The 288358-nt window shown below is 41.6% G+C and overlaps 6 protein-coding genes, 1 non-coding gene and 2 pseudogenes across 7 annotated transcripts; 4 read left to right on the top strand and 5 right to left on the bottom strand.

Annotated features, from left to right (window-relative positions):
* Window positions 1-10841: 10841 nt before the first annotated feature.
* Window positions 10842-11486, top strand: LOC118635466 (annotated as a pseudogene).
* A 35526-nt stretch (window positions 11487-47012) lies between these two features.
* ATP6AP2 (ATPase H+ transporting accessory protein 2) lies at window positions 47013-75343 on the top strand. The gene is made up of 9 exons (XM_036271376.1): window positions 47013-47145; window positions 54804-54934; window positions 56876-57007; window positions 64340-64435; window positions 64590-64727; window positions 66355-66408; window positions 67323-67472; window positions 68762-68881; window positions 74307-75343. Exons 1-9 carry the CDS (start codon window positions 47106-47108, stop codon window positions 74499-74501), a joined length of 1056 nt encoding a protein of 351 aa, XP_036127269.1. The 5' UTR covers window positions 47013-47105; the 3' UTR covers window positions 74502-75343.
* Window positions 75344-77709: 2366 nt separating this feature from the next.
* Window positions 77710-78369, bottom strand: LOC118636664 (DNA damage-inducible transcript 4 protein-like). Its single transcript, XM_036271789.1, has one exon. It carries the CDS (start codon window positions 78367-78369, stop codon window positions 77710-77712), a length of 660 nt encoding a protein of 219 aa, XP_036127682.1.
* A 14448-nt stretch (window positions 78370-92817) lies between these two features.
* Window positions 92818-93348, top strand: LOC118636691 (60S ribosomal protein L18a-like). The gene has a single exon (XM_036271818.1). It carries the CDS (start codon window positions 92818-92820, stop codon window positions 93346-93348), a length of 531 nt encoding a protein of 176 aa, XP_036127711.1.
* A 15564-nt stretch (window positions 93349-108912) lies between these two features.
* LOC118636844 lies at window positions 108913-109063 on the bottom strand (annotated as a pseudogene).
* Window positions 109064-110421: 1358 nt separating this feature from the next.
* Window positions 110422-110925, top strand: MPC1L (mitochondrial pyruvate carrier 1 like). The gene has a single exon (XM_036270136.1). The coding sequence runs from the start codon at window positions 110422-110424 to the stop codon at window positions 110923-110925; it is 504 nt and encodes a 167-aa protein (XP_036126029.1).
* Window positions 110926-114777: 3852 nt separating this feature from the next.
* CUNHXorf38 (chromosome unknown CXorf38 homolog) lies at window positions 114778-134592 on the bottom strand. The gene is made up of 7 exons (XM_036271439.1): window positions 134356-134592; window positions 134062-134196; window positions 126730-126849; window positions 125320-125469; window positions 124846-125025; window positions 117561-117723; window positions 114778-117125 (listed from the first exon to the last, which is right to left on the bottom strand). The coding sequence occupies exons 1-6, from the start codon at window positions 134569-134571 to the stop codon at window positions 117562-117564; spliced, it is 963 nt and encodes a 320-aa protein (XP_036127332.1). The 5' UTR covers window positions 134572-134592; the 3' UTR covers window positions 114778-117125; window position 117561.
* A 3977-nt stretch (window positions 134593-138569) lies between these two features.
* MED14 (mediator complex subunit 14) lies at window positions 138570-213415 on the bottom strand. The gene is made up of 31 exons (XM_036270456.1): window positions 212904-213415; window positions 207951-207977; window positions 205268-205373; window positions 197715-197888; window positions 196969-197098; window positions 196419-196547; window positions 195741-195848; window positions 195067-195199; window positions 193916-194066; window positions 193111-193222; window positions 186008-186133; window positions 182746-182824; window positions 177957-178116; window positions 174168-174362; window positions 173652-173786; window positions 170921-170997; window positions 162772-162932; window positions 162536-162682; window positions 161300-161391; window positions 160226-160378; window positions 159683-159952; window positions 153827-153967; window positions 152156-152267; window positions 149364-149495; window positions 147357-147539; window positions 146184-146419; window positions 144060-144239; window positions 143862-143969; window positions 142081-142206; window positions 141494-141686; window positions 138570-138934 (listed from the first exon to the last, which is right to left on the bottom strand). The coding sequence occupies exons 1-31, from the start codon at window positions 213116-213118 to the stop codon at window positions 138861-138863; spliced, it is 4365 nt and encodes a 1454-aa protein (XP_036126349.1). The 5' UTR covers window positions 213119-213415; the 3' UTR covers window positions 138570-138860.
* A 17618-nt stretch (window positions 213416-231033) lies between these two features.
* Window positions 231034-231140, bottom strand: LOC118636722. Its single transcript, XR_004960709.1, has one exon. It is a non-coding gene; the product is annotated as a U6 spliceosomal RNA (small nuclear RNA).
* Between the last annotated feature and the right edge of the window lie 57218 nt (window positions 231141-288358).

The following is a 288358-nucleotide window of genomic DNA, read 5'->3' as shown; positions in this document are numbered from 1 at the left end:
CCTCAACCCTGGTTGGTCGTGCGGGTGGTAACCACTCGATGTCTCCCTTTCACGTCGATGTTTCTCTCTCTCTTCCTGTCTCTCGCTCCCACTCTATCTGAACAAAGAATGGAAAAATGTTCTCGGGTGAGGATAAAAAAAAATAAATAAACAAAATAAAATGTGGAGTGATTATTTTAAAATAAATAAATAAATAAAAATTAAAATTAAAAAACTAGACAGCCCTGGACAGTGTTCCCAGTGGTTAGAGCATTGGCCCATGCACCAAGGGGTTGTGGGTTCAATTCCTGGTCAAGGGCACGTACCTGGGTTGCAGGTTCCATCCCTGCCCCCAGTCAGGGTGCGTGCAGGAGGCAACCAAATGATATGTCTCTCTCACATCAATGTTTCTCTCTCTCTGCTCCCTCCCTCCTTCCTTCCCTTTCCCTCGCTCTAAAAATCAATGGGAAAAAAAAATATCCTCGGGTGAGGATTACCACCCCCCCCCAAAAAAAGACACGTCATTATGAAATCCCCTTGTGCCAATGCCTTACAGCGAGGCTGTGGAGCTGGTGAATGTGTCTGCCTCAACTCATTACATCAGAGACTTCTAATATATTCTGGGGTCCTACCTGGTCGTTGTAAATTTTAGCCTGAGTTTTTTAAAACAATCCTTCACCAGAAATCAGCCTGTCACAGAAAGACAAATGCTGTATGATTCTACTGACGTGAGGTGCCTAGAGTAGTCAAATTCACAGAAACAGGAAGTAGAACGTCGGTTGCCAGGGGCTGGGAAGAGAGGAAATGGGTATGAAGTTTCAGTTTTGCAAGATGGAAATGTTCTGGAGAGCTGTTGCTTAGCAATGTCAATACACTTAACACTACAGAGCTGTACGCTTACTTATGGCTCAGACAGTAAACTTTATGTTATGTGGGGTTTTGTATCGCAGTTCAAACTAAAATGAAATTTAAAAAATGAAAAAGGGCCCTGGCAGGTTTGGCTCAGCGGTTGGAGCGTCGGCCTGCGGACCAGAGAGTCTCGGGTTCGGTTCCCGCTAGGGGCACGTACCAAAAAATAAAAATAAAAAAAGGAATCACTCACCAAAACTTTCTGTGAAGTGAAGTACGCAATAGCTCTTCAAGAAGCCTCAGGGGCAGAAAATTACTAGAAAGTCGTCTGGATGTGGAGGACTCGCTCTCCTGACATGTGTCCCACCCTCCTTCTCTGTGCCTTCCGGACTGCAGAGCCTGCAAAGCCAGGGTTCTGCGTGCTAATTGGATCCCACCAATCAGATGCTCTCATGGGCGATTCGGAGGGTGGGAGTGAGGCCAAGGCCACATCCCATTGACAACAGTGGTTTCTGCAGTAGTTTCCAGTGCCCAACACGAGCCTCATAGGTGTCAATTGGCAGTTGTGGCAACAGCATTAAGGGTCTTGCCCTGGCTGGTTTGGCTCAGCGGTTAGAGCGTCAGCCTGTGGTCCAGAGAGACCCGGGTTCGGTTCCCGCTAAGGGCACGTACCTCGGTTGCAGTTTGTCCCCGGCCCCGGTTGGGGTCATGTGGGTGGCAACCAGTTGATGTTTCTCTCTCTCTCTCTCTCTCTCTCTCTCTCTCTCTCTCTCTCTCTCCCTCCCTCCCTCCCTCCCTCTTACTCTATCTGAAGATAAATGCAGAAATATCCTCGGGTAAGGATTAAAAAAAAAAAAAAGAGTCTTCCTGACTGTCTGGCCAGTGTGGTTCAGTGGTTGAGCATCGACCCATGCACCAAGAGGTCGCCAGTTCGGTTCCCAATCAGGACACATGCCTGGGTTGTGGGCCCGATCCCCAGCGGGGAGCATGCAGGAGGCGGCCCATCGATGTTCTCTCTCATTAACGTTTCTCTCTCTCTCCTTCTCCCTTCCTCTCTAAAATCAATAAAGAAAAAAAATTATTGCCCTGGCCAGTTTGGCTCAGAGGTTAGAGCGTTGGCCTGCGGTCCCGAGAGACCTGGGTTCGGTTCCCGCTAAGGGCACGTACCTCGGTTGCAGTTTGTCCCCGGCCCTGGTTGGGTCGTGCGGGTGGCGACCACTCGATGTGTCCCTTTCACGTCGATGTTTCTCTCTCTCTCTCCCTCTCTCTCCTTCCCACTCTATCTGAACAAAAAAAATGAAAAAAAATGTCCTCCGGTGAGGATAAAAAAAGAAAAAAGAATAAGAAAAAAATTATTTTAAAAAAAATGAGTCTTCTGACCTCTGGATCACAGCTAAGGTGGCATGCTCTTGACACCCGCAGTCCCCATAGAGCCGTCTCGTCTCCTACCTTCCTGGTTAAGGTGGCGATAGGTAGCTGCCCTTGGCAGGCCAGTAGTTTCCTGCTGTCATTCCGAGAGTCATTCCTGCAGGGCCAACCAAAAGCCCGGTCCTCCCATCCTTAGAACAATTTTGCAAATACCCACTACATCGAGCTAAATCCCTTTCTGCTCAAAGCGGGTGGACTGATTTCTTTTTCCTACAACTGAACCCTCAGTGTTAGTCACACATGCCAGTCAGACCTGTCAATGCTTTGGCGTTTGATCATTATATCACGTGAGGTTTTGGTGGCACCTGACAGAGGCCAGCATCTCTGACTTTTTCCAGGGCTGTGCTGGGGGCCTTATACGTAAATGGAGGCTTTAGCAAGTATTCCCACCTGCACACTTTTACCCGGTCTCCGTACACTGGAATCCACACCCAGCTGGGCCCCACTGCCGTTGGATGGGGCTTTATTTCTCTCCTTTCCCTTTCACAGCTACTGGAGAACTTTTCCCCTCTACTCAAGCTCCAACCCTGATTGTAGCAGAGCCTAGGGCTGCCCACGCAAGGAATCCATCCTCCCCACCCATTTCCTTCTCACAGAACCCAACCTTGTTTGGATATTAATCAAATAGCTCTTCATTTGAGGTAGCATGTTCTATGATGGGTTTATGACCCAGTCCTGGCTAATAAGAGAGTCTTCTGGGAAGCTTCTAATAAGAATTTTTCTTCCTGATAAGAAGTGAGAGAGGCCCTGGCCGGTTTGGCTCAGCGGTGAGAGCGTCGGCCTGTGGACCAGAGAGACCCGGGTTCGGTTCCCGCTAAGGGCACGTACCTCGGTTGCGGTTTGTCCCCGGCCAAGGTTGGGGTCGTGTGGGTGGCAGCCGCTCGATGTGTCTCTCTCACGTCGATGTTTCTCTCTCTTCCTCCTTCCCTCCTTCCCGCTCTAACTGAAAATAAATGCAAAAATGTCCCCGGGTGAGGATAAAAAAAAAAGAAGTGAGAGTGGAGGGTTTTCTCATTGCCTCATTGCACATAAGTTCCTCTCCTAAAACAGGTACTTGATGCCAGGAACTACAGCAGTCATCTTGACACCATGAGGTGACCGGAATGGGAAGAAAGGGCCAATGGCTAAGGATGGCAGGACACAGTGGCTGACAGAACTGGGTCCTTCATGCAACTAATGAACCACGGGCAAACCCTGGAACTACCTACCTCCAGACTTCTTGTTAGCTAAGCAGTTAAGGCCCTTAAGATTTAAGCCACTGCCCTGGCCGGTTTGTTCAGTGGTTAGAGCATTGGCCCACAGACCAAAGAGTCACAGGTTTGATTCCAGTCAAGGGCATATAGTCAAGGGCATATACTTCAGTTGTGGTTCAGTCCCCGGCCCTGATCAGGGTCGTGTGGGAGGCAACCAATCAATGTGTCTCTCTCACATCAATGTTTCTCTCTGTCTCCCTCCCTCCCATTCTATCTAAAGGTAAATGGAAAAATATCCTCGAATGAAGATGTTTGAATGGAAAAAAATAGATTTAGGCCACTAATAGTTGGATTTTCGAGTACTTGAAGTCAAAAGCCTTTCTAGCCCTGGCCAGTTGAGCTCAGCGGTCAGAGCGTCGGCCCACGGACCAATGAGTTGCAGGTTCGATTCCAGTCAAGGGCACGTACCTCGGTTGTGATTCACCCCCAGCCCTGGTTGGGGTCGTGTGGGAGGCAGCCACTCAATGTGTCCCTTTCACATCGATATTTCTCTCACTCTCTCTCTCTGTTCCTCTCTCTCCTTCCCACTCTATCTGAACAAAGATGGAAAAATGTCCTCGGGGGAGGATTAAAAAAAAAAAAAGCCTTTCTAGCTGACACATCTAGCTCATTCCTGAGAACCCTGGCAGATGCCCTTGCCTTCAACTTTGCAGAGGAAATGGAGTCTTCTTCCTGCCCACCACCCACCTGACACACAAGCATTCTCCCTCCCCTCTGGTCTCATAGCCACGGGCCTCTTATCTGATCTGAGGCTAATCTCTCCCTTGTGCTCCTGACACCAGCCCTGCCCCTCTGCGGGGACCTCAGCTGTCACCTCCTTTCTCTCCTGCAGTCCCTTCCCAAGGGTGGTCTTGAGTTAGCACCCAGGGCTGTGTGTGCTGCACTGAGTGGACATGTCTCGCCCTGATCACCGAGTAGCTGCTTCTCAAGGGCCCCTTCCCTGTGCCCTGGGTGAGCCCCAGGAGGTAAAAGAAACATTAGAGGTTCAGAGCCTGGACCTGTTCCCTGACCCCGGAGTAAGCAGTTGCCCGGGACTGTGTGTATAGCGGGTACTCATGCCAACATCTGCTTCCCACTGCCAGGCTTATTTTCTTCTGCTTTTCCTCCTTATTTTTTTATTGAGGGCATATTTTCTTTATCTTTAAGGCTTTTATAGCTTTGTCTCTCAGCCTTGTTTTAGTATATTCTGTTGTTATGATTTATGTTGCTTTTACTGGCTCCTTACCCTAGCACATAAACATGTTTAAGTTTGCCACAGCTTAAAAAAATAAAATAAAACAAAAAAACCCTTCCTCGACCCCGGGTTGTTGCAGAGTTTCGGCATCCTCTCTGTCTCTCCCTTCGGAAGACATCCGCACTCACGGATTTCTTCACTTCCCACTCAATCCTGAACTTCCGTCTCCAAGACCAGCTGCTCAGCCTAACCTCGCCTAGCACGACGGGGTTTTGTTGGCAGGATGCTGGGAATTTCTCCCAGCTGTGGGAAGAAAAGAAAAAAGGGATGCGGCTGGGCCACCAGGACCTCTGGGACTTTTTTCTTGTGGCTCCCATTCCCTCTGGTCTCCCAGCTTCTCCCTGGAGAGATGCTCTTCCCTCCACGTGATTCCCAGCTGCTCCAGAGCCTTCTAGCCAATGTACCCTCTTGGCTCCAGTTTGAAAATCGCAGGGAAGGATTCTGATTGGTCCAACCTGGGTCAAGTATCTTGCCATGGATCAATCAGCCAGAGCCACAGGAGGCAAAGTCAGAGAGCAGAGACCAAGCCTCAAGGAGGGGAATCAAGAGCCAGCTTCTCAGCTGGCCTCTTCCTCGCCAACAGCAGCTGCTTGAACCTCTTCTCATTCAGGCGGGGGGCCCCACCTCTACATGGCGCAGGCCTGACCTCTTCCTGTGTGTTGGTTTCTTTCAAATGCCAACACCTGCCTGAAGCCATGGGGCTCTGCTCTGCTCATATATACGACAGGGCAGCAAAACTGAGAAATTACGTACCTCCGGTTGACTTTCAACCATGACTCCCAGGTGCATAGATGGCTTTGCTTCCTCAGCCCTCAAGGGGGCAAGTGTAGCCCGGCCGGTGGGGCTCAGTGGTTGAGCATCGACCCACGCACCAAGAAGCTGCCAGTTTGATTCAGGGTCAGGGCACATGCCTAGGTTGCGGGCCTGATCCCCAGTGGGGAGCATGCAGGAGGCGGCCAATCCATGTTCTCTCTCATCAGTGTTTCTCTCTCTCTCTCCCTCTCCCTTCCTTTCTCTCTAAAATCAATAAAGAAAAAAAAATTTTTTTTTTTAAAAAGAGGGCAAGTAGCCCTGGCCGGTTTGGCTCAGCAGTTGGAGCGTCGGCCTGCGGTACAGAGAGACCCGGGTTCGGTTCCCACTAAGGGCACGTGTCCCTGGCCCTGGTTGGTTGTGAGGGTGGCAGCCACTCGATGTGTCCCTTCACATCAATGTTTCTCTCTCTCTCTCTTCCTCTCTCTCCCTCCCGCTCTATCTGAACAAAAAGTGGAAAAATGTCCTCGGGTGAGGATAAAAAAAAATAATAATAAAATAAATAAAAAAAGAGGGCAAGTATAGTGGTCACAGAGATGTGCCCCCAGGTGCCCCTTCAAGGAAGGACTTGTCGCCCCAGGGTCAGCAGACAGTCTCCAAACACTAACAACCACTTCACCCTGCGGCACTTCCTTCCCAGAGGAGCCCACATCCAGTGACTGGCCATTTCACCCACCGTGGGACAACTCCGACGGGCCACGTAGGCTTCAGTGTTCTCCAGGGGATTGGTCCAGGCTTTGCCAGGTCAGCTTTGCAGTTCAAAACCTCCCTCCGCCCAACCCCACCTCCTCCCCCTCCATCCCCAAATGCAGTTCGTAAAAACAATCTCAGATGCCAAATGTCACTTTGGTTTCTGCATCCAGAGAACCTAAGCTGTGACAGGCACCCCTGAACTGTGTGTCCTACAAAGCCTCCCAGAGGCCCCTGTGGGGCTGAGCACCAGTTGCCCATAGTGGGAACCGGCTTGGTAATATTCTCTCTTCAGTAGCTGCTTCCCCCCCGTCTCACTTCCACACTCGCCTTATTCTCTAAATCTCCTAAAATCTACTTGCTCTAAAGTCCTTCTCTTGGGGACAACACAAACTCAGACACCAGGATTATTGTGTCGGAGAGGAGGAAACCTTCCTCTACTCCCAAGGTTCTTTTGGCTGGTCTAACAATTAAATCTACATGAGACAGATTAACAAGAGAAAAATAACCAGATTTTATTACATAAGTACGTACGGAAACCCCACATACTGAAGACAGCAATGGAAAATTAAGTATATGTGCCATTCTGAGCGAAGGATGAGATCAGGCCTCAGAGGGGAGGGAGGTCATTGACAGGACAACCGAAGAGCAGATGTTCAGTAATTAGATGTTTGCCCTGCCCTATAGGTAGGTCATAAAGTTTTTTCCAGTAATAACTCTTATGACAGGCAAGGCCCCCGATTTGAATTCTTTCAGAAAGAGGTAAAAGTTTCTCTTGAGCGTACACGGTCTGAATTGCCTTCGATTCAAAATAATTCACATGCCAAAGTGGCACGTCTTGGGGGAGGTCTGTTGTGAACACCTTCGATTGTGACTTTTTTGTTAAATGCAGAGTACCACCCTTCATCCGCAACGTGTACCAGTGTGACCATGAGCTCTTCCTGAGATGCTTTCCTCCCTCAACGAGCTGGGCTTCCTGCCCCTCTGCTGCCCACTGCTTTACCGGCCCCTCTTCCTCTCCAGGGAAGCTTCCTCTGACACCCAACACATTCAGTGGATCTCAGCACTGCCCTGGAGTCAGCCACCACTACACGGGATGGCCCGCGCTGCCTCCTGCCCAGCTCTCTCTCAAGCTCTGGACTCAGACATTCAACTGCCTTCTGGCCCTCTCTATGCGGATGCCCCACGGATGCGTCAAATCGACATGGCAGGACTGAACTAACTCATCACCTTTGGTTGTTGTTGTTAATCCTCACCCGAGGATATTTTTTTCCATTGATTTTTAGATAGAATGGAAGGGAGGGACGAGGGTGGAGGGACAGCGATGTGAGAGACACATTGATTGGTTGCCTCCTGCATGACCCCAACTGGGACCAGGGATCTAATGTGCCCTTGACCAGTAATTGAATCTGCAACCCTTTGGTCCGAGGGCCAACGCTCTAACTGCTGAACCAAACTGGCCAGGGTTCATCACCTTTTTCTTTTTCTTTTTTTATCCTCACCCGAGGACATTTTTTCATTTATTGTTCAGATAGAGTGGGAGGGAGAGAGAGAGAGAGAGAGAGAAGCATCGACATGAAAGGGACACATCGAGTGGCTGCCACCCACACAATCCAACCAGGGCCGGGGACAAACTGCAACCGAGGTACGTGCCCTTAGCGGGAACTGAACCCGGGTCTCTCTGGACCGCAGGCCGACGCTCTAACCACTGAGCCAAACCGGCCAGGGCTCATCACCTTTTTCTAAGCCAGCTTCCCCTCCTACATTCGCCTTGTCAGCAAATAGTATCACTGTTTGTTGTCCCCAAAACCAGCTCTCTGGAAGTCACCCATCTCCCCACTGCCTCATTAGCACTTTCTTGTCCTGGTGCAAACCCAATCCCCTGCCCCCAATCAGTCTCCCCATTTCCAGGCTTTACTAACCATGTGACCTTGAATAAGTCATCAAATCTCTCTTGGTGTCAGTTTCTACACCTAAAAATGGGCTTTTAATAAAATTACCTACTCTATAGATTTGCTGTGAGGTTTAAAAGACTTTGCACATGTAGCCCTGGCCGGTTTGGCTCAGCGGTTAGAACGTCGGCCCGCGGACCAGAGAGTCCCAGGTTCGGTTCCTGCTAAGGGCACGTACCTCGGTTGCGGTTCATCCCTGGCCCTGGTTGGGGTCATGTGGGTGGCAGCCAGTCGATGTGTCTCTCTCACATTGATGTTTCTCTCTCTCTCTCTTCCCCCCCATCTCCCTCCCACTCTATCTGAAGATAAATGCAAAAGAAAAAATGTCCTCAGATGAGGACAAATAAAAAAATAGATTAAAAAAAAAGACTTTGCACATGTAAAATTCTTACAAAAGTATATGGCACATACTAAGTACTCTATGATTGTTAGGTTTTTATCATTGTTTCTGTTGTTGTTTATTTTTATCCTTCTTTTTTTAAAACATGTTTTTATTGATTATTTAGAGAGAGGAAGGGAGACAGAGATAGAAACATTGATGAGAGAGAAACATTGATCGGTTACATCCTGCACGCCCCCCACTGGGGATCGAGCCTGCAACCTGGGCATGTGCCCTGACCGGGAATCGAACTGGGACCCCTCAGTCCACGGGACGGTGCTCCATCCACTGAGCCACACTGGCCGGGCAGTCTTTACCTTTCTTAAGGCCCTCATCAATTTCCGTCTTATCCTGTTCAGTTACTTAGACGCCGTCTTTAAATGCTCTGCTGGCCTCCAAGATTCTTGAGGGCAGGGTTGTATCTTATTCATCTATCTATCTATCTATCTATCTATCTATCTATGACCAATGTCCTTCCATACCTACTTCCTGTCAGCCACACTTCCACTCAGATGTAGCGCTGGAGTAGCTAGGGGAATATTTTCTTTTTTTTTTATCCTCACCTGAGGACATTTTTTCCATTTTTTGTTCAGACAGAGTGGGAGGGAGAGAAAGGAAGAGAGAGAGAGAGAAACATCGATGTGAAAGGGACACATCGAGTGGCTGCCACCCTCACAACCCAACCAGGGCCGGGGACAAACTGCAACCGAGGTACGCGCCCTTAGCGGGAACCGAACCCGGGTCTCTCAGGACCGCAGGCTGACGCTCTAACTGCTGAGCCAAACCGGCCAGGGCTAGGGGAGTATTTTCTATCCAGCTATGGGGAAGCTGAGTTAGGGGTATATTTAATTTGGGTTCGGTGGGTGTTTGTGCGTGTTTGTAAGATGCAGCTAGCAGCTATCCCAGTATAAGAACAGCTTCCAGAAACACTCCCCCCACCCACTGGGCTGACTCCCCAGGGGATGTAACATGAAGATTCAGACCCACTGGGCTGACTCCCCAGGGGATGTAACATGAGGTTATATCTCAATGCAAACATGTCCTATGGTACCCAGAACCAGAAGGGTAGTGGAGGAGAAACAAGGCTTGAAAAGTATGGAATCAGAAGCTACTCTGTGGAAAATTCTTCCAATCATCAGACATGAAACATTATAAGCGGGGGATTTAGTTCTTATTCATCCCCAAACGAAGGAAAGTCTGCTGTCGGGAATAGATTCAGCAATACAATGTATACGATCGTGAATGCACCACATATTTCTTTTTCCTTTTTCATGGAATGTGTGTGGAGTAGAATTTATCAGAATTTCTGGTTTGTAGGGCGCAAACCTCTAGCAGCAAAACAGTGAGTAGGTCTGTCTGTGAAGGTACGTGTTTCATCCACTTCAGTGAATTGGACCGGATCTTAGAAGACGTGATGCCTCTTGTTCTGATGAAGTCTGGCAGTTCCAGATGAAACAGCAGGTAAAATTGCCACTGACACAGCGAAATACCCTGAAGAAACATATTTATCAATGAATCCATTTTTATCCCGCAAGGGTAATTCGATTACATAATTATGTAGCCCCGTGCCATGTAGTGGCAATTTAAGAAGGCATTTGAATTGCTCTTGTATGCCCTAATTTCAAATTAACTTTATATAGAGAGAGAGACATATATATATATATTTTGAATTATTGATCAAACCAAAAACCCATCACTGAGTATGCAGCCAAAAGTTGTAAGAGAAAAAGTACTATAGAGACGTGTTAGACTATAGTATAGTACATACTATAAAATATAGTATGTTACCTTGTCTGGATTTCGTGAGGTTTGGGTATCTATCAACTCTTTAAAATTCAGGATTTCTCGTGATTTCTCATCAGGCCAAATTTTGCACCTGTAATCTTCCGTTCTTTTCCTTAAAGATGGACCTGAAAATTGTGTGAGTTGCAGGCCCTACAATGCCCGGACCGTCCTCTGTTTTCACCCCATGACCCGCACGTGCGCACTGTCATCACCGCCGTCCGTGCCCACCGCACTGCACCCACATTCCCTCGGCTGAGCATGCTCAGAGGTGTCTCTTGACAGAGGGAAGAAAGGGCCAAGTATAAAAGGCTGTAGTTCTATCATGTAATAGAGCTGGAATTTGGAAACCACAGAGGTGAGCCGGTGGGACAAATTCAGTCAGCTGACTCCCACTTTGGGGACTGAAGGACAGGGATGTTTGGCAAATAGAAAAAGAAAAAAGAAAAAAAGGAGGGATCTTCCTTTCTGACGGGCCAGGCCGAATGACTCCCACAAAGAAGGGTGGCAAGAAGGGCCATTCTGCCATCAAGGAATCAGTGACGAGAAAATACACCATCAATATTCACAAGCGCATCCAGGGAGTGGGTTTCAAGAAGCATGACCCCCAGCCACTCAGAGAGACCCAGAAATTTGCCATTAAAGAGATGGGAACTCCAGCCCTGGCCGGTTTGGCTCAGCGGTTAGAGCGTCGGCCTGCGGTCCGGAGAGACCCGGGTTCGGTTCCCGCTAAGGGCACGTACCTCGGTTGCAGTTTGTCCCCGGCCCTGGTTGGTCGTGCGGGTGGCAGCCACTCGATGTGTCCCTTTCACGTCGATGTTTCTCTCTCTCTGTTCCTCTCTCTCCCTCCCACTCTACCTGAACAAAAAATGGAAAAATGTCCTCGGGTGAGGATAAAAAAAAAAAAGAGATGGGAACTCCAGATGTACATATTGACACCAGGCTCGACAAAGCTGTCTGGGCCAAAGCAGTAAGGAGCGTTCGATGCCGTATCTGGGCAGAAAACGTAAAATGAGGATGAAGATTCCCCAAACAAGCTCTATACGATGGTTGCCCACATACCTGTCACCGCTTTCAAAAATCTACGAACAGTTAATGCGGATGAGAACTACCTGCTGATTGTTGGATAAAGCTATAAAACTGGGGAAAAAAAGAAAGAAAAGAAAAGAAAAAAGGGGGAAAGAAAAGACCCAGAGTGGGCTACAGTTCTGTGTTTGACCACAAGATGGAGGTAAAAGAGTAGTCTCTCCATTCAGTCAAAAACTCATTAAGAGCTAATCAAGGTAAAGTGGGTTTTTCCATGTTTCCCGCCGGGGCCGGCTCCCCTTTGCCAAGCCTCAGCGCACTTCCTATTGTTCCCTTCTTTTTGGTTCAAGTCGTCACAAATCTGCATTTTTGTTTGTTAACTCAGCTGTAGCCCGCAGTTTGTCTTCTAGACAACTTCTCTGCTTCTTATGGTTAAGGATTATGTTCTTATTAACTATTATTAGAAGAATTTTCTGACTCGGAAGTCTCAGGACTTAAAACTAAAGTCTTAGCTCAATAACTGCCTGATCGTGTGCCGCTGTGCTTGGAAGTTTCATTCCCCGGCTTCGAGCTCGTGTGCATGTCTCCTACCTCTCCCCAGGCGGGGCTCTGTTCAGAGTGCTATCTGAGACACCGGCCCCATTCCCGTCTGTCTGAGGGAGATATGGGTCCATCTAGTTTCACCGGGGCCCTGTGAAGAATTAATTACTCCTATATTAACCATAAGAAACAGGAGCGACTTGCCTAAGAAAGACAACGATCAAAATAGATAGAGTCAAGCTTCCTGAATCCAACCCTCCGTTTTCCGAGCTGACATTGGACACGATCACCCTCCTTCCCCCAGATTTTGGCAGGCCTTAGCCCCTTAGGCCAACACCATCGGCTCAGAACACTTCGCACAGAAAGCACAGCGCAGTGACTGACCACCTTCTTGACCTCTTCTGAGAGCTTGGCTGTCACTGAGGGCCCTTGACCTGGACACGTACTTGGTATATTGGTGGGGGCTCTTTTTTTTTTTATCCTTACCCGAGGATATTTTTCTATTTATCTTCAAGTAGAGAGATAGAGAGGGAAAGAAACATCGAAGTGAGAGGGACACATCAACTGGTCCCTCCCGCATGACCCCGACCAGGGCCGGGGACGAACCACAACCGAGGTACGTGCCTTGGCTGGAATTGAACCTGCGACTCATTGGGCCCCGGGCCGATGCTCTACCGCTGAGCCAAACTGGCCAGGGCTGGTGGAGAATCTTGCAGGAAACAATAAGAGGGCGAAGGACACAGTCCCAGAGCCACCAAGCTGCTGTCCTGCGTGCCCAGATGCATGAGCGCCTGCCTCTCCAGCAGTCACGGCTACAGTGTTTGCTTAGGGCGATGACGCTGCCGGCTGAGGTCGGAGATTACAGGGTGTGAGGACGTGGCAAAGCTGACTTCTCCACAGTCACAGCAGCTCTTGCCTGTACCTGTAGTAAATCTCCCTTATTCCTTGACATCTCTGGGATTGACATGCCCCATGGGACAAGAGCTGCTTTTTCAAAGTGGGTGACAGGGGCAGAATCAGAAACGTCATGGCCCGTTTTCCCTGCAAAACGCCTCTCCGGCTCCAGATCCTGTTTATTCTGTTTTGCTTTGTAGAATTTCCTCGCTCTGGACAGCAGCTTGGGTTCTCTGGTTGGGCACAACAGGACAACCAGTGCTGGACAAGGAGTGAGGGGACCTAGATGCAGATGGCGGCTGTGTGACTACTGCACCCCGCTTCTTCCCTCAGCTGTGGGGAGCGCCACCAGCAGACAACCCCCAGCTATCAGGCCCTCCAGCTAAGGCCACACCTTTTCCCAGGGTCGGCCACCTTCAGTCACATTGATAAGAGGATATTAAAACCCATGTTTCTCACCCCACCTTGAGACCACTCCAAGAGTCATTTTATCTTTCAAACTCCCAGAGTCCGTTAAGATGAAATAAGCCAGAGAAAGACAAGTTAAAAAAGACTTCCTGCCCTGGCCGGTTTGGCTCAGTGGTTAGAGCGTCGGCCTGCGGTCCAGAGAGACCCGGGTTCGGTTCCCGCTAAGGGCACATACCTCGGTTGCAGTTTGTCCCCGGCCCTGGTTGGGTCGTGCGGGTGGCAGCCACTCGATGTGTCCCTTTCACGTCGATGTTTCTCTCTCTCTCTCTCTCTCTCTCTCTCTCTCTCTCTCTCCCCGTCCCACTCTATATGAAATAAAAATGAAAAAAATGTCCTCGGGTGAGGATAAAAAAAAAGACTTCCCTGAAGATGGCATTGCAGCTCAACTCCTCCCCTTGCCCACTCCTGTGTTCTCTGCTCCGTTCTGGGGCGGATCCCAAGGACTCTCCCTATAAACCTCTGCACACTAAACTGCATCTCAGAGTCCTCATCCTCGGAAGCGCACATGAGACAGTGGCCTTGGAAAGGTCAATGCCCTTTCTGAACCCTGCCCAGAGGCTCTCCAAAGCTGTGCACCTTGCCACCCGCTGCTCCGTGTGTGCTCGTTTGCCACAGCTGCCGACTGCAGACCCCATCGGCTCTTGGCCACTAGACCCACCAAAGAACCCACAGCGTCAGCAGCCTGGGAAGCAGTCGCAGAGCTGTGCCCACGCACGGAAGTGGCTGCTCACGAAGGCAGGCTGGCGCGCAGTACTGGGATGCTGTACGCTGCTCTGTTTGGTCTTTGAGCCCATCCGCTGCTTAATTCTAAGGGATAATTTCTCCACTCGGTCCCTCCAACCTGAAGACGGGCCGGGGAGGTGGTCCACTCCCATTAGAGGTTGTCCAGTATTGACCTTTGCTATCTGTCCTCCTACACGGCAACACTGTCCAATGGAAACAAAAATCCAAGCCACAGAGGTCATCTTAAATTGTCTAATAGCCACACACAAAGGTAAAGGGAAACAGGTGAAATGGATTGCAGTGCTTTACTTAACCCAATATATCTAAAATATTATCATTTCATTTCAACATGCAATCAATACAAACGTTGAACTCTGGCCCTGACCGGTTTGGCTCAGCGGCTAGAGCATCGGCCCGCAGGCTAAAGAGTCGCAGGTTCAATGCAGGTCAAAGGCATGTCGTACCTCGGTTGCAGTTCAGTCCCCAGCCCTGGTCAGGGTCATGTGAGAGGCAACCAATCAATGTTTCTCTCTCTCTCTCTCCCCCTCCCTCCCTCCCTCCTTCCCTCCCTCCCACTCTATCTGAAGATAAGCGGAAAAAATATCCTCGGGTGAGGATTAAAAAAAAAGTTGAACTTTGGCGTGTATTTAACATAGCACCTGTCATGTTGGACTATTCACATTGCAAACACCCAGTAGCCGCTGTGGTAACCATACTGGACACCACAGGCAGAGATTCCAGGTGAAGCGAATTTAAGAAGATATATGAGAATCTGGGATTCTGAAGCTGAGCACTTTGGGCTTCTAGGGTTGATGAGTTTTAAGCCTGAACTCAAAGGTTCTTGATGGCCCTCACCTCTCATTTCCCCATAATGTAGGGGTAATGCGGAGCCTGCCTCGCAATGGCTTTCTTACCCCCGGCCCCGCCAACAGTGGGCAACATCAGCCAGATGTGAGGCTCATACTGTTTGAAAGCATCACCGAAGACATCTTTATTTCGAGTTGCATGTGTGCACCTCGCACAAAGTCCTGACCAATTTTCTAATCCCAGTCAGGAAAGGAAGCATTTGGAGAGAGGTATAATGCTACGTGTTCCTGCGGAATGTAAAACGTTTAATTAGATGCCAAGAATGGAAAATCTTGATTCAGAGCCCGAAATGGCTAATAAGGTTTTATTGTTGCTATTACTTAGAGTTTTTATAGAACTTTAGGCTGGCAGAGTGCTTTTCAATCACTTGCGAGAATCTAACTTTGTTAACAGCGAGATGAAAAAAATGTTCTTCTATTCATCAGGAGAGACAACATACATAATATTTTAAGTATTTAAGAATTACGACCCTGCTGTGAGAACTACTGAAATGACCTGCTACGTGGATGTAAGAGAGTCTCGTTACAGGCACAGGACATTAATGCAGACACCAATGTTATTACCCTGCTGAGTGTGCAGGGGTGAATTCTTGCAAGTCAGGAAATAGGAAGTTTCTAAAACAAACATTCGCCGGCTCTAGCTACACAGATGGAGCTTTTTGTCCACACGTGATTTTTGAACATTTTTCTAAAGGAACTCTTAAGCTTTTATGGGTGATCGTATTATAAAACCATACATGGTTCCAATACAGCTTAATTTATGACTGCTCTGGGTCACTGAAATCTCCCAGGATTCTGCTGTTGGGGCTGCTGCAACTGGAAACAAATTTGCACCAATTCTTCTATAAATATTATCAGTGGGCAGCACTGGCTGGAAAGCATGTGAAAAACAGATTTCCCTTCCCATATCCACTGAAGGCAAATTCAGGCCCTCTAGCCTTTTGGATATATCAGTTAGCTTCTGCTGCAACAATGCTGCCTAACAACCAAGTCAGAGCTGCGTGGCGTACAGCAATGAGTACTCACACATCCGAATGGTTGGCTAGGTTGTTGCAGGTCATGGCTGAATTCACTCATGGCCGGTTGGTTGTTGGCCTCGGCTCTTCTCCACACATCTCTCATGGTCCAGCAGGCTGGCCTGGCATATTATCGTAGAAACAGCAGATGCCCGAAAGAGGGCGAACACAGGACATTTCCAGCTTCCGTGTCATGCTTACTAGTAGCCCATTGGCCAAAGCAGGTCATGTGGCTGAGCCGGCATCTACAGCTGGGGTAGAGCAACCTACCCATTGTGGGAAGGCACTACTAAGTCACATGGCCAGGGGATGAAAGGAGGGGTGAGAATTGAGGCCATCTGTGTGAGCTACCACAGTGGAGACTGGGTAGAATCATTTTCTTAAAAAGGAAAGGCCAAAACAAGTAATGTCATCCAGCCCTGGCCGGTTTGGCTCAGCGGTTAGAGCGTCGGCCTGCGGTCCTGAGAGACCCGGGTTCGGTTCCCGCTAAGGGCATGTACCTCGGTTGCAGTTTGTCCCCAGCCCCGATTGGGGTTGTGTAGGTGGCAGCCACTCAATGTGTCTCTCTCATGTTGATGTTTCTCTCTCTCTCTCCCCCGCTCTATCTGAAGATAAATGCAAAAATGTCCTCGGGTGAGGATATAAAAAAAAAAAAAAAATGTCATCCATGTATGCATCCATTTGGACAGAGTGAAAAGGTTTTCAACTGGCAACACCAAGCTAACGTCAACCCACTTCTTATCCTCACCTCTTAGAGCAGTTCCTAGGCCAAAGGTCATGGGCAATTTTATTTATTTATGTTTCTCAATCCTCACCCAAGGATATTTTTCTATTTTTCTTCAGATAGAGTGGGAGGGAGAGAAAGGGAGAGAGAGAGAGAAACATCGATGTGAGAGAGACACATCGACTGGCTGCCTCCCACACGACCCCGACCAGGGCCGGGGATGAACCGCAACCGAGGTACATGCCCTTGGCTGGAACCGAACCTGCGACTCATTGGTCCACAAGCCGATGCTCTAACCGCTGAGCCAAACCAGCCAGGGCAAGTCATGGGCAATTTTTGACTAAGCACTAATGGGCAAACTTTGACAGCGTGAAGCAAAAATGCTTTTCAAGTGGACCGCTTTATGAACAACACGTGGGTGAGGAGCCCACAGCACCCTCCTGCCTGCCTCCTTATAATAACCTCCACTTACAGCCTGAAGCAGCGCGCACAGTTCCACCTCGGAAAGCAGAAAGTCCGGAGGTTCGGGCCCCTGTGGTTCCACCTGGACCAAGTTTGGGTGGTGGCCACACATGCTGAGGAGAGACTGTGCTCTCTGCCATTAGGCCGAGCATCAGCTGGCCCCACGCCAGGCTAGCATCCGCGCCCATCTGTCAGGGTGGCACCTGGCCCTCTTCTCGAAGCAGATGGTTTTCATTGATCTTTCTTTGCCAGTCTTTCCTGCGTTAACACTCCAAACCTGCCCGGCCTCATCCTGGAACCTAATGGAATCCTCACATGCTCCCGTTTCCTGTATCTTTTCCCTGGTAACCAAATTCTTTTTCTTTTTTCTTTCTTTCTTCCTTCCTTTTTTTTTTTGAAGTTTTTAGTTTACTGCAATAGTAAGATTAGAAGTGGATTTGTATATACAGAGGGGAAAATCAATAGCCTGTATTTTCTAGGACAAAATCTAACCTGACAATTACTGACAATTGTCAATTACAATTACAAAAAAAAAAAAATCATGTTTTCTCCATTTCGCTGATCTTGACATACAGCTCACCTCATATCCTAGACCAAACCGACTTTGGCCTTCCTGGATGTCGACTTGACCTAACAAAACCTCTCAAAGGGAGACAGAAAATATGAAGACCTGTACCCTCCGCACGCTGAGCCTCAGGCTGACAATTTAGTGGCCCAGAGGACAATATGGATTTAAAAGTTATTTTGTTTGTAAAGGTAAAGGCATGGGTTAGGGCAACTCAATGTTACACATATTCCAAAGGCAAGATTATACCTTGGCCCTGAGGCTCCAGCCAGGAAGGGGACAGGTGGCCCTGGTGACCTCTGGCCCAAGGACAGCAGGGCACCTCCCCCATCCCCCACGCCCATGCTCCGGCCTGCTGATCTCTGCCTGTGACCCAGCCCCTGGAGGCTTAGCTTTGGCCAGTGGGGCTACCCAGCAGCACTGAGCAATGTAAAAATCACAGCTTTCGTTGGGTGTTTCTCCTGGTATATGCCGGAGATGCCACCATTGGGGTAAATAAAAGGAGGAAGACCTGCCCTGGCCGGTTTGGCTCAGCGGTTAGAGCGTCGGCCTGCGGTCCAGAGAGACCCGGGTTCGGTTCCCGCTAAGGGCACGCACCTCGGTTGCAGTTTGTCCCCGGCCCTGGATGGGTCATGCGGGTGGCAGCCACTCCATGTGTCCCTTTCACATCAATGTTTCTCTCTCTTCCTCTCGCTCCCTCCCACTCTATCTGAACAAAAAATAAAAAAATGTCCTCGGGTGAGGATTAAAAAAAAAAAAAGGAGGAAGACCTACAAGCAAACACTTCAGTATGTACGGAATCGTTCTGGTCAACAGAAACATAGTGGGAGCTGCAGGTGTAATTCAAAATTTTCTACTAGCTGCAGTTAAAACGAAGAAGAAACAGGTGAAATTAATTTTAATAAGATAGTTTATCTAACCCAATATATCAAAATAGTAGCATTTCAACATATCCATCTGAACGGTGATTAACGAGATATTTTACATTCGGTTTTGTGTATTAAGTCTTGGAAACCCAGTGTGGATGTGATACAGCACGTCTCCATCGGGAAGAGCCACATTTCAAATGTTCAGTAACCACATGTCGCCAGGGGCCATGATATTGGACAGGGCAAGGCAAAGGTATTTCCAGAAGGGTTTCCCGAAACAGTTAACAGGGGTGCCTCTCAGAAAGAGGACGAAGGGACTAGGGGGATAAGGATGGCAACTTTGCTGTTAACCATAAACCCTTTTGTATTGCTTGAATTACATACCAAGTATATGGATTGCATATATTTTTTTAATATGTTTTTATTGCCCTGGCCAGTTTGGCTCAGCAGTTAGAACGTCGGCCTGCAGTCCAGAAAGACCCGGGTTCGGTTCCCATGAGGGCATGTACCTCGGTTGCAGTTTGTCCCCGGCCCTGGTTGGTCGTGTGGGTGCCAGCCACTCGATGTGTCCCTTTCACGTCGATGTTTCTCTCTCTCTCTCCCTCCCACTCTATTGGTACAACAAAATGGAAAAATGTCCTCAGGTGAAGATAAAAATAAATAAATAAATAAATAAATAAATAAAATTTTTATTGATTTTTAGAGAGAGAGGAAGGGAGAGAGAGAGAGAAACATCGATGTGAGAGAAACATTGATCAGCTGCCTCCTGCACGCCCCCCACTGGGGATCAAGCCCGAAACCCAGGCATGTGCCCTGACCGGGAATCGAACCGGGACCTCTCAGTCCAGGGGACAACACTCAATCCACTGAGTCACACAGGCCGGACATGGATTGCATATTTTCTTAAGAAAGAAAAGAAGGAAGACCATATACCCTGATGTTTTTTGAGTGGTAATTCTCAGTATTGGCAAGCAGAGGAAATGAGGCATACCCCACACTGTTGGTGGGAGTGGATGCCCACTGCACTGTTCTGGGGGGCACTACTCTATTGGACTAGTCAGACTTCTCCCAAGAAACAGAACCAATAGGAGAATATTCCTTCAAATTACATTTAAATGTGTTTTTACTATATCCGCACCAAGCGAATTGCTTCCAATCTTCACAAAAACCTCAAGGTGGAAAATGTTGTGGACTCCATTTTGCAACATGGGAACCACGACTCCGAGAAGTAACCAACTGGCCAGCTAGTCAGAGGTGGAACTTGAGTCTGAGCTGATTCTGCCTGACTTCAAAGCTAGCAGATAAAGATAAGGAGAATGAACACAGATGGTCCGATAAAAACTAAAGATTTATTATAGGGAATTGGCTCATGTGATTCTGGAGGCTAAGTCTCACGATCTGCTCTCTGCAAACTGGGGACTCCGGAGAGCTGATGGTGTGAGTCCCAAGCCAAGGGCAGAAAACGGTTGTTTCAATCCGACGAAAAAAATTCTTCTTTTCCCTGCCTTTGTTCTACTCGGGCCCTCAATGGATTGGACAAGGCTCACCCACACCACATGGGGAAAGGGGCAGTCTGCTTCATTCTGTCCTCAGATTTAAATGGTAATCTCATTTGGAAACACCCTCACAGACACAATCAGAAATCACGTTTAATCAAATATCTGGGCACCCGAGAGCCCAGTCAGGTTGACACATAAAATTCACCATCCCATCTATGTCTAGAAATCTACCCTAAAGAAGTGACTGGGCAAGAGGGCACTGTGCTTTGGACAAGAATGTTCATTTCAGCCCAGCCGGTGTGGCTCAGTGGTTGAGCATCGACCCATGCACCAAGAGGTCACCAGTTCAATTCCCAGTCAAGCACATGTCCAGGTTGTGGGCCGGATCCCAGTGGGGGGCATGTAGGAGGCGGCCAATCGACGTTCTCTCTCATCGATGTTTCTATCTCTCTCTCCCTCTCCCTTCCTCTCTCTCTAAAATCAATAAAGAAAAAATATTTAAAAGAATGTTTGTTTCAGTATCTTCATTCTTACGGAAAGTGGAAAACGTCCTAAATATTATAAACAGATGTGCAGTGAAATTGCACCCTCTGGAGGGGGTGGCTTCTAAAAACAAGCAATAAGAGGAAATCCCCAACAGTCAAATCGCCCTTGAAAATCACTTGGACAGTAACATATTGGAAGCTCAGCACTAAATCCTACCCAATGAGGTGACTGCTTCCCAGAGCGAGCCCCTGATGGAGTAGTTTACTTGCACATAGGGGGCACATTGTATGAAAAAATATGTGCCCTAGCCCTGGCCGGTTTGGCTCAGCGGTTGGAGCGTTGGCCTGCGGTCCTGAGAGACCCGGGTTCGGTTCCCGCTAAGGGCGCGTACCTCGGTTGCGGTTTGTCCCCGGCCCTGGTTGGCCATGCGGGTGGCAGCCACTCGATGTGTCCCTTTCACGTCGATGTTTCTCTCTCTCTCTCTGTTCCTCTCTCTCCCTCCCACTCTATCTGAACAAAAAATGGAAAAATGTCCTCGGGTGAGGATAAAAAAAAAAAACAACAACAAAAATATGTGCCCTAGACACTGGTATCACTTGGCAAGATGGGGAGACACATGTGAACTGGGAGCAACTGAGGAATAGATTTGTGGCTTCCATCTCATGCTCACTCTTTGAGTAAACTAGTGGACAGAATCACCTGGAATTTAAATTGTTTTCTTTTTCTAAATAATATATATATATTTCTTTACTGATTTCAGAAAGAGAGGAAGGGAGAAGGAGAGAGACAGAAACATCCATGAGAGAAAACATCGATTGGCCGCCTCCTGCATGCCCCCCACTGGGGATCGGGCCCACAACCTGGGCATGTGCCCTGACTGGGAATCGAACTGGCGACCTCTTGGTGCATGGGTCTTCGCTCTACCAGTGAGCCACACCAGCCAGGCTATAATATATTTTTATTGATTTCTTTAGAGACAAAGGAAGGGAGAGAGAGATAGAAACATCAATGTGAGAGAGACACAGCGGTTAGCCACCTCCTGCATGCCCCCCACTGGGGATCGAGCCCACGGCCTGGGCATGTGCCCTGGCCGGGAATTGAACCAGGACCTCAGTCCATGGGACGACGCTCAATCCCCTGAGCCACAATGGCCGGGCTAAATCGTTTTCTCTTGCTCTGTGAAGTGTATACGGTTCAACATACTTTAAAGGGGCTTATGGTGTGACTCTGCTGCATATTGACAAGTGCATATAAAGAATAAAGTATGGCCCGGCCAGTGTGGCTCAGTTGGTTGAGCATCGACCCATGCACCAAGAGATCACTGGTTCAATTCCAGTCGGGGCACACGCCGGGGTTACAGGCTCGATCCCCAGTAGGGAGCGTGCAGGAGGCAGCCGATCCATGTTTCTCTCTCATGGCTGTTTCTCTTCCTCTCCCTTTCTCTCTCTCTCTAAAATCAATGTTAAATATTCAAAATACTTTAAAAGAATAAAGTATATAAGGGTATACCCCAAAATATTGTTTTTATCTGTAGTCAGGATAACAGATTACTTTTTCTTTTGTCTTTTCTTGTGTTTGTGCGCGTGCATGAATGTTTATCTGTATTTTTACATTTTTATCCAATAGACAGCCTGAAGGTGGATTTTGCATTACTTCCGTCAGAGAAAAATAATAACTTTGTAAAGCCAGTGCCAGCCCTGTCCGGTTTGGCTCAGCGGTTGGAACATCGGCCTTCGGACCAGAGAGTCCCGGGTTCGGTTCCCGCTAGGGGCACGTACCAACAAAATAAATAAAGAAATAAAAGAAATAAAGCCAGTGCTAGCCCACCATGAGGAACTCACCCAAGTTAGAAGAGTTGCAGGTGCCTAAAAGGGGAAACAATGGGCCCTAGTTCAAGCACAGGTGCACGCTCTGGCCACACGCTCTGGCCACACGCTCTGGCCACACGCTCTGGCCGAAAGGAGTCAGGGAGGCATTAGAGATGGTGCTCGCGCTTACAGAAAGCCGGGGTCCTGCTGGGGCCCCCTGAGGACAGCAGCTCCTCCAGACGGCCCCCCTGCCCTAACTCCATGCCACTACCCCCTGGGGCTAAAAAAAATTAGAAATGTCTCCTGCAGGGATGGCTTCCCGCTGGAGAACCCAGCTTCCCCCCAACTTTCCTTTACGGCTGTGCTGTGGCCTCTGCGGCCACCCCGCAGATTGTCACGCCACACAGTGAGCTAGCACAGCCGAATTACCAGCCTCGGCACAGCAGGAGGGACTCCAGCAGACACAGGACACATCTCAGAGGGACGAGCGTGGCCTGGTCGCACTTAGTGAGGTGCGGGTTTCAGGCCAGAAATGATCCCTTGCAGCAACCTGCTGTCATTTCCAGTCAGCAAGCTGCAGCCTGTAAACACTCTGATGAGAGTCACTCCCGGCCCCGGAGGCTCACCCCAGACAGGACTGTCCGGACAGGTCTCATGTCATCACAAGCCTCCGGAGAGGTGTTGCCACAGCTACCGCGCAGATGAAGGGAGCCAGGCTCTGGGAGGCAAATTAACTCACGTAAGAGTCACGGGTTGGGTTCCTGGGACAACTCTGAGGCCGAGGTGAGCACACAGGATGTTTATTAAGTCCCCTCGGAAAGGAGGAGAAGGAAGCAGGGGAGGAAGGCGGAGGATAAAGTCAGCCAAGATGCAGACCCAGTGACAGCCTCAGTCACCCCCATGGGAAGCTCTGGAGCAAGAACTGCCTTTCAAAGTTGTCCTGAGTTGCACCTAGATGGCCAGATTTTCATACTCCAGCAGCCATGGGTCAATGGCAGACCCTGCAGGGGTCGAGAGCTGAGGACTGTCTTCCAATCGCGCTGCCGATCACGTGGCATTTTCCTGCATTTTGCGGTTAGGCAAGGCCATGTGATCAGTTCTGCCCACCGAGTTGTGAGCTGAAATGACAGGTGTCACTCCCCAGCCCAGAGTCAATGACAGAGGGACTACACAAGGGCATGAATACAGGAGGCAAGGTTCATCAGGCATCACCAAATAGCAGTCTACCACAATGGTCGATCATTCATTTATTCCATGGATTCATTCATTCATTCATCAAATCCTTTTGGAGCACCTTGCATAAGCCCAGCATTGTGCTAGGCTCTGGGATTAAAACATGAATAATCATCAGCCCTGGATGGTTTGGCTCAGCGGTTAGCGCGTCAGCCCGCGGACCAGAAAGACCAGGGTTTGATTCCCGCTAAGGGCACGTACCTTGGTTGCAGTTTGTCCCCGGCCCTGGTTGGGGTTGTGTGGGTGGCAACCAGTCACTGTGTCTCTCTCACATCGATGTTTCTCTCTCTTTCTCTCTCTCTCCCTCCTGCTGTATCTGAAGATAAATGCAAGAATGTCCTCGGGTGAGGATAAAAAAAAATAATAATAATAATGAGGGTCATTACCCTCAAGGTGCTCTACATGTGACAGGGGAGGTAGGTGCAAGCAAATAATTGCAATACACTGTGTTCATTCCTACAGGAGAGGGGAGCACTGTCTAGAGGAGTCCAGAGAGGCTTCCTGGAGGTGATGACATTGAGCTAGCTCTTAAAGGGCAAGTAATGCCCTGGCCGGTTTGGCTCAGCGGTTGGAGCATCGGCCTGTGGTCCAGAGAGACCGGGGTTCGGTTCCCGCTAAGGGCACATATCTCGGTTGCAGTTTGTCCCCTGCCCAGGTTGGGTCGTGCGGGTGGCAACCTCTCGATGTGTCCCTTTTACGTCAATGTTTTTCTCTCTCTCTCTCTCTCTCTCTCTCTCTCTCTCTTCCTCTCTCTCCCTCCCACTCTGTCTGAACAGAAAATGGAAATATGTCCTCAGGAGAGGATAAAAAATAAAGGGGGGGGGGGCAAGTAAGTGATTACCAAGCAGACAGGGCACAGAAGAGCTTTTCAGGCAGAGGAAGCCACACCTCCAAGGACACGAAATGTTGTAGTGGTTGCAGAGAGAGGTTCGGAGCGCCTGGAGCAGAGCACGCGCGGAGTGTGGATGCCAAGCTGAGGCATTTCGCTTTGAACACCAGAGGAGGTTTTCCAGCAGGGAGGTAGTGTGAGACAGTCTTTCCAGGAGAATAACTCCGGAGGGAGGGTGGAAGATGAAGCAGCAGGGGCAAGATTGGAGGTAGACCAGATGGAGGGCCACTGCATGAGTCCCGAAAAGGGACAATGAGGCTCAAACCAGGGCCCAGGGGTGAGGATGGAGGCAAGAGACCAGATTCCAGCAGAATTTCTGGGGTGGGATGGCTAGTTCTGGATGATTGGCCTGAGTTCTTTAGACAGAGGCCTGGAGTAAAGAACACTGGTGTATTCTAGTGGCTTGATGGAAATTCGTTTATTCGAATTCTCTGCTTAATAAACAGTTTTCTGGTCTATAGTTTGGCCTATGAAGGGTGGTCCTGGAAGAATCTCCTGTGCAGATCAAAGGCTGTGTTTAGGACCCAGAGAGAAAGAGCTAGTGAAAAACACAGGCTGTTTTTATATCTTACTCTGTTGCTAAGGAATTAGGTCTCAATTTCACGTTTTGGCTGATGTTCTTCCTTCTGGAACAGATGGGTACATTTTCTCTTCTACCTACAAGATATAAGGGTAGAGCTTACATAATCTGCTGACAGACTGCATGTAGCGTATGAGGGAAAGGGCAAAAGTGAAGATAACACCAGGCTTTGGGTCTGAGCAACTAGAAAAATGGAGTTAGTCCTGGCTAGTTTGGCTCAGCAGTTAAGAGCGTCGGTCTGCAGACCAATGATTCGTGGGTTCGATTCCAGTCAAGGGCACGTACCTCGGTTGTGGTTTGTCCCCAGCCCTGGTCCGGTCGTGCAGGAGGCAGCCAGTCAATGTGGCTCTATCGCATCGATGTTTCTCTCTGTCTCTGTCTCTCTCTCTCTCGGTCTCTCTCTCTGTCTCTCTCTCTGTCCCTCCCGCTCTATCTGATGATAAATAGGAAAAAGAAAATAAGAAAAATGAAGTTATCACTTACTGAGATGGGGAAAGCTGGGGAGGAGCAGGTTGGGGGAGGCAGGAGTTTAGTTTTGGACTTGCTGTAGGTGATGACCTATTAGGCATGCAGATGAAAAAGTGGAGAAACTGGTTGAATATATTAATATAAAGTTCCAAGACATTACCCAGAATGCAGCAAAGAGAGAGAGATGAAAAATATAAAAGAAGGGCCCTGGCCAGTGTGGCTCAGTTGATTGGGCATCATCCCAGGCACCAAAAAGTTGCCAGTTCGATTCCCGGTCAGAGCACATGCCCAGGTTGTGAGTTCAACACCTGGTAGGAGGTGTGCAGGAGGCAGTAGATTTATGTTTTGTTCTCACATCGATGTTTCTCTCTCTCTCCCGCTCCCTTCCTGTCTCTCTAAAATCAATTAAAAAATCTTTTAAAAATAAAAATAAAAACATTAAAAAGGGGGTTTAGCCCTGGCCGGTTTGGCTCAATGGTTGGAGCGTCGGCCTGTGGTCCGGAGAGACCCGGGTTTGGTTCCCGCTAAGGGCACGTACCTCAGTTGCAGTTTGTCCCCGGCCCTGGTTGGAGTCGTGTGGGTGGCAGCCACTCGATGTGTCCCTTTCACGTCGATGTTTCTCTCTCTCTCTTCCTCCCACTCAATCTGAACAAAAAGTGGAAAAATGTCCTCGGGTGAGGATTTAAAAAAACGGGGGGGATTTATAGATATGGAGGATAGAATGAGATAGTCTAATAAATGTTTGATTAGCATCTGAGAAGGAAAAAAAATAGAAGGCAATATATAAGGAGATAATGGTTGACAATTTTCCAAAATGCATGAAATACATGAATCTTAGATCAGAGCCCAACAAATTCAAATAGGACAAAAAGAAATTCACACTGAGACATATCACAATGAAACTGTAGATGCCAAACTAAAAAAAAAGATTCTGAAGTAGCCTGGGGGAAGGGGAGGGCACTTACCTATAAAAGAGTGACAATAAGAATGTCAACATAGTTTCCAGCAGCAATAGTAGAAACCAGAAGACAGCCAAATACTCTTTTTTAAAAAATAATAATTCACATACCATGCAATTCATTCTTTTAAAGTGTGCAATTAAATGGTTTGTTTGTGGGTTTTTTTTTCATCCTCACCCGAGGACATTTTTTCGTTTTTTGTTCAGATAGAGTGGGAGGGAGAGAGAGGAAGAGAGAGAGAAAGAAACATCGACGTGAAAGGGACACATTGGCCCTGGCCAGTTTGGCTCAGCGGTTAGAGCGTTGGCCTGCGGTCCGGAGAGACCCGGGTTCGGTTCCCGCTAAGGGTACGTACTTCGGTTGCAGTTTGTCCCTGGCCCTGGTTGGTCGTGCGGGTGGCAGCCACTCGATGTGTCCCTTCACGTCGATGTTTCTCACTCTCTCTCCCTTCCTCTCTCTCCCTCCCACTCTATCTGTACAAAAAATGGAAAAATATCCTCGGTGAGGATAAAAAAAAAAAAAAAAGGGACACATTGACTGGTTGCCTCCCACACGACCCTGACCATGGCCAGGGACCGAACCGCAACTGAGGTACATGCCCTTGACCTGAACCAAACCCAAGACTCATTGGTCCTCTGACCAAGGTTCTAACCACTGAGGCGGCCAGGAGTAGCTCAACACTTTTTTTTTGGTTCTTACTGCATACTACAAAACTTGAGAACACACTTCTGTCTGGAGGTTTTAAAGTTGACTCTTTTTTAAAGAAAATTGTGATAAGAACACTTAACATGAGATATACCCTCTTAACAATTTGTTCAGTGCACAATCAGTATTGTTATTTATAGGCACAATGTTGTACAGCAGAGCAGAATGCCTTTATCTTACATGACTGCAACTTTATACCCATTGATGGGCAACTCCCCATTTACCCTCCCGGCAAGGCTGAGTCTTAATTAATTTTTTAAATTAACAAAACATGGGAGAAAAATATACCCCGACTTTATACTTAAGGAGTATCTACTGTAATCGTCTCATAAATGAATTAGCCAAAAGTATAAACTTTACATTTCACACTAAGAAATCCTTGAAGTTTGAGACTATAGAATACCAAAAAATATGTGCTAGATAACAAATTTCCAGAATGAATTCTTCTGGATGCCCACTGTTATTGCAAAGGAGATCCCAAATTAAATATAAGTTAAATCACAAAAAAGGTGGCAAATTTGCCCTGGCTGGCTTGGCTCAGCTGTTAGCGAGTCGGCCCGTGGACCTAAGGGTCGCAGGTTCGATTCCAGGTCAAGGGCACGTACCTAGGTTGCAAATTCAATCCCTGGCCCCGATTAGGGTCATGGGTGAGGCAACCAATCAATGTCTGTCTCTCTCACATCTCTCTCTCTCTCTCTCTCTCTCTCTCCCTCTCTCTCCCTCCCTCCCTTCCACTCTATCTAAAATCAATGGAGAAAAATATCCTCAGGTGAGGATTAACAACAACCAAAAAAAAAAAAAACAGTGACAAATTTTAACTAATTTCAAAGTTTCTTAGAAAACTAAGAACCTTGGAAAATATTGAATACATTTTTAAAATAAGACAAATCACAAAATTAGAGAGTTTGTAATAATACGGTCTCACACACCTTTACTCAACCGGGCATTCATCTTCAATAACTACTCTTTGAATGTCTAATATTAATAAGCATTTTTGTGTCTTTTATATGTCAGGTACTATAGTACATCATCCTGTTGAATCCTTTTAAGAGTACTTAGGGTATATTATTTTCCTGTTGCACAGACGAGCAAACGGAGGCAGAGAGAAGTTGAGTAACTCGCCCCGGTTACTGAGTGGCCGTGCCCGGATGTGAACTCCAGGCACCGTGCCCAGTACTCTTCCTTCTAACCACTGTCCTCTGCTGCCTCCGTGTGCCCAGCAAGAAACCCAGGCGCTGAGATGCGATGTTGAAGACAAACTCTTCCCTTTAGGGAGTTGATTCCACAGTTGAGATCCAAGGAGCCCCGGAACGAATAGTATATACAAGGCGGGGCAAAAGGAGGTTTACAGTTGTAAGTATGCAAAACACGCTTGATTCTTATATTATTTATTAAATTGTTGTCTTATTTTTCATACGAACAACTGTAAACCTACTTTTGCCCCACCCTATACATCTGAGTAGGACAAACTTGACCAGTTTGGACTTAAATAAGGTCACCTGGCTTGTTTGGGTTTTATTAACATTTTTTTAAAAACGTTGAACCTTGCCCTGGCCGGTTTGGCTCAGCGGTTAGAGCGTCGGCCTGCGGTCCGGAGAGACCCGGGTTCGGTTCCCGCTAAGGGCACGTACCTCGGTTGCAGTTTGTCCCCGGCCCTGGTTGGGGTCGTGCGGGTGGCAGCCACTCGATGTGTCCCTTTCACGTCGATATTTCTCTCTCTCTCTCTTCCTCTCTCTCCCTCCCACTCTGTCTGAATAAAAAATGGAAAAATGTCCTCGGGTAAGAATAAATAAATAAATAAATATATATATTTTTAATCTAAATAAATAAAACATTGGACCTTTTCAAACTTACACAAAAGGAGAGTGCTATAATGAGCCCGCGTGTACCCATCACCCAGTGTAACCAGTGTGAATTTACGGCCCATCTCAGTTTATCTGTATCCTGCCCACTTTTCCTTCTCCCACCTCCTCTCTATTGATTTTTTAAAACAAATACCAGCCATCATATTCTTTTGCCTGCAAATACTTCAGTATGTATCTTTTAAAGAGAAGGAACCCTTGTAAACATAACCACCATAATTAACAATGATACCTTCATATCACTTGGCCTGCAGGGAAGGAAAAAGAATTTTCCCTCTGCCCTTTTAAGTTCTTGGCGGAGACACACAACCCCCACCCCCACCTTGTAATAAAAATGTTAAAAAAGAAGTTTAATAACATGTATACTTCCTGTATACGACCCAGGAAAACTGAGTAACTTCCTGAAATGGCTGAAACCACCACCTTAAATATCATCTGCAGCTGCCCTGGCAGGTTTGGCTCAGCGGTTAGAGCGTTGGCCTGTGGTCCGGAGAGACCCGGGTTCGGTTCCCGCTAAGGGCATGTACCTCGGTTGCAGTTTGTCCCCGGCCCTGGTTGGTCGTGCGGGTGGCAGCCACTCGATGTGTCCCTTTCACATCGATGTTTCCCTCTCTCTCTCTTCCTCCCACTCTATCTGTACAAAAAATGGAAAAATGTCCTCGGGTGAGGATAAAAAATATATATATATATATATCATCTGCAGCTGAAAACAAAAGAAGATGCTGAGGCCCTGGCTGGTTTGGTTCAGCAGTTAGAGCATCAACCTGCAGACTAAAGAGTTACGGGTTCGATTCCAGGCCAGGGCATGTCTGTCGGTTGCGGTTTGATCCCCAACCCTGGTCGGGAAGTGCAGGCAACCAATCAATGTTTCTCTGTCTCTGTCTCTGTCTCTCTCTCTCTATCTCCCGCTCTCCCACTCTATCTGAAAATCAATGGTAAAACATCCTCAGGTGAGGATTAAAAAAGGGGGGTGGGGAGGCAGTTATGGGAGGTTATCAGGCAAAATACAGTAAACAAGGGTCTTAGCCTTCTCCACGGGAAGAGTTTCTAGAGATTTGGAGTCATCCTTCTCCTCCAGGTACAGAGAGGGAGACGTCCTTACAGGTGGAGATTTCTCTTATACATGCAAATGTCTCTTACAAAAGGATAACTTCTGCCCAGCTGGCCTGGCTCAGTGATTGAGCATCAACCCATGCACCAAGAAGTTGCTGGTTCAATTCCCGGTCAGGGCACATGCCCAGGTTGTTGGCCCGATCCCCGGGGGGGGCATGCAGGAGGCGGCCGGAGGCAGCCAATCGATGTTTCTATCTCTTTTTCCCTCTCCCTGTCTTTCTCTCTAAAATCAATAAAGGGAAAAAAAATTTAATAAAAAGAATAACTTCTCAGTTTTCAGAGCTTTTCTTGTCTGCTGTTTCTTAAAAATAACCAGCCTGCAATAATCCTTATGCCAAAGAGACATATTTTGGGGTGGTAAATTCTGCTCCCCTTCAAGTCTCTTACATTCAAATTAACTGCTTGAGGGTCCACATGCCCAGATTAATAAAAAGCCCAGTTTCTCTCTTGGGGCCCCTCTCCAGGTGAATTATCCAGGACAGCCCAGCCGGTGTGGCTCAGTGGACTGGGAGGTCCCAGTTCGATCCCCGGGCAGGGCACACGCCCAGATTGTGGGCTCGATCCCTGGTAAGGGGTGTGCAGGAGGCGGCCGATCGATGTTTCTCTCTCACATCAATGTTTCTATCTCTCTCTCCCTTTCTCTCTAAAAAAATAAGTAAAAATAAAAGAAAATTACCCAGGACACCAGTCCAATTCCATCCCAAATACCTGTAAAAGAAAGAACTAATGAATCTGAGCTGTCCCCCAACAGGCACCCTCTTTTTTTGCTGCCTTGACTGCCTGCAAGTTTTTTGTTTGTTTGTTTGTTTGTTTGTTTGTTTTATCCTCACCCGAGGACATTTTTCCATTTTTTGTTCAGATAGAGTGGGAGGGAAAGAGAGAGAGAGAAACATCGACGTGAAAGGGACACATCGAGTGGTACGTGCCCTTAGCGGGAACCGAACCCGGGTCTCTCTGGACCGCAAGCCGACGCTCTAACCGCTGAGCCAAACCGGCCAGGGCTGCCTGCAAGTTTTGCTAATGAATACCAGTGGTTGCTCAGTCCGACAGCCCTAACTCACCCTTAATCCAGCTCCTGTCCAGGCCCCAGTGGCTCTCCGAGAAAGGCTGACCCCCTTCCTCTGGGGAGCCCTGGGATAAGGTGCCAAGAGCTGGATCCCAAGTATATGTTTCTACTTTGCCTAGAAACAGCCCTTGTTTCCACAACACACCTGGGGGGTTGCAGGCCCAGCCCCACCTTGGCCAGAGTCCATATTTCTTAACAGTCAACACTAAGGTGTTGAGCCAAGCTTCTTCCTTCTTGGTCCATTTACCCAAGGGCTCCCATGTCCCCTCTCTGGCCAGCAGACACCCACCAGGACCCTCTCAACGCATCAAAGAAGAGAGATGCCTTGAAAGTAAAGGACTCGGGCTCAGTTCCCTATCATCTCAGGAATCTCTTGAGCCCCACACAAATTTGTCTTGAGACAGTCACACATACCAAGGCCCACAGGGGGAGGCAGGCCACATCCAGCCACAAAAGAAGGTCATGTTCTACCCCTCCCCTGGGCTATCTGTCATCATGTATTTACATAGCTAAGAGAGGTGGCCCAAGGACCTCTTAGAACCAAGGTCAACTCCTAGGTAACCTGCAGTCTCCTCCCAGACAGCCTGTGTTATGGGTTTGCCTTTTGTTTGTTGTTGTAATTTTCACTTTGTTCATTTATTTTGTTAAACATAATATATTTGCATGGTTCAAAATTCAAAACATACCACAGGAGATATATATATATATATATATATATATATATATATATATATATTCTCCTTCCACCCAGATTCTCTCTCCAAAACCAACCAATTTAATCAGTTTCTTGTGTTTCCTTCAGGAACATTGTCTACACACGCCAATGCACCTATTTCTACATATAGTCCTCTCCTTTTTACATAGATGGTAGCATATAAAACACAATGTTCTACTCCTTGATTTGTTTTTTCACTTAACAGTTTATAAACATAGGACTTTCTGTTCTTGTTCTTTTCTTAAATATGTTTTTATTGATTTCAGAGAGAGGAAGGGAGAGATAGAAAAATAGATGAGAGCAAAACATCAGTGGGCCGCCTCCTGCACACCCCCCACTGGGGATTCAGCCTGCAACCTCGGCATGTGCTCTGACCGGGCATCGAACCAGGGACCTCCTGGTGCATGGCATGACGCTCAACCACTGAGCCACACCGGCCGGGTAGGACTTTCTGTTCTTATTATAGCTGCAGGGCACTCCAAACTGAATGGACTGTAAGTTATTGAACGGAAAGTCTTCTTTTGGTGGACTTTCAGGCTGTGAGGCAGGCTAGTAAGAAGCTAGGAAGATTCCTTGGCAAATGGAACGGGAAACTGAGACAGATAGCTGAATAAACTGGCCAAGCAATTTACAGCCATGTACAGGTCTCCAGGGTGGAAAACCCAGGGTGACTAGAAAGTAGAAACGAGCAAAACTGGTGCCAATCCTTGCCCCCAGGGTGGCCTGTCCTCCCCTGGCACATCGCTGGCGTGCGGCTTAGAACGCCCTGGCCTTTCATATTGCTGGTCATAGGTTTAGACCCCCTGACCTTCCCCCCCGGAGATAACATCTAGGCCTCAGTTGTATTTCAGCTCCAGGCCCAGAAAAGCAACCAAATCAGGCGCACGACGTCAGGACCAGCTTCCATGACTAATGACGCCCCTGCCCTGGTGCAGACCAATCAGTAGAGACCACGACCCTGAAAGGATACATCTAGAAAAACTGACGAATATTCTATTGAGATCCTTCCCTAAGACCTCCCCTAAACTCCCAGCGTTTAAAACCCTCAAGTCAAGCCCTGCCAGTGTGGCTCACTGGTTGAGCATCATCCCATGCACCAAGAGGTCATCAGTTCGATTCCCGGTGTGGGCACATGCCCAGGTTACGGGCCCGAGTGTGCGGGAAGAGGCCAATCAATGTTCTCTCTCATCAATGGTTCTATCTCTCTCCTTCTCTCTAAAATCAATAAAGAAAAACAATTTTTTTTTTTTTCATTTTTTGTACAGATAGAGTGGGAGGGAGAGAGAGTGAGAAACATCGACGTGAAAGGGACACATCGAGTGGCTGCCACCCGCACGACCAACCAGGGCCGGGGACAAACTGCAACCAAAGTACGTGCCCTTAGCGGGAACCGAACCTGGGTCTCTCCGGACCGCAGGTCGACACTCTAACCGCTGAGCCAAACCAACCAGGGAGAGAAAAACAAATTTTTTTAATAAATAAATAAAACCGTCAAGTCAAGGCCCCAGGGTGCACTCTCACACCTGTGCCTTCCCCTTCCCCTCTCCTTCCCGCGCAGGCGCACCTCCTAAATCTAAGGGACTCCACGAGAGACTAGCAACCAGGGAGCAATGGGCAGCGGCAGCTCATCCTGGGCCAACGCCCTGAACCTGACCCCAAGGCTCCTTTTCTCTGACTCTCCAGGGAGCTGACAGCAGCCCGCCTCGGCCCACTTCTTTCCCATAGCGTTTCTAGAGTCCAAACAGCCCCGCCTAGTCTCCTGTGGCTTCTTCTATCCTAGGCCCTGCCGCACTGCACTGTCTCCAGCTGTAATAAACGACCTCTCAAAGTCACCTGGCCTCGCCCTGGCCGGTTTTGCTCAGCAGTTAGATCGTCAGGCCTGCGGTCCAGAGAGACCCGGGTTCGGTTCCCGCTGGGGACACGTACCGCGGTTGCAGTTTGTCCCCAGCCCTGTTTGGTCGTGCGGGTGGAGTTTGTCCCTGGCCCAGGTTGGGTCGTGCGGGTGGCAGCCACTGATGTGTCCCTTTCACGTCGATGTTTCTCTCTCTCTCTCTTCCTCTCTCTCCCTCCCACTCTATCTGAACAAAATATGTAAAAATGTCCTCGGGTGAGGATAAAAAAAAAAAAAGCAAGCCCTGGCCAGTTTGGCTCAGCAGTTGAGCCTCGGCCTGAGGGCCAGAGAGGCCCGGGTTCAGTTCCTGCTAGGGGCACGTACCACAAAAAAAAAAAAAAAAAAGAAGGAAAAAAAAAAAAATCACCTGCACTCATGGGCAATCTTTCCCGCACAAAGTCAAGAACCCACACACAATAGCGGCTGGCCGGAGGCAGACCTGCTCTGGGTCCGGTCCTGTCTGGTGCCCGTTGTTTGCATTCCTTTCCAATTACAAACAGCACTTACAAATAGCACTGCACTGGAGAAACTTATAAACAGACAGCTTTTCACGAGCAACTTCTCTTGCCTAGAAACAAATTAAAATCCCAATTTAGGAGGCACCCTGCTGTATAAGATAAAGAGTGATAAAGTACTTTGGAGGATCCGAAAAGATAGCACTTACTTTTGGCTGGCTGGGGGCTGGTGAGCAGAGCCCTGTGGAGTGGGAGAGACAGTCTGCAGGAGGGGAAAACGCAGATGAATTCATTTAGAAAAAAATTAAGTTACATTGAACTATATAGAGAATGTTCTGTAGGGAGGGGGTGAGTTGTTATTTCAATTAAAAAAAAACAAAACTCCTCTAACTTAAAGCTCAGTATTAAAATGGCATCGTATATACTGCTTGCCTAGGAATGTGAATATCGGGCGCTCCAAAATAAATTACAGACAGAATGCAAAATCTGACCCAGTTCTTAGCAACAGAGACTATAAAACACTGTAATGAAGGCAAAAATCCACTTCAAAATCTCCATTGTCTCAGAAGATGGAATTTAAAGAACTTTATTCAGTGGCATTATCACTGGTAAATGAGAATAATACTCTTCCTGCCCTTGGTTGTTAATATATGCTTGCCCCTTCTCGGCAAACGTCTCCGCTTTGCTTTTTGGTCGGTGGGTGAAAGGTGAGTAGCGTGCAGTTAAGGCGGCAAATTTTCCTACAAACAGGCAGCGCAGACATAATATCTTTCCACATCGCTCTCGATGCTCTGCATTATTAATTAGGATGTTAAATATACTGCTTGGTGCATGAGGTTATATTTAACTTCATATACTGACAATCTGATCTTGGCACCTTCCTAGGTTGGAAAATTAGATTGTAGCCGCAGCATTTCTTATGTTTGTTCAGAAAACCATACCTGAAACAGGGTGGGGAATCCTTTTCAGCTGACCCAGAGAGGTGAAAAGTCAGCTGAGGTCTGGTATGGCGTCCCCCACCAAATAAAACTGGGAAAAGAGCAACATCCACGATTAGCTCCTGGCGCTTTGACTCCCAGGCTCAGTCTTGCTGAAAATTCTGTCTAGACGTATTGGGAAAGACTTGGGCTTTGGCCTTAACCAGACCTGGGTTCAGAGCTAGATTCCGCCAAAACCTAAAATACAAAAATAGGGGATCAGATGAATAAATTGGGGTGCATCCACACAATGACGTATTATGCAATTATTAAAAACATATATGCAAACATTCTGTGAAATGGATGGTACGGCAGCGTTTCATGTAAAGGCAGAACATTAGAAGCATTTTCAATGTCTGTTGAAACAGGTTTAGAAAATTAAAATTTGATAATGCGATGAACTGACCAAGGCCAGTTGATTTGATCAGACTCTCTTATAAGGCTCTCTGGCAGCCACCATTGGTCCCTGGTAGGCGGGGCCTATTTATTCCCCACCTTGCCACCAAGGTATAATGAAAGCAGGTCCCAGGTCCAAGTCAGCCAGGTATATATTAACAAGCAGGCCTAGCAACAGTGGTACAACCTCTTCTGTGCAGTCAGAGTCTGAACTCGATCCTTGCATGCAAGTTTCATTTGGGATGAAGGCTACAATATTCTAGATGCAGGATCCCATTAACCTTGTAGGAGTCATCAGGTAGGCGGTATCAGACAACCAGAATGTCCAAATTTATGACTGGACAAAGGTCCCACTAGAGATCTAGCCGCAGGTGTCACTGAGTGCAGGTTACCTGTCTGTCTAGATTCAACATCCTGCTTGTACAAGTGTGTGGGATATCTCTAAAATAGTTCAGCCAGCCCTGGCCGGTTGCTCGGTGGTTAGAGCATCGGCCTGCGGTCCAGAGAGACCCGGGTTCGGTTCCCGCTAAGGGCACGTACCTCGGTTGCAGTTTGTCCCCGGCCCTGGTTGGGTCGTGTGGGTGGCAGCCACTCGATGTATCCCTTTCACGTCGATGTTTCTTTCTCTCTCTCTCTCTTTCTCTCTCTCTCTCTCTCCCCCTCCCTCCCACTCTATCTGAACAAAAAAAAAAAAAAAAAAAAGGAAAAATGTCCTTGGGTGAGGGGAAAAAAAAAAAAAATAGTTCAGCCAATCCATATACTTTGAATACTTCTCATTTCAACAATAGGAGCCCATTTCGAATATCACTGTGCAGATTCACTTGAATAATCATTATGCTAATTAGCAAAACGTCTGATGTTGATTGAAGATAAAAGTAGATAAAGCATTTGGAGAAGCTGACAGCCCCTGGAGTGTGAATTCCTATAAAGGGCACCTGGACCGGACGTGTAGCTTAAACCAAATAACATTCACGTTTCTAACACACTGCCCACCTTTAATTGCAGACGGAGTAAGACAGACAACAGAATACTCAACCACCTGCCGAGGCAAGATAGTTGAGCCATTTTAAAGTAAAATGAGCAAGAGTATATAACATATATATATAAAATAAAATCATGTATATGATTGAATAGATACACCTAGAGGAAAGTCTAAGACAGGAATAGAACTTACTGTGACCCCTGGAGAATCTGATTAGAGGAAAGAAAAGGGAGAATCTTCTACTTTTTACTTTATGCATTTCTGTAGTTTGAATTTCTTACCAATGAGTATGCATTACTTTGATGACAAAACTTCAAAAATTGACACTTTTTACAGAAGGATGTTGCAGAAGAATAATTATGTCAAGAAATGTTTACAATATATTCTTGGGTAAAAATGTATTCTTGGGTAAAATGTACTAGATGGTGTTACAGTAGACATGATAATTGTTGTCTCCTCATCTACGGCAAAATGTGTTTTCCAAAGACGGCCATTCCAGTAAATAACCCAACTCAAGGCTCTTCTTCCGATGTGATTTTGACAGGCCTCCATTGACAGGTTGGGGGGGGGGGGCTATGTTCCCTCCCCTTGAACCTGGGCAGAATTTCTATCTGCCTTGATCGAGCAAGTGATGCGACGAGAAAGTGAACAAGGAAGGGATGCCCAGTGGTCCCCTAAGGCTAGGTCTTCTGGGGCTTTCTGACACTCGTAGGACACACACTGGAGCCTTTGGAGTCCTGAGCCACCATGTAAGATATCTGATGACCCTACATCCGCCACGCTGGGATGTACATGTGGAGAGACCGTGTAGAAATATACACATGAGAAAGACAGCCCAGGCCGCTTGGGCTCAGCAGTTAGAGCATCGGCCCGCGGACCAGAGTCCCAGGTTCGGTTCCCGCTAAGGGCACGTACCTCAGTTGCGGTTTGTCCCCGGCCCTGGCTGGGGTTGTGCGGGTGGCAACCAGTCGATGTGTCTCTCTCACGTCGTTGTTTCTCTCTCTCTCTCTCTCTCTCTCTCTCACTTGGGTGAGGATAAAGAAAAGAGAGAGAGAGAAAGACACCCGATATGTCCCAGCTGTTTGAATCTTCCCAATCCAGGTGCAGGAGCCTTTGAGATGACGCCCCCTCCAGCCACCATGTGACAGCAAAGGCATGAGCGACCTTAAGCCAGGACCACCAGGTGAGCTGCTCCCAAATTCCTGACACAGAGAAACCTTGAGAGATAATACATGATTATTGTTGTTTGAAGCCACTAAATCTTGGGGTGATGTGTGGTGCCACAATAGATAACTACCACATTCCCTGAAGAACTTGCTGCTTCTTCAGCCTGGGAGGGGAGCGCTACGGATTGAATCACTGGCCCCAACAAGAGCACCCACCACCCACACACACCAACAGGGATGGGACCTCTGGAGAATGCCTGGCTCGGGGGAGCTTCTGCGTTTCTCTCTTCCCGAAATTTGGAATGTGAACACCAACACTGAGCTCCCTAGCTTGGAGGCACTGACACTTCCGCTTCGCCTTCTACCCTGTGTCCCAGAAAACAGAAGGAATCAAACTCATGAGAAAAGCAGGAAAGAGAGACCCAGTAACTTTAAAAGAGGATGAGAGGAAATGAATTTATTTTTCTGTCCTGTTCCTGATAGTCCTCCTACCCCTTGGTTATTCCTTGAGATACCCGTCTCACCACCACCACCACCACCACCATCATCATCATAGCTAAGAATAACTGAGCGCTCACTATGCCAAGCACTGTTCTAACTGCTCTACGGGCACTAACTTTTTTTTATTTTTTATTTTTTTACCATTTTAACTCATCTTTATTGTTGAATGTATTACAGATGTCCCCCCCTTTTTGTCCCCCCTGACCCCCTCCTCCCCAGTCCCACCCCCCTCCTGCCTTCCCCACACTATTGTCTGTGTCCATTGGTTATGCATATATGCATAGTTCTTTATTTCACCCGCCCTCCCTTCCTCCTTCCCTTTGAGGTTCATCAGTCTAACAACCAATTTGTTCTTCTTAATTCCTTCATCTTTTTCACCCATCTCCCCATCCCCCACCCATCTGATAAGCAACAAAAAGTTCTCTGTATCTATGAGTCTGTTTCTGTTCTGCTTGCTCATTTTGTTTATAGATTCAATTGTTGATAGATATGTATTAATTATCATTTTATTGTTCATAGTTTTGTTCTTCTCCTTCAAGAAGACCCTTCAACATTTCATATAATACTGGTTTGGTGGTGATGAACTCCTTTAGCTTTTTCTTGTCTGGGAAACTCTTGATATGTCCATCGATTATCAATGACAGCTGTGCAGGATGGAGTAAACTTGGTTGTAGGTATGGGCACTAACTTTAATCCTCACATGATCTATGTGGCTGACACCTCTACTATTATTGTCCTTATTTCACCGATGAAGAAACTGAGCCCTAAAAGGTAAAGTAACTTTTCTGAGGTCACACAGGTAGTTGAATCACCAAGTCAGTGCTCTTATGAACTCTTTTGCCAAAACTTTTGTTACATACCCTTAGATCCTGCCAATAAAGGACCTCTGTTTTGTTAAGGTCTTAAGGTGAGCAAATGAGTCACTTGCAACCAAATTATTTCTGATTAAGCCAAGTATGTACAGAACTATTCCAGTTTGGTAGAAATTGATACAAATAAACTTAACATGAGTACGAGAGGGCAGAAGGCGATGGTTGCAGGAAACACTGTGATAGCTCCAGGTGGAAGCGTCGAGTCAGAGCTGCAGGTCACTGCGACTTCCAGGGTTGAGACGCTCACCTATTGGTGCTGCCACTGCAGGTGCAGGGCTGAAGTGGAGAGAACTGGGCACAGGAGTGGAGGACGGGAGGGGCTCTGTCTTGAAAACAGTTGTGGCCAAGGAGGCATGGGTTTGCCCTGTTCTTGCCTTTGTAATCATCTGGAAACTGAAATTACTGTGATCACTTCACTAGCAGATTCCTTCCATTTCATTCTTCATGTATAAATAGAAGCCATCATTTGTTAACTTGTTTCCATTCATTCATTCATTCATTCATTCATTCACTGATGTAACCAATGATGTGTGTTTACAATGTTCTCTGTGATCAGGGTCCCTGCTAACTTGGAGGTGAACCATATAAAAAGAAGCTTTCGCCCTGGCCGGTTTGGCTCAGCGGTTAGAGCGTTGGCCTGTGGTCCGGAGAGACCTGGGTTCGGTTCCCGCTAAGGGCACGTACCTCGGTTGCAGTTTGTCCCCGGCCCTGGTTGGGTCGTGCGGGTGGCAACCACTCGATGTGTCCCTTTCATGTCGATGTTTCTCTCTCTTTCTCCCTCCCCACTCTAGCTGAACAAAAAAAAAAAAAAGGAAAAAAAATATCCTCGGGTGAGGATAAAAAAAATTAATTAATTAATTAAATAAATAAAAAGAAGCCCTCCCCCCCTTTCTCCCTTCAAATGGGACATCAATTCTCAGCAACTTCAAAGTTCAGCTCCAAGTTAGCAGGACTCAGAGTTCACAGAGCACACTGCAAACACACAACACTGGATACATGAATGAGTCAGTGAGTGAACACACTGAACACATAATGGCTTCCATTCATATTAATTTAAATATGCTCATCCACTAGGAGAAAACAGAATACTCAACTTTTAAAACTTTTTAAAAATATGTTTTTAATGACTTTTATTTTATTTTATTTTTTTAGAGCGAGAGGAAGGGAGAGGGAGAGAAAGACACATAGATTTGAGAGAGAAACACCCATCAGCTGCCCCCTGCATGCCCCCTACTGGGGATCGAGCCCACAACCCGGGCATGTGCCCTGAACAGGAATCTAATGGAGACCTCTCAGTCCATGGAATGATGTTCGATCCACTGAGCCACACCCACCAACCTCAAGTTTTAAAACTTTTTAGGTGTAGCCCTGGCTGGTTTTGTTCAATGGTTAGAGCATCGGCCTGTGGACCAATGAGTCACAGGTTCGATTCTGGTCAAGGGCACGTACCTCAGTTGTGGCTTGTCCCTGGCCCTGGTCAGGTTGTGTAGGAGGCAACCAGTTGATGTGTCCCTCTCACATCGATGTATCTCTCTCCCTTACTCTCTCTCTCTTCCTCTCTCTCCTCCTCTCTCTCTCTCCCTCCCACTCTATCTGATGATAAATAGAAAAAAAAAATCCTTGGGTAAGGATTTTTTAAAAAAATCTTTTTCGGTGTAATTTGCATACAGTAAAATGCACAAATCTTAAGTGAATAACCTGTTGTATTCTCATCTATGTATATCCCCCATACAACCACCATCCAGATCAAGACACAGAATATTTCCATCACCTCAGAAAGTTCCTTGTGACCCTTCTCAGTTTACGTCCTTCACCCTCGGAGATAATGACTATTTGGACTTCTATTATCATAGATTCAGAGGGTATCATGCTTGTAACTAGGTTTTTCACGGCTGTTGGAGAGAACTCTCCCAAAGTCACAGAAGTCAGTATCCAGTGGCTCAATGAGACGAAGTACCCACTAAAACTTGGAAATAAGATTGCCCTCTGTCTCACTCAGTGTTTAATCAAGAAAACAAACTTGAGAGGGACCATGGAAGTGGGTGGGAAGCTCTCATGAATGGAGAGGTATAGTCTATGCAGTCACCCCAAAAAGGTGGCTTATTACAGTGACATAAATATCCAACCTGCCTGGGGGTGAGGGTGGGTAGTTGCAGCTGTGGAGATGGGTACAACAGAGCCTCATCAAGTTGATTTTGAATAAGTAGGATTCCTGAGTTACATGCTAATATATTAGGAGAGACTGGCACATACTTACATAGCTCATCGTAAATTAACAAAATGCTCTTTGCAACATTAAGATCTTACAAGTTTATTGTTTTGGGTCAATGTCACAGTCAGAGTCACTCTGGGACACTGATGGACCTGGGGCTCTCGGGCTAGAAGGCTGAGGCCTAGATTGTGCCCCGTGGTGAATTCCCACGGTAAATACCATCTCTAAGATCTCTTGGTAGACAGCTGCTAACGTGCCAACCACAACACTGGTCTTTCTTTGGAAATTTCCACACTCACTGAAAACATGTTTGTAAATGTAAGATTCTCCAAATGGAAATGGAAATCACATACAAATAATTCCTACCAAGTCAAAGGGGAATACACCTTTTCAAAATTCAAACTAGATTTTTAAAAACCTTTTTATTGTCAAATACAACACACATCTAACATCAATGTTCAGAATATGGGTAATTAAGAAACGACCATCCTCAAATCTTTCTGTTTCCCTCTCAGACACATCCTCCTCTCCACCACCCCGGAGGGAACCACTCTCCAGACTTTGATGGTAATAATTTCCCTGCCTTTCTTTAGACTTTGACCATCTATGCCATAACCCTAAGCAATATAGTTTCTTTTTGCCTGTTTTTTTTAACATTATATAAATGGAATTATACTGTTCATTTCTTATACTTGTATATAACATATATGTCATATATAACATATATGATATAATATAAAACAATATGTCATGTAAAACATATGTGATATATATTATTTATATTTATTCCTTTTGTGTAATAGTATCCCATTGTATAAAATATACCATATTTTATTATCCATTCTGTTGTTAATGGACTTAAATTGCTTCCATTTTGGGGCTATTATGAACAGCACTATTATGTACATTTTTGTACATGCATTCTAGTACAGGTAAGTATATATTCCTGTAGTATTTATTCCAAAAAATGGAATTACTGGGCTATAGGGTATGTATATGTTAATTCTTAAGAGATAAAGCAATGTTTTCAGAAATCACTGCACCAATTTATATTCCTACAAGCATGTTATGAGTTTCAGCTGATTCACGTCCTTACCTACACTTGGCATGGTCAGACTTATTAATTTTGCCAATCTAGTGGTGTGTGTGGTATCTCATGGTTTCAAATTTGCATTCTCCTAACTACTAATGAAGTTAAGCATCTTTTCATGTATTTGCTGGCTTTTTGGATTTCCTCTTCTGTAAAGTATCTGTTCAAGTCTGCCACTCATTTTTCTATCAGGTTGATTTTCTCTTTTTTAAATTATTTTTTATTTATTGATTTGAGAGAGAGAGAGAGAGATGGAAACATCGATGAGAGAGAACATCGATTAGCTGCCTCCTGCATGCCCCGCACTGGGGATCAGGCCCACAACCTGGGCATGTGCCCTGACCAGGAATCAAACTGGCGACCTCTTGGTACATGGGTTGATGCTCAACCACTGAGCCATACTGGCCAGGTTCAGGTTGTTTTTTTCTTATTGATTTGTAGGAGTTATTTATATATTCTGGATACAACTTATCTCTTCTTTTTCCATTTTGTGGCTTGTAATTTTCACTTTATGGTATATTTTTAATTGACTATTTTTTTAGAATAGTTTTAGATTTACAGGAAAATTGAGAAGATAATACAGAGAGTTCCTATATACCTCACACCCAGTTTTCCCTATTATTAACATCTTACATTAGTGTGGTACATTTGTCACCATTAATGAAACCCTCCCCTTCACTTTTCCATTCTGTATATGGTATCTTTTGAAAAGAAATTCTTAATTTAATTGAATGACACCCTGGCCGGTTTGGCTCAGCCATTAGAGCGTCGGCCCGCGGACCAATGAGTCTTGGTTTCAATTCCGGTCAAGGGCACATACCTCAGTTGCGGTTTGTCCCCCGCTCTGGTTGGGGTCGTGAGGGAGGCAGCCACTTGATGTGTCCCTTTCACATCGATGTTTCTCTCTTTCTCTCTGTTCCTCTCTCTCCCTCCCACTCAATCCAAACAAAAATGGAAAAATGTCCTTGGTTGAGGATATAAAAAATAAAAAAGAATAATTAAGTGAGGGCTGCATGGTCTTGGGGCATGACATGATCTTGGTCTCCACAGGGCCCCCTGATGGCTGATTTGCAGGGACCGGGGCCACCTTACCATGCTCTATCTGGGATCGCTCAGAATTTACTGCTGGAATTAATGGGGTGTGGGGTGGGGTGGGGGGAAGACTTAGGAAATCAAACTGCAGTATGTATATATTCTTTCAAATCTTTTGAAACTCTAGAGCCAAGAGTTTGATGTCTTCGTTTTCTGGTTCTTCTGAGAGTCCTCTCCTCAGGGCATGAGATGGCTGGAGTCTTGGCTATTTGGCCTGGGAGGAGAGGTGTAATGAAGGAGGAGGCTTTTTTCAGGCACACATGTCATTCCTTCTAATAGTATCCTGCCACTCACATATCCACTTCTAAATGCTTCAAAGAAAAAGTTAACCACACATCACCAGGCGTTTACTGAGCCCTAAAGATTGGATCCAAAGGGCTGCATTCATAAAGCAGAACTACTGATGATTCAGAACGTGACCTTGACTACATATGCACTCCCTCAGGTTTCAATCTCAATCCACGAAACAAGAAGGCTTCCTACAAGGTTTATTTTACTGGATTCTAAGGCTATAAGAAGTAGCATCGCCCTGACTGGTTTGGCTCAGCGGTTAGAACGTTGGCCCGCGGACCAGAGAGTCCTGGGTTCGGTTCCCGTTAAGGGCACGTACCTCAGTTGCAGTTTGTCCCCAGCCTCGGTTGGGGTCGTGTGTCTCTCTCACGTCGATGTTTCTCTTTCTCTCTTCCTCCCTCTCTCCTTCCCACGCTGTCTGAGGATGAACGCAAAAAGGTCCTCAGGTGAGGATAAAGAAAAAAGAAGTAGCATCGCCCCTTTAAGACCTCAGAGGAAAAGGGGCCTTGGACTTAAAGGATAAGGGATTCACCCTTAGCTTAGAGAGCGATGTTATTTCTCAAGACAAATCGAGTATGAAGGATTGTGAGATTCTGAAATTTTCCTGGGGGAGAGGGAAGAGGAGGGGTTTATTTTATTCCAGTCTATTAACAATATTTTTGGTCTTCTTCAAATTAAAAAAATGTTAAGAATGGGCCCTGGCTGGGGAGCTCAGTTGGTTAGAGCATCATCCCAATACGCCAAAGTTGTGGGTTAGATCCCAGCCAGGGCAAATATAGGAAGTAACCAATGATGCATAAATAAGTTGAACAATAAATCCATATTTCTCTCTCTTTAAAAAATCAATAAATACAATTAAATGTCCTAGAATTCTTCAAAGAACAGAAAAATTCACTCCTTTCCCTGTTTCTTTAGGCTGCATAGAAGTTCAGGAGCTCTGTTCCACTTTTATTTATTTATTTTTTAGAGAAGAAGGGAGAGGGAGAGAGAGAGAGAGAAACATCAATGAGCCCTGGCCGGTTTGGCTCAGCGGTTAGAGCGTCGGCCTGCGGTCCAGAGAGACCCAGGTTCGGTTCCCGCTAAGGGCATGTACTTCGGTTGCAGTTTGTCCCCGGCCCTGGTTGGTCGTGCGGGTGGCAGCCGCTCGATGTGTCCCTTCACGTCGATGTTTCTCTCTCTCTCTCTCCCTCCCACTCTATCTGAACAAAAAATGGAAAATGTCCTCGGGTGAGGATAAAAAAAAAAAAAGAAACATCAATGAGAGAGATTGACCAGAGATCAGCCTCCTCCTGCATGGCCCCACTGGGGATCGGGCCCACAACCTGGGCATGTGCCCTGACTGGGAATCGAACCAGTGACCTCTTGGTACATGAGGTGACGCTCAACCACTGAGCCACACTGGCCGGGCATCTGCTCCACTTTTAACTGGTTATGCCCTTAAATAAGGTGGATTTAGAAAAGCTCTTTCAGGGCCTTTGGTCTTGAACCTGTTCTAAGATATGCAGCAAGATGGACGAGTGAAATTTTAGTTGATGTGAAGAGAAATTACTCCATTATGCTAAGAAATGAATTTTTTTTAAATGATTAAATTGTTATTGACATTTTTTTCATGGCACTCATTTTAGAGTTGCTGTTTTGGAAATCAGCTGCTTTAGACATTTTTGGTAATCCAATAATTTCACATTTCTAATGGGCAAATAGCCCTTCAGCCTTCTCAGATTTCTTCAGTCATATTTGTACCAATTCTCCTCTAAAGAAAGCAAATTTGAGAGTCAAGAGTTTCCTGAAGTTGAGTGAGAAAATCCAGATTCCATTCCCTAAACTGACAGTGGCTTTGGTGAGCATAGTGCGGTCTAGAAAGTTCAAACCAGACTGCTTGAGGAGTGTTCTGATTCCAGGTTTCCGTTGGGCAAGTTTTTCCTAGGACAGGTCTGCTACCCGAGAAACTCCTGGGGTCAGTTTTCAACCCAGTTTCCTTTCTTCTGAAAACTGAGACTGGGAGCTGAGTTAACAGGGCATTCTTTGCCCAACAAGTCTGTCTCACATTTGTGCACTGAACAATGCTCCAACACCTTCCATGGCTCCCATTTCCTACCAAATGAAGTGTTAAGTAAAGTCAACATCCTCTATAAATATGTCCCTCACTGATATTTTCGCTTTATGTGCTTCCTCCCCCATACATCTCTTCTTTAATTAAACTAAACAGTCAATCCTCAATCTGACAAGGCTTTCTCCCTGCCACAACTTAACAGTTTTTGCTACCTTGGCAGAACCTCCCCATCACCTATTCTTGCATGTTGAAACCCCACCCATCTTTCAAGGTCATCCGCTGGGGAATCATTTTCTAACTACAGATGGCTACATTGTGTCACTTCTTTCCTCATATCATGGGCAAAAATGTATGTGTTGTGGGAAGGGAGAATCCTGGTCTAATTAATATGTCTAGCCCTCACATAACACCGAGTGAATGGATGAGGAAAGTAATTAATGTTCCTGTCACATCACTCCTGGTAGATGAGAAAGTCAGAAAATCTTAGGAGGTAGGATTACCAGATTTCGCAAATCAAAACACAGGAAGCCCAGGTATACGTGAATTTCAAACAAACAACAAATATATATGTGTGTGTTAGTATAAGTACATCCCCTGAGATACGACATATTCATACTAAAATTTTTTTGTCGTGTCCTACTGGGAGGGCAGGGGTTCCCAGGGTCTCCTAGCTTCCTCCCAGCTGGTGCTCAGCATACGTGCAATAGTCAGAGCGAAAGCCAAACCAGCCACGCAGCTTCCACGGCTACACCCGTAGCAGGGCGGTACCAGGCGATCGGGAAAGACAGGCAACCTGGTTGGAAACCGTCACCCGAGACTGGCCAAAGGGTCTGCACCCGGGAAGAAGCCTCACCCCGGGAGCTCTCTGGACCCCTCGACAGGATCCGTCTCCTCCCCACACCTGCGATGGCCCGGCCTCCCCTCTAACTCGTGACCGGTTGTCACGGGCCAGGGGGCGGGGCTGCCGCTCCGCAGCTGCCGTCTACCATTAGAAGGGCCTTCCATCCATCACGTTGGACTCGCCCATCAGACTGACGTCGGCCCGGCTACGCCTCCCCCGCAGGCAGCGGCGTATCTGGCGATTGGCGGAGAGGGCGGCAGGGCCCAGCGGAGGCGACGACGGGGCGGTCTCAGGGACCGGGCCGAGCTGGAGCTCCTCGCCCCGCGGTTGCTGTGGTCGTTCGCCTTCTCCCTGCCGGTTCCGTGTTCCCCTGCTCCGCTGCAGCCGGCGCGGACCCATGGCTGCGCTCGTCGTGCTTCTGTCCTTGTTGGTGGCGGGTGAGGACCCGGGCGCGGTTGAGGCGCGCTCCGCGGGAGCTGAGTCGCCGGGGTCGGGAGCGGCCACGGGCTGCAGCCGTGGGGCGCGTGCCGCAGTGCGGGCGAGGGGCGCCAGCCTGGCCGCAGCCCTCTCGGTGGCGGCGCGGCCGGGGGAGGGGGCGGGGCCGGGCCGCGTCGGGGGTCTGAGCCGGCCCCACCCTCCGCCTCCCCGAGGTAGGCGCGTCCGGCGGTCTCGCCTCCAGTCTTGGGTCATCCCGGCCTTCTTCCGGCTCGGGAGGCGCTTCGGAGGACGGGAATGCGTTTCTCAATTAAGTGTCGAGCCGCAGCCCTCTGCGAGGAGGGGAAGGCCGACTCTTAGCTGCCATCAGCGGCTGCGTTTCTTTGCAGGTTTCTGGTGGCTTCGTTTCTAGCAGTTGGCATCAGTGATTGTTTCAGGATACAAAAGTTGGAGGTGGAGGAATTGTTTCTGTAGGATTGTTTCCAAAGGCGGGTTCAAAGTAGCTCTCAATGGTTTGTCACAGTTACCAATTTTAAGGATTTGGAAACTAAGATGTGTGTCACGTTCTTAGGGTCACATGTCAAATAATGGTAGCTTTCGGAGTGGAACCTAGGTTCCCTAGCATTCAGCAAGGGGCGTGCAAGTCATCTAATAGTTGGTCCCTTCCCGTGTACCATGTAATTCATTTAATTTTACAGCAATCCTTAGAAGAGGATATCATCATCGTTTTACATAGTGATTAAGCCTTGGTAAATGACCCAACACCACCCAAATAGTAAGCAGAAAAGCTGGAGTTGAACCCAGATCAGCTGGCTCCAAACCTGGGTCTTTTCCATTACATGTGTTGTGGCACAGGTAGTGGCAATGCTACTACTACGTGAGAATGTGGGGATGATGGGGGCTGGGACCGGGGCGCAGACAGTGGCCAACAAGAGGCCAAGTTGGAAACAATTTGGAGGAATTGGGTTCTGTTCCCCATTGTATCGGTTTAAAACCAGTAGGTTAAAAATCTATAGGAGGCCTATGCCTCTGCTTTGTGCGGTTCTAGAATGTCCCACTTATGGAATGGTGGTTTAATTTCTGCATGGGGGTACAGACCACTCATGTTCTTGAAATCTGCAGATCTCCATCCCTGGATTGCCCAGTGTTGTGTGTTGAAGATAGTTACGATTATTTTCACGCCCCCCCAGATTTTAGGGTTCTTTTGTTTGTTTTGTGTCTGTCTCTGAAAAGTCATTCCGATCTATCTAGTAAGTTGCTTTGGGGAAATTTTTTATTTTAATTTTTAAATCTAGTTTTTGAAATTTAAAAATCTCCCCTTTGATACTATGATTTTTCTGAACGTCTGCTAATTCCACGTTTAATGTCATGAGTGATATTATGTTGATTCAGTGAGGTTTAGGGGATTTTATTTGTTTGGTTTTGGTTTGGTATATGGTTTGAACATGCTTTTCTAACTAGAATAGTCTAGTTCATACAGATCGAGAGTCCAATCCTGTCAGCTTTTGCATTGCTTGGTCTTGTCAGCTGAGGTTAAATTACTTTTTTCCACAATGACTAAATGTGATTTAATGGAAAACATCTTTAAGAGATCAGACTTCTCTGTTTGAGGGAAAAAAATAAGTTCTTTAAAATGGTGTTACCAAATCAGGGAGAGACTAGAGGAGGGGAACTAGGTTATGAATAACATGTCATAAGGAGTATTTGAAAAAATTCAGATGTGTAGCCTGGAGAGGAAGGGCCAAGGGTAAACAGCACATGGAATTTGAAGGGATGTCCTGTTGAAGAGGGATTCGATTTGGTCACTGATGTCTCAGAGGTAAAAAGTAAGACCTATTTATTTTTTCATGTATTGATTCCATCCACCATTCATAGAGCACAGCATAGTATGGTGGGAGTTCCCAAAGGGCATCGCACTTAGCCTCTAGCTCAGAGTGGGGGGCTGAGGGGAAATTTCCCTGGGGTGGGGGTGGGGGGGTGCCTCACTGGACAAATGTGAAAGGTTGGCGTCGGAAGGAAAGGCATTTCCAACAGAACAGCATGTATAAAAGCAGAGGTATGAGAGCAAAGAGCAAATAGTTTCTTGGGGCCGAAGTGTATAGGGGTTAAGTTGAGAGATCCCAGAAGTAATGTTAGTGAGGTGCCCTTGGTGTTATGTTTTGGATTTTGTCTCAAAGGCTCTGGCAAGCAAGTGAAGGTGGTTAAGCTCAAGGATGAATGAACAGATCTGTATTTTGAAAAGGTGATAGGAAGTTAGGTCAAAAGGTGGCCAGTTCCAGCAAACCTGTTGAGGGCTTGAAGAGTGTGCACTGGACATGGAGGGGAAAGGATTCGTGAGATAATCAGAAAAAAGATCAACAGAATTCAGTGGTTGATGAGCTGCGATGCTGAGGAAGGATTTATTTTTTTATTTATCATCAGATAGAGTGGGAGGGAAGGAGGAAGGGGGGGGGGGAGAGACGGAGAGAAACATCGATGTGATAAAGCCACATCGACTGGTTGCCTCCCGCACGACCCCGACCAGGGCTGGGGACAAACCTCAACCGAGGTACATGCCCTTGACCGGAATCGAACCTGCAAATCATTGGTCTGAAGGCCAACGCTCTAACCACTGAGCAAACTGGCCAGGGCTGAGGAAAGATTTAAAGGTGACCCATTCGAGCAGCTGGGTGGAAGGTGATGTGTCGTCCTTCGAGACAGAGAATACAGGAGGAGTGTGTGGAAAGGTGGTGAATTCAGTTCTGAACCTGTTGAGTTTGAAGGACCCATGGGGCTTAGAAGGAAATGCTCAGCAGACTGCTGGGTGTGTAGGTCTAAGGCTCAAGAGAAATGTAGGCTGAAAATCAAAATCTGGAAGCCATCAATATGTTTTTGGTGTTTTCAGCCTTAGGAGAGAGATGGAACTAGGAAAACAGTGAAGGTCAGGAATGGAGCCCTGAAATATTCAAAGGGGAGTATGCTATTTGTTCTACTGGGATGCCAGAAGAATGTACTAGAACTTTCTTCCATTTATATCAATTTTTTATTCTGCACCCCCCCCCTTGTATAGTAATGGTTAGATATTTTATAGAATGTCCCTCAACTGGGGTTGCCTGATACTTTCTCATGATTAACTTGGGCAGAATACTACACAGATACCTCTTTTTTTAAAGATTTCCATTTTTTTTTGCCTGGTTGGTGTAGCTCAGTGGTTGGGCATCGACCCATGCACCAAGAGGTTGCCGGTTCGATTCCTGGTCAGGGCATGTGTCCAAGTTGTGGGCCGAATCCCCAGTGGGGGGCATGCAGGAGGCGGCCAGCCAATATTCTCTCTCATTGATGTTTCTCTCTCTCTCTCTCTCTCTCTCTCTCTCTCTCTCTCTCCCCCTTCCTCTCTCTCTAAAGTCAATAAAGGAAAATAAAATAAAAAGGACCTTTTTAAAAATAAATAAAAATAAAGATTTCCATTTTTGTGTGCTTTGTAATAGGAATATATAATCTATTATGCTACACGTGTACAAGTGTATACTTTGTAAATAAATATATGTATAGCGGGGCTACTTTCAAATTTTGTACTGAAAGGGTTGAAACCTAAAAAGTCCGGACATCTCAGCTGTCAAGGTCGGGAAGGGAAAGGAACTGAGGAGAAGCAGCCAGAGGGGCTGGAAGAAAAACCAGGGGCAAGGGCTTATGAAGACCAAGGCGGGAGATTTTCAAGAAGGGAGTTGCCAGTATCAGGTGCTTTGGGAAGTTAAATAAATTAAGGACTGAAAATTGTCTTTTGGATTTGGTGAGTTCCAGTGGCATGGTGGGGTCAGAAGCTTGGAGTAGGTGGTAAATGTGAGATGAAGACAGAGAAGCAAACGTGGCTAACTTCTCTGCCAGGATTCTTCCTCTGAAGGGAAGCAGAGGCTGGTAGAGGCTGGGAGGACCAAAGCGGTGGTTTTACTTCTAGAATGGAAGCACCCTAAGCGTATTTTTATACTGATGTGAAAGGACCAGTTGATATGGGGAAAGGGATGGTGTAAAGTGTGGCTTCATTCATTCATTAACTCAAGTATTTACTGTGCATCGATGTGTCAGGCACTGTTTTCAGCCCTGGGAATGTTGTATGAACAAGACAAACAAATAAATCCCTGCCTTTGGGAGCTTGTGTTCTACAGGGCCACTTTTGTATGCCTACAACCATATGGGCACCTAACTCCTGATAAACTGTGCCAGAATAGTGGCTTAATAAACATTGAATGAGTAGTTTAATAGGTGAATGAATGGAGGTCCTGAAGAAGGTTGAACCACAGGGTTATTTTAGGCTGGGAGAGGGACATTCTCTATGGAAGGAGAGGCGATAAGGATAGGGGCTCGTGCAGATAAATTTGTGGTGGGGAGAGGAAGCAGGTAGCTGGAGGAATCCCTCTGCTTTCCTTTCTTTTTTTTTTTATCCTCACCCGAGGACATTTTTCCAATTTTTTGTTCAGGTAGAGTGGGAGGGAGAGAGAGGAACAGAGAGAGAAACATCCACGTGAAAGAGACACATCGAGTGGCTGCCACCCGCACAACCAACCAGGGCCGGGGACAAACTGCAACCGAGGTACGTGCCCTTAGCGGGAACCAAACCCGGGTCTCTCTGACCGCAGGCCAACGCTCTAACCACTGTGCCAAACCGGCCAGGGCCCCTGCTTTCTCTTGAAGCTGGAGATGAGTTTATCTGATGAGACCCAGTCAGGAGTGATCAAACAAAGATGAAAGAAGTAAGGAAGCCCATTTCAGTTTAGCACAAGGAAAAACTTTTCAAAGGACTAGACTGTTGGAACAGTAGAGATGATCGGAAGTTGACATGGTGTCCCCCTTTAGGTAGAGGATAGGTGACTTTCTGTCAGGTATCCCAGAGATACCTGCATTAAGAAGCACTTTGTAGACCCGGGTTCGGTTCCCGCTAAGGGCACGTGCCTGGGTTGCAGTTTGTCCCCGGCCCTGGTTGGTCATGTGGGTGGCAGCCACTCGATGTGTCCCTTTTGCGTCGCTGTTTCTCTCTCTCTCTCTCTCTCTCTCCCTCTCTCTCCCTCTCTCCCTCCCACTCTATCTGAACAAAAAATGGTAAAGTGTCCTCGGGTGAGGATAAAAAAAAAAAAAAAAAGGTATAGGAGTCCATGACTAATGTCTAAAGCACTAGGCTCCTGAAGGACTGTTATGTAGGCCCAGAAGTAGAATCTAACTCTACTTTCAAAGTACCACACGCATTTTAAAAAACATTTGGATCTGGAGATAGCCCTGTTTTGAGATGTGGCCCTACTCACTCAACTATAAAGTCGAGGCAGCCCAGCAGGTGTGGCTCAGTGAATTGAGTGTCATCCCATGCACTAAGAGGTCACAGGTTTGATTCCTGGTCAGAGGACATGCCCAGGTTGTGGGTTCGAACTGATCGATGTGATGTTTCTTTCTCATCGATGTTTCTATCTCTCTCACCCTCTCCCTTTCTCTCTAAAATCAATAAAAACATATTTTTAAAACAATATTCTAGATAGATAAAGTTGAGGCAAAGTAAGTTAGTATAATTTTGCTGGGGTTAAGTGAGTAGGGCCATATCTCAAAACAGATCCAAATATGGTTTTTCAAATGTGTGGTACTTTGAAAGTATGGGTTTCTTGCAGCCCCATTTTCTCTAGAATTTGCAATAACTACTACTACTTTAGTGAACCAAGATGTTTATCAATTACAAATGGCCATTCCATTTGGCTAATCTGGGGAGGAGAGGGAGCAGTCTACCCCAGGCTAGAACAATTTGGAAATTTCTGCTCTGGTGGCTGATCTGAATCGAAACTCATAACTCTGCATGTTGTCTCAGCACCATCCTGAGGCCTTTATTTACTGTCAATACTGCAACACTGAAACACTTACTGTGGCTTCCAACTTTATTCCCATACTCTGTAAGTGAAACTTTCCTTAGGTGAAGAGAATAACAATCTTGCTTTATTACTAGTATTATTTTTTTATCCTCACCGCAAGGACATTTTTGCATTTATCGTCAGACAGAGCTGGAGGGAGAGAGGGAGGAAGAGAGAGAGAAACATCGATGTGAGAGACACACATGGAGTGGTTGCCACCCACACGACCCCACCCGGGGCGGGGGACAAACTGCAACCTATGTGCCCTTAGCGGGAACCCTTAGCGGGAACTGAACCCAGGACTCTGGTCCATAGGCTGATGCTCTAACTGCTGAGCCAAACCAGCTAGGGCACAATGTTGCTTTATTAAAATCTAGTTTTCCATACTAGGCATGAACAACATTTGTTTTGGACTTGGAGCTAATCTTTTCAAAGGAACCCAAAAGGTTCCATTAGCCACTTGACCTTGTGTAAGCTAGACATCATTGGGTTAACACCTGACGGGTGAAGAGGCCAGACACCTCTTCCTTAGCCTTGGAGGGCCTATAAAATAGTCCCTTTGGCCCTGGCCGGTTTGGCTCAGCAGTTGGAGTGTCGGCCTGCGGTACAGAGAGACCCGGGTTCGGTTCCCGCTAAGGGCACGTACCTCGGTTGCAGTTTGTCCCCAGCCCTGGTTGGTCGTGCGGGTGGCAGCCACTCGATGTGTCCCTTCACATCGATGTTTCTCTCTCTCTCTCTTCCTCTCTCTCCCTCCCGCTCTATCTGAACAAAAAATGGAAAAATGTCCTCAGGTGAGGATAAAAAAATATATTAAAAAAAAAAAAAAATAGTCCCTTTGTTCTCATCCTTCACCCAGGCCCCATACCCCTAAACTAGTTGACTTTATTATTACAGAATACCTTTTCTTACCTTCTTGACATGCCCATTGGAAATACTATTTCCGGGATTTTGTTTCTAAAGTCTGAAGTGTTTTATACTCTGACTGGTAACATGTTACCCGTTTGACAGCCCTCATTTCACTAGGTTTGCCTGTGAGATTAAAGGAAAGATATGATCTTTTCTAAGATATACTAACCTGCTGAAATTTTAGGGTGGAATGCTAGGAATTTTATAACTTTGCATTTTGAAGAGAGGGTCAGTGGTAGAAATAATTTAGAGATTTTTAAGTTTCCTTTCTTCCTTATTCTGTGCAAGGATTTCGTTTTTTGTTTCTTTGTTAAAAATTTTTCTTCTTCTTTATTGATTTTTGAGAGAGAAGGGAGAGGGAGAGAGAGAGAAAAAAACATTAATGAGAGAGAACATCAATTGGCCACCTCCTGCATGTCCCCTGTTGGGGATCTGGCCCACAACCTGGGCATATACCCTGACCGGGAATCAAACCGGTGACCTCTTGGTGAACGAGTCGATGCTCAGCAACTGAGCCACACCAGCTGGGCATGTTTTTTGTTTCTTAAATTCTGGAGAAGTGCCACTGACTTCTAATTCTTGACAAATTGCCACATGCTCCTGTTTAAGGGCCATTTGTAGGAAGGCATCTAGATCATTAGGAGAATCTGGTTTCATAGTTGTGTCTTGGCTACAGCAGAATGTGTGGACTTATATTCTTATGTTCTTATATTCTTAGAGTGATATCTTGAAAAAGAATTCATTGATGCTTATTCAGGATTCATCATTTTGTTCAATCATAATTTTAGCATGCTAAGTCAATGGGAATGGGGAAACATATTTAATAATTTTCAGCATGGATGCAAAAGATTTATGATGCTCATCACTCATTTACTGATCTGTTTTCTTCTCAGGTGTTTTGGGGAATGAGTTTAGCATATTAAGATCACCAGGGTCTGTTGTTTTCCGCGATGGAAACTGGCCTATACCAGGAGAGCGAATCCCAGACGTGGCTGCGTTATCCATGGGCTTCTCTGTGAAAGAAGTACGTGTGTCTTTAAAAATATCTGGGCCCTGGCCAGGTAGTTCAGTTGATTGGAGTGTCACCCTGCTACGCCGTTTCGGGTTCAGTCCCCAGTCAGGGCATATACAGGAATCAACCAATGAATGCATAAATAAGTGGAACAACAGATCAGTGTTTCTCTCTCTCTCTTTTCCTCTCAAATCAATAAATAAAAATTTTTTAAAAAATTGGAGCTGCTTCTGAAAGCATTTTTGTTGATTTCTACTAATAGCCCAAGAAAGCAACAAGCAAACAGGTATATGTGGTACAGATTGCAAAGTAAAAAAGCTCATTCATAGTTGGGGAGATCTTGGATAAATGCTTCAAGCTTAGCTTATGAAACCAAATCCTTCTAAACCTTTATCCATGTAATAGTTTATTCACAGTAGTGACATTCTTTGTATATAAAAAAATGCATTTGTCCTATCAATAGGATGTATAATTTTACTTTATTTTTTCAGTATACATGATAGATTTGTGTCTTAGTTCAGGCTGCTATTATAAAGTACTGTAGACTAGGTAGCTTATAAACAACAGACATTTCTTACCATTCTGCGGCCGGAAGTCTGAGGTCAGGGTGCCAGCATGGTCAGGTTCTAGTGAGGACCCCCTTCTAGGTTGCAGACTGGGGACTTCTTGTTGTATCCATCCTCACATGGTGGGCAGAAGGTGAGAGCTCTCTGGAGTCCTTTTTAAAAAAAATATTTTTTCTATATTGATTTTAGAGAGAGACGAAGTGAGAGGGAAAGAGAGATAAAAACATCGACAAAAGAGAACATCAATTGGCCACCTCCTGCATGCCCCCCACTGGGGATCAGGCCCACAACCTGGGCATGTGCCCTGACCAGGAATCGAACTGGCGACCTCTTTGTGCGTGGGTCTACGCTCAACCACTGAGCCACACCAGCCGAGCAAGTTTGGTGCTTTGGATGTGGTCTCTAGAGATCATCAGTCTCTCAAAGGAACTTTCCCTCTAGGTCCTGAGTGCCCTTGAAACCGGAAGCAGTGCATGGGAACTCGCTCTGTTCCGCCTAAGGGAGGAGCTCCCGAGCTCCTAGCATGAACTGGACTGGTTGTTTACATTTAGGGATGAAATTTGCATTTCGTTCTTTAAGACTTAAATTTGACTACAAATGGCAATTACAATAACCTTTAGAAATAATTATTAGTAAACGAATATGAGTTACTTTCAGCAGGAATTTTGTTTTATTTATATAGAGCTTAGTCTAATGAGAATTTTTTTTTTTTTAATCCTCACCTGAGGATAAGATTTTTTATTGATTTTTAGAGAGAGAGGAAGGGAGAGGAGAGAGAAACAAGAGAAACATCTGGTTGCCTCCCATATGCGCCCTGACCAGGGATAGAACCCGCAGCCTCGGTGTGTGCTGTGACTGGGAATGAAACCTGCAAACTTGTGGTGCACGGGACAGTGCTCCAAACAACTAAGCCGCCCGCCAGGGCTCAGGAAAGGGCAGGGTGCCAGCATGGTCAGGTTCTGGTGAGGGCCCCCCTTCCAGGTTGCAGACTGGGGACTTCTTGTACCCATCCTCACATGGTGGACAGGTGCTGGTAGGAAGAAAACATCCATGGTTACAAGAAGACAAGAATATTTTGCAGTCTGGAATTTCCAAAGTACCTATGTTTTGTTTACTTGCCTGCTGTTTTCCAGCAAAGATTTGAGTGACTTACTGTTAACTGTTACTGTTCGAATCTCTACAAGCTTTTAAGAAAATGAAGACGGTAGAAATCCACATCCTTGATTAGGAGAGTGCAACTACTGCCTTAAATAAAACATTTGCTCCCCCTGTGAACTGTCACTGCCAGTGTCATCCCGGAATCCCTTAGTTCTGTTTATTAGATGTTCTCGGAACATGGTTTCCTGAGTCGATAATTCAGCACCGTTTCACGCTTTTCCATGTTTAGGACCTTTCTTGGCCAGGACTTGCGGTGGGGAACCTGTTCCATCGTCCTCAGGCTACCGTTATGGTGCTGGTGAAGGGAGTGGACAAACTCGCCCTACCCCCAGGCAGTGTCATTTCGTACCCTTTGGAGAATGTGAGTATTTAGTTTAAAAAATTAAAGGGATACATCTTTAATTTTGTCTTGTCAGCTATCATTATGAATTGTGTTCTAAGCACACTTGTCTTTTTTTTTTTTTTTTTTGGATGCACTGATTGATAAGTAAAACAGCTTCTGTTTTAAAAAAAATTACATGGTGGTCATAAATTTACCGAGACTCGTCTGTTTCCTGTGGGTGGGAGTACTGTCTGAGATAAAAGGCAGACAAATTGCCCCACTCTCAGAAGAGTCAGAAGCTCAAAAAAATGAAACCCGTTGAGGGTATATCCTGCTGATACTGTCTTGGGCATTATCTTATCACTTTCCCTTCAGAATTTTACCTCATTTTCCTGTAAGAAGAGACGGGGGGCTCTCTGGCTGGCTCGCTGACTCCTTCCCAAGCCTTTCAAGCAATAAGGCTGAATGAGCTGTTGAGAGAGGCCCTCCTTCCACTACAGGCGTATAGAAGTCACCAAAACATTTTTACGTACATAACTAAACATAAAAACAAGGAAGGGACACACAACAGGTGCCACATTTGAGTAGAAAACTCAAAAGCCACAGTGGTGAGCAAGAGCTGACGCTGGACTTGTGTTTTGTGCAAAAAATCAGGGTCTGCAGAGTGCTGTCTGATTCTTTTTTTTTTATCCTCACCTGAGGACATTTTTGCATTTATCTTCAGATAGAGCAGAACGGGGGGGGGGGGGAGAAACATCGACATGAAAGGGACACATCGAGTGGCTGCCACCCGCACGACCAACCAGGGCTGGGGACAAACTGCAACCGAGGTACATGCCCTTAGCGGGAACCGAACCCGGGACGATCTAACCGCTGAGCCAAACCGGCCAGGGCTGCTGTCTGATTCTTGAAAGGAGGACTAGTAAAACCCCAGCTACCTCAGGGCTGCCATAGAGGAGCTGCCTGCCTCCCTTCGCCGTGGGACCCTTAGAGTCCTCTAAGAGAAATCAGAACTGCAAGAGTATGCTGTGCTCCAAATTCACACAACCCGTCATATGGACATCTCCACAGCCCAGGGCTCCTTCGGACCAAAAAAATATATATTGTCTATTCTATGTGGCTCAGTGATTGAGCATTGACCCACACACCAAGAGGTTGCTGGTTCGATTCCCGGTCAGGACACATGCCCAGGTTGTGGGCCTGATCCCCAGTGGGGGTCATGCAGGAGGCAGCCAATTGATATTTTCTCTCATCAGTGTTTCTATCTCTCTCTCCCTCTCCCTTCCTGTCTCTCTAAAATCAACAAAGGAAAAAAATTTTTTAAAACAAAATGAGTCCAATTTACAAAGCACTTGGAGGACAAAATGCCATGTGGGAGCCAGCACGTGCAACCAGTAATTCATCCCCAATAGACTAGTCTCAAAGAGATTTGAAAATACGCACATTAACATTGTGAGAGTTAAAGGCAGGGACAGAAACTATGAGGCAACTATGACATTTTGATATGTGGTGCTTTCATTGATATTCACTCCTAAATATTTCATAATTTATATTGTGATTTCTTTAACCTATGAATTTTTAGAGGTGTTTAATATGTGAGTAATTTTTTTTTCATCCTTACCCAAGGATGTATTTTTGTATTCATCTTCAGATAGAGTGGGAGGGAGAAAAGGAGGGAGAGAGAGAGAAACATCGATATGAGAAACACGTCGATTGTTGCCACCCGCACGACCCCAACCGGGGACAAACTGCAACTGAGGTACGTGCCCTTAGTGGGAACCGAACCCGGGACTGCCTGGTCTGCAGGCCGAAGCTCTAACCGCTGAGCCAAACCAGCCAGGGCAATGTGTGGGTGCTTTTAAAATCATTTTCAGTTTTTCAGTTTCTAATTTCATTACATTATAAGACTGTGGTCTGTATGATGCTGTTGTTTTGGAAATTTCTTTCAGACTTTCCTGTGGTCTGGTATAGATCAATTCCAAGCATGACATGCTTACAAAAACAACCATGTACTAGGTCTCAAGGCATAATTCAACAAATAATACAGAATCAGTATCTCATAAACCACCCTCTCTGACCACAATGCAGTTAAATCTAAAAATAATAACAAAATGATACCTTAAGAATGTATTGCCCTGGCCGGTTTGGCTCAGCCGTTAGAGCGTCAGCCTGCGGTCCACAGAGACCCGGGTTCGGTTCCCGCTAAGGGCATGTACCTTGGCTGCAGTTTGTCCCCAGCCCTGGTTGGGTTGTGCGGGTGGCAGCCGCTCGATGTGTCCCTTTCACATCGATGTTTCTCTCTCTTCCTCTCTCTCTTTCCCGCTCTGAGTAGAAAATGGAAAAATGTCCTCGGGTGAGGATAAAAATAAAAATAAATAAATAAATAAATAAATAAACAAACAAATAATACAGAATCAGTATCATATAAACCACCCTCTCTGACCACAATGCAGTTAAATCTAAAAATAATAACAAAATGATACCTTAAGAATGTATAGCCCTGGCCGGTTTGGCTCAGCGGTTAGAGCGTCGGCCTGCGGTCCAGAGAGACCCGGGTTCGGTTCCCGCTAAGGGCACGTACCTCGGTTGCAGTTTGTCCCCGGCCCTGGTTGAAGTCGCGTGGGTGGCAGCCACTCGATATGTCTCTCTCATGTCAATGTTTCTCTCTCTTCCCCCCTCTCCTCGTTCTGCTCTATCTGAAAATAAATGCAAAAAAAAAATGTCCTCAAATGAGGATAAAAAAAAAAGAATGTATTTGGAAATGGTAAAAACAAACAAAAAAAGATGTGATTTTTTTTCAGGTTTAGGGCACACTGAACACCCAATAGGCTAAAGCCAAATCCACACCTAGACATAATGAAATAGAAGAACCATCAAGAACACTGAAAATCGCCCTGGCCGGTTTTGCTCAGTGGTTAGAGCATCTGCCTGTGGTCTGGAGCGACCCGGGTTCGGTTCCCGCTAAGGGCATGTACCTCGGTTGCAGTTTATCCCTGGCCCTGGTTGGTCGTGTGGGTGGCAACCACTCGATGTGTCCCTTTCATGTTGATGTTTCTCTCTCTCTCTCTCCCTCCCACTCTATCTGAACAAAATATCAAAGAATGTCCTCGGGTGAGGATAAAAACAAAAACAAACAAACAAAAAAACAAAAGAACACTGAAAATCTTAAAAGCTTCAGAGAAAAGGCATTGTCATTACAAAGGAATGAGAATAGAATGATAGCAGATTTCTTATCTGTTGCCATTAGGGACCAGAAGAACAAGAAAGAAAAGCAGTAATTTGTATAGTATAAGGCTAGTAATGATAATGAAATATTGATCCAATGAAATTATGATAGAACTATTGGGAGGGTGGAGAAATAGAGTGTATGTATGGGGCAGGGCATGCCACTGTGGTTGGTGAGGTAGGAGAGCTAAATTCTTATTTTCTTTTTTGGTTAATCCTCACCAAAGTATATTTCTCCATTGATTCTTTTTAGATAGAGTGGAAGGGAGAGGGAGAGAAAGAGAGAGAGAGAGAAACATCAGTGTGAGAGAGACACATTGATTGGTTGCCTCCCACATCACCTTGACCAGGGTGGTGATCGAACCTGCAACCCAGGCACATGCCCTTGACCAGGAATCAAACCCTTGACCCCTCGGTCCATGGGACAGTGTTCTAACCGCTGAGCCAAACCAGTTGGCCAAGGCTATATTTTCATTTTCTATAATGGGTAATACGTCAATCGTGCCTAAAACTGAAAAATCAAAACATAGTAATATAACCATATTATTTAGAGATGGTGCTAAAAGGAAAGGAAACAAATGATTTGAAGGTGAGGGCCTCAGAGGAATGGGAAATGAGGGGAAGGGCAAACTTATTTATCATAAAACATCTTATAGAGTTATCTGTTTCCTTAAATGATTTGTATACATAATGCTTGAAATTTTTTAAAAGTCAAGAAAGTTGGAATAGATGCACTCCTAAATAATTCATGGATTGAGGAGATAATCACAGTGAAAGTTTTAAAGTTATTTGGAATTTAAAATTATTTGGAATTTAGTGTCAGTGAATGTACCATATATTTCAAAATTGTGGCTTGCAACTAAAGTGGTAAGAAAAGGAAAATTTATAGCCTTACGTGTGCATGTTAGACAATTAAAAGAGTTGAAATAAATGAACTAAAGAAACCAGAATATCAGCCCTGGCCGGTTTGGCTCAGCGGTTAGAGCGTCGGCCTGCGGTCCTGAGAGACCCGGGTTCGGTTCCCGCTAAGGGCGCGTACCTCGGTTGCAGTTTGTCCCCGGCCCTGGTTGGTCGTGCGGGTGGCAGCCACTCGATGTGTCCCTTTTACATGAATGTTTCTCTCTCTCTCTCTCTCCCTCCCACTCTAGCTGTACAAAAAATGGAAAAATGTCCTCGGATAAGGATTAAAAATAAAAATAAAAAAAATAAGTGTATGAAAATTCAAAATGCTATTAAGATTTTCATTAGCATACAATCCAAAACTAAACATTTTAAAACAGACTAGCATCATTTTACATGAGTAGAAATGAGCTCCTATTAGTCTTTGACCCTGATTGACTGCTCCCAATACTTTTCCTGGCAATAGCTGGTAAATGAGATATAAAGCTCAGAAGGCAAAAACCAAAACATATTAAAAAAAAAAAAGAATGTCTTAGAATTTCACTTAATGAAGCTTCTATTTGATTAGCTAGCTGTTTTCACTAGAATTTCAATTCATACAGATAAGAAATTCCATTTTCTCCAGGACAAACAATGCATATCCTTATAATACAGTGGAAGAAAATAAACACTGTATTTTAAGCAGCCGAGCCTTTTCCTTTTTGAGCTTAGCGGTCCAAATAATTTCTTTTCCTTCACAGTTTGGCAGTCATCTGACTCGGTAGCTTCTCCAGTTTGATTGCTAGGGACATGTTACCTTTAATTTTCAACTCTCCTTCCACGAGTGCCATTTCACTAGGCGAAATGAGGCTGGAGGACTTGTTACATGTTCTAATATTCCCTCCAAAGTCTGAGGACGTGAACTGGGTGATTGCAAAAGGAGCGCTCCTAACTCAGGGAGCTGGTGACAGTATGCTTTTGCAAGTTTGGACTTTCTTCTTCAACTGCTCATTAACTCATTTTAAGAGAATTTTGGAAAGAGTTTAATATGCATCTTGAGTAAGAAGAGAAATGATTTTGTTTCATAGTATCATGAAATGGAGAAACTTAATTTTAATGGTGGGATTTGATCGGTAAGATTTCTGTAATCACATTAATTTCTGCCTGTACCATTTTAGCATTCATTTGCTGCTTATAAACATGAACCTTTTAATAGTAAAGAGAATTACTAAAAAAAAAAAAAAAAAAAATTCACTGTAAGAAATCTCTATTAAAACAAAACCACTACTACTATACTGCTTGTCTTAATACCACAATATTGAGAACAAAATGATTATTTTGAGGGGGAAAATTACAATTTATTGTTTAAAATAATGTGAGACAAAAACAGATCTATGGGGATAGAAGTCAGAATTTTGGTTCTTCTTGGGAGGTGGAGGGAGTGGGTAGTGAGGCTTTTAGGGTGCTATCATGTTCTGTCTTGATCTGGTTGGGTTATATGAGTGTATGCATTTTAAACATTCCTTTAACTGTTGCCGCAAGATTTGTGCACTTATTATATGTATATTACACTTTAATAAAAAAAAATTCAAGGAAAAAAAAGTAGATTTTGCCCTGGCCAGTTTGGCTCAGCGGTTAGAGCGTTGGCCTACGGACTAGAGAGTTCCCGGTTCAGTTCCCACTAAGAGCATGTACCTCGGTTGCAGTTTGTCCCTGGCCCCAGTTGGGGTCCTGTGGGTGGCAACCACTCGATGTGTCTCACATCAATGTTTCTCTCTCTCTCTTCCTCCCTCTCCCTCCTGCTCTATCTGAAAATAAATGCAAAAATGACCTTGGGTGAGGATTAAAAAAAAGTAGATTTTACCGCAATTGGTTATTTCAATTTAATATCATGTGGTCCTAAGATAAAGGACCTGTGAAATTCTGTGACATACTTTATGCTTTGTGTAAGAGTCTTCAGTGTATCTTAAGACAAACCCTAAATCTTAGTAATTTTTAAAATTTTGAAATGAAAAATGAGGTCTATTTCAATTATTTTTTAAAATTTCTCTTTCATTTCAGATTCTTCTGAATTCTTTTTTTATGTTTTTAATTTATTTGGGTGACATTGGTTAATAAGGTCATATGGGTTTCACATGTATTCACCTCTTTAAAAAAAATTTTTTTTCCTTTATTGATTTTAGAGAGAGAGAAAGGAAGAGGGAGAAAGAGATAGAAACATCAATAAGCGCCCTGGCCAGTTTGGTTCAGCGGTTAGAGTGTTGGCCTGCGGTCCTGAGAGACCCGGGTTCGGTTCCCGCTAAGGGCACGTACCTCAGTTGCAGTTTGTCCCCGGCCCTGGTCAGTTGTGCGGGTGGCAGCCACTCGATGTGTCCCTTCACATCGATGTTTCTCTCTCTCTGTTCCTCTCTCTCTCTCTCTCACTCTACCTGAACAAAAAATGGAAAAATGTCCTCGGGTGAGGATAAAAAAAAAAAAAAAAAAAAGAAACATCAATAAGAGAGAACATCGATTGGCTGCCTCCTGCATGGCCCCCACTGGGGATCGGCCCCCACTGGGGATCGGGCCCACAACCTGGGCACGTGCCCTCACCAGGAATTGAACCAGCGACCTCTTGGTGCATGGGTCAATACTCAACCACTGAGCCACACTGGCCGGACTATTCTGACCTCTTAAATGAAAGTTAATACTTTGTTGTAGAATGCACATTCTTTGTGGCATGTTTAATTAATATTGAAACCAACTGTATTGCTGTCTAAAATACACAAATGACCAGCCGGTTGGCTCAGTGGATTGAGCATGGTCCCATGGACTGAGGTCCCGGCTCGAGTCCCAGTCAGGGCACGTGCCTGGGTTGCTGGCTCGATCCTCAGTAGGGGGCGTGCAGGAGGCAGCTGATGGATGTTTCCATCTCACATCGACGTTTCTCTCTCTCTCTAAACAAATCAATAAAAACATTAAAATACCCAAATGATCACCAGAAAGTGATGGTTTATACAAGAGAGCGTTGCAGCCTTCGTGTTTGCAAGTTGTGTCCTATTGGGAGACAGACTCACTGGGCCAGTAGAAGGCTGTTTGATCTTCAGTGCCCTGTCCTCGAAAGGGCTCTTGGTGTTTGGGTGTGATTTGGGTCTTTTCAATTTCCATAGAAAATGCTGGTGCTTCTTTTTTTTTTTTTTTTTGAGGCTCCTTTTTAATATCATCTGAATGATATTTTCCCCCCACTTTGGTTGAGATAATAATTAAGGTCTTACTCTTACATTTCAGGCAGTTCCTTTTAATCTTGACAGTGTTGCAAATTCCATTCACTCCTTATTTTCTGAAGAAACTCCTGTGGTTTTGCAGTTGGCTCCCAGCGAGGAAGTAAGTGATAGTTTTTATTTAAGATGCTTTAAACAATTAGCTTTCATTATTTAATGGAAAAACTAAAATCGGTTTTATGAACAATGCTGCCAGACCTCTTTATATTGGAACTCATCTGTAGAACATAACTTAAAAGTTTGGGTTCTTCTTGCAGAGAGTGTACATGGTGGGGAAGGCGAACTCAGTTTTTGAAGATCTTTCAGTAACATTACGACAGCTCCGCAATCGCCTGTTTCAAGAGAACTCTGTTCTGAATTCACTTCCCCTCAATTCTCTGAGTAGGAACAATGAAGTAAGTACAGTTCCCAAAGGAATAAATTAATATCATTACTGGTTTCCCATTTCTTGTGCTCCTGACTTTAGAGCAAACTTGACATTTTAGAAAATGAAAAGTTTTGCAAATTTATGGCTGGAGTAGATTCTTCTTTGCTTTAGTCTAATTTTCTTCTGAATCTCATGAATAAACTCCTTTTGTGAGTTGAGCTGTCGTCGTAAATAGTATTACGTGCTAGCATGAGGGTTGCCACCAATTAATCTGGACAAACCAGAAATCACAGAATTCGCTTGGTGGCTGATGGAGCTGTGTCGCTCTGGCGATGTGGGCGCCATCATTCACTGCCACTTCTGATGTGTTACCTCATTTTTCTTGTTCATTCTTGACAGTGCAGCGGAGAGAGCCACCCTTACTTCTGACTCCTGTCAGTTTCACCACCTGCACATGCACCTTCTTAACCACATGGCAGGCCAGCTTTGTGGCACTCGCCACTCTACCTACTATGCTTGACCAGGACCACCGTCTTTTATTCTCCAACGTAGAACATGTTCCAGGGATGTGAGCAAACTGGGCCGCTGGCAGGACCTCACCGCCCTATGCCGGAATATTCTGATGCCCTGAGGGAAAACTGCAGCGTTTAGATGCTTTATCATAGCTGTGTCAAAAATACGGCTCTTGCGCCCTGGCTGGTTTGGCTCAGCGGTTGGAGCGTTGGCCTGCGGTCCCGAGAGACCCGGGTTCGGTTCCCGCTAAGGGCACGTACCTCGGTTGCAGTTTGTCCCCGGCCCTGGTTGGTTGTGTGGGTGGCAGCCACTCGATGTGTCCCTTTCACGTCGATGTTTCTCTCTCTCTCTCTCCCTCTCCCCCCTCTCCCTCTATCTGAACAAAATATCAAAAAATGTCCTCGGGTGAAGATAAAAAAAAAAAAAAAAAAATACGGCTCTTGCCCTGGCCGGTTTGGCTCAGCGGTTAGAGCGTCGGCCTGCGGTCCCGAGAGACCCGGGTTCGGTTCCCGCTAAGGGCATGTACCTCGGTTGCAGTTTGTCCCCGGCCCTGGTCGGTCGTGCGGGTGGCAGCCACTCAATGTGTCCCTTTCACTTCGATGTTTCTCTCTTTCTCTCTCTCTCTTCCTCTCTCTCCCTCCCACTCTACCTGAACAAAAAATGTCCTCGGGTGAGGGTAAAAAAAAAAAAATACGGCTCTTGAGCCCTGGCCGGTTTGGCTCAGCTGGTTGAGCGTTGTCCCATGCCCCGAAAGGTCACCAGTTCAGTTCCTCGGTCGGTGCGTGCAGGAGGCAGCTGATTAATGTTTTTCTCTCACATCATTGTTTATCTCTCTGTCTCACTCTCCCTTCTTCTCCCTCTAAAAAAAGTCTATAAAATATCTTTTTTTTTTTTTTAAAGAAAGAAATATGGCTTTTGAGTGGTGTTCACTAGGCTGGGGATTGACCATCACCTTTCTCTTAGGAAATAATATTTTATATGCATTTTCAATGTAAATAAACCTACCAAATGGAAGACAACTATTGCATACATTCACTTATGTGCTTAACATTTGGAATATCCCGTGCCTTATTTGATAAATGGCAAGTACAGATCTCTAATGTGTACTTAAAGTAATGCTCATTTCTTGTGGCTCTCTGTAGGTCGATCTGCTCTTTCTTTCCGAACTGCAAGTTCTACATGATATTTCAAGTTTGGTAAGTAGGCTGCTCTGGATTATTCAGTTCCATTTATTTTGGTTCCAGAAGACATTTCTAGAGAATCTTTGAACGATAGTGGAACCAAAAGAAAAGTTCGATCAAGTATGCCCTGGATTTATTTATGATGTCATGAAAGTTGAGGAATTCGTGGTGGTGGTGGTGGGAATTTTGAACTCATCTCGTGTTAGTCAAATTATTTTGGATTTCTACTCTTAGGAGACAGTAAGTATATCCTCCAAAAATACAGGACTTGGGTGAGCCACCCTAGCTGCAGGCTTGACTTGGCTATTGATTTCTTGTTAGACATTAAGACCTCAATCCTGTATCTAAAATAGAAATAACAGTTTCGACTAACAGTGCTGTTGACCAAGTCAGGAAGGGAATAAATCTGCTTAAAGGATATTTTTGGTGAGTTTTTAAAAAAATCCTCCTTTGATTGAAATAGAAAAACTTACCTGTTTGCTGTCCACTGAAGTTGTTGCCCAAACTTTTTCAGCAGGGTTGGTTCTGGGAGTCAGGAAACACAGTGCTGGGGGCCGGCGCCGTGGTCCAGGAGGGCATGTGGGAGGTGTCTGCTCTCTGAGCATTGATGGCTCATGTCCTCCTGTGACCAGACAGGTCCATCCATTTGTTCTTTCATATCTAAAGTTTTTAAACCAAAGAATTTTAAAAAGACCTTTTATTAAATATTCAGGTAGTCCCATAACTGCTCTTAAAAATGAGATTTATGTTGGATTTGTTTTATCAGAAACTCCCACTTAAACCACCTCCATTTGCCACCATTTTAGACTGTGTACATTGTGGCACACTGGTACGCTTCTGTTCAGCCTAGTTTAGTTAGGCATAAAATTTAAACTGGCTGTGTTTGCCATGACTTGATCCACTGCCTTTTGTTTGTTTATTCTCCTCAGTTGTCCCGACATAAGCATCTAGCCAAGGATCATTCTCCTGATTTATATTCACTGGAGCTGGCAGGTTTGGATGAAATTGGGAAACATTATGGAGAAGATTCTGAACAATTCAGAGATGCTTCTAAGATCCTTGTTGATGCTCTACAAAAGGTAAATTATCAGTGGGGTATGGGAGGTTAAAGTATGACCATTTCACTTTTAGCCTCTTCATGTAAAAGTCTGCTTAGTGAAATACTTAATGTTGATTGAAGTCTTAGATTCTTTGGAGGACCTCTAATTTTAGTGACCAAGGATGGAGTAGGTCAAATAAGTATGTATGTTGGGACATCTCGAATGCTGGCGGAGGCAGCATAGGAAATGATGGATAACTCCAGCACAGTCCTTTTTTCTTTTCTTCATGCTAAAGTATACATCCCAGGAAAACCATTTTAACCATGTTAAAGCCTAGTTCTATGGCATTAGTACGTTCACATTGTTGCATAACCACCACCACTGTCCATCGCTAGAACTTTCATCTTCCCGCACTGAAACTCGACCCATTAAACACTATGAAAGAATCGAAGTGGCGCACCGAGCGTAGTACCAGACATTTAGTAGATAGGTCATAAATGCTAATTATCTCTTGCCCTTGAAGTTACTTGCCTATAACTCTTTAACGACGTTTCACAATTAAATCTTTGTAGATGTTTGTGATTAACCAGAGACTATTTAGGAAGATTCTTTCATTTCCCTTTCCTACTTCCCTCCTCCCAATTTATATGCCAACAAATCCCGGCCCTTCTTAAAGTTATTTTGAACATTTTTGGGAAAAAAAATTTTTTTTTTCTTTATTATTTGGAGAGAGAGGAAGGGAGAGGGAGAAAGAGATGGAAACATCGATTGGCCGCCTCCTGCGTGTCCCCCCACTGGGGATCGGGTCCACAACCTGGGTGTGTGTCCTGACGGGGAATCGAACTGGCAACCTCTTGGTGCATGGGTCAGTGCTCAACCACTAAGCCACCCTGGCCGGGCTATTTTGAACATTTGAATGTATGTTGAAGCTTAATAGTTTTCTGAATATTTTAATATAATCAAAACCTTTAGCCTGGCCAGGGTGGCTCAGTGGTTGAGCAAGGACCCATGTACCAAGAGGTCGCCAGTTCGATTCCCAGTCGGGGCACATGCCCAGGTTGTGGGCCAGATCCCCAGTGGGGGGCATGCAGGAGGTGGCCAATCGATGTTCTCTCTCATTGATGTTGAATTTCCCTCCCTCTCTCTAAAAAAATCAATAAAGAAATAAAAACTACTTAAAACAAAAAACCTTTCAGGCTTACCTATTCTAAGACTATTTCATGAGCCAGTAGGTAGGTGTATGTTGTTCTTGTAGGTGCACAGAACCTTTACAGATAATTTAAATAAATATGTATTTAAGATTGATCGTAATGTCAATAACGCCTCAGTTTGCAGATGACATGTACGATCTTTATGGTGGGAATGCCGTGGTAGAGTTAGTGACTGTCCGATCATTCGACACATCCCTTGTGAGGAAGACAAGGACCATCCTTGAGGCAAAACAAGAGGTGAGTACATTTTTAGATCCTTCTTTAAAACTGTGAAATTACCTTTGAAAAAACCCACTCCATCTCATGTCACCTATGGCAGCATGAATGAGTAGTCAGTAAATCTGAAAACCAATCTCAAAACAGGCTTCTTCTTCACAGAGGTATGTTTGTTTTGCCAGTGATGCTCAGTTCTTTGGGGTGTAATCAGATAATGCAAGAGTTTGAGTTAGGGATAAAAGTAAATCTGCCAAAGCTGGTAAGATAATTCAAATATCGGTATTCCAAGGAGACATCACAAGTTAATGTGAGGGAGCGGTGTGGCAACTCTCAGCCTAGGGACGCTGCTTTTCCAGGAGGTAGGTCCATTGTCTCTGTGGCTTAGCCCCTCATTGTCCAAAATCCACTGTGTCCACCCTTTATCATTTGATTTACCTCTGTGATTTTTTTGGCCTGGATCTTGCTTTGATTTTAAGCATTTAGAGTCATAAGCAAGGGTGCTGACCATAGTTCAACACGTGTGCATGTGTGTGCGCATGCACATATATAAGAGCATGTGTGGATACCCTAAAACATCGGGAGGCTAAGAACATTATTTACAGTTGGCCTCATCTCTTGGAGCAGATTCCCAGTCATTTATAAACACTCCCCTTTGGACCCATTTGCAGCCCCCATGCTGCTCAGTTTCACTGGTCGCAGTGTGGGAACTAGAGTAAGACGGTCAAAGGTAACGCCTGTTCGGGATAATCTAGACAGGACTGGTTTGAGATCGTTTCACTTTCAATTGGAGTGGAAGGACTATGTCAGGCTAGACGACCTGAAAATTTTTCCTACTACAGGGCATCCAGAAATGCTGGATAAAAAAAAATTATGCCCAGGCCCGGCCCGTGTGGCTCAGTGGTTGAGCATTGACCCATGCACCAAGAGGTCGGTCGCCAGTTCGATTCCTGGTCAGGGCACATGCCCAGGTTGTGGGCCCGATCCCCACTGAGGAGCATGCAGGAGGCGGCCAATCAATGTTCTCTCTCATCGATGTTTCTTTCACTCTCTCTCCCTCTCCTTCCTCTCTCTCTAAAAATCAATTAAAAAATTTTTTTAAATAAATAAACAAACACCTTTTTGAGTACATAGTTTCTCTCTCAAGAAAGTAAGGGAAATTCTTGAGAAAATGAAAAAGAGGAACTTGAAAGCTGTGTAGTAAGCAGGGAGGACATTTCTAGTTGGATTACCAAGGGACTGGAAATCAGGTCTTTGGTCCCCGAACATGGGATGAGGGGAAGGGGGGTGTGGAACTGACACTTCCATATAAAGCTGGGACCCCGAAGGGACTGTGCCCTCCAGCAAAGGGAGACAGAGAGGCAGCTTGGGCTCTGTGCAGTTACCGTAGGCACTGGGTGTGGGAATGTCTCCTAGGGAATTCTTAACCGCAGGACCACCTTTGCGTGGGTTTGGGGCTCAATTTTATATTACCGGCAAGTCCAGGACAGCCCCAGGCCAGGAGATTAACACACGCCCTTTACCCTGGCCCCAGGCCAGTCAGACCTGTGGTGCTCAGCAGAAGTAATGTAAGACCTCTCTGGCAGGGCACACCCTCCACCTTAGTCATGATGGAGAGGGGGACCCCAACAGTTATTCTTCCCAAATGGAGGGGCCAATCTTCCATGAGTGGGTGGTAGCTAAAGTGTCAAATGGCAGAATCAGACCCCCAGGAATTTCACTTAATAGAATATGGGTATAGGCCATAAAATAAACGTTTAAACTGATTAAAGAAATAAGAGGAATAAACACAGAAAAAGAACAAGATGCTTTTCTTTTCAAGGTGCTTTTTTAAGAAACAGGTTTGAATTTCTAAAAAATGTTTTCATTGATTTTTAGAGAGAGAGAAAGAAACATAGAAAGAGAAACATCCATCAGCTGCCTCCTGCATGCCCCCCACTAGGGATCGAACCTGTAACCTGGGCATGTGCTCCAGGAATCGAACCGGTGTCCTCCTGGGAGCATGGGTCCATGCTCAACCACTGAGCCACACCGGCCGGACCAGATTTGAATTTTTTTCATTTTTTGTTCAGATAGAGTAGGAGGGAGAGAGGGGGAGAGAGAGAGAGAGAAACATCAACGTGAAAGGGACACATCGAGTGGCCACCACCTGCACGACCCAACCAGGCCCGGGGACAAACTGCAACCGAGATACATGCCCTTAGCGGGAACCGAACCCGGGTCTCTCTGGACCGCAGGCCGACGCTCCAACCTCTGAGCCAAACCGGCCAGGGCCAGATTTGAATTTTAACAGGAGACTTTTAAATACTACATTCTTTGAACATTGACCACTTTAGGCCTGGTGGCTTATGTGAAGTGACTTCAGAGAGGAATGCAGCAATTTGAAGACAGTACCCTTGTTTGGGGAGTTTGACAAACCAGTTTTGCAGAACTGAGTTAGTCCATCTTCTCAGAGATGTCAGATTGCATTTATGAATCAGATGCTTTATTGGACAAGATGAGTTTATTAGAAAGTAGTTTCTGAAATTATTGTATATGTGGTTGAGGGGTAAGACTCAGGTCTTGTCATTGGATTGTCTTGACCTACAAGGTAGTAAATTAACATTTTACATATGTAATCTAAAATCTAAGATTTATTTTTTGGTAAACCTAATAGACTGAAATGAACACTCCGAAATGGGAGGTTGGTACCGAATAGCCCTTGGAGTCCGTTGTGCCTGAACCTCCAGTCTCTGATTCACTGCCTGTTGTCACCTTGCGTCACTGTCCTCTATCCGTGTCTGCCCCTCAACTGTCTCGCCAACCTCACAGAGCAGAAGAGGCCTTCAGCTTGAGCTTTCTTTTTAGGGTGATGAAATCTTCTAAAATTAAATTGTGGTGATGACTGCAACTCTATAAATATACTAAAATTTACTGAACGTACATTTGGAAAAGTCTTCAAGGGTGAAATCTTTTAACGTTTGCTCCACTCAGAGCTCCCTGCAGTGTAAACACACATCTGTGCAGCCATCCTCTCCTCCGGTCGCAATCACGATCTTCTTTGCGGCAGGCGAGGTGCTGTGGCCGTGGGGTTCCAGTCTCCTCTTCATCCTCACCTACCCCACTACCTCGGCTTCCCAGCCGCTCTTCCCAGATCCCTGCTACGCATGGTCGTCAGAGTTTTCTTTTGAAGACAAATCTGATCTTGTTAATTCCTGATTGAAACTTGATCAGTGGCTTCCTGTTGCCCACAGGCTGAAGGCCAGAATCTCCATAGCTTCCCTGCCTCTAGCCTCGGCTCCTGCTATTCGTACCTTTTAAAAAATTCTCTAGCAAGAATGAACTAGGGTAAAAAGTTAAAATATCTGTAACAAAAAAATAAATAAAAATTCATATAAAAAAAATAAAAAAAAAAAGAATGAACTAAGTTTCCCAAGCACTGCCTTTGCCAGAGGGGTTACATTTCTCAGTGCCTTTGCAGAGGACAGGAATTGATCCTACCCCACGCCCACCAAGGCCCAGTAGACATCGCTTCAGGACAGAGATGTGGTTGAATGAACCATCATTTGTTTTCCTTTTCAAAATTAAAAAAATAATTTTAAGCAGAGCATACATAAATACAGTCAGGTGCTACTTAATGATAAGGGTATGTTCTAAGAAATGTGTCATTAGGTGATTTCATCATTGTGCGAACATCGTAGATGGTCCTTACATAAACCTAGATGGTATAGCCTGCCACACACCTGGGCTACGTGGTGTAGCCTGTTGCTCCTAGCCCACACACCTGGACAGCGGTTTCAACCCTTTTCATCTCAGGGCACACATAAACTAACTGCTAAAATTCTGCGGCACACTAAAAAATATTTTGCCAGTCTGACAAAATTAAATTGGTATAATTTCTATTCATTCACACCGGACAGCTATTGTTGTGTTGGCTGTTGTCATTTTTTATTTGACAGTCTAAGGGAAAAGAAGTCAGTGCGTCTGACTAAATAGGTATTGCATGTTTAAAAAAATTCTTGGGGCACACCGGTTGCAAATTGCTGCTGTAGGCAATTGTAAAGTCTTGTGCTCCAAAATTACGATGGCTATGAGGCCCTGGCCAGTTTGACTCAGCGGTTGAGCGTCGGCCTGCGGACCAGAGAGTCCTGGGTTCGGTTTCCGCTAGGGGCACGTACCACAAAACAAAACAAAAAGATGGCTATGAGGTCACTAGGTGATAGGAATTTTTCAGCAGCATTACAATCTTATGGGACCACTGTTGTATATGTGGTCTGTCATTGACTAAAAAGTCATTAAGCAGCATGTGACTGTATATAACATGTAATACTAGTTAATTTAAATAAAAAGAGCCGGGCTGGTTTGGCTCAGTGGTTGAGCATCGACCCCTGCACCAAGTGGTTGCCAGTTCGATTCCCGGTCAGGACACATGCCCAGGTTGTGGGCCCGATCCCCAGTGGGGGGCGTGCAGGAGGCGGCCAGTCAATGTTCTCTCTCATCGATGTTTCTTTCTCCCTCTCCCTTTCTCTAAAATCAAGAAAAAAAATTAAAAAAAAAAATTTTTTAATACTATGTAGCTGAAGAGAATACTTGTTCCTCTGAAGCTCCCTGTTGTTTCCCTCTACCATATCCTTCTACCCTCCCCAGCGAGAGATCATTGCTGTCCTGAATATTGTGTTAATCATTCCCTTGCTTTTCTTTACAGTTTGACTGTATAACGAATTTATCCTTAAACAGTGTTGCTTGGTTATGCCTGTTATTTGAATTTTATATCAATGGAATCATATTGCATGCATTTTTTCTGTGTTTTTTCTTTTTGCTCAATATTGTTTTTGGGTTTTTTTTTCTACTTATTATCAGATAGAGTGAGAGGGAGGGAGAGAGAGACAGAGAGAAACATCGATGTGATAGAGCCACATTGACTGGTTACCTTCCCCACCAGGGCTGGGGACGAACCGCAACCGAGGTACGTGCCCTTGACTGGAATCGAACCTGCAACTCTTTGGTCCATGGGCTGACCCTCTAACCACTGAGCCAAACCGGCCAGGGCTCAGTATTGTTTTTAAGAGTCACATAAGCCAATAAACATAGCTGTAGTTCAGTCATTTTACAGTTATGTGTTCCATTGTTTGGGTGTACAATTATCCATTCTGTGAATGGACATCCGTGTCTATGTCTCTTAGTACCCACATAGTTTTCCCTTGGGTATGAACTTGCTGGATCATAGGATATGCTCACTGCACACCTTCAACTTGATGGGTAATGCCAAACTTTCTCAAGCAATTGAACCAGTTTATATTTAATCAACAGTGTGTTGTCTTCTTAAAGGCTCCCCTTCTTGATTCCTCCTGATACAAGCTCTTATATGCCATTTACGAATAAATGTATGAATCATAGCTACTCCACTGGGATAATTTCCTATCTTAACATTCTTTCCTCTTACTTTTTTCTTTTCTTTTCTTCATTGTAGAAGAATCCACAGAGTCCCTATAATCTTGCATATAAGTATAATTTTGAGTATTCAGTGGTTTTCAACATGGTACTTTGGATAATGATCGCCTTGGCCTTGGCTGTGATTATCACCTCTTACAATATTTGGAACATGGACCCTGGATATGATAGCATCATTTACAGGATGACAAACCAGAAGATCCGAATGGATTGAACTTTCCTTAAGGCAAACTTAGAAAAGGGGTTCGGAAATTAGCTGTTATGTGAAAATAAATCTTTTAGTATAGTTTCAAGTGGGCAGTATACTTTACTTTTTTTTTTAAAAAGCAAATTTTGTTCTCTCTTTTGTGTGTGCCTGTGAAGTTGTTTTAGAGTGAATTATTGTATTGATGTGAATTGATTTGTGTGATTACATAATATGCTCAATTATATAACCATGAATTATAATTTCATTCCATTTAGTATTTGAAAATAATGCACTGAAATAAATGTAAAACATTTAGAATAGTTTGTGTTATTTATGTTGACAAAATGCACTGAATTTATTAGATTATGAACGCTTCCTTATACAGGATAGGTGAAAATGATATTGGGTGGTTATATACTATGAAGTATTGTAAATGTCTTAATGTGATGTAAATACCTCTGAAACAAGAGAAAAGATTTTTAACTTCAGAGCAGCCCTAAACTATGCATGTATGTGTACAGTCCCTTAGATCTGGAACTGCACCTAATTTTTTAACCTCTTTTGAAAGTTTGGTGATCCGGATGGTCTAGTGTGGATATTAAAGATACATTGATCGGAGAAGAAACTAGCTTTGTGGAGTTATAAGTGCTCATAATTATGCAGACAAAAACAAATATTTGGGGGATATCTTGGGGCATGAACATAAAAATCTCTTCATTTCAGTAGCTTTTCCCTCTGTGTAAGTTACTATGGTTTGTGGTACAACATCATTATAGAAGATTAAGTGTAAGTAGATGCTCCCTACTTTTTATGTAGAAGTGGACCAATGTCTATAAAGAGTGACAAATAAAGTTAATAATGATTCTAAATGTGTGTCATTTCAATACTAAATCTATTTTATATTGCAAAACCCTAACTAAACAGGATTTTACTTAATCAGAATTGGCTCTTTTTATTCACAGTCTCATGCTTTTTTTTCTATATTTGTTTATTCTCACAGCCTCCTGAGGTCGTACCAAATAGAAGATAGACACTTTTTTTTTTTCTTTATTGCTTTGAAAGAGAGAGGAGAGAGGAAGGGAGAGGAAGGGAGAGGGAGAGATAGAAACATCGATGAGAGAGAACACTGACTGGCTGCCTCCTGCATACACCCCACTGGGGATCGGGCCCACAACCTGAGCATGTGCCCTGACCAGGAATCGAACCAGCAACCTCTTGGTGCATGGGTTAACACTCAAGCACTGAGCCACACCTGCCGGGCTTCCTATAGCATGTAAAAAGACAAAAGGCAATTAACTGGTTAGAATATGAAGGACTATTGAAAGTAAAGGTTTAGAGGTTATAATATTTTTAAAAGACATATTAGAATTTAAAATTTCATGATGACGTAGCTAAATTATTTTAGTATGAGTTACACTGCCCTGCCCCTGGGTACTGGGTTTAGTACTAGCTGTTTCTGCCTCTTCTTTGGCAAGATCGTCTAATCATTGCTCTAAATAACACTGAGGATTGGCAGGTTTAAGATGGGAGTCTATTTAGTTGTGTTTTCTACAACTTACTGCAAGATACCTTTGGCAACTGCAGTGTTTAGCATCCACAGAGTGGAGAAAGTTTTTGTTTTCTTTTTGCTTCCCATTAAACTATAAATAATAGTGAAGCTGATCATCAATTCCACAGGGAAGAAAAACAACACTGTTCTAAAATCACTCAAGTAACCCACTGCCAAGTTTATGGGGTGAGAGTTTTTCAGCTGCCTAGCCCCAAAACACTGACCCCCAGGGAACCCAATAGGGCGTATGTTTGGGAAGCAGGAATCTAGAATGCTGCAGTGATTCAAGTTCATTTTTCTTTCACGAGTTTCTTCTATAAACAGTGCATAGAAGTTAGATTGTTATGATTAAATATGAAGTAAACCAATGCCTTTGTAATTTAAAACTGATGAGACTTTAAGTTCTAGGGGAAGAAAAAAAATTAATTACATGACAGCACTAATCCTTATAGGGTAAATGGCATCAGCACCCTTCTATCTATGTTAGACAGAAAGCAATTAATTAAAATAAATGTTCTGCCAAGATTATTATACCTGTTGCTGATGATTTGCTCTTAAATTAAGTCTAATTTGTTCAGGAACATAAATCACAGTGTGTGAGGCAGGAAAGCCAGACTCACGGCTGACTATTCCACTAGCACTGAAAGAAAAACCCGATCACTTTGTATCTAATTGGTAGAATATTCGGGGTTTATAAAACATCTGAGATTTTACACTGCTAATGGCCTAATTCTATTAGGAATATTACAGAATCAATTTTTATTTTCTTGTGCTGTCTCTTGTGAAGGAATGATATCCTCAATCCATTTTCATTGGTACCAAATACGGAACGAAGCCATAGACTTAGCTTTTTTAAAAAACACCTTTTTATTATAAAAGTACAAACTATTGCATAGGTCTTAATACTTAAAGGCCAAGTGTATTCATGAACAGTGAGAATCTTCATATGAACAGCTCTAGATGGAAGACCCAGATGGTACTGGAGGGGGAGGGGTTCCAGCCCCCACCCCAGGCAGCTCTACCCTCACAGAGAAAACTTCTGTACAGGGCGGGCCAAGGGTCAAATGCAGCTCCTAGGTGTATATTTTTTTGCTAGTGTCAAAGATACCCCAAGTGATCCCAACACCTTCATACTTTTATAATTCATTCATCTATAAGAAAATAGGTCAGTAGTGAAGCCCTGATTTTTAAAAAATAATACAAATGCAAAAACAGAACCAAACACCTTGGCCTCTTCAGACCACGAGATACACAAAACACCTCGCTACCCTACCATCCCACCAGGGCTGGCTACCAGGAGAACATGGCAGAGGCCAGTGCAGCCCATCTGCTCTCCTGGCTGTCACACCACTGTTGTCTTAACTGTCAGTGACAATAAAAATAAGGTACATGCTACATAAACATCCTGCCAGAAGCCCGGTTAGCCCCTACACCTTAGTTTCGTGCTACAGTACTGAGGGGCCAGTGTGTGCCTCTCAGTGAGAAGCCACCTGCACACACCCCAGTGAGTGTACCAGGAAAGACCCCCACACACCCACACCTTCATCCTCTCAGGTGGCTGTTGTCAGTTTTCTAAGGACAACAGTCGCTCAGCTCCTGCCTGCCGATGCCCACCCAAAAAGTTGAGTTGTCTGCCGTGGGGGCAGTGTCAGCCCCCCAGGCCCAACCTCAACACTCAATGCGCAGCTATTCGGAGCTGTACAGCTTCTTCTTGATGAGTTGGAAGCTGGTGCTCAGCGTCAGGGACTGGCTGAAGGGAGAGTTGGGGGAGCTGAACAGTCCCTGGATCTTGGACCACAGGCATGAATCCAAGCGCAGCACGAGGGTCAGCTGGAAGGTAGGCACCAGGCTGGGGTGGAGGGCCAGCTGGCCGACGCTGTGGCATCTGTTGCCCTGCTCTACGCGGACATCCAGCAGCGCCCCCCGCAGGCCGCACGGCTCGCTGTAGGCCAGGCACAGTAGTTGTTCGCCCAGCTGGCTCACCAGCCGGGCGGGCATCAGCAGGCGCACGGGGCCCCACGAGCCCAGTCTGGCCTGGGCCAGGTTCTCCTGCAGCAGCTGCATCAGGCTGGCACACAGGTGCTTGTCCTCGGGGTCTCTGAGAAGCTCGAAGTCGGGCAGGGGCGCCCCATCCAGGTATTCCGGGTCTTCCTCCAGCCTGAAGCCGCCGTTACTGTCGTCCAGAGACTCGCAGTCGGAGCTCTCCGGGCGCAAGCAGCAGCAGAGCACCTCTTTTCGGGCCGCCAACCCCCAGGCCGAGAGCAGTGGCTGATCTGGGGTGGGAGCTGGGGACAAGGACACCGGCGAGGAGGAGGAAGAGGAGAAGCAATCCCAAAGGCTAGGCATGGTGAGGCCTGGCACCAGGACGTGTGCGGATCAGCTCGGTGCAGGAGCGCGGAAGGTGCGGCTTGCGAAGTCAGCGAGAACTGCTGGGACAAGTACCGCTTCAGTGGGGGCGTGAACTGGTGCCACCCCCCAGCACTGCCCAGACATGTCCCTTCTGCCCGCCCTCACCTCCCCATTTTTTTTTTTTTATCCTCACCCGAGGATATTTTTCCATTTTTTGTACAGATAGAGTGGGAGCGAGAGAGAGAGAAACATCGACGTGAAGGGACACATCGAGTGGCTGCCACCCACACGACCAACCAGGGCCGGGGACAAACTGCAACTGAAGTACGGCCCTTAGCGGGAACCGAACCCGGGTCTCTCCGGACCGCAGGCCGGCGCTCTAACCGCTGAGCCAAACCGGCCAGGGCCACCTCCCCATTTTTAATGGACGATCAAACCAACAATTTCCAAAGTAACATAGGAACTGGGGTCAATGACCATTCTATAATTCACGTAGTGGCATCACGCCTTCTAACCTTAGGCTTAAGCCAAGTTTCTTTCTAGCCTTCTCATGGAAGAAGGACTATGCAGTGGCTTACTGGAAAAAACAGAGTTGGGGAATCCATTAGTATGAAGCACTGTAATTAAAATGCACAAGTCATACAGATGAGTTCGGTTCACCACTTCACCACTTACTGGCTGAATAATTCTGGGCAAATCCCTTAATCTCTTAGAATCAAAGTTCTTAATATATATAAATGGGGTGGTAATACTCCAGGTTTATAAAAGTTCGCACTCAGTGGGATAACATGTTTTAAGGTTTGTGAATGCTTAATATAAACTATAATAACAGAACTAAATTCAAGGAATTCTGCTTGGACCCAAAATTGTACCATGGGAACACTAGCCAGCTTCTTGGTTGCAAACACTAGTAACAAACTGGTTAAATTATGTTAATAGGCCTACTAATGACCTTTTACTGGATCAAGATCCAATTTAGGAACACACAGTGCATTTAGTTGTCATATCTCTTTAGTCTCTCTTATTTGGGGACAGCTCACTTTTTAAAATATTCTAATAAACTGAAAGCAACAAATGAACAAACAACACAAACAAAAACAGACACAGACAACAGTATCGGGGGTGGGGTAGTTCACTTTTGAAGAGTAATGGCCAGTTATTGTATGGGATGCCCCTCAATTTGGGTTTGTTTGATGTTTGCGACGAAGAAATTCAGGTTGAGTCGTTGGAAAGACCACCACAGAAGTGGCGTGTCCCTCTCAGCGCATCCTTATCAGGAGGCGTATGATATCAATGTCTCATTTTGGTGATGGTACCTGGTTAAGGTGGTATGTGCCAGGTTTCTCCCCTATCAAGTTTTTATTGGTTTCAGAGAGAGGAAGGGAGAGGGAGAGAGAGAGAAACACTGATGAGAGAGAAACACCGACCTGCCCTCCTGCACACGCCCCACCTGGGGCACAGATTAATACTCAGCCACTGAGCAACACTGACTGGGCTACCTGGACACTTCAAGACTATGTTTATATTCCATTCTTCATCCTACTTTCACCCATTCATTTTAGCATTCATTGATGATTCCTGTGGTGTTTGCCAAATAATGATTTTTCTCAATCCATTATTCCTTTTATATTAACTGGGATTCTGTAAAGAGCTTTCCCTTCTCTCCCATTAATTTATTCTTTAACCTGTTAACCGAGCAGGACGTATAAATACGTCAAACGTTGCATACAGTAAAAAGGGAATTCCCTGGTTAACAGGTTAAAAAAAATTTTTTTTCCTTTATTGATTTTAGAAAGGAAGGGAGAAGGAGAGACACATAGAAACATCAATGAGAGAGAACATCGACTGGCCGCCTCCTGCATGCCCCCTACTGGGGATCAGGCCCACAACCTGGGCATGTGTCCTGACCGGGAATCGAACCAGCGACTTCTTGGTGCATGGGTCCACGCTCAACCACTGAGCCACACCGGCTGAGCCCATTAATTTATTTTATTTATATTACCTGAACTCATGGATATTTGTTTTAGTCTCTGTGTTATATTCCATTATCATCATTTATTTAGTCACTTAACTGTCCCAGATTGGGCCAATGGGAGCCCCTTTTGTTGGCTCCTGTGTCCTTTTGACGAGTCCTCTTTATTTTTTGAGCACTTGTCTACTTTCTGGCACCACATATTTATGGGCTAAATTTTCAAGTAAACCACCTCTATGTGAAACCTTTATGTGAGGGGGAGAAAGATGGGTGGGACAAGTACAGAAAGAAAAAGTGGTATCATTTAGAATAAACAAACATAATACATGACAGAATGAGGAAGGAATCAGGGGGTAGATGTTCTTGTCACTTCAAAAGATAACAAGGTCATGTTTTGGGGGTTCTTTTTGAGTTTTTTTGAAACATTTTTTTGTTGATTTTTTTTAGAGAGGGCAAGGAAGGGGGGGAGAGAGAGATACATCGATGTGAGAGAGAAACATCCATCAGCTGCCTCCTGCACGCCCCCCACTGGGGATCGAGTCTGCAACCCGGGCATGTGCCCTGACTGGGAATCGAACCTGGACCTCTCAGTCCATGGAACAATGCTCAATCCACTGAGCCACGCCAGCTGGGCTTTTTTTGTGAGTTTTTTTAATCAACCACACCATCAACGTTCCCCTTACCTTCCAAGGAGTCTTTCAGTAACTTGCCCGTGGGCCAAGTGGGCTGATGAAAGCGGCCCACAGACTGGTGCAGGTCTGGGCTGTTATCAGTCTGCGATATGATAAGTACAAAAGCGGCTATCAGTGCTGAGAAATTTTTATAGCAATTTGACGTTACATCCTATCCAAACACATGATCAACAGACTCATCTCACCGAGCAAGGCACAGACCAAGTTGGGTATTGTAAAGCCTGCATGATGAGTCACATAGAGAACAGGCTGTGTCCTAGTCATACACAACAAACCAAGCCATAATGGAAGACGGTTTAAGGTCAGTTTGCCAACTGTTACCCAGAGTATATCAAATTCAGAATTTATATTTAACTCTTTTACATCATGAATTGTTAGAACTGGATGACGACTTGAAGACATTTTGGGAATAAATAATCGTTTGCTTTTACTTTGGATGAAAATTAAAAATGAATATCCTGAGCTTTCTGAATTACTTTAAAAATATCTTCTTCCTTTCCTGTCAACATAGCTCTGTGAGACTAGTTTCTCTACTATAAACGTTAAGACCAAAGACAGAAATAGTTTAGCTATATACCATCTCCTACATGTAGAACTATCAACAATCCAACCTCAATTAGATAGGTTAACAAGCAACCAAGAGTATTTGTCACATTTAAAACTTTTAAATATTAATATGCATGGCTTTTGTTCAAAGTGTGCATATAGGCATTTAATGCAGGAAAATTGCTTTGATGCATAACTTTTTATTTAGTTACAACTATGGAATGATAAAGTTATGAATATAATCGTGATTAATTGCCTATAAATTCACTTTCAATGAAAGCATAGTTTTTTATAAATTTGTCCTGTTTCTGGTGATTATATATATATTTTTTAATTCTCACCCTCGGATATTTTTCCATTTATCTTCAGACAGAGGTGGGGAGAGAGAGAGACACATCGACATGAGAGGGACACATCGACTGGTTGCCTCCCACACGACCCCGGGCCAGGGATGAACCACAACCGAGGTATGTGCCCTTGACCGGAATCGAACCCGCAACTCTTTGGTCCAGTGGCCAACACTCTAATGCTGAGCCAAACCGGCCAGGGCTGATTATATTGATTTAAAATGCAATTTTACCCTAGCTAGCGTGGCTCAGTTGGTTGGGTGTTGTCCCATGCACTGAAAGGTTGCTGGTTCAATTTCTGGTCAGGCACATACCTGGGTTGCAGGCTTGATCCCGGGTACAGGGTGTGCTGATTAATGTTTCGCTTTCACAATGATGTTTCTCTCTCTCTCTCTCCCTCTCCCTACCTCTCTCTCTAAAAAAAAAAAAATCAATTAAAAAATCATTTTTAAAAAATGCAATTTATCTGTTAAATATAATAAAACTGGGCTTATATTTTCATCATTAAAAAGTTCACTTTCATTGTATTTTACAAAAATACCAGTCCACCATGGATTTGAAATAAAAAATTTTAAGTTGGTTTTTTTTTTTTTAAATTTTTTTTTCCCTTCATTGATTTTTAGAGAGAGAAGAAGTGAGAGGGAGAGAGATATAAAAACATCGATGAGAGAGAACATCAATTGGCCACCTCCTGCATGCCCCCCACTGGGGATCAGGCCCACAAGCTAGGCATGTGCCCTGACCGGGAATCGAACCGGCAACCTCCTGGTGCATGGGTCGACGCTCAACCACTGAGCCACACCAGCCGGACTTAAGTTGGTCCTTACCACAGTACAGAAGTAGTGCCCCAGTGGAACCCCTGTCTGTCCCGCTACCCCACTCCCACCTTGTGTGGCAACAACCGTACTTGTTCTTTGAGAGGAAAAAGAAGGTGCTATTGAGCTAGAAACTGTCCACAAAATGCCTGGAAGCAGAAAAGAAAATCAACTAATTCAGTGCAAAACTACTTTAAGAAGAAAAACAAAAAATATCAGCTAATGAAAATTCTCCCCATAAAAGCCAACCATGAAAATTCCAAACTGAACTAAATCCACTTAAACATGTTTTTCACTATAAAATACCCTAAAATCAGAAATGTAAAAACTAAGAATGGAAATGGCCAGACAGGTAGAAATAAATGCAAGAGAGTTGATTGAACTCAGGAAAGAAATTGAAGTCAAAGTAAAAGACAACCATCTCAAATGAATAAATTACAAGGCACCCAAGGGAGAATAGATTCAAATGGAAATTTAATAAAGGATACCGCATAAAGATGGGGGGGAAAAGAAAGTGAAAAGCAAGTAAACAAAAGGGTCAGAAAAAAGTGGATGAAATGGAAAATATACAAAAAAACTCCAACATAAATATAATTTGAGTCCTTTAGAAAAACAACAATGGAAGAAAGCTAATTTTTCAAAACTAATCCAAGAAAACTTTCCAGAAATAAGAAATATCTACATAAAGGGAATGGGAAGAGATCAACTAAAGAATGTACGTGCATTGCCCATGGACACAGACAATAGGGTGGTGAAGGTCTGGGGCAGGGTGGGAACCAGGAGGAGGGGAGCAATGGGGGAAAAAGGGGGGGACATCTGTAATACTCTCAACAATAAAGATGAAAGAAATGCCCTGGGTGGTTTGGTTCAGCGGTTGGAGCGTCAGCCTGTGGACCAGAGAGTCCCAGGTTCGGTTCCCGCTAGGGGCACATACCAAAAAATAATAATAATAAATAAAATTTAAAGAGAGAGAGAGAGAGAGAGAGAGAGAGAAGTGCTGGGAGAATTAAAAAACAAAAAAGAGAAAAAACTACATATTGAAAGGGCCCACCACAAACCTGGGAAAACTGACCTGAATCCATCAACTCTGAGAAGTATCTTAAGGAAACTGGAGACTTCCAGTGGTTCTCAACCTTCCTAATGCCGCGGTCCTTTAATACAGTTCCTCAAGTTGTGGTGACCCCCAACCATAAAATTATTTTCGTTGCTACTTCTTAATTGTAATTTTGCTACTGTTATGTCTCAGGCGACCCTGTGAAAGGGTTGTTCAACCCCCAAATGGGTCACAACCCACAGGTTGGGAACCGCTGCTAGAGACAAAGAAAAGATCTTAAGGGCTTCCAGGCAGTAGGTCAAATGACTAGTATAAGAAAAAATTTAGCCCTGCCTGGTTTGGCTCAGCGGTTAGAGCAATGGCCTGCAGACTAATGAGTCACTGGTTCGATTCCCATCAAGGGCATGTACCTCGGTTGTGGTTCGTCCGACCCTAGTCAGGGTCCTGCAGGCAACCAATCTATGTGTCTCTCTCACATCGATGTTTTTTTCTCTCTCTCCCCCCTCCCTCCCACTCTATCTGAAGATAAATGGAAAAATATCCTCGGGTGAGGAATAAAAAAAAAAGTTACCTGGCACCAGACCTCAAGAGTGATGCACAAAGTATTGCAAGAGTGGAACAGCATTTCCAAGAAACCCAAGGAAACAAAATGCAAGCCAAGAATTTTTTATCTAGCCTGGCTGCCATTTAAGAAATCCTGTACATAGATAGTCTTCGCAGAGAGTAGTCATGGTTTCCGGCTTCAGCGGTGCTTAGAACCGGTGCTCCAGCCAATCCAGCCAGTCACCCAGATCCAGCCTTCTGCCACCTCCTCACAGCGCCCAGGACAGCCCCAAGGTCCCACCCCCACTCTAGCGACGCCAGCGGCCTGTCCTCAGCCGCCCACCAGGACCCGGAGGCCACCACCCACCGCCAGATCAACCTGGAGCCCTACGCTTCCTACGTCTACCTGTCCACGTCGCACTGCTTTGACCGCGATGACGTGGCTTTGAAGAACTTTGCCAAGTATTTCCTTCCCCAACCTCATGAGGAGGGAACATGCTGAGAAACTGATGAGGCTGCAGAACCAACGAGGTGGCGGAATCTTCCTCCAGGACATCAAGAACCCAGACCGTGACGACTGGGAGGATGGGCTGAACGCGATGGAGTGTGCATTACACGTGGGAAAAGTGTGAATCAGTCACTACTGGACTTGCACAAACTGGTCATTCATAAAAATGACCCTCACTTGTGTGACTTCATTGAGAGGCACTACCTGAATGAGCAGGTGAAATCCATCAGAGAACTGGGAGGCCACTTGCGCAGGTGGGGGGCCCCTGAGTCTGGCAGGGCAGAGCATCTCTTTGACAAGCCCACCCTGGGAGACAGTGACGAGAGCTAAACCTCAGGCTGGCTGCCCATAGCCACGGGGGTGACTTCCCTGGTCACCAAGGCAGTACGTGCATGTTGGAGTTACCTTTACCTTTTCTACAGCTTGTACCAAATCATCCACTTACATCTTTTCATGTGTACCATTCCTTCAAATAAAGCAATTTGGTTCCCCCGCCCAGAAAAAGGAAAAGAAATAATATATATAGAAAACAAGTTTCGACTTTGAAACACTCTTAAAACACACAAAAATAGGCTTGACAAATGAAAAAAAAAAAAAAAGACATCATTTTGAATAGGAAAAAATATGTATATCATCAGTGTGCTCCAGAGAATATGAAATATACACAGATTTATTTTAAGGAATTGGTTCATGTGGTTGTGGGAGCAGGCCAGCAAACTGGAAATTCAGGCAGTACTTCTGTTACAGTCTTGGGGTAGAATTCCTTCATATAAGAACAGTCATATCGGATTAAAGGCCCACCTATTCTAGTATGACCTCATAATCACAAATTCAACAACCCTATTCCCAAATAGTCACATTCTGTGGTACCAGGGGTTAGAACTTCAACATATCTTTTTGGTGGATGAAATTCAACCCACAACAACATCACAAGAATGTCAGTTCTCTCTAGGTTAATGAACTAACTTAATGTGATCCCAATGAAAATAAAAATGTTTCTATGGAGCTAGACATGTTGATCCTAAAGTTTATATGTGCAAAACTGAAAACCAAGAAAACAATGAAAAGGGAAAGTTACATACATGAACTAGCCCTGCCAGATATTAAAACAAAGCTTCTCTGATTAAAGCAGTATGGCACTGGTGCATTAAAAGACAGACAAGCCAATGGAACAGAATAGAAAGTCCAGAGACAGACTGAAGTCCATATGGAAATTTAGTATATGATAAAGATGGCATCTCAAATCACAGGGTAAAGGCAGACTTTTCAATAAATAATGTGGGGGCAACAGGATACTCATTTTAAAAAAGATAAAACTAAATCCACATCTCTCAGCATATACAAGAAAAACTTCCAAATGGATGAGAGACCTAAATTTTCTTTTTTTTAGTACGTGCCCCTAGCAGGAACTGAACCCAGGACTCTCTGGTCCGCAGGCCAATGCTCCAACCGCTGAGCCAAACCGGCCAGGGCAAATTTTTAAAAAATTTTATTGATTGATTTGAGAGAGAGAAACATCTGATTTGTTGTTCCACTTATTTATGCATTCATTGATTGATTCTTGTATGTGCCCTGACCAGGGATCAAACCCCCCAACCTTGGCGTATCGGGATGAGGCTCTAACCAACTGAGCTACCCAGCCAGGGCGAGAGATCTAAATTTTAAAGAGAAAGAAACCACCCAAGTACTAGAAAAAAGCAAAGTGAATTATTTTATTTTATTTTATTTTATTGATTGATTTTAGAGAGAGAGGAAGGGAGAAGGAGAGAAAGATAGAAACATCAATGAGAGAGAACATCAATTGGCCACCTGCTGTACACCTCCGACTGGGGATCAGGCCTACAACCTGGGCATGTGCCCTGACTGGGAATTGAATCTGCGACCTCTTGGTGTACAGGTCGATGCTCAACCACTGAGCCACACCGGCCGGGCCAAAATGAATGATTTTATAGTCCAAGTGTAGGAAACAACTTTTCTAACTTGGCTCAAAATTCAGATGCAATAAAATATAAATGCTGATAAATGTGAGCATTAAAAAATTTTTAATTTTAAATAACTTTGCTGAAGTATATTTTAGATATCATATAATGTATCTATTTCAATGATGTTTAGTAAATTTACCAAGTTGTACAAAATCACCATAAATAGGTTTAGAACATTCTCAACACCCCAGTAAGATCCCTCATGCACATTTACTATTAATCCCATTCTCCACCTGGCCCCTTTCCCCAGGCAACCATTACTCTACTTTACATATTTGCCTTTTCTGGACATTTTATATAAATGACATCACACAGTGTGTAGACTCTTGTATATGGCTTCTTTCACTGGGCGTGTTTTTGAGGTTCCGTTATGTCATAGCATGTATCCATAGTTCATTCATTTTTTATTATTGAATAGTATTCCTTGTAAGGATATACCACCTTTTGTCTATCCATTCACAATGTGAGACTACTATGAGTAATGGTGATACAAACACCAAAAGATGAATGCCAACTAGGAGAAAATATCTGCAACATACAGCAATATAAACTACTAATATCTCAAATTTATAAACAACGTTCAAATTTGAAAGAAGTCCAAAATTCCTATTTAGAAATGAACCAATGACACGAACAGACAATTCCCCTAAAGAGATATTAAAATGGCCCTTAAACATGAAAAGATGTTCAAAGTCACTTATAATAAGAATGCAAATTATTACATAGAAACAAACACAGGGAGGCAGCCAAAATGAGGAGACCAAGAAACATGCCCCAAATGAAAGAACAGAACAAAACTCCAGGAAAAGAATGAAATGAAATGGAGATAAGCAATCTAACAAATGCACAGTTCAAAACACTGATTATAAGGACGCTCAATGAATTTAGTGAGCAGAAATGAAGGGTACACTAACTGAAATAAAGAATAATTTATAGGGAATCAATAGTAGAGCAGGTGAAACCAAAATGCAAACCATTGATTTGGAATATAAGGAAGCAGAAAACACCCAATCAGAACAACAAAAAGAAAAAAGAATCCAAAAAGATGAGGATAGTATAAGGAGCCTGTGGGACAACTTCAAGCGTACTAACATTTACATCATGGGAGTGCCAGAAGGAGAAGAGAGAGGGCAAGAAATTGAAAACCTATTTGAAAAAAACAATGACAGAAAACTTCCCTAACTTGGTGAAGGAAACAGACATACAAGTCCAGGAAGCACAGAGAGTTCCAAACAAGATGAACCCAAAGAGGTCCACACCAAGACATATCATCATCAAAATGCCAAAAGTTAAAGACAAAGAGAGAATCTTAAAAGCAGCAAGAGAAAAGCAGTTAGTTACCCACAACAGAGCTCCCATAAGGCTGTCAGCCAATTTCTCAAAAGAAACATTGCAGGCCAGGAGGAAGTGGCAAGAAATATTTAAAGTGATGAAAAGCAAGGACCTACAACCAAGATTACGCTATCCTGCAAAGCTATCATTTAGAATAGATGGACATACAAAGAGTTTCCCAGACAAGAAAAAGCTAAAGGAGTTCATCACCACCAAACCAGTATTATATGAAATGTTGATGGGTCTTCTTGACCCATCACACAAAAATACGAACAATAAAATGGCAATAACTACATATCTATCAACAATTCAATCTACAAACAAAATGAGCAAGCAGAACAGAAACAGACTCATAGATACAGAGAACTCTTTGTTGGTTGCCAGATGGGAGGGGGGTAGGGTGGAATGGGTAAAAAAGATGCAGGGATTAAGAAGTACAAATTGGTTGTTAGACTGACTAACCTCAAATGAAAAGGGGAAGGGGGCGGGAAGAGATAAACCAAAAAACTTATATGCATATAACCAACAGACACAGACAACAGTGTGGGGAAAGCAGGAGGGGGGTGGGACCGGGGAGGAGGGGGTCAAGGGGCAGGGGAAGAGGGACGTCTGTAATACATTCAACAATAAAGATAAGTTTAAAAACATAAAAAAATAAAGTGTTTTGAAGGTTGACAAAAAAAGAATGCAAATTAAAACTATACTGAGAACACTGACTAGGAAGGCTATAATAAAAACGACAGGAAATAACAAGTGTTAGTGAGGATGTACAGAGATTGGAAGCCTCATACACTGCTGGTGGGAATGTAAAATGTTGCAGGCATTTTGCAAGACAGTCTGGCAGTTCCTCAAAAGATTAAACATAGAGTTACTATATGACCAGCCATCCTGCTCCTAGGTAGCTACCAAAGAAACATGAAAACATACATCCACACAAAAACTTGTACATGAATGTTCATGGCAGCATTATTCATAATAGCCCCAAATGGAAACAACCCAAATGTCTACCACCTGATTCATGGATAAATGAAATGTGGTGTATACACATAGTGGAATAGTATTCTACCATCAAAGGGAATGAAGTACTAATACATGCTACAATATGGATGAACCTTGAAAACATGCTAAGTGAAAAAAGCCAGACACAAAATGTCACACTGTATGATTTCATTCATAGGAAATGTCCAGAAGAAGCAACTCCTTAGAGTCAGGAAGTAGTTTAGAGGTTAACAGGGGCTTAGCAGAGGGGAGAACAAGAAATGACTACTATTGGGTACAAAGTTTCTTTTGAGGGTGATAAAAAAAAAAGTCCTAGAATTGATTGCAGTGATGGTTGCACAGCTCTGTGAAAATATTAAGAACCACTGAATTGTATACTTTAAATGTGCCAACTGTATGGTATGTGAATTATACCTTGCCACAGCTGTTATTTTAAAAAACTATAGTGAGCCCGGCTGGTGTGGCTCAGTGGTTGAGCATTGATCCATGCACCAAGAGGTCGTCAGTTCAATTCCCAGTCAGGGCACATGCCCAGGTTGTGGGCCTGATCCCCAGCGGGGGGCATGCAGCAGGTGGCTAATTGATGTTCTTTCTCATCAATGTTTCTATCTCTCTCTCCCTCTCCCTTCCTCTCTCTTTAAAATCAATAAAGAAAAAATTTTTAAAAAAAAACTATAGTGAGCCCTGGCTGGTTTGGCTCAGCGGTTAGAGCATCAGCCCATGGACCAAAGACTCACAGGTTCGATTACGGTCAAGGGCACGTACCTCAGTTGCGATTTGTCCCTGGCCCTGGTCAGGGTCATGCGAGAGGCAACCAGTCAATGTGTTTCTCTCACATTGATGTTTCTGTCTCTTTCTGTCTCTCTCTCTTTCTCCCACTCCTACTCTATCTGAAGATATTTGAAAAAATATCCTCAGGTTAGGATTAAATAAATAAATAAAATAATTTAAAAACTATAGGGAGATACCATTTCTTATCTATCAGATTAACAAACTATCTAGGTATAAAAAAAGAGATGTGGAAGATCTCTATGAGATGTAATGGGGTGGTTTCCAGGATATATTATAAAGCGAAAAAGGGTACAGTCTATAAACTATAAGGTGTGTGTGTGTGTGTGTATGCTATAATTACATAAACTATTTGTGTAAGAAAAGGGAAATGAGTAAAAATGCATACATCTTCTTAATTTTGCAAAAGGAAACACAGGAAAGATGAACCAGACAACAGTGAAGTTAACTGCCTATAAAGTGTGTGTGTTGGGGGAGGAAGGTGGACAGCACGGAGTACATCCCGGGGAAAGGCCATTGCAATGATGTATCTTCTCATGTAATTTAATACCAAAAGGTCAAAGGAGGCAGCTTCAAGGGGCTCCTACTGTCCAAATATGGGCCAACTGGAACAAGAAAATTAAGATGGCAGTAAAGGATTATAACTCAATGAATAAAATAGGAATCTATGAGACCATATTACTAATAAATAGGTAAGTATATCAATGGGGGGAGAAGGGAGGTTCTTCCTTACAGCAATGCTGACTGACATATATATGGAAGGACTGGTAGAAATGCAAAATTGTCACTTTGTATCCATCACAGTAAATATTGATTTGGACATGAGTCATCAATGATGCTAAATCTACACGAGAGAAAATGTGATAAGGAGCAGGATATTTACATAGTCTTAAAGTACCTACCTACTGGTCATGTAGTAGCTGCAACAGGCCGAGTTATAACTCAAGAGTAGAGAAACTGGACAATGTCTCAACTAGGTGATCCAAATACACATTACCAAAGAGGGACAGAGAGACGTATCCTTCTGGATAGGATCCTCAGAGAAGAGCACAGATCACTTTTGAGAGTATTTTAGCTGAGAAATATAACCTGAATCTAATTGTGAGGAAACATCAGGCAAGCTCCCACTGAGGAATGCTGTATGCTGTATAAAATAATGGGCCTGTACTCTTCAAAAATGTCAATGTCGCCATGGCCGGTTTGGCTCAGCGGTTCAGCGGTTAGAGCGTTGGCCTGCGGACCAGAGAGACCCGGGTTCGGTTCCCGCTAAGGGCACGTACCTCGGTTGCAGTTTGTCCCCGGCCTCGGTTGGGGTCATGTGGGTGGCAGCCAGTTGATATGTCTCTCCCACATCGATGTTTCCCCCTCTTTCTTCCTCCCTCTCTCCCTCCCGCTCTGAAGACAAATGCAAAAAAAAAAAAGGGCCTCAGGTGAGGATTAAAGAAAAAGTCAATGTCATGAAAAACAAAGGAAAGCTGAGCAACTGTTCCAGATGAGACTATAAAAGCATACTGGACTGGAACCTGTACTGAGGCGGAAAAAATGATATAAAGGATATTATTGGGACAACTGACAAAACTGAAATATAGACTATAATTATATAAAGTATTATATACAATGTTATAACACTGATAACTGTACTGTTGGTTACATCAGAGAATATCTTTGTTTTAGGAAAATACACACTAAAGTATTAAGCAGTAAAGTAGAAAAATGTTTACAACCTACTCTCAAATGGTTCAGATAAAATAAACAGTAATATGTGTGTGTATATATCATGTGTACACACACACACACACACACACACACGCCCCTTGGAAATACTGAGTTTGGTTCCAGAGCACTACAATAAAACGAATATTGTAATAAAGCGAGTCACACAAATTTTTTGGTTTCCCAGTGCATATAAAAGTTATGTTTACACTACATTCTAGTCTATTAAGTGTGCGGTACCATTATGTCTAAAAAAACAATGTACGTACCTTAATTAAATACTTTATTGCTAAAAAATGCTAACCATCACCTGAGCCTTCAGCGAGTTAGAATCTTTTTGCTGGAGGAGGGTCTTACTTTCAATTTGTAAAAAATGCAGTGTCTGTGACGTGCAGTACAGCAAAGTGCCATAAAACAAGGTGCAAATGACATAAATATAGATATACATATATTGCATATATAGACATATGCTTACAAATCTATAGAGAATAAAACAAACATGGGACCGTTTCAAATGGGTTGCAGTGGTTTGTACTGTGTCAGCGGGGCTGAGCAGGAATCTCATTTCCCAGAATCCCCTTCCCCACATGGTTCAGGTAAGAGCTGGCTCAGAGATTTGGCACATGGAAGTAAAATACAATTCTCAGAAGACAGCTGGCGTTAAATGCAGTGGAAGACAAACAGACACAGAGGTGTTGTCAGATTCCAGTTCTTCCCGACTGACCGATTCTTCTGGACTGACTGCTGGTCTAGTGTCCCCTCCCCCTTGGCCCATCACCAGATTCTTGGCTGCAGGCATTTCAAAGGCAACAGTCACCAGGCCCCACCCCACCTCTTTTGGGCCCCAGGTCCCACTCTGGCAGCTGAATGGGCCTGGCTCCTCAAATTGACATGTTGGTGACTCTTGTCATCCTCCAGCTCCCCTTTCACACACGGTCACCTCCCTGGCCCCTTCCACAGCTCTGTTCCCTCTAGTCCCTATGACAAAGTAGCCCTACTTCCCGACAGACCCTGACACTGGTGAATCTGAGTAGACGATATATATGAGAGTTCTCTGTATTCTTGCAACTTTGTTTGCAAGTGTGAAATAGTTTCAAAACAAAGTGTTAAAAAGACAAAGTTCTGGTGGGTAGTGGCGAACCGAGAGAACTCCATGAAGGCTTCGGGCACGCTTCGAGAGTACAAGGTGGTGGGGCGCTGCCTAGCCACCCCCAAGTGGCGCACACCACCCCTCTACCGCATGCGCATCTTTGCACCTCACCATGCTGTTGCCAAGTCCCGCTTCCGGTACTTTGTGTCTCAACTGAAGATGATGAAGAAGTCTTCAGGGGAAATCGTCTACTGTGGGCAGGTGATCGAAAAATCCCCCCTTCGGGTGAAGAACTTCTGCATCTGGCTGCGCTATGACTCGCGCAGTGGCACCCACAACATGTACCGGGAGTATCGGGACCTGACCACCGCGGGCGCCGTCACCCAGGGTTACCGAGACATGGGCACCCGGCACCGTGCCCGCGCCCACTCGACCCAGATCATGAAGGTGGAAGAGACTGCAGACGGCGAGTGCCGCCGACAGGCAGTCAAGCGGTTCCCTGACTCCAAGATCAAGTTCCCGCTGCCCCACCGGGTTCTTTGTCGCCAGCACAAGCCACGCTTCACCACCAAGAGGCCCAACACCTTCTTTTAGACACCGCCCCCCCCCCATCCCCTGGTCTGCCCAAATAAACTCCTTGGGAAAAAAAAGATAAAGTTCTATTTTATATTTGTTTCTGTGATTTAAAATATTGGATGATCTTCTCACTAAAAGGTTTTTTTTTTTTTTTAAAGTGTTTTTTTTCCCCTGGTACAAAAACTAAGTATATGGCGTCGGCACTAACCTATTTCCTACGACAGGACCCCGGCCAATGAGGCCCTGGCAGGAGCGTGGGTGGAGGAAGGCTTTGCAGCCTTCAGCTTGTTTCACCATTGACCTGATCTGAGGACACAGGAATAAGACTGAGAGGAACCAAAAGATTGGGAGGAAGCAGCGGATCACTGGGGGCTGGACCCAACTGATCCCTTCCTGCCACCTGATTGCACTGAGGTACCCAGACCAGACTATGACACAAGGGGCGTTTTACTACTAGAGAAACTGAGGTACCACATATTTAACTGACATTCTGGTAGCTACTGGAAGATGCTGGATAACTGACTACCCAGCCTTCAGCCATTGTATTCACATGAGGGGAAAAAAACAACAACAACAGGGCAAGAAGGCAGATGATTAGAATCAGAGCCACAGATGGCTCTAAAATTACTTTCAGCAGCAACTGAAAATAGCAGAGCCAATATATCCGCCTATTGTTTTATTCATCCAGCTTCTCTTGAGGCACTATGCTATTTATTCCCTTTGGTAGAATTTAAGAGCAAATATTCCAAGGAAATCAGCATAGGATGTGGCAAAAAAAAAAAGTCATAAAATACCTAAATCCTAAATGTTCTGTTTTCACAGCCATAATTCAGGAACAGTCTTACGCTCTGTAAATGTTGGTCAGCATTCCAGGGCAACTTTAATGAAATACATTTCTGACTTTTAAACCACAAGACAGAAAATCATTTAAAAAATAAAATGTTGGCTAGAGAATATAGTCAATAATATTGTAATAACTATGTATGGTGCCAGGTGGGTACTGAAAATATCGGGGAAAGTATATGATTGCCAAACACTACGCTGTACACCTGAAACTAATACAAAATAATACTGAATGTAAACTGTAATTGAAAAAAATTTTTTTAAATAAAGCAGCCCTGGCCGGTTTGGCTCAGCGGTTAGAGCGTTGGCCTGCAGACCGAAGGGTATCAGGTTCAATTCCTGGTGAAGCGCACATACCTGGGTTGCAGGTTTGACCTCCAGCCCTGGTTGGGGTCATGCAGGAGGCAACCAATCGATGTGTCTCTCTCACATCAATGTTTCTCTCCCCACCCTCCCCCTGTCCCTCCTTTCTATTCTATCTAAAAATCAATGGAAACATATCCTCAGGTGAGGATGAACAAAAAATAAATAAAAAGCAAACACCGCCCTGGCTGGTTTGGCTCAGCAGTTAGAGCGTCGGCCTGTGGTCCTGAGAGACCCAGGTTCCATTCCCGCTAAGGGCACGTACCTCGGTTGTAGTTTATCCCCGGCCCTGGTTTGGTCGTGTGGGTGGCAGCCACTCGATGTGTCCCTTTCACGTCGATGTTTCTTTCTCTCTCTTCCTCTCTCTCCCTCCCACTCTGTCTGAAGAAAAAAGAAAAAAAGGAAAAATGTCTTCGGGTGAGGATAAAAAATAAATAAATAGCCCTGGCCGGTTTGGCTCAGCGGTTAGAGCGTCGGCCTGCGGTCCTGAGAGACCCGGGTTCGGTTCCCGCTAAGGGCGCGTACCTCGGTTGCAGTTTGTCCCCAGCCCTGGTCGGTTGTGCGGGTGGCAGCCACTCGATGTGTCCCTTTCACATCGATGTTTCTCTCTCTCTCTCTCTGTTCCTCTCTCTCCCTCCCACTCTACCTGAGCAAAAAATGGAAAAATGTCCTCGGGTGAGGATAAAAAAATAAAAAAAAAAAAAAAAAAAAAAAAAATAATAAAAAATAAATAAATAAATAGCAAACACCAAATAAATAAATAATTGCCATCATTAGAGTAAGACTTGGTTCAGTCAAGACTCATCAATGGATGCTAAATCTAGGAGGTTAAATATTAGATGAGGAAATGAGTATTTACATATAGTCTGGCAGTATCTGCCCACAAATTACTTATTAAATACAAAGGGGGAAATGCCGACTTTACAGTAGAGAAACCTGGTGAACACTATCTTAATGGCCCTGGTAACCAGACACACGGCATCATGTGATGATGCACTGTGGACAGAATATCACTTCTGTGGGGTTCTTGCCCCAAATGAGCATCCTGAAGGTAGTCACGAGGAAACATCCAATGAACCCGAATGAAGGGACATTCTATCAAAGAGCTGGCCTGTACTCCTCTAAAGTGTCAATGTCATGAATGCCAAAGGATGGCAAAGGAACTGTTGCAGACTGACACTAAAGAGACATCACGGTTAAATGCAATGTGTGGTCCTGGTCTGGATCCTGGACCAGAGAAACAAAATTATTACACAAAACATTATTGGGACAACTGGCAAAATCTGAATAAGGGTTGTAGATTATGGAATTACACCCAAGTTAAATGTCTTGATTTTGATGGGTGTATTGTAGTAATGTAAAAGAAAGTCCATGAATGTCCACATGCTTAGGAAATCCTGAGGTTCTTAAGAAATACGCTTAGGGCCCTGGCCGGTGTGGCTCAGTTGGTTGAGTGTCATCCCATGCACCAAGAGGCTACCAGTTCAATTCCCAGTCAGGGCACATGCCTGAGGTTTCGGGCTCAATCCCTGGTGGGGGGTGTGAAGGTGTGTGGGAGGCGGCCAATCTATGTTTCTCCTTCATCCATGTTTCTCTCTCTCTCTCCATCTCTAAAATCAATAAAAACATTTTTTTTTTAAAAAAAAAGAGAAATACCGTTAGGGTAGAGAAAACAATAAAGTAAATGTGGCAAAATGTTAACAGTCGGTAAATCTGGGTGAAGGATACATGGAAGTTCTTTTGACATTTCTCGCTTTGTTCTTCTTGTTTTAAACTATTTTCACTTTTCTGTGAGTTTGAAATTATTTCAACATAAAAAGTTTAAAAGAACAATTAAGATGAAAAGATGCACTCTCTATGATCCACTGTATTGAAACTCAATGAAGAAGTCCCATAGGTTCAGGGTCATTAACATCAAGCAGGATTTCACAGGACTTGTGACCCGGACTCTTGGTTAGAAGACAGTGTGTGTGGCACGTTTTCAACAGATTGGGATTCATCTTTGTATTTACTTGTCTTCTCCCATCCTTTTCCTTTGAAAGATGATAGTGAACTTGCCCACCATGTTCATGTTAGTGTTTCTGGGTTGAGTCAAACAGGAGGCCCTGACAGTTTTATGTTGGAGAGGCAGCACAGAGAGCAGAAATGCCATTTCCAATAATAGTAAAAGAAATATTAAAGTAATGATAAACCTTTATCTGTTTAGTCTTCTCTATCAACACAGTGAGAGCCCAGCTGTTGTGGCTCAGTGGTTGAGCGTTGACCCATGCACCAAGAGGTCATGAGGTCACCGGTCTGATTCCCGGTCAGGGCACATGCCCAGGTTGTAGGCCCAATCCCCAGTGGGGGGCATGTAGGAGGCAGCCAATCCATGTTCTCTCTCATCGAAGTTTCTCTCTCTCTCTCCCTCTCCCTCCCTCTCTAAAACAAACAAACAAAAAAAACCCACAGTGATACAGAAGGACTAATTTTTGTTTGTTTTTTTAATCCTCACCCAAGGATATTTTTGCATTTATCTTCAGAGAGAGCGGGAGGGAGAGAGGAAGAAAGAGAGAAAGAGAAACATCGAAGTAAGAGAGACACATCAAGTGGTTGCCACCCACACGACCCCAACTGGGGCCAGGGACAAACTGCAACCAAGGTATGTGCCCTTAGCGGGAACCAAACCCAGGCCTCTCTGGTCCGCTGGTGGATGCTCTAACCACTGAGCAAAACCGGCCAGGGTCAGAAGGACTAATTTACCTTCGAGAAAGGGTAGTCACAGGACAGCATTCCTCACGTTCTCTAATCCCAAAGTTATTCTGTCACTATCTATGCTTCAGCCGTAGAATTCTCCACAGCTTTGCTCATTTCTTACCCTGTATCTCTCTTAAGTCTCCCTTCAAGTGCTGATCAAGTTCCATTACAAAGGTCTTACCCTCTGTTGGGGCCATTTACGGCCACTGTACCATCCAACGAATATCTATCAGGCACAGACCTCATAGAAAGGCTATATTTAGCTGGCATCTACCAGGCTGGAATTAGCCATGAAAGTCATTTACATATTGTCTGTACCTCCATTTCTCTAGCTGTGAAATGCACCTCTGAACAGGCAGATCTTGTCTTGTTCAATTTGGGCCACACCCAGTGAACACATTAGAAAAGCTTGTGGGGCCCTGGCCAGTTTGGCTCAGTGGTTAGAGTGTCGACCCTCAGACCAAAGGGGCGTGGGTTCAATTCCTGGTCAAGGGCACATACTTGGGTTGCAGGTTTGATCCCCGGCCGTGGTCGGAGTCGTGCAGGAGGCAACCAATCGATGTGTCTCTCTCACATCAATGTTTCTCTCTCTCTCTCTCTCCACCCCCCTTCCACTCCATCAAAAATCAATGGAAAAAATGCCCTTGAGTGAGGATTAACAAAAAAAAAAAAAAAAAAAAGAAAAGCTTGTGGGAAGGAATGTTTCATTTGGTGATACTTTCCCTGGCCTACGGGGAACTTACAACACAGTTGAAAGGACAGAAAGATATCAGATGTTAAAGTGACTTGTGCAGAGGACTTACTGAGAAATAGGAAACCTTAATCTTGGTCTACCACGAATTCACTGTGTCATCATGGCAAGTAACATGATCTCTTAAGGCTTCATGCCTTATCTGTAAAATGAGGAGGTCAGATTGGATGATAACAGCTGAAATTCACTGAGCACTTATTGTATACCAAGCCCAAGACTCAGCACTGAACAAGGCTTAACATATTAAAACCTCACAATACTGCTGGGTGGTATGTACCACTATCATCCCCCTTTGACAGATAATCTATGAGATCCTTTCAACTTTAATGTTCTATAATTATGGGATTTCAAGGTAAGTAATATGGTAAATTGTATTTTCCAAAGATGGCCACACTATTTTCCATCCCACATGTTCTTTTTTATTTTTCTTTTTATCCTCACCGGAAGACATTTTTGCATTTATCTTCAGATAGAGCAGGAGGGATAGAGGGAGGAAGAGAGAGAGAAACATAGACATGAGGGAGACACATCGACTGGTTGTCACTCACATGACCCCAAACGGGGCCAGGGACGAACCACAACCGAAGTACATGCCCTTAGCAGGAACCGAACCCAGGACTCTCTGGTCTGCTGGCCAACACTCTAGCCACTGAGCCAAACCGGCCAGGGCCACATGCTCTTCTTCAAGTATGACTCTGACACTCCTGCCTTTGAGAGGTGGCTCTATGACCCCTCTCACTGAATTTGAGTAGGCTTGTGACTGGAAAAAGTGATGTTATATATCTTGAGGCTAGACCATAAAAACCAACACAGCTTATATTAGTTTTCTATTGCTGCACAATAGATTACCACAAATTTAGCGGCTTAAAACAATACCCATTTAGCCCAGCCAGTGTGGCTCAATGGTTGAGCATGGACCCATGCCCAGGTTGTGGGCCCGATCCCCAGTGGGGGGCATGCGGGAGGCAGCCAATCAATGTTCTCTCATTGATGTTTCTATCTCTCTCTCCTTCTCCCTTCCTCTCTCCCTAAAATCAATAAAGAAAAACAAAACAATACCCATTTATTAGCTCACAGTCTGTAGGTCAGAATGCTGGGTACAGCATTGTGCTCAGGGTCTCATGAAGCCAAAATTAAGGTGCTGGCTAAACCAAGTTCTCAGAGGGTCATTGGGGATTATCTTAGAATTCTGCCTACCACATAGCTTCTTTATGATTCTCCTGTTGTTTGTTCTTGGAGCTTAGCCACCACGCTGTGAGTAAGCACAAGCAGCTTGTGGAGAGGAACTGAGACCTGGCCCCAAGAGTCCCAGCTGAGAGTCCAGCCAACAACCAGTATCAACTTGCCAGCCACATAGCGAACCATTTGGGTACGTGCCACTAGTGGGAATCAAACCTGGGACTCCCTGGTCCGCAGGCCGACGCTCCAACTGCTGAGCCAAACCGGCCATGGCGAGTGAGCCATTTTGAAAGTGAATCTCCCAGCCTCAAGCTGAGCTGCCCCGGCTGGTAGTCCATGGAGCAGATAAGCTGTCTCCATTGAGTCCAGCCCAAATTGCAAATGTGTGAGTAAAATAAAGGACTGTTGTTGTTCTAAGCCACTAAGTTTGAGGGTGACTTGTTATGCATCAATAGGTAAGAGAAAGCAAGTAATAACCCCAGTGAGATGATCTTTTAGGATACTGGAGCATCTGGCAAACTTATAATGAACTGATTTATACCAGTCATCCATGTTTGGAAGTCTAGAATTTTAGAAGGGTTATCTAAAAATTATGCTGCTTTCCTTTTGAGCAATGGCTATACTATATATTTTTAAGCTAAATATCTGAAATATTTGGGATGTAAATGAACATAATAAATGTATTAACTTTTAAAGGTATAATTGTTGTAACCCAGGAGATCAACCAAACTCAGACGCCGAGATGGGGTTTAACAAAAGGAGTTTATTGAGCTAAGTCCGCAGGCCTGCAGTGTGTCCCACACAGGAGTAACTGCGGCAGCCGAGAGCTAAAATGGCTCCTTTTTATAGGATTTTGTGAGGGGGGTTGCTACGTATAAGCAAGCATGTTACAGAAGCGGAATTTAGCAGTTAGCTAATTACCTGTTACTCAGTTTCCCAGACATCTCAAAGGTCAAGATGTTTTCAATAAATTATCCCTGGCGCCGACCCCAGGATTCCTCAAGGGTTAGTGTTTACTTAGGGATTAGCTGGTGAAGAATGTTCTTCAGTAAATTAGTAAACTGACAACCCCTTTGGTTGTCTTGAAGGCCTCTGGGAGTTTGGGTCAATGGCACTGAGTTATAACATTCCCCACTTCTTCTGGTGAATTAATCAAATCCTTGATTTATATTAGTCATGGATTAGGGGTAAGCGTTGGTAATGTTGCTGTTGGGCTAGTACCATAAGCTTAATTGATTGGACCCGCTCCTTGACAAATGCGGTGATTCTGTTAAGGATGATAGGTCCGCAGGCTAAGGCTATGAATAAGAGGAGGAGCGGACCCACTAGAGCTGTGAGGAGGGTGGTCAGCCAGGGAGACCAATTGAACATACTCTCATACCATGAGGTAGAGGTATGTTCTTCTCTCTCTCTATCTCGTAATCGCTTTTGCAGCTCTTGCATAGATTGTCTGATGATACCTGAGTGGTTAGCATAGAAACAACAGGTCTCTCCTAGGGCAGCACAGAGGCCTCCCTGTTTGAGGAAGAGCAGATCTAGACCTCTGCGATTTTGGAGGGCCACTTCGGCTAGGGAGTCAACCTGTTTTTCAAGGTATTTGACTTGGGTCTGGAGTAATTCAACATCGCGGGAAAACGTGGCTGACAGCTCACGAAGGGCAAGGTCATTCTTAATGAGGGCTGTCGCCCCTAGGGCAGTGGAGCCGGCAATACCCAGGGTAGCCAGTACAGGGATCAGAATGGGTACACGTTTCTGGAGTCTAGTATGATAGTCTGAGGCTAGAAAATGGGCTGCACCTGTGGGCCCTGCATATAGATATACCTGGGGAACTATATAGATAACAACACAAAGATCTGAATGGTTCCCGGGGCTAATGCAACGGTGGATACCTGATAAGCATGCAAACCAAGTCCCTCTAGGTGCAATCAGAGTCCATGTGGTTGAGCCTTCGGCTCGCAGAGAGGTGTTGGTCAGGCAGTTGTCCTTGTATGGCGAAGTTTGGAGGTTGAGGTTTCCAAGGATGAAGCAGGTCCCCTGTCCTTGAAGATCTCCTAGGGTGAGCTTGCCGGCTCGGGCACAGTTGGCAAGGGTTCCTTCCCCAGGTGAGTCTGAGTCACTAAACGTTTGGTTCATGGGGGCTAGAGTACCCGTGGCATTTGCCCCAATACCAACATAGTAGGGTGGTGCTGGATCTACACAGAGCCAGCAGTCTTCGGTGGTGTTAGGTTGAGAACTATTTAAGAGGGAGAAAACAGAATCTAACATGGTTAGAAGCGAGTTGCTAAAGGAATTGAGGGGGTGTGGCGTTGGCACCTGAGGGGGCCCAAAGGCTGGAGCTGTTGCCCTATTCCGGCTCTCTAGAGACTCTGTGGGTGTTACTGGGTTGAGAATGTGGTTTGGTCCGATGGGAAGCCGTGGGGGTAGACCCCCGGCAGGGTTGGGCGGGTCCCTCCGAGAAGGAACCCAGGGAAGTCGCTGGATGGTGAATAAAGTACCAATGTCATATCCAGCGAGATATAGTCTCAATCCCCATGTTTTTCCAGTAAGCCAGGCTGAGTTTAGAGGCTGTTTTATAGTAATAGTGGTGGGGTTACAAGTTTGGTTCTTGCAAGTAGGGTCTATTCCATCTTTTCCCTTGTGGGTATGGGGTGTGGGGTCCCGCAGGAGGGTTATATCATCATCATTGCCGCCCTCTGGTGACCATCCAAGGGCTAGGGTCTCACAACCCCAGATCTTACAATAAAATTCTCCCGGTCCACCACATATAGTCCTCATATGCCTGGAGAATGAGTTCTCGGGACAACCATAATGCTTAGTGCTCCATAGAACATGGTTAAGGTGTCCCAGGTTACAGACTGAAGTTTTACTTATGAAGCCAAAGCGAGTTATTGGTTGGGTTGTGTGACGGGAACCAAATTCTCCGTGACAGAGGTTGTCATCGAAGAATTGTGAAAAGTCAGTCTTAAGGGTTACCTGGGAGGTTTGGAAGGTCTCATTGATGGCTAGCCTAGAGCCATCTCTAGTCCTGGTGAGGACCCAGGTATGTTTAGTTGGAATGCTGCAGAAGGCAGGGACCCACAACAAACTCAAGAGGATGCAGTAAACTTGAGTTTTAAAGGGTCTGTGGGATCCTTGAAAAGAGCCCATTTCTTTGGGATCTGATCAGGGTGTGCTTTCTTTACCTGGGTGTGGTGAATCCACGGTCTCTTATTAGATACCTTAAAGGCTGTGGGGGTTGTCAGAATTACCAAGTGGGGCCCATCCCAGGTAGGTTCGAGGGTTTCCTTGTTAAACTTCTTGATCCAAATCCAGTCACCAGGCTCAATGTCCAGTGGGGGTGGTTCCGCTTCAGTGGGTTGTTTTCTTTCCTTGGCTGAGAGGCGGGCCTCTCTTCTGATGACTTCGATGGCCTGCAAAGACTTGAGAAGCCCCTGGTTAGATAATTCGCCTATTTGGTCATAGTGAATCTTAGGGATAATAGGTGGTGGTCTCCCATAGATGATTTCATAAGGGGTAAGGTTCTTGAGATATGGGGTGCATCGGGTGCGCAACAGAGCAAATGGCAAGAGGTTTACCCAATTATCACCAGTTTCAATCTTAAGTTTGGTAAGAGTCTCCTTAAGAGTTCTATTCATTCTCTCTACCTGACCTGAGCTTTGCGGTCTATAGGCACAATGTAATTTCCAGCCTATTCTGAGAGCTTCCGCTATTAATTTGGAAATTTTGGCTATGAAAGCCGGCCCATTATCTGACCCCAGTACTAAGGGCAGGCCAAATCTAGGAATGATCCCAGTTAGGAGATGTCTGGCAACTACGTTAGCAGTCTCATGCCTTGTGGCAAAAGCCTCAGTCCATCCTGAGTAGGTGTCAACAAAAACTAGTAAGTACTTAAATCCAAATTTGCTGGTTGAGATCTCAGTAAAATCAAGTTCCCAATGCTCACCTGGTTCATGCCCTCTGATTCGGACCCCAAGTCCACGGGGTTTGGGAGGCCCTGGATTTACCTGTGCACAGGCAGAACATCGGGTAACCTCCGAAGTGGCTATAGTCTTGAGATCTGGAATATAGAAGTGTCTACTGACTAGAGAGATTAATTTTGATGTGCCTAGGTGAGTACTATAGTGGAGATCTCTAATGAGAGCAATTCCCAAGGCTTTGGGGAGAAGTAGTCTTCCGTCGGGGAGCCGATGCCAGTTCCCCTTTTCTGTTGAACAATTTAACTTCCTTCCCAGGTGGAGCTCCTCTTCATTGTAGGATGGCGAGGAGGGCAATTCCCGAAGGGGAAGAGCAGGGAGTATTTCTATAGGTTTTACCTCAGTTAGGGCAATTTGTTTAGCAGTCCGGTCTGCTAGGTCATTTCCTTCTTTTGTCTGACTAGGCTTGGTTTCGTGCCCTCTGCAGTGAACAATGGCCACAGCCTTAGGTTGCCAGATGGCTGCTAAGAGATTGAGTATTTCTTCTCTATTTTTAATTTCTTTCCCAGCTGATGTGAGGAGCCCCCTTTCTCGGTATAGGGCTCCATGCACATGAGCAGTTGCAAAGGCATAGCGGCTGTCAGTGTAGATGTTGACCCTCTTGCCTTTTGCCCAATTGAGTGCCTGTGTCAGGGCAATCAGTTCTGCTTTCTGTGCAGAAGTTCCGTGGGGCAAGGCCTGAGCCCAGATTACCTGTAAATTGGTGACTACTGCTGCCCCGGCATACCGAGTTCCATCCCTGATGAAACTGCTCCCATCAGTATAGAGGTCATAGTCAGAGTTGGCTATTTGCTCGTCTTTGAGGTCCGGTCTGGTTCCCTCTATGGAGTCTAGTAACGAGTGACAATCGTGGAGCAGTTCTCCTTGATTCCCGTCGGGGAGTAAGGTGGCCGGGTTGAGGGCAGTAGACTTGGAGAAGGTAACCTGTGGTGGGTTCAATAATAGTACCTGATATTGAGTGAGGCGAGCGTTGGAAATCCATCTGTCGGGAGGAGACCTGAGTAAGGCTTCAGTGGTGTGGCCTCCGATGATTTGGAGGTCCTGGCCTAAGGTCAGCTTCTGCGCCTCCTTGACAAGGAGAGCGGTTGCAGCTATTGCTCTCATGCAGGACGGCCAGCCTGCAGCAACAGGGTCAAGCTGTTTGGAGAGATAAGCAATTGGGCGTTTCCATGGTCCCAGAGTCTGGGTTAGGACTCCTTTTGCTATGCCTTTGCGTTCTGCAACAAAAAGCTGGAAAGGTTTGGTGGTATCTGGCAAGGCAAGGGCAGGGGCTGAGGCAAGCGCCTGTTTAAGTTTTTCAAAAGCCTCTTCTTCCCTTTCAGTCCAAGTTAAATCAGGTTCCTTTCCCCCCCGTACATGAATAGAGGGGTCTTGCAATTTCTGCAAACCCTAGAATCCAAAGTCTGCAATATCCAACCGCGCCTAGAAATTCTCGTACCTGCCTTTTGGTGGTTGGCCTTGGGATCCCAAGGATTGCTTGGATTCTTCCTGAGGATAAGGTGCGTTTCCCTTCCTCTAAATGGTAACCCAAGTAGGTGGCTTTCTTGACACAGATTTGGGCTTTTCTCATGGATACCCGGTACCCAAGTTTGCCTAACTCAATGAGAAGGGCTCGAGTGGCAGCAAGGCAATCATCGGAGGTCCGGGCAGCTAGGAGTAGGTCATCTACATATTGGAGCAGGGTTACCTGTGGGTGGCTGTCTCGGAAGTTGAGGAGGTCCCGGCTCAGGGCTTCGTCAAAAATGGTGGGAGAATTCTTGAAGCCCTGAGGGAGTCTGGTCCAGGTAAGCTGGCCTGAGAAACCCCCTTCGGGGTCTGTCCATTCAAAGGCAAAGATGGGTTGGCTCTTCGCAGCAAGCGGCAGGGTGAAGAAGGCGTCTTTGAGGTCCAGGACTGAGTAGTAAACCTTGTCTGGAGGTAAAAGACTCAGGAGGGTATATGGGTTAGGCACAGTAGGGTGGATAGACTCAACCCTTTTGTTTACCTCCCGCAAATCCTGAACTGGCCTATAATCTTCCGTTCCCGGTTTCTTCACGGGCAACAATGGGGTGTTCCAGGGGGACTGACACGGAATTAAAATGCCTGCATCTCTCAGCCTCTTAATATGTTTGGCAATCCCTTCCTTGGCCTTTTGGGGAATTGGGTATTGTCTGACTTGAATGGGAGTAGCAGTGCTCGCCAATTGCACAACGATAGGGGGCTGGTGAGAGGCTAGCCCCGGTGGGTTTGTTTCAGCCCAAACTTCAGGGATCTGTATGGCTAATTTAGTCAAGACATCCTGTGAGTTACTTTCCCCAGTGGGAGGTGACATTTCCTCTTGAAGGAGATATTCCTCAGAAAGGGGTACTGTAACCATGATAGTGGAAGGTTGTTGGTTCCCTAAGCTTAGAGTTGTGCTATTGTCCTGAAAGCTTTCAGCTTTCGCAGCAGGTCTCTGCCAAGCAATGGGTAGGGGCAGTCGGGCATTACAAGGAAGGAGTGAGTGATAGTGCCCTTCCCAAGATCAGTGATTCTGGCTTTAGTCCATGGGTATGCTTTTGGCTTTCCTGTTGCCCCTATAATCGATGTCTTTTGGGAGGAGAGCTTTCCAGAGGCCTGCTGCAGGACCGAATAGGTGGCCCCCGTGTCGACAAGGAAGTCAGTTTGTTTTCCCTCGACCGTCAGGGTTAACATGGGTTCCTGGGGGCCTAAATTGATGGAACCCTGACCCCCCTAATCTTCCTCAGTCTCTAGGAGTAAGCGTGCAGGGGTTTCTTGTGCTTTTCTTGCCATTAGCTTGGGGCAATCTTTCTTCCAGTGTCCCATAGCCTTGCAGAAGGCGCATTGATTTTTCTTAAGTTGGGGTCTATCTTTAGATGGTTCTTTATTCCCCTTATAGGTGGCTAGTGGTCCCTTGTTAGGGATTGCCAGCAAGATTCGAGACAGTTGCCTAGTTTGCTCCTTAATGGGATCCTCCCGGTTCTGAAAAACTTTCTGAGCTATTTCAAGTAACTCACTTCTATTCTTTCCCTCAAAGCCTTCTAATTTCTGCAGTTTCTTTCTGATGTCTGGGGTTGACTGTGAGACGAAGGCCATGTTGACCATCCGTCTATTCCCATCTGCATCCGGGTCTAAGGGGGTATAAGTTCTGTAGGCCTCTAATAATCTTTCTAAAAAGGCCGTGGGAGATTCATCCTTTCCTTGCATAGTGGCTGCTACTTTTGCTAAATTGGTGGGTTTCTTAGCAGCGCCCCTTAGACCCCTGAGGAGGTTTCGGTGATAAGTGCGTAACCTCTGCATCCCCTCCCCAGTGTTTGGATCCCATTCTGGGGGTCGTTGAGGCAGTTCATCATCTAAGCCCTCGGGGCCAGCATCATCCCCGACCACAGCCTTAATTGCCTCAGCGCGTATCCTCTCCCTCTCCTCTGAGGTGAACAAAGTTTGTAAAATCTGTTGACAATCGTCCCAAGTGGGTTGGTGGGTCCGGAATACAGACTCCAATAAACTTATCAGAGCTTGTGGTTGCTCCGAGAAAGGGGGGTTTTGCTGTTTCCAATTATATAAATCGCTAGTTGAAAAAGGGACATAGATCATTCGTGCCGGGCCCATAGTGCCGGGCGCAGCGGGCACCTCTCGTAATGGGAGCATCGGGACTGAGGTGTCCGGTTCCCGGGCCGGTTGATAAGGGGTGCCGTCCCGTGTATGTGAGGGACTCAAAAGTCTGGCGTTGTCAGCCGGGCCTGGGGCTCTTGCCTGAGGCTCGTCTGAGGGTGCCTTCGCCTTCCCTCCCAAGGCGTTTCCTGTATAGGGCGGGGGCGTCATAACTTCCAGGAGTGATTCCTCAGGATCCCCTGGGAGGACTGGATATAACCGGGGTTTGGGTGCTTTCCCAGGGGATTCTGGTTGGCTCTCCTTGGTTGCCCCCCGCGGTCGCTCCGTTGGGGCTGCAACCATGATGGTATGCTTTCCTACCTTAGCTTTCATTCCCTTTTGGGGCTCCTCCCTTCCGCATTTTGTTATATAGGGAGGCTTGTCTAACACTATGTCAATCCAGACATCTATATATACCCGTTGATCTGGGTGAGGGACCCTATAAACAACCGAACGCACTGCGAAGAGGAGGTTAGGGTCAAAACTCCCCTCCGAGGGCCATTCCACCCCAAAGGCTGGCCACTCTAGTTCACATAGCGTCCTCAGGAAGCCGGGGTCTGCTGGCTTCCCATAATTACAGGACCTTTTGAGAAAATCGGAAAAGTTAGAGAGCAAACATTCAAGGGGTGTCGGTTTCCTGGATGGTCCTTGGCCCATGGCGTCTCTCCTGAGAGTGAAACAGTTAGAGCAGAAAGAGAGGCTGAACATACAAGAACACGAAATCAGAAGACAAACAAGAACAATCACTGAGACTAGTCTCACACCCTCACAGAACACACACACCTTCAAAGTGAAGCACCTAGGCTTCCAAAATCAGAAGTCAGCGTCCTGACTCTGATTAGAGGCAGACAGTGCGCGGCGTCCCGCCTGTACAGCCTCACCAAATGCTCCGGAGCCAAAGACACAAAGAAACAAATGGATCGATCCACTTACCAAGACCACGTGGTGCAAAGTCCCTAAGCCGAATCTGGCCGCAGTCAGAAGATCAAATTTGTAGAGGCGAGGATGGAGGCGCCTCGCCTTGTGCCTGAGGAGGTCGACCCCTCTCAGAGGGGGACCTCGAGGTGATCTCGCTGGGGCCTCCAAATGTTGTAACCCAGGAGATCAACCAAACTCAGACGCCGAGATGGGGTTTAACAAAAGGAGTTTATTGAGCTAAGTCCGCAGGCCTGCAGTGTGTCCCACACAGGAGTAACTGCGGCAGCCGAGAGCTAAAATGGCTCCTTTTTATAGGATTTTGTGAGGGGGGTTGCTACGTATAAGCAAGCATGTTACAGAAGCGGAATTTAGCAGTTAGCTAATTACCTGTTACTCAGTTTCCCAGACATCTCAAAGGTCAAGATGTTTTCAATAAATTATCCCTGGCGCCGACCCCAGGATTCCTCAAGGGTTAGTGTTTACTTAGGGATTAGCTGGTGAAGAATGTTCTTCAGTAAATTAGTAAACTGACAACCCCTTTGGTTGTCTTGAAGGCCTCTGGGAGTTTGGGTCAATGGCACTGAGTTATAACATAATGTGCTTGTTTATAAATCACTAAAGTATTAATATTTCAATGTTTACTTAGTTACTTTCCAACAATTATTATTTTTATTGGAAAAAGTAGAAAACACTGGGAAAATAATAATCAGTTTTGTTATTAAGAATTTTCATCAACAGGCCCTGGCTGGGTAGTTCAGTTGGTTAAAGCATCTTTCTGATATGCCATGGTTACAGGTTTAATCCATGGTCAGGACACATACAATAATCAACCAATGAATGCATAAGTAATTGGAACAACAAAATCAATGTTTCTCTCACTCTCTAAAAAAATCAGTAAATAAATAAAAAAAGAATTTTCATCAGCGGATATTAACTATTAGAGAATAGAATATCCACATACTCTCAAACAGGCTCCCCTTGGGTTATTTGTTGATTATAGAAGTAGAAAGTTGCCTTTATAATTCAGGGACCTGGCAGACAACTCCTTAAGCAAATCATTAGACTTAATATCACCAATGATGGAACAGTTTCATCACGCACCTGCCATTGTGATTCATTAAGGACATATCACCTTTGTAGTACTCTTGCCAAAAACTGTTTAACCTAATTTCTTTTTTTTTAATTTTTTAAATTTTTCCCCCACTACCACAAATTATGCAGTCGAGTTTCCCACATTTGGGGAAATCGCAGGGGTCAGCACATCCGGAGTGCAATGGATAAGCCTCGCCCTGGGAAAACCACCTTCGTGATCATGGTATCTCCCCTGCCAGGTAAGTATTAACCTAATTTCTAGTTATGAGAAAACAGACAAATCCAAATTAAAACCATTCTGAAAAACCAGTGACTTGCACTCTTCAAAAATGCTGTCACCCTAGCCAGGTAGCTCATTTGGTTAGAGTTGTCCTCATACACCAAGGTTGCAGGTTCGATCCTCGGTTAAGGCGCATACAATAATCAACCAATTAATGCATAAATAAGAGGAATAAGTCGATATTTGTCTCGCTCTCTCCATAAAAATGCCAATGTCACTAAAGACAAAGAACACTGTAGAACTATTCTAGATTAAGAGAACTTAATCTAAAAGAGATAAATAAATGTGAATCTTGACTGGATCCTAGATCTCCCCCACTCCAATAAGAAAGAAAGAAAAAAAGCCATAAAACTTTAAAGCTTAAATATGCACTGCACATTAGGTAACAGTATTGTACTAAATGTTAAGTATATGACTGGATTACTGTATTGTGGTTAAGTTATGAGAATGTCCTTGTTAGGAGCTAGATGATGGAATATTTAGGGGTGACCTATAACCATTGTCTGCAAATAATATTCTGGCAAATTGTGTACGGACTAAAATTATTTACCTGGTTGAAGAATTTTATGTCAGCATCTAGTCGACACTGTCCACAGACTGAACAGAACAAGCAAAGTTTCCCTCCGTACAGCGGAGGAGAAGCAGGCAGCCGAACCCTCAACCTTCCTGGGTGGCAAGTGGAGCCTTGGGAGCTTTAAGGTGACGGCAGCCCGATGGGTGCACATAAGACTGTGGTCCTACCTTTGCTAGAGGGGCACACACACAGACGTGCACGCACACACACGCATTCTACACATTTCGGGTACTCACCTGAAGGAAGGCACAAGAACCAGGCTGTGCTCAGGCTCCCAAAGGCACACACAACAGAAGCATGTGCTGTCCGTCGCACTTTACGGCAGTCGTGTTAAGGCACAAGGGCAAGGCTGTAGTCTTGCTCTTAAAGGCACAGAAGACAGCGGGACGTGCTGTCTGCCTCACTTTACGGCAGTCACTGAAGGCACGAAAGGAAGGTCACGATCCCGCCCCCAAAGAAACACCCACACCCACTCACCCACACATACCCACACACACCCACACACATACCCACACGCACCCACATACCCACACGCACCCACATACCCACGCACTCACGCACTCACGCACGTACACATGCGCGCGACAGCAGCACGTGCTGTGTGGTGCACTTTACGGCAGTCAAGCTAAGGCGCGAGGCCGTGGGCTGACGCTGGCATCCGGGTAGGCTGCGGCTTGCAGTCCCCGCCCCCACGGCACTGTGACCTAGCCGTTCAGCGTTCAGCCGTTGGCATTCTAACGGCTTGGCGATCATGGCGGCGATAGCGGCACTGTGGCGGAAGGCAAGGGACTACATAAAGACCAAGGAGTTCCGGGATTACATAACCAGCACACACTTTTGGGGTCCTATGGCCAACTGGGGCCTGCCCATGGCAGCCTTCAGGGACATGAAGGCGTCTCCGGAAATCATCAGCGGCCGCATGACAACCGCGCTCATCTTCTACTCGCTGGCTTTCATGCGCTTCAGTTACCGCGTGCAGCCCCGAAACCTGCTGCTGATGGCGTGTCATGCCACCAACGTGACGGCGCAGAGTGTGCAGGCGAGCCGCTACCTAGCCTACCATTACGGCGGGGGCGCTGGGGAGACCACTGCTGTGGCCGCCACCCAACCCGACACGGCCACCATTCAACCTGAGACGGCCGCCACCCAACCTGAGACGGCCGCCACCCGACCTGACACGGCCACCACCCAACTTGACACGGACGACACGGACACCACGGCCTGCGTTTGCGACCCCAATGATTTCAGCTTCTAGGTGGCCACCAGCCCCATCTGCAGCCTGCGAAATGAGATTCTTCATGGCTAAGATGGCCCTATCCAATCTTTGCAGCTTGCAAGTACTGAACTATTAATATCACTCTTCCTGAAGATGAATGGAAAGATTGGTTTTGACTCTAAAACAGCGCAAATCTCATTTAAACCTGCAGCTTGGTTAATAAACAATAGAAAGTAGCACAGAATTGAAGCCGAGTGTCGCCTCTTTCTTGACCAGGGAATAAAATGTTTTGTTATGGGGGGAGGAGGGTAGATTGGTTGGTCTTTGGTCTTTTCTTCACAGGACGTGCAACTCAAGGGTTAGTTTTTTGTTGTTTTTAATCCTCACCCGAGGATATTTTTCCATTGATTTTTAGAGTGGAAGGGAGAGAGAGAAACATTGATATGTGAGAGACACAAATAGATTGGTTGCCTCCCACACGATCCCTACTGGGGCTGGGATCCAACCTGCAACCCAGGTCCCAGGGCCCTTAGATCCTGGGGGGCCCGCTCTAACCCCTGAGCCAAACCGGCCAGGGTTCAAGGGTTAGTTTTATATGGGGAAGAAAGACTTTCAATAAAACATATTTCAAGTTACCTAACTCATTGCTTTTTTAATTTTCTTAAACCTCTCTTGTGAACATGTTCTTGTTCATTGTTTTGGGTGTCCAGGCCAGATAAGGATACTTAGGATGCATGACTTAAAACTTGGTAGAGCCACAAATCTCTTTACACCAAAAAAAAAGTCCGGGGTCTATTTCTACTGATGGAAATACTTGGAAGTGAGTTTAAAGGAACTCAGTGGATTTCAGTTTACACTTTTAGAGTACTTACAAAGAGAATCTAGAATGTCTTGTTGACTGAAAGCAATTATAGACTCTTCCATGGAAACGGGATAAACAACTCTGAGGTCAGTTGTTGTCAAACCTGGGCTCTAGGTAACTAGAAAATAAAAATGACAAAATCCTAATCTTTTCCTCATGCCTAAAAATGGGGGAAATGGCAGTTTGTGAAACTGATTAAGCTATCACCCTGTTGAACACTAGCTATGGTTGGGGGTGAGGATCTGTGGACAGCAGTATTGGCCCAGACTATCCCCCCTCCAGGAATCTCATAGGTGCTATGGATTTTTCTTAAACCAGGGAGGAGGGGAGGAGGGAAAAGAGAACTGTGGGGCTGTGGAGCTGAGGCCATTCTGCAGCAAGTACCATTTCAGACTTGACCCCAAATCTCTCCCTATTTCTAGAGGATGCTGGAAGTTCCAGAGTGGTCTACTGGGGAATCCCAATGTATGTGTTTAACACTGCTTCAACCCTGCTTTTATTTTTTATTTATTTTTTCTATCCTCACCCGAGGACATTTTTTTCCCATTTTTGTTCAGATAGAGTGGGAGGGAGAGGGAGAGAAACATGAAAGGGACACATCGAGTGGCTGCCTTCCGCACGACCCCAACCAGGGTCGGGGATGAATGCAACCAAGGTATGTGCCCTTGACAGGAATCAAACCCCGTGGCTTATTGGTCTGAAGGCTGATGCTCTAACTGCTGAGCCAAACCAGCCAGGGCTGCTTTTATTTTTTAAAATATGTTTTTATTTACTTCAGAGAGAGAGAGAGAAACATTGATTGCCTGCCTCCTGCATGCCCCCGACTGGGGATTGATTCTGCAACCTGGGATGTGCCCTGGCCAGGAATTGAACCTGCAACTTCCTGGTTTATGGGACGATGCTCAACCAACTAAGCCACACTGGCCAGGCTCAACCCTGCTTTTGTTAAATATTTCTCTGTACCGCAGGCCGACGCTCTAACCGCTGAGCCAAACCGGCCAGGGCTTTTGTTAAATATTTCAAGTGCAAAGAAATTGTAAACAACTATCTGAGCCCTGGCCTAGTTGCTCAGTTGGTTAGAGCATTGTCCTGATACACACACCAAGGTTGCAGGTTTGATCCCTGGTCAGGGCACATACAAGAATCAAGCAATGAATCCATGAATAAGTGGAACAACAAATCAGTGTTTCCCTCCCCTGCTTCCTCTCTCTCTCTCTCTCTCTAAAAATCAATCAATAAAAATCCTTTAAAACACACACACACAACTATCTGAAAGGATCTGAAATGATCAGGTTTTGGATAAGACAGGCACATTAGTGGAACTCTGGAAGATTCCCCTTTATCTTCCGTGGCATTTAAGCAGACGGACTCTTTGTAGACAGTCTTTGCATTTCACTTTCTACATACAGGGGTGTGGGGATGGGAGTTATAGTGTATTATCTATTGCTGTGTAACAAATCATCCCCAAACTTAGCTCTAAACAACAAATGTTTGAAATGAAAAACAACAAAAAAATATTTATTAGCTCACACAGTTTCTGAGGGTCAGGAATGGATAAGAGTGCCTTAGCTGGGTGCTTGCTGCTAGCTCGGGGTCTCTTCACTGTCCACTGGGGCTGTAGTCTCTGAAGATTTGCCTGGGGCTAGAAAACCCCACTTCCAAACTCACAATTTGCAGGCGGCTTCAGTTTCCTGTCACGTGGGCCATGCGGCTACTTACAACATACCTCCCCCACAGCAGGTGTTCCAAGAGAGAGAAAGCCCAAAATGGAAGCTATCGGTTATTTATTTATTTATTTAAAAACTTAATCTGGGAAGTGGTCTACCATCACTTCAGCTGTGTTCTATTGGTCACACGGTACACTGTGGGAGGACAATACAAGGGTGGAAATACCAGGGGGCAGGCACCATTGGGGGCCATCTTCTAGGCTGGCTACCACACACACGGGGGTTCAGGAATAAAAATTCGCATGCAGTAATAAAAAGCTGTTCCTAAAGTTCTGAAATGAATCATAACCTTATATCAAGATTTTTATTAAAACTTTGAAGGATTTTCCTCTTCACTATTATGAGTAGAAAATAATATATTTTTAGATGTGTCTTACAAAATGTATTTTGTAATTTGAGTATTATATTTCAATAAAAGGCCACTGTCAATTGAACATATTTCAGAGCAGGTAGGTTATTCTAATTAACCTGGTAAGGGAAAAGGAGGTACTCTTTGCTGATAATTTCTTATCACTCGACATTTATAATTTAATGAGCAAAAGGATTAGAGAAAACATCCAAAAGATGGCAGTACCTTTACTCTAATGCAGTGTTCCACTTACAGGATCCAATTCATAGTATGCTCACCCAACTACAAGATCTAACCCTTTGTTGCCTAGGATAGTCATGCTTAAAGCCATATAAATGATTAATACTTTAATAAAAACGAACCTTTCAAATCATTAGGGTAACAATCATTTCATAGTCTCCCCAAACTCTCCAACATAATCCTTTCTGGCCCTTGCAGTTTAACTTAAACTGTCTACGGATCTCTACCACTACTTTATGAAGCCAATAACATTTTCTGAATTGGCAGTTATCGTTCTAGAAGTTTTTGTTACTGACACACATTTGTTATTTCCCAGAATTTATGTTTTATATTGAGTTTAATAAGTCATGACTTTCCCCTTATGTCCTCTGAGCTTCCTGGCAAAGCACAGGCTAAAATCCAAAGAACTGCCTCATCTTTGCAACTCTAATGCTAAAACCATTTTTCTCCTAATTCTTTCAAAACCATGAACCACACACTGTGTCCCAGGCAGAGGCTGAGAGCGAATCATATTGCTGGATGAGAACGAGGCACTCTGAGATGAAGCAAAGCCTTGTGTGAGAAGGAATCTACTTCCTGGGCTGCTTCTGCCCTTGACAGCGCAGGAATACCCCCGGAGGTGGAGCTGACCCCCACATAGATGGAGGCTCCAAGTATTACAGAAAATGTGACACATAACTCTTGTTTGAATTTATATCGTTCATGTCTCTTTATTTTGAAATATAAAATTTTAAACAAAAAAAAAATTAAAAATACTCGAGTGCATATTTGTTGTAAAAAGTTCATGTGGGAGTATACAAAGTAGAAAAGCCCAATTTGTTCAAACCACTCCTCTCAACCCCCATTCCTTTTGGAGGTAACAGCAACAAAGCTGGAAAAACACAACTTTCCCGACCTGTTATTTTAAAGTACAAATAGTTTCATAGCATGCTATGCATTGTTAAACATTCTGCTTTTCTATTTACTATGTCTTAGAGGTTAGTCCATATTACTGCATTGCAGCATTTCCTCATTCTTTCTACCAATTACGTAATACCCTGTAGCATGGCTGTGTTGTGATTTATTTAACCAGCCCTGTCCTGAGGGCTGGCTGCCAATTTTGCTATGACTACCCTTTGGTGCATATTCTGTGCTCGCATGCATAGGTCTGTACAAGAGAGGCCCACAGGTAGATGTCCCTATACACGCCACATTTGCTTTTGAGCCCTCTCTGGGAATGTCTTCCTTTATTTCAATTTCAATGTAATTAAGTGCTGCCAGTATAGTTTTCTGAACAATATCTTAATTTATCAGAGCAGACATTAAATCCAATAAGATGAAACCTCATAGAACATTGACCATACCTTTAAAATCTTCACATTTGCATTTATGTCAGTGCCTGGCATATGGCTGACACTGATAAATTGTTGTTGGATAGATAAGGAAAAGCTAACTATATACGAGAGGTATGAAAATAAAGTGTTCATAATCCCAAGTTCCTAAAGTTGGAAATTTGTTAGTGAATCAATATTTAATTTGATGCCAAGTTCTGTATCTTTTATCTAGAAGCTAGGAAATAATTCAGTTTCTCAGTTTGGGCGGAGTTGTAAGATGAATGAAAATTCTTCTTACTTTACTATGGAAGTCATCTCAAGGAACTCCATAAAACGAAGGGAGAAACAAACTGCAAGATTAAAGACCAAACAGTAACAAGAAAGATTAATGCAGGAAGTTACAGGCACATCTGCATTCATCCAGGTTTTACACAATTACACTAAATGCCTTTTAATGTAAACAGATTTACATTAAACATTTCCCCATCCTCAGCCCATTCACTACAGATCACATCCTGGATGGGCAGCTGAGGAAGCAAAAGAGCTAGGCTTCCCTTGAACATTCCTCCAGGCAGCAGACGGGGGCAATTCTGTCCCTGAAGGTTCAGAGGCAACGTGGTCCGTGGTCCGGTTAAGCAGCACAGCACAGACCGGGACAATGGCATCACAATTCAGGAAACAAACAAAGTCAGAAATGGATGACTTTTTGGGTAAAAGGAGTAGAGGAAGTATGAATAAATTTGTGAATCTGTTAAAAGAAAATGTCTTTGAATTTCCATAAGAATGTTGAAATTTTCTTACATCTCCTAAGGAAGGACCAGGCTGCTTACATAACAGTATAACTGACACTTACATCTACATATGAATACTCCTAAGCTATCGGCAGTCAAGGAATATTCATTGAGCACAGGAGGGGTACTCAGCACTTGGGATCGAAGTGAACAGAAAGGGCTGTGACTGCCAACACAGTTTTCTTTTTCTAAGTGCCACGGACAAGCCAGCAACTGCGGAGCTTTCCCCAACATCCCTGTTTGTGAGGCTGGCCTGGAACCGCGCCCTCCCCCACCCTTTGGTCAGTCAAGTCGCTGTGTTCTCCAGCCTCGCACTGACCAGCCTGGGCCCACCCCTTTATCCTACTGCCACAGGCTACCAGGAATAGTTACCGTTAACAGTTCTGTAACTGATGGGAAATGGCTAGAAAATGGCCTTTCCGGAAATTTTCTTGCCTTCTTCCAAAAAAGGAAGGATTTCTATCTCAATTTTTACACCACTGCTCACCGCCCCTGGGGCATCCTCATGAATGAGTGAGACTTTCAGGAGGGAGGGGGCGGGGCGGGGCAGGACTTGTCTGCCAGTGGTCAGAGAACTCTGCAGGGCGCTTCACACGGGCCTGGCCACACACAGCCTTTATACTGTGTTTAGGCAGTGACAGTTTAGAAGAAGAAAGGAATCTCACCTTTTAAACAGTAACAAAACAAAACAAAACAAAAAAATCCTGGCTAATGGTTTTGGCATAAGAGTGTCTAATATTTTTTGGTCAGTAGAGATCACACAACACCAAGCTTAGGAATATAAAAAATATACTCCCGAAGAGTTAAAGGCAAGTTCAGGAACAGACAACAAACATTTCTTTTTGGTTGGGTCGAGTGCTCTGGTAAGTCTCTCCTTTCGCACAGAAAAGGATGATGGCTGAGATGGAAGCCGTGCTGACTTTCAAAGAACATGTCCGACTGTTGTTCAAGGGGAACCTAAAATAACAGAAAATATTTAACTTTTTTGAGGGAAAAAAATATGAAGATAGTTATTTATTTTAGCAACTTTTTCTTATGGAAATCAACAAGTTGCTACTGATACCACAACGAAGAGCTAGGCATCACTGGCATCACTGTAGGGCTGCCATGCTTTTCGATTATGTTATAAATGTGATTCACTTAAGACTAAATCAACAACTTCAGGTATATTTGGCTAAACAAAGCTGGCAGGGAGTTTATGTTGAATTACTTCACATGTGAGAACCATCAACTAGAAACAGCACAAAGCCCAGTGTCCCTTCTCTCAAATAATGACATAGGGAAACTTCAGGTGAGACTAAGTGTATGTTCATTATGACTTTACATAAGAGAACAGACATCAAAGAGATGAGGCTATTCTCTTCTTATTTAACATCAAATGCCTAAACTCACCTTAGGCCTCCCCTTCAGGTGTCTGTGCCCCAGGTTCTTTTGAATTCAGTTTTTGATGCTGCAGATGCAGGCTGTCTAGCTTCTGTAGATCTTCTGTAAGGCCATTTCTAAGATCTTTATTGTTTCTCAGAAATTCTTTTACCACTTCCAGTCGATTTAAGATCTGCAAAAAGAAACCACATAATTTAAAACTCAGATAATTTTATAGCAGGCTTATATTTCAAGTGAAAACTTACTAGCTCTAAGACTGGCTCCTGCTCATGTGCCCACCAAGAGACAGAAACCTTGGTTACAGGCACCTGTCCACAAACAGGTTAAGGTTTGAAAAGCAAAACCTGCCTGGCCAGTGTGGCTCAGTGGATTGAGCATCGTCCCATGGACTGAGAGGTTCATTCCTGGTGTGGCACATGCCCGGGTTGTGGGCTTGATCTGCAGTACGGGCCATGCAGGAGGCAGCCCATCAATATATCTCTCTCACATCGATGTTTCTATCTCTCTCCCTCCCTCTCTCTCTAAAAATCAATAAAAACATATTTTTTTTTAAAAAAGAAGAAAAACAAAACCAAACAAACCCTTTAAAATAAAGAATCCTCTACTCAAACTAAACAAAATCCGGGCTAGCTGGTTCTGGGCCACACAAGGGGGTGTGTTTGCTTGCCTCCGCAAAAAACAAACAAACAACAACTTCCTGTATTTGTATGAAAGGGCCAGACACACAACACACACAGGTGATCCTCAACTTACTATAGAGTCACATCCTGATAAGCCCATTGTAAGTTGCAAATGTAAGTAAAAAATGCATGCAGCACACCTAACCCTCTGAACATCATAGCTTAGCCTAGCCTACTTTAAACATGCCCAGCACCATGAGAGAGTACTGTACCGATCTCGCTAGCCCAGAAAAAGATCAAAATTCAAAGTACGGTCTCTACTGAAATACATTATCTGTGTTGTACCACTGTAAAGTCGAAAAATCATAAGGAAAACCACTGTTAAGTTGGGGCCATCTGTATATGTCTACACACACACACACACACATATTACATATATATAAAAATAAAATGAATCTCATTTATTTTGAATTTTGTACCTGTACATGTATTACTATTAAATATATTTACATATATATACATTCATACATATAGATATATATGTGTATGACTATCCGTATGGATGTATATGTATGTATCTGTGCATGTTTTTTTTTGTTTTTTGTTTGGTGGTACGTGCCCTTAGTGGGAACCGAACCCAGGACTCTCCGAAGGCCGACACTCAACTGCTGAGCCAAACTGGCCAGGGCTGTGCATATGCATATGTATTTAATAGTAATACATGTACAGGTAAAAACTTCAAGATGAGCACAAGGGTACAAGGTAAATAATCAGTCTTCTTCCAAACCCCTGTCCTCAGTCACCTAGCTCCTCCCCCCAGAAGTGACCACAATTAAATTTCTTATGTTTCTTCCAAAGATATTCTATGCATTTCCATGTGAGCACATGTATATATTGTATACACATTAAAAAAATACAATTGGAGCATACTACACATTTTTCTTCAATTGATCTTTCCTACACCAGATTATAAAGAGTGGCCTGATTATATTTTTTAATGGTTGAATAATATTTCAGTTATGGATGTTTCACATTTTAACATATTTTTTTAAACCTTCTGTTAAGACCAATAATGCTGTGTATGTGTCATTTTGTATGTGACAAGTCTATTTGTACGATGTTTTTAGAAGTAAAATGTAGTTTTAACTCTGATAGAGTTTTCTGTTTTATTAATAGATTTAGCCAAAACTTCCATTTATCGAGGCTGTACCAATTTAAATTCCTACCAGTAACATACTTCCAGATATTTAAACTAATAAAAAAGCACTCTCAGAATAGTACCATGGAAGTGTACCCGGGGCTTACCCTCACTGGTCTCTGTGCTTATTACAAAGATGAGTGACTCATATTTAGAGGTGCGATGAATTTTTTAAAAAGGGGAACTCCAACTCCGAGCTAAGTCAAGGCAATCTAAATCTAATTCTAATGAAGAAAAGTGGTGGAGCACCCTATCCATAGCAGAAGGGTGGTTCTTTTTTTTAAAATTTTTTTGTTGTAATCCTCACCTGAGGACATTTTTCCATTTTTTTGTTCAGATAGAGTGGAAGGGAGAGAGGAAGAGAGAGAGAAACATCGATGTGAAAGGTACACATGGAGTGGCTGCCACCCACACAACCCAACCAGGGCCGGGGACAAACTGCAACCGAGGTACATGCCCTTAGCGGGAACCGAACCCAGGTCTCTCTGGACCGCAGGCTGACGCTGAGCCAAACCGGCCAGGGCAGAAAGGTGGTTCTTAAACTTCAGTGCATGTGACTGATTCTGATGCAGAAGGTCTAGGGTGGGAACTAAGCAAGTCCTCAGGTGATTGTGATGTCAGCAAATGAAAGAGCCAGAGATGCTGGAAGATGTCTGTCAGGGACAGAAGGGAGGGGGAACACAGGCTGAGGCTTGTCCCCACGATGAATAGGAAGCAGGGCGGGCCGCGAGGTCATCAGATAGGTTAGTAAGTACATGGAGACATGCCCTTCAGCCGGAGCCGTTTATTACATGGCTGGAAACAAGCCTTCAGCTCCTGAAAGATGCCTGGGCTTTAAATAATAAATATGGAAACCATAAACACGTAAAATGAAGATCACACCGGTGTTACTCCGTTCACCGTGGGCACTGCGCTGTCGGCGCTCATTGCCTGTGCCTGGTGCTCTGGGAGCACCCCCCAGGGTCCCTCGGGCACTGCGTGACTGTGCTAGCTGTGTCTGCGGCCACGCTCGCACTCCAAGATGGAGTGGGGTCTGCCCCTCCCTGTCTGGGGACCTTCTCTCACTTGATGGCTTGGGAGCTGCGGTCCTCCGGGCTATCATCTACAGCCGTCCCTGCCACTTCGCGCTTCGTCTCTCATGGCTTCACTCTATCACGTTTTTAAAAATATACTCATTAAAAAGTTGATCAAGACTGTGAAAATGATACAGCGCGCGCTCGGTTGTCTGAGTCAATTATACACCCCTGTATTACAATTACAATTAAAATTACTGTACGTATGGACTGTAGGCCTGTGTATTCAAGCAGCCCAGGAGCCCTTCAACGCCAGGTGCAACCGCTAGAGTCTGGAAGGCTTAACCGGGATAAATGAGGGACGACTGTACTCCTCTCTGCCCTTGAAATGTGCTTAAGAGGGGCAATTATTTTAGCTTGATTAGGTGGGGAGAAGGGAGAAAAAAGTCAAAAGAAGGTGTTTTGGGTTTGTTTTAAATTATTAATTATATGTAAAGGGGGACGAGAAAGTAGAGATGGAAAAAACTGAAGTACTTAAAAAATTATAGAATGTAGTCAGACACACTTGGATATTGAAACCCTACTTTGTCACTTAATCAATTGTGTGACTTTGGGCAAGACACTTGACCTCTCTGAGTGTACTTCCATGTATGCAAATAAAGGATGACAACACCAACCCTACTTAGGATTCTTGTGAGGATTAGAAATAACCTAGTAAAAGTACCCAGCATTGTGTTGGGTATATTCCTTCCTTTCTACATTTATTTAACAAATGTTTAGTGCAAGTCTGTCTACCATGTGCCAGGGACTATTACAGGCAAAAGATGCTTAGACACACTGACTGGTTGCCTCCTGCATGACCCCGACCAGGGCCGGGAACAAACAGCAACTGAGGTACGTGTCCCTGACCGGAACTGAAGCTGCAACTCATTCGCCCGCGGGCCGACACTCTAACCACTGAACCAAACCGGCCAGGGCTGGTTTGCTTTTATCTTTAACTGCGCCCACCCCTTCCTGGTATCCTCAACATAGCAGCCAGTCCTTTTGTCATTCTGCTGCTGGGAACTCTGCCACGTCTCAATGGCTCACAAGGCCCAAAGTGACCTGCCTCCTCCATCTTCGCTCTCTCACCTCCTCACCCGCTATTCTTCCCCTCACCCCACTCCAGCCACCCTGGCTCAACCTTTTGCTGTTCCCTCTCTGAATACTCTTGCTCCAGATAGACAAATGGCTAGTCCTCACCTCCTCCAAGGTGTTGTTAGGTGTCTCCTTCTCAATAAGGCTGCCCTGACCACCCTATTGTAACCTGATACTCATCCCCACTCTGCCAGTTCCTGATCCCCCATACTCTGCTCAACACAGTACTTCTAAGGCACATCATTTACTTATTATGTTGACTGTTTACTGTCTGTCCCCAACTACGAGGATCTTTATTTTGTTCTCTGATGCACACCAAGCTTCTAGGACCATGCCTGCAACACAGTAGGTGCTTACTTAGTAAATATTTCTGGAATATAATAAATAAAGTGTCATTTTGATCCTTTCCCCAGCTGCCTCAAGTACATTCTGTCACTGACCCTTGTCCCCAAGCTTCCCCATGGATCTTTGTGAAGGTGGTTCCTTCACCAGGGTTTACGAAATCAGTAGTGATTTTCAAGAATGTGCAAGTTCTTTCCCTGTTTTTTTTGTTTGTTTGTTTTTAAGCCACTTACTGCACTCAGTGTTCTTTAGCTGAATTTATTTTTTATTCCTCACCCGAGGATACTTTTCTCTTTATCATCAGATAGGGTGGGAGGGAGGGAGGGAGGGGGGGAGGGGGGAGGGAGAGAGAGAGAGAGAGAGAGAGAGAGAGAGAGAGAGAGAGAGAGAGAGATGTGATAGAGCCACATCAACTAGTGGCGTCCCACATGACCAGACCAGGGCTGGGGATGAAGTACAACCGAGGTATGTGCCCCTGACCAGAATCGAACCTGTGACTCATTGGTCCGCAGGCCGACACTCCAACTGCTGAGCCAAATCAGCCAGGGCTTTAGCTGAATTTTTAAACTCCTAGGTCCAAACAGAGCATGGAGGGCTGGCAGGGCTATGTGAAGGGCTCTTGAGTGGCAGCTGAATTCTGCCGCAGCTGGGCCGTTGGTGGACACACTCCACACGTGTCCTGAAGGACCTGACCAGCTGCTGCTCCCATGTGGCTCTGAAGCAGAATGCGTTTTACTATCACAGTTACACATGGATCGTGTATTTTCATGGGCGCCCCTTTTATGTTATATATCATTAAGGCTCGTCAATTGAATGAAAAAGAATGGAGATGATGAACTCTGCTGTGCACCCCTTGGTACTCATTCTCATGGTCCATGGTGCATTTTGGGAACCATCAAACTAAATTATCACCATTGACCATTTTTTCCTCAACTTGGCTTTCCAACCCAACTACTGTTTTAACGAATACCAGAAACAGGTCTTGTTGAAGTCACAAGAAGTCCTGTGATCATAATATGATCACTGTATTGCTTAATTCCTAGATGCATGATTTTTTTTCATATTTTAACATCTTAAATGAGAATGCATCTTACCACCGATAGTGTCCTACAATAAATTGGCAGCATTTTTTTTCTTTCTTAGAGGTAACTGAATTAATGGTGTGTCTTACAATTGATGGAATTTTAGAGTCACTGAAATTTGGTTTATCAAATCATCTGACTTTGGAGACTAACCCTAAAGAACATGGATAACCATATCTGGTACTGAATTTCCAAGTAAGGTCAAATTCCACACATCATGGAAAGCCAACCTTCAACTTCTTAGAGATAACATGCCAATCAATCTGAATTTACATTTTGATCAATTGAAACAGCAAGAGAAATGCCATGGTCTACCGCACAAAAGCATGCAAAATGAGAACTTATCAACTCTATCTAGAGACTTGGGGACCCAGAGAACAAGCCAATTAACCCCAATTTGCTCTCTGTAAAACAGAGATAACGAGTTTGGAATTTACAGTTGCTAGCTCTTCGGTGATACAAGATGCAGTAAGGCACGTGGAAAGGCACAGGACCAGAGTGAGGGGACCCACAGGCAGCCCTCAGACCCCAGCCGGTGGCCTTGCTTACACGTGACAGTGCCTGTTCCTTGGGGTTGCTGCCTCACGTGTAAAGCAGGGGCTATGATAAAATGATTGCCAGGTTCCCTTCCAGCTCGCAACTCACATCGACTCCTGGCTTGAGTGTGGTGCTGCTGATGTGTTTTGCTCTTTGTTACACAAACAGGAAAGAACTGCAATTCCCTCAAGAGAGAAGAGAGGACTACGGGCGACTCAAGGGCCGAGAGAGCCCAATATCCTGATTGCCTTGCCTTGCTCAACTCTGCTTCTGAAAGCAGCAGCAGAAAGAGAAGTGGGGCTGGCTCTAATGGCATTTTAAAATAAAGCAAGATGGCCCTGGCCGGTTTGGCTCAGCGGTTAGAGCGTCGGCCTGCGATCCTGACAGACCCAGGTTCAGTTCCCGCTAAGGGCACGTACCTCGGTTGCAGTTTGTCCCCGGCCCTCGTTGGTCGTGCGGGTGGCAGCCACTCGATGTGTCCCTTTCACGTCGATGTCCCCCCCCCCCCCCCCGTCCCTCCCACTCTATATGAACAAAAAGTGGAAAAATGTCCTCGGGTGAGGATCAAATAAATCAATAAATAAAATAAATCAAGATGAAACCTACAGATTTAGAAAACAGAAGATTTAACAGTGCTATTCATGATTTTAAATACGTATGGTGTGCCAGAGAGGGCACAATAAAAAACAGTAGTACCTACTCATTCTCTCCCTAAAAAAAATCAATAAACATATTCTCGGGTGAGGATTTAAAAAATATATATATCTGTTGGTTCCCTACCACTTTCTGAGAATAAGGTCCAAACCTCTTGATGCAAGACAGAAGGACAGAAACCCTTGCAAAACATGGCTTCAACCTACCTTAACACCTCGTATCTGCCCAGGCCTCCTCTATGCTCACCTTGTCACTGCCCAGGCCCATGCTGTTCTTTCATGCCTTGGCAGGTGCTGTTCCTTCTGCCAAGAACGCTCTTCTTCTCTTGCCAATTTGCCAACCTTGGACCTGATTCTGTCAGTCCTTGCTCAACAGCACCTTCTCAGCAAAGCCTTTGTTTGCAACCCCTGCCCCCGGCTCACAGAGAATCTCTATCTAGAACCTTTGTTCAGAATTCTCCGGTAGCCCTTACCGTGTTGTTCCACTCTGGGCCACCTGTCAGGCGCTCGAATGTTTGCTGATGAAGTGAAAATAATTGTTTCAAGTAATATTAATCTGTGCCAAAAGAATATTCATTTTTGGAAATTATTTGTCTTATAAATCAGAAACATAACTGGCAATATGTTAAAATGAACTACTCTTCCTCTCTGGTGTCTCTTTGTTTTGTTTACTCACACAGAGGATATAATATATATACAATTTTTTTTTTACCTCTTCTGGCAACACCTCTTGTTCTTTTGCTTGAAGATACATCTCTTGAAGTTTTTCCTTTAGAAATTCCATTTCTATTTCATTCACTTGGCTCTCACTCAGGTAAACACCTGTTTCATGCTCACACCCATCTCGATGATCTTCCTCGGGGATGTGAACAGCCCAGTCTGATATCAACAGCTGTTGGATTACCAAACAAATATATGAACTGACTGAATGGAAAAGACATTCTACTGGACGACTTGAAGAATTTATAATTAAATAACACTGACTGGATCTAGTTTAATTACATCCCGTGATCATAGAAAAGCTTCTTAGCAAAGTACAATTCTAGATTTCATGTCAACATGTTTTTCCCTGTTGACATGCTAAAATTTCATTTAAACCTAATAAGTTTCAAATTCTAAATGAATGACGGTGGTTGCTTTTCCCCTTTAGTTCTTTATGCCAGGACTGTTAGAATCGAATTTTTACCTGTTCTATTCTGGAGTACACCTCCACAATCTCCGGGATACCACGGAATTCATTCAGAAAATTTTGGATCTTCACCTGGAAATCTCGAAGCCATGTAGAAGACACCTTCATCTCTGAAGAGTGCATGATATCATTACGACACTTAATGACCTCCAGAAAGACAGAAAAAGATAAAAGGCTTCAAAATCAAACAGTGGGGTAAACAGATTTTGTAGTTCCAAAGAAAAGCTGCAGACAGTCTTTCTGTTAGTTCCAAAAATGTTCCACCCCCTGCCACTTTAATAAGTTCATCAGGGTAAGAAATGCAAACAAGCTCACAACTATCCTTAGCCCTTGAAATCTTGGGACTGGCTGGATATCTCTTACAATGCCCAATATCCCTTAACTGAAGACAACCTGTCGAAGAGCAAGAGTACTGGCTACTGGCTCTGCATACACCCAAAGGCTGAAACAGACAATGCAAAAATCCTTTAAATATCATCGGAGCTTCAGGAAGCTGGGCCAAAGGAGTTTTTGGTTGTGGAAACCATGATGAAAAGACTAACTTCTGCCTGTATTTTACGACAGATGGTGCTGTCTAATCATATATGAATTAATTCATGTAAAGTCTTCCATATCTTCGTTAAGAGATATCACAGGGGTCAACTTTATACTGCGATACTTTTTGTCTCTGCTGATGTCAGGATTCTCAGTCCTTTCAGCCGCTGGCAATCTAGCAAAACATGCATTTTTCTCTACATATTATAAATAATCCATTCAAATATAGTCTCTTCAATGACCCTCAGAGTAATAAATGTGCCAGAGCTGTTCTCTGGTGAAACAGACAAAGTCTAATTCTCTGAAGAAATCTGACATAGTGATCCATTCTGACCTTGCTTACTCACTAGTGTTTCTATTTTCTCCAGTTCTACGTAACTTGGTCTCGCCAATGAAATTTAAAAGGGCAGGACTCAAATGCTGGCATACCATGAACAGAACGATACACTGCTCTGTGTATATATATATATATATTTTTTTTTTAACACTGAAAATAACTTTGCTTCTGTTTATGGCAGAACAGAGAAGAGAAATGTGAGGTTCACCTAGTTTAGTGGCGAAAGGTACAACAAGTTGCCAGGAAGCTTTAATTAGGGAGAACTGAAAGGTATCGCCTGACCGCATTTGCACAGGAGTTCTTGGACATCACAGAAGGTGCATGGGATGTGAGCCCCACTAGCCTGCTGAGCAATGCCAACTTCGAAGCAAGGTTTAAGTGTCTTTGCACATCACTGTTTTGGGGAGACACCGTGTGCTACATGTGCACGCTGCTTTCGCATCGCAGGGTGTGTTTCTCAGCTGGTCATCACAGTACCTGCTGACACGGTACATGACTGACTCCCACTGTACAGTTTGAACTATGACAGCTCTTACCTCTGTGACTTTCTTCCTATCAACCATGAAGTGATCACAGGAGTTGATAAGGTTTAAAAGGGCAACGGCATCACAATCCTCAGGTCCTGTTTTGTCTGCCTGTCCTCGGGGCATGAAGGCCTGTAGGAGGGGAGAGGCGAGGGGCACCTGAATCTCTTCTAACCCTATGAGCTCCTGGGGCCTTTGTCACTTGTCTGTTTCCCCAAAATTGACTGCAATTCTCTTACTGAAGTTTCAACTTAGAGCCTCACGAGTCCAAAACCCAAGTCAGGAAACAGGGTGACAGCTAAGCCTTGGCCAAGGGCAATAACTTAAGGGTTGCTCTATCTGTCCCTCTGCTCTTAGAGGCACTTAAACATTTGTTACAATTGGTTGTCTGCCCTTTCTTAATGGCATATAAGCAGGAAGCATGGGTAGAAAGCACCTTATTTCTTTACCTTACTGAAGTGTCAGTGGCTGAGTTTTTAGATTTTTTTTCCTTTATTGATTAAAAAATTTTTTTCTTTATTGATATTAGAGAGCGAGAGGAAGGGAAAGGGAGAGAGAGAGAGAAACACTGATGAGAGAGAACCTGGATTGGTCGCCTCCTGCATGCCCCACCCCGGGGATTTGGCCGACAACCTGAGCATGTGCCCTGACTGGGTATCGAACCGATGACCTCTTGGTGCATGGGTCGACGTTCAACCACTGAGTGGCTGAGTTTTTAAAGAAAATTTAAAATTTAAAAATAAGTTACTCCAAAGTGGACACAAAAATGACTTGAGAAAGTTCAGTATGGTTGTATAAAGTTAAGAATCTAGCCTTGGCCAGTTTGGCTCAGTGGTCAGAGTGTCAGCCCGTGAACCGGAGAGTCCCAGGTTCGGTTCCCGCTAAGGGTACCTTTGTTGCAGTTTGTCCCCAGCCCCGGTTGGGGTCGTGTGGGTGGTGACCAGTCAATGCTTCTTTCTCTCTCTCTCCCTCCCACTCTATCTGAAGATAAATACAAAAAAAAAAAAAAGTCCTCGGGTGAGAAGGAAGGAAGGGAGGGAGGAAGGGAGAGAGGGAGGGAGGGAGGAAGGAAGAGAGGGAGGGAGGGAGGGAGAATCTAGGCTTTGGAATGTGTGCCACAGGACTGGGTTCAAGTCCCAGCTCTGCCACTTGCCAGCTGTGTGACCTTGGGCAAGTTACTTGTCCTCAGATCCCTCATCAATAAACAGGGGTAACTGTTCTCATCTACCTCAAAGTATGTTGTGAGAATTAAACAGGTTAATGCAAGTAAAACACCTGCTTGGTGTCTGGCATATGATAATAAACAGGCCACAAATGTTGGTAGTTATCTTGTTGATGGTGCAGGGTGAGGAGGACCTCCGTAGGAGTTACAGATGGAATCCCAGGGTTTGAGGCACTAGATGATAGCAGAAGGGCCTTGTTCTAGCACGATCTTGCCTGTTATAGCATTTTCTGGCACAAACCACAAAAATGGTGTTATAGCAAGGCTTGGGCATATTTCTTTCCTGAAATATTTCCAAATTTACATCCGAAGGCAACAACTTTACCAAGCTAAGCAGCTCAGGAGTACATTCCTGCCAAGGGACTAGAAAAGATGACATGTGAAAAATTACGTGCAATGAGAATTCTAAATAAAGAGTTCGCTTGAAAACAAACACATTTCAGTAGGCAATTGACCGCAATGCCTCCTACAGTGCCCCTCGAAATGCATTCCAAAAAAGGCTCGTGGGAGGTGCCGACACACCCGGGAGAGTCAGGGCTATGTTCCTGATGGTGGTGAGATCCTACACCTGGGCCTCATGTAATAAAAAAAATTTTGTATACCCGGAATGGCCCCTATCAAAATATATGGTGGCCAGTGCCATCACTGTTCTCTGTCTTAACAGCCACTAACATGCCAGCCCTCTGAAAGAAGCCAACTATGGATGCTACAAATGCTAACAATGGAGTTAATGCATCACGGGCAAACTAATTCAATGAAAAGGAAGAAAAGAAGAAACTCTGCTTACTCCAGCTGTCACTGAGAGAGAAATACAAACTTAGAGGAGCCTTGGTTGCCTCAAAACCAGTCACAGTTTATCTTTTCCATTACAAGGTATGTTCTGTCTCGCATTTTCTCGCCAATATAAACCTGTCTCTTCCACATTAAAGTTTGATCCTAGTAATTATTCCCTTTCTTTAGAAATAGAAGCCGACAGGGAGGCTCTGCTGCCTCCTTGCCTCTGGAGAGCTGTTTCTTAAAATCGTGTCGCATACCACCATGTTCCATGTGCTAAACGCACAGTTCTGTGAAACACGCCTATCGCCTCTCACTACCTCTGCTGTCTCTGCACTGAGTAGTAGGTGAGGTTGGAGAAATAAAGGCCAGATCATGCTGGGCCTTACTGGCTCTGGAAAGGAATTCGGAATTTATTCTAAGGACATCAGGAAGCCACCCAAGGGTTTCAGGCAAGGGAAAAAAAGGATCTACTTCCTATTTGAAAACCACACATCCTGCTGCGTGGAGAAACCACCAGAGGTGACCGCGCAGCAGGGGCGGCTAGGTGGGAGGCTGCAACCAGAGGCCAGAAAGGAGAGGATGAGAGTTGTGACGCAGAGATGGAGAGAAGGGGGATTCCATAACTATTTTGCAGGTGCAAAGAGGGTAGTGAGAGTTTGGAAAGAGATGAAGCAAGAATGATTATAGCCCTGGCCGGTGTGGCTCAGTTGGTTGGAGCATCATCCCGTATACCGAAAGACTGTGGGTTCGATTCCTGATCAGGACACATACCTAGGTTGCAGGGTTTTTTTTCTTTTTTTTTTTTTAGAGAGAGAGGAAATGAGAGGGAGAGAGAGAAACATCGATGAAAGAACATCGACAGGCTGCCTCCTGCATGCCCCCCATGGGGGATTTGGCCCACAACTTGGGCATGTGTCCTGACCAGGAATCAAACCAGTGACCTCCTGGTGCATGGGTCGATGCTCAACCACTGAGCCACACCGGCTGGACTAGGCTGCAGGTTTGACCCCTGGTTGGGGTACATACAGAAGGGAACCAATGTTCTCTCTCACATCAATGTTTCTCTCTCTGTCACTCTTCCTCTTTCTCTACAATCAATAATAAGCATATTCTCAAGTGAGGATTAAAAAAATGAAAGAATGATTGTAGCTAGTTGGTGGTGGGGCACAGGCGTAGGTTTGGAGAGCAGAGATGAAGAGTCCTGCTTGAGAAGTCAACACAAAGTGCTCAGGAGCTAATGAAGCAGAGGAGTCAGTCAAGTAAGCGGGAGATGGGCACCCGGAGCTCCTAAGAGAGGGCAGGGCTAGGGGTACAAATCTGGAGCCATGAGCATAAAAGTCATATTGAAATTTTCACTCCATGGACATGGGCAGTATCACTAGAGGAAGAGAGGGGGCAGAAGAGGCCTGAGAAAGGCCAACAGTCAGAAAGAGGCTGAGGAGGAGCCCGGAGAGAACGATGTCACCAAGCCAGGAGTGTTTCGAGAGGAGTGGCAAGTAGTGCTGAATGCCTGAGAGGAAGACAGATAAGGCTGGAGAACTGAAAGTCGCATGTGCCCCACAAGACAGCTGCAGTGGAGGGGCCAGGGTGCAAGCCGGGGTGGAATGGGTCGAAGAGACTGGGAGCTGAGGAAAAGAGAAAATAAGCAGAAAACCGTCTTTCTTGAGAAGGTCTACCGGATATACACATCCGGAGGCTGAGAAATGGGGAAATAGCTGGAGGGAATATATCAAGGGAAGTTTTTTTCTTTTGAAATTTTATGTTCCAAGTGTTCATTCAAGTGTTTAAAAGAAAAAAGCTTTATTGGGATATAATTCACATACCATACAATTCACCCATTCAAAGTGTACAGTTCTTTGCCACAACATGGATAGATCTGGAGGGTATTATGCTAAGTGAAATAAGTCAGAGAGAGAAAGAGAAGCACTGTGTGATCTCACTTATATGTGAAATATAATAAAACAAAACACCAAGCTCATAGTACAGAGAACACATTGGTGGTTGCTGGAGGCAGGAGTGGGAGAAATGGGTGAAGGGAGTCAAAAGGTCGAAACTTCTAGTTATATAATAACTAAGTCTTGGAGATGTAATGCATAGCATGGCGACTATAGTTAATAGTACTGTATCGTTAAGAGAATAGATCTTAAAAGTTCTCGGAATAAGAAAAAAAGGAACTATGTACGGTGATGCTAGACTTACTGTGGTGATCATTTTGCAATATACACAAATACTGAATCATTACAGTGTACACCAAAAACTAATGTTATATGTCAATTATACCTCAATAAAATTTTTTTTTATCCTCACCTGAATACATTTTTCTTTAGACAGATTAGGAGGCAGGGAGAGGGAGGGAGGGAGGGAGAAGGAGAGGGAGAGGGAGAGAGAGAGATAAAGAGAGAAACATTGATGTGAGAGAGACACAGACTGGTTGCCTCCCTTGCGATCCCAACCAGGGTCAGGGATGAACCACAACCGAAGTATGTCCCCTTGGCCAGAATCGAACCTGGGTCGCAGTGGTCCACGGGCTGACGCTCTAACCACTGAGCCAAACTGGCCAGGGCTCAATAAAATTTTTTAAGTGCGCAGTTCAGTGGTTTGCAGTATATTCAGAGTTGTACAACTATTACCACGGTCAATTTTAGAACATTTCATCAACCCAAAAAGAAACCCTCTATCCAGACCCCGGCAACTACTAATCCATTTTCTGTCTCTATGGATTTGCCTATTCTGGACAAAAGAATAGTATAAGGTATTGTATAAATGGAATTATACAATATATGCCTAATTCTTTCACTTAGCCTAATGTTTTCAAGGTTCATCCAAAGTTGCAGCACGTATCATATTTCACTCCTTTTTATGGCTAAATAATCCATTATACAGATAAACTACATTTCGCTTATCTAGTCATTAGTTGATGGACATCTGTGTTGTTTCCACCTTTTGGTTATTGTGAATAGTGCTGCTATGAACACTTGTGCACCGGTTTCGTGTGGATATTTGGTTTCATTTCATTGGGTGTATATATATCTAGGAGTGAAATTGCTGGGCCACATAGTAACACTATGTTTAATCTTTTCTTTCTCTTAAAAAAAATTACATAAACCATGGCACCATTAAAGCTATTTATATGGTAATGGGAATAAGCTGGGTGGGAGGAAGAGTGGATAAATGAAGACTCAGAATCCTTGAGCAGATGGAAAAATTCAACACACAAGTGGAGGGACAGGGCGATAAGAGGAGAGACGCCCTTCCTCCTCTGTAGCAGAAGGAAGACGGTGTACATGGAGGGAGGTTAGTAGGTTTGGTAAAGATGAGTATGTATGTGGGGGTATTCATCAACTCCAGGAAGTGTGAGCGAGGTTAGCAGCTGGGATAGAGGGTGGAGGAACGCGAGTGGGAGTTTGGCAGCAACAGTCATCTCCAGGAACAGGAGCCTAAGACACATGGTCAGACTGCTGGGGCTCATGAGCCAGAACTGTGAATGACACGATTCCATTTGTTTAATTGTTGAATAACACACACACACACACACACACACACACACAGTATCTATCTTCTTTATTCATTCATCTACTGATAGACACCTAAGCGCACATATCTTTTTGAATTAGTATTTCTGTTTTCTTCTTGCCATCTGGGACAACATGGATGGATTTAGAGGGCATTATGGTAAGTGAAATAAGTCAGACAGAGAAAGACAAATACCGTATGATTTTGCTTATATGTGGCATCTAGAAAAACAAAGGAATAAAACCAAACAAAACAGAAACAGACCCCCTAGATATAGAGAACAAGTTGATGGTTGCCAGAGGGAAGGGGGTGAGGGGATGAGGAAAATAAATAAATAAATAAATAAATAAATATGTTGCTCATTAAAAAAGAAAAGAAAAACTGAAAGTAAAACCAATCAGCTTCCCTTGTGAGATTCTTCCCGTGAGCAGAAGCAGATGATGGTATCATCAGGGCTAAAGTTGGGCCAGGAAAGTTCGGAGAAAGGAGGATGGGTTGGCAAGAATATGAACACAGGGTTGGACAAGAAGGTCTGTAGGTGACAGCATTGAAAAGTGGCATAAACAGGTGGCCTGTGCTTCAAGAGGATTCCGAGGGTGTAAGAGCAGCAACAGAGACCAAACAAGTGAGGGACAGTAAAAGGTGTTTTTTGTTTTTATTTTTAATCCTCACCCAAGGACATTTTTGCATTTATCTTGAGAGAGAGAGGGAGGAAGAGAGAGAGAGAGAGAGAGAGGGAGAGAAACATCCATGTGAGAGAGAGACATCGACTGGTTGTCACCCACACGACCCCAACCGGGGCCAGGGACAAACTGCAACCGAGGTACATGCCCTTAGCGGGAACCGAACCTGTTATTCTCTGGTCTGCAGGCCGACACTCTAACTGCTGAGCCAAACTGGCCAGGGCAAAAAGGTGGAATTTTAAGTTGTTTTTCTTTTCTAGGTAACAGGAGAAGTTGGCAATTCTGTAGTCCTTTAAAAAAAAAAAATGGGGAAGAGGGTGCAGGTGTGGTGGGTTTACCAGACCATGATAGCCAGAAGTCTGGGGGCTGCTGATACTGTCTAACTTCATTTTTTCGGTTACGGAACACAGGCTGGCCCAATGTCACACCACAGCAGCTGAGCTGGGACTCTGATTTCGGCTTCCCAGGCACCATGCCTGTGCCTGCTGCTAACTGGCATAAAGGCTGATTCCAAAAATTATTCTGTATTAGGAGGCCACTTTGCCCCTCACCACCCGCTACACGGTTTCTGGCAAACACAAAAAAAGGCGCACACACATACAACAAAAAAATTCCCCAACTGGCTTAGCTAGTAAGTCAAATTGCCAAAATCTAAAAACAGGTCTAATAGTATCCTTCTATCTGGCTGCCTACCCCATCTCCAAAGTTTTATACCTTAGATGGACACTTCAAGTCCTTCATATTTTAAGCCTTTTCTTTCCTTGCCTTACTTTGCCATCCTCATGGTATACTAGAACCAAAATGAGCTACTGAGGGAGCTTACCCTCAAAAACGCCTTTCTGGTTCTCCCTCTGTGCCTGTGCTCATGTTGCTCACGCTCCATCTTGTCCCAGCATCTCTTGCGGAAATCTTGCCTATAGCTTTGCAAGCGGGAGTAGCAAACTCAAATGCCGTCAGGAAGCAGACAGACAGAAGCGAACTTGTACTTCACCAAGCTGGGTTGGGTCCAATAGAAGTCCTGAACCGCCTAGACACCAGACTTTAGGTTAAAAACCCTATTTCTGTGGATCTGTGTATGAATTCCCAGGCTCCAGGTGACTCCTACCTGGTGTATCCCGCCCCCTAGCCCTACAGACTGCAGGTGCTTACCTTGGCCACCTCCCAAGCGTCCACGGGCCATCGGCCCGGCCGGCAGTTTCCCCAGTGGACGTCTCCGTTTCTGTTGGTGTGATGTTTCAAAATCTCCCGCTTCCACTCGGCACACACCTGACACTGAGGCTGGAACTACAGGAGGCGGCGGTGAGGGAGGGTCATTGGGCATCTGAGCCCCGGGCGCTGCGGTCGGCCCCGCGCCAGGGAGTGCACGGGCACTGCGCGGGGACAGGGACGGGGACGGGGACGGGGACGGGAGGCGGTGGTCAAGGCCCCAGGGCAGATGCTCACCTGGCGGGCGCGCGGGCTGCACCGCGAACCGCTGCGGCAGGTGGTGCCGGGGCTCAGGCCGGGAGCGGAGGCGAGCAGGCCGCGGTGAAAGGCCACCATTTCCCGGCCGACGAAGCCCTGCAGGCAGCCGCGCAGCAGCAGCAGGCAGTAGCCCGCCTTCACCCAGTTCTTGTACTCCGTGCAGTTGAGGCGAGCGGCCAGCTCAGGCAGCACCATTTTCCGCGCCTGCCTGGGAAGCCGCGGGGGCGGGGCGGGAGCGAACGGCAGTGCGCAGCCGCAGAATCCTAGACAGTGCCGGAAGCAGCGCGGCGCGTGGGCGTGTCCCCGCCTGCAGGCCGCCCCCGCGCAGGGCGTGCGGCAGACTGCGCTCCCCGGGCGGGCGGGGCGTGCTGGCTCCTGGGCACGTCGGCCCCACCCTAGTCTTATGTGACCTCAGAAGTACAAGTACTTTGGTGCTTGCCGGGAAAGCTTCTACCAGAAACTTAACGCCTTCTTCTCTATTCCCCCAAACTGAGACCCAGCCAGCACCAGATTCTCCTCCCTCTCTTGATGCCCATTACTCCTGTGTGTGTTTGTTTGTTTTGTAGGGATATAGAAGGTACTCAAAGCACATTTCTTGAAGTATGTTCTAGTTAAGTTTACTTAACTGGTTTCTAAGCCCACAGATTGGCTGTAGCAAATCGGGGCATTAGTGAAATGTGACCGCGGTCGCCTGTTCCACGCACTATTTATTATACGTTTGCAGTGCGCCAAGGTAACACCTTGGAGCCACATGGGAGGCAAAGTGGAAAACGCATCATCTGGATTCTGGAGGGTGGATTCTGGAAGGCTGCAGCACCCGGGGCCGGATAAGGGGTTTCTTCTTTGGTCCTGAAGCTTTGAGCTTAGATGATTATTTAGTACTTATTACGTGATAATTAGTGCTCCTCCCAAAAGGGAGTCTGAGTTAAGTTCCAAATAATTGTGCCATGAGGGTCAGAAGGCAATGAACTGTCAACTCCGAACAAGAGGTCATCTCAGTTTGAGTGAGCTTCTTGAGCTTGGAAAACATGTTAAAATTGTGTGTAGTCAAAAGGCTCTGAGGGAAGAGTCTAAACATTGAAACCTGTCCCTGACTTCCTATTTCACAGCAAAGTGGCAGTGTTCAGAACTAGGTCTGGACTCAAATTGCCTCTTCTTAGCTGTTTGATCTTAAGCAGTCTTAAATTTGATCTCAGCAAGTTACATTTCTTTAGGTCTCAGTTTACGCATTTGTAAAAGGGAGTCAATACCTACCCCATTTTGGTTGTTGTGGGTACTAAATACACACCGAAATGCTTAGAACAGTGCCTGGCAATAGTAAGCTCTCAGTAAATTTTAGTTTTTATTTTATATTGACCTAAATGTGCCCTTTCATCAATCAGTCATATTCCTGGGCAAGTATTTCATATCACAGCCCCTTGGAAGTGGAGGCAATTTATATAGCAAATTGTGAGATCATGGTCTCCTGGAGTTGTATCGCACAATGCTGGTTGGCCTCTGCTAATTTTTTCTTAACAACCTCAATACTAAATCTATCCTAAATAAATTTAAAATCATTCCCTTAAGACACACACTGTCCATTCCCATCAAACCAAGTGAAAGAAAAAATTCCACAAGTAACAATGATATATACATTAGTATTTTTCCTTTTTGTCCCTTAAGTTCCCTGATCATAAAGTTCTCTTAAAATTTTTGGTACATTGATTTTATATCAAGAACTCTTGGGTAATAAATATTAAAGCAAAATGTAATAAGTATTTCTTTTGGGAGAAAATCATGAAAGAAACAATTTTTTATGTTGAAATTGGATCCAAATTTAGAGTAGTAAAATTATGGTTCTTGAAGTTATCAAATTAACCACAGTCCAAAGAATGACTAACAAACTATTTGTATCTTGTGGCTGGACAGGTTACTGTGTTAATTGCAACACAGTAAAGTTATTAGTGGTATTCAAATTAAAAATCACGTATATTTTAGTTTACACCCATACTTTGCTCACTCAGAGTTAATTTCAAATATAAGGTTCTGCCCATTATTAATAACTTGATATGTTCAGTTGAAGTTTTCGTTTTCCCAATTCTGAAAGTAGTTCTATACATTCTGAAATGGCATTTCAGCAGATAGAAAAAAAGGAGGCAAATCAGAACCAATTTCTTCTTTCAAGGTTAAACTAATACTAAACCATACTACTATCCAAGCATCTTCATGAAAATTAACTAGTGAGAGTTGGTAGTTCTCTGAAACTTGTGTAAATTTTATTTATTATTAAAATCACATTGAAAACATCTTAAAGACCCCAAACCCCCTAGTATAAAAAATATCTATGGGCATCCAATCCCTTTGATTGAAACTGGGTAACAAAAGAGGCAAAAGACATGGTTTGTGATGAAGCCTAAAATTCGATTGCTAGTGTTTTCAAGCTTTAATAAAGTATATACCAATTCCAAGTACCAAGCATGATATCAAAATTCAAATTCATGGGTGTACTCTTAAATAAGCATCAAAATACAAATTTTGTTCACTGAATCCTATCTTACTTCTGATTTGCACAATGCATTCAGAGATGAGTTATAATTAGGAAAAAAGTGTCCACTGAATGCATCATGTTTAAAAATGCAATTAACATTTCAAAACCAACCATACTTAAAAGGGAAAATACCTGAAAAGTTAACTCTATTAATAAAATTATTTGAGGCAATATTATCCTGTAGATAAAAATATATTTGTTGTATATACATGTAGATTTCTACATGAAAGAAAGGATTCAGCTCCAAATAGAAAAGGGCTGACCCTTGATAAAGACATCTTAGATTGACAAACCGATGTGATTACCACTGCAAGGAGAACTGGAAGCAGAAAGATAAAAGGTAAAGTTAAAGGAAGGATAAAAGTTTAGTCACCTGCTCCTGAATAGTGGCAGAATTGGGCAGAGAAGCAGGAGATGAAGGCAGAAATAAGACATAGAAGAAAGGCAAAGAAGGCCTCAACTCTGACCAGAAATGAATAGAGAATCAAGCAAAGTTGAGAACAGATATGATACAGCTGCAGTGAGATGCTTGAAACTAGAATTTAGTACTTGATAGTTACAGAAGTTCAATTAAATAATCTAAAATGGAATTTGACAAAGCATCTGTAATTTAATGGAGAACCAATATTACAGTGACAAGATAACTCAGCATGGTAGTGTCATTTAAAAAACTTTCCCAAATAACATCAAGTCACATGAAGACCTTTGCTTCTGATCACATTCTTTCAAGCTTATCCAAGTCCCTGACTGACTGGGAGAGACAACACAGGGCTCCAAAAGGAAACTCTGCTGAGATGTGTCAGTATCAGAAACTCCGTTTGACTCTGGACAGACCCTGGATTTTAGATTCTTCGAAGTGAGGGGACTGGACTAGGTTTCTTCCAAGCGAAACATTTTATCGTTTTGTTGACAATGAATTAAACTGGGATTGTTTAGAATAACCCCAACTTTGGTGGGGAAGTTAAGCAAGATAAGGAAACACCGCAGAAATCTCATGCAAAGGCAGAGCATTCAAATTCTGTTTCCTAATTAATGCTGTATGCAGAAGTGTCCCGTAAGCTAAATTTGCCTAACAGAAAAGTTACCACATCCTCAACAGACAAGAATATTGCAGTATTTGGGATCCTTGATTAATCTGAAGTACACGTTGACTCTTCTGCAAGATTGGGTTCTTTCTTTTTTTTACCAAAATCCTGAACTGAAAGACAACCAAGGTACTAAATGTTCACCACCAATCAATTTAGGAATGTTTGAAGAAAATTAACTTGAAACAAAGAAGTAGATGTTTTTGGTCAAATTTCAGACACATATTATTAGAAATTAATTACTGGCCCCACCAAGTTAAAGATGAAGGGAGGCCCTGAGAAGTCTATAGAGCTGATATACACACAAGTGTCACTGTTTTTGTTTGTTTGTTTGTTTGTTTTTAACCTAGTTTTATTAAATATTGCTTCTTTGGGATGTTTTTATAACAACTCCCAGAACATTTTCATGTAAGGATTCAAAGCGGTCATATTAAAATACAGCTTCAATATAAAGTTTATCACAGTTTTACAGTATTCAAAACGACAGACCTGCCTTAAAAAAAACAAAAACAAAACCCAAAAAAGGACTATTACACCCAAAACATAAGAAAACAATTAAATAAACAAGTTTGGCATTTCCGTAACTTTATAGTATAAAACAGATATTAAATCTAAGATTGGCAAGCGGACACTGATGTATTACCTAGTTTGAAACGTGTCCCATTTAACACACTATACAAGTTCACTATACAAAAGATTGATGGTCTGTTTGATGAAAGAAGTGCGCCCTGAAAATTTTTTCGAGTTTAGAATATTTAGCTCTTAAAGTCAAAAAAGTCCTTTTCCTTTTTTAAACTGAAGGCTGAATTCAGACTTTTTTTTTTGTTGTTTTGTCTCATTTGTCAGCCTTCCTGGTTTAAAAACAATAGTGTCTATGGACGCCCACCAGGGGGCAGTGTAAGATTAGCCATTAAATCACGAACAGCTGCAAATATTGTGCATTCACCTGCAACAGAGAAAAATGGTCATTAGCTATTCACAATACAGGAAAGATGATGTCAACACACCGGTGGGGTAGGGGTAACTAAATCTAAAATTAGCAAGAACTTTAAAGATCACAATAAAAGAGTAAATTTTAACTGTACAGGTTACTGGGGATTAAGGTTTGGTGTTAAGTATCAGATGATGATTTGATTTGGGTTTTATTTTTTCCTTATGAGGAAATTTTGGGAAGGCCCAGTTAGGTTTGAATTTAAGAAGATATGCCTAGAGTTTCTTTATAGAAACACTGGATAAGGAGCACTGGATAAACCTTTGAAGTTGAGCTTCAAGGCTACGGACAACTGGCTTATGCATTTTGAATCTAATGAAAAGATCTACAGTTTATATTTATGCATTTGTTACAACATCAGTGGTGTCCTAATGTTGCATTAAAGCTCAGATAAGATCTCTATGACAGCACCATCCAATAGAACTTTCTGTGATGATGGAAATATCCAATACATGCACTGTGGCTACCAAGCACTTGTAGTTAGGGTGACTAAGGAATTGAATTTTAAATTTTATTTATTTAATTTTAAATAACTTGAATTTAAATAGCCACATGCAGCCAGTGACAGTTGTATTGGACAGTGCAGTTCTATGAATCTATTGGAGTTTTCTCCCAAATTTAAAGGAAATGATCAACTTCTGGAGTTCAACATTAGAATCAATTAATAGGAAAATAAAGTGGTTTTCTTAAAAGCACTTCCACCAGGGGAGGAAGTGATGGGTTTGGGAGGAGAGGAGGAAAGCTGAACTATGGCACATCAACAATTCCAAACAAGATTTGTTTGGGGGAGGGGCAAGGCTAATGAGTCACCCTCTCAATTTCCCCTTTGCTCAAAGAAACCAAACACCCTGCCTCTTCCTTCTTGCAAATATTACAAATATTTCAATATAATAAACCAAACCCAGCTGTTAATATTATAAACCAAAAGCTGGGTCCCTTCCCTAGAGCACAGCCTAACACTACAGTGGCTGAAAGTGAGAGAACTGAAGACCTCAATTGAATAAACGGCCTTCTGGCAGAGGGCAGAATGTGCAGTGACCCTGTGCAAGTTACTGCACCCTTTTCATCAACCACTGGAAAATTAAGGTACACAAAGAAAATGAAATGCAAAGGTTTAACCTAAGGTAGACAGAAAAGAAAAAAAGAAAATTTCAAAATATCCCAACAATTTCTTAATTTAAAAGAAGTTATATCTTTTTCTTTTTTAAAAACACATTTTCATTATTGACAGGAAGAAAAACTTGCTTGATCACAATAGGATCAAAATTCTTTCCTTTCAATTTTAAATTCCACAAGACATAATGATAGTCATTTGCTTGTGAAAAGAATGGTGTTTATTATCAAAGTTGTAATGGATTGCTACTTTGAAAATTCTGAGAGCTTTAAACTTTGATTCTTAAGGACCTATTTGTAGCGGAAAGAAGAGATAAAGTCAAAGGATGAAAGCAGAAAATTGTAAGAAGTGGAAGAAGTGTTACAACAAAAGAAGCATACCCTTCTCTACTGCCCAGTGCATTTCTTATAAACTATACTTGAGTGAGAACTCGCCTATGTATACAATATGGGGAAACAAACAGCTAAATATATAATTTCTCTCATGATTCCTGTTTATAGTAAAATTTTGACACTGTAGTTCATAAAAATGTTTCAGAGAACAACTTTCCCTCATTTAGAAACATAATTCTGTTATCATACTATTTTAGACAGAAAAATAGTGGACTTTAATATTAGAAATAAGCAAAATTTAATTTAAATTTAATTTCCTTAATATTAGAAATAAGCAAAATGGAAGAAAAGTTCTCTTTACTGAGCTTTATGTATTGTAACCCAGAATTTAGCACTACCAGGAGTCATGTGTTAAGCGTAGGCTACAACAGTATTGAACGGACCTTGTTTATCTTGCCAGAAACATCTGGTTTCCTTGAAAATGCTCAGTTTGAGAGCTTCATTGTGCACTTGGTGGAAAGGTTCACTTGCACCCGCCTGAACTTATATAAGGAGCCCAAAAAGCAGTGATGCCATTTGTATCAGCTTTTATTCTTCACAAAACATTTAGAAGATACAGAACTTTTGAATGATATTATTCTGTTCATGATTGAACCATGAAATATGAGAAACCAACATGCATTTCAACTTGGTGATGTACAGAGTGGCAGGTATCGATGGCAGGGCAGGAATTCACATCCATGGAAAATTCTATCATCCTAACCTAAGGGCTTTGTGGCAATGTGTGCTATAAATACAAGCTTCTGGCATTAGCAACTGGGTCAGTCCCAATAGTAAATCACTAACAAAAATAAAGTCCAGGCAGCAGAGACATGGACAAAAACAAAGAACCAGTGAGAAAGGAAGAAAGCGACAGGCAGACATTAAGAGAGCCACAGCAACCAGAGCTCTTATTACTAGGATTGCGGGGTGAGGTGGGTAAGGAGGGAGCAGCCGGGAGAAGGGGGGATCTCTCAAAAGAATTCTTATAACACATATGCAATAAAAGATTATCTACTGGTCATGTACCTTGTCGTGGTGGGTTCATCTCTGCAAACCTCTTCAGAATGTTGCTGACCATCATGGGAGCAGCAACAGAAGAGTTCTGCTGTCTGGGAATGTCTGCCTGCTGGGTTGTACCTGAAGCCATGTCATAAATGATTGGAACTATAATACTAACAGGTTCTTGGGGAGGGACCGATGTTTTCTGAGTTAGTTGAAGCTGTAGATCAAAACACACACAAAGAGAATAAAAACATAGTAAGAAAATAAAACATTTGACTAAATTTATCAAAGGTACTATCATTTACTGTCAGATTAAGATATGTCAAGCAAAAGAAAATTAAATATGACAAGTGACAAACAACTAAACATTGTGATTAATATGCAACTGTCACATGATTATCTAGTTCAATAACTTTCTGTTATTATTAAAGGAATCAGGATTACAGGAAGTCTAAACTGACAAGGAATCTGGACCTTTATTCAGCAGCAACAGATAATTTCTGCAGTTATCCAAAAGTTGCTGTATTATCCTCACATGGCCTTTTCTTTAGCCCTGCGCATGCGCGCACACGCACGCACGCACGCAAGCACGCACGCCGGGTGATACTTACAAAAAAGAGCATTTTGGATTTCAGCACCACAGCAGGAGTCCCAGGAGGTGCAATCGGCGGTGCGCTGGGAGGGATCGTCAGGCAAAACTGAACGTTCCATTTTAACTGTGTTGCCTGGTCAGGAAACTGTTTTGGGGTAAAAAAAAGAAATCAAGATAAAGTCATATGAACATTAGGAGTCTGAAAAGTTAGACAGATTTTTATTTTATATTCAGTTATCAACAGAACATAAAGTTGACAACCTACACGCTTAAACGATATGTGTGTGTGTATAAAATCTAATGTTACTAATTGAAAAGTCAACTATGGATTCATGCGATATGTTCCCCTTCCTCCCCTCTCACTTCATTAATTCCTATGAATTCTACTTTCAGTGTCTCTTACATCTGTTCCCTTCTATTTCCACCGATGCCACCAAGCTCAGAACTTTGTTACTTCTCCCATGGTCCCCTAATGGTCCCTTCCAGTGGCTGCCTCTCCCAGTCTATCCTTATACCACTGCCAAATGTTCTAGAGGGTGGTTCTATTCTAGCTCACAAATGTTCAGTGACATGCAGTGACACATGTTGTCCCCCACCCCCCTCCAAGGATCAACACCTGGCATTCAAGGCCCCTCTTAACTGGTGGCAATCTGTACTTCCCAGTCTCAGTTACAATTCCTTCCCTAAAACAAACTAGTCAAACTGTGTTAATAATTTTAAATTATATCTACTGATGCTTTTTTAGTCACATAAATATGTATTCTTTAAAAACTCAGCTGGGTATCTTTTTGACATAAATAATGTTTCCTATAGCGTCAGAACAGAAGCCATGCAGCCCCAATATTAAAATATCAACTGGGAAAAAAAAAGTGAGGTATTTGGAATTACTCAAAGCAATACTAGAAACATTAAAATGAAAGGACTAGTGTAAGACTGGAAAAATATAATCAGATGCCACCTGGATTCCATCTATATAATTGTATACTTTCATAGGAAAGAAAGAAGAGGAATTACAAACTCCCAGAGGAGATAGAATTTTTGATAAATGGTATTATGGCAATTAGGGGCATCTAAAAAAGTTGGACCCATACCTCACATATGACACCAAGACATTTTAAATGGATCCAAAATTTAAATAAGTATTTTTAAAAAATGAACCCAGTCCTGGCCGGTTTGGCTCAGCGGTTAGAGCGTCAGCCCGCGGACCAGAGAGACCCGGGTTCAGTTCCCACTAAGGGCACGTACTTTAGTTGCAGTTTGTCCCTGGCCCCGGTTGGGGTCATGTGGGTGGCAACCACTCGATGTGTCTCTCTCATGTTGATGTTTCTCTCTCTTTCCTCCTCCCTCTCTCCCTCTCTCTCTCCTGCTCTATCTGAAGATGAATGCAAAAATGTCCTCAGGTGAGGATTTAAAAAAAAAAAAAAAAGAACCTATATGGTATTAGAAGAAACCATGGGAGGGTTACTTCCTTATCTGAGAGTAGAAAGAATGTATTAAATATATTTGCTTTTATAAGAGGTAAGCTGCTGGTAACTGTGGGGTTGCCTGCGGGGAAGGGGACTGGATGGCTGAACACGGATGGATGGGAAATTTCCCACTGTATCATTTTGTTCTAAATTCAAAAGATACAAAAGGATTGTGTTGCCTATTCAAAACACAAACTTTAAGTGAGAAATTAGGAAGAATTTAAGAGAAAAATACAAGTACCTAAACAGGCAAAAACCAATAAACACTGCCCCACCAACTGCAACCTCCTGAAACAGACCAGGCTATAAAAGTTAGTATATCTCTGTAACTTACCAGCTCTAGTTTCATAATATGCACACAGTCCCTGAGGATGTGTGTGGGAGCTCCTAATAGCTTGGTGAAGGCTATTAATGTATTGGCTTTAAATGGCGGTCCTGCAACCTATAGGAATAAAGAAAGCAAGTTACTCTTCATTCTACCTTGATTCGTCTGTTCATTGGTTATATTAAAATTATGCATTAATAAACATACTCTTGTTTCGAAGAATTTCTCCAAAACTTGAAGTTCATCAGGTTTCCACTGTCCTGCATTCTCAGGTGTCACCTTTAGCTGAAGTGTTTGGTTGGTTTTGGGACTAAGGGCTACTCTGCATTTCAGTGCATCCGTCTTAAACATGATCACCCCAGGTTCATTGGAATTTATCAGCTGTAGCTGCAAAACAAGAAGGATACATCAAATTAGCATGTAAGACAATATGTAAGACAAAGAGAAAATGAAATGTTACCCAGAGAACTGTTTCAAAAGGAAAACAACTCAGCTGATACCTATTCCGAAACAAAGGTATCTAGGCACTGAGCACCAAAACCGCTAAAACCACCACAAAGAGAGGCAATCAGACATTACGTGTCTCTTGATAGAATATAACACCACCTATGAAATATTCTTACAAAACAACAACCAACTTGAGCCTGAATTCAGCAGTTAGATCCACAGGATTAATCCATATTATAGATCTATAGGGGTCAAAAGAACATGTTAAATGATTCTAAAGTGATGCAATCAGCAAAATCCGGACTGTGAGAAACTACTGAACAAATGATATGGTTTCTTCAACATATAAATTATGTGAGGTGAAATGGAGGGGGAATCTATAGTTTGAAAGGGATTTAAAAACTAGTTTGGGTTCTGATGCACACTGTAAAAATGGTGATAACCTGGGAAATCTGGACACCAACCATATTTGATGGTAAAAAAAAAAATGTATTTATGGATGAAATGATGTCTGGAATTTGCTGTCAAACAATATAGGGGGAACTATAAATGAAACAATACTGGTATGAGTTCACTGAAGGTGGGTGATGAGAAAAGAGAGATTCATTATCCAATTCTGTCCACTTTTGTATATGCTTAAAATTTTCCACAATAACAAGTTTTTAAAAACTGGCAAATTAGGGAAAAAAGAAATAGATCTGGATTGGGATCTTTTGCTAGCCCAGGAGTCAGTAAATATTTTAGGCTATATAGTCTCTGTTACAACCACTCAATGATGCCATTGTAGCTGAAAGCAGACAGAGACAGTATGTACTGAGTGGGCATGGCTGTGTTCCCACAAAACTTGATTTACAAAAACAGGTGGTGGGCAGGGCTTGCCTCCAGGCCCACAGTTTACAGACCTCTGCTCTAGCCTAATATGTTGTTATGCAGATGAACAAAATGAGTTTTAAAGAGCTGAACACTTACAGGGCTTTTAAGTGGCAGAGGTGAGCCTAGATCATAGGTCTGATGATTACCATTTTTAATGCTAGTTTATTCAACTTATGTTAAAACTTTTATTTTTTTCAAATCTGAATATAAAGGTTGCAAAATAGCTTGGCACCATCCATGGAGTGGATATTTTCAACATTCACCATTCTGACTACCACCCTTATTAATACATAGGTACATCAAAAATAATAATTACAAGTAACTAGTATGTACTGAATACCAAGACACTATGCTACAAGCTTTATATGAAAATATCTCAAATTCCCACAACTGTTATGACTTAGGTAGATACTATTGCCTACTATTATCAGAAAGGTAAAGAAATGGCCAAGATCTTACTAGCAGGTGGCATGGCTATAATAAATCCAGGCAGCTGGACTCTAGAACAGGTGTTCTCAATTTGAACTATCGCCTAAGGGTATCACCACAGGATAGAAGTCCTTTTCTGTTGGGGTTTTAAATCAATTCAATTGCTCATGTATTAAAAAGCAACTTTCATCTTTGTGATCATAAATACTTTTATTTCAATGGAGACTCAGATTCAAAGTCAGCCTACCTGCAAAAGCATTCTAGAAAACAAGTAGCTACTCATGTGCTATTCTCTGCAAAGCCTGATCCTGGGTGCACGTGTCCTATGGCATTGAGCAGACCTATCTCCAGGTCCACGTTAGCCACAGCATGGCAAATTATAAAATGAGGGAATATGTTAATTAAGAATGGAAAAGAAAATAGTGGACTCCATTTGTAATGCCAGGGCCAAGTGCAAAGTGTGATTTTAACAGCTGGTTAAAGGAGGTGAGGGAATATCACTTTCAGATCCTATTCTGAGGGGCAACTGAGCACCTGCCTTTGACAACACCATTCATAAGTTAGTTCACTAGGTACCCATACCGTTTCTTGTTGAATAATTCTTTGAAGGTGTCTTCTCATGATGACTGATCCAAGGAATCTTTCAAGCGGAGAACAAAGGTAACTACCTGCCAGGCCAGGCACGAGGCCTGGAGTTGGAGAGGGCAGCAGTAAAATGTTCAAGGCACTGTGAGTGAGGATGGTGGGTATGGAGGCTGCCCAGGAGCGCTGAGGTAGTTTACGAGGCGGGGGCATGTTTGTTGGCATCGTTTGGGAACCTTTTGGGAAGGAAAACATGTTATTTCATTTATAAATACATATTATCTCATTGTCCCTTGCTTTGCTTTTAGTATAAATCTTTGATATTCTATAGCAATCTGTACTGTTTTAGTTACTCCATGTAGTTTAATAATCATATATTAGCTTCCTGTTAGCAAAAATGGCCACAGTTTTCCCTATGGCTAGGTCCCTTGCAATGAGACTGCATCGACCCCTTCAAGAAGGAGTGGAGTCTATTTCTCTACCTGGATTCTGGGTTGGCTTTGTGACTTGCTGTGGCCTACAGAACGCGGTAGAAGTGATGCAGTGCCAGCTGCAAGCCTAGTCTTTCATTCACTGTCTTGGAGCTCCCTGTCTAGCCACCAGGTGGACAAGCCCATGATCAAGTATGAGACCACATGGAGCAGAGAGAAGCCGTGCCGGCTGGGGTCACCTTAGATCACCCCAGCCAACCCAAGAGCTGACTACAGATGTATGAGTGAGCCCAGCGAGCATGGAAGAATCACCCAGGTGGCCTCAGCCCGAACTGCGAAACTGCAGAATGATGAGCAAACATATGATTCCTATTTTAAGACACTAAAAGTAGTAACAGCTAACTAACTCATTTGTACAATTCTTCTCCTGTGTGTTAATTTGCATAACCTTGTCAGATAACTTCAGGTATCTTTTAAGGTACAGTATTGCAGCTAAGATAGTAGTCACAACAGAAGCACTGGGTCTCACCTCAAAAAACTTCTGGAAGAGACATTTTCTTACATTGTGTCTGACTTTGACAATTAACTATTATTACCACCAATTTACTTAATGGATAAAAGTTGAAGTTATTAAGTATCCGCATTCAACAAGTAGGTCATGGTCTTCAAATGTAAGGACAGAATAAAATAGATCATTTTTGGTTATACTAAAAGCAAACATAAAAATGTTGATTGCACTTACTTGTTCCAGCTCGAGGGGAATGAGAAGCATCTGGAACTGGAGAATGTAGTGATGGGTTGGCTGGTGACATTCCAGGTAACCGCGTTGCTGGTGAGGGGCCAGACACTTGCGGAGACCCTGGCCAGTTCCCTGCTCGTCCACTTGGTGACACCATAGTGTATGGAGAACTGGGGTCCAGGGCTCCTGTAAACAAGTACATAAATGGTTTTCAAAGCGTGTATTTTAATAACTGAAAAGTATTTGACGGCATTTACATGCTTACAACTTTACAGGATGATAATTTTGTTTTTTTCTTTCAGTAAGATATTTTATTGAAGCATGATGCTTCTTACCATGGCACATGTGGATATTTTGTGTACTTTTAAACGTGATATAAAAATTAAATAAAAAGACTGAGAAAGCTTCAAGATGTGTAATAGGTAACAATCTATGCCATACAAGAATCTACTATATGTTTGAAAATATTAAGCAAAAAAAGTCTCAAAGCTCTGTTAAGGAAAGAAATCTTATATTTTTAAATTAACCCTGACAAAGGAGGCTGAGGAGAGGGAAAATTTTCATTTTCTTTATTTAGTAAAGGCTACATTGACTAAGAAATGAACCAAAGAATCAGGTTTCAAAAGCAGCGACTTCCTGAACAACCTGGTATTTAAATTTCACCGTGCAGATACCTTTAACATTTATACCCCTTTGTAACCAAATGACAAACTGAAAAAATACTTCTACCATATATCAGAGAGTAAAATGGTCCTTACTTAGAAGTCTTACAAATTGATTAAAAAAAAAACCACACACACAGGTAAGAACATAGGAAAAGGATATAAACTGGCCCACATAAAATAAGAAACACCAGAGACCAATGAACTTCACTAATAATCAAAGAAATATACATTAAACAATAAGATGCCATTTTCTACCTATCAAAATAACCAAGATTTCAAAAAATCCTAATACCCCAATGTTGGCAAAGATGCGGGAAAACAGACATTCTAGTATGATACTAGAGGAAATTGGTACAGGCTTTCAAGTGAGCAATCTGTAATATGTTTCAAAAGCTTTAGAATTTCCCAAACCCTTTGAGGCAGCAATTCCATTTCCAGGAACTTACCTAAGGAGATAATCATGTGAGCAAAGATGACACCATTTTTACTTGTGAAAAAAGAGAAACATTCTAAACATATCATAATAGGAAAGCAGTTAAATTATGGTATACCCAAATAAGAGAATACTATGAAACCATTTAGTATGATGATGTAGAGTTCTTACTGTCAGAAATGTTTCCACAAATGTCAAAAGTAAAGAGTAAAACACTCACAGATGCTACACAGCTGTAAAATCTGAAGAAGCTCATTACGTTCTGATTTAGCACGGTATTCATGATATATTTAGGTGAAGACAGTAAGGAACTGAACACCATGTGCAATATGCTGTTTGCCATGTGTGTAAAAGAGAAGGGGAAAGAACACTTACATAGATTTGCTTATTTATGCATAAAACACCTATGCAAGGACAATAAGAAACTAATGACACCAGCTAAATGCCTCTGGGAAGAGGAACTAGGTGGCTCGTGAAACAGAAAGGAAACATTTCACTAGCTACTTCTTCTATTCTTTATCTATTTGAACCGATCTGAAATATAAATTTTGAGTTAAACAGTGAAAGAAAATTCAAGTCTCAAAATAACACATAGGGTAGGGTCCCGATTTTTTTGAGGGGTGGGTGATGTTTGAGGCGGGAGACAAGAAGATGTATAGCATGCAAGCGAGAGCAAGAGACTCAAGCAGGTAGGCAAGCAGGGGTGTGTGACAGGAAGAGGGAAAAGGAGAGAGAGTCCAAAGCAGACAAAACTGGTAGATCTCTGCATGGTGTAATTAGGAAAAATTTATTTTCTTTTGCTATTTCCCCACTAAACAAGTGCTGATTTTGCAATGAGAAAATAATTTATTTAGCAAAAACTACTTTCACGTCAAACTCTTATGCTACAGCAATTTCCATGTACGGACTCACCATGTGGACTAGCAAAGCTGGCCCCTGGTCCTATTGAGAGTCCATGCGAGGATGGGGGAGGAGTTGGAACAAATGATGCTGGTGATGGGGCTCTCAAAGCCCCACTGGGGGAGCTGGCAGCATGCAGATTTCCTAATAAATGAAAATAATTATAGATGATCTTGCAGGACACATATTATGTCCTGTCTAAGGACCCCAAGTTAAGACTCTACAGACTAAAGAAACAAGTACTAAAGCTCCCATAAGTAGCACAAAGGAAAACTAGAACAATTTTATATTGAAAAAGAAAGATCAATTCCACGGGGCCCAAATTCTAGCTCTTATATTGGGTAATCTTTTTTTTTTTTAAATACCCAGTGTACTTTTTATCCACTCATTCAGCAATTAGGCATGAACGCCAACTTCATGCTAAGCATTGTGTGTGGCAGGCACTGGGAATTAGCAGTTAACAGGAGACAAAAATTCCTGTTCTCATGGAATTTATATTCTAGTAGAATGTGAAAGACTAGCAAATATATGTCAGGTAGTGATACGTGCTATGGAGAAAACAGGGCAAGGTAAGGGGGCGCTATTGTGCAGTGGTGGAGCTGGGTGCTCTTCTTCATATAAAGCAGCCAGAGAGGATCTCGTGAGCTAAGAAACAAAGAACGTGAAGGAAAAGGCATGAGGATATCCAGGGGATAAGAAATTCCAGGCAAACAGAAGAGCTAGTGCAAAGGACCCAAAGGTAGCAGCAGTTATAAATAACCGGGAAGAGGCCAGTGTGGCTGAAACAGCGTGAGCAAGGGGGGCGTGAGGGGATATGAGGCTAGAGAGGTAGGGGGTGGCCCTAAATCACATAGGGACTTGTAGGCCACTCAAAGGACTTTACCCTGAATGAAATGGGAAGCCACTGAAGAATTTGCAGCAGAGGAGTCATGAACTCACTTCTGTTCAGAAGGCTCACTCTAGCTGCTGTGTGAAAACAGACTATCGGGCAAGGACGGGGACAGGGAAACCAGTAAGTGCACTCATCCAGGTGAGACACAGTGACGTGGGCGAGGGCACAGGCTGAGATGGTGAAAAGTGGTTAGATTCTGGATAAATTAAAAATAGAGCTGGCAGTATTCAGTAACTGACTGGATGTGGGTGTGAGAAAGAGTCCGACATGACTTGAACAGCTTTGGTCCAAATAGCAGGAAGGAAGGAGCTGCCATTTACCGAGATGGGGTGCATTTGGGAGGAGCAGTTTGGGGCAGGGAGAGGGGCTGAGTTGGTTAGGAGTTTAGTTTTGGCCATGGTGAGTTTCAGATGTCGATTAGACAGCTAAATGGAAATGCTGAACAGACGGCTGAAAAATACAGGACTTGAGTTCAGGGGAGAGGCCTAGATAGGAGATATAAAAAAACGGAAGACATGAGCTTCAAGATGGCATTTAGCCACAGGACTAGTTTTAACTTAGATTTACAAAAAAGGAACTATGACTACCAAACCTATAAATAAATGCAACATTAAAATACTTGCTACATTACCATAACTATCCTTAATATTATCAAGTTTCAAATCCTCTACCTTTGTGTAAGAGATTTCACATTTCCATGTTCTATAATACTAATGCAATGCTTTATATTCAACAAAGATGTTGATATACTCTATTAACCTTTAAGTGCTATTTTACTTACTTAGCTGCGTAACCTGGACAAGTGACTTAACTTCTCCATACCTGTTTTCCTCTATAAAATAGGAATAATAACAGGACCTATGCCATAGGTTTGCTGTGGGGATTACACAGGTAAGAGCTTAGAATGGGGCTTGACACTACCACCATTATTTCAAAATAATTTCTCCTACCTTCTATGCAAAATCAGTCTCAACTCTATCCTAGAAAAATACTCCCCTTGGGTTCTATGCCCATGTCTCCTGTTTTCCTCCTTGCTCCCTGGCTGCTCCTTCTCGGGCTCCTACACTGTTGACTGCCAGTGCTCCTCAGGAGCTGAGCTCACCCACCCACTTGGGCTTCAATGATCCTCAATGACATGACAGCAACTTCCAAGTCTTCATCTGTGGTCCAGCCATCTCTGATGAGCAGGTGGAGGATCATCTACCCAAGAAATCTGACACCTGTCTTCCTTACTAGATGATAAGCTTGAGAACAGGGCTCGTATCTGGCTCATGGATGAATTCCTCAGCACCATACAGCATTTGGCACAGAGCAAGTGCTTAAGTGATACCAATGAATTATTTGGTTAAAAGTAAAATTTTGCTATTATCAAGCAATTTTACAGCAGACTCCATGGGGTTGCCAACAGAGCCATTTTGTTTGGACAAGCAGGCTGTGCACTGCCCAACTCTGGAGGGGCGGGCATCATTCACATATACCAAGGCTTGGCAAACTTTCTGTAAGGGGTTGGTTGTTGTGGTGGCAAAGTAGCCCCAGACACTACATAAATGGGTGTGGCTGTGTTCCAATGAAACTATTTACAAAAACAGGTGGTGGGTAGGACTTGGCACACAGGCTTTAGTTTGTCGACTTCTGACATCGGTCATGTGACTAGCACTTCTTGGAGTTGTGCCATGAATCTGGCTCTGGGTGACAACACCTCCATTTAATTTAAACCTTTTAAAGTCCTCTGGAATCATGAACACAGATTTCACAACCCTGCCATAATGAATGAATGGCAAATATCTAGCTACAGACTGGAAAGGGAATTCTCTCTGAAGTCTAAAGCTACATGTGCAGTGCTTCCATGTGTGTGCACATGTGTGTGTATTTGAGATTTAAAGGTAAACATGACAAGAAAATAATATCTTACCTGGAGACTGTGTGTGCATCATAGAGGGAGATGGGCTAACTGTGCTATGGTAAGATGTAGGAGGTGAAGTAAGAGGATAAGTGCCTGACGATCCTGGCTGCTTTGGAAATGGCTGAAAAGAAGAAATTTAAATGTTTGTAAAACGGCCAACCGCATACAGTTATGTATATGGCTTTCCCAATAGATAGCTCCAGTGTTAATATTTACACATGTCATGAAAATGTGCAAAATACACATCAATAACACAGGCTTTAAAAAACTCCCTGACTTTCAGATGTTTTAAAAATAGCAACATCCTCATTCTTGACCTTGCAATACCACTGCTTATGTTCCTCAAGATGTTTTTTGCTCATTTTATCTGTCGTAGTTTAACTGGCAGTGTTATTTCTGGCAGTACATAAAAAATAGTGCATCTTTCATTTGGTGGAGTTTTGAAGTCAGTGAAACATGGTAGTTCAACCTGACCTCTTCTTACCTTTACCGTCATCTCCAGTAATGAAAACCCTAGGACAATGTAAATCCTTCCTACTATATTTTTTTAAATTGAGGTATGAATCACATATAGTAAAGTGAACAGATCTTAAATGTACAGTCGGGTGAATTTTTACAAATGTAACTGCCACACAGATCGAGATATTGAAGAACATTAGCAGAACCCCAGAAGCTTCCCTTATACACCTTAAGCCTTCATCACCTCTCCAAAGGTAAGCACTATTCTGACTTCTGTCACTCAAGTTTGGTTTTTGCCTGGCTTTGCATTTCATATAAATACTGAATGTACTCATTACATACATGGTATTTGGCTTCTTTTGTTCAACTTATGTCAGCGAAATTCATCATGATGCATGTAGCAATAGTTTGCTTTCTCATTTCTGTCAAGTATTCCATTGTATAAATACACCCCAATTTATTCACTCATTCTACTGTTGCTGAATATTTGGGTTGTTTACAATGTTTTGGACAAATAATGTTGCTATGAACATTCTTGTGCTTTTTGATGCATTTCTGTTGCATATATACCTAAGAGTAGAATCATTAAATGACATTTTTAGCTTTGGCCCCCTGGAATACTGCTAAACCTCAGTGCAAAGTAGCCGCAGCATTTCACACACCCCCCAGGAATAAATGAGAGTTACAGTTGCTCCTAATACCAAATGTTGGCAAGTATTATCAATTTTTTTCTTAATGCCACCTTTGTGACTATGGCATATTATCTCACTGTGCTTTTAATTTGTATTTCTGTGATGCCAAATGTCGTTGAACACCTTTTCTGTGCTCACTAGCCATTTGGACATCCTATTTTGTGATTACATGGGTGATCACCTGACATCACTTTATTTTTTATTTATTTTTTTAACTTCACATTTTTTAAAATTTATTTTCATTTTGGTACGTGTCCCAGTGCTCCAACCGCTGAGCCAAACCGGCCAGGGCACCTGACATCACTTTAAATGCATGAGTCTGAGGTTAGTGCTATTTCTGGTAGTATTCACTTCCCATCACTGCAAGTCTCTTCCTCATCACCCTCTATCACTATTTTTTCATACAGATTTCCTGGCAGCTTGGACCCACCAAGGATCTCCTTGCCTTTCAAAAAAGAAGCCCAGACACCTGTACAACCTGTTAAGTTAAACAAATGTGATGCCATTTGGAAATTCAGCTACACATTACCTGTTGCTGGGGTGGTGGCTGGAGTTGTGAGATCAGAGAATCCATCATATCTCCTCCTATGGGAGAAGGGGGATTATCGTCCTCATTTACAGACCTTCTCCGAGCATCCTGATTGCTGTCAACAAACATATTCAGGAATGTCTATGGATATAAACAGGTAAAATTTAGATTATTATACCTAACTTTAGTATGGCATTTTAAATTATTTATAATATTTTAACAAACATTTAAGTTATTTATAATATTTTAACATAGTATGTCTAGCTGTGAAATACAAGTTTAACACATGATCACTATCACTAGGACAACCTGAAAGAGATATTGATCATTTTGAAGGGAGGAAATTGAGGAAAACAGTTTACCACCACAACAAACATCAACATTTAAGTTTAAAAAAAAAACATCATATCAACTAAGAAGTACTGTGCAAGCAAAATGCTGAATACAGAATTACACCTTGGTCCTGGCCAGTTAGGCTCAGCAGTTAGAACATCGGCCCTCAGACCAAAGGGTCTTGGGTTCAATTCGCGGTCAAGGGCACATACTTGGGGTATAGGTTCAATCCTGAATAAAGAAACTAAGCCATCTTTTCCTTTTATATCTAATATGACTTAATCTTGAATCATCAAGAATGGGACAGTCTTGTTTATAAGATATGTCATCAAAAATTAAGTAAGGCTACCAGAATTTTTGTCAAGCACAGGTTTTCTTTCTTTGAATACTCTTCATCTTCCTAATCTTCAAAAACACAGATCATAAGTTCATCAGAATCACTTGAAAGCTTTTAAAAGAACAGTCTAATTTTTAATAAAAGATGACGAATTCACTACACACACTTCATCTTCTCCCAATATCCAACCTGAAACGCTTATAAAAAGTTCTTAAAGCAGTATGTCACAAAGTAAAAAAGAATGGAAAAAGAAAAAAATAGCAATAAATTCTGGAGGCTGCAGAGCAGATGGCTGAGTGGTAACTGAACTACCCAATGTGAAGAAGTTGTATCCTAAGCAAGCAGTGGGGGAAGCCAAGAAGCAAAGCTATTTCTGTCTAGATCCCCAAGACACATAGGAACTGGCAGCAACAGATACCTCTGGAAATAGGGATGAAGGTAGAATAACAACAAAAAATACAGAAGACTGGGTGAAAGTCTCTTTAAGAGACACTAAAACCAAGAGATACACAAATGGCCAACAAAGCACATGAAGATGTTTAACATCATTAATCATTAGGGAAATGCAAATCAAAACCACAATGAGATATCACCTCAGATCTGTTAGAATGGCTATTATCAAAAAGATAAGAAATAACAAGAGTTGGTTAGGATGTGGAGAAAAGGGAGCCCTCATGCACTGTTGATGGAATGTAAACTGGTGCAGCCACTTTGGAAAACAGCATGGAAGTTCCTCGAAAAATTAAAAAAGAGGCCTGGCCGGTGTGGCTCAGTGGACTGGGCATTGTCCCACAGACTGGGAGGTCCAGTTTGATTCCTGGTGAGGGCACGTGCCTGAGTTTTGGGCTTGATCCCCAGTAGGGAGCGGGGAGTGCAGGAGGCAGCCGATTGACATTTCTGTCTCACATCGATGTTTCTATCTCTCTCTCCCTTCCCCTCTCTCTCTCTCTAAAAAAAAAAAAAAAAAATCAAAAACATATTAAAACAAATTAAAAATAGAACTACCATATGACCCAGCAATACCACTTCTGGGTATTTTTATCTGAAGAAAACAAAAACACTAATTCAAAAAGATGTATATACTCCTATGTTCACTGCAGCATTATTTACAATAGCCAAGATATGAAAACAACCTAAGTGTCCACTGATACATGATTGGATAAAGATGTGATATATATACACAATGGAATACTGCTCAGTCATAAAAAATAAAATCTTACCATTTGTGACAACATGCATGGACTTTGAGAATATTTCGCTAAGTGAAATAAGTCAGACAGAGAAAGACAAATACTATATGATCTCACTTATATGTGGAATCTAAAAAATAAAACAAAATTCATAGATACAGAGAACAGACTGGTGATAGCCAAAGGGGACAGGGGGTTAGTGGGTGTGCGAAAATGGGTGAAGGAGATCAGGAGGCACAAATGTCCAGTTATAAAATAAATAACCAATGCAGATGGTTACTAGTTAGTAATACTGTTGCATATCTGAAAATTGCTAAGAGAGTAGCTCTTGGGAGTTATCACAAGAAAAAGTAATTTGTAACTTTGTATGGTGACAGATAGTACATGGACTTGTGATCATTTAGCAGTACATACAAATAACAAATCGTGTTGTATACCTGAAACGAATGCTGTATGTCAATTATACCTGAATTAAAAACAGCCCTGGCTGGTTTGGCTCAGTGGTTAGAGCGTCAGCCTGCGGACCAGAGTCTCCTGGGTTCAGTTCCTGCTAAGGGAACATACCTCGGTTGCAGTTTGTCCCTGGCCCCGGTTGGGGTTGTGTGGGTGGCGACCAGTCGATATGTCTTTCTCACATCGATGTTTCTCTCTCTCTCTCTTTCCCCCAACTCCCTCACATTCTATCTGAAGATGAATGAAAAAAAAAAAATGTCCTCGGGTGAGGATTAAAAAAAACAAACAAAAAAAGGGGCTGAAACCCTCCCAGAGCCTCTGTCACTTCCACTGAGTTAGATTGACCTCTACCACCTTGGCAGAGGGTCTCTGACTTGGGAGACTCTAGAATAATTGAGAGAAAGGGTAGCATATTAAAAATAGAAATTTAACATTTATAAACTGAATGCTGAGAATACTAGTTTCCTTCTCTCATTTGACTCGCCAAAAATTGGAAGCCAGATGTACACTATCTATGCAGAGACTTGGAAACACTTCTTTTGGATTCACACGAGCCCAACAAAAAGACTTAACACTGGGAATTAATCAAAGAACTGCCCCAAGGAGATCATCCTGCAGTGAAAAGTCAACAAATCTCCCTTTAAATAAGAGCAGAATTGCCCTGGCCGGTTTTGTTCAGTGGTTAGTGCATCGGCCTGAGGTCCAGAGAGACCCAGGTTTGGTTCCCGCTAACGGCATGTACCTTGGTTGCAGTTTGTCCTGGCCCTGGTTGGGTCGTGCAGGTGGCAACCACTTGATGTGTCCCTTTCACGTCAATGTTTCTCTCTCTCTCTCTCTCTGTTCCTCTCTACCCCTCCCACTCTATCTGAACAAAAATTTAAAAAATGTCCTCAGGTGAGAATAAAAAAAAAAAGAACAGAGTTAATAGTCACTTAATATTTGAAGAAAAACACTAGTATAAAAAAGATCAAAACAAAAAAAGCATGGTGGATGAATTGGAGATTTTTGTAAGAAGAAAAGGGGTAAAAGATTATTTAGCTATATGGAACAGGATGTCACAAAATGAACATTTAGAAACAAAAAAGCACTCCTGGAAAAATATGTTAGGTATCTTTTTTTAATTGATTTTTTTTAGATAAGAAGGGAGGGGGGGAGAAAGGGGGAGAGAGGGAGAAAAACATTAATTGGTCTCCTCCTGTTTGCATTCTAGCCAGGGATTGAACCCACAACCTGGGTATGTGCCTTGACTGGGAATCAAACCAGCAACCTTTCCGTGCATGGGATGACATTCAATCAACTGAGCCACACCAGCCAAGGCTCTTTGAAAAAAATATATTTTTTCCTTTTTAAAAAAGATTTTTATTGATTTTATAGAGAGAGGGAGAGGGAGAGAGAAACATCAATGAGAGAAAACATCAATTGGCCGCCTCCTGCAGGCCCCACACTGGGGATCAGCCAGAAACCTGGGCATGTGCCCTGACTGGGAATCAATCCGGCAACCTCTTGGTGCATATGTCAACACTCAACCAGTGAGCCACACCGGCTGGGCAAAAAAATATTTTTTTTGTTAATCCTCATTTGAGGATATTTTTCCATTGACTTTTTTTTTTTTTTTTTTTTTTTTTTTTTTTAGAGTGGAAGGGAGAGAGGGAGGAGGGCAGAGAGAGAGAAAGAGAGATTAACATGAGTGAGACACATCAATCGGTTGCCTTCTGCATGATCCCAACCAGGGCTAGGGATTGAACCTGTAACCCAGGCACATGACCTTGACTGGGAATTGAACCCGTGACCCTTTGGTCCACAAGGCTGACGCTCTAACTGGCCAGGGCTTGGGAAAATTTTAAAAGATGGCAAAAAAAAAAAAAAAAAACCTAAAAAACATCTTGGCAGAAAGAAATAGAAAGGGGAAAAAAAATGAGAAAATTTCCTAGAAACAGAGAGATAAAAAACAGAAAAGATAAAATTAAAGAATAAGTCCAGGATGTCCAACATCAGAATAGTAGGGGTACCAGAAAGAGCTAACAAAGAAACAATCAAGAAACAATGCAAGGAATTTCCCCAGAACAAAAAGACTTAAGTTTCCAGACTGTAAGAGCCCACTTAGGCACATGATGTTCAAGAATCTGAACAGGATTAAACTTCTCATCGGTCACAATGGAAACTACAAGACAATGGAACAATGACTTCAATATTACTGCACTATACATAGCCACTCTCTCAATTATTTTTTTAAAGATTTTTAAATTGATTTTTATGGGGGTCGAGACATGGATGTAAGAGGGAAACATTGATCGGCTGTCTCCTGTACGCCCCCTACCTGGGACTGAGCCTGTAACCTGAGCATGGACCCTGACCAGAAATCGAACCAACAACCTTTCAGTACAAGGGATGATGCCCAACAGAGCCACATTGGCCAGGGCACCACTCTCTCAATTAGATGAGGGTAAACGAAAGACACTTTCGCACATACAAAGTCTCAAACTGACCTCATATGTATCTTCTTCCAGAAGCTACTAGGAAGTATTTGACCAAAACAGTGGAATAAACAAACAAACAAAAACAGACATGGGGTCCAAGCCATAGGACATGCAACATAAGAGAGAAGTGAAGAAATCTCTCCCTTCACGATCCTTCTGCAGATTCCTAAATCGAAATTGTGCAAAAGGTCTGGAGCACTACCATGCAGGATTAGAAGTCAGAGGACTGTGGAAGAGATTTCTTCAAGATGAAACTGCTAAAATATCTGATAGGTTAACGTACTGAGGGAAGAGAAATCATAGTAAGCTTGGTAGAATAATGTTTACACATCCATAATAATTTGAATGGTGAAAAAGTATCCAATTAAAATTGCTATCTATCCATACTGTAAGGATAGGAGGAAAGAAAGAAGGTGTTTGTGTACTGCAAGCAGTGCCCTGGAATGAGGAAGGGGCATGTAACAAAGTATGAAAAAAGAATTAAATTCTCATTTTTCACTGTGAGAATCAGATAATGCCCTCAACTAAGAAGTCAACAAATAGCAATGTAAGCATCTATTTAGAGATAAGATAAATACCAAGAGAATCAGCTATGTAAGAGTTGAAAACACAGCAAGAAAATGGCAAGAGAGGATTGCAGAGGACTAATTTTCAAAACAAGTCACTTGGAACTATTTGCAATTGAGCTATTATACCAGAATCTCCAGGAATTGGAGCCCATGACTGAACATTTTAAAAAGCATCCTAGTTCCATTGATGAATCAAACCTATTTGATAATCAATGATAAAGACTATTTTTAAAGTTCCAAATAGCAAATAGGACTCTCTTCAGCATCTTCTACCTTGCTTATCACAGAGTGAGGAAATAAAGGAAAAGACATTTTATCATCTCATACATAGGTACATTAGCTCCTTCAGAGTAAAGTGGCAGCGATAATGCATTAACATGGCTACTTATTAAATTTAAACAGGAATTGGTTGCTTTTCCTCATTATTTCCCCCTCAAAGGAATTGTTTGAGAGATCATATTTATGTTTATTCATGCTATAACACTAAAGTCTATTACCTTTAGCCCTGGTGCAGGATAAAATCCTTCAACTAACTTGCTATTATCAAAAAGACTATAGGCACCATCCCGGATTGCCACAACGCCTCGACTCCGGCAGTATATATCAATGCAATACATGTTCCTGAAGGCCAGTCTGATGTGGGTGGACGACTGTGGCAGAATGGAGAAGCACTGGTAGGCAGTGTTGGTTCTCTGGGTCAAGCCTAACATCGGCACAGTGGGCAGTTTGTTGATGGCATTTAATGGAGCCTGAGTATCAAACAGTACCTACAAGGAATAAACACAGTGAGAGCAGCCAATTTCTGTACAATGCTAAAACCTCAGAATTTTCAATGTGTAACCATCACAAATGAGACAATGTCCTTCTGTCTGACACATCCCATAAAACTTTCCCTTGAAGAGAATGCAAACTAGATCACTCTGTCCACTTTGAATAAAAAAAAAATTCTCCAAGAAAAGTGCAAGTTATAAAAGATAAAAGCATCCACCGTCATCACTAACAATAAATCTTATTTTTAAAAACAAAATAAACTTAATTACCTGTAATAACTGAACCACATTTGGTGTTTTATTGAACATTTCTTGAAGCTGATGGAGAATGGTATTGTGACAGTTACTGCAACCTGAGTTTGGACCAACAGTTCCCAAAGAAATGTGAAATTTCTGATGTATGGAATTCCATTGGATACTAATCTAAATCAAAGAGAATACATGTTTCAGAAACTGTGAAAGTAAAAGATTCAAGTATTTGGAAAAAAAAGTTTAAACAGTAAGGCAAAATTCCAAAGATCTAAATTAGATCTTTTTTGAAAGCAACTCATAAGACTATTACTATGGACCAGTGCTTTTGCTGAGCATGTGTGTTAGCCCACTTCTAAATAAAACAGAAAGAGAAGGCGCTAAAGAAAACATTTCGATTAAACTTTATTTAAAAATCATCATTGGTGTTTCTAATTTTCACTTTTCTCTTAAACTGCAAAGGAGTCACCTTCTAGGTGTAGAGTCATAAAAGGAAAGGAAGCCACCCCCAACACAGATGCCTTCATTAATAGATTTTTAAATACTGAAGTAATTTCTGACATTACTTGATGTGGAGAGTCCAGAAAGAAGCCAGCTGGCTGCATTTTCATACTAAATTTCTAGGGCTTTACATATGAGGTAGGGGAAAAAAACACCCCAAAAACTATAAATTATGGGGAATACCTTCAAAAGTAAGATAGGACTAAGCAATGTCCATTATCACGTGATCAAAAACATAGACAATACCATATTGTTCAAAACCCGCATGAGTAAACTTTATCATAGTAATCACATATTGCTAAGCAGATTCGCAATCAATTAAGAAAAAAATGCAAACACCAAAAGCACATTATCTTGTCAAAAGCTCAAGTTTATATACCCATCAAAAAGGGTATAATTTTTGTTTTCAATTTTAAAGAGTTAAACACCATAGTACACTATATTTATATCAACAAGTATTTAAAATTTACCATTTTATTCCTAATTTTTACTGGAGCCCTTAATTATTTCAAGGCAGTTTTCATAATTTTTGAATTCTTGATTTTTACAAGATTTATGAGAGGAACTTCAGTTTTAATTAATTCATACACTTACTGAGCTTCCCTTGGTGGTTCCGTAACACAAGATAAGTTTTCGGTAATTATAAACACGAACTTCTGAGAAAATATTTAGATGAGCAGGTATGTCTAAATAGAAATGAAATAAAAAGGAGATTAAGATTACACATGCAAAATTTAAAAATATATATATGAAAATGAGGGCATTTTGGTAATATTATATGCTTAGATCAAAAGGTCTCTATATGTGTAATTTAGTGGGGGGAAAAAAAGAGCCCAGCTGGTGTGGCTCAGTAACTGAGCATGGACCCATGCACCATGAGGTTGCCAGTTCGAGTCCCAGTCAGGGCACATGCTCAGATTGCTGGCCCGATCCCCAGAGTGGGGCATGCAGGAGGCGGCCAATCGATGTTTTCTCTAATCGATGTTTCTTTCTCTCACTTCCTCTCAAAAAAAAAAAAAAAAAAAAAAATCAATAAAGAAAAAAATATAAAAAGCAAGCAAGCAACAGTATAAATAGAAAGTAGGCTTCCATTTCTACAAATAGAAGCCTGGACAGGAATGGAGATATATTGAAACAATGTAGCATAGTGGTAAAAGGTTTCAATTCCAGCTATGCCATTTACTAGCTGTGTGACCATCAACAAGTTTTTTAAGTCTCTGTGACTTGTTCTTTTTTTTTCTTTTCATTTGTAAAATGAAGCATAAATTACGCACCTCACAGGGTGATTATAAGGAGTAAATGAGTTACGACAAGCGAACTGTTTATTACATTGTAAATGCTCTGTAAGTATGAACTATTATTATAACATGGTATACCTATGTGTAACAATTTCTGGATACATAAGAAACTTAATAGTGGTCATCTCTGGAGGAAGAAGACTGAAACCTAAGTTAAAAGGGAACCTTACTTTTCATTAGCTATACTTAAAAAAATTTTTTTTTACAATGTGCATGTTTTACTTCTTCAGTAAAAAAAAGAGGGGGTCTGGCTGGTTTGGCTTAGTGGTTAGAGCATCGGCCCATGGACCAATGAGTCGTGGGTTCGATTCCAGTCAAGGGCAGGTACCCCAGTTGTGGTTCGTCCCCAGCCCTGGTCCAGTCATTCAGGAGGCAACCAGTCGATGTCTCTCTCTCACATCGATGCTTATCCCTCTCTCTCCCTCCTTCCCACTCTCTGATGATAAATAAAAAAATATCCTCAAGTAAGGATTTAAGAAAAAAAAGGGTGGGGGGGTGCTTTTTTCCCCAAAAGGAAGAGTATCACATGTACCTGGTAGAGAACGTGCAAATTCCAACACACACTCATATAATCGTGCAATGCTATTCCAGTCATTAAGGAACATCTCAACCACTTTTCTACCACCAACGGGTTCAGACAATAAGTTTTCATATGTCAGATACACATGCCGGGATGGTCCTACGGGATTAAAAGAAAAGATTAATAGCAATCAATATGAAAAAAGAAATCCAGAAATATACAAAGACAAAGTGTGTGAAGCATCTCACCTTGTTCCCTGGTAGAAGTGCCATTAAGTGGACAATTTGCAAACACTAACTCTGCCACCCACGTGCGGTTATTTCTACCTTGCAATCGAAAAGTGCAATCGAGGAGAGAGCGGTCCAGAGCCTTCTGGGTTTCCTCATTTACTCCCTTACAGGGAGGAATTCTGGTGAGAAAGACAGCATATGAAGTGTACTTCACATCACAGAAAGACAAAAACACAATATTCATAATGACCAAAAGGGTATTTACATTAGAGCTTCAGTATAAACTGCCCTACTAGGCACCTTTTGTAAAAGAAGGAAGCAATTCATAGCAATTTATGGCAATTAACAGAACTTAATTCATTTCCATTTACTTCAACATAGGCTAGGACTCTCACTTTAACAAAGTGTTGTTTGTTTTCATCCTTAACCTTGTTATAATCTTGTTATTAAAAAAGACCACATAGGGCCTTGGCCGGTTTGGCTCAGCGGTAGAGCATCAACCCAAGGACCAAAGAGTCATGGGTTCGATTCCAGTCAAGGGTACATACCTAGGTTGTGATTCATCCCGGGCCCTGGTCAGGGTCATGTAGGAGGCAGCCAGTTGATGTATAACTCTCACATAAATGCTTCTCTCTCCCCCCCCCCTTTCTCTCCCTCCCTCCCTATTGGCAGATAAATAGAAAAATATCCTCAGGTGAGGATTTAAAAAAAAAAGACCACATAGGGAGCATTTGATTATTTTATCAGGTCTTGATGTCAGCCATGGTACCATTTTGTCTAGTTTCATGAGGGTGGGGTTGGTAGAGTTGTTCTGCTTTCATGAGCCTGGAGCTGAAATACAACTGAGGTCAAAAGATATAGGCTTTATTCCAAGACAGTTTGACACTGACCAGAACCTAATGTCCTAAGGGCTTCAAAGGTGAAAGGAGAAGAAAGTAGGCAAGCTGAGTCTTGGTGCCATTAGACTGGACAAGGCCAGTTTGAATCAAGAAGACAGAAAGGAGGAAGGGTCATGTTAGAGAAATGAAGTTTCTGCATGGTTACACTATCCCAAGACATTGGCAAGGCCTGTATACCTACAGATTGATGTTTGATTGTCTTTACCTGTCTGCTTATATTATTAATTATAATAATTGTTATACTTGTTCTTTGAGTTTTTCTATATAGTCTGTGATTATAAAATATTTTTCTATATAATGATTACTGAAAACGCATAAGATAATTGTTAATACTCTTTTTATGGCTTTTATAAATGATAACTAGATGCAAAATACAGAAAAGTACAACAGAAGGCAAAACTTGGATCATGATAGCTCACAGAATAGAAATGATTTAGAGTGTTTTTTGTTTGTTTGTTTGTTTGTTTGTTTTTTTAACAGTGAAGGCCATAAGACCTGACTGCCTTTTATTTACCTGCCCTTTCCTTTTGGGGAAAATCTGGCCTCAACTCATATCCCATGCTTATGGTATTGTTCTATCCACAATGGTACACACCATTTCAACAAGATGATGTCAATACTGAGAGTTCCTAGAAATGAGCCTTCCTACCGCTGTAAGACTAACCACACTATTCAACCAAAAGGTTGGTCATCAGTGTATCCATTGGATTAATTTATGACCAAGAGAGGGAATTGTGGGGGAAAAAAAGAATTTCTACAGAAAGTAAACCTCAAAGGGTGATCTGATCATAAATTACAAACTGAACAGGTCGTGGTGGTTAGCCATGCCCCAGGCATATAACATTTTTAGTAAAAAGTTTATCTTTGCCTTAAGCAAGCCCTGTTCATTGTTTCCTGCATCTAGGTTAACACACTTTTGAAATAAGTGAAACCACCCTAAAGAGAGCACATAATCTCATTAACTATCCTGTAATCTAATCCCTACCTTGCTTTCTCCAACTTTCCTGTAATTTTGCTTATGTTCCCTCTTTAATTTTAAATGCATAAAAGAAACTATAAAATCACTCTTCAGGAATATTTGCGATCTTGCTTCTCAGTAATTGTCATCAGTTTGCTTGAAACAAATTCTTATAAGAATTAAAAAAAAAAAAAAAAAAAAAGACCACAATTCTTTAGAATGAAAATAAAGGATACTGGCTTTCTACAAAATCTATTTAGAACATCCTCAAGAAAAAACTAAGGGGGGAAAAAACTTGTAAAGCTGCAGGATTATACGGTGGAAAAAACAAGGGCGTTGGAGTCAGGGACCTGCATTTTAATTCTGACTCAGCCACATTTAAACCCTCTGGGATTTCAGTTTCCCATCTACAAAATGGAGATATAAATAACTATCTCATGGTCAGTGATTTTAAAGCATGCCAAAATATATATTAAGTGGTTATGGTGGCTGATACAGCAGGTATTCATACACGTTAATTTCCCCTTGCAGTAAACCAAGTCTTGATCACTGTGTGCCAAGACAAAATTCCAGGTTCATTATCACCCCCATTCTCCTCCTCCTCTGTAGAGATATCACTTCTTGTGATGAGCTTTACATGGAATAATTCATTTAGCATACATATTATCACTTACATATATCACATACACAAGAGGACTGTATTAATTTTGGTATCTTACAACACCTACCTATCCATCTTCCTGCAGCTTTATGACTATCTTATTTGTCATAAAACATTAAGAGGTAATATAGTTAGCTGTTTTTTTCAATAATGGATGAAATAATGAGATAATATATTGTTTAACTATACATTATCCTTTAATTTATAGGGAAGGTGGATTAATTCTAGACTAGGTATGATTATCAATAACTAAGGCAAAAAACAACAAATATAACTAAAAACATGGACTCTTGGTTCAGGCCTCTTATTCAGAATGTAATACCTAGAACAGGGATTTTCAACCTTGACAATATTGACATTTTGGGCTGTAGAACTCTGTTGTGGAGGGCTGTCCAATGCAGCCCTGGTCTCTACCTACCAGATGCTAGGAGCACCTCTACCCTCTCTTCTCAGTTAATAATAACTCAAAATATCTCCAAACAGTGCCAAATGTCTCCTATAGAGCAAAACTACCCTGGGGTTGAAAACCACTGATCTAGAATAAACAACTTAAGAGAGCAAAAAAAGAGGCAGAAATTGCACATGGTAAAAAATAAACTTTGTAGAAAGTAAGAACTCTATACAGGTTTCATAAACATAAAATTAACTTAGTACTGAAATTTTCTCAATTAAAAATTCATCACAGCTCCTCTTAAATGTATAGCTTTTTTAAGTTTTTCAAAAGTTAATTCTTCATACTACACACATTTTATCACTAAAAGAAAGATTTTATTTGGGGTAGTTATTATAGGAATCACATACATTGCATATATATGCAAGGACATGCTTAGACACAGGGAGGGGGTGGGAAGAGAGGGAGAAAGGAAAGGAGAGAGAGAGATAGAAACATCAATGTAAGAGAGAAACATTGATTGGCTGCCTTCCTTAAGCACCCAGAACAGGGATTGAACTCGCAACCCAGGTATGTGCCCCAACCAGGAATCAAACCAGCAGCCTTTCGGTGCACAGGACGATGCTCAACCAACTGAGCCACTCTGGCCAGGTGCATATATGCTTTTCAACGTCATAGGTGTACTGAGGACTTCTGCCTGCCCCAACCCTTCAAAACATAACCTTAACCCACAAGAGTTATAAAGCAACCAATTCAGACACATTTTTAAATCTTGATTTTGAAAACGTAAATGCAGTACATTATCTTCCTTTCACATAAAAAAGGTGTTTCATGAAATCCATCTGGTTAGAAAATGAACACACAGAAGCCAGCACATTTTCAAAGAAGAACTAAGTAAGAATAAGACTCCTTCCAATTTATGCTCTTAGGAACAATACAACCTTGAAAATACATTCCATGTCACTTTTTTAATCTGTGATACAAATATAATTGGCTCTACTACTTCAAGAAACTTGGAAAATATTTACTTGCTTTTTAGGTTATAAACGTAACAGAGAGAATAAAAGTAAACTAAAATTATAACTTTAATCTTCCACACATGATCACGTGAGGGAAAGAAGAAGGAGGAGGAAGAGGAGGGAGGAAGGAAGGAGGAAGGAGGAAGGAGGAAGAAGGAAGAAGAGAAACAGGTTCCCCAAAAGGAATCTGGACAAAATTGTTACAAATTCAAAATACTACTATATTTACTAAAAATTAAGAACTGAGGAAGACATTTCTAGGACAATGTATTAATATTATCTTAAAATTTCTACCAACTCAAAGAAGGTTTTCCATCTAAATAGCTACTCCTGACTGATTTTTTTCCTATAATTCTGAGTACTGAATAAATTTAGGAAATAGGCCTTGGTCTTCTAGGACAGATGTGTGTCAGTATTACTTCTTTTAGGCCATTATGTGCTGTTTGTCAGTTTCATTCTGAGGGGTTTTACAAACATCAGTGACCACATTACGTCTCTGTAAAAAGTGGGGCAATCACTGAAAGTGCTAGTAAAAGAAGCACAATTATTCTTACAAGGAAAGGGAAGAGGGTTTCATAAAGGTTGCACTTGCATATGCAGAAAAACTGAGTAACACAACTGAAATAAGCTGAGTCACAGAACTTGCGAAAAAGAGCTGGACCTGTGTTACTTACATAAGTTATTAGGCAAAGAAACACAATGGAAGAGATGAAAAAAACCTTATGGATATGGCTAGAGGAACAGTACTACCACCCATTACTATAATATTAGTTCAGGGGAAGGAGGTTTACTCAAGAGCTCAAAACTAGGCACCGCGAGCATGCTGTTCTTGAGATTTGTGTTGTTTGTGCTGTAGGCTTGAGGCTGTTTTGAAATCTGTATAAGGCAATATGTCCATGAACCATATGGATCTAATGTGTTTGCCATGACACTTTCAGAGATACATTAAGTCAGCTCAACAGATTTCAAGGAGATAAGTTGAACAAGAACAGAACATAGCTTTAGAAAAGAAAAATGTGCTAATTTTATTTATTTATTTATTTTTTTATCCTCACCGGAGGACATTTTTCAATATTTTGTTCAGATAGAGTGGGAGGGGGAGAGAGAGAAACATCGACGTGAAAGGGACACATCGACTGGTTGCCACCCACATGACCCAACCAGGGCCGGGGACAAAATGCAACCGAAGTACATGCCCTTGGTGGGAACCGAACCCGGGTCTCTCCAAACCACAGGCCAATGCTCTAACCACTGGCCAGGGCTAATTTTATTTTATTTTTTAAATATGCTTTTATTGATTTTTTAGAGAGAGAAGAGGAAGGGAGAGAGATAGAAACATTGATGTGAGAGAGAAACATTGATTGGCTACCTCCTGCACACCCCCTACCGGGGATCGAGCCTGCAACCTGGGCATGTGCCCTGACCCAGAATCGAACCAGGACCTCTCAGTCCATGGGATGAGGCCCAATCTACTGAGCCACACTGGCTGGGCAAATGTGCTAATTTTAAAGCTTTGAAGTATCAACTTATACTTTTATTTAATAAAAAACATATCTAGGACTAAAAGCTTTGTAAAAGAAGAGTTTCTGAAGATTAAATGCATTAGAGCAATTACATACTAATTAGATTTATGCAGGATTTTAATTTGGTAAAATCATGTTTAGACATTTATTGTTTACTTTTTTTTTCTTCATTTCTATATTCTACCCTCATAATAGACAGCATATACTGGACAAACAGTTATCATTAATTTATTCATTTCTATGTATTTTCCTTTTATGTTTTAAATATAGAAAACATTAGCCAGAATATAAAGACTTTCTTAAAAATTATTGTAAAATGAAGCTAAAAATATATGAAGTGCTTCCTTCTTAGGTAGGAGTATTATGAGTGCCCTTGAGTTCAAGAAGAAAGGGGACTGAAATTTCTTTCATAAAAATGCTGAGCTTAAGATATTTTATAATCTTTTTTTTTTTTGCATTTATTTTCAGATAGAGCGGGAGGGAGAAAGGGAGGAAGAGAGAGAGAGAGAGAAACATCGACGAGAGAGAGAAACATCGACACGAGAGAGACACATCGAATGGCTGCCACCCACACAACCCCAACCAGGGCCGGGGAGAAACTGCAATTGAGGTACATGCCCTTAGCAGGAACCAAACCCAGGCCCCTCTGGTCCACGAGATGACACTCTAACCGCTGAGCCAAACAGGCCAGGGCGATATTTTAAAACTCTTGTAAAATATGAAAAACATAACTAAGAAAACAGAACACAAATGTTAACATCACCTTCTTATCTGCAGTTGCCAAGAAGAGTGAAAAGAAAAAAATACCCTACATTTTAAGCAGAAGTAATTCGAAACCAAAAGCAATTAAATTAAAAGTACTACATGTTCCTCTTGATTTCCATTGTAAGACTAGCTCTCCTGCTCCTAAAAACAACATTCTGTAGAGATGGCATTAAGATAGCCAGGAAGGGAAGTTATTCCAGTTCTTCAATGCTTTATCTAGAAGGAGTAAGCACCGTGACACGCAGGTGTAATGTATGCCATTTGCTAGCCCTTCCCATCTTTCACACAAACAAACTAATTCTCAAGTAATAAAAATTAAAGCCCTGCTGGCTCAAATTGCAGAAGCGGCCATGTCTTGGCAGACAGGAATTCAATCAATAAAACCTGCTTATATGATTTATATTATTAAGCAACATCTAAGAAAACAATACAAATGTAAAAAAAAAAAAATGTTTTCTTCATCAAAAAGGTTGATCTCTTGCCCTGGCCAGTGTGGCTCAGTTGGTTGCGTGTTGTCCTGTGTACCGAAAGGTCACTAGTTCAATTCCTGGTCAGGGCACATACCCAGGTTGTAGGTTCGATCTCTGGTCAGGGTGCATACAGGAGGCAACCAATCAGTGTTTCTCTCTCTCTCTTCCTCTCTCTTTAAAAAAAAAAATCAACAGAAATATATTTTTTTAAAAAGTTGACCTCTTAAATGGCATGCTACCTTTGCAAGTCCATCCTGGTCACTTTACGAAGCACACACACTGCATTCGCTTTCCTTCTAAGCATCCTTTGGCCCCTTGCCCTCTATGTTTAGAACCAAGCCAAACCCTTTGCCCATCTCCCTCTGTATACTCTTTCCTGGTGCTTTAATTTACTATCCCAGCTCAATTACTATGACCTTGATGATGACTCATCTACCTGTCCTTCCCGGACCTGTTATCTGAGCTTGAGACACATCCCTACCTGCCCAAAAGATGTCTAGGCACCTCAAACCTAGGAAAGCCTCTCAAACTCATATCTTCAGTGTCCCTTATCTCAGAAAACACCACAGTCATCTATCATTTGCCCAAGATAAAGCTAAGTCATCTTTGCCACCTTCTCCTCTTTCTCACCTTCAACATCAATCTAATCAGCAACACTTGAATATTTTATCCCCTAAGTCCCTGTGGAACCTTCCCGAGTACAAGGTATTAACAACTCTCGTGTGAACCATTTCAACTGGTTTCATGACTTCAGTCTTGTTTCTCTCCAATTTATTCTCCATATTGCTATCGGGGTGAGCTTTCAAAAACACCTATCTAATGATGGAAGTTTCTGTTTAAAATCACCTGATGGCTTCTTATTACCATCTTTAGATAAAATCTCAATTCCTTAAGGACACTTACAAAGCCCCACCAGACCTGAACACTTCCTGCTTACATCTCCATATTCATCTCTCCCAATCCCTGCCATGCTGAAATCCTTTCAGTTCCAGGATGCTGAGCTCCCTCCCTCTAAGCCTTCACAAAAGCAGCTGTTCCTTCTGGTCAGGACCACCCACTCGCACCCTCGCTCCCTTTCCTCTAACCCTCACATCTCCTGCAGTGAAAGCACAACTAGCACTTCCTCAGAGCTACCTTTCTTGGCTTCCAAACTAGCCCAGCTCTCCCTGTTACGCGAATCTAGAGCATCCTGAAGGGCTCCATGAGAACTCAAGCCTGACACATAGTCACACTGAGGAAATATCTGTGGAATGAATGAAAGAAATGCAGAGGAAAGACGATCTAAAATACCAAGTGGTGCTGGATTGCCACTTGGCAGGGGAAAGAGAATCCTCCCCCAGACCTTAGTAATTCTATGTAGAAATCCGTCTCATCCAAAGGTTGTGAACTCTGTTTTATGCTGTCTCATGAAAGGAGAGGAGCAGCTCTGACAACGTGGCTGCAATGTGTGGCACCAAGTGACACGCATGACAGGGACTTACTTCAGTAAGCGAATTGCGTGGCTGAAGCCATCACCTTCCATCTGCACTCCTTGATGTGGAATCTCCAGATTGGACAACTAGGAGAAAAGCACAGTTACATGAGACTACCAATTTTAGAAAGGAAACTACCTTTTCTAAGTACTACTGCTTATTCTTGTGGCATCTTTGCCAGGGCCACTCTTTTCCAAAGTTAACATATTAGGCACGAGTACTGCCCATATCATTTTATTTTCTGGGAATTATAATAACTCCAGTGAAATTCAAAGATGACCCAGAGCTTCTAGTTAAAAAACCCCTCTATAAGGGACAAGTCCTCAGAATTTGGGAGACTGCTCTAATTTTTGTAGCGAGCTGAAAGTAATCCATAATCTATTCTGGTGGTTCCAAATGATATAATTGTAAAATAAGATTGGTTCCCTTGTGTATTCAATAAGAAACACTGCTTGAATGGTCGTACTCACTTTTAAACACAACATTTTTTTAGTTCAGAACTTTTCTGGAATACATTTTCACTTTTAACAAACTATTTCCTGTGAAACCCAAGAAGAAAAGATTTTCAATTTATAGATTTACCTAAATGAGGTATTTTTCCCAATTGGAGAATTCAGAAAGTGACTTAAAAAGATGAATGCAGGGATAGTGCCTGAGACCCTATCAGGGGAACTACAGGTTATTTATGCCAGAAAGTCATCTGATCTACCACAGAAATGCTTGCCTTTGGCAGATATTCCCTGGTCTTCTATGGCAGGCTATTTATATCTACCTTGTTCCAAAAAGGATTTAAGGTAGACCTAACTATTTCACTGAACCCTGCTCTTTCCGCCTGGGAAGGGCAGAGGTTTAGAAAAAGAACCCCTGACCAAGTAGGCAGTAGGGGTTCAGATTCAAAAGGAATCGAAGTATGGGAAGGCTCAAAAATGTTGCCTTTATTCTATGGATCAGAGAAATAAACATCCCTGGTAAGATTAGATTTAGCTGTTCACATCTCAGTATAAATTGCTTGAAGCAGAAAATGTACTTTTCTTTAATGTGTTTTTTTTCATTGAGAGAAGAAAAGTAGGTAACTTTTTAAGAGCTTGACTGAATTCAATAGAGCTCACATGTCTTATGTGTGCAACAGGTATAGGAGTGAAGAGAAGGGGGACAGAGAAGATACGTCTATAGGTATTAGTCTATGTGGACACTACAAAGACAAGTTTCTGCAATATCTAGCCTGTGGGGAGCGGGAGCAGGAGCCAGACCAGGAAGGAATAGAGGAAACAACTGCATTACATTGCCCCTGGGCAGCATGTAGCCTCCTGTGCTACTGCAAAGGTAGTACTGAACAACATTCATAAAATCAAGCCACAGGGCACAATGAAACAGTCCAAGAACACAGTCAAGCAGACAGGAAGCATAGACATGGTCTGTACAGTTTAGGAGCTGAGCTATGGCCAGTACCCAGACAAGAGGACATTCATCAAGCTCACAGTTCTAGAAGCTGGGACACTGAGAACAGGAATATCTATTTTGGGTGCTCATTTCTGGACTTGGATTTCTCTGGGCAATTGATGTTCTTCACAGTGTCACACCTGATCCCCCACCTTCAGATCCCAAAGCCCTATAACGCAGGGGTCAGCATACAACAGCTCATGGCCAAATCCAGCCCACCGCCTGTTTTTATAAATAAGTGTTATTTGAATATAGCCACGCTCATTTGTTTAAATATCAACTATGGCTGGTTCACATTACACAGCAGATTTGAATAGTTGTGGTATGAGACCATATGACCCACATACCTAAACTATTTACTACCTGGTCCTTTACATAATAATAATTTACAGAGGGACGAAGTCTTACAAAAGGTAAAACTTTAGAGCGAAATAATTGAGGTTTTAGTGTATCATTTTTAAGGGTTGCCGATCCTCGTCTAAAGCCCTTTTTGAAAAATGCAGGTTCTATCTGTTCCCTCTCTCTTTACTTTCATGTTTTGGGATCATGCTAAATGATCACAACTGTGTATTCTTAAAAACACTAATTCTGCATACATAATTGCTTCTTCCATGTGACAAGAGTAAATTCAGTTTTACAATTCTTCCTGACCTGCTTCTCAGAAAGGAACCAAATGTTATGTGTATGAGCAATATGTATGGCTTCATCAACTCAAAAGTAAGGCACCCCTTTATCACTTAACCATGTCTCACAGAGTTAAATAATGCTGCTACTAAGAGGTATACAACATAGTAATTCTCAAAAGTTACCCTTTTTTTTTTAATTGGGAAGAATTTACTTTCCATTTCCATCAAGAGCAGAAGGCCCACAATTTGGAATCAGAGAGATGAAATAATTTAAGTCGTTTTACATGTACACCACGAGATGCTATGATTTCAACCCCACCCCTCCCAAAATGAACAAGATGACAATCATTCTGATTCTCCTAATGCAGTGGTTCTCAACCAGTGGGTTGCTACCCCTTTGGGGGTCGAACAACCTTTTCACAAGGGTCACCTAAGACCATCGAAAAACACGTATTTCCAATGGCGATTCGTAACAGTAGCAAAATTACAGTTATAAAGTAGCAACGAAAATAATTTTATGGTTGGGAGTCACCACAACACGAAGAACTGTATTAAAGGGTCGCGGCATTAGGAAGGTTGAGAACCACTGTCCTAATGGAACCCATGTAGCTTCAGCAAAGCATTTTTAAAATTACTCTTTCACTTAGAGTACCTAAAATTGTTCCAAAAATTACCTCCAACCGAAGTCCTACAAATGGCATATTTGTATCACACACAGCAACAAAGTGAGCTAGAATTTTATTGAAGGCACACATTTCTCCTGACCGCTTGGTTTTCTTAGGTTCTACTGGACATGAATCATCAGATAACTAGAAATTAAATGAAGAACACAGTAAAAAAGTACATGTGATACAATTAGTTAAGGCAGTTAAACTATTGTAACAAAACTCAAGGCTAAGTAAAAATCTTATTCATTCAACAAATATTTATTGAGCAAATATTGGCCTAAACAAGAGAAATGTAGTAGTAAATTTTGTGTACTTAACAAGCTCTCTTGTGGAAAATGGTTTATAATTAATGATTAAAAGAGAAGCATTTCCGAGAAAATGTAGATAATTGTTACTTAAACGTTATTGCTGCCCAGTCTTTAAAAAAACCGTATCTAATTATTTCCCATACTAAAAACAATTTAAGAATACAACAAAGTTAATGTACACAAATTCTGTGCTCATTTCCACATGTGATCATACCTTGCGCTTGGTATTGGTTCTGGGCTGTTTCCCAGTTTTTGTACGTAAAATCAATTCCTGGACATTGTCTTTAAATTGCTGCAGCAAGAGTGCCATGACAGGGCTGTCTTCACGATCCGCAGTACTCACAGACATGAAGTAGTACTTGTATGACAGCTGTGTGGGTTTATTGGGAATCTCTAACATCTCTACAACCTAAAAGGCCCAAATCAGAAATGAGACTCAGAGAAATGATAGGTGTTGGATGTTTTCCTCCTTATATCAAGTAGGGCTCAGAATTATAAATCTACTGTTGATGTCTTTGTTTCTTTAAACAAGGACAAGTCAATCGTGATGTCAAAAAAAGCATTCCCAGTAAATATATAATTTATTTTCTAAAAAATAGATCAGACTAAAGAAAAACAATAATAGTGAAAGCAACTATAAACTATAGCATATGGGACAGTTAGATTATTCGCATTAGGTGTTCTTGATATTCATACCTTACTTATAAATTTAAAAATTTTTATGCTTGCCCAGCCAGTGTAGCTCAGTGGTTGAGCACTGACCCATGTACCAAGAGGTTGCCAGTTTGATTTTCGGTCAGGGCACATGCCCAGGTTGTGGGCCCGATCCCCATTGGGAGGCATGCAGGAGGTGGCCAATCAATGCTCTCTCTCTCATCAATGTTTCTCTCTCTCTCTCTCCCTTCCTCTCTCTCTAAAATCAATAAAGAAAAAATATTTATAAAAAATGTATGCTTAAGTCCAGCGGGTCTGCTACATTTTTCTAAAATGTTATCTATTTCAAATCACCCAGCTGTCTCCCTAAACCATTAAACATCCTAAGAATTCCACTAATATGGCAGAGAAAAATGCGAACTATGTCTCATACTTGGAAGCATATAAAAATAAACCCTGGCCCTGGCGGGTTTGGCTCAGCAGTTGGAGCGTCGGTCTGTGGACGAGAGAGGCCCGGGATCAGTTCCTGCCGGGGGCTCATGCCTCGGTTGTAGTTGGTCCTTGGTTCAGGTTGGGGTTGTGTGGGTGGCGACCACTTGATGTGTCTCTCTCGCGTCTATGTTTCTCTCTCTCTCTTCCTCCCTCTCTCGCTCCCGCTCTATCTCAAGATGAATGCGGGAATGTCCTTGGGTGAGGATTAAAAATTTTTTAAAAATAAATAAATAAATAAACCCTGACTTTTCAACTGAAAAATGCTCATTGTAAGGATAAGGATAACAATATCATCAATAAGATATGACACCAATAGAGAGCTTACTATGGGCCACATATTATCCTAGAATTATCTTCATTTTCCTGATGAGGAAACCAAGGCACAAAAAAGTTAGGTTACTTGCTCAAGGTCTCAGAGCTAAGTAGTGATGGACTCATGCTTTGATTCCAGAAGTCTGGCTCTAGAAACCTTGTTCTTACCCACTATACCAGCTTACTATTTTCAAGGTCTACCGGACATTTAAGAAATGTCCCTTAAATACTTTAATAAGAGAAATAATGCTATTAGGCAAAGCTCTCGACCAACACACTTTCCTGACTCATCCTGCCTTCCCCCCCTCCCCACATACTTTCTTCATTAAATTATTTGGCCAACACCTAAGCATCACACTGATACACCTGAGGAAATGGAAAAATTAGAAGTGGTTAGAGTGTTGGCCCACTCACTGGAGTGTCATGGGTTTGATTCCCGGTCAAGGGCACACATCTGGGTTGCAGGTTTGATCCCCGGCCCTGGCTGGGGCACATGTGGGAGGCAAGCAATTGATGTGTCTCTCTCCCACTGATTCTCATTCATTCTCTCTCTCTCTCTCTCCCTCTTTCTCTCTCTCTCCCCAACCCCCCCTTCCTTCCCTTATCCTTTCTCTCTAAAAAAACAAAATCAATGGGAAAAATATCCTTAGGAAAGGATTAACAACAAAAATATAATTTTGGGATATATGGATGGTAAATACGCATATGAAAAAATATTAAACATCATCAGTCATGAGGGCAGCATAAATTTTAAAAACTTTTTTTTTCTTTATTGATTTTTACAGAGAGGAAGGGAGAGGCAGAGAGAGACAGAAACATTGATAAGAGAGAACATCAACTGGCCGCCTCCTGCATGCCCCCCACTGGGGATCAGGCCCACAATCTGGGCATGTGCCCTGACCGGGAATCGAACCAGCAACCTCTTGGTGCATGGGTCAAAGCTCAACCACTGAGCCACACCAGCTGAGCAAGGCAGAGTAAATTAAGACTACAATAAGATACCATTTTATATCTTTAGATGTTTAATTAGAATGGCTAATTAAACAAAAAAACTACAGTATCAAGTGCTGGCAAGAGCATAGAGCAACTGGAACTCTCATGTGTTGCTGGCAGGAATGCAAAATGGTCTGGCCACGTTGGAAATGTTTGGCAGTTTCTTATAAAGTTAAACATACATACATTTACTATATGACCCAGCAATACCATTCCTAGTTACTTATCCAAACAAAATGAAAATTTAAGGTCATAAAAAACCTATATGCAAATTTTTATAGCAGTTTTACTGGAAACAACCCAGATGTCTTTCAACTGGAGACTGGCTAAACAAACTGTGGCACATCTATACCATGGAAAACTACTCAACTACAAAAGAAGTGAACTATGATACATACAGTATGGATGAAAGTCAAAGGCATTATGCCAGGTGAAAGAAACTAAACTGAAAGGCAAAACTAAAGAGACAGAAAACAGGTCAGTGATCACTAACTGAATGAGGGGAGGGGATCAGAGGGGAATCGGGGAGTATTTAGGGGGTGTGTGATAGCTCTATTCTGTGTCCTGTTGAGATGGTTATAAAACTGTATGTATTTACTAAAACTCAAGACACAAAAAAGTTAATTTTTACTACATGTAAATTATATCTTAGTGAATCTGAGAAAAGTAAAATGGCGGAAAGACATTTAAAGGCTGCAAGCCTTTCCTCTGTTCTTCTTAATGCCCATGGCAGTAGTTTTTCCACTTCTGTGAATATATTGTCTCTAAGTGAGAAATATGGAGGGTAAAGAGTAACATATATTCAGTTGTGGTCTAAATCATGTGATATATAAACGGTTGCTTTATAATTAAGTTTTTCAAACATGTTAGAATCTTAGCCAGGAGGATCTACTTGGTATACACAGAAATTTCTACAAGCAGGGAAATGTATTTAGGGTGAGTTCATATTTCAAGTTTTTGCAAATGTTCACCAATTCAAAGACCTCAAAGAAACTAATTGGAAAATACCTAGAGTGAAAAAGGACTAAGAAAGGATCTTACTATGCATTGAAAGGTACATGCAACCAGTAAAATGGATATATATGTCTTCAATCAATTAAGGATTAGAAAATAAAGCTCCTTCAGCCTGCCCATATTAAAAGGCTGCATTATACAAGTCAACCTTTGACTAAAACCAAACAAATTTATCTGACACCAAAACACCTCCAAACCTTCACAGTAGTTGCTTTCAAATTTTTTCTTCTTGCACAAAGATAATGCTTCATTCCAAGCAGAAACTGGGCCTCACTATAGGAAAGATCCTAAGGTGAGGAATGGGGGCATATTTTATATTCCCCAACCCTGCTTAATCACTATGTAATTTCTTAGAGACCTAATTTTGCTCTTTCCCCCATCCCTACCACTGTTCCTTCCCCTCCTGGGTTGAGAATTACTATACAAAAGTCAGCTATCTAATAAAATACATTTGCAAATTAAATTAAACAATAAATCATTCAAGATACTGACAGAATTACTGAACTCGATCACCCAAATCACCCCTTTGCATACTTACAATGTAGTATTGTGGAAGACGAGTAAGTTTAATGAACAGCTTATTCTTAGAAAGTTTTCCAATAGGATGAGTTGAGTAATTGGACAGCTGCAATGTTTCAGTGCTTATTGTAGGCAGATGTTTTATAGATTGTTTGCAACGCTGTTGTCCAAGCCAAAACCTTAATTTAAAAAAGGTAATCCACATCATAAAATCATAGAATTTTCTGATTAACTGCATGCTACTGATTTGTAAATAGAATACTGAAGGCCACTACAAAAACCAATTAATTTAAAGTTTAACTGAACTAGTAAAAGGACACATGACCATAATGGTGAATCATTTTTCCAGTTTTATATTGGTTTGTTAGTTTTAGTTTAAGGAGTTAAACTGCAACATGAATTATTTGATTAGTTATAAAGTAGATTTAACTAGTATTAAGGAAGAGACATTATATCAGTTTATTATAGGGGATGAAAGGTTGCCTATGGTTTATAAGACAGCTCAAACTAATCTCAACATCCTTTATAAAAATTCCTGAAGTGCCCTGGCCGGTGTGGCTCAGGTGGATGAGCAATGTCCCGTGCACTGAAAGGCTGCCGGTTTGTTTCCGGTCAGGGCACAAACCCGGGTTGCGGGTTAGATCTCAGGTCGGGGCAAATGTAAGAGGCAACCAATCGATGTTTCTCTCATATCGATGTTTCTCTCCCTTTAAAATCAATAAAAACACATTTTTTAAAAATGTGTGAAAGAGACATGGAAGTAGGGAACAGACTGACAAACCTCAGAGGGAAGAGGGGTGGGAAGAGATAAACCAAAGAACTTATATGCATATATGTGTAACCAATGGACACAGACAACAGTGCAGTGAAGGAGGGGGGGCAAGGAGGGTGTTAATGGGGTTGGGGGGGAAAGAGGGACATCTGTAATACTTCCAACAATAAAGATAAAAAAACAAACAAAAAAAAATGGGCGAAATGTTTATAATAAATAAGTATAAAAGTATCTCATTTTTCTGGTATCACTGGAGATATATGATCCCAGTTTTTGTACTATGTATGTGAAGTGATGGGTATACCTATCCGGTGCCAGTAAGTATTAATTACCTTCTTTTCCTCCTCCCTCTCAGATTTCACTTTGATGCTTTATATAGCACTACTTTTATTTATCTACCCTTGAGGCTAGGACACCATATAATATGTGACAAAAAGAGTTAATAAATTCTCACTGATCCACAATGATATAACTACAGAAAATAAGAATATGAATTTAGAAACTTTTCATAGCAACATAATAATGCCACACATCCAAACTCATATCAGTAGGCTTGCCTTGATGAACAGGGTATAGACCAGTTCGGCTGCTAATGCATTTGTGTGGTGAAATGCATGTGGTACAAACTGTACTAGTTGTGCAGTAAAACCATGTTATAATATATGACATTAAATGTATAAAATCTGGAACCCATTTCTTTCACTGACAAAGTTAAATTTAACTGTAACTTCACAGGATCAATTGCTAGAACTGGCTACTAATAAAAGAATAAAGATAAATATTAAAAATATACCAATAGTTGCTTCATTTTGGATAAAAGTTAAAAATGAATATCCTGAACTTGCTAAAGTTGCTTTCAATCCTCTACTTCAAGTCCCATCAACATACCTTTGTGAGACTGGTATCTCTATGTTATGTTATTAAAAGAAAAACATAGAGCCCTGGCCGGTTTGGCTCAGCGGTTAGAGCATCAGCCCACAGACCAATGAGTCGCAGGTTCGATTCCAGTCAAGGGCACGTACCTCAGTTGCGGTTTGTCCCTGGCCCTGGTTGGGTCGTGCTGGAGGCAACCAGTCGATGTGGCTCTATCACATCGATGTTCCTCTCTGTCTCTCTCTCTCTCCCTCTCTCCACGCTACCTGATAGTAAGTAGAAAAATATCCTCAGGTGAGGAATAAAAACAAAAAAGAAAAACATAAAAACAGTTAAGATATACATTATCTCCTATAATTAGCATTATCATCAATGTAACCTAGATTAGATAAATTAACAAACAAAATCCCTGGCTGTGTTGCTTAGTGGTTAGAGTGTAAGCCTGGGCACCAAAGGGTCTCAGGTTTGATTCCCCATCAAGGGCAAGTACCTGGGTTGCAGGTTAGATCCCTGGCCTTGGACAGGGCTCATGCGGGAGGCAACCAGTTAATGTCTGTCTGTCTGTCTCTCTCTCCCCATCCCTCCCTCCCACTCTCTCTTAAAAAAAAAAAAAAAATCAATGGAAAAAATATCCTTGGGTGAGGATTAACAAAATAAACAAAGAAGAACCAAGCTCATTTTTGACACATTAAAAATTCTAAATACAAGATATAATAAATACAATATAAATTATAAATACAAGATCTCTTTTCAAAGCATATACAAAATTGCTTTTTCACTCAATTTTTTTTTTTGTTATGACTTTGTGGAACAATTTAAACATAAGAATAAATTTTCTATATTAATTGCCAATATAGGTACTTTCAATGATAAACATGCATAGATTTGGAATTATCTTTTTTTTCTTATACTGCTTGTTCTAATTATGTCTGTTAACTCTAATAATAAAAAAATTGGGGCTTATATTTTACACATGTTTTTTCATTTCTTTTGTCTAAAATTTGTTTTCAATGCATATTATTAAAATAAGTAATCACATGAACAGATGTTCAACTTAATTAGTCATTAGGAAAATGTAAATTAAAACCAGTGAGATACCTCATCACACTCACTAGGATGGCAATAGTCAAAGACAGTAACAAGTGTTAGCAAGGATGTAGAAAAATGAAAAACTCAGACACTGCTGAGGAGACTGTAGAGTGGCAGGCACAACTACTCTGGAAACTAGTCTGGCAATTTCTTTAAAAAGTCAAACATAAATTTACTGTATGACACAGCAATCCACTCCTAGTGGAATAAAAATGTAAGTCTACACATAGACTTATACATGAATATTCATAGCAGCATTATTCATAATAGCCAAAAAGTGAAAACAAACCCAAATGTTCATCGATTGATGAATGGATAAGCAAAATATGGCCTACCCATACAATGAAATATTATTCAGTCATAAAAAGGAATGAAGTACAGATACATGCTCCAACATGAATTCCAAAACATTATGCTAAGTGAAAGACAGTCACAAATGATCACATCCTTTATGATTTCTTTTATATGGAATGTCCAGAAAAGGAAAATCTACAGAAACGAAAAACAGGTTCATACTTGCCTGGGGCTGAGGCTGGGAATGGGAATTAACTGTAATTGAGCACCTTTCTGAGGTGATAAAAATGTCCTAAAACTGGATTGTGGTTATAGTTGCAAAACTCAGTAAATTTACCACAAGTCATTGAATTGTACACTTAAAATGGGTGAATTTTATGATACGCAGATTATACTTCAATAGTTATTTTTTAAAAAATTAATGTCTCATGATGAATTAGTGATAAGCTGGTTATTTATCAAAGATCTTTTAAAAAGCACTATAACAACTAACAACCAGGGGACCTTTCCTTTTTCCCCCCTTATCCTCACTTGAGCATATGCTTTTATTAATTTTAGAGAGGAAGGGAGAGATAGAGGGAGAGAAGGAAGGGAGAGAGGGATGCTGGGGGAGACGGGTGCGGGAGAGGGGTGAAAGGATGAGGGGGTGAGGGGCAGAGAGAGAGAGAGAAACATTCATCAGTTGCCTCCGGTATGCACCCCGACCAGGGATCAAACCCACAACCTAGGTATGTACCCTGACCAAGAATCAAACCCACAGTCCTTTGGTGTACAGGACGATGCTCCAACCAACTGAGCCACCTGTCCAGGGCCAGAGGTCCCTTCTTATAATTATGTGAATTTAAGGCTTTTGGGACTTAGCTTTCTAGTTTTAGGTTATATTTCTGCTGGCGGGAACTGCCAGATAAACAAGCTCAAGTTATACAAAATGTGAATTATTAAGCATTTAAGTATTTAAACCTTGCTTGTGTAGCCAAAATACACAAACAATGATGCTAAACCACAAAAATTTTGGAAATTGTTACCCAGAGTAATGACTATCATTTTTCATATAAAGATAAACTAAACAGCTAAATATTATTTGGATAAACAAAATATTTATTGGCATTTAAAATCATATCCTATTAATAAAAAAAAATGACATCGAAATTTTCAAATATTTACAAAAGGAGAAGGGCTAGAAGATCACAAAATCAATAGATCCTACCCTTTCTCCATTTGCTAGCTATAGTTTTGATCTCTGAAATTTATTAATTTTAAGAGTTTGTTCGAGTTGCTATAATGGTACCTTTGTGTACTACAGTGGTAATGAAACATCACAGAATTATCTCTAGCTCCATTTTCAATTTACGAACTATCCAAAGGATTTTGAGACAAATTGAATGACAGTATTAGAGAAGCAGAAATGATTATTTTGAAAGTGCCAGCTGGAAGATTCATACCATAAAGATTATCCTAGATAAGAACAAATAAGACACTACTGCAGAGAACACTAGACACAATAAAATTCATTGTGTAGAGCACTTGTACAAAAGAGAATGTGGCAAAGAACGAAAGGTGAGTGTCATGCCCTTCATACCTGTATTTGCTCTAGAGGGGAATTTGATATGAAGCACTGCCATCTTGGACCTATTCCAAGAGAATTTAGAATCTAAGTACCAAAAGGTGCTCAAGTTTCAAGTCATAAACATTAAGGACTGATCAAGAGTAATGATGGAAAAAAATATATCTTGTCAAATAAGTTTCCATTTTTATTCTTAAGCTAAATAAATAAGCTTACTTAAGTTGCTGAATCCAAGGAATGATCCGTTTCATATCATCATTCACAGACTTCTCCATGTCATCCAAAGTGGCCTGGTCTATAAAATAAAGCAGTTTATCAATTAACTGCTTACACAAAACATAAAATATCTAGGTAGCTCAAAACTTAAATGAAATTATTGTTTGAGGCAGAAAGTAGTGTTATTTTTGAGTTAGGAAAAAACTAAACTAAATGCACCATTAGGCATAAATTAACCTAATTTGTTTTCCCTCTAACATTTACAGAGAGTTATAGTTAAGATAACTAATTAATAGCATATATATATATATATATATATATATATATATATATACATACACTTTCTGGAAGAATAAGCAACAAATACATGAGTTAATTCTTTGCCTATATTTTAACTTCCAAAACTCTTGGTTCTAGTCAATTGACATTTTTAATTTATATGTATTTAAAGTTCATAGTATTACTAGATCTAGAACCTTAAAAATTATAAAAACTATAAAATTCCATTATAATACTTATTAAACACAAATGGTCTCTGGCATATGCAAGAGCTGTAGGCTGAAGATTAGCATGCTAAATGTCACTAGATAATGGTAATAATAGAATGTTGAGCAAAAAGCAAAATATAAAATGATTTCAACTAAATTAAAAAACACAGGAAAAATAAAAAGAACACTGCTATGGACTGAATTGTATTCCCCTCTCCATCCCTTCCCCAAGTCATATGTTGAAGCCCTAATCCCTAATGTGATGGTATTTAGAGGGAGGGCCTTCAGAAAATAATTAGAATTAGGTAAGGGCATAAGGTTGGGGCTTCAGGGCGGGATTAGTGCCCTTTTAAGAAAGGCCAGAGAGTTTGTTCTCTGTTTTCCTGCCATGTGAGGACACAGTGAGAAGACCAACGTCTACAAGCCAGGAAGAGAGACCTGGCCATAACTCAACCATGCCGGCAACCTGCTCTCACACTTCTAACCTCCAGAACTGTGAGAAAATAAATTCTTATTGTTAATGTATGAGCATGTACTGTGTTAATAATCAAGAAAACAGTGAAACCTTTAATTTTCATCAATCTATTCAGCTTAATATTAATTTCAAATGGCAAATGTGCTAATATATTCAAGAACAATGTTCCATTAGCAATGCAAAAACACTATGTTCCAAGGCAATCCCTATTAAAGTACCAAAGGCATATTTCACAGATCTAGAACAAATACTCCAAAAGTTTATATGGAACCATAACAGACTATTAGTAGCCACATCAATATTAAAAAACAACAACAAAGTGGGAGGGATCACAATACCAGATATACTACAAAGCCATCATAATCAAAACAGCCTGGTACTGGCACAAGAACAGTCATATAGATCAATGGAACAGAACAGAGAACCCAGATATCAACCCAAGACAGTATGAACAATTAATATTCGACAAAGGAGGTAAAAGCATACAATGGGCAAAAGACAGTCTCTTCAATAAATGGTGTCAGGAAAATTGGACAGCTACATGCATAAAAATAAAACTAGATCACCAATTTACACCATACACAAGAATAAACTCAAAATGAATAAAAGACTTAAATGTAACCTGTGAAACCATAAGAATCCTAGAAGAAAATGTAGGCAGAAAAATCTCAGACATAATACATTGCGGAATTTTCAGTGATACATCATCTAGGGCAAGAGAAACAATGGGAAAACTAATAAATGGGACTACATCAAACCAAAAAGCTTCTGCATGGCAAAAGAAACCATTATCAAAATGAAAAGGGAACCCACTCTCTGGGAGAACATATTTGCCAAAGATACATCGGATAAGGATTTAATATCCATAATATAGAGTACTCATACAACTCAACAAAAAGAAGACAAACAATCCAATTAAAAAATGGGCAGAGGACCTGAATAGACACTTCTCCAACAGGACATACAGATATCCAGGAGACATATGAAAAAATGCTCAACATCACAAATCATCAGAGATGATTAAAATGACTATGAGATATCACGTCACACCTGCCAGAATGGCGGCCATCAACAAATCTTTAAACAACAAATGCTGGAGAGGATGTGGAGAAAAGGGGTCTCTAGCACACTGCTGGTGCAGCCACTATGGAAAACAATATGGTGTTTCCTCAAAAAATTAAACATGGAACTGCCATTTGATCCAGTGATCCCACTTCTAGGAATATATTCTAAGAAGCCTGAAACACCAATCAGAAAGAATGTATGTACCCCTATGTTCATAGCAGTGCTATTTACAATAGCTAAGATCTGGAAACAGACCAAGTGGCCATCAGTAGATGAATGGATAAAAAAGTGTGGTACATATACACAATGGAATTCTGTGCAGCTGTAAGAAAGAGAGATCTCTTATCCTTTGAGATGACATGGAGGGACCTGGAGAGTATTATGCTAAGCGAAATAAGCCAGTCAAAGAAAGAGAGGTATCACATGATCTCACTTACTTGTGGAACATAATGAACAAAATAAGCTATTGACCCAGAGAAATCCAGAATCATGGAAGTAGGGAACAGACTGACAAACCTCAGAGGAATGGGGGGGGGGTGGAAGGAGTAGGAAGAGATAAACCAAAGAACTTATATGCATATATGCATAACCAATCAATACAGACATTAAGCTGGGGAAAGCAGAAGGGGGTAGGAGCGGGAAGAATGGAGTCAAAGGGGAAAAAAGGGGGACGTGTAATGCTTCCAACAAAAAAATAAAAAATATTTTTTTAAAAAAAACACACTAAGTTCCTAGTATTTCACCATTTCAGAACAACTCAGTAACAGAACATGTAAGAAATCAAACTTTAATTTCTACTGTATTTAATCCAGAAAAAAGCCTCTTTTCCTCCAGGATTCTTTACCCCAAGTTATCTTAGATGTTTATGTGGTCATTAAACATGTTCTTTCGCCATGAACGACATGAGAATTCCTTGTAGCCATCTCCATGTCACCCAACTATTAGTAGTAAACTAGATAATCTAAAAACATCAGCCACCAACATTATTACTTTTACATAAGAGAAACAACATGAATGTACTTCATATTGGGAAATTTAACTTCTGTTACAAGAAAATCCAAAGTAGAGTTAAAATGGGCCCCTAGGAACATATGTCAGCGAGTTATCCCCTCCGTATCTTCTCTCTTCACTGCTTATGCCGCTCTTCTCAACATCAAATGGCAGAACATTTTAATTTTGCTTTTGTTAAAAATATTGTTCCTTACACTGAATGACTAATCATTTAGTAACTTACCAAGTCCATAAAGCATCAATTGGAACATTCCAGAATGCAAATCTACAAAAATGTGTAGACACTCCGAATTACCACAGGGCTCCAGGATGGGAACAACAAGAGCTGGAAGTGCAGTCTCTATGGAAGCTGAACAGTTAAAAATTAAAAATTAAATGTCTATCCAAGTATTTCTTTTAAAAAAAGCATTTCTCAGTGACCAGAAATAAATCAACTATTGAACAAACCTGACTGTTAGAAGAAAAACATGATTTTTGCAAAACGAAAATATACTAAGTCAATTAGGAGCACAAAAGGAAGAATGCAATCTTCAAGGTGATTTAAAACAAACATGCCTGTCTCAAATACTACAGCAAAAAAGTTCCAAGATGCCTTGAAAAAAAAAACACGTTAAAATGGCTAGTGAAAATTTAACCTCAATTAGGTTCTAGTTTTACTTTCACTCAGTACTTACCTATACGTTAATTTTTAAGGATTTTCTTTTTGATTAAGTGGGAAGAAAATTAGTTGTTTGGTAAATCAAAGAAGTTTCATCTATGGCCTAAATAGTCATAAAGAAAGGTTTTCTGGCAATTAGGGCCCATGTGTTTTAAATAAAACACTTGAGAACTATTGAATATTATTGATTATACAGGAAAACATTTTTCGTTATTTATGTACCTCATTTCCAAGTTACAGATAAAATAAGAACATAGGCAACTACTATACACAAATTCCCAAAGCTGCCAATATACTTGTTCTAGAGTTTCACAGTATTTCCACCAGGCCCAATTAACTCTTCCCTTAATCCCACAAGTTGGCATAACAAAGTAAGTAAAGGAGCAAAGCATTGTAAGTGCACCAGGTGCTGATCAGATTGAGGCGTTGTAAAAGAAATATACTCTTTTGGTTACCCCATTCCTCTAGAGTTACAACACAGAAGAAAGACAGGTAGTGAAGAGAGAGGTAATGGTAGGCCCAGCCTTTCAACAGGTGTGACTTCTCTGTGCTATTTTGTTAAACAAGGACAATAACATCTTTGCTGTCCATGCCATGGGTCCTCAGGAGGAAGAAGTGACAAGTTTGAAAAGGTGATTTAAAAAGCAAAGTGCTTAACAATGTACATTATTTTTCCTCCTTTATGAATCAAAGAGACAAACCAAAACCTCCTATTATAAATTTGCAATAATTAAAATGAGTGAAGTTACCACTGGTACCACATACAAATTATCAAATTAATAAAGCAAAAATATTGGAGACATATTTAGTCAGATGAAAAACTGCTTTCGTGTATATCTGATACATATCTGTATGCAGATGTTTAACACGCAGATCCAGTAGAACTCTCACCTAAAAACAAACAAAAAATAGAACAACAACAAAAACACAACAAAAAGACACAAACAGGAATTTCTTTTACACTATTCTATAATTCAGAGCAATGTGACAAATTAGTTCATGTTTTGCTGAAATGACTACATTAATATAACAAAAAGTACTTACAGATTTGAAGCAGGGTTGCTGATTTTTAAAACTTATCTGTACTGTTATAATTCCTAAAGATGTAGATGTATTCCTTAAAGCAAAAACATTTTTAAAGTATAGCAATTGAGTAAAACTAGTTCTGACAATTGGGATAACAATTATAATTTCAATCTAATTATAAAAATGGAGTATTCTTGAAAAGATAGGGCATCAAAGTAGAATATACAACACAGTCCAAAAGACAGAAAATACTTTGATGTATATCTCTGACCATATTTTATGATGACTAATCTTCATAAAATAAAATATATAAGGCCCTAAGCACTTAAAGCCAGGTGTTCAGTTTTCCAAAAATGGAGAAACTTGCAAATAAAATATAGAAGGGAGAATTAAAGGCTGTGCAAGATGACAGTAGTATATACTACTTTTTCCTGCAGCAGGAATATATATACATATTTCTCTTCCGTTTCTCCCTATCTTTTCATTGAGGACAACACGAGGAAGGTACCAATAGACAGTAATATAAAGTGTGAAGATTTAAGACAAGAAACTAGGCACAATTAGGAATAATTGTGTGTGGTTCACAGCTTCTGAACTGACCTAGATACCCCAACTCCAGAGCTGACAGAACACAACCCAAGGAGAGTGCCCCAGCTTTCAAGAGTCAGGCAATGCAGCGAATGGGACCACATGGCAAGTCACCTTTAGTGTTTTGCACTGCCTTTTTAAAAATTGCTCCCCGAGTCTTTGCCCACCCCCACTTCCCACCCTTAAGAAACCACATAATGCCACCTGGGCTATACAAGACCTGCTGTCTGTGCATTCTCCTAGCCATCCCTTGAAATGCTCCATTTTCTGAGCTACTCATGTCCTCAGCTTATTCCAGGTAAGAGCTGGAAGAAAAGCCAGGTGATAAAGGGTAACTGCATTAAGGGATTCCAGGAACAGCCCCTGATCCCAATAAAGGATCCGACTACAGCATGCTTTCCTGTCACAAAAGGGATCAAGTAAGACTACGTGAAGAGTATAAATGCATAAACACGAATTTAAAAACCACGTTAAGGCATATGTCTTCAAATGGTGGGTCAGCAGACCCTTTCCTATAGCAGTCCTCATTTCCAGAACTGTTCTGATTAAAGCAAGACTGGGAAGCCCAACCCCACATGCCAGCACCTCCCCCTCTCCAAAATTTAGTTTTTGAGGCACCTTTTTCTAACACCGAGGACTCTACAGACACCCAGGGCTTGAAACCCATTGCAGTAGCACACCTCCACTAGAGTTAAAGATCTAGGAAGATCCTGGACATTCTGATTACAGATGAGAAGAGGGGCCAAAGAGTGTGATTATTCAAGTGCAAGAAGCTGAACTCAGATCTTCTGGCTACTAATTCAAGTAGTGACATCTCTACAAAATGCTGCTAAAGAAAAATCTTCACAATTTATTCGAACAGCACACAAAATTTCCTATGTAAACACATGCTTAGAGTCTATTTTTCAAAGTAATTTAAATATCCCATGGGTAATCATACTGAGTTTTTTTTTTACTTACTAAGCCTTATTTACATATGATACTAAAGTAAACCACAGCCTATCACAAGATCACAAACCCCTATTTTCTGCAATCTCAACAAATGATATTTTAGAAGTTTGCTATTTTGAAAAACTAGAAATAAGAAAAATTAGAAAAAATTAAGATTGCAAAAGTACTTTAAGTTTTCATTAAGAACAAAAGGGGTGCCCTGTCTGGTTTGGCTCAGCAGGTAGAGCATTGGCCTGCGGTCCAGAGAGACCCGGGTACGGTTTCCGCTAAGGGCACGTATCTTGGTTGCAGTTTGTCCCCGGCCCTGGTTGGGTCATGCGGGTGGCGACCACTTGATTTGTCCCTTTCACGTCGATGTTTCTGTCTCTCTCTCCCTCCCACTCTATCTGAACAAAAAATGAAAAAATGTCCTCGGGTGAGGATAAAAAAAATAATAATAATAATAGTAAAAAAGAACAAAAGCGGCATTTCAACAAGGGTGCCCAGATAATTAAATAGGGAAAAAATTGTCTTTTTTTTTACCAAAGTTATTGGGACAACTGTATAACCCCATACAAAAGAACATAGTTGGACCCCTACTTCACACCACACACAAACATTAACTAAAGGTAATCTGAATGTAAGAGCTAAAACTATAAAACTCTTAGAAGAAAACACAAGAGTACATCTTCAGGACCTTGGGTTAAGAAACAGATTCTTTAGGTATGACACGAAAAGCACAAGCAACAACAAAAAAATAGACAAATTAGACACTGTCAAAATTAAAAACTTGTGTTACAAACGATACGTCAAGAAAGTGAAAAGACAACTCACAGAATGAAAAAAAATTAGTGCAAATTATTATACATGAAAATGGATTTATATAAAGAACTGTTATGATGCAATATAAAAAGATAATTAATCTAATTATAATATGGGTAAAGGATCTGGATAGACATTTCTCCACAAAAGATTAAGTGAAAGGACACCCTGGCCGGTTTGGCTCAGCAGTTAGAGTGTCGGCCCTCAGAACAAAGGGTTGAGGGTTCGATTCCCAGTCAAGGGCCTGTACCTGGGTTGCAGGTTTGACCCTGGCCCTGGACAGGGTCATGTGGAAGGCAACCAATTAATGTGTCTCTCTCACATTGATGCCCCCCCCCCATCTAAATATCAATGGAAAAAATATCCTCGGGTGAGGATTAACAACAACAAAAAATGATAAGTGAAAAGATGCTCAACAATCATTAGGGAAATGCAAATCAAAACCACTATGAAATACCACTTCACACCCACCAGGATGGCTAGAAACAAAAAAATAGTCAATAACAAGTGTTTGTGAGGATGTGGAGAAACTGGAACCATCACATGCTACTAGTGGAATAAAAAAGAGGTGTTAAACATGTCAAAAGGTAACACACAGAGTTACTATATGACCCAGCCATTCCATTCATAGGCACATATATATCCAAGAGAAATGAAAACATAGGTCCACACAAAAACTTGTACACAAATGTTCATAGCAGCATTATTCAGCAGCATTATTCATCATAGGCAAAAAAAGTAGAAATTAACCCCATCAATGATGAATGGATAAACAAATGTGGTCTATCCATACAATAAATTATTTGACAACAAAAATTAAGTACTGAAACGTGCTATATCATGTACAAACCTCAAAAACATTCTGCTAACAGAAATACACAGAAGACCATACAATGCAGTAAGTCCTCACTTAATGTCGATGGGTTCTGAGACTTTAAGCAAAACATACAATAAAACCAATTTTACCATAGGCTAATTGATACAAACAAGAGTTAAGTTCCTATGGCATCTCATCAACAAAATAACAAAATGACATTGCACTATACAATGTTATTTGAGGATCTGCTGTATCATTACTCTGAAATGTCCAGAAAGGCAATTCTATAGACAGAAATAGATTAGTGGTGCCAGGGTGCTGGTGGGAGGGGTGAATGGGGGAGTGACAACTAATGGGTACAGGGTTTCTTTGTGGGATGATTAAAACATTCTAAAATTAGATTGTGGTGATGGCTGCACAGCTCTTCGAATTTATTAAAAAACACTGAATGAGTGAATTATATCACAACAAAGCAATTAAACAAAATGGAGGTCATTTGGGCTTTCTAATTCCAATGAGTGCTTTAATTATGCTTTCCAATCATAAATATTAGGGCTGCATTTAACACCTTTGCTTGAGGGATTAAAGTGTGTGTGTGTGTGTGTGTGTGTGTGTGTGTGTGTATGTTGGGGGTGGGGGTTGGGGAGAACAACTTCCACTGCATCTTAAAATTATCTGAGAAATCTAATGTTAAACTTTGATGGGGTTACTAGATATGGCCCCTCAAAACAGATTTAGCCACTACATTCACCAGATGTCTGGCATACCCTTTATTTCTTTTTTTTTTATCCTCACCCGAGGACATTTTTCCATTCTCTGTTCAGATAGAGTGGGAGGGAGAGAGAGAAACATCGACGTGAAAGGGACACATCGAGTGGCTGCCACCCACATGACCAACCAGGGCCGGGGACAAACTGCAACCGAGGTACGTGCCCTTAGCGGGAACTGAACCCGGGTCTCTCTGGACCGCAGGCCGACGCTCTAACCGCTGAGCCAAACCGGCCAGGGCTACCCTTTATTTCTTTAAGGTCCACATTTGCATTTAAAGTTTTTTTAAATTTTTTTTGTTAATCCTCACCTGAGGATATTTTTTCATTGATTTTTAGAGTGTGGAAGGGAGGATGGGGTGAAGGTGTGGGGTGTGGGGGGAGATAAACATAGATGTGAAAGAGACACATCAATTGGTTGCCTCCTGTATGATCCCAACGGGGGCCAGGGATCGAACCTGAAACCCAGGTATGTGCCTTTGACCAGGAATCGAACCCATGACCCTTAGGTCTGCAGGCCACTGCTCTAACTGCTAAGCCAAACCAGCCAGGGCCCACATTTGCAGTTTTAAGTTCAGCTGCTCTTACTCTTAAGCTTGTCTTAGATACTCTTTTTCACCTCTATTTTTTCACCTTCCTTGGAAATACTGTATTCTAAACATAAATTTGTTTTCTTGACCTTCTATCTTTTCTTCAGGCAGTGTTTTTATCTACCTCATCAAAGTAGTTTTAATTCAGTGTGACTAGTCCATATCTAAGAAGCTGCTTTTTTTTAATATCATGGATTGAGATGGGCTCTGTGATGATGAAAGGCAGTATCTTTGCTACTAGAACTATGAAGACTTCATATTTATATGGCACATCACCTCACTTAAAGGCTGTTCACTGTGGGCACACGGTAATCACAGCCAAAAACAAATGGGGTAGGAACAGTAAATATGCTCACTATGATACAGTGAAACTATATTCCTAGGAAGTGCTTACTTTCTAAATGATTGACTATCTCCCAAAGCTCTGAATCTATTAGGTAAATAGAAGATTTTTGACTATGTGTATATATATCTGTATCTTCTTATAGTGAACCCTGTTAACACATTAACAATTCAAAAAAATGTTTTAAAAGACCAAGCATAAATTCTGCTTCAAAGAGGTACATTTTATAACTATATTATAAACATTTGCAAAGCTGCTTTAACCTTAAAAGAAAAATTAAAAGAAATAAGATTCATATTAAAATGTTAAAACAGCTTCCATTTCAATAGGAAAAAAGAGTTTTAAGGAAGGTCAATATGTATACATTTAAAAAATAAGGCCAAGCTAAATAAGAAGAAAATAAGGGGGAAGTTAGGACAAGCTTGGATGATCACAAGTAAAAATGCAAAAATGTCCAGCCTCCACAACAAAACCAGTATATCAGGAAAGAAGTCATATTAAGACAGACCCTTCAGAAAATAAAAGTGAATACTAATTTAAACAAAGACAGACAGAAATGCCTATCTAAAAGAACCCACAGATGCCCTGGCTGGTGTGGCTCAGTTGGCTGGGTGTGTCCTGTGCTACTCAAGAGGTCACCAGTTCAATTCTGGTCAGGGCACACGATACTCGGCGAAGGGTGTGCTTGCATCGAGGTTTCTCTCTCTCTCTCTCCCCCTTCCCCTTTCTCTAAAAAAAAAAAAATCTTTAAAGAAAATGAAAATAAAAATAATGAAAGAACCTACAGTTTTCATTGGCATTGAAGCCTCTAAGAACGGCTTTCAGTTCCTGAAGCTTCTGATGAGCTCGTGCATGAACGCTGTCAATCAGGAGTTTTTCTATTGATAAGTGATCAATCTGCATAGACAAGAACAACAAAATCATATGTGCAATTCAAACATTTTTACTTTAAAGCCTGAGTAGATTATTGTGCTTTAAGATATTTCCTTTTAGAGTCACACTGATTAAGTACAAACTTAAAGTTAAAATAAACATGTGGTATTGGTAGCTTAAAGACTATAAACAACATTTTGGCAAGTATAGATCAAGATGCTATATGTATCAGTTATAGAGGTTAAATGACAGACCTTAAAAATAAAATGGTCTGATCAAAATTATAAAATATGAAAGAACATCTTTTAAATTATAAGATTAGCCCGGCCAGTGTGGCTCAGTGGTTGAGCATCGACCCGTGTACCAAGAGGTCACCGGTTCAATTCCCAGTCAGGGCACATGCCCAGGTTGTGGGCCTGATCCCCAGCGGGAGGTATGCAGGAAGCAGCCAATCGATGTTCTCTCTCATTGATGTTTCTATCTCTCTCTCCCTCTCCTTTCCTCTTTCTCTAAAAAAATCAATAAAGAAAAAAAAATTATAAGATTAGATTTTTTAAAAAAACAAATGCAAAAGCATAACAATCACTTAAAACAAGTTCCATAAAGTGTTTTAGAAGCAATTAGGTAATTTAAAGAATTTGTACTAAAAGTTTAAGTATAAATGGTAAGTTATATTCATTTAATAAACCAATATTAAAATATATTGCGATCACGTACCTTCATGGCTCTTTCTACTAATTTAGAATCAGAAGCTGGCAAAGGAGGGTCATGAAAAATCTGTAAAGGCTTAGAGACATCATTCTCATCGATTTTAATGGTAACTTTGTGAACAGATGCCGTCCCTGTTTTTCTCCCAAGAACCTGTTGACTAAAGAGAAAAAATACACAATTTTTTTCAACAAAGCCTGTTAACTTTTAGAATGAAATAGAGGCAATTCATTGTATGCCTTAGCCAGAGCCTAGAACACTGTTTATGGAGGGAATACATTAATATTGGGAAGACAGCTATTCTATAATCAAACACAGTATTTGATTTACTAGATCAGAAAAACAAAACAAAAACCCCAGACACATAATTCAGAAATAAAACACATACACACAAACAAACAAAAATCCCAAAACAAAACAACCTATATTCTAAATGGTATCTAATCATCTCTGATTCCTTTGCAGAAAATGGAAATCAAGCAAAGTTCATACAGAAAATCGGGGACTGTAAACAGCTCGATACTAATTTTTCCCAAAACCATCCGCCAAAAAAGATTTTAAAAGGCACAATTCAAAATGTAAAACTGTGATAAGCAAACATGTTTATTTATTTCTTTAATTTTGAATATTTTCTTTATTGATTTTAGAGAGAGAGGAAGGGGGAGGGGGAGAGAGAGAGAGAGAAAAACATCAGTGAGAGAAAACATTGGTTGGCTGCCTCCTGCAGGCCCCCCACTGGGGATCAGACCCACAACCTGGGCATGTGCCCTGACCAGGAATGGAACCAGCGACCTCTTGGTGCATGTGTCAAAGCTCAACCAGTGAGCCACACCGGCCGGGCAAACATGTTTTTTTAAAAACAATATCCAACAATCTAAGTCTTTTATCAGTCTGGTATGAGCCCAGAGTAATCTAACTTTTTAAGAACAGTAAGTCTTAGTACAGATAGATGTTTACATATTTAAAACATGTCATGTTCTAAGAAAGTTGTCAATTATGGATGTCCTCTGTAGTTTATATGATACCACAGGACCTTTACTATACAAAATCATTGCTAGAGGTACACAGCTATCAGTATATAGTATATCGAGTATATGAGAGAAGAAGAGAAACAAAGAATACAGTCACAGCAGGAACCCACCAGAATCAACTTTACTTACTTCCAAACTGAGAGGGAGAGGCACTTTCCAGGATGATACCTTTCCACTTGCACAAGGTCTCCCCACCGCTCACGGATTAACATTAGAGTTTGGGAATGAAGCACTTCTAACTGAAGTGATAAGCAGAAAGAATCTGATGGATCTCATTAAGTAAATATAATATATATTGCTACAACAGCCAATGAAGTACAAGCAAACTTCATTTAACAGAAGCTCTATTCCCCAAAAGTTGGTTCTGAAAGAAATTTCTGGAATTATATTTCACCAATGACTTATCCTAAAAAGTTGTATAATTGGTGGCATAATTTTAGAAAAAGATATATTTAATTTTGATCCAATATAAACAAACCATAAGGTCCAAGTTGTCCCTTAATTCATCACAGTTTAGAGAATATGGGTAGACCAAATACTATTATTTTTTTCTCCAAATAGTACTGTTTCTAATTCATCATTTTTTGTTTTTACCTGCAAAGTCAATAGTAAATTTAAAACTTGTTTATTATAGATCACTATTTTTCACAATGAATAGTTCGCCCAGCCCCATTTCTACCCAAGAAAGGTGATGTGGAGAGTTTAGGTTGCTACACTCCAAGAGTAGGGGCAGATGAAAATGTGGAGGGGAGAGGGAGACACAAATTCCTTATAAATACATGTCTCAAATTTCAGAAGGATACGTAGGCAGTTGTACATGTCCTGAAGAGGTTTCTCATCAGCAAAGAGCCTAGACTGCACCAGCTGATGGATGAAGTTGATTTGCATGCTATGGACCAAGGCTCGCCCGTCTTCCGTTCACAGGAGAAAACACAGTGGTTAATCAGAAAAGCGTACAGATCATGTCATAGCATCAACTAAGAAAGAATATATTAATTAATAATGAATTTTTTAAAAAAGAACTAAGCCCTGGCCAGTTTGGCTCATTGGTTAGAGCATCAGCCCATGGACCAAGGAATCATGGGTTCGATTCCGGTCAAGGGCATGTACCTTGGTTGCGGTACATCCTGGCTCTGGTCAGGGTCATGTGGTAGGCAACCAGTCAATGTTGTCTCTCTCACATTGATGTTTCTCTCTCTCTCTCCCCCCACCTCCTTCCCGCTCCATCTGAAGATAAATGGAAAAATATCCTCAGGTGAGGATTTTTAAAAAATTAAAAAATAAAAGAAACTAGAGAATATTTTATTTAAACACTGAAACCTCTAAGGTCAGTAGGTAGTTACGATTATCAAATCTGCTTCAAATTACAGGATAAATAAATTGCCAAAAACATTTATTATTCTGCTAAAATGTTTCAATGATATAAAAACATCAAACATTTAAATCAATATTTATTATTTAAATCCATATTTATGATTTACCTCCTGTTTCCTTATCCTCTACTAGAATTTCTAGCTTGAGAAGACGCCATGGAACATCAGGATCATCTCCCATTACAGTCAAGGTGGCTTCAAATTCTCCTTCAACTCGAAACTTCACCCGGCCATTTGCTTTTAGAAGAAGAAGAGTAAGTCTACTTTGCTGAAAAGTAAGCAGCTTTTTGCTAACCCAGAACTTTCAGTCTTGCTTATAAGAAATTTTAAGCAGATTGAATGTTTTTTTCCTAAATGTTCAAACAATTCAGTGGTTCCTTCATTAGCAGTAGCCAGGTTCCAGGTCATCAAGAAACCAAAGGCAACTCTTTTATCATCAATGAACAATATTTTCTTGAGGCTCAACCCTGGGACTTCAAATACCAGCACTGCATTTCCAGGTAAGAAAGAGAAATGATAGGGCTGGCAAGTCATAGATTCAGACACCACCAGAATTGTAGGTCAAAACTTCATAGTGGCATTTGAATAAAATCCCAAAAGCTTTATAAAAAATATTCTAACAAGTCAATTCTTAAAAAAATAACCTTCAGATACATACCAACTGTAAGATTGGCTAACTGAGGAGGAAGATCTGTGGTTACAAGACGATGTCTAAGAATCTGGTTCAGCTGGTGAAGTGTGGCTTGTTTCTCAATTTTGGTAATCGGGTCTGGAGGAATAATTTTATCCTTCAAAAAAATGTTAAGTGATTTTAAAATAATGTACAAAAAGGCATAATTTTTAGCTTTATGTCTTTACACAGTTTTTTCTTATTCTACCCAAGAGAATCTCAACACTCATTTCTGCAGTCTATATCCAGTAATAGTGACCTTTACCACCATGCATTAGAGTGCCAAATGATTCCACCAGTCACCTAGTGAAGACGGTCATGCAACATGATCTTCTTCATGCTCTATTTATGAAACCAACTTAATGTCACTAGATGACATCCACCACTTCTTAAAAGTATAAAATACAACACTACCACGGCAGTAAAAAACTACAACAATGAAAATTTAAAAACTTTCTCCAAAAGCAATTAGCATGCAGTATTTTCATATCTGAAATAGATGTAAGTTACATCTGCACATCTGTTCACCCTCACAGGAAAAAAAAAATTCACCCATTTTGTTAGCTACTCACATTCTGACCCTAATTTATTTAAAAACACAATTTTATTGATAGAGAAAATAACAAACTACATGAAATACTTGTTTTAAAAATATAAAAGTTTTTGCTGGTCTACTTAATAATATAGGAGGTCCAACGCCAAAGCCTTCAACTTTAAGGAGAGAATGTACTTACCCTAATGCAGGTTGGCAGCCGTGGATAAGACCCAGTAGTCAGTACATCAATGGCATAGGGAATGGCAAAACTAGGTAGGCGTGCATGGACCAGAGCATCTCTAGCTAATGAGGCCAGTCGGTCAGCAGTGTCCACAAACAAGATGGCTTGTTGATCTAAAAAGCTTGAGATCATCTTTAAAACAAAGGGTAAATGTATTAAGCTTCCTTGAAAACTAGCCACTTTTTCACTTCAAAAATTGTCGATTCATTTCAAAGTAAATTTCAAGGGGAATTAATATAGGTGTTTCATATTACAAAATATTTCTTCAAAAATGTTCCCAGCCCTGGCAGTATGGCTCAGTTGGTTGGAGCATCATCCTGTGCAACAAAAGGTGATGGGTTTGGTCCCGGTCAGGGCACATATGGGAGGTAGCCAATTGATGTTTCTCTCTCATATTAATGTCTCTCTCTCTCGCAAATCAATTAAAAACAAAAAAATACATATCCTCGGGTGAGGATTAAAAAAAATTATTTAAAAAAAAATTTCCCCAGTAATTTGAAGAAATTTTTTTTTGAAGAAATATTTTTTAAAACAATAATCTATCAATATAAGTAAACGGTGTTCCAATTCATTTCTTCATCCTTAACATTACAGATACACAATATCACATTAGAAAACATAAATAGAAAAAAATGCTTTTTACTACTCTTACAGACTTCTAGAGTTGGTTGGTCACAAGGAGAAAATTCTGAGATGTCCTAAATTAAATTACAGCAGGCCAGAGGGTGGAAAAGGCAAAAAGGGGAGTCAATCAGTTAAGTACAGTACAAAACCAACAAAAGACTGTTCATGCTCCTTCACGTAGGTTGGAATTATTAACTTCCAGGTGGCTACCTAAAAAGAGAGAAGAGCCAGGCACCATTAAACCCCAGGAGACTCCACTTCTTGTGTGCACATGAACTTTAAGGAATCTGCTGTGCCTATCCCAGAACTAGCCCTAGCTTCACCTTCTCCCACCCCTTTTGCCTATAGCTAATGAAAATCCTTTCAGAATGACTTACATCTTCCTCCATCCCCACTTGATGTATGAAAAGGCTTGCAAAACTCTAGGAGGATGGACATGTCTGTCTTTCCTATCTAGCCATGCTGCTGGTGGTTTAGACTCCATGCCCCAAGATCAGTCTTTTTTGCTAGCAATGGCCTAATAAACTTTCTTTTAAAAAGACTTTCACAGTTAAAATTTTTGTTTAACAGTTGGTAATGAGGTGTGGACTCCTGGACCCAGACTGCCTTGGTCTCAATTTTAATTGTGCAATTTATGAGATCTAGGTCAACTTTATGCCCAGTATGGAGATCCTTCTCATCAGTTCCCTACTCAGTGCATTTTATAAGGGCTGAAATCTATTTCCTTGAAACTTTTATTTCTACTTCTATTCTGGAACAACAGTCTCTCATGCCCTTCAAACTGGGGCAGCCCAATCTAACTTCAAGTTAACCATTCCACGTCACTTCAATAAGTCTTCACATCCCCAAATTCCTGACTTAACATCCTTGTCTCACTGCCTGGAAATGCTCGTGTACCATTGGCCAATTTAAAATATGGTATCCAGCCCTGGCCGGTTTGGCTCAGCAGTTGGAGTGTAGGCCTGCGGACCAGAGAGGGTTTGGTTCCCGCTAGGGGCACGTACAAAAAATTTTAAAAAACTTAAAAAAAAATATGGTTTCCAGAATACCACATCATGCACACACAATGCCCTACATTTTCTCAGCGTTTCCATACTTATTTTATTATCTGATTTTCACAAGTCCAAGAAATAAGACAAAATCAGAATTCAGATAGAAAAATCTGTTTAAAAGAAGAGGGAGCATCACCTTAGCATCATAATATACACTAAATGTGGCAGACAGGGAGAAATCTAACAAAGCCTGTTTGTTGGACTCCCCTCTGTGTCCCACTGTTTCTGGGTGGCCCGGCAAGAATTTGTTTACCACATGTTTGCTCTTTCTCAGCTACCTGTAAATTGCCTGCTTTCTCTTTGAAATACCAGACCTCTGCCTCTCTCTTCTTAGTCCAAAATGGCATTTAAGCCTCAAATGCCCAGTATGTCCTCCAGTCTTACATTCTTGTGGAACTTCCATATGTACATATTAATAAATTTGGATATCTTCTCCTATTAATCTCTCATGTTAATCTGATTATTAGCCTAGTCAGAATAATTTAGAAAGATGGGAAGAACTTTTTTTTGTGCTCCCACACTATAAAATGGATTTCTATCAATGCCACCAGTACTAATTTCTTCTTAGAAGCCACTGCTAACACACAGCAAGCTTGGAGTTAACTAAAAGGCCTTGATCTTTTGCTCATGAATATGAATCTCTAACAAGCAAGATCCGCTTTCCCATCCTAACTTAAAGCAGGACTGGAATCTGATTTTAATATATTTAAAACCATTTTGAATCCTGCTTTCTCTCAACTTCTGAACTGGTTTTTACTCAGATTTAGGTCATCTCAGTTCTCCCTTCACTCAGGACACTGTAAAAATGCTTATCAGACCAAAGCCAGGGCCAAAAAATAGCAAAGACCTCCCTCCAGGAAGACATGCATCAATCCTAGTGGGGTGCCACAGTCTATCCAGCCCAAACCCCTCCTGCACCTTAAACATGAGTAATTAATGAAACACTCTAAACCACCTTGCTCAACTCAAAATACACTAGCTTCAGTTATATTCCTTTGACTTAGAACTCAAATAAAGATTAAAACTTTAGTTTTCAGTAACTTATTAGTGAATCTATGTAGGTCCCTAATGATCAGCATGTTTGTTTTTTTCTTTTAAGTACTCACATACCAGCTATTAATGTGGCTAATAATGTTTAAATTTTTTAATTTAAATTTTATTTTTCAATTACAGTTCACATCCAATATTGTTTCGTATTAGTTTCAGCTGTACGGCATAGTGGTTTGACAATCATATACTTTACAAAGTGTTCCCTGATTCCTTAAAATTAAACTGAGCATCAGAGATATTTCTCTAAGAAACATATAAAGTGGCCAAAAGCATATGAAAAGATGTTCAACATTATTAGTTATCAGAGAAATGCAAATAAAAACCACAGTGAGATGCCCCCGTCACACCAATTAGGACAGTTAGAATCAAAATGTCACACAATAATAAGTGTTGACATGGAGAAACTGGGATTCTTACATTGCTGGTAGGAATATAAAATGGGACAACCACTTTGGAAAACAGTTTGGCAGTTCCTCAAATGATTAAACATAGAGTTAATATATGACCTAGTAATTCCAATCCTAGGTACATACCCAAGAGAAATGAAAACATATGTCTACAGAGAAACTTGTACATGAATGTTTATTATTCATAACAGCCAAAAACTGGAAATAACCTAAATGTCCATTAACTGATGAATGGATAAACAGAATCCATACAATTCAGCTATAAAAACGAATGAAGTACTAGTACATGGTACAATATGAATTAACCTTGAAAACATGCTTGGCGAAAGAAGACAATTACAAAAGACCACGTATTATTATTCCAATTATATGAAATGTTCTGAATAGGCAAATCTACAGAAATAGCTGATTATTGCTCGCTGAGGGCCAGGGGCAGGCACTAGGGTAAAAGGATAAAGGTTTAATTTTTGAGATGATGAAATGTTCTAAAATTGACCGTGGTGATGGTTGCATGTATCTATGAATATACTAAAAGCCACGGAATTGTGCACTTTAAAGGGGTGGACAGTATGGTATGTAAACTACATCTCAATAAAGGTGTTTTTTAAAAAGCTCTAGAAGCCCTGGTGGCTGTGGTTCAGTGGTCCGAGTGTCAGCCCCTCACACCAAAGAGTCTCGGGATTTCCATCAAGGGCACATACCTGGGTTGTAGGTTTCATCCCCAGCCCATTGATGTGGTTCTCTCTTTCTCTCTCTTTCTCTCTCTCTCTCTCTCTCTTCCTTTCTCTCCCCCCACTTCTTCCCTCCCTTCCACTGTCTCTAAAATTTAATGGAAAATATCCTCCAGTGAGGATTAACAGAAAATAAATAAATAAATAAATAAATAAATAGCTCTAGAATGAGATATTTTCTCTTTTCTTAGATAAAACATTATCCAGACTGTTTTATCATTAGTCAGAGTTCTACAAACTGTGTATTTATATACTCAGCTACACATGTAATATGTCTGGCATGGCTAAAGATCATTATCTATTAAGCAACTCTAAAGATATTAAATAATCATAAGTTGAGAACTATCAAAACACAAATAATCCTCTAATTCTCCAGCTGATGAACTTTACCTTTGACATAAACATGTGCGTATCTACATTCACAAAACAGAAACACTAAAACTTTATATAAATTCAATGAGATTTTGTCAGAATGTGACTTTTTGAATAGCCAATTCAAAAACAGAATACTATAGTATGAATTAATGAAAGAGGAATGCAATATCAAAACCAAGAGTTTTTGTTTTTGTTTGATATGTTACTGAAGCATAACTCAGTAGTATCAAATAGGTAACTTAAATACCCTTGGTATAATTTAGGATTTAACACCAGATTTGAAAAACTAAACACTTGGATTTGATATACTTCAGTAATACCCAACTTTTCACTGAAAGTTTGAACATCTTTAAGAAAAGATTACTCTAAATTAACTAATTATTGGGAAAAAAAATCTTTTTTCCAGAAATACTGTACCATGCTTCTTCACTTCAGCCAAAACAGATTTAATGAACTGTAAACTTTGTGATAAACAAGCTTAGAGTAAATCTATTAAGTATTTATAACATTTACAATAATACAAAGCATTATTCTTTCAATGATGCTTCACAGTGTACCAGACTTTCTGTCTACAAACTTTAATTTCCCAATCATAGCAACAGACAACAGTTGAATAAGAGGACTTTTTTCTCCCATTAGGAAAACTTAGTATATGGTACAAAATCTTCTCCTTCTCTAAATAAACTTTTATCAGTGTTATATAGAAGGATGACCTCAGCTTATTCCTAGAGACAGAAGATATGGGCTAGAATGCATCTTACAGAATTCTTCCAGTCTCATCATTGGCTTAGCTACCAGAGCTGGAATTGAGCATTAACTTCACTGAAAATCAGGTTTTATTTTTAACTTTCTAAACAGAAAATTATTCTAGAATTTTAAATTCTCAACTTCTTTATAACCTATTTTTTCCTTTCACCCTAGCAATTTTCACATCAGCTTTACGTCTAATGAATGATAAGAGAACCTAGTGAAACTGAGGCCAGCAAATGCAGTGGGCTAAAATTGAGGTGACATGTCAGGAAACCACGTGCAGAAACACAACTGTGTTGTAGATTTCTTTCTGAAGTGGAATTTTATGGAATATACAAACCCCAATAGATTTGCAAATACAAAATTACTATAAAAGGCCCCAGCTCAGTCGGTTAGAGCAAAGGCCATCCCCATATGCCAAGGTTGCAAGTTCCATCCCTGGTCAGGCCACATATAAGAATCAATCAGTGGCCTGGCCAGTGTGGCTCAGTGGACTGAGCATCCTTCTGTGGACTGAAAGGTTCCATGGACTGAGAGGTCCCGGTTTGAATCCCAGTCAGGGCACAGGCCCAGGTTATGAGCTCAATCCCCAGTGGGGAACATGCAGGGGGCAGCTGATCGATCTTTCTCTCTCACATTGATATTTCTATCTCTCCCTTCCCCTCTCTAAAAATATCAATAAAAACATATTTTTAAAAAAAATCGACCAATGAATGCATAAGTGAAACAATAAATCAATGTTCCTCTCTTCCTCTCTCTCTCTCCCCACCCTCTCAAATCAATACATAAAATTTTTATTTTATTTAAAAAAAATGTTTTTCCTTTATTGATTTTAGAGAGAAAAGAAGTGAGAGAGAGAGAGCTAGAAACATCAATGAAAGAGAACATCGATTGGCCGCCTCCTGCATGCCCCCCACTGTGGATCAGGCCCACAACCTGGGCATGTGTCCTGACCAGGAATCGAACCAACAACCTCTTGGTGCATGGGTCGATGCTCAACTGCTGAGCCACACCGGCCAGACAGTACTTAAAAATTACTATGAAACTATTTCCAATTTAGCTTCTCAGGATCCTAAAAATAAATTTATTATGGTACCTCTATAATGGGTGGCTGTTAATTTTAATTTATCCAGGAAGCCTGATAAACTTAAAAGAATTTTTTAAATGACTTAGCCAATATAAAGTTGTTTTTCTGCTTTCACCTATAAAAATTACTATTTTAAATGCCATTACATAATTGAATGGAAAAAAGAATTTTAGCATCAATGTCAAGCTTACTTAGAGAATCTACCCACTTTCCAAATATAATGGACAGTGGCCAGGAGACTACTTGCCCTTATAAAGCTGAGCCTGTCGAGCTGATCTCAATTAAAGTGGGTAAATGCTCTCATTATTTTAGGGCTTGATTCATTTTATGACAATTACTCTACCTTTCCAATATGAACTACATTCCTCTTATTAGAAGTGACTGAAGCAAACAGGAAGGAGTAATTGTGCATCTCACGTGTTAACATCCCCCATCCTCCCCAAGTTATGAGCTCAATAGGCTAAAACAACATCCTTCCTGATGTTTTTCCTCCGAACACTTCTTGAACATAGCTTAAAACTTTGTGGGGGGCAGATTTTAGCATCCTTGGTAGGCTTCACTACATGTCACTTCTTTGAATTCAAAAGAGTGATTCAACAGTCAAAAGGCTGCTTCTTTTTTTTTTTTCCTCACCCGAGGACATTTTTCCATTTTGTTGTTCAGGTAGAGTGGGGTGGGGGGGAGGGTGGGAGAGGAACAGAGAGAGAGAAACATCGACGTGAAGGGAAACATCGAGCGGCTGCCACCCACACAACCGACCAGGGCCGGGGACAAACTGCAACCGAGGTACGTGCCCTTAGCGGGAACCGAACCCGGGTCTCTCCAGACCGCAGGCCGACGCTCTAACCGCTGAGCCAAACCGGCCAGGGCAAAAGGCTGCTTCTTGAGGGCTGGGGTTATGCCTCCTTATTCAAGTCTCCATCCACCATATCCTATAACCTGTGCTCAATAAATGTTTGGAGAATGAGTAAATGAATAAACAGATAAATGCTGTAATCAGCTCTGTGACCTTGAAGAAGCCATTTAACTTCTAGGAATCTTATTGTTTCCTCATCTGTAAAATAAGAAAATACTGACTTTGTTATACTCACAGGGTTGTCAAGAATCAATAGGCAAAATTTAAGGAAGTACTTTGCAAACTCTTGGACCCATACAAATATAAGTTAACCATTCCTCCCCTCTAGTTCAAGTCTCCTAATTAATGTATTCTAGTGTAATGATGTCTCCAGATATTGCCCACTCTTCTTTCTGTCCATAAATACTAAGCTTCTACAGAAATATACTATACATTATCATAATATAATTATTTACATAAGTAATATTTCTCGAAACAAATCAGCAGATATGTTAAAGGTAAAATTAAAAACTGTGTCTATTGTAAGTTAACATTCCACAAAGTTATTTTATATAAAATAAAATCAAAAGTTTAACTTACCGCACATTTTTCCACTTTGCCGGCATTATTAGCCCATTTTACTAAGGCTAGTAATCGAACAAAGAGTTGACGTGTCCGGCTAGCAAACTGCACTATTTCTATTTTCCTATAAAATAAAACAATTCTTAATAAACCAACATATTTAAAAGAGTATTTCACAGTTTATTTGATCTAAGCTAAAGAATAATTTAATCTTTGTTTAAAATCATTACAACAAAATGAACCTCCTAAAATATTTATCTAAATACATATAAATTATTGTCATATTTTGTATACTACCTGCATATGCTTTATTTTTCACCTCAGAGTAATAAATCCAAAAGAATGTTTTAGCAATAAATCACATTTTAAAATTAATTTTACGTTGCAATAAGAGTTGTTTACTAAAATATACTAAATTCACAGATATAAAGTTACTATATAGAAATTAACTGGGTCACACAAGGGACCACATTAGGAGTTATGAATTAGTAACCTTTTGGGTAAGAGAAAGAAACTGAAATAGAGCTTGAAATTGTATTATTCCTACAAAAGCAAGGTCACAATTACCATCTTGCAAAGGCATGATTTTAAAAATTAAATAATAAAAAAACTTAACTATGCAACTCTTTACCAAACGAAATTCAATGATAAACTTAGATATTAAATTAGCCGAAGAGCCCTGGCCAGTTTGGCTCAGCAGTTAGAGCATCAGCCCACGGACCAGAGAATCCCAGGTTCAGTTCCCACTGGGGGCGTGTGCCTCGGTTGAAGTTTGTCCCCAGCCCCAGTTGGGGTCGTGTGGGTGGGGGCCTATCAATGTGTCTCTCTCACTTCGATGTTTCTCTCTCTCTCTCTCTTTCACTCTCTCTCTCTTTCCCCCTCTCCCTCCTGCTCTGTCTGAAGATGGGTTCGGGACTGTCCTCGGGTGAGGACAAAAAAAAAAAAAATTAGCCAAAGAAAGTAAGTTGAGTACTAAAAGTAAAAGCTAGAAGGTCTGTCCATATCTATTTTTATTCTATATCCACTACAATGCTTTTTCTCCCAATACTTGTTCCACACTATTTTTATCATCTCCTTATAAAGTCTTTCAAGCTTAACTAAAGGCTTTATGTTGCCAATCAATGTGTTGGCTAGACCTCTCAACTTCATGTCATTTACAAAACTGATGATATCTTTCATAGTTTATCTAAGACACTGAAAAAAATAATCCACAGGCCAGGACTACTGAGAGGACCGAAACAGGACACCAACCTTCCTCCAAGTGGATTCTGGCCTATTAATTTTAGTCCAGCTGTTTAATGACCTACAGATCCTGTCCACATCTCTGTATCTCACCAACAGCGATACCATGATACAATGCACCAAAACCAAATTTTCACTGAAGTGTTATCCTGACTGAAGACTACAGAGTCTAGCTCCTATCAAGAGCATACATAGCCCACAAATAACCTGATAGGCTTCCTCAAGAATCAACCAGCAATATTATTGATAGTATAAAGAGAAGAATCAAGGAGACAGATACAGTTATGACTCTTTGCCAATGTCTGTGAAGGATCCTAAGAGATAAAATAAGCAGAGCCTCACAGGCAACAGTTGGGACACAGCAGAAATGTTAAATGTGCATTATGATCTGGCAGCCACCTCAGTGCTAGGAGCCTCTCAGTACTGTCACTCTAACTCAGAAATGGCTTACAGAAGATGCAATGTCTCTGCTCCTCTTCCAGAACAAACATATTTGTATGTTATTAATTTGGTTTCCCAAATGAGCTCCTCTACTGGAAAGAAGACATCCCCCTTTGCAAACTATCATAACATGAGTTTTTGGGACACCATGCTGTCTCAAGTGATAAGTTTTTCCAGAGCCCAGTTTCCCCTCTACCCAAGAGTAGACAGAACAAATCCTGACTTTTATTTTCATTTCCTTCCTTTAAAACTGAGCAGCCAAACCATAACACAGACATGCTGCAATTTTCTCTCACACCTCTACCTTTTGGATCTATGTCTAATTCTATCAGCAAGGTCAGTTGAGGGTAGGGGCAGAGCGTAATCACTAATAAATGCTAAAATCCTCCCTAGTGACTTGGTATTAAAAAAAAAAAAAAAAAAAAAAAAAGGAGCATAAGTAGTGCAAAGATACAGTTAAACAGCCTTTGCTGTAGCCATTATTTAAATCTCCATCAAGAGATTTCTTTGAAACTTTAATTTATCTTGTTCTTCTGGCATATGGAAACATACTAGTGTTTAGTTGTATCTAAAGCCCCAAATGCCAACTGAATCAAAATTGTTTCAACTATAAAAAAGCAACAGCAAACAGCAACAGGCAAATGCCACTTCTCTAAAGATATCTAATAGCACAATTGTAGCAAATGGTAAATCAGCAGCCAACTTTGAAGTCAGTTTTTCCTTTGGCTTCTTCCATTAAGTTCTATCTTCTGCATCTTCCTATCCCCCTCAGAGACTTGACCTAGTCAGTGACTCAATAAAGGTTTCTAGACCCTACGGTCCAGAGCTGGTCTTACATCAAGGATGAAGAAATTACAAATGATGTGAAAAAAAATCACCCAAGGCTCTCTGGACCTAGGTTTCTAATCCGCAGCCCTACCATCAAAGCCCACACCCACTCTCTCTCTAATACACATATATACAAACACACTCTTGATATATCAACACAGACACAGATTTAAGGTTTTTTCATACTCACCTTTCCACATCCGATTTCCTTGGCAGTCTAAGAAGAAGAAAAAAAGAAATTGACTAAATACATGCACACCTTCATCAAAATATGATAACAGTCTTTACTTTGACTCTATTAAATATCTTAGGGTTTTTGAAAAACTAGATAAATAACCATTACTGGCTTGTGTGGCTACCAACTCTTTTTTACTTTTATGAGTTTCTAGCAATGTTGCTATAAGGGAAAAATCAACAAAGGAGCATTTCTCTCCATTCAAAATGCTTCAGAAGCTATTGCATGAACCTCAGACATTTAAGATGCCCAAGTCTTACATTAGCACACTATAGCGGAGAGAGTCAGAGAAAATACTCTTTTAAGACTAAAACAGTCACGGATGCAGAGTACTACTCAGTAGCCAGTCTCTCCGCATCCAGTGGAACCTTGCTTCCAAGCAGTAATCCTTTCCTGTTTTGTTATGGTGGGTAAAACTAGAAGCTGGGCACACAAAAGTGCCAGTGTCAGCAAGGGTTTTACAGTAATTATGATGTTGCATATGGTTAGATGTAAATAATTTATATTACTTTTAAACAGCTCCAGTAAGGTTTTGATTTATTTATTTTTGCTAGTTCTCCAGTATGATAGCCAGCAACCAATGTCACCATTTTCCCTGACAAAGTATGCCATTTAGCACTCTCGCATCTACAGGTGATTTTAGAAAGATCCTGATCTACCTCCTGAATTGCCATATTCTGCAAACTTCTATTCCATGGTCCAAGATTCAATAGCCTGAACAACTCTAAAGCCTCCTCTAACATTTAATCGTTCTTGAAGAATACATACCAAGACCCTTCGATCCTCTTCTCTCACCCACATGCCACAGGTGCAGAAAAACTAAGATCATGAGGGAAAACTATCAAAATGAGCTCTGGCTTGTAGTTACCTACACTTCTTACAGTAGACAGTGGGATGGAAGCTGAAGATAGCATCCAAGTAATAAAGAAAACTAGGTAGGGGCTGGAAGGACCGGCAGACCAGAAGACAAAGCATAAATTAAGGCTTTATTGTAAGACTGGAAATAAAAGCAGCTGTCAAGTTCCTCTATATGGGAAAGCTCATGAGAACACTCACCTGTCCTCAAGGGAGGAAGAGAATAAGAACCATGGGTGTAAGAGAAAGAGAGAAACAGAAGAATAGAGCCTTTAGGGGTAGAAAGAACGGGGATCATTGTTCCAGCTCTTCCCACCTGCCTCAGGGACCCTAAAAGGATCATCTCATGTCAGAGTTGGTATCATTTCAGGGACAAAGAATGGACTGAGCCGGTGTAGCTCAGTGGTTGAGCGTTGACCCATGCACCAAGAGGTGTTGATTTCTGGTCAGGGCATATGTCCCGGTTGCGGGTCAATCCCTGGTGGGGGCGTGCAGGAGGCAGCGATTGATGTTCTCTCTCATCGGTGTTTCTCTCTCTCCCTCTCCCTTCCTCTCTCTCCAAAATCAATGAAAAAAAAAACTTTTAAAAAAGAATAGACTTTGCTGTCTGCATCCTTTCCCCCCCAATGCATCCTAATGTAATTAAATTTTCTCTATAGATAACAAATCCACCATTTGCAGCAAAAGCCTTAAAATGCTAATTTTTAGAAACGGTAAGTCACAGAAACTTATTTATACCTAAGTGTGGTTAAATTTACGTAACTGAGATTCTGCATTTTCTGATTTTAACTTTAAAAAGTTTTAAAAAGAGTAGATCCTGCCCTGGCCAGTTTGGCTCAGCGGTTAGAGCATCGGACCGTGGCCCAGAGGGACCCGGGTTCAGTTCCCGCTAAGGGCATGTACCTCAGTTGCAGTTTGTCCCAGGCCCAGGTTGGGGTCGTGAGGATGGCAACCAGTTGATGTTTCCCTCTCACTTCCTCTCTCCCTCCCGCTCTATCTGAAGATAAATGCAAAAATGTCCTTGGGTGAGGATAAAAAAATTTTTCAAAAGAGTAGATCCTAAGTCCCTAAGTCAAGGCTGAGTGCAAACTTTAAGATCAGAGCGCGTATATGGGGCGGGGGTAGTGTGGCAGAAGGAGGGAAGTGGACAAGCAAAGGAAAAAAAACCCAGAAATCTGGGGCTACAAACAAACCACCTAAAATGCCAAGGCTGTCCTTTTTTCTTTAGATAGTTCACAGACAAGCATAAAATGTGGCAGAAGAAATAATTCTTATAAAGTATGTAAGAACAGCGTTGACCCATGCACCAAGAGATCACTGGTGAGATTCCCAGTCAGGGCACAGCCCGGTTTTGGCCTCCATCCCCAGTAAGGGGCGTGCAGGAGGCAGCCAAATGTTTCTCTCTCTCTTTCCCTCTGCCTTCCTCTCTCTCTAAAAATCAATAGAAACATATTTTTTTAAAAAGAACACTGGTTTTACATTATTAATATATTCTGACAGTTTCTACCTGGAACAAGGAAAAATACATGATTTAGGAATTTCCAAGGTAAGTCCCTAAACTAAAAAGTTATTTTATATATATACCTATCAAGAGCAACAGTGAATCTTCCCATAAAATTCTCCATGGTCTAAAGTGACAATTCTAAAAATTCATTCACTGATGTATTAAATCAATAAATAATTAGTTAAGCCCCGACTAGGTGTCAGGCATTGTTCTAGGCCCTGGGGAAAGTAGCAAACAAATCAAAATCCCTGTCCTCACTGAGCTTACAGTGGGGAGGAGATGGAAAACAAACTAGTGAGTAAAGAAAAATTGAGTGAAGAGGCAGAGGGCTTTTCATGAATAGTCAGAGAAAGTCTTTCTGATAAGTTATATCTGAACAAAGACCTAAAGGAAATGAGAAAGCAAACCACACAGATTTCTGGGAGAAGAGCAAAGGCTCTAAGAAGGCACTATCACAAAACATCAAGAGGGTAGAGTAGCTGAAACAGAATAAGCAAGGAGGAGTATTGGGAAATGAAGTTAGAGAGGTAAGGGAGAGAAGGCACAGATCATGTAGGGCCTTAAAAACACATGTCCTGGTTTGCCCAAGATGGTTTCAGTTTATGACGGTTGCTTTGACATTATTACTAACAGCACCATCTTTCATGCTCAAGTGTCCTGATTTCGACCATACTCTTATGGTCACCCTATAAATAGGTGACTATAAAAACTTTTACTCTAAATGAGATGGGGAGCCACTGGATGGTTGTGAGCAGGTTAAAAAGGATAACCCTGGTTATTTTTTGGAGGAAAAACTGAAGCAGTCAAGACACCAGTTAGCAGGCTACTGCTAGAGGTCTATGGTAGAGATATGAGTATGGAAATCATAATCATATAAAGGGTACGGGACTAGAACTATATACTTATTCTACAGCAATAAAACAGATGTTTCTCTCTTCATAACTAAGTCCTAAAATAGTAAGAACACCACAATATAATTCAAAGAATTTCTACAAATTCTATGGAAAAACAATTTACACAACCACTCCTTTTTTTTTTTTGTGGTATGTGCCACTAGTGGGAACCGAACCCAGGATTCTCTGCTCCGCAGGTCGACGCTCAACTGCTGAGCCAAATTGGCCAGGGCTACACGACCACTCTTAGCAGTTTTTAACACTTTTCCATAGCTATACACAGGACACGTGACCTTCACATATGTGAAATTTCCTCATGGATACTCTTGGATTTTTATGAAATCCAACAATAAATGATACAAAGTATATTACTACAATAATCCTTAATCATGGCAGCTACTTATGTTTCTCATTAGATCGAATAGACTCTTTTCTATCCCATACAATAAAGTACACTATATTAGAACTGAGTGAGAATGATGTTGTACAGGAATAAGAGGAACCTTTTCTAATTCTTTTAGTCATCTGCAAACAAATATTTTAAGTCTCTAATAACAAATTACTATGATACTTTACAGCCTAATATCTATATACTAATTATTTCTATTGAAAACACTGATCTGGCTCGGCTGGTGTGGCTCAGTGGTTGAATGTTGACCCAAGCACCAAGAGGTCCAGGTTGGATTCCTGGTCAGGGCCCCATCCCCAGTGGGGGGTATGCAGGAGGCGGCCAATCGATGTTGTCTCTCACCGATGTTTCTGTCTCTCTGCCTCTCCCTTCCTCTCTCTCTCAAATCAATAACGAAAAAAATTTTTAAAGAAAACACTGATCTGAAGTCTAGAAACAGATAAAAGACAAAAACTAATAATTCTTAACTTTTTCTGAACCTGAAGTAAACCACACAAAACAGTAACTAAAGTATGTACACCCCCGAATTTTATAGTGCCTTTTCTTCACACAATCATACTGAAAATCATTACAGTATTCTGATCCTATTCTAAAGGAATTACACCCTAACCATGTCCCAAGGCAATTCATGGATAACTTGATTTATAAATTCCCTTCATACTCCCAGAACAGTAACAGCAAACCAGTTACCAAAAATCTTTTACTTACACTAAATGCATTAAGATTTCAAATGTTCCAGAAAAAACTTGGAATCCAAAATTTTGGATTATTTTCCACACAATACATCTCTCAAGTTCAAACTTAGTCAGAAGCAATTAAAACCCACATTTAAAATGTACCGTCAAGATGCCGTAAAACAGATTTCCTATCTTTGGGATTTTTTAAAAGCTTGAAAATTATGTATTCTTAAACCCTAACATCGGGCTTTGGGCTAAAAAGCTTCCAGCCAAGAAATCAATACAGTTCCGTTGGCAACTTGAGCAAAAATCCCAAAGATGAGATTTTCAACGCAAGCCTAACAACATGCAAAATTAACAAGTCTCGGTTGCTCCCTCTCCAGAAAGCCCCCCAAATGCAAAGCTTCTCTCCTCCACCTCTGCTATGCCCCAGGAGTTCACATATTCTAGACTAAGCAGCCCCGCAGAGAGAAAACAGCAGCCTCTAGGGGAGAGGGAGGTGCAAACCCCTGAGCGGGTTGGGCGGGAAGGGGGAAACCGGGCAGCAGGCATGGGTTTCGCGGCACTTACAGGTCCGTCAACACCATGAGCTCGGAGTAGGCCCGGTGCAGCAGAAATTCGATGAGGGTGCTCAGCCGGTAGCCCGGGCTAGCGGCGGCAGCGGCAGCCGCCGCCACCGCGGCTCCAGGGGGAGGAGGCGCCGGGGCTGACGCGGGGCCGCCGCTGCCGCCGCCGCCGCCTCCGGGCGGGACCAGCTGGTGGTTCTCCAGCTGCACTGGGGGCATGGCGGCGCAGGGTCGGGCTTGGCGCAGCGGCCCTGGACCCTCCCGGGGGCTCGGTCACTGCGCCGAAGTGGGCGCGGGCAGACTCAGCTAGCCGCCTACCGCCAGACCGCCTCTGAACAGGAAGCCGAGCGCCGGGCGCGGAGGCCCGCCCCCATGTAGCGAGGAGCCCGCCAGCCCCAGGGACAGGAGCGAGGGGCGGGGGGAGGGCGGGGAAGCGGGACGGCTGCTGCAGAGGAGCTGCGCCTCCGCCACGGATCAGAGTCCGCTTCGCCAGGCAGCCGCAGCATCCATATTGACGGCCCAAAGCGGAAGTCGATAGGAAGAACGGAAGGGGAACCTGCAGGGGGACTTCCGACAGAACCTTGTCTTTCTCCCTACAGTTGGGCGCCCAGACTCTAAGGGGTGCGTGGGAGTGGGGCGGGGCCGGAGCGCGGGCTCGAAAAGCGGAAGCGGGGCAGCGCGCCACCGGAAGCGGCTGCGTGGGAGGAGCCGTGTCGTCACCGCGAACGTCAGTAATTGCCCCGCCCTTGCCCTCGCGGCCCTCAGGCTTTAAAAGGCTCCAGTTTGCCTTGAGGTAACTATTCGCGCTCCCCAGTGGGACGCAAATGCGGCTGGGGAACCCTTCTAGAAGTTCGTGAGTTGCGGTTCTGGACTCGCGAAGAAATTGTAACGGCTGCCCGCTTGTGACTTCTCAGGTCTTTGCACCGCCCACAGTCTGCTCATGCGCCTTTCGTGGGATAGGAAACGTTTCCGTCATTGTTTTGTTTTTTTTTAAACTGTGGGAAAAGATGCGAGAAAATATGATTGGAGGTAGAAGCAGGGCCCCTGGCAGAATAACTTCATTTGCATGGAGTTGGGTGGATGCCGATCTCATTACGACCCCCAAATCCCGGCAGTCCTACCACAATAAACAGCTTTTCAATCCTCTCCCGCTGGCGCTCACTTGGTTCTTGTCACTGCCCTTGCAGTAGCTGCTCTGCCCTCCAAGGGCTCTCAGTTATGCCCTACCTCCACTTTCCCCCGCTCAAAATCCATGTTTCACATTTTGCTTCCTGATTTAAAGCGGTGATCTCAACCTCACCTGCACGTTGGACTGATGCCAGCCCCACAGAGTCGGCTTTAAATGGGTCTGATGTGAGGTCTGGGTTCGGGGTTTTTCCCAAGCTTCCTAGGTGATTCTAATGTGCAGTTTAAGTAGAAATCCACTGTTTAAAAGCGTCCGTTGCTGCGACCCATTTCAAACGGCTTTTTGCAGATTCCTGTCTGTTAACTCTTAGGTGTAAGAGACGCTCTTGCTGTTCCCTAAGGTTAAAATGCTCTCATTCTTCTCCACCTGTGTAGTCATTCTTGCAGGCCATTCACTGGTCTTCTGAAGGTGTAACCTTCGGAGTGAAATTGCTTACTCCTTCCTTTGTGGTCCTAAAACACATTTAAACACAATGTCACCGTGGTACTTATCAAAAGGCATTAGGATTACTTATAACTGTCCTCCAGCGACTCATTCATCCCTCTGCAGGCCACCTTGGGAAACAAACACTTTTTTTACAAATTAACTAGAATTACCATTCCTTCTGCAGTTGCTTTGGTTTGTTTTATTGACGTTTTCCCCACTTCTTTTGAAAACCATTGATGTAAGTTAAAAAACTCTGGTGGTCACATACGCACAAAAGATAGGCGGTTGTACAACATCGTCCTTAAGGTCTTTTCTAACACTCAGATTCTGATTCTGTGTGATATTGCTAGGATTTTAACTCTGCCTTATTGCATATATTAAACACAGTTATATACCGTGCCTTTTGGTATTCATTCTGTTTGGCAGTAAGTTTCTACCTAAAGAGCATACAACCAACTTGCAAAGAAAAAATTAATGGGGGATGGTTTTTGTTTTTGTTTTTTAAGAAAAGAGTCACAACCATCAGATTAGATTGTATAAACATTTCTGTGAGTTTGAATAGATATCTTTTAAAATTGAAAACTAGCCTGGCTGGTATGGCTCAGTGGTTGAACATTGAGCCATGCACCAGGAGGTCTCGGGTTCTATTCCCTGGTCAGGGCACATGCCTGGGTTGTGGGCTCTATCCCCAGCAGGAGGCATGCAGGAGGCAGCTGATCAATGTTCCCCTGTCATCACTGTTTCTATCTCCCTCTCTCTGAAATCAGTGAAAAGAATTTTTAATTGAAAACTAGTTATTAAAAAGTATTTCAACATTAAAATTTTAATAATAAAAAAGAATATAACAAGATATTAATAAACACAACTAAAAATTTTTAAAGGGTATTTAGGAGGAAAATAGGATGAAAATACAGAAATAGGACTGTGTGACTTAATATGCTTGGATTATTGGAGATTAGGCAGGTAGTGTAAACGAAAGCTCACGAAACAGTTGATAGTCTACCTTCCAACCTGAGAGTATAGTCACCAGGCAAATAAAGGAAGTGCTAGTAGAAGAAATGAGTGGGGAAGGAGAGAAAATGTTAGCATGTTTGGCTGAGTTACTAAAGGAATGACTCACATCCAAAACACTTTTGGAAATAATGTCATTTACAATTTTAAAGCCTACAGTACAATGTTTGCTACTGTAGTATATGTACATATTTCTGGCATTCACATTTTTGAATTGTTCCTCTGTTTGGTCATCACTAGAATGTTAACTTTGGATAATTTCAGAACTAGCAGCATATTTCCTCAGCTCCTTTTTTAAAAAAATTTTCAGTTAAAGTTCATATTCAATACTATTTTGTCCTCAGCTCTTTTTTCTTTTTTTGATCCTCACCCAAGGATATTTTTCCATTGGTTTTTAGATAGAGTGGGAGGGAGGAAGGGAGAGAAAGAGAAACATCTGTGTGAGAAAGACAAATCAATTGGTCGCCTCCCTCACAACCTCAACTGGAACCTGGGATCGAACCTCCAACCAAGGTATGTGTCCTTGACTTGGGAGTCCAACCCAAGACTCTCTGGTCCATGGGCCAATGCTCTAACCACTGAACAACCTGCCAGAGCTGTCCTCAGCTCTTAAATTGACCTAAACATTTTAGATCTTTCATGAAGTCAATCTGATTTTTTTTAAAATCCTCATCGAGGATATTTTTTCCACTGATTTTTAGAGAGAGTGGAGGGGAGGGAGGGAGGGAGAAAGAGAGAGAGAAACATCGATGTGAGAGACACAGCAATTGGTTGCCTCTTGAACCAACCCAGACTGGGAATTGAACCTGAACCTGCAACCCAGGTACATGCCCTTGACTGGGGATCAAACCAGTGACCCTTCGGTGCTCCTGCTCCAGCAGATGCTCTAACCACGGAGCATACTGGCCAGGGTGAAGTCAATCTGGTTTTAGTTAAAGGAGCAACTTGATGGCAAAATATGGAGGGAAAAAAACATTTCCTTTTAAGCCCTTTTGATGGAAAAATGAAATTGTGACACATATAGTTTATTTTGGAACATACAGCTACCCCTCAGACACAAAAGAGCAGGAAAGGAATTGGAAGGTTGTTTTTTTCTTTCTTAAAAGATTGCAATCAATTCCTTCAAAATGTAGAGCAAATGCAAAAATTGCATTCATTCAACAGATGCTCCGTTCTAGTGAAGTAGAAGGAAGGAACTCACAATACTGTATGGTCTGACCAACCTAGAAAAAATGAGAACACTTTAATGGCTTAGTATATTTACATGTGAAATGAAGTGTCTAGGATTTCTTTTTAAATGCTTCAGAAAACAAGTTGGGGGAGGTAGATGAAATAAGATTGGCAGAATGTTGACAACTGTTAAAGCTGATGATGGATACATAGTTCATTATACTCTGTTCTTTCTCTTTTTTTTTTTTTCTGCGTGTGTGAGAATATACATAATAAAACGTTTTTTAAAATTGAGGTTGGGTAATCAACTAAAGGCCCACATCTTTTTTCTTTCCTAATGAACAGTCTTTAAGATATATCTACTCAGTCTTTCAGATTTAAAAAAATTTTTGTAATTTATAGAGTGTTTAAAACTAACATTAAAAAGAGAAAACTCAATTATAACCACTTATAAAAGAGATAAAAGCATCAAATAGTTTAACAGTTTTGGTTTCAGGCCGTGAAATAAGAATGTTTCAAAAAAACTTACACAAATTTATAATCTTAAAATTTTCTAACGATGCTAAAATTCAATATCTTTTTTTCACTTCACATAGTTACCTTTTTAAAAATTTTATGTTGAGCCCTGGCCAGTTTGGCTCAGCGGTTAGAGCGTTGGCCTGCAGTCCAGGTAGTCCCGGGTTCGGTTCCCACTAAGGGCACGTACCTCGGTTGTAGTTTGTCCCTGGCCCTGTTTGGGTCTTGCGGGAGGCACCCACTGAATGTGTCCCTTTCACATAAATGTTTCTATCTCTCTCTCTCTTCCTCTCTTTCCCTCCCACTCTATCTGAACAAAAAATGGAAAGGTATCCTCGGATGAGGATAAAAAAAAATTTATGTTGAGAACATTTAAGATCTACATTAAGATCTTAGCAACTTTCAAGTATACGATACAAGTTAGTTATAGTCACCATGCTATATATTAGATCCCTAAAACTTATTCATCTTATAACTAGAAGTTTGTATCATTTCACCAATATCTCTCCATTTTCCCCACCCCCAGCCCCAGACAACCATCAATGTATTCTTTGTTTCTATGAGTTTGGCTTTTTTAGATTCCACGTATTAGTGAGATCCTACAGCATATCTTTTTTTTTATCCTCACCCGAGGACATTTTTCCATTTTTTGTTCAGACAGAGTGGGAGGGAGAGAGAGGAAGAGAGAGAGAAACATCAGAAACATCGATGTGAAAGGGACACATTGAGTGGCTGCCACCCACACAACCAATCAGAGCCAGGGACAAACTGCAGCTGAGGTACGTGCCCTTAGCAGGAACCAAACCCGGGAGTCTGGACCGCAGGCCGATGCTCTAACCTCTGAGCCAAACCAGCCAGGGCCCTATAGTATGTCTTTCTATGTCTAACTTATATTACTTAGCATATTGCCCTCAAAGTGTTGTCCGTGTTGTCACAAATGGCAGGGTTTGTGCTCTGGCCAGTTTGGCTCAGCAGTTAGAGCATCAGCCCGTGGACCAATGAGTCACAGGTTCAATTACGGTCAAGGGCACTTACTTCAGTTGTGATTTGTCCTTGGTCCTGGTCCCTCTCACATTGATGTCTCTCTCTCCCTTTCTCTTCTCTCTTCCTCCCACTCTATCTGAAGATAAATAGAAAAAATAATATCCTGCCCTGGCCGGTTTTGCTCAGCAGTTAGAGCGTCGGCCTGCAGACCAGAGAGTCCCGGGTTCAGTTCCCGCTAAGGGCATGTAGTTTGTCCCCAGCCCCGGGTGGTGTCGTGTGGGCGGCAACCAGTCGATGTGTCTCTCTCTCTCTCTTCCTCCCTCTCTCCTTCTTGCTCTATCTGAAGATAAATGCAAAAATGTCCTTGGGTAAGGATTAAAAAAAAATAAGAAGAAAAAGAAAAAAAATATCCTCAGGTGAGGATTAAAAACAAATTTTTTTTTTAGTGGCAGGGTTTCCTTCTAGGAGAGGGAGCTACAATGGCCCTTTAAAGATGTGACCACAATCTCCTCATGTGAGGAGGACACACCTGTGTGAATGTGCTAAATGACACTGAATTGTACACTTGAAAATAGTTAATTTTGTTGTGTGAATTTTACCTTGTTATGAAAGTATATTAAGTTTAATTTTAAAAGGTCTCTAAATGGTAAAAATTATTAAGGGTATAGTAAATGTTGATAGATTTATTTATTTTACAAGGCATATATAACGAACTATAGAAATGATCCCTGAAAGTATAGACAAGTACCACATGATCTCACTTATTTATGCTTTATCATGAACAAAATAAACTGTCGATCAAAACAGATCCAGTCATGGAAGTAGGAAACAGAAAAACCTCAGAGGGATAAGGGGTGGGGGGTGGGAAGAAATAAACCAAAGAATTTATATGCATATATGCACAACCAATGGACACAGACATTAGTTTGGGGAAAGCAGGAGGGGGGTGGGAGGGGGAGGAGGGGGTCTATGGGGGAAAAACGGGGGGACATCTGTAATACTTTTAATTTCAAAAATAAAAAGCATATATATGTCTTGCTGCAAATTATTACATAGATGATATACAAAAAAGTAAAATTAGATTTTGGTTTTCTTTTTTGTAAAACATCCAACTAATTCTCTGCCTAGATAATAGAGGTTTCTGATATGAGCTATTCAAAAATCATAGGACATATTTTGTTAAGACCAAAAATACTCTTTTTACTCTTTGTACATCTAAGAAACCCTTGAATAATTTTGACAAAAGTTTTTTTTTAATATTTGTAATTACTGAAATTTTATTTTTACACAAACTTGAACTTACTAAATCAGTGCCTGCACTCTTTTTTTTAAATCATCAGATAGAGTGGGAGGGAGGAAAGGGAGGAAGAAAGGGCGAGACAGAGAAACATCTACGTGATAGAGCCACATCGACTGGTTGCCTCCTGTACAACACCCCCGCCCCCAACCTGGAGACAAACCATAAGTGCCCTTGACTGAGAATCGAAAGGGAGACTCATTGGTCGATGCTCTAACCGCTGAACCAAACTGGCCAGGGCTCAACTCTTTTTTTTAATAAAATCTTTTTTTATTGTTGAAAGTATTACAGATGTCCCCTTTTCTCCCCCTGTTGATCCCCCTGCTCCCCACTCCCGCCCCCCACCTTCACCACACTACTGTCTGTGTCCACTGGTTATGCATATATGTATATAACTTCTTTGGTTTACCTCTTCCTGCCTCCCCCTTCCCTCTGAGGTTCCTCAGTCTGTTCCCTGTTTCCATGTCTCTGGATTGATTTTGTTTGTCTCTCTCTTTCTCTCCCACCCTCCTTCCCTCCCTTCTACTCTGTCTGAAAATCAATGGAAAAATATCCTCGGGTGAGGACTAACCAAGAGAGAAAGGGGAGGGGGGGAGAGAGAGAGAGACCATGCAGAAAGCCTGTATTGATGAATAGTGGCACTGAACAGTAAACTCATCTGTCTCTGGGATGTAGTTGTCACAGCCCATTTACAGACTTTTCCAATTCTAGACTGACCTCAGCCAAACACTAGATTAGGTTTCAAATTCATTGGGACTGGGCACTGACTTGAGAAAAATAGAATAAATCAAACTCTGCCTGTGTAAAAGCTAGTTCTATTTTATTTTTAAAAACTGAAAGCCAGCATATCTTCCATTGTATGAGCTAGGAATGATTTTGGCTGCCAGAGCAGACAGTATGGCTAACAGTGGATAGGAATTCATTTTTCTCACATACTAAAGTGTCTGGAGATTAGGATCCTCTGCTTCCTAACTTCATGGTCACAAGATGGTTGCTGCAACTCCAGACATGGCATGAAGTAGAGAAAAAGAAATGCTCCCAGGATATTTGTTCTTTTCATTCTAAAGCAAAACTCTCCCGGTATCCCTATAAGATTTCCTCTTATAGTTCATTAGTAAGACTAAAGCATAGCCACTACTGGCTGTGAGGGAGACTGAGAAACCAAGGCTTTTGTAGCCTCTAGAATGGAGACCCGAGAAGCGCAAAGCAAATGGGTGCAGACATTGATTGGGTTAGCCTACCAACACATGTGAAACATGTAACTTCTGCGCTATTCAATTCTACTCAATGAGACACAGGGTAGCAAAATTAAGGAGGAAATCAAAGAAGTTCTGTCTGCCAGGATTCATAATTTTTTAAAATTTATTTTGCCAAAATACAAATCAAATCACTGTTCAAGCTTTATTTGCTAATATTTCCTTTAATGTACTGTATGACCTGACCCAATTTATTTCCTGCCTCCATGCATTTGCTCACACTGTTAGCTCAGCTTGAATAGACCTCTTTTCCCATTTCTACATATTAAACATTTTATTTGTTCAAATATTATCTCTCCCAGGAAGTGTTCCCTAATCTCCCCAACTGGAAATTATCTGTGAGCTCCCAAAACGCATTGTTATTGTTTAAAATAACAATGACTTGAGTGCTTTACAAAAAATATCTCAATCTTCACAACCACCCAATGAGGTAGGTACTATTGTTATTCCCATTCTATGGTTGTTGAAATTGAAGTTTAGGAAAATTAAGTCATTGGTCAAGAGCACACAGCTTGTAAGTGCTAGAGTGAAGATTCAACCCCAGCTCTATCTGATGCCAAAATCCCTTCTCTTAACACTATCATATTGCTTTCTCTATATACCCACTAGCCGCAAGAGGGCAAATTAAGGTAGGAACAGTGTCTTATTCACCTCTAACTGGCTTCCACTCCTTTACTCATGGACTGCCTTGGAATTCAAAAAGTGCTCAAAAAGTTATTAAATGAATTAGTAAAGCTGAAGTCTTTGTCAATATCTCAGCAAAATAGTATATAAGAAGGAGATTAGAAATCAGACTGGGTTCAAATACTGACTTACTTGCCCTGGCCGGTTTGGCTCAGCGGTTAGAGCGTCCACCTGCGGTCCGGAGAGACCCGGGTTCGGTTCCCGCTAAGGGCATGTACCTCGGTTGCAGTTTGTCCCCGGCCCTGGTTGGTCGCGCAGGTGGCAGCCACTCGATGTGTCCCTTTCACGTCGATGTTTCCCTCTCTCTCTCTTCCTCTCTCTCCCTCCCACTCTGTCTGTACAAAAAGTGGAAAAGTGTCCTCGGATAAGGATAAAAAAAAAAAAAAAATACTGACTTACTTGAGCAAGTTATTTATCTACCCTATACCACAATTTTCTCACCAGTAAAATAGGAATAATGACCCTTTCTTTGTCCTGTAAAGTTATTTTATTAGGTTTAAATGAAATAATACATATAAAGTACAGATGGTCCCCAACTTACGATAGTTCGACTATGATTTTTCAACTTAAAGTGATATGCATTCAGTAAAAACTGTACTTTGAATTTTGAATTTTTTCTTCTCCCAGGCTAATGATATGTGGTAGGATAGTACCATGATGCTGGGCACTGCAGCAAGCCGAAGGTCCCAGCCAGATATGATCCAGAGGACAAACAGCTGACGCTCTACAGTGGAGATTTTTAAACTTTTTCATCTCACGGCATATATAAACTAATTACTAAAATTCTGTGGCACACCAAAATATGTATTTTTTTTTTTGCTGATCTGACAAAAAACAGGTATAATTTTTATTCATTCACATCGGATGGCTATTGTTGTGTTGCCTGTTGTCATTTTTTTAATTTGACAATCCAAGGGAAAAGAGCTCAGTGTCCCTGACTAAATAGTCAGGTGTTGCATGTTTTAAAATTTCTTGTGGTACACCAGTTGGAACTTGCTGCTCTGCAGTGTACTATGTTACCAGCATTTTTAGGATTTTGTGTTCTGTGTTTTCACGTCCCATCGTGTCTATGAAACACTCATCTGTATCTCCTGCTTTTGGTGAGATGAAGAAGAGGAAAGCAGTTACACATAAAACAGAGTTTGGCACACAAATAACTGTTTAATAAATGTTTCCAATATCCCGTTTTCAAATTTATATTAAAGATCCTAAGTATAAAAAGGACCATTTTCTGATGGGCCTACCTAACTGGCCATAATGTAAATGTAGTGCTACAGATAATTTACTGAGTAATTCTGTTTGTTTCATATAGTTGTTCCTATTATATTGAATTTATATTTCAAAAACATGTAACATTAACAAATATCTATGTCTTTTTCTCTAACTCCATACCCTAGCCCAACAAAATAAGAACTTTAACATGCATTCAGTTTTCTCTTCCACCTTGTGTCCCTCACATGTTGAAGTCACCTGGGAATTCACTAGGACTGTTGGTGTTTTCCAGCAATGTTTACTTAGCTTTATTTTCTTTATTCTTCCTTCTTGACTAATTTTTATTTTGCCTTGGCACATCTTCAAAGAATTCTTTCAAAAATAGTTTACATATCTAGACAGTGAGAAAACTTGCAGTTGTTGGAGTATGGAAAAAACAGTTTAGAGGTGCTAAACAAAAGTTTCTTTTAGCCCTCAAGGTTGAATGCTAGTGAGGCTTAGTATAAAATTCTAGTATCAAGACAATTTTCCCTCAGAACTTTCAAGATAACTGTCTTATAGTATCCATTGTTGCTAATTTAATCTCATTTCTTTGTAGGCACCCAGTTTGTTTTTCTCTTAATGCTTTTAGGATTTTCTCTAAATTATAAGATCAGACTTTCACCATAATGTATGTAGGTAAAGGATTTTATGAAAATAAATGTATCTGACCCCGGCCGGTTTGGCTCAGTGGTTAGAGTGTCAGCTCGCAGACCAGAGAGTCCTTCCTGGGTTCGGTTCCCACTAAGGGCATGTACCTCGGTTGCAGTTTGTCCCCGGCCCCTGTTGGGGTCATGTGGGTGGCAGCCAGTCAATGTGTCTCTCTCACATCTATGTGTCTCTCTTTCTTTCTTCCTCCCTCTTTCCCTCCCGTTCTAGCTGAAGATAAATGCAAAAAATGTCCTCGGGTGAGGATAAAAAAATAACGTATCTGTGCACTTGGTGAGATCTAGTGGCCTGAAAACTGGTGTCTTTTTGAGATCTGATCACATTTATTTCTTTACTCCTTCCCTTCCACTATCTTCTTTTATCAAGGAAGAATCACTATCATGTGGATATTTAAACTTCTAGATCCATCTTCCATGTCTCTTGATGTGTCTCTTATACTTTTCATTTCTTTGTTCCTATGCACTGTATTCTGGAAAAGTCTCCTGGCTCAGTCTTCATCTGTGTTTGAGGCTGAAGTTAAGTCAGCTTACAGCGTTAAGGGTATACTATTTCAGGTCTTACTGGTTAGGTATATATTCTGATTGATACTTGTGCCATACTAGTCAGTAAATATGTATAATATATATATTAAGTGTATATATATATATATATATATATATATACACATATATATAATATTTTTATCCTCACCCAAGGACATTTTTCCATTTTTTGTTCAGGTAGAGTGGGAGGGAGAGAGAGTAACAGAGAGAGAGAGAAACATCGATGTGAAAGGGACACATCGAGTGGCTGCCACCCGCACGACCAACCAGGGCCGGGGACAAACTGCAACCGAGGTACGCGCCCTTAGCTGGAACCGAACGCGGGTCTCTTGGGACCGTAGGCCAATGCTCTAACCGCTGAGCCAAACGGGCCAGGGCTATATATATATTTTTAAAGGGACCTATGCAGTGAAGATTTGATCCCAAACTTCTATTTATTTATTCATTTTAATCCTCACCTAAGGATATGTTTTTCAGTGACTCCAGAGAGAAAGGAAGGGAGAAGGAGAGAAAGAGAGAAACACTGATGATATGAGAGAGAAACATGGATCAGTTGCCTCCCATATGCACCCTCACCAGGGATAGAACCTGAAATCTGGGTATGTGTCCTGATGGGGAATCAAACCTGCGATGCTTCAGTGCATGGAATGACACTCCAACCAACTGAGCCACACCAGTTAGGGCATCAGTAAATATTTTTAGTATCATTCCTGAGTGTGTTTGTTATTCATTTTAGCACATCTCTTGAGGTTTTTTATTTCATGATCATATATTTCATTTCTAAAAGATCTAATTATATCTTTTCCTTCATGCACTGTACTCTAGACTCTCTGGGGGTATTATACTTAATTTTAAAGTCTTATTTGGCCTGCTGTGTTAACTGTTTCTTCCAAATGTGGAGTTTGCTAACTTTCTTTTATGGTTGTTCTTGGTTCTGTGCTTATATTTCTTTTAGGTATTTTATTATTCTGTCTATGAATTTTTTGCTCTTGTAATGAATTTGGCATTGTGAACAATGAGAGGTTCTAGACAGGTTTCAGTTATCAGAATTAATCTGTAATAAAATTCTTTTAGTACTAAAATATATAAGTATTTTTGCTTGGACGTTGTTATGGTTTTATAATTACCTGCCTCATAGGACTGGGGCCACCTTTATGAGTAGGCAATGCTGTGTGGGAGGTTTAGAGGGGAGAGAAGCTCCCTGAAAAATAAAAATACAAGGAACATGACTCTTTTGGGGTTGAAGTCCAAATTTATACTACCCTCATGGTTCAGTAACCCCACACTATAACATCGACATAAAAAAATTGGTCCTGATCCCATGATACCACCTCAAGAACCAGACGTGCCAAGTATCAGTTTGTTGCCTCTGAGCATTATATCCATCTTTCTTTGCCCTGCTTTGTGATACTTTGTGATACCTTGTAAACATTTCTCCTTTGCCAGATGGTGTAATGTCAGGCTTTGTCAAGTGAGGGTGCTGGAGGAACAGTGTAAAGCATAGCAGATGCAGGAACTCCTCTTTCTGGTCTGGTGGTTTTGTTTTGTTTTCCCTGAATCTATGGTGCAACTGTCAGTGGTGTGCAGGAGACTAAGTGGTGCCTGTCATTCAGCAATTTTCACCAGATTCACAGCAGGCGGCATCTTTGCCAGCAGTGTGCAAGAGACTCAGTCACTCTCCCCCCCACACACACACAGTGAGCTGGTACCCCAACAGGCTGCTCCCTGCCTTCCAGCCCTAGCTCATTAGCCCACACTCACCATCACCCTGGTGAGCAGCTAGCTCCCTGATCTGATCATCAGCCTTGGCCTGCCAGTTGTAAACTAGCTCTGACCTGTTATACCTTAGAAGACTTATCCACCATCCAGTGGGCTACAAACCACCCTCTCTGACAAGATTTAAATCTCAGCCAAGGTTCGGGGAAGGGGCAGTGCTCTTTCGAGTTTTTTTGCATCCTTGGGTCCTCTCCCACAAGTCTAGAGGTGGTAGCTGCTCCATGTAATGCTATACCTGTGCTCTTCAGAGTTCTCTTTTATTCTTTTAGTAATTCTTTAAGTCCTTAATAATTCTTTGTATTAATTATGTTCAAATTACTGGTGTGGTTTCTGTCTGCTGACTGGACCCTAATTAATACACCTGGCAGAAGTAAGTGCAAAGAATTGGATAGACATAGAAAAATAAAATGCCCCACCACTGTTGAACTTATATTTAAAAAATTATAAGACCTTACAAGGAAACAACTTACCACAAGCAGAAATCAGCAGATATAGTAAGTGGAAGGATTAGAGCCTCCCAAACAAGAGATAATATAATAAAATTTGAAAGAGAATATAAAATCAGTGTATTTTAGATAATTAGAAACCTAAAAGAAGGATCAAAACACTAAGAAAAGAAAAAGACACTATGAAAAAAGAACAGATAGATTAGGAAAAATTACCATAGAAATATAAACATTAAAAAAATACAGGCACTAAAAAGCAATTCAGTGGATAAGTTAAGCAAATTAGACACACATAAAAAGAATAAATGAGCCCAGCTTGTGTGGCTCAGTGGCTGAGCATGGACCCATGCACCAAGAGGTTGCCAGTTTGCTTCCTGGTCAGGGCACATGCAGGAGTTGTAGGCCCGATTCCCAGTGGGGGGCGTGTGGGAGGCGGCTGGTCAATGTTCTCTATCATCAATGTTTCTATCTCTCCTTCTCTCTTCCTCTCTCTAAAATCAATAAAAAAAAATTTTTTTTTAAAGAATAAATGAACTATAGGATAGATTTAAGGAAATGTATCAGAATTCTGTGACACAAAGATTGAAAATATTTAGAGGTTTAATAGATCTGGAAGATAAAATGTATAAGACCCAGAGCATATAGCATGCTATTTTTTTTGTATTAAGAAAAGGAAAATAAGACTGTGTTCATCTTTTTTTTTTTTTTCCTTTTGGTACATGCCCCTAGCAGGAACCGAACCCGGGAATCTCCGGTCTGCAGGCCAATGCTCCAACCGCTGAGCCAAATCGGCCAGGGCAAGACTGTTCATCTTTTATAATATTTCCATATATAACTTAAAGGATGCGTCATACATGAAAATTTGACAAAAAGGCAGTACATCTATGTGCATGTGGTTGTGGTGAGGGAAATGATAGATATGGGCAAAGGTGGGACTTAGACTTTTATTACTGCATATATTTTATACTGTTTTGATTTACAAACCATGCATGTTAGTCTGTGTCCTCTGAGAAGGAGAAGCCAAGATGGGAATGGACATGCAAGAGATTGATTGGAAGAAATGCCTGGGAGTGTAAAAAGGGAGGGAGCCCCAGAAGGTGGGAAGTCTTCAGACCACAGTGCAGATCCGACCCGTGGCAAAGAGGAAGGGTTGCATAGGCAGATTTAAAGATTACCGTGCAGTTCTAGGAACGGTTCAGCCAGGCTGATGAGGAGTCCTCCAGCCAAAGCAGCCATTCAGAGGAGTCACATGTCTTGCAGGAATGGATCTGTTTTAGTATCCTTGCCATGCTTAATCACTGACTCGAGAGCAGCCTGTGTGAAGTGTGGCCTCCGTGGCCTCCATGCTAATGTGGTGGTGGATTCAGAGTGCAGCAGCTGAGGCCATCTGTCAATTACACTCCCATAGCAAACGAAAGATCTGAATAGCATATTTTCTTAGGCGCCACACCATGTGATTAAATTTTGTATTCAAAGAAGGGTAAAATAAAGACATTTTCCAGACAAAGACAGAAGGAGCTTATCATTCACAGACTTGTCACCCTAAGACCCTCTGAAGGATTCGCTTTGGAAAGAAATATTTTTAATCCTAAAGGACAGTATAAGATACAGGAAGTGATGGTAAACAGATAAATTTGTAAATATGTGGGAAAGAAATTGGTAACTATGCAGATGAATCTAAATAGGCATTGACTGTGAAAAACTAACAAAGATACAATAATGATTAATTTGAGTATACTAAAAAACAAGGCAGAATTAAAATATTGGCAATGACATGGAAAATTGGAAAGGGAAATTGGAGATAGAGTATTTAAAGGTCCATGCATTAGTCAGGATGCAATCAAATTCAAATGAAGTCATACTGGATTAGAGTGGGCCCTAAAGCCAACTGACTGAAATTGGTGAACAAAAGAAAGGTGGGGGAGATTGAGATAGATACACAGAGGGAAGAAGGCCATGTGATAATGGAGGCAGAGATTGGAGAGATGCAGCTATAAGCCAAGGAACATCAAGAATTGCCAGGAGCCTCCAAAAGCTAGGAAGAGGCACGAAAGGATTCTTCTCTATAGTCTTCCGAGGGAGCATGACCCTGCTGACACCTTGGAGTTCTCGCCTCCAAAACTGTGAGAGAATAAATTTCTGTTGTTTAAGTTAACAAGGGAGTAGTAATTTCCTATGGCAGCACTAGGAAACTAATACACTGCCAAAATATTTTCCAGAGGGGCTGTACTAGTTTACATTCCCACCACCAGTGTGTGAGAGATCCAATTTCTCTGCATCCTCACCAACATTTGTTATCATTGTTATATTTTATTTTAGCCGTTCTAATAAGTATAGTGATAGCTTATTGTGGTTTAAATTTGTATTTCCCTAATAACTAATGATGTTGAGCATCTTTGCATGTACTTATTTGCCATCCGTATTTCTTCCTTGGTGAAATGTCTGTTCATGTCTTTTGCTCATTTTATAATTGGATTTTTCTGTGTTATTTTTCTGTTACTTTTTCTACAAAGAAAGCTTCTGACAGATACGTGGTTTGCAAATATGTTGAACCATACTGTGGCTTGTCTTTTCATCCTTGTAATAGAGTATTTCACAGCACAAAAGTTTAAAATTCTGAAGAAGTCCAATTAATTAATTTTTTATTTTATGAATGGTATTTTTAGTATCATTTCTAAGAACTCTTCACTTAGTCCTGGGTTCTGAAAGTTCTAGGTTTTATTCTAAGAGTTTCAGTTTTACATTTTACATTTAAATCATGATCCATTTTGAATTAATTTTTGTACATGGTGTGATGTTTAGGTCAAGGCTCACTTTTTTCTTTTCTTTCTCTCTGATGTCCAATTGTTCCAGAACAATTTGTTGAAAAGACTGTCCTTCCTTCACTAAATTGCTTATGCACCTTTGTCAAAAAATCAATTGGCCATTTCAATAATGAATGCTGGGAAAGATGTATATCTACATGCAAAAGAATGAATTTGGATCAATCTCACACCACATACAAAAATTAACGCAAAAAGAATCAAAGACCTGCCCTGGCCGGTTTGGCTCAGCGGTTAGAGCGTTGGCCTGCGGTCCAGAGAGACCCGGGTTCGGTTCCCGCTAAGGGCATGCACCTCGGTTGCAGTTTGTCCCCGGCCCTGGTTGGTTGTGAGGGTGGCAGCTACTCGATGTGTCCCTTTCACATTGATGTTTCGCGCTCTCTCTTTCTCTCTCTCCCTCCCACTCTATCTGAACAACAACAAAAAATGTCCTCAGGTGAGGATAAAAAAAAAAAGTATCAAAGACCCAAATGTAAGAACTTTCTGTTGTTCAGATTATGTAAATTCTAATTATTTTTCTTTGAGTTCACTGATTATTTCCTCCACCCCCTCCAATCTACTATTGAACCCATCCAGTGAGTTTTTAATTTCAGTAATTGTATTTTCCAGTTACACAATTTCTTTGGTTCTTTTAAAATATCTTATGTTTTTGTTTTTGCTGAGAATTTCTATTTTTTCCTTTGTTTCAGGAGTGTTTATGATTGCTCATTGAAGTATTTTTATGAGTGATGCTTTAAAATCCTGGTCAGATAATTCCAACATCTGAATCATCTTAGTGTTGGCATCTGTTGCAATTGACCTGGTTTTTGGTACGATGAGTCATCTTCATTTGTATTCTGGATATTTTGGGTTTTATGTTGTGAGACTCTAGATCCTTCTTAATCATTCTTAGCAGGCAGTCCTGTTTAGGTGTAGGGAAGAAATCCAGCCTTTTATTCATTTAAAATATTGGTTTGGTTGTTTTCTTACTGAGTTATAAAAGTGTTTTTGTATATTTTGAATATACAGATCCTTTATCTGGATATGTGACTTGCAAGTATTTTCTCCCAGTCTATGGCTTATTAGTGATGTTTTTTGAAATTCAAAAGTTTTGAATTTTTATGATACTGGATTTATTCATTTATTCTTTTATGAATCATGCTTTTGGGGGTCTTATCTAAGAAATCTTCCTAATCAAGGTCCTTGAGATTTTTCTCCTGGTTTTTATTACAGCTTTTACGTTTAGGTTTTTGATTCATTTTGAGTTGATTTTTTATAATGGTGTACATGTGGATATCCAGTTTTCCCAGCACCATTTGTTGAAAACACTATTCTTTCCCCCATTGAAATGCTTGGCACTTTTGTCAAAACTCAATTGACCATAAATATAAAGTTTACTTCTAGATTCTCAATACTTTTCCATTGATCTCTATATCTGTCTTTATGCCAACACCACACTGTATTGATAGCTACACTTTATAATAAGTTTTGAAATTGCGAAGTGGAAATCCTCCAATTTTGTTTTTCATTTTCAAAGTTATTTTGGGTATTCTAGGTCTATTCCATTTAATTTTAGGATCAGTATTAAGTCAGAAACTGTGAAGAGTCTGAGATTTTACCCTACTTTCCAACTAAGTTTATCAGTTTCACATACATATACTGACAGAAAACATCGGGAACACAGATGGTTTATTATTCATGGTGAAAGCAACATTCAGAGTAGTATCTTGCATCAGTTCCCCAGGGGGCAATTTTCCACAAGGGAGCACAAGTGAGGGTCAGATGTTTACCTGCACATGCAGTGAGTTTCATTGCAGGAAAGGACCCCCAAAATTATGAGACTCTTATGGAGAGAGATATATTGACTTCATCTTTACTCTGGAATATAAACAAATCTTCTCTGGGGAAAGGAGGGAAAGGTCTGTAGATTTATTACCTTGGAATTTAAACAAACATCTCTAAGGGAAATCTCTAAATCTCTAGCTTCCAAACCCTTCGTTGTTCAAACATGTTCTGTGCTCAGAAGACCTAGATTGTGCAGAACTGTGAACTGTTCGTGGAGAATTGTCTCCCAACTACCAGCTTGTTAATTAAAAAAAAAATTGTTGGAACTTTTTAAAAAAATATGGAACGCGTCACAAATTTGTGTGTCATCCTTGCACAGGGGCCGTGCTAATCTTCTCTGTATCGTTCCAATCTTAGTATATGTGCTGCCGCAGCGAGCACTCTGATGGAATTTTGATAGGGATTGTGTTGACCTATAGATCAATTTAGGGAGAATTTCCATATTAATAATATTGAATCTTCCAATCTATGACCATGATATGTCTCTCCATTTATTTAGAACTTCTTTAATTTCCCTCATCAGTATTTTTAATGTTTTAGTGTACTTACCTGGTACTTATTTTGCTCAATTTATTCCTAAGTAATTTTATTCTTTTAATGCTATTGTGAATGGAATTGTTTTCTTAATTGCATTTTTTGGAATTTATTGCTTGTAAATCGTAATACAATTTTGTATCCTGCTATTTATTAATTAATATATTTTTGTGTATGAATTCCTTAGGGTTTTTGATATATAGGATCATATCATCTGCAAATAAAAATAGTTTTACTTCTTCCTTTACAATCTAGGTGTCTTTTATTTTTCTTGCCTGATTGCATTGGCCAGAACCTCCAGCACAATGTTGAAATGGCAACAGTGAAGTGGCAACAGTGGGTGTCTTTGCTTTGTTTCCAGTCTTAGGAGGAAGCATCCAATCTTTTATCACTAAGTGTCATGTTAACTGCAGGGATTTTGTATATGTCTTTATCAGGTTGAGAAATTTCCCTTCTATTCTAGGTTTGTTGAGTGTTTGTATTATTAATATCAAAGACTTTTTTCTGTGCCTATTGAGATGATCAGGTGGTTTCTTTTTTCGAATATGTTGTTCATTTTCAAGCAAATTTAATTTTTCTGAACTCTTAGAAGGGAGATATGGATTTTATAACTGTATGGCTAGAGCTCTCGCCTGTTGTTTTTTGAAGTATCCAAAACTATGGTGGCTTAATTGCTGAGATCTCTAGCCTCTGTTCCCTTCCCTTGTTTTTTCTGTACTTGTCTTTCCTTTGTCTCAATTGTCACAATCCTGTCCAAATTATGTTCATCAGCAGATTTTTTCAATGTGGATCTTTATCCTCAAAAGATGCTTGTTAGTTCCAAGAGCTCATATATTTTAGCCAGACTATTTTAGCCTTCTTAGACCTTACTGCAGACCCATGGTACTCACTTGCCACGTATGTGAAACCCCTTACTGTTTTAGCTCTGGTCCTCTTGTTGGCTCTATGAGTTTTCCATGAGTACCTGTTGGTTATTTTGTTCTCAGGCCAGTGAGAGGCCCTGTTACTTCTCTGTATTCCTTCTGCACATAAGCTGATACTGTAAGTAGTGTAGTTGTCACTAGTTTAGTACCTACTTTCTTATATCTTGTGTGTGTTGTTGTTGTTGTTTTTTGTGTGTGTGTGTAGGGGGGGTAATTTATCATCTAGTTTTATTGCACAAATTATTCCTAGATAAAAAGAAAGCTAACAGCTAAATAACTTGATCATGAAAGTGGGAAACCAAATAACAAAAGTGAAGTATGTCAACTCTAGGACCAGGACTGTAACGTGTGTGTGTGTGTGTGTGTGTGTGTGTGTGAGATAATCCCTTTTGTTGGACCACATCTTCTATGCACCAGGTGGCAAACATAATTGGGAATGGACAGGGAGTAAATAACAAAAAAAAGCAACACTGTTTACCTCTACTATTTTAATTTGCTCGTTTCTTTTAAAAATTTTTAATGAAAAATTAAATTACATTAGGGAGCCTGGAATTATATTTTACACAGGTAGTTATGAGTGAAGAAGAAAGGTGATTAATGAGCTGGTGCTTTGGTGTTGCAATAGATGTAATTTGAATCCTTCAAATAAAGATGTTTGAGGTTTTTATTATAGTGTGATAATGAGACCCACTATTACAGTATACGCTCTGTTCAAGGAGGGAGACCTTGAGAGTGGATTTTATTTCTGACTGCCATCAGTTGACAAGTGAAACAAGCAAATACCCAGGACTTAAGTATAAGTGATTACTCAATAAAGTTAAAGTCCAACAAATTTGAAATTAGTAAAAGTAATCTAGAGGTTCTAGGTGGATACTTTTAAACCAAATAACTTTGCACTCTAAAATGATTTATAAGAAGATAAACATATAGATTCATTTTTTAAAATAAATATTTAAAAATCTGGCATGCTATGTGATTAGAATTCTGTTACTAAAACAGGGACTTTCCATTTTTAAAAAGTAAAATGTTGGTCTTTTGGATATTTCAAACCCACCTCCACATACGCTATTCTTATACTAAGAGTTTTATTTCAGCCATTATGTAACATTTAAAATTTTTCCACAAATAACATTTTATTTTTGTCTTAAATTTCTTAAACGCTTAAAATCCTGCATTTTAAACCTTAAAAAAAAAATCCCTAGTACACTTAGTAATTTAATGGTGCCCAAGTGAGGAAGTGTAACTTCATTCATTAATTGAGAGGAACTTTTTAAAAATTACAAACAATAAAAAAAGTAAAGATTAACAAAAAGCATTTGTCTTGAATATTGAGCCTTTATAATAAAAAGTAGGGGGTATACTTTTCGAGTTATTATACTTTATTTGGGAGTCATAGAGGTAAATACACATACTTTCAAAACATTTTTAATAAACATACATTTGAAAGAAAATTTTAATTTTATTTTTTCTTGTTAAAATATATTTGACATTCAATATTATATTAGTTTCAGGTGTACAACATACTGCTTCTACATTTCTATACCTTACAATGTAATCACCGCAATAAGTCTAGTAACCATCTGTCACTGTACAAAGTTATTATAATATTATTGACTATTTTCCCTGTGCTGTACAGCAAACCCTAATTTTTTTTAAAAAAAATTTCTTTATTGATTTGAGAGAGAGAGGAAGGGAGAGTGAAAGATAGAAACATCAATTGGCTGCTTCCTGTATGCCCCCCACTGAGAATTGGGCCCACAACTTGGCATGTGCCCTGACCGGGAATCAAACTGGCGACCTCATGGTGCATGGGTCGATGCTCGATGCTCGACCACTGAGCCACACTGGCCAGGCACAAATCTTAATTTTTAAATTAGTCTAGTTTCAAGTATTTTTTCCAACTGCCTAGTATATTCCAATTAAATGCCATAATAACTGATTTTGCTTTAAAATTATAAGAAGAAGAATTAAAGGTTTTACTCAGGAAAATTAAAAATACATTACAGAGTGATGGTAATAATTTGAAATATAATAATTTCCAAATAATTTGAAAATCCAACTTAAAATTAATGGGCAAGTACCTCATTAAACTATAAGCAATTCTGATATTTGAGGAACACAGATACTAGTTCCAGAAGCCTCCCTTGCTTTCTTCTTTATTTTACTAACACAATTTGCATTATGGAGAGACATTTATCGTAAGCAGAGCTCAATGAATAAAACTATGTCTAACAATATTTATATCTAAGAAATACTTAATTTATTTCATTTAAGCCTGTTCAAAATTGAGATAACACTGAAAAAGATTAAGGTAAAAGATGAAAGGTTTTCCTGCATAAAAACCACTCTCCCAAATGTTTTTGGGGCAAAGGGTGGGGGACAGAAGAAGATGAATGACACAAGGAAGGAAATAGATCACAAAGAAATTGCAAACATCCCTAAGAGCAAAACAAACAAAACCCTGGCTTAGGATCTACAGTCTGAAAAAGAAAGAGGAGCCCACATTCACAACTCTTATAAATACATTGAATGGGGACCTGATAGACAATATTATCTTTTATTATTTAGAATTATAACTATTGATATAGTCAAAATGTTGTGATTAAAGGATGTGGAAGAAATCACTTGTAGAAAATATTAGTCCAGTGACCAGTATTGTAGTCTGTAAAGCATAATATTCAGCCAATAATTCTCTGTTGAAACGCACTTAATTAGAGTAGGCAACCCGATTCATTTAAAATAGTTATTGCGCACCTACTATGTGCCAGGATGGTTCTAAACTCTGAGACTAAAGAGAAAACAAAACAGATAAAAATTCATACCTTTATAAGATTGTATTCTGATGGAAAAAACATAAAAATAGGATGAATAGCCCTGGCCAGTTGGCTCAGTTGGTTGGAGTGTCATGTGTACACCAAAAGGTTGCAGGTTAGGTTTCGGGTTTGATTGATGGTCAGGGCGCATACAGGAGGCAACCAATCGATGCTTCTCTTTCATATCAATGTCTCTCTCTCTCTCTCTCTCTCTCCCCCTCCCCATTCCTCTTTCTCTAAAATCAATAAACATATCCTTGGGTGAGGATTTAAAAATAGGATGAATAAGTAAAGATTTAGATATAAAGATGTAGATATAAAAAAGCTATATCAATAGTGCTAGTGCTAAAGAGAAAAAATAAAGCCAGGAAGGGAGATAAGATGTCTTGGGCAGAGGTGATGGTGGTGTGCAGAGATGAATAAGAAGGTGAAATTAAGTAATATCCAAAGGAAGTCAGGGTATCTGGGGAAAGAGCATTCCAAAGGGAAGAACAACTGAGGAGATGTTGAGACAGGAGGTTGTCTTATGTGTTAGATGGATTACAAGGCCAGTGTGTCTGGAGCACAGTGAGTGAAGGGAAGAAAAATAAGAGGTGAAATCACCTCTTATAGTTACAGGTTTCCCCCCCTTGTGATGAAAAGTTTTAAGATCTACTCTCATAGCAACTTTCACATATACAATACAGTATTGTAAACTATAGTCATCATGTTGTACGGTACATCCCCCAAATTTATCTTATAACTGGAAGCGTGTATCTTTATACTATCTTCACTCAAGTCTTTCGTCCTCCATCCCCTGCCTGTGGCAACCACTAATCTGATCTCTGTTTATATTAGTTTGGTTTTTTAGAGTCCATATATAAGCGAGATCATACAGTATATAGTATATAGTATACACAGAACTGACTTCTGTGGTCTGACCAAATGGATAAATGATGGATATTAACTAAACCCATTGTGGTAATCATTTTGCAATATATGCATATGTAAAATTATTGTTATACACCTTAACTGTATACAGTGTTATTGTCAATTATATCTCAATAAAACTGAAAAAAAAAAATGACAACACCAAGTGCGGGCAAGGATGTGGAGGAACTGGATCTCTCACACATTGCTGGTAGAATATAAAATGGTGCAGCTACTCTGGAAAACAGTTTGGCAGTTCCTTTAAAAACTAAACATACACCTACCAGATGGCCCAGCAATCGCACTCCTGGGCATTTATCCCAGAGAAATAAAAACTTATGTCCACACCAAAATCTGTACATGATTGTTCATAGCAGTTTTATTTGTAATAACCTAAAATTGGAAACAGCTCAGATGTCTTTCACAGGTGAATGGTTAAGCAAGTGTGGTACATCTGTGCCATGGAATACTACTCAGCAATAAAACGAAGTAACGATTGATACATGCAACAGCTTGGATGAATTCTAAAGGCATTATACTGATTGAACAAGAGCCAATTTCAAAAACTTACATACTGCATGATTCTATTCATATAACATTCTCTAGTGACAAAATTATAGAGATGGAGAACAAATTAGTGGTTGCCAGGGGTTAGAGTTGGTGGGAGGTAGGCGGGGGAGGGGAGGTGGGTGTGTCTGTAAAGGGTAGTAAAAGGGAGTTCTTTATGGTGATAGAAAGTTCTGTATCTTGATTGTAGTGGTAGCTACACTAATCTACACATGTGATAAAATGATAGAACTACACACACATTGTACCAATGTCAGTTTACTGGTTTCAATCTTGTTCTATAGTTAGGGAAGATATAGCTATTGAGGGAAAATGAGTAAAGAGTACCTGGGATCTCTCTGTACTATCACTGCAACTTCCTGTGAATCTATAATTATTTCAAAATAGAAGGTTGAAAAATGTAATTTAAAAGGCAACAGAAGTCGAACTTTGTTGAGAGACATTGAAGATCTGAGAGAGAGAAATGAGGTCAGAGAGGTAATTGAGGACGGTGCATGCCAAGCCCATTGTAAGGTCTTAGAACTTGATTCTGAATGAGCTGCAGAGACACTGAAGGTTTAGAGGAGTGGTATCATCTGACTTTTGTTTTACTAGGACCACTCTGACTGCTGTAGTGGGAACAGAATGAATAAAGAGAGGGCCTCCTTTCAAGATTAGAGAAATAATGGCTTCTTTAGAGGCACACTGATGGAATAGTCCAATAGAGAAGGGAAAATTGATGATGCAAAAGTAAGGGGAAAATTATAACTTACCAGCAACTTAGTAAAGATACTAGCTAACCAGGCATCTTAAGCAATCCAAATGGAACCTAACATATTATATAATTTGCTTATTTATATTTATCGTTTGTGTTCTATCTCCCACAACTAAAATGCAAGCTCTATGAGGGCAGAGATTTTCTTTTTTTTTTTGCTTATGCATGCCAAGCACAGACTATTACCTGGAACATATAGATGCTCAATAAATTTTTGCTGCATAAACATATTTTTATGGGCATAAAGAAATAAAAGGTCTGTCACATAAGCATAAGGACTTGGAGTGTGGGGTAGCACTTGGGGATAATGGGAAGAGGTGGTGCCTAGTGAAATGCAGAAAAAAATATCAAGCCAGCCATTACTTCTGACACTATCCTGTAGGGACACAGAAATACATTGTCCTTTTTCGCTTCGTGTTTTATGCTTAGTTTTGAAATCCTTTCACATCCACAGTAAAATGTAGGGAAAGCTTTCCATCCTCTATCACATGATTACCTAAAGTATATACTTGATAAGTATAGTTTGAAGGACTACCTAGATGAAAGGTTTTTACACTATTTTACAGCAGGCCACTGATTCTGAAATTAGGCCATATAATTTCCTAAAGCATCCCCAACCCTGAGGTACCTACACCCACCATGTGAGAATCACTACTAAAGAGTAAATATTTTTATTTTCTTAAAGACTAATTTTAAGGAAGCATTAAAATTTATTCATTTGGCCAGCCACAGAAATCAGTTCTCTTGATTTTTAAATACTATATGCTGAATATTCTCTGTGACAGTAACCAAGGTCTGGGGAAAAGTGCAATTGCCGTGGCACAGTGATCCTCTTGTCCAGAGCATTCAAGTAAATGTGAGGTTCTCTTCTCTAGTTTGGAAAACTTAAGAAAGACTATATTCTCTAATTTCTGACACAAGAGCACCTTATTCTAAAACAATTCAGCTTGAATTGCTGTTTAAAGACTGAAACTCACTGCTTTGAGCTTAAATGTTCATTGCTCTGCTAATAAATTGGATATTATTGTAAGTGATAAATAAATACATTTATCTCTCGGTAACAGAGAATAACACGTGCCTTTCCTGTCCTCAAAGAAATAGTTGTCATGGTCATAACTTAATAAGTTACAACTGAATTCATTATCTCATTCACACAAGGGTGCCATTTTAATTGAGGGAATTACTACAGTAAATAATTTGTAAGTAGAATAGATAGAAGCCGTATCTTTTAAAAGATTTCTTGATCCCTGTATCTTAGTCAATCTTTGATCTCTCTTGTGACAGAGATGAACTGGTCTGATAAGTTACTGTTTTTTTCTTAATTAATATACAATATTATTGACATTGTGTGCATACACTTCTATGTATTCTAACACATCTATAGATTTGTGTAACTACCACCACAGTTAGGATACAGAACAATGATATCACATATCCCACCTTGGACTCCCTTCTGCTATCTCATTTTATAGCAGCGGTCAGCAAACTGCACCCAAGAAAATCTGACCCAGAAACTAAAAATGGATTTTACATATTTAAAGTGTTGGGAGAAGAACAAAAGCAACAAACAAAAATAAGGAGAAATATGCAACAGAGATCATATATGGCCCACAAAGCCTAAAATACTTACTGTTAGTCCTCTGCAGAAAACGTTTGCTGACTCTCTGTTTTGCAGTCATGCCCTTACCCTACCCTAACCCTTGGAAACAGCTGATCTGTTCTCTGTCACTATTTTGTCTTTTGGAAACTATCATGCAAGTGGAATTATACAGTGTATATATAGCCTTTTGAGACTTTGGGGCACAATTTCTTTGATATTCAATCATGTTTTTGCATTTGTCAATAGTTCTTTCCTTTTTATTGCTCAGTAGATTTCCATTGTATAGATATACCACCATTTGTTTAGTCTTCACCTGTTGAAGGACATTGGGTTGTTTTCTGTTTTTAGCATTTATGAATAGAGTTATGAACACTCATGTACAGATTTGGGAGTGAACATAAGTTTTTATTTCTCTAAGGAAATACCTAGGAGTGGGATTGATGGGTCAAATGGTAAGTGTTGTATGTTTTACTTTATTAAAACTGTAAACTGTTTTCAGAGTGGCTGTACCAGTTGCATTCCAACCAATAATGTATCAGTTTCTGTTACTCTGAATCCCTGTTGGCACTTGGTATTGTCAGTATTTTTTATTGTAGCTATTCTAATAGGTGTGTAGTAACATTTCTTTGTGATTTTAATTTGCATTTTCCTAATAGCTAATGATGTTGAACATCTAAATATTATTTGTTGAAATATTTGTTCAATTCTTTTGCTATTAAAAAAACTTTATTATGAAATAATTAAATTCACAGGAAGTTGCAAACATAGTATAAAGAGGTCTCATGTACCCTTCACCCAGTTTCCCCTAATGGTTAAATCATACATTACTATAGTATAATATCAAAACCAGGAATTGACATTGGTATAAAATGTGTGTATAGTTCTATACTATGGTGTCATTTGTGTAGATTTATGTAACAACCACCTCAAGCAAGATGAAGAACTATTCCATTACCGCAAATATCTCCCATGTGCTACCCCTTTATAGTCATAGCCATACATCTTCCCCAACCATCTGTAACCCTTGTCAACCAGTAATTTTTTTCCATCTCTATACTTTTGTCACATTGAGAATGCTATATAATAGAATTATATAGTATGTGACAGTTTGAGAATGGCTTTTTTTTTTCACTCAGCATAATACCCTCAAGATCCATCCAAGTTGTTGCATGTGTCAATAGTTCATTGTTTTATATTGCTGAGTAATTATTCCATGGTATAAAACATACCACAGTATGTTTAACCATTCAACTATTGAGGGACATTTTGGTTGTTGATGTTTTGGCTGTTTGCAAATAATATTGCAATGATCATTTGTGTACATGTTTGTGTGGATACACATTTTAACTTCTCTGATAAATATCCAGGAATGTGATTGCTAAGTTATAGTTTAAGTTTTTGCTCATTAAAAAAAAAATGGGTTGTTTCTTTTCTTTTCTTTTTTTAAAATTTTTTCCCCTTTATTGATTTTAGAGAAAGAGGAAATGAGAGGAAGAGAGAGATAGAAACATCGATGAGAGAGAACATCGATTGGCCACCTCCTGCATGCTCCCCACTGGGGATTTGGCCCACAACCTGGGCATGTGTTCTGACCGGGAATCAAAGTGCCGACCTCTTGGTGCATGGGTCGATGCTCAACCACTGAGCCACACCGGCTGGACAGGTTGTTTTCTTATTGTTTAGTTTTGAGAGTTCTTTATATATCCTGGATACAGGTCCTTTTGTGTTTTTTTTTTAATGGATCATACTTTTGGTGTCATATCTAAGAAATCCTTGCCTCACTACTGAAGACAATGATTTTCTCCTGTTCTTCTTTCTAAAGGGTTTACAGTTTTATGTTTTACATTTATATATGGGTTTCATTTTGAATTAATTTTTGGGTAAGGTATGAGACTTAGATAAAGGTTCACTTTTTTTGTATAAATGGGTGGGGTTTTTTTTCCTAGCTTTAATACAAATGTTATGTCACATATAAGCAAAGCCCTTATTTATAAAACCCATAATATTCCAGATTTTCCTTCTAAATGCAAGTTGAAAGGTATACTGGACAGTGTCAGGAGTCCTCATTTCCATACTGGAATCTACCCCTCACTGTCTGAGTAAGCTCCAGAAAAGAACTTCACATCTTTGCATCCCTATTTTCTCTCTTGTAAGCTATCACTAAGGTTCATTTCTTTTTTGTTTGGTGTTTTTAATTTTTCAATTACAGTTTACAGTCAATATTATTTTGTATTACTTTCAAGCATACAGCACAGTGTTTAGGCAGTCACATACTTTACAAAGTATTCCGATATTTCCAGTACCCACCAAGCATCATACATAGTTATTACAATATTATTGACTATATTCCTTATGCTGTACTTTACATCCCTGTGACTGCCTATATTTTCTTCTAGGAGTTTTACAGTTTCAAGTCTTACATTTAAGTTTTTAATCCATTTTGAGTTTATTTTTGTATATGGAGTAAGAGGCAGTGTAGTTTCATTTTTTTTTTTGCATGTATCTTTTCAATTTTCCTAGCACCATTTATTGAACAGACTGTCTTTACTCCATTGTATGTTCTTGCCTCCTTTGTCAAATATTAATTGACCATATTGACGTGGATTTATTTCTGTGCTCTCTATTCTGTTCCATTGATCTATATGTCTATTTTTATGCCAGTACCATGCTGTTTTTATTACTATAGCCTTGTAGTATAGTTTGATATCAGGTAGTGTGATACCTCCAACTTTGTTCTTCTTTCTCAATATTGCTGTGGCTATTTGGGCCTTTTGTGGTTCCATATAAATTTTTGGATTATTTGTCCTATTTCTGTGAAATACACCATTGGTATTTTGACAGGAATTGCATTGAATATATAGATTGCTTTGGGTAGTGTGGGATGACCAATATTTTAAATAATATTTGTTGAATAGTCTATTCTTTCTCCATTTAATTGCTAAGTGTGGTATATTGTACAATGGAATATAATTTGACAATAAAAAAGGAGTGAATTACTGATACATGCGACATATGAATGAACTTTGAAAGCATTATACTAAGTAAAAGAAACCAGTCACAGAAGACCACATATTATATTTAGTCCATTTATATGAAATGTCCAGAATAGGCAGAGCCATAGAAACAGAAAGTAGATTAGTGGTTGCCTATGCTATTAGGGATACAACCTTTGGTTAGCGTAATCTTTAGCATTTGCTTGAAATAATGAGCCATGATTTAAAAAAACACCATACTACATTGTTAATTATTTCTGTTCACACACTCAAATGGCTTTTAAAGACATTTCAAAGAATAAGAAAAAATATTGGATATTTACCCATGTAGTTATTTTCCAGTGCTCTTCCTTTTTTTGTGTAGATCCATATTTCCTTTTGGTAGTATTTTCCTTCTGCCTAAAAGATCTCCTTTAACATTTATTACCGTGATGGTCTGCTGTCGATGAATCCTTTCCTTTTGTAAGTCTGAAAAAAGTATTGATTTGTCTCTGTTTTTGGAATTTCTTTTTCAGGGTACAGAATTTTAGGTTGACTTTTTTCTTTCAGTACTTTAAATATGTTGTTCCATTGTTGTCTTGCTTACACTGTTGCTGATGATAAATATACTATCATATTTTTGTTTTATAGGGCATTCAGTCAGAAAGGTTAGGTCACAAGCAGAGTAGAACTCCATGGGCACCAGCCAAGGCTGTTGTCCAGAAGCAGAATTTCTTCTCTGTTTCAGAGAAGCCTCAGCTCTGCTTGATTTTAAGGCTTTCCAACTCCTGTTATCATGTCTTATTACTTCGAACAAGTGCTAAAGATTAAGCTAACAAAAGGTTGTGTCCCTAATAACATAAAAAGGAGGAATCCTGTTATATCTTTGAGTGGTGGCCGAAGAAGTGACTAGCCACAAAATTAAGGGCCTACTGTGTAAGATGTCCTTTCTCTTGCCCTAGCATTAACTCAGCCTTCTTACCCCCACCCCAATATATGCTCTGGACTACCTGTCTTCCTTACCCCCATCCCAATATATGTTCTGGACTATCCATCTTCCTTAGTCAGAATTTTAACAGCTATGTGTTTTAAGTGAAAGATGATGACTGTTTTAGATAATTGGGTGATGGAAAGAAACCAATAAAGTTAAGTTGAAAAGTACCAGGGCCCAATTGAAAAGACAAGCCAATTTAATAGCTATCTAGACTTGTTCTTATAAATGAGTAAGTACTCACAGAACTCTGATTTTGTTGTTGTTGTTGTTGTTGTTGAGATCTTCCCTTACATATGTGCATGGACAAATGACTAAGTTCTGGCTAATGAGATGTAAACAGAAGTTTTGGTAGGGGATTTTGGGGAAGCTCTTGTAAAAAGGGGTTGATAAATATATGGTGACGGTGGATGATTTGACCGGGTGTTGGGCACACAATGCAATGTGCACATCATGTATCGTGGAAATGAACACTTAAAACCTATATAAGCTTATTAGCCAATGTTAATAAATTTAATTAAAAAATAAAATTAAAGAAGGAAAAAATAACTAAGCCATGAAAAAAAGGGGGGGGGGGCTTGACTTACCTGGAAGTGCCTTTGTTGCCCCTTCTCTCTTCTCTCTTCCTCTTTTCTCCAGCCTAGAATGCAGACACAATGGCTAGAGTTGCATTAGCCATCTTACATGAGGCAAACTTTAGGGTGGAAGTTGTGTGCTAAGAAAGGCAAAGCATGCCCTGGCCGGTTTGGCTCAGTGGTTAGATCATCAGCCCGCGGACCAAAGAGTCACGGGTTCAATTCCAGTCGAGGGCACGTACCTTGGTGGTGGGAGGCAACCAGTCGATGTGTCTCTCTCACATCGATGTTTCTCTCTCTCCCCCTCCTTCCCACTCTATCTGAAGATAAATAGAAAAATATCTTTGGGTGAGGATTTAAAAAAGAAAAGAAAAGCAAGTTTGTCTCAGTGGATTGAGCATCATCCCATGGACTGAGAGGTCCTGGTTAGATTCCTGGTCAGGGCACATGCCCAGGTTGCAGGCTCGATCTCCTGTGGAGGGTGTGCAGGAGGCAGCCGATCGATGTATCTCTCTCACATGGATGTTTCTCTCTCTCTCAAAAATCAATAAGAATGTAAAAAAAAGAAAGGCAAAGCAGCAAGATAGAAGAGGCCTGGGACTTGGATGATTCCATGGGCTTGTCAGGCCACTACTGAATTACCTACCTCTACCTACCTACAAAAGAGAAAAATTACCTCCCAGTTTATTTAAGCCAGCCTTTATTGAGTGTCTGTTACTACCAGATGAACACAATTCCTAAATGATGCATTCACATCTATGTGGTGGGAACCATGTCTCCTCATTACCCTTCTTTAGATGAGACCAGTGTGAACCTGATGTGTAATACTAGGACTGTGTCTTGGTCAATCTTTCCCTCCACTTCCAAACACAGTGCCTGACTAAAAGTAGGTGCTCAGTAAAAATTGAAGGACCAATTAGGGGCCTGGTTTAGACTGTATTCATAACTCTTAGACTCCATCTCCAATTTGGTCAGTCTAGCCATGTGCTGTAGCCATTGTGGTTCCTGCTTTAAAAAAAGCAAGCAGCCCTGGCCAGTTTGGCTCAGCAGCTGGATCATCGGCTGTGGACCAGAGAGTCCCGGGTTCGGTTCCCGCTAGGAGCACATACAAAAATAACAATAATTATAATAAATATTGATCTTTTAAAAAATAAAATAAATAACATAAAAAAATAAAAAAGCAAGCAAACCTTGCTTCACTTTCAAGGTAGTGGAGTCCAAAACAATCACGAGGATATTTAAAGTAGTAAAAGGCCTTTGAAAACAGATAAGGCCAATGGGAAAAGGCAGATGATGAAGACATAAGAAGAAATTCTAGGTCTGTGTTCATCTTTCTTTCTTAGTCCTGCTCTCTGTGGTACAATTTTTAATTTTTCATTTTATTTTTAAAATTAAAAAATTTTTTTTCTTTATTGAGTTTTAGAGAGAGAGGGAGAGAGAGAGAGAGAGAGAGAGAGAGAGAGACAGAAACAGCGACTGGCCGCCTCCTGCATGCCCTGCACTGGGGATCAGGCCCACAACCTGCGCGTGTGCCCTGACCTGGAATCAAACGGGCGACCTCGACCTCGTGGTGCCTGGGTCCACATTCAACCACTGAGCCACACCAGCCAGACTCTCTGTGGTACATTTTATATCTGTTGTTCATCTTTCCTGCTCTTTAGAGGACAAATGCTCGTATGCTTAAACATTTGTAAAACTATCATTTAAAATAAAGTGACCTGCATAAATAAATAATTATCATGGATGAATAAATAATAAGCAAGGGCAGGAGGAGGGAGTATATATTCATGCTCATGGGTGACACACATAAAGAATCAACAGTGGCATTCTGCTAGGTCACCAGGACAAGGGAAAACCATGAGAGAAAAGAGAGGAGTCAGATGCAAATATGCTCAGAAAAGGTTTATATAAATACTGGAGGAAGGAAGCCTTACAAACCAGATAAGACATTTTCTTTAACTTTCCCAAATGCATTTTAAAATGACTGGAATTGCTGGCATCCAGCTCTCCTTCCAGACTGTGGGAACTGTGCTGTTATCCCCGTGACAAACCGACAGCCAAGGAAAATAAAATTCAGCCAGTCCCTCAAATAAGAAGGGCTGGAGATCATGTCTGTAGGAAAGAGTTTAAGCTCTAGAGTATTTGAATTTCTCATGTATCTTTTTCTTGTGACACAAGGTCAAGAGCTTATGATCCTAACAATATGGAAGTGCGTTTCATTCCTAATTTGAAGAGTATGTGGCATTATGATAGAATGTTCACAGGTGGCAGGGTGGACTCATAGGAATAGAGCCAAGAGAAATCATAGGCTTTTTGTCCTTACTCTACTCCTAACTTTGCCCATCATGACTTTGCCTCTAGCATTTTATCTTTGGCTCAGCATATTTTTAATTTTATTTTTTACATGTTATTTTATAAACATTTTTATTTTGAAAATTTTTAATCTTACAGAAAAGTTGTAAAAATAGTATAACGAATACCCAAATACCCTTTATCTAAGTTCACCAGTTGTTAACATTTTGCCAAATTTGTTTTCTCTCTATATAAATATGGTTTTTTTAGAAACGTGTGTGCATGCACAAACCCCTTTCTGTGAAAGATCCAAGAAGTTTAAACTTAAGTTTCAGACATCTTGACATTTCTCCCATACATGCTCCAAGCATATTTTTCTTAAGAAAAAGATACTCTTGCCCTGGCCAGTTTGGCTCAGCGGTTAGAGCATCAGCCCACAGACCAGAAAGTCCCGGGTTCGGTTTCCGCTAAGGGCACGTACCTCAGTTGCAGTTTGTCCCCGGCCCCGGTTGGGGTTGTGGGAGTGGCAACCAGTCAATGTGCGTCTCTCACATCGATGTTTCTTTCTCTTCCTCCCTCTCTCCCTCCTGCTCTATCTGAAGATAAATGCAAAAATGTCCTTGGGTGAGGATAAAAAAAAAAAAAAGAAGATACTCTTTTACATTACTATATAATACATTTAGCACACCCAGGAAAATGATCACACTCAGGAAATTTAACACTGATACAATTATCTAATATGCATTCCATATTCATATTTCTTCAATTGTACCAATAACAATGGTGTCCTTTATACTGTTTTTCAAAGATCCAGTTAATGATTATACATTGCATTTAGTTGGCATGTCTCTTTACTTTCTCTTAAAGATAATCCCTGAACTTTTTAAAAACTTTGATGACATTGACATTTTTTAAGAGTCAAGGTTAATTATTTTGCATAATGCTCCTGAATTTTTTGTTTCATTATTTCCTTATGATTAGAACCTTTATTTTTTTCCACAGGAATACTTCATGTGTGATTTGTGTCCTGAGTACATCACATCAGAGAGCACATGATGTCAGCTTGGTGACATTAAGTTTGATCATTTTGTTCAAGTGGTAGCTACCAGACCTTTCCATTTATAAAGGTACCCTTTTTTTCTCTTGGTAATTAGTAATTGTAATTACTGGTACTTTGAGACTGTGTGAATATATTCTTCCCTAACAGTCTTTCACTCAATAATTTTATATCTGTTTATGATTCTTGCTTAGGTCAATTGTTACAATGGTGATTGCAAAATGTTGGTTTTCTGATTCTAACAATTTTACATTTATGAGTTAGCATTGTTCTGTAAACAACTTTCCCTGCTCCTTGTCCCCTCCTTAATTTTTTAAAGACTAGTGTTGGTTTGAATTCTTTTTTATTCAATGTGTTATATTTATTCTAACCATTCATTTTGATACTCAAATTGTCCCATATTTAGCAAATGGGAGCCCTTTCAAGCTGACTTCTATATTCCTTTTACATGACCCCATCAATTGTTGAGTACTTCCATATTTTCTGGCACAAAGTATTCTAAGCCCTCATTTTACTCTCTCTACTCCAGCCTAAAATCATCCACTTATCCAAGGAGCCCTTGTTCTTTTTAGTGGGATGTAATCTCAACCAAGTTCTGGGCACTAGGTGTGCTTGTTGCTATTGAAGCGTTATACACAGATATTTTAAACAGAGAAGAAATACCATTGAAAATAGTTATTTCAGATGGGCTGTGTAAGGATGAATTAGACAGGAATATAAAAAAAAAATAAGAATTTTATAAGGTAGGTAATAATTCCAATAATGGTTTTCATTTGTATAAGATGATCAAAGTGCTATACACCTGATAATGTCAAAATTGATCATCACAGAAATACCAAAAAGCTATCTAAACATGCTCTCATCAGCACAGTAATATATATTTTCCACATATAATCTAGAATGTGATTTGCATCATTTAACATAGATTTTAAAGCCCAAATTTATATTTATAGTAAAATTTTCTGCCTAGATTCTCAAACTAATTTGCACTTACAACTATTTTCAGATTTAATTTGAGAAGAGGGGGAGAAAAGATGAATGAAGAAAGGAGAAAGAATCACAAAATGCTTTAATTAGAGAAAATAACTGAATTCCTGGTAGTTGAATTTATTATCTGATTGAGGCCTGACATAGAGCATAGGTTTATAAAGGGTTTTCCTTAATTCTCAGGGTATCTGTGTGACACAAGCGATGAACAACTATGCAGTATTTCCCACTCTCCCTAGAACTGAGGAAAGTAGGAGCTCTCATAAATTATTTTAAAACAAACAATGGTTGTATATATAACCCAGATAAAGCTGAGCTGTACCATGACCCAGTCTTAACATAGTGCTATTTTCAAAGAAGTCAGTTCAACATTCAAGAAACAATTTCAAAAGTAATTTAATTTAAAAAAATTTTATTGATTGACTTTTACAGAGAGAGAAAGGGAGAAAGAGAGAGAAACATCAATTTATTGTTCCACTTTTTTATGCATTCATTGGTTGATTCTTGTATGTGCCCTGACCAGGAACTGAACCCACAACCTTGGCATATCAAGATGATACTCTAACCAATTGAGCTATCTGGCCAGGGTCAGCAATTTAATTTTTTTTTTTTTGTATGTGCCCCTAGCGGGAACCAAATCCAGAACACTCTGGTCTGCAGGCCGATACTCCAACTGCCGAGCCAAACCGGCCAGGGCAGCAATTTAATTTTTCATAAAATAATATTTTTTAATTGCAAAGGAGAGTTCTATTCATGTTACACAGGAACACTATTTTCCATATTTGTTCAGGTATAATTGACAAATAAAAATCACATATATTTAAGGTGTATGACTTGATGGTTTGATATATGTATACATTGTGAAATAATTGCCATAATCAAACTAATTAACATATCCATCACCTCACATAGTTACCTCCATTGTCTCATTAGATCTTAGAAAGGATGGCCTAGAAATTCCCTGAAAAAGGTCAATTGTAGCCCTGGCCGGTTTGGCTCAGCGGTTAGAACGTCGGCCTGCGGTCCTGAGAGACCCGGGTTCGGTTCCCGCTAAGGGCACAAACCTCGGTTGCAGTTTGTCCCCGGCCCTGGTCGGTTGTACGGGTGGCAGCCACTCGATGTGTTCCTTTCGCATCGATGTTTCTCTCTCTCTCTTTCTCTCTCTCTCTGTTCCTCTCTCTCCCTCCCACTCTACCTGAACAAAAAAATGGAAAAATGTCCTCGGGTGAGGATAAAAAAAAAAAAAAAGTCAATTGTCAACCACACATGCACTCATCCAACCTCCTCTCCCCCATTTGTCCACTTCCTCGCATCACTTAGCAACACTAGCTGGAGGCCAAGAACTGCTTGAATTTCCCAAATTTTCTTGGTTCACAAAGTTCATAGAACCCTTGACATCTCAGTAAGATTTTCATGGAGCTCCTAAGCCAAAGTAAATATCTAAGAGTTCCATTTATTAAGTAGTTGAATCCAAACAACTTAATAGATATTTATGTCCTAACAGTTTACTAGCCATTGAAAAAACAATACCCATTAATTGAATAAAACAATATATTTATTTTATTTTTATAAAACCACAGTTACCTACTAATGCAATGAGAGTACTTGTTGGGCTTTGCAGTTTCTCAAACCTTGGAATCGGACAGGACGCCACCACGCTCGTTTCCACTCAGCCTGAGTGTGAAGTAGGCTATACCATCTTGGTTTGTATACATACACCCTATGATGTTTATACAATGACAAAATCACATAACAACACATTTCTCAGACTGTATCCCCGCCATTAAGTGACACATGACTGTAGTGAGTCCCAGAATGAAAAAAAAAAAAAAAAAAGGTTTGAAAAAAATAAAACAGGTTTGAATCCTAACTGCTACGCATTTTGTGATCTTGAACAGGTCACCCAGTGCCTCCATTTTCTTTTATGTAAATAGTAATAATGATAGTAGCTGCCTTAAGAATTGTTGTATTTAATGGGATAATCGCCCCAGAAGATTTAGTTCAGGACTTGGCACATAATAAATGCTCACTAAATGGTAGCTATTATCATTACGTGTCAAAATGAGTAGTAAAGATAATAAATGCTATGAGGTGTCTCTGGAGGACAGGGGCACTTAAGCTGGTTCTTTGAATGCTGTAGAGGGTTTGAATAGACAGGGAGATGAGGGAGAAAAAGAGGACTTTCCAGGTAGGAGAGAAAAGATCTTTAAAATTTAAAAGGTCATCCCAAAACAGTAGTTGATTTTAATTTTAATTTGTATTTTTTAAAAGGTCCAACTGCCTTTTTTTGTCCAACCGCCTTTTAGAAGCATAATTATTTCAAATTTGATTTGCTCTACTCATTACATTTTGCAGAAAACTTGAATATGAATAGCATGTTTTATTATGCGTATAAAAGCAAAACATTTCAAATCAAATTCCACGCTCTCTATCTTTAAGGCCCCCGCTGGCTTATCTTTCCTTTATAGTTATTTGTGGGGGTTGCTGTTTTGCATTTTAATTTGACTCTGTCTTTTATTTATTTGCACCTATTACCAGAATGCTTTTTAAAACTAAATAGTTTTGGTGTTTCCTATTCAGTATTTGATGAATGTTTATTACTGTAATTCATTGTTCAGGAAAATGTGCCACATCCCACCTCAATCATTGCACTCCATTATCTATGGGGTGTAAACAATTTCAGTCATTAAATGAATATGTTATTTGGGAATTAAATCAATGGAAAGAAAGGAAAAGGGTATCCAAAGGTGTTAGGAGGTAAGAGAGGCAGTGATGAGGCTTATGAGGAGTACCCCTTGCCCAGCAAGCAGGAAATACATAAAAGCCTCAGGCTTTCCCTTCCTTTAACTCCCTACTCCGTCCCTAGTCCACGAAATCTAGTAGAAACTTGCATTAATCTCCTTTTCAGACTGGAGTGTGGAGGGTGGTTGAACAAACATCTATAGAATATATTGTCTTAGGTTTTGTTGTCTAAGAAGAAGACCTTGAGTCAAGAATTTGAGTGCTGATGGTTTATTTGGGAGGCGAATCTAGAAAACACCGGTGGGGGAATAGGGTCGTGAGACAGGAAGGAAAAGAAGCCAACAAAGAGTATGTTATTGTCAAGAAGGGTACAGGGTCATTCATTCAGTTAAAATGTTAAAAATAATAAATGCTTACTGGAAAAGTTCCAGAAAAGATATATATGCATAGAGATTATATACATATATAACATTACATGATATAAATTTCAAGATCTGGGAAGGGTCTGGGGTTTTGTCCTATTTGTAAACCAAAGAGTTAGCCTGCCACAGATTCATAGATGCTGGCAGAAAATGAGAGACTCCTGGGTTAGAGGCAAAGGGATGTATCACTCACGGCACAGCAGGTACCGCCATGTCTCACAGAGTGGTGGAGCACGGCACAGGCAGATGCTGCACATGCAGTATTTGTAGTCAAATTCCCATCTCTCATTGACTGGGGCTACTCCTGGGGGCATTAACTCTGTGGCACTTCTGTGTCATAGGTCGTTACACCACACCCAGCTGCCAGAGCCAGTCCTGACCAAAATGTAGAGTTGGCTTTGATTGCCTCCCCTTCTCCAAACTTCCCCAAGGCAACTCTGTCTCCACCTTCCCTAGAAGAAGATGGATCCACATCTTTATGTGTCTTGGTCTCTCTCTCTCTCTCTCTTTCTTTTTTAAAATTGCCAATGAAGCCTACCTTTGTAAACTCTGTATTTGCTCTAGGCAGGAAAGGCTAGAAGCAGTCAAATTAACATTGGAACTGGGAAAGATGTCCTAAAATTCAAGGTATAAACACATCCTATCTGAGGAGACTTCAAATATCAGATGGCAAATGGAGGAGGCTATAGGATGAAGGGAAGATGCCCACTTCACTAAGGCTTGGATTTCGTGGATGATCCTCCGGTGACCCAGGAAGGTCAATGCCCTGCTCTGAGTGCGTCCTCCTAGGCCTTAGGAAGAAGAGATCCCATTGATATTCCTGTAGCTTCCTACCATTTCCTCTAACTCAGCTCTATACTAAATCACTTTAATTTCTTGCTAACATCCACAGGGTCCAAAAAATCTTCCTACACTTACATTTCATCCATTTTTTTCTTCTTCCTCTCCCTAAATGATAGATCACTGGACTGAAAATAAAAATTACTTGTTTCAGAGACCTGGGTCAAAACATCACCAAAGCACAGAGGCTTCATTCTTTTTTCGTCCCAGAACACTCTAATAAGAGGTCCTGCCCCCCTTCTCCCACAACTCCCAGCTAGCCACACCAGAGGACAGACAGCTCAGTGTAGCTTACAGATTTGTGATCAGCTAGCACCACCCTCCAGGCCAGGGAGCAGCATGGGATGGGGGACCTCAAGTCCCTAAGAAACAAATGGAGCTTCCTGGGACTTTAATCCCCATGTCCAAAGTTAACACTGTATGCCCGGTTGGTGTGGCTCAGAGGTTGAGCGTCGACCCATGCACCAAGAGGTTGCCGGTTCGATTCCTGGTTAGGTCACATGCCCAGGTTGTGGGCCAAATCCTCAGTGGGGGGCATGCAGGAGGCAGCCAATCGATGGTCTCTCTCATCAATGTTTCTATCTCTCTCTCCCTCTCCCTTCCTCTCTATCTAAAATCAATAAAGAAAAAAAATTTAAAAAAACACAACAAAGTTTTAACACTGTGGTACACACTGCTGAGCTCAGTGTCTTTCCGCTCTTGCTGAGACCTATCTGAATTTCATTCTCCCCACATTTCTTTTTCTTTTCTCCAGGCTCCCTCTGGGAAAATATATATGGCATCTAGCACCTTGCCATTATTATTTTATCTTATGACTGTTTAGAAGAGATCTGGTGGTTTCAGAAATATGTCCTTATGACATTTACCTTTCTTTGATTTGTATTAGTTATCTGTGGATATTGCTAATCATCCCTTCTAGACTGTTAGAGGTCAAGTCTTATGCATCTTTATATCCCAGACAGTACTCTGCTCTGAATTTAATAAGTGCTCAATTAACATTCATTTTTTTTAGTTGAATTCACATTTTTAATAAATTTTTTTTTTTTTTTTTAATCCTCACCCGAGGACATTTTTCCATTTTTTGTACAGATAGAGTGGGAGGGAGAGAGAGGAAGAGAGAGAGAGAGGGAAACATCGACGTGAAAGGGACACATCGAGTGGCTGCCACCCGCACGACCAACCAGGGCCGGGGACAAACTGCAACCGAGGTACATGCCCTTAGCGGGAACCAAACCCGGGTCTCTCCGGACCGCAGGTGGACGCTCTAACCGCTGAGCCAAACCGGCCAGGGCGAATTCACATTTTTCAAATGAAGTTTTAGAGAGAACAAAAGTATTCCAAAGCTAGAATATCAGTCAGTTTCCAGCCAAGAACATATAAACTACTCTAGATATTTCAGGCAGAGGGTTTTAATACAGGGGATTGGTTACAAAAGTGTTGGAAAGGTTAAAGGAGTAAAAGGGGTAGTGTGACTCAAAGACTAGGAAACTTCTGCTATTCCACGGAGAGAGGCCATTGGCCTGATATCAGGAAGCTGCTACCATTCATGGACTGAAGCTCACTAGCCCACACTCACTATTGACATTACCAGGACCACTGCTGCCACTGCTACTCCACAAACAGAATGGCTTCTCACTTCTCACTGCCTTCTAATATAACGTGACTGCCTCCTGTTTTTAGAACCCAACCAGAACCCCGCTGGCAAGGGCGTCTGGAAAATGTGGTTTGTAGGCTTCCAGCCCTGGTGGTAACAGGAAAGGCGAATGTGGAGCTGAAGTCAACAGACAACATCTGGGATAGATCAATGGGCCAGGGCTGATTTCACTGACAAAGTATGCAGGAGAGGAGTTAATCCCTGTACCAGCACTTCAAAGCCGTACTACCTCTGGGTCTGAGGAAGGAAGTGTCTAGCTGCTGTCAGCCCTGACTCTCTTGGAATAGCAGAGCCAGGTCCAGAGGCAAAATTCCTTAGTTCAAACAACAGTCAGTGATGCCTTCCTCACATGAGAGCCTGGAACTCTAGGTGAGTCATCATCCCTTTCCTCAGAAGTTCATCACTTCAATTAAGAGGCAGAAAGAAAAGTGACAGATGGAAACATTAGCAGGTGCTGCAACCCCAGCCTATTGAGAGGATAATTTCAAGCCAGTTAGGAATTTGGACTTTTACTTTGCCTTCTTGCTTCCATCTCTGAGATTGAGAAGGTCATTTATTGAGAAAATCTGGGTTCTGGAGAAAGCTAGATCTGATCCTACACAGATTTATTGACCAGAATGATCTAGTCTGGTTGTCTCCAGACAACCATTAGTGACTTTCTTGACACTGCTTGTATGGTCATGACTTTGTGGAAGCAATTCTCTCTTGCTAAGGCTGGGACAGGGAAAGCAGAACTAGGTATGGTTGCTCTGGCATTGCAAGCAGAGGTGGTTTCCCCTTCCTGTCCCTGCCTGAAGCCCAGCCTTAACCACAGGCTACAGAATCCAAAAAGATCATGACAGGAATTGGAAACGTATGAGACCAAGGCAGCCTTTTTTGTCTTTGGCACATGCCATCTTTGAAATAAATGAATGAGAAGAGATCTGAATGCTCCCCCTAACCAAAAATATCCCACTCTGGCTTGTCATGAGAGAAAAAAGGTGCATAAATTTGTTTGGCAGTACTTTAGTCCACCTCGAATTCATTTTTTCAGGTGGTATAAGAGAGGAGTTACACAAAGATATCCAATGGTCTCAGACCATTTATTGAAAAGTGTATTCTTGCCCTGGCCGGTTTGGCTCAGCGGTTAGAGCGTCTGCCTGCGGTCCGGAGAGACCCGGGTTCGGTTCCCGCTAAGGGCATGTACCTCGGTTGCAGTTTGTCCCCGGCCCTGGTTGGTCGTGCGGGTGGCGACCACTCGATGTGTCCCTTTCACATCGATGTTTCCCTCTCTCTCTGTTCCTCTCTCTCCCTCCCACTCTGTCTGTACAAAAAATGGAAAAATGTCCTCAGGTGAGGATTAAAAAAAAAAAAAAACTGTATTCTTTCTCACTGATCTGGAATACCACCTCTTCTATTTATCATGTTCATGATTGTGTAGAACTATTTCTAAGCTTTCTGTTCTGTTCCATTGGTCTCTTGTACTACAGTATCATACTGCCTTAATTACAGTACTTTATATTGACTTTTTATCTGGTAAGGCAGTTCTCCTTGCCTTGTTTATTCAGGAGTAATTTAAATATTCATGTCTATTTGCATTATCATATACATTTTTGGATCAGTTGATCAGGTTCCACAAAAAATGTCTTGGGGTTTTGATTGGGTTTGCATCAAATTTATGGATCATTTGGGCAAGAAATGATATCTTTACAATACTAGTCTTCTAATCCATGAGCATGGTGTATTTCTCAATTCATTTAGATCTTTAATGTCTCCTAATAAAGTTTTATATTTTTCCACAGAAAACCAAAATAATCTATTTTCTTTAATTTTCCCGGAGGCAAAGGTGTACTTTGGGTTCACCTTTACATTAAAGGTACAAATTCTTTGGGTGGGACCTCCATATTGTTTAACTCCAGAAGACACCATTTACATTTTCAGTGAACATGCTGTATGTAGACTACAGTGTGAATGAAGGTGCCCCCTGTAGTTGGGCAACATGATGGCCCTGCCTATAGGGTCCCAGCATTATATAAGGGTTTCCTATTAAACTTTCTACCTTGAATGTACCCTGAGCATAGTTTCCTCTTCCCTACACTCTTAAGACAAGGAGTTCAAATAATTGATTGTTACTATAACAAAACTCTTTCATTATTGCTTATATATATGTTAATAAAATTTCTCAATATCTGCATCTATAAAATTAAAAATAGGAATATAATTGCTGTTGAACTTGTCTCATTTTTTCAATAAGTACTAGTCATCAATGGATATATAGACTATTAAGAAAAGCCCACCTTGCTCAGGAGAGAGCTGGAAAGGACACGGGGAGTTTTATGCTGAATCACTCTGTCATAGGACAGTAGCCACGTTACTCAAAAAGCCCCTTCCCAGAGCCCCAAGGAGAAGCAACAGCCCCTCAGGAATTTAACACCACCAGGCCAGGCCAGAGAAATGCAAATTGAGGCTCATTAACAAATAGAGTCTGCCAGCAAACAAGGGCCTCACCTGCTGGAAATCCTCTTACACCTGAGGGATTTTTCATTCAGCTGAGAGCTACAATCCAATGCTCATCAAGTAACTGAGACTAATAGGCTGCAGGCAAAAGCTAGAGGATAACTGAACCTTTGATTGGCCTGCAAATCTACCCAGGAAAGTAAGACTTAACAGTGGTGTTTAATGTGGAACCTTTCACACTCATCCAAACACAGTAGAGGGAGCCACAAGCAGTGGAGCACCAATACCCACAGGGAAAATTTGGCAAGCTACAAAACCCACTGAGACAGCCAAAATGGTGAAACAAAGAAACAAATCCCAAATGAAAGAACAAGAGAATTCTACAGAAGAAGAGATAAATGAAATGCAATTAAGCTATCACAGGTAGAGTTCAGAGTAATGATAATGAGGAAGCTCAACAGCATGAGTAAAGACATAGACAATCAACCAACTGGAAATGAAAAACCACCAAGCAGAAATGAAGAATGACATAGCAGAAATAAAGAAGGAATAACCTGGAATAACATTGGAAGGAATAACCCAGATTGATGGACCCTTAGCCAGACTCACCAAGAAACAAAGAGAGAGAACCCAAATAAACAAAATCAGAAACAAGAGAGGAGAAGTAACAACTGATACCACAAAAATACAAAGGATAGTTAAAGAATACCATGAACAATTATATACCAACAAATTGGACAATCTAAGTGAAATGGACAAATCTCTAGAATCACAGTCTCCCAAAAATGAACTGGGAAGAGATAGAAAACTTAAAAAAAAAATTTGTTTTCTTTTTCTTTATTGGTTAGAGAGAGAGAGAGGAAGGGAGAGAGATAGATAGAAACAGCAATGAGAGAGAACATCGATTGGCCGCCTCCTGCATGCCCCCCCACTGACAATCAGGCCCACAGCCTGGGCATGTGCCCTGACTGGGAATGGAACAGGAGACCTCTTGGTGCATGGGTCCATGCTCAACCATTGAGCCACACCGGCCAGGTGAGATAGAAAATGTGAACAGACCAATAACAACTAAGGATATTGAAGATGTAATCAAGAAACTCCAAAAAACAAAACAAAAAAAGCCCTGACTGGTTTGGCTCAGCAGTTAGAGCGTCAGCCTGTGGTCTAGAGAGACCCGAGTTCGGTTCCCGCTAAGGGCATGTACCTCGGTTGTAGTTTGTCCCCGGCCCTGGTTGGTTGTGCGGGTGGCAGCCACTCAATGTGTCCCTTTCACATCGATGTTTCTCTCTCTCTCTCTCTCTCTCTCTCTCTCTCTCTCTCTCTCTCTCTTCCTCTCTCTCCCTTCCACTCTATCTGAACAAAAAATGGAAAAATGTCCTTGGGTGAGGATAAAAAAAAAGAAACTCCCAGCAAACAAAAGCCCAGGCCCCGACAGCTTCACGGGGAGTTTTACCAAACATTCAAAGAAGAACTAACACCCATTCTCCTCAAACTATTCCAAAAAATTCAAGAAGAAGGAAGATTTCCAAACTCATTTTATGAAGGCCAGCATAATTCTAATTCCAAAACCAGATAAAGACACTACCAAGAAAGAAAACTACAAGCCAATATCTTGATGAACATAAATGCTAAAATCCTTAACAAAATATTAGCAAATCGGATCCAGCAATACATTTAAAAAGTTATTCACCATGATCAAGTGGGAGGAGGTGGCCAATCGGTGTTCTCTCTCATCAATGTATTTTTATTTTAATTTTTTTTCTTTATTGATTTTAGAGAGGGAGAGAAAGAAACATCAATGAGAGAGAACACCGATTAGCTGCCTCCTGCATGCCCTGCACTGGGGATTTGGCCCACAACCTGGGCATGTGCCCTGACCAAGAATTGAACCAGTGACCTGGTGCATGGGTCAATGCTCAATCACTGAGCCACACCGGCCAGTCTCACCGATGTTTCTATCTCCCTCTTCCTCTCTTTCTAAAAATCAATAAAAAAGAAAAAGAAAAAGAAATAGAGGAAGATATAAAAAAAGTGGAAGCATATACCTTGTTCATGGATTGGAAGAATTAACATCATTAAAATGTCCATACTACCCAAAGCAATCTATAGAGTCAATGCAATCCCCATCAAAATACCAATGACATATTTCACAGAACTAGAACAAATGCTCCAAAAGTTTATATGGAAGCAAAAAAGACCCAGAATAGCCACAGCAATCTTGAAAAAGAAGAACAAAGTAGGAGGGATCACAATACCGGATATCAGGTTATGCTACAAAGCCATTATAATCAAAACCACCTGGTACAAGAACAAAACCACAAGAACAAGTATATGGACCAGTGGAACAGAACAGAGAACCCAGAAATGGACCCAAGGCAATATGCTCAATTAATATTTGACAAAGGTGGCAAGAGCATACAGTGGAGTAAAGACAGCTTCTTTAATAAATGGTGTCGGGAAAATTGGACAGCTACATGCAAAAAAATGAAACTAGACCATCAACTTACACCATACACAAAAATAAACTCAAAATGAATAAAATATTTAAATGTGACTTGTGAAACCCATAAAAATCCTAGAAGAAAATGTAGGCAACAAAATTTCAGACATCACACCCAGCAGAATTTTCACTGATACAACACCTAAGGCAAGAGAAACATGGGAAAAAATTAATAAATAGGACTACATCAAACTAAAAAGCTTCTGCACAGCAAAAGAAACAAGCATCAAAATGGAAAGGGAACCCACTATCTGGGAGAGCATAACTGCTAACAATACATCAGATAAGGGATTAATTTCCAAAATATATAGAGTACTCATACAACTCAACAAAAAGAAGACAAAGAATCCAATTAAGGAATGGTCAGAGGACCTAAATAGACACCTCTCCAAACAGGACATACAAATGGCCAAGCAACATATGAAAAAATGTTCAACATCACTAATCATCAGAGTGATGCAAATTAAAACCACTATGAGGTATCACCTCACACCTGCCAGAATGGCCGCCATCAACAAATCAAACAAGTGCTGGCGAGGGTGTGGAGAAAAGGGGACTCTAGTACACTGCTGGTGGAAATGCAGACTGGTACAGCCACTATGGAAAACAATTAGGTGTTACCTCAAAAAATTAAAAATTGAACTGCCATTTGACCCAGTGATCCCACTTCTAGCAATATACCCTAAGAAGCCTGAAACACCAATCAGAAAGAATGTATGTACCCCTATGTTCATATTAACACTATTTACAATTGCTAAGATCTGGAAACAGCCCAAGTGTCCATCAGTAGATGAGTGGGTAAAAAAGCAGTGGTACATATATACAATGGAGTACTATGCAGCTGTAAGAAAGAGAGATCTCTTATCCTTTGAGACGACATGGAGGGACCTGGAAAGTATTTGCTAAGCAAAATAAGCCAATCAGAGAAAGACAAATATCACATGATCTCACTTATTTGTGGAATATAATGAACAAAATAAGCAGGTGAACAAAATAGACCCAGAGACATGGAAGTAGGGTTCAGACTGACAAACCTCAGAGGGGATGGGCATTGGGGAGGGAAGAAATAAACGGAAGAACTTATATGCATATATGCATAACCAATGGACATAGACAACAATGTTGTAGGGGGCAGGGCGGGATCGGGAGGAGGGTGTCTAGGAGGGAAAAAGGAGAAACATCTGCAACAAAAATAAATTAATAAATAAATTTAAAAAAAAAAAGAAAAATAGCTCGGCCGGTGTGGCTTAGTGATTGAGCATCGACCCATGCACCAGGAGGTCACTGGTTTGATTCCTGGTCAGGGCACATGCCCAGGTTCTGGGCCCGATCCCCAGTGGGGGCATCCAGGAAGTGGCCAATGGATGTTCTCTCTCATGGATATTTCTATCTCTCCCTCTTCCTGCCTCTCTCTCTAAAAATCGATAAAGGAAAAATATCGTTAAAAAAAGAAAAAGCTCATCCAACTTAATATGTGATGTATTTTTTTTTAAGAAACAATTTAATTTTGAGTATGTTTTCATTGACTTTTTAGAGAGAGATAGAAACCTCGACGTGAGAAACATCGATAGGCTGCCTCCTGCACGCCCCCTACTGGGGATCGAGCCTGCAACCCGGACATGTACCCTGACCAGGAATTGAACTGGGACCTCTCAGTCCATGGGACTATGCTCAATCCACTGAGCCACACTGGCTAGGCTTAAGTGAAGTATTTTAAATAAAGGCTTAATAATTAATTTTTAAATCTGTAGTAAATTTATTTCATTTCAATCAGTTGGTACTATTTATTATAATGATAATTTAATCTAGAAGAACGCTTATTTAATACCTAGAGCCTTTTGGAAGCAGAAACATTTAAATTTAAATATATGTATATTAGTATACATATAAATATATATACACACATATTTTTCCAGCTTTACTGAGGTATATATATGCATATATTTTTGTTTCAGGAAAGTGTGGTAGGATGATTAATAAAAGATTTTTCAAACCTAAAAATATATTACATTAGTATAACATTTTGCAGGGGGAGTAAAGTGTAATTGTGACATCTAGGAGAAAGAAACAATGCAATATATGCAGCTGTTAAAGAACCTGTTCGAGTTTTTTATTTAAAAAGGACAGTGGTGGCTATTCAAACACTAAAGAATTTAGAGTCCATTGGATGCATTTGAAAAAGTGATGTCCATTTTATTTTAAAATGTCAATTTAAATAATATGTTGGAAATTATATCGTGTGATGGAAATTGCTGGCTTTCCACCAAAATCTAGTCTCTCCATTATTATAACGGAGATATATTGTTTTGTTTTGGGGAGGTACCAAAAGTTATAATCAGAGACTGAGTCTATCTTTGTCCTCAATTTATTTAGCACAGGTTCACTGTGGGAATTATAGTAATTTCACAAGCCAATAGCATACAGGATAATAGCTCTTAATAAGCCAAATAAAAAATAACATACTCCAAACAAATGACAGAGTAATCACACTATTGTTCCAGGCAAGGGGAGATGAAGGAATAAAATTCAAATTTAATATATGATGTATGTTTTTATACAAGGAGGCACTCCGGAAAGATGTGGCCAACCCATGGCTGATTTCCAGCTGCCAGAGCAAAAGTAATAGTCCTGTTGCTAGGGAACAAAGACACCAGTGTTAGTGGACAGGCTGAACTGTTCTGAGGGTTATTACTCCAGAGACCACTGTACAATTTAATACCACTACCAACCGGAGTCACCTTGACCACGGTAGGAGCAAATGTCTCAAGAATCTTCAGAGAATTTTTAAGTTAGCGAAGAGTCGCCTTGACCAAACGGAAACTCTCAAATAGTCCTCACAAACTGTCAGTACTTATTGCGTAAATGTCCCTTTGTCATAGTTGCTTCTTCACATGTTCTTATCAATAAGCTCCTAGCGGGGCCCTCAGCAGCTGGACTGCTGAGTGCTTATCAACTACAACAGATGTAGAATGATGACATCCTGGCATGACTGACCTCATTCTTATGTCAAAGCAACATGTTTTTTCCCTTTGTCATAAACAAGTAGATTAAAACAGCTTCACTTGTCATAGACAAGTGGATCTGAAATCATATTAAACTAATACACAATATATGGATACACAGCTAATTTTCCTTGAAACTAATATGACCATAGGACTGAGCTCTGATCATTGGAATTTGAGCAAAGTAATGAGTACAGTCTATTGCTTAAGAGACACTTCCTGGCTCTGGATGATCCTTTCTTCTCCTGTCCCCCTGGCTGGAATGGAAATGACTGTAGTGACCTTGAAAATCTGTTAAAGATTGCAGATCTGTGTAGAGACCTAGCACCCTCAACTCAGAAGGTGACATGAGAGAAATAAACTTTGTGTTTTAAGTCTGTAAATTTTAGGGGGCCTCTTTGTTCTAGCAGCTAGGCCTTCCTTAACTAATGCAGGAATTGGTACCGTGAAAGTAGAGTACTGCTATAATAAAAGCCTAAGTTCTCAGCGTTTGCTTAATGCCTAGGCAGCATATGATGATGAAATAAACAGTGCAAGCTAGAAAGCTGGGCCTCCCGACAACTGCTACAATTGGTACCTATGTTAACTTGGAAGGCAGACAATCTGCCTACCAAGCCACTGGCTCCAGAGCAAAAGCCAGAAAACTAATGTACAGTGGCTTCTCCTTGCTGCTTTAGCAAAGTATTATAAGAAAAAGATGAGCCCTGGCCAGTTTGGCTCAGCGGTTAGAGCGTCCGCCTGCGGTCAGGAGAGACCCGGGTTCGGTTCCCGCTAAGGGCACGTACTTCGGTTGCAGTTTGTCCCCGGCCCTGGTTGGTCGTACGGGTGGCAGCCACTCGATGTGTCCCTTCACGTCGATGTTTCTCTCTCTCTCTCCCTTCCTCTCTCTTCCTCCCACTCTATCTGTACAAAAAAAATGGAAAAATATCCTCGGGTGAGGATAAAAAAAAAAAAAAAAAGAAAAAGATGAGCTCAGAAAAGAAACAGCCAGTTTGCAAGCAGAGGTGGAAGGGAATAGAAAATTATTATATTAAAACCCTTAAAAGCCAAAGACGGTTAGAAAATTCAACTGCTTCTGGATCCAAGCGATAAGTCTCTTATTCAATGTTTATATAAAGACTCATTCAGACTTCTTTATCAAACATTAAGATGAACAATGGATCCAGCATGGAGACATAAATCAGATTGTGGTCATCACCCCTCCTTCCATCAAATCTGTTGTTTCAGACAGCAACAAGTTAGCTGACATTAAGAGATGAGACGCATGGAGAAAATAAAGAAGTGAAGAATAAAGTAGGCCTAAGAATTATGTCCAGAAATTACCTTGGTTGTAGATACTGGCATGTTAAAGTGACTGGAAGCAAACTAAATAGACACCTACTTTCATATTTCATAAATTCTTTTTTATTTCCGTTTTATTGAGATACATTTGACATACAGCACTATAAAGTTTAAGGTGTATAGCATAATGACTTGACTACATATATTGTGAAGTGATTACCACAATAAGTTTAGTTAACATCTGTCATCTCATATAGATTTTTTAAAAGAAAAGAAACTTGGAACCGTTATAGACCACAGCAGTCCAACAAGAGAATCCAGATGGCTGAACCAGAATTAAGTTTCAATCCCCTGGGCCCTCTTTAGACTAAACTGCCACCCAGTGTACCATTGGCTGGGAGTTGCCATTAGGGGAAGAAAGAAGCATCATGCCTAGAAATGGTCAGGATGGAGTCCTGAGTTTTCAAAATAGGTCTCTAGTAACCCCATCTCTTTTGTCCTGATCATTTACTAGGAAGTAGCTGAGAGGGGATGATTCCTTTTGGGAGACAACTGCATTTAGTAACCAAACTGCCTTACTAAGGTGTATAGACCAGCAGGAGGTGAGGGAAATAGAGTCAGAAGTCATTTAAAGTCGATTTTTGAGGAGGCTGGTCAAACCCCACAATACCAGATGCCTGTGGATGGTAGGTGAATGGAAAGACTATTGAATACTCTGACAATTAGCCCATTGTATGTGGCTTTTGCCACAAAAGAGGCATTATTGTCAGTCTGCAAATGGTCCGGGAAGCTGATCACATGACAGAGATTAGCTTCAAGGACCAGAGTGATTTGTTTAGACTCAGCTGATGAGACGGGAACAGCAGGATACTAACCTGAAAAAATGTCAATAGCAGTGAGGCCCCATTGATAGTCCTAAAAGGGGCTCAAAGGTCCAATATGGTCAATCTTTCAGGAACAGGTGGAATCAACGCCCCATGTAATGTGAACTCCCTTATTGTGAGACAAATGGGTCAATGTCTGGCAGGAGTCACAAGTCTGGCATGCAGTGGTAGCCTCTGCATCAGAAACATAAAGTTCTTTATTTTTTGCCCAGTATGTGAGGGTGGATGTATTGCCATGTCGAAGGCAGTAAGAGCCTGAAGACTAGTCAATGTCTCATCTGTGGTTTCCCGTGGTATTTGGTCTCTTTCAGGGAAATCTCCCTGGGAGGCCCAAAGCTTCTTATAGGGACCAGAACCCACTGCAAAAAAATTCGGAGACATTTTACTGTCCTTTCCCAGCGGGTCTAAGGCAGACATGATAGACCACTGGAAGTGCTGAGCCAGAAGACAGCCCAGATGTTGCCTTCTCCCTTGACAAGTATTATTAGCTCCACTCCCTCATCTCCCAAGTGAACCAGCCAAACTTCTAATGCTTTGCCTGGTTGCTGCCCATAGTGATCATGAATTCTCCTGCTTTCATACATCTGTGCAACTATTATGTGAAAAAAGGGCAGAATCTTTTGTGACCCTGGACAAATCTTAGTGCGGTTGTTACAGTGGGCCATACCTGAGGCTAACCAGACTGGTGAGGAAGCCCCCCGCCCAGAGGAGACTTACTAACAACCAAGGCACCATTCTTTGAACTTACTTCCTGATATTCAGACTGCACCTACCTCTCCAATTCCTCCTCATTAACAGGCAATAAAGTGGAGGACCAAACAGTTGAACAGACAATTTGGTCAATATATTTATTCCCACTTCTCATGGACTCCCCTCAAATCCTATTAATTTACTCATAACATTATCATTTTTCCTCTTCTAGAAAGCCATATTTCAGCACCTCGTCCTCATTACCAAAATTCTCAAGAGCTGTGAAATGTCTGAGATTTTACTCTATTCACAAGTTAACAAGTCAGCTGCTATAGTTTCATGGATTCTAGTAGAAAACAGGAAACTCCTGGGTCAGAGAAGGAATGTTTATTACTGTAGCAATAGCAGTAGCCATATAATGTTCGCACCAGTTTCTTGAGCCTAATTCTGCAGGGGAACTTCTCTGTGCCAGTACCCCAACAACCTTGCGAATGTTCCAGAGGCCACATAGGCAAGGCTCCACTGCGGGGGGACCTGCCTGGATGGAAGGCTCTGTGATCCTCCAGAACACCGGAGGGTAGGCAGACTTGGGAGGAGCTGCCCCAGGGCCCGTTCTCATCTGCGTCTCTATCTTGAGGGAGGTTGCCAGGAGACAGTTTCTTATTACCTTCGCGGTTCCAGTATGGTACATTCCACCTGGCCCCCTCCCCCGTAGGGCGGAGCTGCAGGCTATCAAACTACTTTGCAGTATAGAAATGGCTCCACCACTCATGATGCCTGTCTTTTGGCCTCTTTTGTTTTAATGTCCTGTGGGACGTGGGACTCAGGGAGCCGACACCATGATGGTCTTTCTTTTTCTGTCGCTGTCAGGAATTAACTGTCTGAATTGTTCTGGGCTTGTTGTCCTCTTACCAGCCAAATCCATGCGCCTGCTTCACAGATTCTCACAGGGCAACGCAAAGAGGCCCAGGTGACACCTGCACATGCAGTGGGTTGCATTTCAGAAGAGAAACTGAGCTTAGAGAATCTGAATTTTCATAATGGGCAGAAAGCATGCATGCCCTTCACTTCAGAGAGAGACTTAAAAAAAAAAGTACTGCATAGTAAGTATGCTTGCCCTTTGCTTCAGATATAAACATTACCTTTATTATACTGGACAGTAAGCATGCCTGCCCTTTCCTTTGGAAGGAGACACCGTCTCTTCAAGGATGTACTCTATAAACCCTCTTAAAAAGATAGTCCAGAATACAGGACAGTCAGCCTCACTTGTAAAATGTGCAAAAACATGACAGACCTATGGGGAACTGTCTCCCAACAAAGACTACATACAATAAAATACCATTTAGAGTTATTTTCTTCATTCAGTCTTTTTTTTTTTTTTAATCCTCAACCGAGGACATTTTTCCATTTTTTGTTCAGATAGAGCGGGAGGGAGAGAGAGGAAGAGAGAGAGAGAGAAACATCGATGTGAAGGGACACATCGAGTGGCTGCCACCCGCACGACCAACCAGGGCCGGGGACAAACTGCAACCGAGGTACGTGCCCTTAGCGGGAACCGAACCCGGGACTCTCTGTACCGCAGGCCGACGCTCCAACCGCTGAGCCAAACCGGCCAGGGCTCTTCATTCAGTCTTTTACAAAAATTTGTCATTTAAAAAAATGAGCCTGGTTTAGGTTTATTTAGCACATGGTTATTATAAAGTCACTTCTGATAGACATTAGCGATTGAATTCTAGGAATATGAAATAAGACCAAGCCAATATGATTTACTGAGGCAAATTTAGTTCTATGGCTTGAAATAAATTTTGTAAAAGTAAGTAAATAAATAAAAGTAGGACCTTAAAAATGCCTGCACTCTAGAAGAAAAGAGATCGTGATGTTAAAACCCAGTCATCTGTGGTCACTTGCATGTGGAGAAAGTGGGTCCCAAGACTATGAGGAGAGACACGGTTGCTTGAAGAAGCTCTCAGAATCAAGAATCCTACTGCTAGAAAGGAACAAACCTAAGTAACTTTCAAAAACAGCATTTTGACTGAATACTGTAAGACAAAAGACAAAAATAACTATATACAAATGCTGTACTCAGGTTAGTAAGTATGTTTCTCACTGGAGCATGTGTTAGAAATCCTGAAGTGTTTAGTTTTGAACAAATGAGAACATACAGTTACTTATATAATAAATATAATAAATAATAGAGGAGATAATAAGCCAGGTTTCTCATTATTGGAGAAAGACACTACAGATAAGGAAAGGGGGGCAGGCTAGAATGAAACCTGTGGTGTTAGAAAGGAATCAGCAGTGTCAGTATAAACTCATGGACTCTGAAAAAAAAACACATTTTTTAACATTTCTTTTTTAAATTACAGTTGACATACAATATTATATTAGTTTCATGTGTACAACATAGTGATTAGACATTTATATACCTTACAAAGTGATCACCATGATAAGTTTAATACCCATCTGACACCATACATAGTTATTACAATATTATTGGCTATATTTCCTATGCTGTACTTTACATCCCTATTATAGTTTTGAAAAATAATGTTAATTTTGGTAAATGTATATAACATAAAAATTTACATGTTAACCATTTTTAAGTATATAATTCAGTGGCATTAATTACATTCACAATGTGCAATCATCACCACTTTTTCTAAAACTTTTTCATCATCCCAAGCAGAAATTCTGTAACCATTAAGCAATAATTTTCCATTTTCCCTTTTCCCCATTCCCTGATCTCCTTTATGTCTCTATGAATTTGCCTATTCTAGATATTTCATATAAGTTGACTCATATTTTATTTGTCCTTTTGTATCTGGATTATATCACTCAGCATAATGTATTCAACATTCTTCCATATTGTAGCTGTATCAGAACCTCATTATTTCTTTTAACTGTATAGCATTTTGTTGTATGGATATACCACATTTGTTTATCCATTCGTCTGCTGGTAGATGCTTGGATTGTTATCATCTTTTGGTAATTGTGAATAATGCTGCAATGAAAATTGGCGTACAAGTATCTGTTCAAGTCCCTGTTTTCAATTCCTTTGGGTATATACCTAAGAATAGAATTGCTGGGTCATAGGGTAATTCTATGTTTAGCTTTTTAAAAATATATATATGTTTTTATTGATTTTGGGGGGTAGAGAGAGATAGAAACATCAATGTGAGAGAGAAACATCTATCGACCACCTCCTGCACCACCACCCCCATTGTGCCTGCACCCCAGGCATGTACCCTGACTGGGAATCGAACCAGGACCTCTCAGTCTATGAGACAATGCTCAATTCACTGAGTCACACTGGCTGGGCTATGTTTAGCTTTTGAGGAAACTATCAAACTCTTTTCCACAGTGGCTGTACTGGCAATATATGAAGGTTCCAATTTTACCACATTCTTGTCAACACTTACTATTTCCCAGTTGTTGTTGTTTTGTTATAGACATCCTATTAGATGTGAAGTGGTATCTCATTATGGTTTGATTTGCATTTCCCTAATGACTAATAATGCTGAGTATCTTTTCATGTGGTTTATTTTATATGTCTTTTGTTATGAAGTCTCTTTTCATATCTATTGCTGATTCATTAATTGGATTGTTTGCCTTATTTTGGGATTGAATTTTTATACAGACGAACCCTTGAACAACACGGGTTTGAACAGCATGTGCCCACTTATATGCTAAAAAAATACATATAGTACTATATCTTTTCAACAAATACATATAATACTGTATTTTCTCTTCTTTATGATTTTCTTAATAATATTTTCTTTTCTCTAACTTACTTTATTGTAAGAATATAATATATAATATAAAAATATGTTAACTGTTTATGTTATCAGTAAGGGAATCTGATTTTCTAACACTTTGTTGAGGATTTTGGCATCTGTGTTCATCAGGGATATTGGCTTGTAATGTTCTTTCTTTGTAGTGTCTTTGTCTGGTTTTAGAATTAGGGTCATGCTGGCCTCATAAAAAGAACTTGAAAGTCTTACTTCCTCCTGAATGTTTTGGAATAGTTTGAGGAGGATAGATGTTAGTTCTTCTTTGAATGTTTGGTAAAACTCCCCTGTGAAGCTGTCTGGTCCAGGATTTTTGTTTGCTGAGAGGTTTTTTTTTTTTATTACTGCTTCAATTTCATTAGTTGTTAGTGGTCTATTCAGGTTTTCTGATTCTTCCTGGAACATTGTATGTTTCTAAGAATTTGTCCATTTTGCCAAGGTTGTCCAATTTGTTGGCATATAATTGTTCATAGCATTCTCTTATAATACTTTGTATTTCTATGGGGTCGGTTGTTACTTCACCTCTTTCATTTCTGAGTTTATTTATTGAGGTCCTCTTTCTTTGTTTTGAGTCTCACTATAGGTTCATTGATCTTGTTTATCTTTCCCAAGAACCAGCTCTTGGTTTCATTGGTCTTTTGTATTTTTTTTAAATCTGTCATTTATTTCTGCTCTAATCTTTATCATTTTCTTCCTTCTACTTACTCTGAGTTTTTCTTGTTCTCTTTCTAATTTTTTTCATTGTAGGATTAGTTTATTAGAGATTTTTCTTGTTTTTTGAGGTAGGCCTGTAGTGCTATGAACTTCCCTCTCAAGACTGCTTTTGCTGTGTTCCATACATTCTGAGTTGTTGTGTGTTCATTTTTATTTGTTTCCAGGAAGTTTTTAAGTTCTTTTGATCTCATTGGTAACCCATTCATTGTTTAATAACATGCTATTTAGCCTCCATGTGTTTGAATGTTTTTGAATGTTTTTATTGTAATTGATTTCTAGTTTCGTGTATTGTGATTTGAGAAGATGCTTGATATGATTTCAATTTTCTTGAATTTGTAGATTCTTATTTTGTGTCCTTACATGTGGTCTATCTTTGAGAATGTCCTGTGTATAGTTAGTAAAGTTTGCTATGTAGATTTCTTTGGTGATGTCTCTGGGCTGATAAGGATCTAGAGGTGTCTCCATTGATTAACCTTTGTCCTTCTTGGTAGAAGGGAGTGGGGACACACAGGTACAAATGTATGTCTTGCTTTTAGGCAAATAGGGGAGGACAGAGAATTCTTCTTGTATTTGCTTCTTTTCTATTGCCTTTGATTTTAAATTATTTTTATGCCTCAGTGGCATATTTTGGGGTGGCATATTCTATTTTTCAGCACTTAGTGTTTTTATTATGATTGCCCTTCACATATTTTATTCCCTGCACTTCATCCTGAGGTCCTCAAGGATAGGAGCTATTTCTTTTTATCTCTAGTATCTAGTTCAGTGTCTGAAACACAGTTAGTACTGAATTGAACTTCACTTTAACATTATTGTACTTCACACTTGCTCCACAAATACCAGAAAATGAGTGTCCAAAGACAATTATTCTTTATCAGGATCTAGAGACCATGGTCCCTAATATAATCTTTATTTATACTTTTTTCATTTTGTATTATATTTGTGTGAGCAAGAATTCATAGCTAATCTCTGACAAGCTGATTTATATTACAGCAAATTGTATCCCCACTCTGAGATTATTTGCATTTAAAAGTGAAGGCTGAAAAGGAGAATTCCTTTTGCCAAAAAGGAATTTCAAGCATCTGTTCCTGGCCAATGAGGTGAATTTTTTTGAAGGGCCCAGAAACTGTTTGGGGGAGCAGCTACCAAATCATCCCATAGAAGGAGGTGATTTTATATCAGTCATAATTAGCAAGAAGAACTGCCCAAAAGACTTTAACAAAGTCCTTACGGTGGCCTGAATTTGGAAAGACAAGGAGAATGAATACACTAGCAGTTAAAGAGTTAAAGAGAAATTTTGCTTCTGCCAGCAGTTTCTGGGATTCTGTCCAAACAGCATGCTGTCAACAGCATCAGCCAGCAGGAACGCATAATCTTCCACCCTTTGGTTTTAGTGGGTAATATTAGCTAAGAAAACACTCCAGATTTTTGGTGTTCATATGGGTAACTCACTCACTTCAGACATGGTCCTTTCTCCAATAGTTACCTCCTACACTTGAGAAAATGTCTTTTCTTTCTTTGTTTCTTTTTTTCCTCAATACAGTATCCAATTTGGGAAACCAATAAGCGTGTCCCAAGACAAAAAGGCAGGTTTTCAGACTGTAAGGTCACTTTTATTCCCCACTGCCATTATATTTTGAGTCAAAGGAACACAATGGCCTTTTAACATTTCTGAAATCAAATGTACTACCTAATTCTCCCCTACCCCCAAGAAGCTCTTACTAAATTGATGGCCAACTAATAGATATGTCCCAGAAATGCCCTCACTGTCATTATTTTCATCCTGGTGAGGAGAATGCTGCTTGGATCAGGAGTCCTCCCAATCTCTGCTGAGAAATAAAGCAAAAAGACATTTCATACACTATACTATAACTTAGTTCAAATCAACAAAATTTATTGAAGATTTATTATATGTAAAACTCCATGGTATATATAGAGCTGAATAACTGAATTCAACCAAAGCATATTGAGGCTTAAATGGAGCCAGCATTAAGGTTACGAAGAATGAATCATGGGCCCTACTTTGAGTAACTCATTGTGTCAGGGAGACAGTCTACAATTATAAAACAATAATGATAAGCACTATAGTGGAAGTTAAGAGGAAAAAACAATAAAAATTTTGTGTGGAGAGTGGAACTTTGAGTTTCTTACAGAGCACTGTGGTAGCTTTCAAACACGTTGCTTTGTCCCACAGTAAGGAATACAAAGTTTTTATTGAGATAATTGTAGATTCGCGTGCAGTTGTAAGAAATAACACAGAGAGATCACGTGTATACTTTTCCCAGTTTCCACAAATGGTAATATTTTGGAGAACCGTATTATAATATCACAACTAAGATATTCATATTGATACAATCTACTGATATTATTCAGATTTCCCTAGTTTCACTTGTACTCGTGTGTGTGTGTGTGTGTGTGTGTGTGTGTGTGTGTGTTAGGTTCTATACAACATTATCACCTGTGTAGGCTCATCTATCCACCACTACAATCAAGATACTAAACAGTCCCATCACCACAAAGACTTCTTGTTACCTATATACATTCATCTCCCTCCTACCTCTGTCCCTGAATCCCTGCAACCATTAATTTGTTCTACATTTGTAAAACTTTGTCATTTCAAAAATGTTATATAAATGGAATCACATAGTATATAACTTTTGGGGATTGGCTTTTTTCACTCAGCATAATTTTCTAGAGATTCATCCAGGTTGTTTTTGTATCAATAAATTCATTTCTTTTTATTGCTAAGTAGTATTCCATGGTATGGAAATACTACATGGTATGGAATTCCATAGTATTTAACCATTCATCTGTTGAAGAACAGCTAGGCTGATTCTCATTTTAGGCTATTACAAATAAAGCTGCTATGAACATTCATGTACAGGTTTTTGTGTGGACATAAATTTTCATTTCTCTGGTATAAATTCCCAAGATGCAATTGCTGAGTTTTATGGCAGTTGCATGTTTAATTTTTAACAAAACCGATAAGCTATTTTCCAGAGTGCCTATACCATTTTACAGTCCCACCAGCAATATATGAGTGATCTTTCTACATCTTCTTCAGCATTTGGTGTTGTAACTATTTTTAATTTGTAGCCGTTCAGATATATGTGTGGTGATATGTCACTGTGTCTTAATTTGAATTTCCCTAATGGCTAGTAATGTTCAGCATCTTTTCATTTGCCTATTTGCCATCTATATATCCTCTTCTGTGAAGTGACTCTTCATGTCTTCTGACCATTTCTAATTTGATTGTTTTCTTATTGTTGGTGTTTGAGACTTTATTATTATTTTTTTTAGCCTCACCCAAGGACATTTTGCATTTATCTCCAGATAGAGTGGGGCAGGAGAGAAACATCGATGTGAGAGAGACACATTGACTGGTTGCCACCCACACGACCCCAACCAGGGCCTGGGACAAACTGCAACCGAGGTATGTGCCTTTAGTGGGAACCGAACCCAGGTCTCTCTGGTCCGTGGGCCGACACTCTTAACTGCTGAGCCAAACTGGCCAGCACTGTTTGAGACTTTAAAAAAATATTCTAGCCCTGGCCGGTTTAGCTCAGCAGTTAGAGCATCGGCCTGTGGTCCTGAGAGACCCGGGTTCGGTTTCCGCTAAGGGCACGTACCTCGGTTGCAGTTTGTCCCCGGCCTTGGTTGGGTCATGCGGGTGGCAGCCACTTGATGTGTACCTTTCACATCGATGTTTCTCTCTCTTCCTCTCTTTCTCTCCCATTCTATCTGAACACAAAAATGGAAAAATGTCCTCAGGTGAGGATAAAATATATATATTTATATATATATATTTAATATATATATAGAATATATATAGAATTTAATATATATATATAGAATATATATATATTCTACATGGTAGTACTTTGTCAGATATGTGGTTTGCAAATATTTCCTCCTTGGCTGTAGCTTGTCTTTTCATCCTCTTCATGTAGACTTTCAGAGAACAAAAGTTTTTAAGTTTGATGAGGTCCAATAAGTCAATATTTGCTTTAATGGATCATGCTTTTAGTGTCAAATCTAAGAACTCTTTACCTAACCCTAGATCCCAAAGATCTGATCCTGTGTTCTTTTCTAAAAGTGTACTTCACAAAACCTTTTACTAAGTCACACTGGAGCTTAATGGAAGACAGGCAGTAAATTAGAATTTAATAAGAACACTATATTAGTATAGTCAGGCTACCATAACAAAATACCACAGACTAGATGGCTTAGACAACAGAAAAAATTATTTTTCTCACAGTTTTGGAGGCTGGAAGTCCAAGATCAAGGTGCTATCAGGGTTGATTCCTAGTGAGACCTCTCTTCCTTGCTTGTAGGAAGCCTCTTTCTTGCCATGTTTTCACACGGCCTCTCACCTGTGCAGGTGGCAAGAAAGAGCACTCTCTTATGTCTCTTTCTTTTCTTGTAAGTACACCAGTCTTTTGGATTAGGTCCGCCCACCTTTATAACCTCATTTAACCTTAATTACCTTCCTAAAGGCCCTGTCTTCAAATACAGTCACATTTCGCTTCAACATATGAATTTGGGAAAGACATAATTTATTCTATAACAAACACAGCCCGGAGTGTTGCACCACCTGTGCTGGCTTCTTTAAACCACCTGCGCTGGCTGTCACGGCCAGCATTATGTGTAGGCATAGGTGTCAGCACAGCCTCATTTCAGGAGTCCATTTCAAACTATTTGAGTGAATACCAAATAGTTTATGCACCTACCTGCTTAGTATATTCCTATTCTCCTCACCTCTCTGGTTTTCTGGGAATCAGCCCTGCCCTCGTGCTCTGATAATGAGGTTCTTACCCTCAGAACTGCTGACTTAGTACAATGTGCTCATGGTTCCCTGGGCGCAGTTGATTAGTCCACAGAAAGGACTAGATGCAAGCTGGGCCAATCACAATCCTTCTCTGGGAATTTTGACTCTTAAGTCTGAAATTCACTTTGGCTGCTTTATCTAACTAAAGAAATCTAAGCGTGGGGACCCTTGGTGAAGTCCATGTGCTGCCATGTGGACTAATGAAACAGGGATGGTGAGTTTGCCCTGAGAGAGAAAATGGAGCAGATGCAAAGAAAAAGAAAGAAGCAGGAACAAAGGATAGAAAGCATTCTGGCCCCAACCCCTCTCCTGCTGTATCTTATTCTTGGGTTCTACGAAACACCCAAAAATAAATTGTCCTTTCTGTTATGAGGAAGTTGCAGAAGGTAGAGAAGGATGGGGAAGAGAAAACAGCTCCACAAAGCTCCTGTCCGATATCCTCTCCCTACGTTCAGTCCCTTCAGAACTGACTTTCCAGGTTGGCATACTCTTTAGAGCAGCTCCGTCCACATAACATAACGCAAGCCACATATGCAATTTTCCATTTTTAAAAATAAAAATAAGCAAGTGAAATAAATTTTAATAATATATTTTATTTAACTCAGTCCTGTATATCCAAAATGTATTGTTTCAACATGTAATTATTCAACATACAGTTCTGAATTTTAAAAATTGCCCCAGGTGCCCAGCCAGGTGGCTCAGTTGGTTGAAATATAGTCCCGTACACCAAAAAGGCTGTGGATTCAACTTCCTAGTAGGGCACATACCTAGGTTGCAGGTTCGATCCCCCGTTGGGGTGCATACAGGAGGCAGTCACTCAAAGTTGCTCTCTCACATCAATGTTTCTCTCTCTCTCTCTCTCTCTTTCTTTCTCTCTCTCTTTCTCTCAAATCAATAAAAACATATCCTTGGGTGAGAATTTAAAAAAATAATAATAGTAAATAAATAAAAATTGCCCCAGGTGATTCTCATTCAAAAGACTTGGGAAACAAGCATTGTTGGTTGCCTCAAAAAATTTCTCTAAGAAGTGGGGTCTGAAAGAGGATCTATGGCCAAGCTAACCTCTGGGCTTCTCCCTGGTGGCACTGTGACCTGGGAGCCAGGGCAACATGTGAGAATTCATGGTTTCAGTTTGCAACCAACTTGGCCACCTCTCTAAGGCCTCTTCTAAACAAGCCTGTGATTCTGGTTAACTCCATAAGTCTAAGAGTAGGGACTTGTCTCCTCATCAACACAATTTATATCTCTATGTATCTATCATCTGTCATTAGATGAGCTTTGAAGTCGGAAATCTCTGTACTTGAGTCTTGCCTTTGTGCCTCTTATTAGCTCTGTGACCTTGGGCAAGTTATTGCAACTTCTCTGAGATTCTCTTTCCACACCTGTAAAATGGAGGTAATGGCAGGACCCATCTACCACTTATAGGATGAGGATTAAATCAATGAAGTAAGAAAAATGTGTGAAGGGTGAAAAGCACAGTAGCATATGTTAAGTTCTCCATAATTGGTGGCCATTTTTATGAGCTAGGTGTTATCTACTCTCCCAAGCCTAAACCTGGACATGCAGAGCAGTTTTCCATTATAAAACAGAAGTGGAATATATGGAACCAGGCCCAAGAATGTCAGGAAAGCAAGAGAAAACTGCACAAGCAGGTGACTCAGATTCCCATGGTACCTACTTTTTTTTTTTTTATCCTCACCTGAGGACATTTTTCCATTTTTTGTTCAGATAGAGTGGGAGGGAGAGAGAGAGGAAGAGAGAGAGAGAGAGAGAGAAACATCAACATGAAAGGGACACATTGAGTGGCTGCCACCTGCACAACCCAACCAGGGCCGGGGACGAACTGCAATCGAGGTACGTGCCCTTAGCGGGAACCGAACCCCAGTCTCTTGGGACCACAGGCCAACACTCTAACCGCTGAGCCAAACCGGCCAGGGCCCATGGTACCTACTTTTTACTGCTAAGCTGCCTCTCATTTGGTTATACCTATGGACTCATGGCCTCCATCCCCTATGATCTGTTGTCAGAGAAGGAAAAAGCCTGGGTCTGCTTTCCTAATGGGTCTGTATGGTGTGCTGGCACCAGCTAGAAGTGAATGACTGCTGTACTACACCCCAGTTAGTAGTGACCCTGAAAATGATAATAAAGGAAAATTCTCCTGGGGGGCAGAAAATTTGCTTGTTTACTTTGTTGGGACTGAGATGGTCAGACTACTGGATCCACACTGCCTCATAGGCAGTGACTAATGTCACTCAGTTGGTCAGGGACTTGGAAAGAACAAGACTGGAAAAGGTATGTAGATGAACCTCTGAGACTAAGACCAAAATGTGAAAGTATGTATTCTTATCAATGTAAGTATCCACCAGAGGGCATCTACTGCAGAGGAGGTTCTCAATTAATTGGGTAGACTGGGTGATCCATCCTGGATGGCAATCAGCCTCTTCCTCCAGCTCCCTGGGTGTTTCCTCAATGATCTTGTGAACTCGGTGTCATAGATAGCATCCCCAACACAGGCTTCCCCCACTGAATCCACCACTGCACGCCTGGCCAGCCAACAGCAGAGGCCAACTCTGAGTGTTGGATACAGCACCATCCTCTGAGGGTTCCAGTTTGTGGAACAGGTGTGAATGGGACTTGAAGTCTGGAGTCGGCATGGCCTAGCTGAGCCCAGTCTAAAGCAGCTGAACTCCAACCAACTCATAGTGTTCAAACTATCACCAAGACATGCTCATTTAACTGCCTAAATATCTCTCAAATCTGTCCCCTTCTCTTTACCACCACCACCAGCACCACCCTAGCCCAAACCATCGATCGCTCTTACCTAAAATATTCTACCAATTAGCCCCTTTCCCGTTGATCCTCCAAACAACAGTCAAAAAGATCATTTTGAAAATTCAATTTCAGTTATGTCCATGCCCCAGTTTAAGCCCCTCAATGGCTTCCCATTGCTTTTAGGATAAAGACCAAAATATTTAAAATAGGTTTCAGGGCTCCATGTGGTATGGCCCCGGCTCCCTTGCTTCATCCCCATCTCTGCTGTCTTTATTTACTATAAATGGCCTTCTCTATTTGCTGTGTACCATCTTATCCCCCTGCTGTTCTCTCCCTGCCAAGCTCTTTCTCCCCTGTTTGCCTTGCTAACATCCACTCATGTTTCCATCTCAGCCCAAGCATTACCTCTTTTTTTTTTTTTTAATCCTCATCCGAGGACATTTTTCGATATTTTGTTCAGATAGAGTGAGAGGGAGAGAGAGAGAAACATCGACGTGAAAGCGACACATCGAGTGGTTGCCACCCATACGACCCAACCAGGGCTGGGGACAAACTGCAACCAAGGTACATGCCCTTAGCGGGAACCGAACCCGGGTCTCTCCGGACCGCAGTCCGACGCTCTAACCGCTGAGCCAAACTGGCCAGGGCCAAGCATTACCTCTTTAAAGAACTCCTCTCTGACCTCCCTAAGTCCAGCTCATAACATGGTGGATTTTATATTTGTATGATTGATTGATTAATATTGGTCACCCCACCCACTCACACACTATAATGTGATCTTCAAGAGGGCAGAGGCTATGTCTGATTTTGGTCATCACTGTATTCCCAAAACAGAGTCTGGCATATCCTCGGCACTTGACACCGAACTTGGTAAATCAAGTGTTGAGCTGCAACGTCTCTAGCGTTCATGTCAGCTCTAACCTTTCAGCATTCCTTTTCAGGCCCTTCCTTTAGGATGCAGGGGTGATGTGGAAAGTAGCCAACTGGGGTGAAATAGCAGCCTCCACGCACAGTCAAAGCCATTGGTTAGAACTTGAAGAAGCTCTTTTCTTACTTCAAAGGTCCTGCTAAGAACAATGTGGCAGGCGCCAGCACTCGACTGGCCAGACTGTTCTCAAGGAATGCTTGACACAGGCCAGAAAAGGAGAGCCAGAAATCCTGGGACAGAGCCTTTCGCCAGGACGTGCTCTGACCCATTGAGCTGAGCTGAGAGAGAGATGGCTCTCAGTGCTACTGATGAATCAACAAGGGTGGTTCTCAGCCATTCCAGCGCACTACTTTTTCTTGTCAAGTTTCACCCCTCTGCCCCTTCTAGAAACACCTCAGGTAACTGCTATCTTGCCATCTCCTCAGATGGTTGGTTTGGCTCATGCCCAAATATATCTTGTCCTATACTGAGGTGTTGGGGAAGGAGGAAGGGACAAGTTACTCTCCTATCTCTTGTATTATATGATTCTGTTCTTTTAAATCCCGAGGATCCCTTTTCCCTTTTAAAGAGTGAATTAATTACATGTTGATAGCATAACTTGGCCTCCATCCAAGGGAAGGAGGTAGGGAATTCCAGGTACATGAGTCATCCTGCCATCAGGGGTGGTGGCAGTTCTTCAGTCCTTATCCCATGGCAAGGACAAACTCTCTCTCAAGGTCAGATAATGTTCCTAATCCATACTCACCAGGCAGCCTGCCATTTCTAACAAAGCTTCTCTGAGGCCCGGGAGGAAGGGCTTAGATGAGGGACCTGGACAACTTGGCCCTTAGAAAGGGTGTTGCTCTGGCTGTGAATTAAGGATCTAATTTCCCATGTGAGGCAGGAAAGGAGAGTGAGTGCATGGCTGGGTCCTGAGTTTGGTAGAAAAAGTGTGTCTATTCATAAGATGGAATACTACACAGCAGTTAAAATCGATGACCCAGAGCCATATAATCAACATAGACTAATCTGTAAAACATAATACTGGAAGGAAAAAGCAAGTTGCAGAAAGATACATAGAATGTGCTACAAATTATAAAATGTTAAAACATGCAAAATATTATAAATTGCCCTGGCCAGTTTGGCTCAGCGGTTGGAGCGTCGGCCTGCGGTACAGAGAGACCCGGGTTCGGTTCCCGCTAAGGGCACGTACCTCGGTTGCAGTTTATCCCCGGCCCTGGTTGGTCGTGCGGGTGGCAGCCACTCGATGTGTCCCTTCACGTCGATGTTTCTCTCTCTCTCTCTTCCTCTCTCTCCCTCCCGCTCTATCTGAACAAAAAATGGAAAAATGTCCTTGGGTGAGGATAAAAAAACAAAATGTTCTAAATCATTTAGTTTAAATATATATCCCTAATGATTTATAATAGGATATAACTTATAAGATTTATAATATGTGTGACATATATGCACAAAAAATATAAAAATACACATGGAAATTATAACATCAAATTTGCGGTTGTCTCAGGGGTAGAAAGAAAAAGAGTGAGAAGTGGTACACAGAGGGCTCCAGCTATATCTGAAATGTTTGATACCTTAAGCTGGGTGTTTGTTTTATTGTTCTGTATATGTTTTGTATATCGGAAATATTCCATGATGATGTTTTTTAAAGCAGAAAGAAAGGTTAGGTCTCATGGGGCTTGAGTATAAAGTTAAACCGCTGACTTGTATATTGATTGGGACAGTCCCTCAATTATGACCACCCAAGTTACCAATGTCTCACAAGCAAAACCACACCTGAGTCCAGGGACTTTCCTCAGGATGGTAGCTGAAGCTATAAATATGCCTACCTCCACCACTGCATCATTGCTGAGCCCTTCCCGGCTCCTTTCCCTTCTTCCTTCTGTCACTGCTGGGAAGCTCCTGCATCTGCTCAGTCTTCTGGACATCTTCCCACTCCTTTTCCTGCCCTGCGTACTCCAGCCCCCCAAGCTACAGCAACTCCCACTTCTGACTAGAGAATGGAATAGGGAAGAGAGGAGGCAAGCTGCATTTCTGTTCTCCCCAGTTGGAACTTAGAGTGGGTTTTCACAGGGAAATGACACTCTGCCCAATAACTGGTTTCCTGATTATCATCAATACCACAGTCCCACTTCATTATGGGTGACACGGGCTCCGGTGGCCTGCTTGGGAACCAAAGCCACTCATAATGAACTGAGGAAATCTGTTCTGAATTCTAAGGCAGAGTTTCCAACAAACTTTTGGAACGACACCAATTTTTAAGTTGTCAGTTTTCTATAAAGCCCTAGGGGGCCTAGCTAAATTTTCTTTGGCTAAAGGTAATGAATACAAGGAACCAAGGTTGCTGATGGGTGAGGTGAGACAGGGGAACTGTAGGGGAACTCCAAAAGAATTTCCTGAGAAACAAAGTTACATCATGGCTCACCTGCCCAGCTGCCTGAGTTCTTCAGAGTGTTCATGCTTCTACTGAAAAAGCCTCTCTCTCTTTGCAGCCTCACATTTTAAAAATGAACAGTATAATAACGAACTTCAGTGAGAAGGTCTTATAATTTGCCACACAATGTGATTTCTAATTGCTAGAATAATACTGCACAATGGAATAATTTCCTACCCAGTAAAAATTATTTCTCTGCCTGAGTGATAATATCCTGTTGAAATATAATGCTGTTCCAGACAGTGACTACATAATGTCTGGAGTCTTTTTTAAAAAATATAACCTTTAAATGCTAAGCGCTAGGAACAAGGCAGTAGCAAGTGATAAAACATGTTCCCAGATGAAGAAAATTCTTTGGGTCTATGTTAGAATCTTCTAATTACCCAATGTCCTTGGAAAAAAATAGTGAGTCAATAAATTTACAATGCACAGACAGTCTTCGCTCTGTTCTTTTAAAGAAGATCAATTGTGTGACAAGAATGGAAATTGATTTTTCCATAATAAAGTTGGTGTGCAGTATTAACATCTGTATTTGGATAGGCACACATACCATGTTGTTAATTTTAATGCACCAATTTAATCCTCATTAAATGCATCACCAGACTCATAAAAGCAGGTTTTTCTTTAGAAAATGAAATTGCGAGACATTTGTCAACCAGCGACCTATGTGCCCATAGTTGTGTAGAGCTTTAGGTGCTCTCCAGGAACATGGAAGAAAGAGAAGACATGGTCCCTGTTCTCAAGGAGTTTAGAACACAGGTAATTCTTAGAAGTTCAGAGCAGAAAGGAGCCACGTATTAGAAAGACGAGAAAAGTGAGGCTTAGGGAGGGAAAATGACCTTCCCAAGGTTACACAGATAGGAATATAATTGTTCAGATGAAAAACAGGACAGAACTGGAGCCCAAATGCTAGCCTCTTCAGCACCAGCCTGTTACAACACCTTTGTTGAAATAGGACCAATACAGATTCAAACGTTTCTTTAGACCAGACTGTGTTCCTGGGTACAAGGTTTCCTCCAGGAGGCTGTTGGGAGGCACACTTGCTGGGTCCCTCTGACTGCAGCCCATCAACTCATCAACTCTGTATGATGCAGACCATATACTGTTTCTCCAACTGCCCCTAGCTCCGGGACCCAGGTGAGAGGGTGGGGGTGGGGGCAAGGACACTCTACCCAGACTCTCACTGTGGAACCCACACTGTCTTCCAGAAGTCTTCTTGCCCAGCCGGTGTGGCTCAGTGGTCGCGCATCGACCCCTGCACCAAGAGGTCGTCGGTTTGATTCCCGGTCAGGACACATGCCCAGGTTGTGGGCCTGATCCCCAGTGGGGGGCATGCAGGAAGCGGCCAATCAATGTTCTCTCTCATCTATGTCTCTATCTCCCTCTTCCTTCCTCTCTCTCTAAAATCAATAAAGAAAAATTATTTTTTAGAAAAAAGAAGTCTTCTTGGGCAAGACTCTAAACTGCTCCAGCTTTGACTAATACCATCCCTAATGACCCCGAAACTCCACTTCTAGGTATATCTGCAAGATATACTACAAGATGTACTAGAATGTCCACAGCTATTTATAATGGCCCCAAACTGGAAACTAGTCAAATGCCTGGCAACTGTAGAATAGATAAGTAAATTATGGAATATTCACACAGTGGGATGCTATACAACAGTGAGAATAAATGATCTACAACTACATTCAGCAATATGATTAATCTCATAAATATAACACTGAGCCAATGAAGCCAGGTATTGAATGGTACATACTGTATGATTCCATTTATATAAAGAACAAAAAGAGGCAGAACTAACCTATGCTGTGACGGGTCAGGGTTGTGGTTACTCTTGTGGGGGTAGTAGTGACTGAAAGGGAGTACACGCGGCTTATAGAATGTTGCTAATGATTGTTCTGCTTTCATGGGGATGTTCAGTTGATAGAAATTCATCAAGCTGTGAACCTGCTATTTGTGCACATTCTAGTATGTATCTTCTATTTCCAAAAAGGTTAACAAAAGAAGGCTGTATATAGCCTAACTCTTTGCCTCCCATGGCTCCCACATACGGGAGTGCTGGCTGACCCCAGCACAGCCCCTCTCTCATACTGCCACCAGCTGTCTTAACGCAGGTTCCAGTCCTACCTCCCCAACCACAGGGAACACATAGCGACCTCTTTAAGGGATCCCCTTAAAGCCCCCTCTCATGAGGCTGGAGGTTAGAGGATGGTTCTCCCTCTCTCTCCATCCCAAGCTGGCAGCTGGGGTGTGATGGATACCCATAGCATGGCAACACAATAGTCTTCTCCAAAGAATCCTCTTCACAAACCCTCCTTCTCTCTTCCCTCTTTTGATGCCTTTATAATCTAAATTGTTGAGAGCATTTAAGAATCTTTGAGCATGTCTTGCCCTGGCCAGTTTTGCTCAGTGGTTAGAGCATCGGCCCACAGTCCAGAGAGTCCTGGGTTTGGTTCCCCCTAAGGGCACGTACCTTGGTTGCAGTTTGTCCCCGGCCCTGGTTGGGGTTGTGTGGGTGGCAGCCAGTCGATGTGTCTCTCACATCGATGTTTCTCTCTCTCCTTCCCACTCTGAAGATAAATGAAAAAAAAAAAAAATGTCCTCAGGTGAGGATTAAAAAACAAAACAAAAGAATCTTTGAGCATGTCTTGTAAAGTCTGCCTCTGTGCACCTGTCCACGCTCATTTTGGAATATGATATCTCTTGTATTGGTGCAAAACAGCATCAGGAAGGTCCTATTTTAATATCTTGTTATATAGGTAAATATTAAATCCATCCACAATAATGACTTATCACATTCACATATTACTTGGAGTTTATAAAGAGAATTCATATCTATTACCTTGCTCAATTTCTCATAGCAACCCTACGAGGTAAGTGTTTTTCATTACTCATGTGTTACAAATGAGAGCATATATTCTTTTAAACCCTGTGCTAGGTATTTCACATGTCTATTTTATTTGATTTTCAAAAGAACCATAATAAGTAGATATTATCATCCAAGGTCTAGAGAGGTAAAATAACTGAACTCTAACTCAAATAGTAGATTTGGTGAGGGTACCTGCCTTGCCTGAGGTCACACAGGTACGATGACTACATGAGGACCCTGAGACCCCACCCCAGGTGTCCTGATTCCAGATCTATTCTCCTTCCTCCCATCAAGGGAAGGCTGGGGTAAGAATGTACCAAAGCAGAAAGAGAAGTAAAACGTGAGCTTTGAAAGAAACAGGTTTGGGTTTGAGTCACAAATCTACTACTTGATTTAGAATTAAGTTATTCATCTCTCTAGGCTTGGATGACATTTAATTATGATGGTTCTTGCGAAAATAAAATGAAATAGCCATGTAAAATATCTAGCACAAGGATTTTAAAGGGCACTGGTTTCTTTCCCCTTTGTACACAGTCCTCTGGTCTACAGACGAGTAGATGGAGAGGGACAGTAAGCATTGACAAAAGAGAGAAAGGTTCTGATAGCTGATAAGGATTGTGATGGCACATTGGGCAGAGTGAGACAATAAAACATGGCCCCTCATCAAGTCAGGGCAGAGTTTATTCCTCTTTTTTTTTTTTTGCATTTATCTTTAGATAGAGCAGGAGGGAGAGAGGGAGGAAGAGAGAGAGAGAAACATCGATGTGAGAGAGACACATCAAGTGGCTGCCACCCACATGACCCAACTGGGTGGAGACAAACTGCAACTGAGGTACATGCCCTTAGTGGGAACCAACCTGGGGACTCTCTGGTCCGAGGGCCGATGCTCTAACCGCTGAGCCAAACCAGCCAGGGCAGAATTTATTCCTCTATAACACTATTTAGTCTGTTTAGTATTTGGAACTAACAATTTAACCCAAACTGCAAAAGTGGACTACAATAAAAGTTATAATACCCAGTAGCCAGGTACTGGAGTAAGGAAGGTAAGTTGAAAGAACTTAAAACTGCACACAAGGTTTTCCATAGCAAAAGTTGGAAATTATTCCATGAAGGAATCAGGAAAACCAGCCAAGGGATTCTCCCCACCTTTACCTCTTTTCAAGCATTTCCAGCACTGTTTTGTTTTTGCAGTAGTTCCGAATTACCAAATATAGCAGACACCTTAGTTACCTACCCAAATCAATTTCTCCTTCTAAACTCACCTTCTGTGGCCGTGTGCTCAGGGAAAGGATTCCCCCTCACTCACAGACAATCGGGGCAGTTTCATTCCTTTGGTCTGGTAGGTTTAGGCATGGGTATATGATCCAAAATTGGCCACTGAAATCTGAGGGGCCATCAGTAGATGAGTGGATAAAAAAGCTGTGGTACATTTACGCAATGGAATACTACTCAGCTGTAAGAAAGCAGAAACTCTTACCTTTTGCGACAGCATGGATGGACCTGGAGAATATTATTCTAAGAGAAATAAGCCAGTCAGAAAAAGACAAATACCATGATTTTACTTATATGTGGCATCTAATGATCAAAATAAACTAATAAACAAAACAGAAACAGACTCATAGGTACAGAGAACAGATTGACAGCTTTCAGAGGGGAGGGGAATTGGGGGAGCTTGGTGAAAAAAATGAAGGGATTAAGCAAAGAAAGTAAACTTATAGATACAGACAACAGCATGGTGATTACTAGAGGGAAAGGGGGTGGGAGGAGGTAGAAGGGAGTAAATGGGGGATAAATGGTGACGGAAGGAGATTTGACTCGGCCTGATAAACACACAATACAATACACAGATGATGTATTGTAGAATTGTACACCTGAATCCTATATCGTTTTATTAACCAACGTCACCCCAATAAATTCAATTTTAAAAGTACAGAAAAAGCCCTGGCCGGTTTGGCTCAGCGGTTAGGCAGCAGTTCTCAACCTGTGGGTTGTGACCCCTTTGGAGGTCAAACAACCCTTTCACAGGGGTTGCCTAAGATGTAACAGTAGCAAAATTACAGTTATGAAGTAGCAACGAAAATAATTTTATGGTTGGGGGTCACCACAACATGAGGAACTGTATTAAATGGTTGCAGCATTTGGAAGATTGAGAACCACTGGGAGCACCGGCCCGTGGACCAGAGAATGCCGGGTTCGGTTCCCACTAGGGGCACGTACCTCAGTTGCAGTTTGTCCCTGGCCCCGGTTGGGGTCGTGTGGGTGGCAACCACTCGATGTGTGTCTCTCACACATCAATGTTTCTCTCTCTCTCTTCCTCCCTCTCTCCCTCCTCCTCAATCTGAAGATAAATGTAGAAATGTCCTCAGGTGAGGATAAAATTAAATAAATAAATAAATAAAAATACAGAAAAAAAGAAATCTGTGTAGAAGTCTGCTGGGGGGAATTTTGGGAAAATTTTGCTCACTTTTCGAAAGGAACACAAGACAGGAAACATTGACCCTTCTTTGCTCCCCCACCTCAATGCTATTTTGTGATGAAGTGATGCTTGAAGCTGCAGCCATCTTGTGATCATGAGGCAAAAATGTGCATTGGACAACTCTGGAACCACCTACCTTTAGGCATATTATATGAGTTAATAAATGCCATTATTTTAAAGGCAATTTTAGCCACGTATTCTCTCCTTGCAACCCAAAGCATTCTAACACAGCAAACATTTTAGGACCATATTGTTCTTTATAACATTATTAATACTCGTTTATTAGGTGATGTAGCCAAATAAATACCAATCAGAGGAGACAGAACACAGGGTTCTAGTGTAGGAAAAGACAAATGAGGTACTACTATAAATAGAGTGAGTAGGTGTCCAAAAAAGGATGGAAAGTTGGAGGGATTCCCTTCTCCATAGTGGAGATGGAGCTAAAAGAAAGCTGTAGGAATGCTACAGTGAAGTAAGCTATACGCAATATGTTTCCATACTACGGAGTTGCATGTACATTTTATGAATTAGACTTTCTCCATGGACAAAGTTATACTCTTTCAAAGTGTAACCATAAACTAAGAGGAAAAAAACAACACTACGCATTAAAGATTAACAATGTTTCTTATATTTAGCATTACTGAAATTATCTGTTTGCTTCTCTTGTTCATTTTTTCCCCCTCTTTAATGGGCCAGAAACCTAGGGATGAATAGTTTTTAAAGAGGTTTGGATTTATTGGGTGATCACTCTGTGCCAGACACTGTGCTAGGGGCTCTATAAATATTGTCTATTTTAATCGTTGTGGCAGCTGTGGCAGATGTTAGTTGCCTACATAGTATCCATTTTGCCCAGACTGCAGCTCCCCGCCCCTCCCCTGGGCAGGGGAGGAGATACTCAGAGCATGCCAACAGCTCTCTCCAAAGAATTCTCTTCACGAACCATCCATCCTCACGTGGCCCTGGTTTTGTTCAGGGTGACAATGTGCCCAGATAAAAATATCACCTTTGCAGACTTCTTTGTTTGCCGTAGCCTGTGACAGATTCTCAGACAATGAGAAGTGAGCAAAGTCGCTGTTTAGGCCATTCAGAAAAGCTTTTTTTTTTTTTTTTTTTTTTTTTTAACATTTCAAAGGAGCACCAAAATATGTATGTAAAGTTTGTATTTGCCCCCTAGTAATGTTCAGAGAGAGGGTATGCACTACCTAGATCTGGGTTTATAAAAATAAATTGGACTCATTGGAACTCCATTACCCAGTTTTCATGGGTATACATTTAGGCAGACTTATATATGCAAATTTTACAAGTGCTTATGATATAATTTTAAAAATCTGACAATAAGTAGGTAAGATCATATTTTACCCACAGGTGACTTAATATTGGTCACAACAGTGCCTTTGCTCGTCTCTATTTACAACACAGGGCCAAGCATAGTTTGTGAGACATTTACTCACACACATTTCAGTCTATAATGTGGACACTTTACAGTAAGTAAACCGAGAGCAAGGACATTCTGGAAATAGTGCCGGGGGGCTGGTAAGCCATTTTAGTTATCCATAAGTGTAAACTTCTTTAACTAAACACAACAGGGTCTCATTTTTCCATACACTTTCCCCCAGATTTTAGTTTTTACTTTTTATTTGATCATAAATAGATTTTAATCATGATTTAAACATATAAGGGCCCGGTTTCACTTTTGTTTTTAACTTCATTGTTGATTTATTTTAAATTGAGAGCTAATTGACATATAACATTAGTTTCAGGTGCACAAGGGATGCTTTTTTTTTTTTTTTTTTTTTTTATCCTCACCTGAGGACATTTTTCCATTTTTTGTTCAGGTAGAGTGGGAGGGAGAGAGAGGAACAGAGAGAGAGAGAAACATCGATGTGAAAGGAACACATCGAGTGGCTGCCACCCGCACAACCGACCAGGGCCGGGGACAAACTGCAACTGAGGTACATGCCCTTAGCGGGAACCGAACCCGGGTCTCTCAGGACCGCAGGCCGACGCTGTAACCGCTGAGCCAAACCGGCCAGGGCACAAGGGATGCTTTTTAAAGAGGGGCCAACTCAGCTCGTCCCTTCGCCTTTTTACCCTTTGTCCTTTGCCATTCTTCCTGGAATATGGATGCGATACTTGGAGGTGAAGTAGCCATCTGAGAAGTACAAAGACAAACGCTAAGCATGAGCTTACCCAGAGCTAAGAGGAACCTAGGTGCCCGTGGCTCTGAGGAGATATTGTACTAATTCTCCACTGCCCTCCCCTAAATTTTATTGTGGGAGAAAAATGTAATCCTGTTTGGTTGAACCTCTGTGGTCAAGTTTCTATTCTATGCAGCTGAATACACACTACCTGATAACAATTGTACACTGAAGTCTACCTGTTCGATAATTGTCCAATTTATCACGCGCAGAATGACTGAAACTCATAGGTAGGATTTACAAAGAGAGTAAAAGGAGTTCCCCGGTCACCTCCTCCTGGGTCCTGCTCCACTCTTCTTCCCCAGAGCAGACGACCACCCTGACTTCTTGTGGCAATATTTTTTTCCAAGTTTCTTTTTTTTTTTTTTTTTTTTAATCCTCACCCGAGGATATTTTTCCATTTTTTGTACAGGTGGAGTGGGAGGGAGAGAGAGGAAGGGAGAGAGAGAGAGAAACATCGACGTGAAAGGGACACATCGAGTGGCTGCCACCCACACGACCAACCAGGGCCGGGGACAAACTGCAACCGAAGTACGTGCCCTTATCGGGAACCGAACCCGGGTCTCTCCGGACCGCAGGCGGACGCTCGAACCGCTGAGCCAAACTGGCCAGGGCGAAGTTTCTTGTCATTCCCTTTAAAAATGGTCTCTTGTTCTTATTTTGTTAAAGTAATGAGTTTCCTCCCCGACATTTTGTTATGACAATAAATAAGATTTTTTTTTTTTAAAGCAGAACTCTAAAGGGACAAAGAGATTGGCAAAGAAAACAGCAACAAAATTTTAGAAGCAAGAAAGCAGATGGACCAGCAGTTACTGACCCAGCAGACCAGAAGAGGCTGACTCTTAAGTTCCTCAAGAGGGCAGGGAGGCCAGGGAGTAAGCTAATTTCTGGTGTGAAACTCCAGAAGGACTCAGGATCTGGAGGCCACCCATACCTCTGAAAGCGGGGTACAGTGGGGCTGGGAAAACGCAGAGGTTTCATTGAAAGTGGGTATATCAGTCAGAAACCACACCAATTTTTTTTTTAACAGAAGGAATTTAATCTAAAGAACTAACCAGGCATAAAGTTGTTAACTAGATGACTGAAAGGGTAAAAAGAGAACTCTAAGCCCAGGCCGGTTTGGCTCAGCAGAGCGTCAGCCCACGCACCCATGAGTCTTGGGATGGATTC

The sequence above is a fragment of the Molossus molossus genome, unplaced genomic scaffold, assembly GCF_014108415.1.
Source record: "Molossus molossus isolate mMolMol1 unplaced genomic scaffold, mMolMol1.p scaffold_m16_p_2, whole genome shotgun sequence".
In the NCBI taxonomy this organism is placed as follows: Eukaryota; Metazoa; Chordata; class Mammalia; order Chiroptera; family Molossidae; genus Molossus; species Molossus molossus.
The sequence above is the reverse complement of the archived record's forward strand: the minus strand, read 5'-3'. Positions and strand labels throughout refer to the sequence as shown.

What these genes read in the sequence shown, in the direction of transcription:
- ATP6AP2 (XM_036271376.1), top strand. Translation starts at nt 47,106, where the DNA reads ATGGCTGCGCTCGTCGTGCTTCTGTCCTTGTTGGTGGCGG. An exon ending in AGTTGGCTCCCAGCGAGGAA is followed by an intron (nt 64,436 to 64,589) that starts GTAAGTGATAGT and finishes TTCTTCTTGCAG; the next exon opens with AGAGTGTACATGGTGGGGAA. An exon ending in TTGTTGATGCTCTACAAAAG is followed by an intron (nt 67,473 to 68,761) that starts GTAAATTATCAG and finishes ATAACGCCTCAG; the next exon opens with TTTGCAGATGACATGTACGA.
- LOC118636664 (XM_036271789.1), bottom strand. Translation starts at nt 78,369, where the DNA reads ATGCCTAGCCTTTGGGATTGCTTCTCCTCTTCCTCCTCCTCGCCGGTG.
- LOC118636691 (XM_036271818.1), top strand. Translation starts at nt 92,818, where the DNA reads ATGAAGGCTTCGGGCACGCTTCGAGAGTACAAGGTGGTGGGGCGCTGC.
- MPC1L (XM_036270136.1), top strand. Translation starts at nt 110,422, where the DNA reads ATGGCGGCGATAGCGGCACTGTGGCGGAAGGCAAGGGACTACATAAAG.
- CUNHXorf38 (XM_036271439.1), bottom strand. Translation starts at nt 134,571, where the DNA reads ATGGTGCTGCCTGAGCTGGCCGCTCGCCTCAACTGCACGGAGTACAAG. An exon ending in ACGCTTGGGAGGTGGCCAAG is followed by an intron (nt 126,850 to 134,061) that starts GTAAGCACCTGC and finishes CCCCTCCTACAG; the next exon opens with GCCTTCATGCCCCGAGGACA. An exon ending in AAGAGGTGTTGCCAGAAGAG is followed by an intron (nt 117,724 to 124,845) that starts GTAAAAAAAAAA and finishes TTCTTTTTGCAG; the next exon opens with ATCTTAAATCGACTGGAAGT.
- MED14 (XM_036270456.1), bottom strand. Translation starts at nt 213,118, where the DNA reads ATGCCCCCAGTGCAGCTGGAGAACCACCAGCTGGTCCCGCCCGGAGGC. An exon ending in TTGTAGGACTTCGGTTGGAG is followed by an intron (nt 170,998 to 173,651) that starts GTAATTTTTGGA and finishes CTTTTCTCCTAG; the next exon opens with TTGTCCAATCTGGAGATTCC. An exon ending in AGCCACCACCCCAGCAACAG is followed by an intron (nt 152,268 to 153,826) that starts GTAATGTGTAGC and finishes TCTTCTTTTCAG; the next exon opens with CCATTTCCAAAGCAGCCAGG.